This window comes from Salmo salar, chromosome 25, assembly GCF_965601325.2.
Source record: "Salmo salar chromosome 25, fSalSal1, whole genome shotgun sequence".
Lineage (NCBI taxonomy): Eukaryota > Metazoa > Chordata > Actinopteri > Salmoniformes > Salmonidae > Salmo > Salmo salar.
Window position 1 is genome coordinate 8533980 of NC_138315.1, and position 288358 is coordinate 8822337.

A 288358-nucleotide genomic window follows, 5' to 3' on the forward strand; every position below is an offset into this window, starting at 1 on the left:
ATGTATTGTTTCATTTTGGAGTCACTTTTAATGTAAATAGGAATATAATATGTTTCTAAACACTTCAGTGGGAAAGTTACAGACGCACAAATATCATACTCCCCAAAAAATGCTAACCTCCCCTGTTATTGTAATGGTGAGAGGTTAGCATGTCCTGGGGGCATGATATTTGCGCCTCTAAATTTCTCCCTCATCGATATTCACGATTCATTCAGGATTATCTGTAATCATAGTACTGTAGCATCCACATTAACGTAGAAGTGTTTACAAACAAACAGCAAATGCATCCAACAAAGCTTGATGTCTTTGCGTGCTATGAATATGGGACCAAATACTTCATTTTTTATTACTATAATACACATACAGTGAGGGAAAAAAGTATTTTATCCCCTGCTGATTTTGTACGTTTGCCCACTGACAAAGAAATGATCAGTCTATAATTTTAATGGTAGGTTTATTTGAACAGTGAGAGACAGAATAACAACAAAAAAATCCAGAAAAATGCATGTCAAAAATGTTATAAATTGATTTGCATTTTATTGAGGGAAATAAGTATTTGACCCCCTCTCAATCAGAAAGATTTCTGGCTCCCAGGTGTATTTTATACAGGTAACGAGCTGAGATTAGGCGCACACTCTTAAAGGGAGTGCGCCTAATCTCAGTTTGTTACCTGTCCACAGAAGCAATCAATCAATCAGATTCCAAACTCTCCACCATGGCCAAGACCAAAGAGCTCTCCAAGGATGTCAGGGACAAGATTGTAGACCTACACAAGGCTGGAAGGGGCTACAAGACCATCGTCAAGCAGCTTGGTGAGAAGGTGACAACAGTTGGTACGATTATTCGCAAATGGAAGAAACACAAAAGAACTGTCAATCTCCCTTGGCCTGGGGCTCCATGCAAGATCTCACCTCGTGGAGTTGCAATGATCATGAGAATGGTGAGGAATCAGCCCAGAACTACACGGGAGGATCTTGTCAATGATCTCAAGGCAGCTGGGACCATAGTCACCAAGAAAACAATTGGTAACACACTACGCCGTGAAGGACTGAAATCCTGCAGCGCTCACAAGGTCCCCCTGCTCAAGAAAGCACATATACATGCCCGTCTGAAGTTTGCCAATGAACATCTGAATGATTCAGAGGACAACTGGGTGAAAGTGTTGTGGTCAGATGAGACCAAAATGGAGCTCTTTGGCATCAACTCAACTCGCTGTGTTTGGAGGAGGAGGAATGCTGCCTATGACCCCAAGAACATCATCCCCACCGTCAAACATGGAGGTGGAAACATTATGCTTTTGGGGTGTTTTTCTGCTAAGGGGACAGGACAACTTTACCGCATAAAAGGGACGATGGACGGGGCCATGTACCATCAAATCTTGGGTGAGAATCTCCTTCCCTCAGCCAGGGCATTGAAAATGGGTCGTGGATGGGTATTCCAGCATGACAATGACCCAAAACACACAGCCAAGGCAACAAAAGGAGTGGCTCAAGAAGAACCACATTAAGGTCCCGGAGTGGCCTAGCCAGTCTCCAGACCTTAATCCCATAGAAAATCTGTGGAGGGAGCTGAAGGTTCGAGTTGCCAAACGTCAGCCTCGAAACCTTAATGACTTAGAGAAGATCTGTAAACAGGAGTAGGACAAAATCCCTCCTGAGATGTGTGCAAACCTGCTGGCCAACTACAAGAAACGTCTGACCTCTGTGATTACCAACAAGGGTTTTGCCACCAAGTACTAAGTGATGTTTTGCAGAGGGGTCAAATACTTATTTCCCTCACTAAAATGGCAAATCAATTTATAAAATTTTTGACATGTGTTTTTCTGGATTTTTTGTTGTTATTCTGTCTCTCACTGTTCAAATAAACCTACCATTAAAATTATAGACTGATCATTTCTTTGTCAGTGGGCAAACGTACAAAATCAGCAGGGGATAAAATACTTTTTTCCCTCACTGTATATCTGAATTTGTTCCAATACTTTTGGCCCCCTAAAATGGGGGGGACTATGTACAAAAAGTGCTGTAATTTCTAAACGGTTCACCCGCTATGGATGAAAATACACTCAAATGAAAGCTGACAGTCTGCACTTCGACATCATAGTCATTGTATAATTTCAAATCTAAAGTGCTGGAGTACAGAGCCAACATGTACGATAGTGCAATGTCTGTGATTTCATGTACTTTCATGTTTGTATTGTTACTGTACTGTATGCAGCAGCTATATGTAAATTACCGGCCAGCTAAATCTGGTGTAATACATCACTTCTCATAATCTGAGATTAATATGTTTTTTTTGTACATTGTCCCTGCCAAATAAACCTAAAACATTTTGCCTATTCAGCTCAAGCTAAACAATCCTGAACCACAGATTTTACATGCAGTACAAGTAATGATAGACGGACTCTCAAAATCACACAAATATTTAGCTTGGTCCAATGGTTTCCCATGTGAACAGCATCCACACATGTAAGACAACGATGAAAGACTGAATGAAATTATGAAAGAAAGCATTTTAATGTGAGATATTCATCTAACAAAGCACATCATGGAATATCACAAATATCATGGATATATTGGAACTAGTGGATATATGGAAGCTTAAATATCCTGACCTAGTTAGATATGAGTGGCAGAGGCTCAATCAAGCTAGTTGTCTTGATTACTTTCTTATGTCATTCTCGCTGGCACCAGAAGTTAAAGTGTTGATAAGGGACAGAATGCGGTCAGACCATAAAATAATTAGCATATACATTACTCTTACAGAATTTCCACATGGGCGAAGATATTGGACATTTTATCAAAGCTTATTGGATGACAACTTGTTTTTAACCTGGATAGAAGAATTTATAACTGACTTTTTCCAATTTAACATAGGTACAACATTATAAAAAATAAAGCGAATTGGAAGGAATATGGGGAAAATGCACCAAATACTTTTTTCATCTTCAACAAAATAGAAATGTTACCTAAAAGAATTTACTGAAACTTGTTACAAATGACAGAGTCACCCATGATTCACCAAACAATATTTTGAAAGAGGAAGCAAATGTTTTAATTTCAGTTTCCTCCATCTCCACAAACCGAAGTTGTCACACCCTGATCTGTTTCACCTGTCTTTGTGCTCATCTCCACCCCCCTCTAGATGTCGCCTATCTTCCCCAATAGCGCCCGTGTACTTATACCTGTGTTTTCTGTTTATCTGTTGCCAGTTTGTTTTGTTTCATCAAGCCTACCAGCGTTTTTTCCCGTGCTCCTGGCTGTCTCTAGATCCTGTTTTCTAGCTTTCCCGGTTTTGACCATTCTGCCTGCCTTGACCCTGAGCCTGCCTGCCATTCTGTACCTTTCGGAGTCTGCGCTGGACTACTGACCTCTGCCTGCCCGTGACCTGTCGTTTGCCTGCCACCCTGTTTTTGTAATAAACTTTTGTTACTTCAAAACTGTCTGCATCTGGGTCTTCTCCTGAGCCTTGACAGAAGTTAATTGTAAGGATTTGTTTCTATCAATAATGTAAAATGAACAGCTGTACAGAGTAACTCATGTGAAGGCCAAATTACAGAGGAGGAACTTCTTGATCCAATTAAAGCCTTTAAGTCTGGATAAACTCTAGGGCTGGATAGCATAACAGCTGAGGTATAGCAAACCTTTTTTGATGTACTCAGAGGACCATTATTAGCATGTTTTAACCACTCCTATAAACATTTTAGATGATCAGATACTCAACAAGGTCTGATTTCAATATTACTGAAACAGGACCCACGTGGTAAATATAAAAATCCAGTCCATAAAAAATTGAAGGCCATTACACTTGAGTGTTGTGACACAAACTTTCTCGCAAAATGAATTGTGCATATAATTTAAAAAGGTATTGGCAGATATAAATCATCCTAATCAGACAGGTTTTTTACATTGACGCTACATTGGAGCTAATATAAGACAAATACTGGAAACAATATAACACTATGAAAAATCTACGACACCAGACCTGGTCGTTTCTGCATGTCTTTTTATGTCGTTTCTACTGTAGCATAATGTTTTTGTGTATATTCCTTATAACCACGGACACGCGATGTAACGTTACTCATTTCATAACCTTTATCGTGTTATACTCCATGCTTAGGTAGCTAGCTACATTGTTCTATTAGCTCTGGAAAACAATGCTAATTGCGTCAGAGAAGTATTAGCATGTGTTGTATTTTGAAGCTACCCTGGCCTTATGACTCCCAAGTGGCACAGCGTCTCAGTGCTAGAGGCGTCACTACAGACACCCATGTTCAAATCCAGACTACGTTTCTATCAAAGTGCCTTATTACGTTATAATAGTTTCTGTGTGTCATGTTATACCATTTCTATTGTAGCTCACTGTGTGTATGGAGCATAATATATTTGTGTATATTCCATATAACCGCGGACACGCGAGGTAACGTTACTCATGTTACTCACCTTTTATGGTGTTATATTCAATCGTGCTTATGTAGCTAGTTACATTCTTCTATTAGCTCTGTAAAACAATGCTAAATGCGTCAGAAGTATTGGCATGTTGTATTTTGAAGCCACCCTGGAAAAATATCTTATTCCACTTGGTCGTTTTCTGAGTGCATTCCACAAAGCTGTTTATCATGTCCGCCTTATCCACTGCCCCCATTTAGAGGTTATAGTCAAGCACGCAGTCTGGTTTGATGTTTCTACCTCCCGTCAGGTGTTCCACCTTCCCTGTGGCCGACATGGTTGCTGTATGGACAGTGGAGAGGACATGGACATCTCGTTTGTCATGGCACTTTACTGCCAGCTGTTGACATTTCTTATTTTGTATAATGGGTAATTTAGAATGGCAGTAGCGTTGTTGATGAAATGCAGTCATAGCAGCAGAACTAGGAAGCAGTCTTGGGAAAAGAGGGTGGCAAAGAAGGGAGTTGCAAACATAGGATCTCTGCTCCAGTATTCTCTAAGGGAGTTCTTCTTTACTATCCCCATGAGAAGAACTGTCACCAGGAAGGTATACATTTCACTAATTGTGGTTTGTCCCCCCCATTCCTGACTCTCTCTTCTCCTGTAGCTCCAAGGCATAGCGATTGGTCTCTACTATGTCTCCCACCAACTCCTCTGCACAGAAACAACTTGAAGCACTGCCTCAGATGGAAATGGCAAGGGCCGTTGCACTCCAGACTGGGACTCATCAACGTAAACAGCAGGGCCAGGACGGGTGAAATGACTGGCAGCCTTCCAGCTACCACAGAACTCCTGTACTTCTTCCACAATCGGTCTGCTTCCATCACCACCAGCATCTTCAAATGGAACTAGGACTTTGTCAGTGGACAAGGGGTCCTCAGATTCAGGGTTCTCAATAGCTGGGGGGCAGCTCCTCACTGTAACTGTCAGAATCTGATTCCTGACTTTCAGACTCATTGTCAGAATTCTTTTAAATGTCCAGAATTTCCCGCATTTGTGAGTTGTGTCCTTTTGAAAGACATTGCTAATGCTACAGCTTAGCTCATTAGCTACATACATAAACAACAACACTGAATGGCTCAGAGTGGGAGTTAGAGGTTACGTGATTTACTGCCTGCACGCGCCATTTGTATCAATAAATCACTATCAGAAAATGTTTTGTGTGGTATTATTGATATATTTACTATTTTATTCATGTTTTTCAATTTCCGGTGATAAATCATGCATTCCGATTTTTGCATAGATTGTAATGGGCAAATAGTATGTGTGTAAAATCATTTTTTGAAGGTTGTACTGATTATAATGATCTAAGCTAATTCCAGCAATGTGTGTGGAGCCATGTTTGTTGACATACAATGCATTCTGGGTTTCACGTGATCGTCTGTCGGACCAAAGATGCTATAACAAAATGAGGTGAGTAAGTGTTCACAAATTGTTTTGAGAACTTCAGGAAGTGAATGGTGGGATGTAAACGATGGTAGACGACACACCCCTTCAACATGCATACTATAAACAGACCAAACTCATCTTGTCTTCTCTTATTATCTTTGGTTTCTGTGAGGAAAAAAAGCATGGCTGCGCGCTGAAACTAATCGTCAGATTACTTTCGATTTCTAGAAAGTGTTTAACTCAATTATTTTGATCAACGGTGTCATGACGTGGCCCTCTTTGGATATAGCGAGTACCTCCCCCCTCTCTCTCACCACTTCTCTCTTCCCCCTACACCCAGGCTCTGTTATCTCAGATCGTAAATTCCTAGAGGAGACTCCTCAGGGCCAGGCAGTATAGATAGAGAAGGTTTCACAGTAGAACAAAGGAACTTCTTCTACATCACAGAACTTGAGAACTGATCAATATCCATGTTTTGGAGAATGTGTAAACGGTCGGTGGAGAAACCAGCTATGACCGGTCCATTTTGTTTCATGTTGTGACCTCATGGAAAGACAATACAGCCACATTACCATAACTCTGTTTATACAGGAGCCTCCGTTATGAGGATTGCATCTAATTATTGTATAAAATGAGGTGATGTTGAACCGTTAATGTAAGAGAATTGTATTTCTGTTTAAAGTTTAACAAAGTCATTGGCCCGCCCCCATGAGCACAGACATCGATCTGGCGTCATGGGACAGCCCTTTTTTCTACTGTTACGAATATAACCCCCACCTGAAGAAATTCCCTGGAGACCATGCCTACCTCGGTCAGCTGAGGGAGCTAAGGTTTGAATAGAGACCATAAAAACCTCAGGATAAGCTAAGGTTGTAATGGTTGCTGAATTCTTAACCATACCACGTGATTAAACTCTGAGATTATCGAGCCGACAGAATAAGAGCAACTCTTCGATACTAATCACTAGTCTGCAGCTAGGAATTATGTACCATTGAATGCAAAGACCGACAACCGCCGAAACATCTATTCTATAAGAACATTTTTTAATGGGACTCTGAAGTATCCATTCTAACCACGAAAGACTCCTTGGAAGCAGATGGAGAGACAAGCGGAATGAACTTTCCAACAGAAAGACGGACGATTCCAACAGCGATCATGACGACACACTGAGCGTAAATATATATATTGATTGCAATTACTCCGGAATGAGTGAGCGTTCATGTGCAAAGGATTAGCATTTCAATCAATATAATGATCAACTGTTTAGTAACTTTTGTCTTTCGCATCCTTCTCAGTCCACACCCACTTCCCTTTGTCTACCAAGCCATCATATCGGCTTAGCCCACTAGGGAAACTCCCCTATCATTTCCTTGTAACCATATCTACTGTTTGTTTGTTTGTTTATGCATTTCTGTGATTATTTAGTTAGTTAAACATTTATTTACTAAGACAATTGATGTATGGATGATTCATAGTAAAGACTGGGTTCGTGCAGATAACCAACGATTTACGACGTTCGGAATGAGACTAACGTGAGGTAAAGAATAATTAATTAATTTAAAGACCAATTGATCAGATATTAAAATATCTGAAAAGTTATATTAGGAAAATTATAACTTTGTAATCTGAAGATTTTCCTTGGTGCCCTGACTTCCTAGTTAATTACATTTACATGATTAGTTTAATCAAGTAATAATAATTACAGAGAATTGATTTGATAAAATAAGTCTTCAATTTAATGATGCCAAAGACATGACAACAGTGAGCTCATCCGTGATGTGATTAATTATACATAGTAATTGCTATTAGCAATTCATATTGTAGTTTATGTCAGCCGAGAGTTATAAAATATGACTTCTTGTGTTGCGTCAATCTTTCCTCAGTTAGCGCTAGGACAAATGTAGCCTACATTTTTCCGGTTAGGATGATTGTGTTATGCTATAGATACTTCTGTGAATATCTGAACATTGCATCCAAAAATAAACTGCTCACATTCTGGACATAACTTTGTAAGGACTGTGTTTGTGTAAATAGTTTATGAAAAAAGTGTGGCTAGCTCAAATGCAGACTTGAACTGCACAAACAATTGGGAAGTGTTTGGGGAATTTTGTCCTGGTCAGAAATGTCTAAAAAATCAATTGGTCCGCAAAAGTAAAAATGACTACTTTTATGTGAATGAATGAGGCGGAACACATCTTAATTCAAACTGTTATTAGAAAATAAAAAACTTGTTCGAAAATAATATAAAATTGACAAGTTGAAAACAGCCTATAAATAAAAAAACTGGCTGCGTGCATTGGTTTGAGGGCAGCGTGGATAAAATGTACTGTTACATAACAATCACATTCTGGAATGGAGAGAACATTCTAACATCACGTGCATAAAAAAACTCACAGTGGGGCGACTGTTAGAGATATTTGGAACTCACGCATGAAAGGGTTAAGGGACAAAAAGATGGACAGCAGATGGGAAAATAGTTTTCAATGTACCGATTACATTGCACATGGTTTTTGAACTAATACACAAAACGACGCTGGACTCAAAACTTAGAGTTTTTCATTTAAAAATATTATACACATTTCTTGCAACCAATATAATGTAAAATATATGGGAGATACAACCATCCCAGCTATGCAGATTTTGCTGCGAAGACAGAATCATTCGATTATTTATTTTGGTACAGCCAATACTGTACAGTTGAAGTCGGAAGTTTACATACACTTAGGTTGGAGTCATTAAAACTGGTTTTTCAACCACTCCACAAATTTCTTGTTAACAAACTATGGTTTTGGCAAGTCGGTTAGGACATCTACTTTGTGCATGACTCAAGTAATTTTTCCAACAATTGTTTACAGACAGATTATTTCACTTATAATTCACTGTATCACAATTTCAGTGGGTCAGAAGTTTACATACACTAAGTTGACTGTGCCTTTAAACAGCTTGGAAAATTCCAGAAAATGGTGCCATGGCTTTAGAAACTTCTGATAGGCTAATTGACATCATTTGAGTCGATTGGAGGTGTACCTGTGGATGTATTTCAAGGCCTACCTTCAAACTCTGTGCCTCTTTGCTTGATATCATGGGAAAATCAAAAGAAATCAGCCAAGACCTCAGAAAAACAAATTGTAGACCACCACAAGTCTGGTTCATCCTTGGGAGCAATTTCTAAACGCCTGAAGGTACCATGTTCATCTGTACAAACAATAGTACGCAAGTATAAACACCATGGGACCACGCAGCCGTCATACCGCTCAGGAAGGAGACGCATTCTGTCTCCTAGAGATTAACGTACCTGGTGCGAAAAGCGCAAATCAATCCCAGAACAACAGCAAAGGACCTTGTGAAGATGCTGGAGGAAACAGGTACAAAAGTATCTATATTCACAGTAAAACGAGTCCTTTATCAACATAACCTGAAAGGCCGCTCAGCAAGGAAGAAGCCAGTGCTCCAAAACCGCCATAAAAAAGCCAGACTACGGTTTGCAACTGCACATGGGGACAAAGACCGTACTTTTTTGAGAAATGTCCTCTGGTCTGATGAAACAAAAATAGAATGGTTTGGCCATAATGACCATCGTTATGTTTGGAGGAAAAAGGGGGAGGCTTGCAAGCTGAAGAACATCATCCCAACCGTGAAGGACGGGGGTGGCAGCATCATGTTGTGGGGGTGCTTTGCTACAGGAGGGAGTGGTACACTTCACAAAATAGATCATGAATCATGAAAAAGGAAAATTATGTGGATATATTGAAGCAACATCTCAGGACATCAGTCAGGAAGTTCCAAATGGACAATGACCCCAAGCATACTTCCAAAGTTGTGGCAAAATGGCTTAAGGACAACAAAGTCAAGGTATTGGAGTGTCCATCACAAAGCCCTGACCTCAATCCTATATAAAATTTGTGGGCAGAACTGAAAAAGCATGTGCGAGCAAGGAGGCCTACAAACCTGACTCAGTTACACCAGCTCTGTCAGGAGGAATGGACCAAACTTCACCCAACTTATTGTGGGAAGCTTGTGAAATGCTACCCGAAACGTTTGACCCAAGTTAAACAATTTAAAGGCAATGCTACCAAATATTAATTGAGTGTATGTAAACTTCTGACCCACTGGGAATGTGATAAAACCTGAAATAAATCATTCTCTCAACTATTATTCTGAAATTTCACATTCTTAAAATAAAGTGGTGATCCTAACTGACCAAAGACAGAGCATTTTTACTAGGATTAAATGTCAGGAATTGGGAAAAACTGAGTTTAAATGTATTTGGCTAAGGTGTATGTAAACCTCCGACTTCAACTGTTTATACACACTCTACCAGTCAAAAGTTTGGACACACCTACTCATTCAAGGGTTTTTCTTAATTTTTACAATTTTCTACATTGTAGAACAATAGTGAAGACATCAAAACTATGAAATAACACATATGGAATCATGTAGTAACAAAAAAAGTGTTAGAAGAATCTAAAATATTTTTTTGAATTGTTTAAGTAGCCACCCTTTTCCTTGATGACAGCTTTGCACACTGTTGGCATTCTCTCAACCAGCTTCATGAGGTAGTCACCTGGAATGCATTTCAATTAATAAGTGTGCCTTGTTAAAAGTTAAATTAATTCATTCTTAATGAATTTGACACAATCAGTTGTGTTGTGACAAGGTAGGGGTGGTATACACAAGATACCCTATATGTTAAAAGACCAAGTCCTTATTATGGCAAGAACAGTTCAAATAAGCAAAGAGAAATGACAGTCAATCATTACTTTAAGACATGAAGGTCAGTAGATCCGGACATTTTTTACATTTTTTTCAGTAGCAAAGACCATCAAGTGCAGTAGCAAAGACCATCAAGCGCTATGATGAAACTGGCTCTCATGAGGACCGCCACAGGAAAGGAAGATCCAGAGTTACCTCTGCTGCAGTCGATAACTTAATTTGAGTTACGAGCCTCAGAATTTGCAGCCCAAATAAAATCTTCACAGAGTTCATGTAACAGACATATAGGCAACCTTTTATACTAGTACACAAGCATGACAATTTATTCATCCACACACACTATACTGCCTCACGGCCACGACATTCACCCTCCTGATGGGTCTGGCCAATAAACCACTACACTAGGGATTTACCCTCTCGGGCCACCCTACCCAGGACTTACCCTCTCGGGATTCACCCTTCACAGGGACTACCCTGCTCAGGACTTACCCTCTTGGGATTTACCCTCCACAGGGACAACCCTGCTTGGGACTTACTCTTTATCTACGACCAGTCGTAACACAATTGGACTTCACTCAACCAAAAGCTCAGGTTTTCTAGGTCTGAATTCTATTATTTTTCAGTCTACGATTCTCCTCTCCACAAGATGTCAAAATGAATGGCAACAGGTGTAGGAATTGTGCCTACCTTGTTTGTTGTGCCAGCTCCTGCTCCACTAATTTGGACTCTTTGGTTCGACTATAAACCGTGGTAAATCCTGTCAACAATGCCAACTGTTAGCTACTAAATAAACCAAGTAAAAACTAAAGGACAACTAGGAAAAGGTCAAACCAAGTTTATTCACCCAATGGGTCAAAACATCTGAACAGACAAAGACATATTCCCACCAGCACAAGTATATATATATATATACACCCCACTTTAGGTGAAGTCTCCTCCTTTTCTCTAAACATTACATCTTAATTGTTAGGCAGGAAGTTAAGTGATGTAGGTAATAAACTTTTCCTTCTCCCTTAATGTGACCTGACCTCGGCCTCCATTCCTCACTAATCCACAGCTATCCACCCTTATCAGTGACCGCAACCATGTGATTGCCTTTCCCTTACTCAGTAACATTACAAGCCCTTGGCTCATATCCAACCTTAACTGACCCCACCATATACATTCATCCTACAGATAACCATTAACTTCTAGTGTAGCAAGTATTTCAAATTAAAACCCAACAACTGAAACCAGACTGTGGCCATTCTCCTTTCCATAGGATACCTGATATCTAACAATAACATGTTCTGACAGAACATAAACGTTCTGCATTCCCCTCTCTCCCTCAGTACCATGAACAAGGATATTTAATATTTCAGGTTTAGAAGTCAGAACCCATCACTAGCAAGCTAGCTAGCACATCGTGTCGCCCTAGCTTCCCATCTGCTCTGCTAGCAGGAGCCAGCGGTAGACAGTATCCACTTCTGCATGTTAGGCACTGTTTTCCCACAGTTCTGTTTACAATGGTGAGGGCAAAGGGGAGCGAAGGACACTGTCTACCGGTGTCGCTACCGCTAGCTAGCAAGGAGGACTCCGGTAGGCTGGGGCAAAAAAAATCTGATAATATGGTGTAAACTCTACATAGTTGTGTTCTTTGGGTGTCACTGAGTAGGCTGATATACCATTTCATGGGTGCACAATCCATAGGTTGGGCTGTACAGTGCAATTTGTATATTCAATTACTTTCATTGTCTAGCATCCAAAGGCATTATCCTAGTCATATTAGCAACCTATGCCTGTTAGTGGGGTGAATGTACTCGTCCTCCTAGATGTTGCGAGTTTGGGTCTTGGCAACTGCTAGAAATGTGGCAAAGAAATAAACTTTATGTCCTGAATACAAAATGTTATATTTGGGGCAATTCCAACACATCACTGAGTACCACTCTTCATATTTTCAAGAATAGTGGTGGCTGCTTCATTTTATGGGTACGCTTGTCATCGGCAAGGACTAGAGAGTATTTTAGGATAAAAAGAAATGGAATGGGGAAAGGGGGATGCCTAGTCAGCTGCCCAACTGAATGTATTCAACTGAAATGTGTCTTCCGCATTTAACCCAACCCCTCTGAATCAGAGAGTTGCGGGGGGCTACCTTAATCGACATCCAATTCGGGGAATAGAGCTAGGCATAGGCAAAATCCTAGAGGGAAACCTGGTTCAGTCTGCTTTCCAACAGACACTGGGAGACAAATTCACCTTTCAGAAGGCCAATAACCTAAAACACAAGGCCAAGCTAGCGGTCTGCATGCTCAAACCACTAGGGGTGTGGCGGCTTCTTCGGCATTATCAGGGTTACCACAGTTTCCTGTGGGTTTGATCTTTGGGCTACCGTGATTCATCGACTCTGGCCAATGCTATGCAGTGCACGTGTGCACTTTACCAAGTAACGATAGGTGTTCAATTGTTTGGACTTGGAATTCCATGTCAGTGCGCATAGCCAAGTTACGGCAGATTCTGGTTCCCTATATGGGGCTCTGACAGTCAGGGCCTAAAATGTACTTTTTGGTCAACCAGCCACTGTGTCAGGTAGATAGAAAGATCTACCAGCCACTCTTACTTTTTACCAGACCAAAATATTTGTTAAATTACATCAACAAAACACTAAAAAATGAATGAGAATGTTTTGTAATGTTTCGAAAACAATACATGTATTATGGGCTATTAGCAGGACAATATATGTTTACCAACACCACTCTGTATTTTGATACTTGTGCAAGGCAATTGATCAGCATTAAAAACTTTGTGGAAGAGTTCTCCCGAGTGGCACAGCGATCTAAGACACTGCATCACAGCGCAAACTGCGTTTCTACATTTGCTGGTTCGATCTCTGTGCCAGCCGCCACCGGGAGACCGATGAGATGGCTTTTGGTTTCTCTCCCTCTAAAAACAGAAATAAATAATTCTAAATAAACAGGCCTTATTTACAAATTAGTGAGAATGTCTCACCCCCGTGTTCAAGAATGGCATTTTTCTCGCTCACTCTAGGTTAATTCACAACTAAATCATCTCCAAAATATCGTTATTTTTTAAACAAAGCGATTATTATTATTGATGAATTTTGAATTATATAAAAGCCCCTTAGATATTCTCACAGATCAGATTTGCCATAATGAAAAATGCCCCTTAGATATTAATTTAGAATCTTCCAATCCTCTAAATGTAATTATTGGTGGAGAGTCACGTCATTGAAAAACATATTTTTCTATATACTGTAGGCCTACCTTAGGCGACATGAGTCTCACTAGTGTTGAGTAATGTGTTGATAAAAGTGTTGTAGGTCTTATTTATTTAAAAAGCCTTTTGAAGTTAGAAGCAGCCTACTCCCGACCGTCACGTTGTACAGCGCCATATTTTATGTTCCATCCTAACGGAAACCCTGAGGGTTTCGTTTTTTGTTTTTTTCTTGGAATAGAAACACCATAATATTAATATTAAACAACATTTCTTAAAATCAATCCCATATTCTATGTTCTTACATTAACCTGTTATGGCTAGGGGGCAGTATTTTCACGGCTGGATAAAAAACGTACCCGATTTAATCTGGTTACTACTCCTGCCCAGTAACTAGAATATGCATATAAAAATTGGCTTTGGATAGAAAACACTCCAAAGTTTCTAAAACTGTTTGAATGGTGTCTGTGAGTATAACAGAACTCATATGGCAGGCAAAAACCTGAGAAGATTTCATGCAGGAAGTGGCCTGTCTGACAAGGTGTCGTTCTTCTTGTCTCTGTTTATTGAAGAGTGAGGATCTTAGCTGTCCCGTGACACTTCCTACGGCTGCCATAGGGTCTCAGAAGGCGGTAAAAAGCTGAATCGTGGCTTTGCAGGCTCTGGCTGAAAAAAAGTAGCGCGTTTGGGTAGTGGCTGGTTACAGTACTGTGAGACTCAGGCTCGTGCCCGCGTTGACCGAAAGCTTTGTTTACTTTCCTCTGTTTAGCTAAATGGACATTCCCGGTCGGAATATTATCGCTTTTTTACGAGAAAAATGGCATAAAAATGGATTTTAAACAGCGGTTGACATGCTTCGAAGTACGGTAATGGAATATTTAGATTTTTTTTGTCACGAATTGCGCCATGCGCACGACCCTTATCTACCCTTTCAGATAGTGTCTGGAACGCACGAACAAAACGCCGCAATTTGGATATAACGATGGATTATTTTGGACCAAACCAACATTTGTTATTGAAGTAGCAGTCCTGGGAGTGCATTCTGACGAAGAAAACAAAAGGTAATCAAACTTTTATAATAGTAAATCTGATATTGGTGAGTGCTAAACTTACCGGGTGTCTAAATAGCTAGCCCTGTGATGCCGGGCTATGTACTTAGAATATTGCAAAATGTGCTTTCACCAAAAAGCTATTTTAAAATCTGACATATCGAGTGCATAGAGGAGTTCTGTATCTATAATTCTTAAAATAATTGTTATGCTTTTTGTGAACGTTTATCGTGAGTAATTTAGTAAATTATTAGCAAATTCCTCCGGAAGTTTGCGGGGGTATGCTAGTTCTGAACGTCACATGCTAATGTAAAAAGCTGTTTTTTGATATAAATATGAACTTGATTGAACAAAACATGCATGTATTGTATAACATAATGTCCTAGGTGTGTCATCTGATGAAGATCATCAAAGGTTAGTGCTGCATTTAGCTGTCTTCTGGGTTTTTGTGACATTATATGCTAGCTTGAAAAATGGGTGTCTGATTATTTCTGGCTTGGTACTCTGCTGACATAATCTAATGTTTTGCTTTCGCTGTAAAGCCTTTTTGAAATCGGACAGTGTGGTTAGATAAAGGAGAGTCTTGTCTTTAAAATGCTGTGAAATAGTCATATGTTTGAAAAATTGAAGTTTTTGTATTTTTGAGGAATTTGTAATTCGCGCCACGCCTATCATTGGATATTGGAGCAGGTGTTCCGCTAGCGGAACGTCTAGATTTAAAAGGTTTTTAAATTCTCTAGTACAGCCACTATTGAAGGCTATCAAATGCCTCTCGAAGATGCCCTCTGGTGGTCAAACTAGCACTAACTAGCATTAATGGTAACAATGGCTGACAATTAAATAATGTGCCATAGAATTCTGCGGCAGCCCGCAAGGTGTGCTGCAGTATGACACAACTTTTAAAGAAGAAACCACTGTCCAATGAATACCAGGACCTCTTCCAAGGTATAGGAAAACTCAGACTTTCAAGTCTGATAACATTTGTGTCTGTGTCGACATGCGCCTTCCGAACACAGCAATACAACGTGAACGACACATCATACCAACTGTTGACGACCTAATCCATGATCTGAATGGAGCAGTGGTGTTCTCCAAACTAGATCTTAATGCTGGATACCACCAGCTTGAGTTACATCCAGACTCAAGGTACATCACTACACATACTGACCTCTGGAGATACACCAGACTGAACTTTGGCATAAATTCAGCTGCCGAGGTGTTTCAAAATGCAATACAGCAAGTGCTGCAAGGCATTCCCAATGTGAGAAACATGAGCGATGACATCCTAGTCTACGGTAGCTCTCAAGATGAACACAACGCAAGTGTAAAGCTGTGTTTCAGAGATTGAGATGTCAAGACAATCAAATTTATTTATATAGCCCTTCGTACATCAGCTGATATCTCAAAGTGCTGTACAGAAACCCAGCCTAAAACCCCAAACAGCAAGCAATGCATGTGAAAGAAGCATGGTGGCTAGGAAAAACTCCCTAGGAAAAACTCCCTAGAAAGGCCAAAAACCTAGGAAGAAACCTAGAGAGGAACCAGGCTATGAGGGGTGGCCAGAGCAGGGTGGATATTATAACAGAACATGGTCAAGATGTTAAAATGTTCATAAATGACCAGCATGGTCAAATAATAATAATCATAGTAGTTGTCGAGGGTGCAACAAGCACGTCCGGTGAACAGGTCAGGGTTCCATAGCCGCAGGCAGAACAGTTGAAACTGGAGCAGCAGCACGGCCAGGTGGACTGGGGACAGCAAGGAGTCATCATGCCAGGTAGTCTTGAGGCATGGTCCTAGAGCTCAGGTCCTCCGAGAGAAAGACAGAAAGAGAGAAAGAGGGAATTAGAGAGAGCATATTTAAATTCACACAGGACACCGGATAAGACAAGAGAAATACTCCAGATGTAACAGTCTGACCCTAGCCCCACGGCACATAAACTACTGCAGCATAAATACTGGAGGCTGAGACAGGAGGGATCAGAAGACACTGTGGCCCCATCCGATGATACTCCCGGACATGGCCAAACAGGCAGGATATAACCCCACCCACTTTGCCAAAGCACAGCCCCCACACCACTTGAGGGATGTCTCCAACCACCAACTTACCATCCTAAGACAAGGCCGAGTATAGCCCACAACGATCTCCGCCATGGCACAACCCAAGGGGGGGGGGGGGGCGCCAACCCAGACAGGAAGACCACGTCAGTGACTCAACCCACTCAAGTGACGCACCCCTCCCATGGACGGCATGGAAGAACACCAGTAAGCCAGTGACTCAGCCCCTGTAATAGGGTTAGAGGCAGAGAATCCCAGTGGAGTGAGGGGAACCGGCAAGGCAGAGACAGCAAGGGCGGTTCGTTGCTCCAGCCTTTCCGTTCACCTTCACACTCCTGGGCCAGACTATACTTAATCATAGGACCTACTGAAGAGATAAGTCTTCAGTAAAGACTTAAAGGTTGAGACTGAGTCTGCGTCTCTCACATGGGTAGGCAGACCATTCCATAAAAATGGAGCTCTATAGGAGAAAGCCCTACCTCCAGCCGTTTGCTTAGAAATTCTAGGGACAATTAGGAGGCCTGCGTCTTGTGACCGTAGCGTACGTGTAGGTATGTACGGCAGGACCAAATCGGAAAGATAGGTAGGAGCAAGCCCATGTAATGCTTTGTAGGTTAGCAGTAAAACCTTGAAATCAGCCCTTGCCTTAACAGGAAGCCAGTGTAGGGAGGCTAGCACTGGAGTAATATGATCACATTTTTTGGTTCTAATCAGGATTCTAGCAGCCGTATTTAGCACTAACTGAAGTTTGTTTAGTGCTTTATCCGGGTAGCCGGAAAGTAGAGTATTGCAGTAGTCCAGCCTAGAAGTAACAAAAGCATGGATTAATTTTTCTGCGTCATTTTTGGACAGAAAGTTTCTGATTTTTGCAATGTTACGTAGATGGAAAAAAGCTGTCCTTGAAACAGACTGAAGCGTTTCGTATACATTGTTTGTCTTCAGGAAGGCAGTGAGTTGCTGTGCAACAGCTTTTTCTAAAATTTTTGAGAGGAATGGAAGATTCGATATAGGCCGATAGTTTTTTATAATTTCTGGGTCAAGATTCAGCTTTTTCAAGAGAGGCTTTATTACTGCCACTTTTAGTGAGCTTGGTACACATCCGGTGGATAGAGAGCCGTTTATTATGTTCAACATAGGAGGGCCAAGCACAGGAAGCAGCTCTTTCAGTAGTTTAGTTGGAATAGGGTCCAGTATGCAGCTTGAGGGTTTGGAGGCCATGATTATTTTCATCATTGTGTCAAGAGATATAGTACTAAAACACTTTAGTATCTCCCTTGATCCTAGGTCCTGGCAGAGTTGTGTAGACTCAGGACAATGGAGCTTTGGAGGAATACCCAGATTTAAAGAGGAGTCCGTAATTTGCTTTCTAATGATCATGATCTTTTCCTCAAAGAAGTTCATAAATTTATTACTGCTGAAGTGAAAGCCATCCTCCATTTGCGAATGCTGCTTTTTAGTTAGCTTTGCGACAATATCAAAAAGAAATTTCGGATTGTTCTTATTTTCCTCAATTAAGTTGGAAAAATAGGATGATCGAGCAGCAGAGGGCTCTTCGATACTGCACGGTACTGTCTTTCCAAGCTAGTCGGAAGACTTCCAGTTTGGTGTGGCGCCATTTCCGTTCCAATTTTCTGGAAGCTTGCTTCAGAGCTCGTGTATTTTCTGTATACCAGGGAGCTAGTTTCTTATGACAGATGTTTTTAATTTTTAGGGGTGCAACTGCATCTAGGGTATTGCGCAAGGTTAAATTGAGTTCCTCAGTTAGGTGGTTAACTGATTTTTGTCCTTTGACGTCCTTGGGTAGGCAGAGGGAGTCTGGAAGGGCATCAAGGAATCTTTGGGTTGTCTGAGAATTTATAGCACAACTTTTAATGCTCCTTGGTTGGGGTCTGAGCAGATTATTTGTTGCAATTGCAAATGCAATAAAATGGTGGTCCGATAATCCAGGATTATGAGGAAAAACATTAAGATCCACAACATTTATTCCATGGGACAAAACTAGGTCCAGAGTATGACTGTGGCAGTGAGTAGGTCCAGAGACATGTTGGACAAAACCCACTGAGTCGATGATGGCTCCGAAAGCCTTTTGGAGTGGGTCTGTGGACTTTTCCATGTAAATGTTAAAGTCACCAAAAATTTGAATATTATCTGCTATGACTACAAGATCCGATAGGAATTCAGGGAACTCAGTGAGGAACACTGCATATGGCCCAGGAGGCCTGTAAACAGTAGCTATAAAAAGTGAGTGAGTAGGCTGCATAGATTTCATGACTAGAAGCTCAAAAGACGAAAACGTCATTGTTTTTTTTTGTAAATTGAAATTTGCTATCGTAAATGTTAGCAACACCTCCGCCTTTGCCGGATGCACGGGGGGTATGGTCACTAGTGTAACCAGGGGGTGAGGCCTCATTTAACACAGTAAATTCATCAGGCTTAAGCCATGTTTCAGTCAGGCCAATCACATCAAGATTATGATCAGTGATTAGTTCATTGACTATAACTGCCTTGGAAGTGAGGGATCTAACATTAAGTAACCCAATTTTGAGATGTGAGGTATCACAATCTCTTTCAATAATGGCAGGAATGGAGGAGGTCTTTATACTAGTGAGATTGCTAAAGCGAACGCCGCCATTTTTAATTTAGTAGTAGTGATGAAGTCAATCTCTCTTCCACTTTGAGCCATGAGAGATTGACATGCATGTCATTAATGTTAGCTCTCCGTGTACTTTTAAGGGCCAGCCGTGCTGCCCTGTTCTGAGCCAACTGCAATTTTCCTAAGTCCCCCTTTGTGGCACCTGACACTACTGAACAGTAGTCTTGGTGTGACAAAACTAGGGCTTGTAGGACCTGCCTTGTTGATAGTGTTGTTAAGAAGGCAGAGCAGCGCTTTATTATGGACATACTTCTCCCAATCTTAGCTACTGTTGTATCAATATGTTTTGACCATTACAGTTTACAATCCAGGGTTAGTCCAAGCAGTTTAGTCACCTCAACTTGCCCAATTTCCAAATTATTCATTAGGAGATGTAGCTGAGGTTTAAAGTTTATGAATGATTTGTCCCAAATACAATGCTTTTAGTTTTGGAGATATTTAGGACTAACTTATTCCTTGCTACCCATTCCGAAACTAACTGCAGCTCTTTGTTAAGTGTTGCAGTCATTTCAGTTACTGTAGTAGCTGACATGTATATGGTTGAGTCATCCGCATACATGGCTTTACTCAAAGCCAGTGGCATGTCATTAGTAAAGATAGAAAAAAGTAAGGGGCCTAAACAGCTACCCTGGGGAATTCCTGATTCGACCGGGATTATGTTTGAGAGGCTTCCATTAAAGAACACCCTCTGTGTTCTGTTAGACAAGTATCTCTTTATCCACATTATAACAGGGGGTGTAAAGCCATAACACATATGTTTTTCCAGCAGCAGACTATGATCGATAATGTCAAAAGCTGCACTGAAGTCTAACAAGACAGCCCCCACAATCATTGTATCCTCAATTTATCTCAGCCAATCATCAGTCATTTGTGTAAGTGCTGTGCTTGTTGAGTGTCCTTCCTTATAAGTGTGCTGAAAGTCTGTTGTCAATTTATTTACTGTGAAATAGCATTGTATCTGGTGAAAAAACATTTTTTCTAAAAGCCTGAGGGCCGACTTTCTAATAGGCTTAAATTGAAGATGTGGCAATATCGTCCGCTATTATCCTCAGTAATTTTCCATCCAGATTGTCAGACCCCAGTGGCTTGTCATTGTTGATAGAAAACAACATTTTTTGACCTCTTCCACACTGACTTTACGGAATTCAAAAGAACAATTCTTGTCTTTCATAATTTGGTCAGATATACTTTGATGTGTAGTGTCACCGTTTGTTGCTAGCGTTTCTGGCAAGTCATACCTACGTTTGCTTATCTTGCCAATGAAAGAGTAATTAAAGTAGTTGGCAATATCAGTGGGTTTTGTGATGAATGAGCCATCTGATTCAATGAATGATGGAGCTGAGTTTGCCTTTTTTCCCAAAATGTAATTTAAGGTGCTCCAAAGCTTTGTACTATCATTCTTTATTTCATTTATTTTTGTTTCATAGTATAGTAAAGTTTATTTTTATTTAGTTTAGTCACATTTATTCTTAATTTGCAGTGCGTTGGGCTGCCAGACGTATTTGCCATACCTTTTGCCTCATCCCTCTCAACCATACCATTTTACAATTACTCATCAATCGAAGGGGATCTAACAGTTTTTACAGTCTTAATGGGTGCGTGCTTATTAGTAACTGGATTAACACTTGCAATGATCATTTTTCACTTGCTTTTTTTCCAAGTGTCTAATGTCATTTTCTGTACACGTGATTTTTTTTCAGCTGTCCAGTGTGTGTTTACAGGTGATTTGAACACTTGTTGTGGGTATTCTTACACGCGTTCATTACACCTGTTCAGTGTGCAATTACAGGTGATTAGAATGCTTGTTATGGGTATTTTACACGGGTTCATTACACCTGTTCAGCCTATTGGGTAAGGAATGGCGTTTTTCTAGTTGTTTTTGGACGTCACATTTTTTACATTTTTATTAAGCATTTATGTATTGAAAAAAAGCACATAAAAGCTTCATAATTCAGAAAGGTATTTTTTTCATTTTAATTAGCTATACATCATTTTTCCTTGTCTGAAGAATCAAGTGTGTGTGTGTGTATGTATATATATATATACATAAATTATGACTCTTTCCATCCACCAGATGGGATTGTTTTGCGAAAAGTACTTACATTTCCAAAACCCCATCTGTTTGATGAATAAATTAAAGCAATAATAGTCCCTATACTTTCCAAACCACAAAGGCTGATTTAAAATGTTTTCTAAAAATGAATTTATAAACTGTTATGGTGGCAGCAGAGGAAGGACCAGGGTACACAACATTTGAGATAAATAATCTTCTTGTGCATGTGGAAATGTCTGGAATCTTTTATTTCAGCTCGTGAAACATGAGACCAACACTTTACATGTTGCATTTATATTTTTGTGCAGTGTATACAGATCCATGTGAAAATGTGGTGCAAACTGAGACATCACTGCTCAAGTTGGTAATCCAATGTTTTGAAAATAGCTGGCTAGGCATCTGTCCAGTACATAACATGCATATATCTAATGTTATCTTAAGGCTACTTCTGCAGTTTCTTTTGTCATTGATAGGATGTACATTTATCCTACTTATTTCCTGACATTGTCCAAGTTCTGATTCTCATTAATTATCCCTTCCTCCTCCAATGAATTCCATGTTACCCACTTCCTCACCAGACAGTAGCAACAAACTATTAGAAACGGTGCTAATTTCATTCAACATTTTAAAAAGGGTAGTAGTGTCACAGTATCCACAGAAAATGGTGCCCATCCTCGGCCGGGCGGCGCTCGGCGGTCGTCGTCGCGGGTCTACTACCTGCCACCGATCTATGTTCTGTGTTCGTTGTGTTTTGTCTGTTTAAGCCCGCACCTGTTTCCTTTTCTGTAATTAGTAGGGGGGGGGGGGGTATTTAGTTTGTTCCTTTTTGGTTTGTGTTTTGTGCGGGATTGTTTATTCGTCAGCGGGCAGGTCTGTGAACGTCTGTGTTTTTGCACATTTTTCCCCAGCGGATTCTCGCTAGAGGAATGTTATATTTGCCGGGCTGCGCCCCGTGCGTGTCTTTGTTTTCTCGGGGTTGACTGTGTTCCCGTGTGGTCTCTGGGCACACCCTATGCTCTTTTGTCACGCCGAGTGGTTTTTTCGGTGCAATAAATATACCGTTCTACGGCACTACTGGACTACGTCTCCTGCGTTTGACTCTGCCTTTTCCTCCTGCCTTACGGAATCGTGACAAGTAGACATTTCCCCGATCATAGTCTAGCTCAAAACTAATGAGACTGTTTCAGCATGTAAAAAGTAACAGTACAAAACATACATTTTAGCAAACATAAAATAAGACATTGTCATTGTCAGGAAAAGCAGCTCATTTAGCAAGGGAATAAAATACCTATTGCATTGGTTCAGCCTTGAAATATGGCTGCTCAAGATAGAGATCTTACCATTTTATCTCTGTAGTGGTTGTGTCTCACCTCTTCTGGGCACTGCAACAGCCAGATCTTATTCCCCATTGTCTAGATTCTGCAAGGAGCTAGCCAGTTATCCTAAAACATTAGCTAAGTTAGCCCACTTGATCAAATAAATCTTACCTTGCTAACTAGCAAAGCCAACCAATTACACAACAAATATACTGCTCAAATAAAGGGAACACTTAAACAACAAATCCTAGATCTGAATGAAAGAAATAATCTTATTAAATACTTTTTTCTTTACATAGTTGAATGTGCTGACAACAAAATCACACAAAAATAATCAATGGAAATCCAATTTATCAACCCATGGAGGTCTGGATTTGGAGTCACACTCATAATTAAAAGTGGAAAACCACACTACAGGCTGATCCAACTTTGATGTAATGTCCTTAAAACAAGTCAAAATGAGGCTCAGTAGTGTGTGGCCTCCACGTGCCTGTATGACCTCTCTACAATGCCTGGGCATGCTCCTGATGAGGTGGTGGAGGGTCTCCTGAGGGATGTCCTCCCAGACCTGGACTAAAGCATCCGCCAACTCCTGGACAGTCTGTGGTGCAACGTGGCGTTGATGGATGGAGCGAGACATGATGTCCCAGATGTGCTCAATTGGATTCAGGTCTGGGGAACGGGCGGGCCAGTCCATAGCATCAATGCCTTCCTCTTGCAGGAACTGCTGACACACTCCAGCCACATGAGGTCTAGCATTAGGAGGAACCCAGGGCCAACCGCACCAGCATATGGTCTCACAAGGGGTCTGAGGATCTCATCTCGGTACCCAATGGCAGTCAGGCTACCTCTGGCGAGCACATGGAGGGCTTTGTGGCCCCCCAAAGAAATGCCACCCCACACCATGACTGACCCACCGCCAAACCGGTCATGCTGGAGGATGTGGCAGGCAGCAGAACGTTCTCCACGGCGTCTCCAGACTCTGTCACGTCTGTCACATGTGCTCAGTGTGAACCTGCTTTCATCTGTGAAGAGCACAGGGCGCCAGTGGCGAATTTGCCAATCTTGGTGTTCTCTGGCAAATGCCAAACGTCCTGCACGGTGTTGGGCTGTAAGCACAACCCCCACCTGTGGACGTCGGGCCCTCATACCACCCTCATGGAGTCTGTTTCTGACCGTTTGAGCAGACACATGCACATTTGTGGCCTGCTGGAGGTCATTTTGCAGGGCTCTGGCAGTGCTTCTCCTGCTCCTCCTTGCACAAAGGCGGAGGTAGCAGTCCTGCTGCTGGGTTGTTGCCCTCCTACGGCCTCCTCCACGTCTCCTGATGTACTGGCCTGTCTCCTGGTAGCGCCTCCATGCTCTGGACACTACGCTGACAGACACAGCAAACCTTCTTGCCACAGCTCGCATTGATGTGCCATCCTGGATGAGCTGCACTACCTGAGCCACTTGTGTGGGTTGTAGACTCCATCTCATGCTACCACTAGAGTGAAAGCACCGCCAGCATTCAAAAGTGACCAAAACATCAGCCAGGAAGCATAGGAACTGAGAAGTGGTCTGTGGTCCCCACCTGCAGAACACTCCTTTATTGGGGGTGTCTTGCTAATTGCCTATAATTTCCACCTGTTGTCTATTCCATTTGCACAACAGCATGTGAAATTTATTGTCAATCAGTGTTGCTTCCTAAGTGGGCAGTTTGATTTCACAGAAGTGTGATTGACTTGGAGTTACATTGTGTTGTTTAAGTGTTCCCTTTATTTTTTTGAGCAGTGTATATACAAAGTAAACAATTATTTTCTAAAATAATGTTCGTCTCAACCAAATGACAAACAAAGAACTATTACTCTGTTCCACACGTAACAACCAGTAGTTACAGGCTAGACAGAATACTATTGCGAGCTAGCTTACTAGCCTTGCTATTTCAATTAAAATAAGTGAGCTACCCAGCGTCAGCTTTGTAGTTGTAATGCTATGTAGAAAAAGTGGTTTTAATTTCTTCCTCCATTTTTCTCACCAACGCCATGACTAATTTGAACAATTTGATCCATATTTAGAAACATCTCCTCCCTCCCTGAGTAAGCGATTCATCGCAAAAGGCCGGAAGTCAAAGTCAAACTCACGAAAATTGACGTGTGAAGGGCTACAATGTGGTACTTTCAGACACATGAAACGTACCCGTTACTACACAGGCGTCCAGAACGTGTTCAGTGGCACAATTTCATGCGTCTGAAAGCACAATATTCAAAAGTTCTAATCGCCTGTAAATGCAGGTGTAATGAACGCGTGTAAAAATGCCTGGCTCAATTCCATGCGTCTGAAAGTGCAATATTCAAACATTCGAATCACCTGTAAATGCAGGTGTAATGAACGCGTGTAAAAATGCCCACAACAAGCGTTCAAATCAAGACGATTTGAAACTCTTGGCCTTCCATATAAAAATGCCCGTAACAAGCGTTCAAATCACCTGTAAACAAACTGGACAGGTGAACAATGATAATTACAAGCGTTAAGACGTGTTCCGGGTAAGACGACTTGAAACTCTTGGCCTTCCATACCTCACAGCAGGTGGCGACATGCACAAAGAAATTGTGCGAACGCCACGATACCAAAGAAGAAGCTGTAGACACCTCGCGCGTGCGCATAACGAGGCGGCAAATATCAAACCTGTGGACAGGAGATTGGTGGTAAAATTAGAAGACGTTTTGCGCACATCGACGAGTGGAAGGATTTCAGCCAGATGTTAGTAAACTAGGCACTAAAATCGCTAATAACTCAACGATGTCACAAGGGACAGTTTCGGCACGTTTGTCAATCAACTCCACAAGTGCCAATTCGTGAGTGACGTAATTCGCTGTCTAGAAAAGAAAAGGGTAACGTTAGCTAACTAACGTATTAGTGTTGTTTGCTTGTTTAGTTAGCTGCTGTACAGTAGATGAGCTGACGTTAACCGTTGTTCTTCTTGACCTGTCTGTCAAACAAGTAACTAACGTTAGCTAGCTTTTCTACAACTAACTAACAAGTTCTCTACAGCTAAAAACATTTCAAACTAACTAGTTATTTAGCTAGTAGCTATGTAACGTTATCCAGCTAATATAACGATGTTAGTAAACGCTAGTTGGCTATAAAACTGCCAACTAACCTTAACTGGTTTAGCACTAAACACATTTCGCTAGCTAGTCTACGGCCTTAACAGGCGCTAATTTATTCCCACAGTCAGTCTAACAACAACGATGTCTCGGAGGCGGTTTGACAACCGCAATGGACCTACTGGGTTACTTGGAGATATCCAAACCCTTATCAATACGGAACCGATGGACAGTATGTACGAAATCACCGGCGAGTTGGGCAGGTGAGCCAATGCTAACGTTACGATGTCCCCTTTTCAAACTTTATAATTCCTCCATTCTCTTCTCACATTTTGACCTTCTGACTCCAATGCATCACTGGGCTCTTGGATTATAGAGTGATACATCACAATATAATGCTGCACTAACGCGTCAAATATGATTAGAACTAGCGTTGTCCTTAAAATTAGCTGTAACATGGCACCTCTGATAATCTCAGTGTAGTTAGCTATAGTAGTTGACTAACAGTTAAGACTTTTTAACTACATTGATGCGTGAACTTTGTTTACCAACTGTAAATGCCTACCTACAATATAGCTAGCAATGCTACATCTAAGATTGTGTATCAGATAGATTTGGTGTACCTTGAGTTTTTATTGTTGGATAGGCTGAATGTTAGAAATTGCACCAAATAGACAAGTCTACAAATAGATTTGTGGAAAGGCATTTCTCACAAGATCATTTCGTTTTATGAAATTTCATGAAAATGCAACCTTGGTGGACATTTTTTGTTTAGTTTTCACACGATTACCTCATTGTCCTTTTGTAAGCGATGTGGCAATAAGTGCTCTACATGAGCCAAACCTAACCTTTGTTGCCAACATAAAGGACCCATTAGGGTATGTCGCATCGCTGGTGTCCCCAACCTTGCTAGTGCAATTCAGGAGGAAGGAAGCAAGGGCATGTGAAAACCAGATTTGAACTCAGCCACAGAAAAAATGAGGAAATCGACTAAGTCTGGAAACTTCCAGTTTGTGTTTTTTTTCTTGGTGTTGGCAAAGTTTTAAGGGGAAACGTTGGCTACATTAAGAATTTGTGCCCAAACAAAGATCTGTTATCATGGTTGAATTACCGGCTGTAGGACCCCCCTTGACTTTGTTAGTCAGCCTCGCTCAGATATATTAAAAACGGCAAACGTTTCTCTCTATCCTATGGCAAAAGGTGTAGAATTGCAGGAAATTGGCTATAAAACAGCTAATTTTCCACTACCACATGGCGAAATGAGTAGAATTGCATGAAATTTGTTATAAAATTGTTAAATGTTCTCTCCGCCCAATGGAAAATGTGTAAAATACAGAACTTGCTTTAAAACTGCAACATTTCCTCTCCGCTGTCAACAGGAGGGCCACTAAAACTTTGGTCAAGAGCGTCTGCTAAATGACCTAAATGTACATTTTACATACAGTACCAGTCAAAAATTTGGACACACTTACTCATTACAGGGTTTTTCTTTATTTTTACTTTTTGTACATTTTAGAATAATAGTGAAGACATCAAAACTATGAAATAACACATATGGAATCATGTAATAACCAAAAGTGTTAAACAAATCAAAATATATTATATATGAAATTCTTCAAAGTAGCCACCCTTTTCCTTGATGATAGCTTTGCACACTCTTGGCATTCTCTCAACCAGCTTTGTGCATTAGTCACCTGGAGTGCGTTTCAATTAACAGGTGTGCCTTGGTAAAAGTTAATTTGTGGAAATTCTTTCCTTAATGCATTTGAGCCAATCAGTTGTGACAAGGTAGGGGTGGTACACAGCAGATAGCCCTATTTGGTAAAAGACCAAGTCCATATTATGACAGGAATACCTCAAATAAGCAAAGAGAAACGACAGTCCATCATTACTTTAAGACATGAAGGTCAGTCAATCCATAATATTTCAATAACTTTTAAAGCTCAGTATATGTGAGAAGTCCTTCAAAACTGTTGATTTAGCATTCCAGGTGAAGCTGGTTGGGAGAATGCCACGTGTGCAAAGCTGTCATCAAGGCAAAGGGTGGCTATTTTGAAGAATCTAAAATATATTTTGATTTGTTTAACACTTTTTGGTTACTACATCATTCCAGTTGTTATTTCATAGTTTTGATGTATTCTTTTATTCAACAATGTAGAAAATAGTAAAAATAAAGAACCCGAATGAGTAGGTGTGTTCAAACTTTCGACTGGTACTGTATGAACTGATGTACAAATGGTAACAATGTTGTCTCCTTCAGAGAAGACAAAAATTACCCAGATAGTGTGTGATAAAAAATGACTCAGCCCTCCCTCGCTCTGTCCTTGGTGCCAGGGGGAAATTTGCAGTGGTGAAGCGGTGCATGGAGAAGGCCACGGGAAAGGTGTTCGCCGCCAAGTTCCTGCGGAAGCGGCGGCAGGGCCGAGACTGCCGGGCCGAGGTGGTGCACGAGATGGCCGTGCTGGAGGCGGCCTGTAACAACCCTCGTGTGGTCAACCTGCAAGCTGCCTACGAGACAGACCACGACATCATCCTGCTGCTGGAATAGTGAGTTATTATTGGAAACTTTTTTTTTTATATATATATATATTGCACTCAATGCTATCAGTTCAATCAGTAACATTTGAAATGTTTATTGTTCCCAAAACATCCACTTCACACCGCCATCAGCTTCCTCCACTACATCTGTCAACTCCTTAACTCATGTATGTTTCAATTTTTTTAAATATATAACCTATCCATTGTACAGGACAGACGATGGGCTATTTTAAAAATCTTAACAGTTATCATATAACTGAGACAGTATAATGTGTGATTGCTATGGATGCAAATTTAGGTACATTTTGCTTCTGACTAACCCCCCCCATTAACCGGGTCAACAAACGGTTATATTTTTTTACAAGACTAAAGTGACGTGACCAACAGAAAATGCTATGCATGCATGCATACCAGGAACGGACATTTTTCATTAAGAGCTTAATGGAAACATTCAACAATAGCAAGCCTATCGTTTTACAGTCAAAAGGCTATATCCTATGATTGAGCATGCAACCCCTGTAATGAAGCAGTTAATAAAACGCCATTTTCAAATATTTGCCAAAATGCAATTCTCGGAAAAACACAGTTCTTAACAGCGCACCTATGTGAGCAGTTCCATATATGACAGAGCTAAAAATCTCTGTTAGAACCTAAAAGATGGGGAATCTAATACCAACACCTAGGATGGGTTGCAATGACTAGGATTGTGCCTTAGGCTTCTGGACAGCAAAAGAAAGTTCATATAAAAAAACAGTAGAGAAATTATGGTGAATACATTTTTTGGGGGGCTTTATTTAACTAGGCAAGTCGGGCTTAAGAACAAATTCTTATTTATGACGGCCTACCAGAGAACAGTGGGTTAACTGCTTTGTTCAGGGGAAGAATGACAGATTTTTACCTTGTCAGCTCGGGGATTCAAACCAGCAACCTTTCGGTTACTGCTCTAACCACTAGGCTACCTGCCACTAATGGCATGAGGAAGTCTTTATAAAATTTCCTCCAGGTTTCTATGGTAGGATTTTGGCTAGGCTACTTTGAAACAATGTAAGACATGGCTCATTATTTGAAGTAAAGTAAAACGTTCAGGTTTCAAACAATTATACTGCCTCAAGCTCACGTTGCAAAGTGGTGGGTGACGCACTGATAGCCTGCCTACCGTTGACTATAGCCTATGCACTCGAATGGGAATGTGAGGTGCTCTTGAATTACGAGTTGAGATTGAGAAATAAAAGTAGTATCTCTTTTTAATCATGGTCATCAAGAGTTTAATAGCGATTGCATTTAGAATTGTTATTTATTGCGCAATGACTGGGTTTATAAAAGCACGTTTCACTCCAGTACCAGCTTTTTCAGGAGGTGCTCTTGCACAGTCTGACAGGTGATGGGCTATTCCGCTCCTCAAACTAGGCTCTGTATGCTGTGCGAGTGTAATAAATAAGATGCATGACTAGGGCTGTGGCGGTCATGAAATTTTGCCAGCCTGTTATTGTCATGCAAAAGAATGCTGGTCTCACAGTAATTGACCGTTTATTAACGTAAACATGTTTAGCATCTCCAGGCCTCTACACATACAAGCTGCACTCCTTTTGAACATCTACATAAAAAAATAAGTATAATAAATCAATTTAATGTACACCATCACAATCAATCCATTATTTATTTTAGTCAGTTCTAAAGGAACATGATAGGAAGCTCATGTATTTCAGAAGAACAGAATATGAGTTGGCCTACTGTAGGCTAATGTTATCTGGCTATGCTCCATGCCGTAGGCTTGTTCATTTAGCAGACAAGATATGCTCAAGTCCCGTGCCATTATTTTATCTGATTTTATAGAAAGAGGAATATAATTGAACTTAGCTAAAGAAAATAGAAATATATTTTTCCCATTACAGTGAGTGCGCATATGAAGTGGCTGTGTTGAGCGTAAAAGTTATCATTTGAAACAGGTCCTATATGCTAGATTGAGAGTTATATGTAACTTTAGATGTGATTGATACAAACCTTAGAATGTCTTCTAAATCAAAACAGCATGGTACAACTATAGGCTGTTGATGATTTGAGAAAGTAGCAAAAAAAAAGCTTGCACTCTGTTCCTTGCCTCAGGCTGCACAGCTGTTCTCTCATCAAGTTATCATATTTTCACTGATCAGACTATTCTCAATTTAATCTTGTCTTTATTAATATGTAAACATTGTTTTGATTTAGAATAGCCGTTATCAAATGGGCAGGTGAAAAAATACATATCTGTATGCACTCAAAAAGCGAATGGAGGCGGTGCTTTTCTGCCGATCCATTTTGTAGGTTACTTTTGTAGGCTACGTCTAGTAGAGGTTGACGCAGTGAAAAGTAATTCCTGTCCCATCTTGTCACGTTAATTATTTTCCTGTCCTGATCCTGCAACAGTTCTATAACCTCAGAACTTTCCTGTCCCTTCCCGATTAAAAATCACTCCCGTCCCGTGCTCATTTTTGCGCCAGAAATATGTAGGCTATTATGTGTTTTGGAAGTATTGAAAATCATTTCAGTAATTCCATATGCGACAGTGATATGTAGTTGTCTTACCTGCACTCACTGTAGGCCTAAGTTGATCTGGTTAAGACCGTATTCTAAATGACCTAAATGTAGATGATTAAGGCTGGAGGATGAGGACAGACCCCAGCAGGATGGTCTGCTCAGCACCTTCATAAAACTGTAGCCTACAGCTGAGCACTGTACACCATATGAACATTTACAACACATTAACATCTACAACTTGAACATGAAACATAAAGTTAACCTGAGCGTCAGTACTGCATAGGTCAATCTATTTATATATCACTCTTCACCTCAGATGGCACGGGCTTAGTTAAATACGCAAACAATTGGGTTTGAAGGTAAACTTGTTAGGAGTAGAGCTAACAAGGGGGGGGTTCCAACTCCATATTAATGCCCATGATTTTTGGAATGATGTTTGAATAGCAGATGTCCACATACTTTTGGTCATGTAGTGAACTTGGTTCCTTCATTGTCAAAGACAACTCTATCATATTTAGCTAAAACATTGCTCTTTCCTTGGTTCTAATGTTAGTGATGGTCCTTGGCTGGAGCAAGACGTTGCAATTCCTCCATCAAAGCCTTTATAATTTATCCTTCTGACATAGGTTGGCATCTGAGGTAGCCTAGTGACTGGCTACAACTGGAGCAAGGCGCAAGAGTGAGCTGAGAGAGGGGGGAAATAATTTTTGTATTTTTTTAATGTTATTACATTTTATTAAGTAATCTATATTAGGCCTAGCCTACAGTTGGGGCTCCCGATCCAGTGCCTTAGCCTGTTAGGGCTAGGGGGCAGTATTGACACGGCTGGATAAAAAACATACAAGCGTCCCACCTAGCCCATAGAGGTTAGAGACCCTGGTTCGATTCCAGGCTGTATCACAACCCACCATGATTGGGAGGCCCATAGGGCGGTGCACAATATGCCCAGCTTCATCCGTGTTAATGTTTGGCCGGGGTAGGCTGTCATTGTAAATAAGAATTTGTTCTTAACTGGTTTTATATATATATATATATATATATATATATATATATATATATATATATATATATATATATAATACCGATTATGATTTTTTCAACGCCAATACCGATTATTGGAGGACCAAAAAAAGCCGATACCGATTAATCGGACGATAATATATATATATATGAATAAATAAAATCGGCGTTGAAAAATCATAATCGGTCGACCTCTAGTCCAGAGTGCATGAAAGGAGATTACCGTGGCTCAACGGTCATGTGGAATTTTACTGCAGTCATGACTCATCACTGCCGGTGTGGCGCTAATACAGCCACATAGGGCTGAGCGATATGGCCATATCTCTTCATCATATACACTATCATTCAAATGTTTGGATACACCTACTCATTCCAGGTTTATTTTTTATTTTTTATACAACATTTTTTGACCATTTTCTACATTGTAGAATAATAGTGAAGACATCAAAACTAAAGTGGCTTGCGAAAGTATTCACCCCCCTTGGCATTTTTCCTATTTTGTTGCCTTACAACCTGGAATTAAAATAGATTTTTTTGGGGGGGGGTTGTATCATTTGATTTACACAACATGCCTACCACTTTGAAGATACAAAATCTTTTTTTGTGAAACAAAAAAGAAATAAGACAAAAAAACAGAACTTGAGCGTGCATAACTATTCACCCCCCCCCCCCCAAAAAAAAGGCAATACTTTGTAGAGCCACCTTTTGCAGCAATTATACCCCAAGAGACTTGCAGCTGTGTCTCTATAAGCTTAGCACATCTAGCCACTGGAATGTTTGCCCATTCTTCAAGGCAAAACTGCTCCAGCTCCTTCAAGTTGGATGGGTTCCGCTGGTGTACAGCAATCTTCAAATCATACCACAGATTCAGACTAGGCCATTCCAAGGCATTTAAATGTTCCCCCTGAAACCACTCAAGTGTTGCTTTAGCAGTATGCTTAGGGTCATTGTCCTGCTGGAAGGTGAACCTCCATCCCAGTCTCAAATCTCTGGAAGACTGAAACCGGTTTCCCCTCAAGAATTTCCCTGTATTTAGCGCCATCCATCATCCCTTCAATTCTGACTAGTTTCCCAGTTCCTGCCGATGGAAAAACATCCCCACAACATGATGCTGCCGCCACCATACTTCAATGTGGGGATGGTGTTCTCGGGGTGGTGAGAGGTGTTGGGTTTGCGCCAGAAATGGCGTTTCCCTCGATGGCCAAAAAGTTCAATTTTAGTCTCATCTGACCAGAGTACCTTCTTCAATATGTTTTGGGAGTCTCCCACATGCCTTTAGGCAAACACCAAATGTTTGCTTATTTTTTTTTCTTTAATTAAGCAATGGCTTTTTTCTGGCCACTCTTCTGTAAAGCCCAGCTCTGTGGAGTGTATGGCTTAAAGTGGTCCTATGGACAGATACTCCAATCTCCACTGTGGAGCTTTGCTGCTTCTTCAGGGCTACCTTTGGTCTCTTTGTTGCTTCTCTGATTAATGCCCTTATTGCCTGGTCTGTGAGTTTTGGTCAGGGGCCCTCTCTTGGCTGGTTTGTTGTGGTGCTATATTCTTTCAATTTTTTTAATAATGGATTTAATGGGGCTCCATGGGATGTTCAAAGTTTCTGATCTTTTTTTTATATCCCAACCCTGATCTGTGCTTCTCCACAACTTTGTCCCTGACCTGTTTGGAGAGCTTGGTCTTCATGGTGCCGCTTGCTTGGTGGTGCCGCTTGCTTGGTGGTGCCGCTTGCTTGGTGGTGCCGCTTGCTTGGTGGTGTTGCAGACTCTGGGGCCTTTCAGAGAGAGTGTGTGTATATATATATATATATATATGTATGTATGTATGTATGTGTATATATATATATATATATATATATATATGTATATGTATATGTATATGTATATGTGTATTATATATATATATATATGTAAAAAATTGATATCATGTGACACTTTGATTGCACACAGTTGGACTTTAACTAATTATGTGACTTCTGAAGGTAATTGGTTGCACCAGATCGTATTTAGGGACTTCATAGCAAGGGGTGAATACATATGCACGCACCACTTTTCTGTTAATTTTTTTTAATTTGTTTATATTTTTTTTATTCATTTCAATTTACCCGTTTGGACTATTGTGTATGTCTATTACATGAAATCCAAATAAAAATCTATATAAATTACAGGTTGTAATGCAACTCAATAGGAAAAATGCAGAGGGGGATGAATACTTTTGCAAGGCACTGTATGAAATAACACACATGGAATCATGTAGTAACCAAAAAAGTGTTAAACAATGAGAAATTGAGATTCTTCAAAGTAGCCACCCGTTGCCTTGATGACAGCTTTGCACACTTGGCATTCTCTCATCCAGCTTTGTAAGGTAGTCACCAGGAATGCATTTCAATTAACAGGTGTTCCTTGTTAAAAGTTTGAGCCAATCAGTTGTGTTGTGACCGAGGTAGGGTGGTATATAGAAGATGGCCCTTTTTGGTAAAAGACCAAGTCCATATTATGGCATGAACTGCTCAAATAAGCAATGAGAAACCACAGTCCATCATTACTTTAAGGCATGAAGTTCAGTCAATCTGGAAAATTTCAAGAACAAGAAAGTTTCTTCAAGTGCAGTCACAAAAACCATCAAGCGCTATGATGAAACTCATGAGGACTGCCACAGGAAAGGAAGACCCAGCGTTACCTCTGCTGCAGAGGATACGTTCAGTAGAGTTACCAGCCTCAGAATTGCAGCCCAAATATATTCTTCAGAGTTCAAGTAACAGACACATCTCAACATCAACTTTTCAGAGGAGACTGCATGAATCAGGCCTTCATGGCCGAATTGCTGCAAGGAAACCACTTCTAACGGACACCAATAAGAATAACACACTTGCTTGGGCCAAGAAACAAGAACAATGGACATTAGACTGGTGGAAATCGGTCCTTTTGGTCTGAGTCCAAATTTGACATTTTTCAATCCAACTGCCGTGTCTTTGAGACGCGTGAACGGATGATCTCCGCATGTGTCGTTCCAACCGTGAGGCATGGAGGAGGTGGTGTGATGGTGTGGGAGTGCTTTGCTGGTCTGAATTCTTTTTATTTATTTTTATTTTATTTTTTTAAATTATTTTTTATTCAAGGCATGCTTAACCAGCATGGCTACCACAGCATTCTGCAGCGATACGCCATCCCATCTGGTTTGCGCTTAGGGGGACGATCATTTGTATTTTAACAGGACAATGACCCAACACACCTCCAGGCTGAGTGATGCATCAGATGACCTGGCCTCCACAATCACCCGACCTAAACCTAATTGAGATGGTTTTGGATGAGTTGGACCACTGAGTGAAGAAAAAGCAGCCAACAAGTGCTCAGCATATGTGGGAACTCTTTCAAGACTGTTTGAAAAGCATTCCAGGTGAAGCTGGTTCAGAGCATGCTAAGAGTTTACAAAGCTGGCAAAGGTTGGCTACATATAAAATATATCTTGATTTGTTTAACACTTGTTTTCTTTTTGGTTACTACATGATTCCATATGTTATTTCAGAGTTTTGATGTCTTCGCTATTATTCTACAATGTAGAAAATAGTAAAAATGAAGAAAAACCCTGGAATGAGGTGTCCAAACTTTTTTGAATGATACTGTACAGCTTAATATATTTTCTCTAAATAAGCATTGGACAATTTAAAGGTCAACCACACTGCATTTGAATCAGTCAGCAATAATCTAATGAATGCAGGGCTTGTGAAGTTGTACCTAAATATAAGCCATCCACAACCATTAGTTCCAATAATTTAATTATTGTATCAAAATAGTTTAACCTGCTTTTTTTTTCTTTTGTAATAAGCACTTAATGGCTTTCAAGTCTGTCTATGAAAATGCCCCTATTTTTGTCACAAATGTAACTATAACCATGCATAATGCACATTCACTAATGATAACTTCTTGTAGCAGGCATTAAACTATAGAAATTAACACAGGTCTCATCAACAATGTCTCAAGCCAACTTGCTAGTGATTAGCCAGCTAATCTTTTTATTTCAAATTTAGCCAACTTGGATCTATTTGAACAGTTGAATTGTTATGAACATACCCTTCTGTCTGTCTCCAACTGTTTGAAAAACATGTTAGCCTGTACACTCTGTTCAGATGTTGAAATCAAGTGGCCTACCTTATTTCTCAGAATGAGAACGAGTTGCCAATTCCTTATATAATTGTGTTTTATGCTTATTGCACATTTATAAAACAGACTTGACAGCTAGTATAACGTTATTTGGTACCCCAATGCAGTGCGACAAACTGAGCATTCATTTTCCAGCATCAATATTCATTGATACTCTCATTTTAGTCACTACTCTCCATACAATTTGAGTAGTTGAGACAACTTTCATAACGATACCCTTTTTAACTTCTACATTATTACAGTAAAATAATGTCTCAGTGTTTGTGTCCATGTGACTGATTCTGTTGGACCAAACCTCAAATGCAAATAGCGAGTTGAAACCACTTTTTAGAGATGTGATCTCTCTCTCAACTGTGTTGGTGAGAGAGCTTGTGGGAAGGGTGTGTGTGTAAACCATAGAGGAAGAGGCAAACCGAGAGGTTTCACTCTTGCTCAAATCTGTCCAAAATAAAGCCAATGCGTTTCTACAGTATGGGCTTATTTTGGACCTTAGCTTGTCGCCTGCCTTTGGGACAATGATTCCCATTGTTAGGGCGGAGACGTGTATAATGACGAGATGGATACACAGATCTCTGGTGTAAATGGGAAGGTGCGCACAGCTAAGGAGCGAAGGAGACAAGACTAAAAATACAACGTGAGAACAAGCGGACATAAACATGAAAAATAACAAAACCTTGATTTGTGCAATACAGGCATTTGGAATATCGTGCAAAGACATTCATTTGATAGATTGCCCAGCCCTGCAGTCACCGCAACAGCCCTATACATGACGACTGACAAACACGTGCCAATTTAATTCCACAAAATTATACAAATTAACCTATAGACCTTTAAGCATGACCGGATGTATTTTCAGAGGCTAACCAGTTAACCATTAAGAATCCCTAGTGATTGCACTTTGAACTTCATTGGAACGAGTACACCTTTACTCTGAATCCAGCAAAACAGAAACTAGAATGCCGATTGGAGATAAAGAATTCAACCCACATTCTGTCCTTAGGTTGGAAAGTTCTGTTGTTCCTAAACTCCACCCTTGGCACTCTTGTGTATTCTGAGAGCCTACTCAAATAGAAATGTTTCAACCCTCCCTATTTGTTTCATTGAGTTTTGAAGAAAGCCTTACTAATCCTTCCACGAAAGCAGAGTGCCTTGTAAACTCTGAAAGGGATAGTCTATTCCATTAGAAATAGCCAATTATCTCTTGCCAAACCTGAAAGGATATGAAACAGACTTATATGCTCATCAGAGCCAAAACCACCTAGGTTTTATGGATGTAAGAATGCAACAATTTATGATATTTAGCATTAGACACTGACAGTACTGACTACCGTGTTTCACAGTGCGGCAGGGGGTGAGATCTTTGACTACTGTGACTGTGATGAGCTGCTCCCAGAGGGCCAGATCACACGGCTGATCAGACAGATGCTGGAGGGCGTCCACCTCCTCCACCAGACTAGCGTGGTGCACCTGGACCTCAAGGTCTGTCCCTCCACACCTCTTAATGCACACACACACAGACTAGTTTACAAACAGAAGTGCACTGCGCACACACACATACAACAAAAACACGTGCATACACCTAAAATACACTTCTCAACTTTATTTGCTCCCTTTATTAATCTTTACATCACCATCTGCATATTTACATTTTACCAGAACGATTTACAGGAGCAGTTAGGGTTAAGTGCCTTGCTCAAGGACACAATGACAGATTGTTCTCCTAGTCAGCTTGGGGATTCAAACCAGTGACTTTTTGGTTACTGGCCCAACGCCCTTAACTGCTAGGCTACCTGCCGCCCCACTTCTCCTCTGTAAACATGATCACATGCAGAAAGGATTGTGCTGTATACAGACGTATTATGACCCTGCACAAACTTATGTCACCCTATTGGACTAATCTTCCCTCTTTCTTACAGCCCCAGAACATTCTCTTGACCAGCCTGGCTCCGCTGGGGGACATAAAGATTGTGGACTTTGGCCTGGCACGCAAACTGGGCACAGTCGGAGAGCTCCGAGAGATCTTGGGCACGCCCGAGTACGTGGGTAAGGCAACGTCCATTTAACTTGCGTCCAACATTCCCTAAACCAGTTGCAATTAAGTCTGACATTCTACACTATCAATGTTGCGATGTAATGATCTGGCCTCTCTTTCTCCCTTGTTATACCTTAGCTCCAGAAATTTTAAACTACGAGCCTATCACCACAGCAACTGACTTGTGGTGAGTCATCACAATCAACACTATCAACTTAAATGACTGTGGATAGATATGTATGTGCGTGCCTGCCTGCCTGCCTAAGGCACTTGTGTGAAGTGTGTGTTTGCAGGTCAACACGCGTGTGTACTCTGACACATTTGTACTAACTGTGTTCTGGGTGTGTTATTCCTCAGGAGTGTGGGGGTGATAGCCTACATGCTGGTGACGGGCGAGTCTCCGTTTGCAGGGGACGACAAACAGGAGACATACCTGAATGTGTCCCAAGTCAATGTGGACTACAGCCAAGAGGCCTTCTCCAGGGTGTCGGAGCTCGCCGTCGACTTCATCCGCAAGCTGTTGGTCAAAACACCAGAGTAAGTGGGAATGTTGCAGACCAGTAAAAGTTCAGGGAATTCAAATCATAAGGGAAGTACTGCTACTGACAGGAAGTGTTGTCACAAATTGTGTTTAGCAATACAGATGATAATTAATTGTTTTTGTACTTACTATACCTTTTGTCATTTTCATTTTAAATATTTGCATTTTGTGACATATAAATTCAGCTAGAACTTTCACCACTTGGTGTTCACCTTGGTCCGTCTTCACCCTCTCCACACAGGGACAGGTCCAGTGCAGCCGACTGCATGACCCACCCCTGGCTGTGGCATCAATACCCAATTACCGAGCCCGTCACGCCACGTACACCCCGCGTGAGGAGCAGCGGTAACAAGTGGGCCGCCCCACCCGAGGACCCAGAAGACAAGGAGAACTTCACCTTGGACTCGCCCCACGCCAAGCGGTTTCGGTTTGAGGTGGAGACGCCCGCCTCTGACTTTTGAGGGGGAAAGAGCGACGCAAGCGCCCCCCCCCCTCCTGCGACCTCCCCTTATGCTTTTATTGGTTTTATGCAGCAAGGAACCTGCAGGCAGCACTGTTGCCTACCCAAGAGCCATTCAGTCCTGTTCTACCGCTTGCTTGTATCCAGTGTGTCCGGCCAAACCAAAGTTAACCAGCTTACTTTGTGATCTAATTAGTAATAGTATTTTATAGTGAGCTGTTTTGTCTTTTGTTTTGTCTGGTTCATTTATGTCCCTGAATTTACAGAGAATGGGTGGCCAGATATATCACAAGGGAAATCTATGCTATACTGTTTTTCCACAAACTTTTAAGAGACATTTTAAACAGTCAAATTATTACTTGACCATTTTGCCAGAAGGCTAATAAGTGGTCGTAAAAGTGTTCTTAGACGCCCCATGCTTTTAGTATTTTGTGCTAAAAGCATTCGAAAGAACACTGAGCTGTGCAGATACAAGCTAAATCAGTCTCTTTGAGGTGAAAGTAAAGTATCCTCGTACTATATGCTTGTTTGCTTGACCCAAGATGTACGTTACCTCCCTAGTCTCGAACAAGCATCAGCTTTGGGCCATGGCTTATGCCGAGTGGCATATTACATTCCATTCCATCTGACATTCCATTGTCTAGTTCTCAGGCACTCTACAACACACCACATCTGAAAACATGTCATTGAAGACAGGTTTTCTATGCACACATTACCCAGCCATGGCCTGCATAATAAGTAAGCCAATGAGTCACGCTATTTTCTGTCTATTACAGTGTTTGTTTACCTGAACTCTCCTGGTTTACAATTCCACAGTAATAGAGGCAGTTTAAGAGGGTTCTAAAAAAGGTGACTCATGGACAGTTCACACCACACCCATGCTTACTCAAATGTTTCTGCAAAGTTGTCAGTTCCTCTTTAATCATTAGCTTAAGGCAAATGTGACTGAAGCACTTTCTATTTATCATCTGGGTATTTCATGAATTACTTAACTGGAAAATAACCATGCCCTCTGAAGTGTTTTTAATTCCATGTTGTTGTTTTTATAAGTATAACTTGAACACAACTTATTTTCTGATGTTCACCAAAGTAATCTAATCTGCATCCCTTTAATCAGCATTTAAAAGCTATTGTATTTTTCTAGGGCTAGGAAGCCTTTAAAGCTCAATGGGAGTCAGGTACAGTGCATTTGGAAAGTATTCACACCCTGCCTTTTCTACATTTTAAGTTACAGCCTTGTTCTAAAATTTATTAAATAGTTTTTTTCTCCTTCTACACACAATACCCCATAATGACAAAGCAAAAACAGGTCTTTAGAAGCACATTTGGCAGCGATTACAGCCTCGAGTCTTCTTGGGTATGACGCTACAAGCTTGGCACAACTGTATTTGGGGAGTTTCTCCCATGTTTCGCTGCAGATCCTCTCAAGCTCTGTCCGGTTGGATAGGGAGCGTTTCAGTTCTCCAGGGATGTTCGATCGGGTTCAAGTCCAGGCTCTGCTGGGCCACTCAAGGGCATTCAAAGACTTGTCCCGAAGCCACTTCTGTGTTTTCTTGGCTGTGTGCTTAGGGTTGTTGTCCTGTTGGAAGGTGAACCTTCGACCCAGTCTGAGGTCCTGAGCGTTCTCGAGCAGGTTTTCATCAAGGATCTCTCTGTACTTTGCTTCATTCATCTTCCCTTCAATCCTGACTAGTCTCCCAGTCCCTGCTGCTGAAAAACATTCCCACAGCATGATGCTGCCACCACCATGCTTCACCATAGGGATGGCACTAGGTTTCCTTGGCACTTGGCATTCAGGCCAAATAGTTCAATATTGGTTTCATCAGACCAGAGAATCTTGTTTCTCATGGTCTGAGAGTCTTTAGGTGCCTTTTGGCAAACTCCAAGAGGGCTGTCGTGCCTTTTAACTGAGGAGTGGGATCCGTCTGGCCACTACCATAAAGGCCTGATTTGGTGGAGTGCTGCAGAGATGGTTGATCTTCTGGAAGGTTCTCCCATCTTCACAGAGGAACTCTGTCAAAGTGATCATCGAATTCTTGGTCACCTCCCTGACCAAGGCCCTTCTCCCCCGATTGCTCAGTTTGGCAAGGCAGCCAGCTTTAGGAAGAGTCTTGGTGGTTCCAAACTTCTTCCATTTAAGAATGATGGAGGCCACTCTATTCTTGGACCTTCAATGCTGCAGAAATGTTTTGGTATCCTTCCCCAGATCTGTGCCTCAACAAAATCCTGTCTCGGAGCTCTACGGACTATTCCTTCAACCTCATGGCTTGGTTTTTGCTCTGACATGCACTGTTAACTGTGGGACCTTTTTATATAGACAGGTGTGTGCCTTTCCAAATCATGTCCAATCAATTGAATTAACCACAGGTGGACTCCAATTAAGTTGTAGAAACATCTCAAGGATGATCAATGGAAACGGGATTCAGTTGAGCTCAATTTTGAGTCTCAGCAAAGGATCTGAAAAGTGATGTAAATAAGGTATTTCTATTTATTTATTTTTTTTGCTTTGTCGTTATGAGGTATTGTGAGTAGATGTGGATTTAATATTTTTTTTGATTTAATACATTTTAGAATAAGACTAACGTAACAATGTGGAAGAAGGGAAGGTTTCTGGATACTTTCTGAATTCACTGTATATTGGGAGTCATAACAGATTGTCTCTGTATGGAGGCGAATACATTCCGTCCTATCCCCTCTTCATTACATTTCCTTCTCGTCTCAGGGCAAATGACCTTTCACTTTGGTCGTTACTATTGTGTGCCTCTTTTTATATTTTCCCTTTTTATGTGCATTTTGTCTAACCTGATTATCAATATATTTATATAATGGGATGGTGTTTTGTTTGTTTAGATGTACATTGTGCTCTTATTTAACTGGATTCAGATCGGTTTATTAAGAATATATGGGATATAGTATTGATAGCATCTCTTAAAAATATGTTTTGGTAACTGGTGACATAAAATTTAAATATGCTTTGCTTGTAAAGTGGTGAATGTTTGATATGCGTGAAAGTTTTGGCAAAGTGATTAGAGATGGATTTATAATAGAAAAGATGGGTTTCGGTTATGAGGAAAGGGTATGCCGTTGAGATGCTTGCGGAGAGGACGATAAAATATTTTGGGTTACGGAAGTGATGTGGGTAAAGGTTATGGAATTGACTATGAATTATGGACAGGAAAACTTTAGTAATGAAGTTGATAAACAGGAGAACATTTTTGAGATATTTGTACAGTGTTACCAGGAGGAGGATTATTTTTGGGATATATGGACGGTCCTAGTACGGAACATTTTTGACAGGGAAGAACATGAAATGGAAGTGCTCTGTTGAGCATTCATTCACATGGAAGCCCGTCCACCTGTGAACTTATGAAATAATATACAAATGCTTCAAGGGGTTCTCAGTATTGATCATTGAATCTGGATTGTTATGAAGCCTAACTGCCAGTAGACCTCAACTGAATATGTCAGTTGTTCAAAATGTTGCAAAGACTTTCTTGTTTGTGGTCCTCCAAGGTTTCCCAGAGAGATGTCACCGGCCTGGCACACACAATAGCCTTTGTCTTGGAGAGGGGCTTCTCCAGTCATGGCCAAGCGCTCCATGTATGCTGTCATCCATACGGAGAACTGGAACACCGCTACATCATTACATTGGTTTAGTAATCATTACCCTCAGTTCAAAGACATTAAAATGAAAACAGAAGTTTGGGGTGCTGCTGTCACCAATTGGCACAAAGTGGACTTGTACAACTTGATTATTTGTAGGAGCTCAAATGGTGTATGATTTTGAACACCACAGGAGGTTGGTGGCACCTTTTTAATTAGGGAGGATGGTCTCATGGTAATGGCTGGAGCAGAATAGGTGGAATGTTTGATGCCATTCCATTTGTGCCGTTCCAGACATTATTATGAGCTGTTCTCCCCTCAGCAGCTTCCACTGCTGAGGCCAAGTGACACAAAATGGACTTGATTACAGTTGTAGGAGATTCACTGCTGAGGCCAAGTGACACGAAATGGACTTGATTACAGTTGTAGGAGATTCACTGCTGTAACGCTATTGTTTTGTATCGCTGTTTGCTGAGACCAATTGGCACAGAAGTGGACTTGTACAACTTGATTATATTTGTGAGTGTGCCGCTGCTTTTTCATTTTGTACGGCTGTCAGAATGGACTTTGACTTACAGGCGTCAGTCACGTGACTGACTGGTCTCTGGGGACTTCAGTGGCATTTCCCCCCACTTTACCAGGGTAATACTAAAGGAAAGATGGGTAAAACTCATGCTAGTTAGAAGCACAAGCAATAACCCTTAGAAAGATACGTCTATTTTGCAACTGATTGATTTTAGGTACACTCAGTTTGATTGCATTTGAAATCAAATTGTAAATTGTAAAAACAATTTACACTGAACAGAAATATAAATGCAACATGTAATGTTTTGGTCCAGAAATGTTAGATATGCACAAAAAGCTTATTTCTCAAATTTTGTCTACAGATTTTACATGCCTATTAGTGAGCATTTTTCCTTTGCCAAACTAATCCATCCACCTGACAAGAGTGGCATATCAAGAAGCTGATTAAACAGCATTATCATTACACAGGTGCACCTTGTGGTGGGGATAATAAAAGGCCACTCTAAAATGTGCAGTTTTGTCACACAACACAATGCCACAGATGTCTCAAACTTTGAGGGAGTGTGCAATTGGCATGCTGCCTACAGAAATATCCACCAGAGAATTGAATGTTAATTTCTCTACTATAAGCTGCCTCCAATGAGAATTTGTCAGTATGTCCAACCAGCTCAAAACCGCCGGCCACGTCTAACCTCGCCAACCCAGGACCTCCACATGCGGCTTCTTCACCTGTGAGATCGTCTGAGACCAGCCACCCGGACAGCTGATGAAACAGTATTTTTGTCTGTAATAAAGCCCTTTTGTGGGGAGAAACAAATTTTTATTGGCTGGGTCTGGGCTTATGCCCACCCATGGCTGTTCCCCTGCCCAGTTGTGAAATCCATAGATTAGGATCTAATGAATTTATTTCAATTGACTGATTTCCTTATATGAACTGTAACTCAGTAAACTCAGGAAAACTGTAACTCAGTACAATTGACATTTCTGCATGTTGTGTTTACATTTTTGTTCAGTATAATAACCAGATATTTCCAGGGACAATTGTTCAGCACTTTTGGAACTACAGTATAACAAATCAAAATATAGGGATAGGAGAGGAGGTATGGGGCCCACGTGGGGTAACTGGGGGACCCTGATTTGATTGGGTAACTGATTAATAAAGAATAAAAAAAGTAACTGCATAATAAATAAATGTGACTCGTCATAGGCGTGAGGAGCCTGCTCTCAATGTTCAAAATACATCAGAGAGCATAATTTAAGAAGTTAGGGTAAATGGTAGACATGTTCTCTGCTATACACTTTGTTTAAATTATTAATTTAGGTATAGGGTAGGGTCACTTGTCTTTTCAGGTAGGGTTTAGGTAAAATATATTTTACTGAAGGGAGGGCCATCTATTTTTATTTCAGAGAGGTCAAATTTTCTCCATGTAACCCTTAATATAAATAATGTTCACTTCCTAAATGACTAAAATGTCAATTTTAAAGATCATGAGGGCTGATACATTCTCATGTCAGGGTTTATTTTTGGAGAACATGTTCTCTTAGACTGCGTTTATGCACCCAACTCTTTGAAACAAAAAAAAACAATCTAGATTATTATCTGATATTTCCTCATTTACCACTCCCTACATATTGCTTGCCTGACCAGTCGCCTGCTATGAAAAATGCCAGTCTTAAGAGCTATGTATTGAGTTGTCTGACGCCTGGAGAATAATACATCCCGGGGGGAGAGATTTAACCTTCTTTTCTCAGCAGCACCAGATTTATTTCTAGAATAAATCAAATCAAATGTTTTTTTGTCACGTGCTTTGCAAACAACAGGTGTGGACTAACAGTGAAATGCTTACTGGATCCTTTTCCAACAATGCAGAGTTAAAGATACATTTTTTTTTATAGAGAAATAGTGACACGAGGAATAAAGACAGTGAATACCAGAAGGCTTAAGCACGGGTACATATTTGTGTACAAGGCAGTGCTTGGCCTACTCCCTACATATTGTTGCTCCTCACTAACAACAACATCCTACAGCCTCTGCTCTCAGTCAGCGCTCTCATTCTCAGTTCCTAGGGTAAGGACTAAAATTGGGAAACAATCCTTGGAACAAACTACAAAAGACTTAAAAACTGGAGGAGAGGGTCTCACTGCCTGAGTTTAAAGCTCTGACAGAATAACATGTCATTGTTTTGCGTGGTGTCATTATGCATGTGTGCGTGTGTTGTGTGTGTGGGTGTGGGTGTATCTAGTATGTGTATATATGGGGCGGCAGCGTAGCCTACTGGTTAGTGTTGGACTAGTAACTGAAGGGTTGCAAGTTCGAATCCCCAAGGTACAAATCTATCGTTCTGCCCCTGAACAAGGCAGTTAACCCACTGTTCCTAGGCTGTCATTGAAAATAAGAATTTTTTTCTTAACTGACTTGCCTAGTTAAATAAAGGTAAATAAAAAATATGTGTATGTGTACTATTGGTATACGTACTCTATCTGACCATTGTCTTATTACTATCAGTCCTCCTTATAATGATCTCTCCTGCTGTTATTGGTGACTTAATCCCTCAATATTGAGCAGCCCGGCATTTACTGATTATATCACAACTCAATTCAACTTTTTTATGTCTGTTATAATCACCAGATGTCAGCCTATCAATGCTGTAGGAAACAGCCAATGCTTACATGAGAGGGGCTATTATACATCAGCTCAAAAAAAAGAAGCTATTAAAAAACAACTGTTTCTATAGAATATGATTCAGATTGAGAAATAATTGAAAACCACATTCTCTAAAACTGTGTCAAGGGAATTCAGTTTCAGACCAACTTCTAACAAGAAAAGCTGAATCTGCTAGCTTCTTTGCCAGGCAAAGGCTCTATTAATCAAGCAATAAACCGGGCAGACTTGATCGCCTTGCAAGGGGTAAAGTGGAAACTATTCCATATTATTGCTTAAAGACAGTAATGGGCTCAGGCACCATGACAATAAGAATATAAATATGATTATGAGGGAGTTTTTATCAAAATCATTACTCTGAGTGTGTCTCATCTGAGGTGAAGAGGAAAGAGTTTATCGATAGGGTTGCTTTTCCATCCATAGCAGAGGAATAGAGAGAGGAACTTTGTAGACCAATCACAGGGGAGAAGGTCTCTGAGGACATTCACTCATTTAAAGGGGGAAAGGCTCCTGTCCCTGACGGATATTGCCCTGAATTTTATAAAAGTATGAGTAAGCTTGTTCTCTCACTGACATGTATTTACATTCTTATCAAAAGGGAAGTATCCCAACTATTAACTTGCCAAATATTACTCTCATTTTGAAAAGGAGTAAGCCCCGTGCTGAGTGCGGGTCTCAACGGCCTATAAGCCATAGAAAATAAGTTGCTCGCTAAGCTACTTGCTAAACGGCTTGAGAGCCTACTGCCTGGACATATAAATCTAGACCAAACTGGCTTTGTATTAAATCGATTTTCATTTTAAACCTCAGAAGGCTCTTGAACATGATACAATTTGCTAGTCAGACTAACCATAGGACACTTGCTGTGTGCCTACATGCTGGAAAGGCATTTGATAGGGTGGAGTGGGGTTATTTGTTTGAGGAGAATTCCTTGAATGTATACAGGTTTCATGTCACTCACCAGCAGCTTGTGGTATTACTAATGGTCAATGCTCTGCCTGTCACGGGTGTCGTATGGATTTGACCAAAATGCAGCGGGTGTGTATACTCATCTTTTTATTAGGCAGAAAGAAGGAAAACCAAACCAAAACACACGTATACAAAAACAACGACGATAAACAGTCCTGTAAGGCTTACAGCTATACAAGGAACAACTACCCCAAAACATTTTTTGGGGGCTGCCTCTCGCACTTGCCTCTCAGTGCGTATAATGCCTCATAATACCACCGCTCCACCTTGGCTGCCTCCAGCTCCTCCTTAGGGCGCCGATACTCCCCAGCCTGGTGCCAAGGTCCTGCCCCATCCAGAATCTCTTCCCATGTCCATGACTCCACAGAGCTCTGCTGCTGCTCCTTCCTCCGCTGCTTGGTCCGTTTGTGGTGGGTAGTTCTCTCACGGGTGTTGTATGGATTTGACCAAAATGCAGAGGGAGTGTGTATACTCATCTTCTTTTTATTAGGCAGAAAGAAGGAAAACCAAAACAAAACACACGTATACAAAAACAACGACGACGACGACGACGCGACGACGATAAACAGTCCTGTAAGGCTTACAGCTATACAAGGAACAACTACCCACAAAATCCCATAGAAAAACACCCCTCTTAAATAGGACCTTCAATTAGAAGCAACTAGGAGCAGCTGCTTCCAATTGAAGGTCAACCCCATTAACTAAACATAGAACTAGACATACTAGATAAACACAGAAATATACTAACATAGAACATAGCCCAACAAACCCCGAAACACTCTAAACAAACACCCCTCTTAAAAAAGAACATAGCCCAACAAACCCCGAAACACTCTAAACAAACACACCCCTGCCACGTCCTGACCAAACTACAATAACAAATAACCCCTTTACTGGTCAGGACGTGACACTGCCCCTTTTCTCCTGTCCAGGGGTGCAAGACAAGGCTGTCCCCTTTCTCTCTTGCTCTTTGTGCTAGTGCTTGAGCCACTAGCTGAAACTATCAGAATCTGGCAAGATATCCAGGGTATGACAGTTGGTAACATGACACATAAGATCGCACAATACAGTGCCTTCAGAAAGTATTCACACCGCTTTACTTATTCCACATGTTGTTGTGTTACAGCCTGAATTTTAAATTGATTACATTTAGATATTGTGTCACTGATCTACACACAATACTTATGTGATGGAAAATGTATACATGTGCTTTTCTTATAACTCATTTCTGTGTTCTATTCATGTGCTGTTGTATAAACCAATTTCTGTGTTCATGCAAGTGACTGACTGAATCCTCACTATCAGTAGCTGCAATTTGGCAGTACACCCAGACCTTGTTTTGAGAAGCCTTGTGAGGTATTGGTCTGTCACATGTTATGAATCAGTATTGGTCAGTCACATGAATGAAACAAAATGGTAATGATTAATTAATTATGCTAAATCATGCAAATATAACTTGTCTGTGTATAGCTGTATATAAGACAGTTGCTGGGACTGCCCAAGCAGAGCTCCTGATTGACATGTGTAGTATGGTGCATTGTGTTGGTTGGAACCTCTCCAGCGCTCTGACAAATAAACAATTATTCATTTAAGATTGATTTTATGTGTCCCTGTGTAATAATTTCTGCAACAATTTGGTGTCAAAGAACAGGAGGACTGATTGATATTCTAAATATGTATTTACTCTTGAGGTGCTGACTTGTTGCACCCTCGACAACTGGGATTATTATTATTTGATCATGCTGGTCATTTATGAACATTTGAACATCTTGGCCATGTTCTGTTATAATCTCCACCCGGCACAGCCAGAAGAGGACTGGCCACCCCTCATAGCCTGGTTCCTCTCTAGGTTTCTTCCTAGGTTTTGGCCTTTCTAGAGAGTTTTTCCTAGCCACCGTGCTTCTACACCTGCATTGCTTGCTGTTTGAGGTTTTAGGCTGGGTTTCTGTACAGCACTTTGAGATATCAGCTGATGTAAGAAGGGCTATATAAATACATTTGATTTGATTTGATATAAAAAATAAAAACAATGATAAAAAATGTAAATCATGGTAATGCATAAAAAGGTACCCATAGTCTTATAGAGAGAAGACTATTCACTAGTTTTATTAGAAAACTAGAGCGAGTGTGTAACGGTACCATGGAAAGCCCTGCTAACAGCTTTCTGTAGGCATTTAGAAGAAATGTCTATGTGGTCTGCAGCAACTACAAAATAACACAAGGTATTTTTTAATACGGGTGTTATTTATATGTATAGCAAGTAGCGGCAAGAGAACCATTGAAGATGCACATGGGTAATAAGGGAGATTACAGAGTGTGTTTGGGAATAGTACTAAGTGAATGTGGATGGGAAAATTGTGACATATGACATATTAAGCTGAAAGATTGATATTTGGATAACAAGAGCTGATTGAAATGTGGATAATACATGGATTGAAATTATTACTATTAAGATTGGATTGGAATTTGAATAACAAGAGATAGATTGAAATGTAGCTATTAGGCATTGAGTGAATGAGAGCTGTCAGGGGACTAGCTCCAGTTTGAATATGGAGTGAATGTGAGCAGAGTTTGCCAGTTCTGTGTGAGTTGAGTTGTCTAGTTCTGTGTGAGCTGATCTATAATGTTATCTACAGTAGAGGACAACGTGTTAGAAATCTCATAAGTGATAACATGTCTCTGATGATGTCTTGATGAGTAACTAGGATACCATGTTTAGATTACATGTCTAGATTAGTAACGAGGATAACATCTCTGAGGGTAACATGACTCATTCTGATAATATGACGATAACATGTCTCATCAGTGGAGTTTTGTGTATAACGTTATTATGTATGGAGATATGAAAGAAGAGAACTATTTCCGAATATGCTGTTAAATAGAACAACTTTTGTAAATATCGAAACCCCTGTATGAATAGAACACTAGTCTAAAGGAGGAATTTGGGATGTAACACAAATGTATAATGGGTTACTAGAGTTAAAGTAACATAATATTGAGTATAATGGGTTATTATGATGATCTGATGAAGTAACAATAAAAAAATATATATAATATACAACTTGCACACCCACACGTAGATGTACGTAAGTGGTGAAAAAAGTATTCTGTGGAATGTTAAGAGTGGTCCCTTTATGGATCATTTGAAGTATGATAAGATTAGAGCATTGTACGCGACATGACTTACAGTGTCTTTCAAAAGTATTCATCCCCTTTGGCATTTTTCCTATTTTGTTGCATTACAACTTGTAATTTAAATTGATTTTTATTTGGATTTCATGCAATGGACATACACAAAATAGTCCAAATTGGTGAAGTGAAATAAAAAAATTACTTGTTTCAAAACATTCTAAAAAATAAAAACAGAAAAGTGGTGTGTGCATATGTATTCACCCCCTTTGCTATGAAGACCCTAAATAAGATCTGGTGCAACCAATTACCTTCAGAAGTCACATAATAAGTCCACCTGTGTGCAATCTAAGTGTCAAATCATCTCAGTACATATAAACCTTTTCTGAAAGGCCCCAGAGTCTGCAACACCACTAAGCAAGGGGCACCACTAAGCAAGCGGCACCATGAAGACCAAGGAGCTCTCCAAACAGGTCAGGGACAAAGTTGTGGAGAAGTACAGATCAGGGTTGGGTTCTAAAAAAATATCAGAAACTTTGAACATCCCACGGAGCACCACTAAAAATCCATTATTAAAAAATGGAAAGAATATGGCACCACAACAAGCCTGCCAAGTCAGGGTTGCCCACCAAAACTCACGGACCAGGCAAGGAGGGCATTAATCAGAGAGGCAACAAAGAGACCAAAGATAACCCTGAAGGAGCTGCAAAGCTCCACAGTGGAGATTGGAGCATCTGTCCAAAGGACCAGCCGTACACTCCACCGAGCTGGGCTTACGGAAGAGTGGCCAGAAAAAAGACATTGCTTAAAGAAAAAAAATAAGCAAACACGTTTGGTGTTTGCCAAAAGGCATGTGGGAGACTCCCCAAACATATGGAAGAAGGTACTCTGGTCAGATGAGACTAAAATTGAGCTTTTTGGCCATCAAGGAAAACGCTATGTCTGGCGCAAACCCAACACCTCCATCACCCCGAGAACACCATCCCCACAGTGAAGCATGGTGGTGGCAGCATCATGCTGTGGGGATGTTTTTCATCGGCAGGGACTGGGAAACTGGTCAGAACTAAAGGAATGATCGATGGTGCTAAATACAGGGATATTCTTGAGGGAAACCTGTTTCAGTCTTCAAGAGATTTGAGACTGGGACGGAGGTTCACCTTCCAGCAGGACAATACTGATAAAGCAACACTCAAGTGGTTTAAGGGGAAACATTTAAATGTCTTGTAATGGCCTAGTCAAAGCCCAGACCTCAATCCAATTGGGAATCTGTGGTATGATTTAAAGATTGCTGTACACCAGCGGAACCCTTCAAGTTGGAAAGGGCTGGAGCAGTTTTGCCTTGAGGAATGGGCAAAAATCCCAGTGGCTAGATGTGCCAAACTTATAGAGACATACCCCAAGAGACTTGCAGCTGTAATTGATGCAAAAGGTGGCTCTACAGTGTATTGACTTTAGGGGGTTAAATAGTTATGCACACTCAAGTGCAGTTTTTTGTCCTATTTCCTGCTTGTTTCACAAGAAAAAATATTTTGCATCTTCAAAGTTAATTCCAGGTTGTAAGGCAAAAAAATAGGAAAAATGCCAAGGGGGGTGAATACTTTTGCTAGCCACTGTAAGTGATAAGCAGTAATGGGAAATCATTACCACCATGGGACTTTTATTAATGGTTTTATTATTATATTAGAAGTTTTGTTTTGTTTGACTTTATTTCATTCCAAGTAATCATCTCATCTCTATAGAGCTGCTGCCTATGCTGTCTGACAAAATCAAAATTTTAGTAATTCTTCAAAGTAAATAAGGCATCATTTTATGACTGCTGAATACCAACTATCAATCACTTAGATCATGTATTTTCAGCAGTTTCTGCTCTGCACAGACCAGACAAATTTAAGTGGGCACGCAATGGTATATGGTCTTTGTAGTTAATTACCACGCTCGTTGACACTAAACTATGTAGAATATTGGCCTTGCTACATCACACAATTCAGGTTGGATCAGATTTATCTCTACGGAAACTGTACATTGAGCTCACAAAAAAAAAACATGGAATTCAAATTATTGAATTGACATTGATCAATTAGTAGTTGAAAAAACGAAAAATAACAGACATTTCGGTTAATCGCTCAGCACTAGCAGTCAGTCACCCACCCACACCATCCCCTCCTTACTAATACTGTACCTTCTTTTCTCAAATGTAGACTTCAAGCCTTGCATGAACAGTCAACTAAACTAAGCCTCCATAATACAACAAACTTACTACAGTAGAAGTTGTAGCCTACGTGTAAACACAACAACTATGACAGCAAGACACAGGCCATGTTTATGCCTAGTTCCAGTATATTTATTTGTATATCATGGAGTCATGGAAAGATTTAGTAGATTTTAGTAAGATTTTATAATTTGACTTACAGTAGTTCCTGGTGCTGAGCTTTTTGTTAATGTCTCTGAAGATGTTGATGGGATCGGACTCTAAATAGAATACAGTCGTGGCCAAAAGTTTTGAGAATGACACAAATATTCATTTTCACAAAGTCTGCTGCCTCATTCTGTATGACAGCAATTTGCATATTCTCCAGATGTTATGAAGAGTGATAAGATGAATTGCAATTAATTGCAAAGTCCCTCTTTGCCATGCAAATGAACTGAATCCCCCCAAAACATTTCCACTGCATTTCAACCCTGCCACAAAAGGACCAGCTGACATCATGTCAGTGATTATCTCGTTAACACAGGTGTGAGTGTTGACGAGGACATGGCTGGAGATCACTCTGTCATGCTGATTGAGTTCAAATAACAGACTGGAAGCTTGAAAAGGTGCTTGGAATCATTGTTCTTCCTCAGTCAACCATGGTTACCTGCAAGGAAACACGTGCCGTCATCACTGCTTTGCACAAGAAGGGCAAGGATATTGCTGCCAGTAAGATTGCACCTAAATCAACCATTTATCAGGTCATCAAGAACTTCAAGGAGCGTTATGAGACTTGCCTTATGAGACTTGCAATCACAGCCAGGTTGTGATCCAGCCTGGAATCAAACCAGGGTCTGTACTGACACCTCTTGCACTGAGATGCAGTGCCTTAGACCGCAATGCCACTCGGGAGCACAGTGGTCAAGATAATTTATTCTAATGTCCACCACTTTGGAATTTGGGCGATGCTCAGGCTATTTCCTGTTTGGAATAAATAAGGCACTGTGTTTACAGATGGGTCCTGGATAATTTACTGTAATCAGGTGTACATCGCTTTCTGACAGAGACTATTTTTATCATCCAAGATGCAAGTTCGTAATATCCTAGAGCATGTACAGTGCCTTCAGAAAGTATCCACACCCCTTGACTTCTTCCAAATGTTGTTGTGTTACGTTGTGTTGTGTTCAAATTGATGAAATTGAGATACCCCATAATGTCGAAGTGGAATTATGTTTTTATTTTTTTATTTTACAAATTAATAAAAAATGTAAAGCTGAAATGTATTGAGACAATAAGTGTTATGGGAAGCCTAAATAAGTTAAGGAGTAAAACTTGTTTAATAAGTTACATAATAAGTTGCATGGACTCACTCTGTGTGCAATAATAGTGTTTAACATGATTTTTGAATGACTACCTCATCTCTGTACCCAACAAATAGAATTATCTGTAAGGTCACTCAGCCGAGCAGTACATTTCAAACACAGATTCAACCACAAAGACCAGGGAGGTTTGCCAATGCCTCGCAAAGAAGGGCACGTATTGGTAGATGGGTAAAAAAAAATATCTGACATTATCTGAATATCACTTTGAGCATGGTGAAGTTATTGAAATCAAATCAAAATGTATTGGTCACATACAAGTGTTTAGCAGATGTTATTGCGGGTGTAAAGAAATGCTTGTGTTTCTAGCTACGACAGTGCAGTAATATCTAACAAGTAAAATCTAACAATTTCACAACATATACCCAATACACACAAATCTAAGTAAAGGAATGATGAATTAAGAATGTATAAATAAATGAGCAATGTCAGAGCGGTGTACATTAAGATACAGTAGAATAGAATACAGTATCTACAGTACATATGAGATGAGTAATGCAAGATATGTAAACATTATTAAAGCGATTAGTATTCCATTTATTAAAGTGGCCTGTGATTTCAAGTCTTTGTATATAGGCAGCATCCTCTAGTGTTCTAGTGATGGCTGTTTAACAGTCTGATAGCCTTCAGATAGAAGCTGTTTTTCGGTCCCAGCTTTGATGCACCAATAATGCCCTCGCAGTAACGGGGTGAACAGGCAGTGGCTCGGGTGGTTGTTATCCTTGATGATCTTTTTTGCCTTCCTGTGACATTGGGTGATGTAGGTGTCCTGGAGGGCAGGAAGTTTGCCCCCGGTGATGCGTTGGGCAGACCGCACCACCCTCTGGAGAGCCCTGAGGTTGTGGGCGGTGCAGTTGCCGTACCAGGCGGTGATACAGCCCAACAGGACGCTCTCAATTGTACATCTGTAAAAGTTTGGGAGAGTTTTAGGTGCCAAGACAAATTTCTTCAGCCTCCAGAGGTTGAAGAGGCGCTGTTGTGCCTTCTTCACCACACTGTCTGTGTGGGTGGACCATTTCAGTTTGTCAGTGATGTGTACGCCAAGGAACTTGAAGATTTCCACCTTCTCCACTGCGGTCCCGTCGATGTGGATAGGGGGGTGCTCCCTCTGCTGTTTCCCGAAGTCCACGATCAACTCCTTTGTTTTGTTGACATTGAGTGAGAGGCTATTTTCCTGGCACCACACTCCCAGAGCCCTCACCTCCTCCGGGTAGGCTGTCTCATCATTGTTGGTAATCAAGCCTACTACAGTTGTATCATCTGCAAACTTGATGATTGAGTTGGAGGCGTGCTTGGCCACGCAGTCATGGGTGAACAGGGAGTACAGAAGGAGGCTGAGCACACACCCTTGTGGGGCCCCAGTGTTGAGGATCAGAGGAGTGGAGGTGTTGTTTCCTACCTTCACCACCTGGGGGCAGTCCGTCATGAAGTCCAGGACCCAGTTGCACGGGGCGGGGTTCAGACCCAGGGACTTGAGCTTAATGATGAGATTGGAGGGAACTATGGTGTTGAATGCTGAGCTATAGTCAATGAACAGCACTCTTACATGGATATTCCTCATGTCCAGATGGGCTAGGGCAGTGTGCAGTGTGCATCGTCTGTGGATCTATTGGGGCGGTAAGCAAATTGAAGTGGACGCGGTGGACCTGCCTTCCCTCGTCACGCGCATCAGCGATTTATTGGACTCACCTGGCCTCAATTAGCTGTTTGTTACCTCCGCTATATTTGTCAGTTCCCCAGCTCTGTTCCCCGCTGCTGCATTGATTGTCATCTGTCTTTGTGTTTCCCAGGTCTGATGCTATTCCTGTCCTGTTGCATGTCCGTTCCTCTTCTGCAGCGTCGTTCCTAACAGTGAGGTATTCTAGGTCGGGTGAACAAAAGGACTTGAGTTCCTGTATGTTATCACGATTACACCATGAGTCGTTAATCAGGTAACAAACACCCCCGCCCTTCTTCCCGGAGAGATATTTATTCCTGTCTGTGCGATGAACTGAGAACCCAGCTGACTGGACCGACTCAGACAGTATATCCCGAGAGAGCCATGTTTCCGTGAACCAAAGTATGTTACAATCCTTGATGTTGCTCTGGAAAGAAACCCTTGCCTTGAGCTCGTCAACTTTATTATCCAGAGACTGAACATTAGCGAATAATATACTCGGAAGCGGTGGGTGGTGTGCGCGCCGGAATAGTCGGAATAGAAGACCACTTTCCTTTACCGGCTGTTGTTTTGGGTCGGCTTCTGGAATCAGCTCAATTGCCCTGGTGGGTGCGAACAAAGGATCCGCTTCAGGCTAGTCATATTCCTGGTTGAAATCTTGGTAGTGTTGGTGTGTTACCGCCGCTCTGATATCCAATAGTTCTTCCTGGCTGTATGTAATAACACAAAACATTTTCTGGGCTAATAATGTAAGAAATAATACATTTAAAAAAATACTGCAAAGTTTCCTAAGAGCTAGAAGCAAGGCAGCCCTCTCTGTCGGTGCTATTTCATTACACTTTGGATGGTGTATCAATACACCCAGTCACTACAAAGTTACAGGTGTCATTCCTAACTCAGTTGCCGGAGAGGAAGGAAACCGCTCAGGGATTTCCCCATGAGGCCAATGGTAACTTTAAAACAGTTACAGAGTTTAATGGCTGTGATAGGAGAAAACTGTGGCTGGATCAACAACATTATAGTTACGCCAAAATACTAACCTAAATGAGAGAGCGAATAGAAGGAAGCCTGTACAGATTAAGAATATTCCAAAACATGCATCCTGTTTGCAATAAGGCACTACAGTAAAACTGCAAAAAATGTGTCCAAGAAATGAACTTTATGTCCTGAATACAAAGTGTTATGTTTTGGGCAAATCCAACACATTACTGAGTACCCACTCTTCATATTTTCAAGCATGGTGGTGGCTGCATCATGTAATAGGTATGTTTATTATCAGCATGGACTTGGGAGTTTTTTATGATAAAAAGCAACGGAATAGAGCAAAGGATAGGCAAAATCCTAGAGGAAAACCTGGTTCAATCTGCTTTCCAACAGACACTGGGAGACAAATTCACCTTTCAGCAGGACAATAACCTAAAACACAAGGCCAAATATACACTGGAGTTGCTTACCAAGATGGCATTGAATGTTCCTGAAGGACCTAGTTACAGTTTTGACTTAAATTGGCTTGAAAATCTATGGCAAGACTTATGAAAATAATAATGGGCTAATATTGCACAATCCAGGTGTGCAAAGCTCTTAGAGACTTACCCAGAAAGACTCACAGCTGTAATCGCTGCTAAAGGTGATTCTAACATGTATTGACTCAGGGGGTAGAATACTTTTCTAATCAAGATATATTTGTGTTTTTAGTTGTTAATGTATTTTTTTTAAACAAGTGTTAGAATTTTTCTTCCACACTGACATAAGAGTATTTTGTGTCACACCTGCTCCCGCTCTTTACCCCTGGCGCTCAAGGGCACCAGGCTCCCCAGCATTACGCACTCCTGCCACCATCATTACTCACACCTGCCTTGCCCCGTCACGCGCATCAGCGATTAATGGACTCACCTGGACTCAATCACCTCTGTCATTACCTCTCCTATCTGTTCTCTGTTCTCCCACTCTGTTCGCCGCTTCAGCATTGATTGTCATATGTCCTTTTATACCCGTGTGCTGACGCTGTTCCTTTCTTGTTCCATGTCTGTTCCAATTAAATGTTTGACTTCCCGTACCTGCTTCTCATCTCCGGCGTCGGTCCTTACAGAATGCTGAAGCCACCAAATGAAGCATCGGGGACTGCTGGCTTTCCGGTTGGTGGTGACGTCGGATCCGGGGGCCGCCTCCGATGGAACCGGGGGTGCCTAAGCCAGCTTGTCGGGCTGTCACCGCCTAGCTGGCTCAAGAGGTTTCTTGCCCCGGTTGGCTCAGAAGGCGCACATCCCACGTCAGGCCTCAGCCGGATCGCCAGGTTTTTATGCCCAGCCGGCTCGTCAGGCTGCTACGCCTCCGCCGGATCATCGGGCTCCCATGCCTCAGCGGGAACCACAAGCCTTCATTCCTCAGCCGGATCATCCGGCTCCAATGCCTCAGCCGGATCGCCAAGCTCTCACGCTTCTTCTGGACTCAATCACCTCTGTCATTACCTCCCCAATATCTGTCTGTTCCCCCGCTCTGTTCCCCGCTTCAGCTTTGATTGCCATATGTCCTTGTATACCCATGTGCTGACGCTGTTCCTGTCTTGTTCCATGTCTGTTTCGATTAAATGTTTGACTCCCCGTACCTGCTTCTCATCTCTGACATCTGTCCTTACAATTTTGTGTAGAACGTTGGCAAAAAATGACAATTCAATCCATTTTAATCCCACTTTGTGACACAACAAAATGTGGAAAAAGTAAAGGGGTGTGAATATTTCTGAAGGCTTTGTGATGTTTCTGATGTTATATATTCATTTGGACACCATTTTGGGGAATCTTTCTTGCATGCTCCTTCACTATATATTCAATGAATTGCAATATCTTGCTTACACAAGTGATGTGTACTGTATGCATGTCCACATTGTGTTTATTGTCGTCATTTCATTCACGATATTACCCATTCAGAATTTCATCTTCACCTATTCATGTTTTAGTTGTCTGAAATTTGAGTGTTACATTGGAGTGTAGCATGTTAGGCAGCAGCATACCACCCTGCATCCCACTGCTGGCTTGCTTCTGAAGCTAAGCAGCGTTGGTCCTGGTCAGTCCCTGGATGGGAGACCAGATGCTGCTGGAAGTGGTGTTGGATGGCCAGTAGGAGGCACTCTTTCCTCTGGTCTAAACAATGCCCCAGGGCTGTGATTGGGGACACTGCCCTGTGTAGGGTGCTGTCTTTCAGATGGGATGTTAAACGGGTGTCCTGACTCTCTGAGGTCATTAAAGATCCTGTTGCACTTATTGTAAGAGTAGGGGTATTAACCCTGGTGTCCTGGCTAAATTCCCAATCTGGCCCATATACCATCATGGCCACCTAATCATCCCCAGCTTGCAATTGGCTCATTCATCCCTCTCCTATCCCCTGAAACTATTCCCCAGGTTGTTGCTGTAAATGAGAATGTGTTCTCAGTCAACTTACCTGGTAAAATAAATAAAAATGTTGCGAATGTATATTCATTCTGACTCACAGTATTACCATTTGATGACATGCAGGGGTATTTGGCCAGAGGACAAGCAGATAGGATTTCACTCATTGGTTACATAAGGGGAGTATAATAACTGAATAAAGGAATGCAGGTAGCACTTTATAATAACTCCACCTAACAGAGCATTTATAATAGAGTAGTAAAGCATTTATTAATCAGTATCACACATTTGTAAACGTTAGTAACCTAGTTATTCACACATTTATAAACACATTTTAAAGTATTTCATAATGATTCATAAGATCATTCATGAACATTTTTATATAGGTCCTTATAAACCATTTACTAATCATTAGTCAAGTCTTTTTGCGTGGCCTCATCTAAAGTGTGGGCTATTTATACTTCATAAATACTTTATACATGTTTCAAGTGATCAGTATAATTTCTCACAAAAAAATTGACATGCCAGCAGTACCCGTACCCGTACAATACAGAGGATGTTGAAGAATATTGCACATTTTATTCCAAAACTGTCACACTGTTGTAATAGTGTGATGTCTAACTTGACACTCTATGCTGAGTAAAATAACGTTTTTAGTCTGAAAATGCTAACATAAGTGTTTTTTTGGCAGTGACTTTTCAACCAAAACCAAAGTATGGATTGCAGTCACTCCTTACACGGAACCCAAACCGGCTGCGCGCGTGCGCCATCGCGCGCTATCGTGCATAAATGTATTTTGTCCCCCTACACCAAACACGATCACGACACGCAGGTTAAAATATCAAAACAAACTCTGAACCAATGACATTAATTTGGGGACAGGTCGAAAAGCATTAAACATGTATGGTAATTTAGCTAGTTAGCTTGCACTTGCTAGCTAATTTGTCCTATTTAGCAAGCTTGCTGTTGCTAGCTAATTTGTCCTGGGATATAAACATTGAGTTGTTATTTTACCTGAAATGCACAAGGTCCTCTTCTCCGACAATTATTCCACACATAAAACAGTCAACCGAATCGTTTCTAGACATCTTTCCTCCTTCCAGGCTTTTTCATCTTTGAACTTATATGGTGATTGGCATCTACACTTTCATAGTATTACCACGACAACAGGCAAAACAGTTTGTCTTTCAATCACCCACGTGGGTATAACCAATGAGGAGATGGCACGTAGGTACCTGCTTCTATAAACCAATGAGGAGATGGGAGAGGCAGGACTTGCAGCGTGATCTGCGTCAGAAATAGGAATGATTTCTATTTTAGCCCTTGGCAACGCAGACGCTCGTTGAGGCGCGCGAGCAGTGTGGGTGCAATAATTGAATAACATATATTCCTATATTTATTTTGCAACGCTCGCACACGCGATGCAAGCGGTGTTGTCAGGGTATTAGAGCAGTCTAATCTCGGTTAACCCAGAACTAATATCTGGAAGAATTTAGTCTGCTGCATGATTAAGTTCTGGCTCCATACGTGTTAGAAATTGAGAGTTCTATTTTGCGAAGTCTCCTCTCTAAAATAATTTCTGGGTAACAATTAAGTACCTTAGTGTGACTGTTTTCCATTAAAATGTTTAAAAATAAACAAAAATAGCTTCTTAGCAAAGGACAATTTCTCAAGCAAGAATTTTTCTAGGACTGTCTGGGAGTAGTTTGAGCGACGAGGGAAAAACAGAACATTTTCTGTTATTGGCAGAGAGGTTTGGAACTATCTTTTTATTGGTCAATTAACTAATTTACCGCATGATAATTTCACCACGGAAGGCCAAAACTCCATCCCACCAAAACAGGTTGAAAATTCAGGCGGTCTTTTCAAACAACTCTTAGACAAAAAATACCTGATCATTTTCTGCATTGAGACTTAAAAGCAGTCCATAGACTGCTTACGAGGCAAAGAAACAAAACATCTGAATATATTATTATGTTTAAAGAGTTACTACCTTTAAAGGCCCAGTAAAGGTGCCACCAAACAAAGCCATGTGTGAAAATAGTCTGCAGTTAAAAGACTGCTCTGGAAGCATTTAAGTGTTATACATGTAACATTTCTACCTGCAAATCATACATATCAGTAGTAATGAAGGTGTCACGGTTGTCGTAAGGAGAAGCAGACCAAAGTGCAGCGTGTGTGTCGTTCCACATTTTATTTACACTGTGAAACGATGCAATACATAAAAATAAACTAAATGACAAAAACAACAAACCGTGACGCAGAGGTGAACCATACACTGACTCAAAAATAATCTCCCACAAACCCAGGTGGAAAAAAACCCTACTTAAGTATGATCTCCAATTAGAGACAACGAGGACCAGCTGCCTCCAATTGGAGATCATCCCAAACAAAACCCCAACATAGAAATACAAAACTAGAAACTGACAACATGGAAATAGAAAACATAGAAAAATAACCCTGTCACGCCATGACCTACTCTACCATAGAAAATAACATCTTTCTATGGTCAGGGCGTGACAGAAGGAATAAAAAAACGCTAGAGAAAAACTGTTGTGTGTAGGCTGCATATACCTGTTTTATGATTAGTTTGCATTTGCGAGGTATACAACATTAGAAAAACATTCACATTACAAATCTTTCTCAAGTCCTTGTCACAGTTGTTTCACAACAGTTTTTGTGACTAAAATGTTCAATATATTTCCTTTAACATCCTATGTTGTGTGCTTATTCATTTCCCATTGATATGTTCTAGGCTATTCTGAGACCATAAGGAGCATCAGGTACTGTTGGAATGTCTACCAATGGCATGTTCATAATTTTATGAGAAATTACACTGAAAACATTTAAGTTTTTATAAAGTATGAATAGCCCACACTTTAGATGAGGCCACGCAAAAAGACTTAACTAATGATTAGTAAATGGTTTATAAGGACCTATATTAAATATCTTATAAATGGAGCAGTGATAACTATTACAACCCATTATAAACACTTTATTACATGGAGTGATTATAAAGTTAAATATTGTAAGGAGGTGTATATTTGTATTTGGTATTTGATATGGAATTGACCACAATTCTGTGCGAAAGTAATTTATATTTGCATGGACAGTTTAACAGAAAGATTTAGTTTTTTTTAGTAGTGCTCCTTTGCTACAGGACTTGGCTAAAAGTGGTAAATGGCCCAATGAAACCCATGAAATTGTCCCAAAGGGGCAAACCCTGCCCACCCAGCAGATCAGACAAGCCAAATCAAGCGCACCTAAATTAATTGAAAGAAAACATAATGTTATTTTGACCCAGGTCTGTGTTTCATATACGTTTGAAAGCGCACAAGGAGATCTGAGAGTGTGAGTTACAGATTATTACTGTATCTAGGCATTCCAGAGAGAAAATTGGGTGTGTTGTACCCTTAATGTACCTTTATGTATGTGTAGCGTGGTTCGTTCTGCGTTGTGTACTTTTAATTAGGACACAACTGGATGTCTGCTGGTTGGATTATTTTTATTGTAGTCAGCTGTAGTCAGCTGAAACAATGGCCTAGCAACTATGGAACAATTCTCAATGTAGTGCTGATAGTATACTACCATGCCAAGGAAAGAACGGATTTTGCTAGGAGACAGAGTGACACCATCAGCTTCCATCATCTCACTCTCAGTCACATTTAAAATGGTTTGAACCTTAGCAGGGTCAGTGGCTACACCCTCCTAAGAAATGATGTGGCCCAAAAACTTAACAGACCTCCTCAAAAACTTGCACTTAGACGGAGACAGTTTAAGATTGTGCTCCTGCAACCGCTGAAAAACCATCTCAAGTCTCTGCAGACTCTCTTCTTCCGTCTTAGCAAAAACCATCAGATCATCCAAATAGCAAAGGACACTTAGAACGTTTTGGTCACCAAAGATGGTCAGCATCATTCTCATAAAAGTAGCTGGGCTGTTGCAAAGGCCTTGAGGTAAACGATTGTACTCGTGCAGACCTAAAGGAGAGGAAAAGGCAGTGTATTTCTTATCCTCGTCATGCAGTGGCACATTGTAGTACCCTGACGTCAAGTCCATTGTGCTGAAGAAGGCATTACCTCCAAGTGCAGCAAGTACATCAGCCTGATGAGGCAGGGGATGAGCATCCTTTACTGTGCGGGAATTTAACCACCTAAAGTCAGTACATAGACGCAAGTCCCCATTCTTTTTCCATACCAGCAGCAATGGTGAGGCATACTCGCTGCTGGATTTTTCCTTTTCCTCCATATCATCCAGTGTTTCCCTGAGTTTTTGGTAATGAGCTGGAGAAAGCCTACGATAAGGTAATCGAAATGGGTGGTCATCAGTCAGCCGCATGCGATGGCAGAACTCTTTTGCCTCGCCACAATCCAGGCTATGTCTAGAGAACACTGTGTCATACTTCTCAATTAAACTGACAAGTTTGTCTTTCCAGAACTGTGAAACTGGACACTCCTCAACAGACAGGCCTTGAAGTCCAAGATTGCTTAGTGTACTGTTGCCATTAACTACACTGCCACCAACTGAACTATTAGCTGTCAGACTGCCATGTGAGCTGTCACACGTTCTGGTAAGCTGCTTGCTGTTTGACATCATCAAAATCCTCCAATGCAACATCATCAAAATCCTCCAATGCAATGCAAGGGTACACATCCGCCACTTTAGCATTTCGTCTCAGGGTAACTGGCGAAGTTGTTGGATTCACAATCTTCTCAGGGAGCCATCCATCCCCCCACAGAGGCGTAACTACTCTCCCAACTAATATGTGTCGATTCACACAACGAGACGTTCTGGGCTCGACAACAACAGTACTGCCCACAGAGAGTTTTGTCTTTGGGCGGCCCCACACCAGATGCTCACTCATGGGTTGGCGCGTTACTGCTCTCTTCAACTTAATGGTGCCCACTTTATCTGGGATGGAGTCTCCTCTCCATCTCTCCAGATTTGATAGGAGACGCAGGAACTGGCTGTCATCACACTGGCCAGAAGGACCTGGCGTACCCACCACGCGCCAGTAGCTGTCATTTGATTTGAACTGTCTAATCAGAGACTTCAACACGTTAGTGCCCACAATGAGTTCATCAACCTGTTCCTCAACCATCTACAATAAGCACTGGGACTACATAACTGAAGCCATAAAGCTGTATGTTTAAGTCACACATGCCCACTGAGCTAGTTTGCATCCCACCACAACCCACCAGGATGATGTCTGAAGGAGCTAGAAAGTTCCCCTCTACCACTTCTGCTTCCCTCAACCGAGGTACAATATCTGCGCACAGAGTAGTAGCCATGGACCCACTATCTAACATCCCCTTCAGCTCAACTTTATCCTGTACTAGCACGGTGGTGTAAAACAAACTGTCATTCATTGTGTTCTTAAAAATGACTGTGTTGTTCTTGGGTACTGAGAAGAATAAGAATAAACAGATTGGATATCATCATCAGTGGAGGAAAAATTAGACTGCCCCACATTGCCCTCCTCAGAATGGAGGCTTTCTAGTTTTACTAAGACCTGCCAGTCTGTCCACATCCAGGGCTCTGTCGTTGCCCAGTCTCACTATAGTCAAAGCTCATGTGGCCCGGAGAGAAGCACTTGAAACACAGCTGGTGCATCTGACAGTGAGCTTTGGTCCAGTGATTAGTGCTTCCACAGACAGCGCACTCACGCTGACGTTTGGGGAACTGTTTACGGGGGCCTCTGTTCACAGACTGAGTATTGCTGACAAGAGCCTTCTCTAACATACTCAGAACTTTCTCTAATGTCCCACCCTCAGATACAGATGGGGCCTGTTCTGGTTCACGGGCACATCGAGAAAAAGATGACACATTAGGTCTGCTCACAGGATCCACTTCCTCCTGGGGGGAGTCAAAAACAGCAGCCACCTGCTCTGAAAGTTGTGTTCTACATACTTTACGCTCCCTTAACAGTTCATCCAAACAATCCTGTACCTCACTGGCTGTCCAGTCACGAAGGGGTTTTCATTTGAACACTTGGGCCAACTCTTTATCAGAACAGTTGCGTACAAACATGACTGCCAACTCTGAGCACTGATTGGGCAAGGTTCTACCCTCACTTACAAGGTACTGTTCAGCTGCCTCTGCAGCTTTGTTAAGCCTAATCCAGAAATCTAGTGGACCCTCATTAGCGTATGGTTTGATTGAGTAGAAATCAGCTAATGGCATACCTGAGCAGACAGTAACCCCAAAGTGTTGCCTGAGAACACTGAACACTGCCTTAACGTCTGTGACAACAGGGTTGTTACTTATCCAGACTTTGGTCACATCCAGTGCCCTCCCCATGAGCCTAGACATCACCTCCCCAACATTCTCAGACCCAGTGTAACCCCTCTTCTCTAGGTAGACTCCCATTAGCTCCTCCCACTCCAGGACAGAGTACTTATCTGAGCCATCACCCCTAAAGAAAGGTGGAGCACTAACATCTGACTTCACAACCAGATTCAGCTTGGACGCATAAATAAACGTTGACCCACATTGCTCAGGCAGGGGAAACTGCTGGGGTTGATGAGGGGAATGGGCAGGAGAAAGACTTGAAACCCCAGGCTACAGTAAACTTGCTCTGATAGATTCTCCTATCTCTGAACCAATCTGCTTAATAAGGTCACTAAGCTGACTCGGAGGTGTCCCATTATTACTGAGGACTGGGGGTGACGGTACATCAAAAGACAGAGGTGGGATACCCTGGTCAGGTGGAATAAACAGCCTACCCTTCCCAGTGCTTGTAAACTCAGGACAAGCAAACACTCTCTCCCAGTAGCTGACTGTACAATTGGTGTAAATACAAGGACACCCGTCCCTCTAGCCACACTAAAGTCCCCAGCATAACTCATCTTATGGACTTGAGAGTCTTCCATTGCTCAATAGAGCACTTAACATTTACATTTTACTCAATTAGCAGACGCTCTTATCCAGAGCGACTTACAGTAGTGAATGCATACATTTCACACATTTTTTTCTCCGTACTGGTCCCCCGTGGGAATCAAACCCACAACCCTGGCATTGCAAACACCACGCTCTACCAACTGAGCCACACGGGACTTAAATACAATGTAATTTACTACATTCAAATACATTTTTTGTTGTTGCAATAAACAAATTCCTTCAAAACATGCAAATAAACACAAATACCCATATCTAGTGAATATGCTACATTCACCTTCACTATTTACAGTATATATTCACTTTTAGCAAACCATCAACAAGTGCGCATGCGCAGATCGCGCACCTCATTAACATGCACAGCTCCGGTGGTCGGCTTGAGCTGACCAGTCGGCAGGTCGCGGCACCAGTTTGTAGCGTGGTTCGTTCTGCGTTGTGTATTTTTAATTAGGACACTGCCACAACTGGAGGTCTGCTGGTTGGATTCTTTTCATTTGCCCTGCACACGAAGAGACAACACACAATATTTTAGCCCTTGGCGCAGTCACAGCTCTCAGGCACCTTGCTAGCTGAAGGTCAGGCAAAAGAGAACAATAAGGGGGTACGGAAATACAGATAACCCGAGATGGGCCAAACCAATTATACAAAACTTTTACAATCACGTGTATGTACAATATTGATATGAAAAAGTGTTTGTACACCAAAAAATAGCATTAGCTATGCAGCTGTAATTAAATTAAAAAAACACACTGAATTATTATTATTATTATCAAATTATTAACATCCCCTCTTGACCTGGCCTATTTGAATTGGTCCTTGTGTGCAACTTGGTGCATAATCTAGGGGAACAACATCACACTGCTACATAATCACTATCATCTTAATCATTTTGTGTACCATTATGGTTTGTCTGTACAGTTAACTTTAGGTATGAATTTTCCTTCAGTAGTCTGTACTCATTTGCATTAGTGTTTATATGCATCTGTACGATACCTCTTAACATGTGCCCATTCATCCCTTTGTATCTTGTCCAGCTGAGCCTCTTAGTCATACAGTTAATGCAGCCATGCAGCTTCATCTCATCAGTACAGTACATACTGCACGCACGCACATGCGCACTCAAACACACACACACTCCCTGCCAGCCTTGGGAGCATCAGGCCCCAATGTAGGTCACGACATAAGCCCAGGGGTGTCCTGGTCCTCCCAACACTGTCACACACACACTCATGTTGTACATGCACATGGATCCCTATTCTCATTTTTGCTAATTTATCTTCTAACCCTACAGTATCCACCGCACACTCATACATTAACACTCACTCCACACTTTGTATTGAAAAACTACCTAATTCAATCTAAGCAACTGTCACTCATGTCCCCATACATTAGCTTACTGTCATAGGATGAAATTGGTCCAGGTGATGTGATGTGTGGCATCTGGTGGCTTAGAACCAGTCTGAAGACTCATGTATTCCCCTCAGGTGACGAAAAGACAACTAAATGACCATTAGGCTCTCTCTCTCTCTCTCTCTCTCTCTCTCTCTCTCTCTCTCTCTCTCTCTCTCTCTCTCTCTCTCTCTCTCTCTCTCTCTCTCTCTCTCTCTCTCTCTCTCTCTCTCTCTCTCTCTCTCTCTCTCTCTCTCTCTCTCTCTCTCTCTCTCTCTCTCTCTCTCTCTCTCTCTCTCTCTCTCTCTCTCGGCTTCTGAACAGCTTCGATCCCCAAGCCATACGACTGCTAAATAGCTAACAAAATGTCTAAACGTCCTATGTGAGTTGACCCTTGTATTACATTTTTGCACTGTCTCTATGAACACTCACAGGACTCAACACATTCACACACACTTCATTTTGTCATACATTTCCATAACGAACACACACTCACAATCATCATATACACTTCTGCTACTGTTTATCATATATTCCCGATGCCTAGTCACCTTACCCCTATACATATCTACCTCTATCACTCCAGTATCCTCATGTTATTTTTAGTACTACATTGATATTGATTACTGCATTGTTGGATTTAGAGCTTGCAAGAAGGGCATTTCACTGTACTTGTGCACATTACATTAAAACTCTCTCTCCCCTTTTCTCTCTCTACATACCCCCCTCTTTATTAATCTCATTAAGCCTAGTGAGTCACTTCTGATAGCCCTAATGACTATAAATGCCATCATGCTAGATTCTAGGTTGACACTCCCTTCTAAGCACTTTCTAGGAGGGTGCTTTGGATCCTCAATAGATAGTGTGGATTAGGGAGTCATTGAGCAAACTGACATTATGATAACATGGAATTGGTTGTCTGTTACTGTATTTTCAAACCATAAATATACTGTAGATCAGGGATGTGCAACTCCAGTCTTCGTTGACCTGATTGGTGTCACACTTTTGCCCCAGCCCCAGCCCCAGCTAACACCTGACTCCAATAATCAACTAATCATGATCTTCAGTTTAGAATGCAATTAGTTTAATCAGCTGTGTTCACTAGGGATGGGGAAAAAGTGTGACACCACTCCGGCCCCTGAGGACTTTAGTTGCCCCTCCCTGCTGCAGATACTATATTATATCATATCAGGCGTTAATGCTATTGCCCTTTTTTTTATAGCCCTTACATTTCTCTCTAATAATATAATGTTCACTATAAACAATTTCACTGTAATTATCAAATGTTTTAAGAGTTTTATGCATTTTAGTTCTTCAATAGAAGCGGTATAGGATTCTTTTGACATGAGTTGCCTGGCAGCGTATCATCCGAGGGTCATATGACATGATACAGCCATAAAGGAGCTGGTTTCTTTACGTCAGTTTCTAACGTACTATTAATAATACTCCAGAGCAGAGTTCTATTTTTCTCTCTCTCTCTGCCCTGTCAAATGCATAGATAAATGAGTCATCTGTGCATCTTTTATTGAATCATACTACTCCACTGAAGACATTGGACTAATCCTTTCAAAAAGAGAGGCACAACTGAGACCAATTCAGTCGTGACAGTGTAGCATACCTTCCTCGGCAGTACCCACAAGCCACACATTCCCTTTGAACTTAATAGATTTTGTCAATTCAAATAAATGTATACCGTTGGTCAAATATCGCATTGCTACATTCTCATGTAAAGCATGACGATTTTGAAGTACCAATGGAGGCAACTTTGAACTCTATCATGGTCTCTCTCTTTAAAATAGTACAAAATGCGATGGCTATCCTCACCAGCCTTGCAGAAGCAGAACATGCCACCTATGAAGTCAGCAGTCCCCAACCCCAACCCCCACCCTGAACACATGTTATACATCCCCGGGGCACAGGCTGAGCATAACACTGAGACACAGCTGAGAGAGAGAGAGAGAGGGAGAGAGTGGGAGAGAGAGAGAGGAAGTATGAGTGAGCATCAGAGAAAAGGACAGAAATAGAGCGATTAAGGAGTTATTGCAGAGAGAGGCTAGAGAGAGAGAGAGAGAGAGAGAGAGAGAGAGAGAGAGAGAGAGAGAGAGAGAGAGAGAGAGCGACATAAAGAGAGAGAGAGAAATTTTGTGCACATGGGGTTATGGTATTTTTGCGAGAGCCTTTTCCTTTAATCTCCGTGGATATGAACCTCAAGTGGATTTTGTTTTCTCAGATTCCCAGTGGATTTCCCTGTAATTCCTCCCTGGATCTAAACAGCTGTTGAAGTCGTGAAGACCAAACCATGCCTTCTCTTCATTGAAGCTTCAACATGGGCCCTTGACTGGGTTCCCTGACTGGATTTTATTTTATCTCTATTTTACCAGGTGGTCCCATTGAGATCAAAATACTTCTTTTTCAAGGGAGATCTGGCCATTAAGGATGGTGCTATGTTGCACCCCCACTGATCACCACCACTGCATGCTCTACAGTGAAGATTCCTCCATGTGCTGTCTATACTGACATCCCTACTCATGGATAGCCACTGGCAGGGTAAGATGTTGCCATGATGGCTGCTTTAAATGAATGACCGTCATGCTGAAATGTAAGACTGTTTAGTGTGGCGCTGAATTACCACATTGTTGGTGTGTTATGCATGGCCTGAGAATTGTCATGGCGACTGACTGACAGACAGACAGATGACAATTGTGAGGTATGGTTTGTGTAGCAGTAGCAAGGTCCATGATGTGTTAATGGACTGTGCTTATGTAATAAGGAGTATAAACTGGATAAACTCAAAGGAGTATAAACCCCAAGAGGTATATGGATTCCAAGGGGTATATTGAAAATGGCACTGTGCCAGGTAACTGTAAATTACGGTTGAAACTTGAATGCGGGACTCCAATGCGGAATCTAATGGGTTTCCGTGCAAGCTGTGCACTTTAGGTGGAGCAACTTTCTTAGATCTAAACAAGTGTGCACACAGATCCAAAACGGGAATACAGAATTTTGAAAAGTGCGTAGCATGCATTATGTGATGTATACCTCCATGTTTCTTCCTGATGAGAAGGCTGTCTCATCCAATAGAAATGGGAGATAATGGGCAACAACAACAGCAGCAGCAGCCCTGAATAGGAGAGGACTCTTACTCAACAGTGGATGTGATGTGGCTCAGGGCAAGGGGATGGTCATTGTCCACAGATACATTTGCATGATTGGTCCATCAAGGCACACAATCAACTGTCTGGACAAGAAAGAATGCTATATACATTTAGGTTGAGGTAATTAAGATAGATGTTGTGGATACAACCAGGCAAGTGCAACGAGAATATGATACACACAGTGAACAATATAAATACTCCCTGTCATAAATAGACTGTGGTAGTATGCATTAATTTTAGTTTCATTAAATCAAATAGTTTATTAATCAAGGTGTTTACATAATAGTTTACATAAGCAAGACATGTGTTTGTGCTGCAGATAGCAATAGCCTGGGAACAAAGATAGCCCAGACCTGCTTTTACAGGCTTATAGGGGTACTGTAACCTATCTAAAATAAATGCTTTACATATGATGTCAAGGACAGTTCATTTTCAGCTGACGTCATCAGAGGTTTTAATAACAACATGTTTGTATACTTTTTGTTTTGAACACCCTGCAGGCCCTTACTGCACATCCTTGATTCACCCCTTTGAGTAGAAGTGAATTGTTACACAATTAGGGCCGTGCAATACGGCCTAAAAATCACATCTACATTTTTTCAAACTTATGGGCGATTCATGATTCAGTACCAGTCAAAAGTTTGAACACCAACTCATTCAAGGGTTTTTCTTTATTTTTACTATTTTCTACATCGTAGAATAATAGTAAATACATCCAAAATATGAAATAACACATATGAAATCATGTAGTAATCAAAAAAGTGTTAAACAAATCAAAATGTATTTTATATTATTCAAAGTAGCCACCCTTTGCCTTGATGACAGCTTTGCACACTCTTGGCATTCTCTCAACGAGCTTCACCTGGAATGCTATTCCTACAGTCTTGAAGCATTTCCCACATATGCTGAGCACTTGTTGGCTGCTTTTCCTTCATTCTGTGGTCCATCTCATCCCAAACCATCTCAATTGGGTTGAGGTCAGGTGATTGTGGAGGCCAGGTCATCTGATGCAGGACTCTATCACTTTCCTTCTTGGTCAAATAGCCCTTACACAGCCTGGACGTGTGTTGGGTCATTGTCCTGGTACCCATGCTGGTTAAGTGTGCCTTGAATTCTAAATAAATCCCCGACAGTGTCACCAGCAAAGCACCCCCACACCATCACACCTTCTCCTCTATGCTTCACGGTGGGAACTACACATGCAGAGATTATCCGTTCACCTACTCTGCGTCTCACAAAGACACGGCGGTTGGAACCCAAAATCTCAAATCTGGACTCATCAGACCAAAGGACAGATTTCCACCGATATAATGTCCATTGCTCATGTTTCTTGGCCCAAGCAAGTCTCTTCTTCTTATCGGTGTCTTTTAGTAGTGGTTTCTTTGCAGCAATTCGACCATGAAGGCCTGATTCACGCAGTCTCCTCTGAACAGATGATATTGAGATGTGTCTGTTACTTGAACTATGTGAAGCATTTATTTGGGCTGCAATCTGAGGTGCAGTTAACTCTAATGAACTTACCTTCTGCAACAGAGGTAACTCTGGGTCTTCCTTTGCTTCCTCATTTCATCATAGCTTTTGATGATTTTTGCGATTGCACTTGAAGAAACTTTGACAGACCTTCATGTCTTAAAGTAATGATGGACTGTCGTTTCTCTTTGCTTATTTGAGCTGTTCTTGCCATACACACCTGATTGGCTCAAACGCATTAAGAAGGAAGGACATTTTAACAAGGCCTACCTGTTAATTGAAATGCATTCCAGGTAACTACCTCATGAAGCTGGTTGAGAGAATGCCAAGAGTGTGCAAAGCTGTCATCAAGGCAAAGGGTGGCTACTTTGAAGAATTATATTGAGATGTTTAACACTGTTTTAGTTACTACATGCTTCTATGTGTTATTTCATAGTTTTGATGTCTTCACTATTATTCAACAATGTAGAAAATAGTCACAAAAAAAACAACCTGGAATGACAAGGTGTGTCCAAACTTTTGACTGGTACTGTATATATCTCATTTTTTGGGGGCTATTCTCTAAATAAGCATTGTTGTACAATTAAAGGTCAAATACACTGCATTTCAAACAGTCAGCAATAATTAATTCAGGGCTTCTGAAGTTATAGCTTGGCTAAATTTAAGCCTTCCACAATCATAAGACCCATTACTGATTTTATTTTATCAAAATAGTTTAAGCTGCTTTTGCAAAATCACTGATCTGGCTTTCATGTCTTTTTGTTACAAACTGAACTAGAACCATGCATAATGCACATTCAGTTATAATGATAACTTATTGCAGCAGGCATTAAGCTATAGAAAATTAACACAGGTCTCATCAACAATCTCTCAAGCCAACGTGCTAGTGATTAGCCAGCTAACCTTTGTATTTCAAGTTTAGCCAATTTGGATCTATTTGCTAGCTAACAAGGTTGAACAGTTGAATTGTTATGAACACACCATTCTGTCTCTCTCCAACTGTTTGAAAAGCATGTTAGCCTGTCCACTTTGTTAAGATGTTGAAATCAAGTGGCCTACCTTATTTCTCAGAATGAGAACGAGTTGCCAATTCCTTATATCAAATCAAATCAAATGTATTTATATAGCCCTTCTTACATCAGCTGATATCTCAAAGTGCTGTACAGAAACCCAGCCTAAAATACCAAACAGCAAGCAATGCAGGTGTAGAAGCACGGTGGCTAGGAAAAACTCCCTAGAAAGGCCAAAACCTAGGAAGAAACCTAGAGAGGAACCAGGCTATGAGGGGTGGCCAGTCCTCTTCTGGCTGTGCCGGGTGGAGATTATAACAGCACATGGCCAAGATGTTCAAATGTTCATAAATGACCAGCATGGTCAAATAATAATAATCATAGTAGTTGTCGAGGGTGCAACAAGTCAGTAACACAAGAGTAAGTGTCAGTTGGCTTTTTCATAGCCGATCTTTGAGAGTATCTCTACCGCTCCTGCTGTCTCTAGAGAGTTGAAAACAGCAGGTCTGGGACAGGTAGCATGTCCGGTGAACAGGTCAGGGTTCCAGCAGGTCTGGGACAGCAAGTCTGGGACAGGTAGCACGTCCGGTGAACAGGTCAGGGTTCCATAGCTGCAGGCAGAACAGTTGGAACTGGAGCAGCAGCACGGCCAGGTGAACTGGGGACAGCAAGGAGTCATAAAGCCAGGTAGTCCTGAGGCATGGTCCTAAGCTTTATGCTAATTGCACATTTATAAGACCCAGACTTGTCAGTTAGTATAACCTGTGCTTAATTTGTAAATCAGTTGCCGGAGCAAAATATGAGCACGAGAGGGTAGTGACCTAGGGAGCTCTGAGGTACCGGAACGCATGAGAAAACAAATCACCTTTATAGTAAAGCATTACATGCATATCATTGCATGTTCATAGTGGCATAGAGCAGTAGAGTAGGGGCCCTTACAGAAGTTGCACATATGGAGAAAATATTTAGAGGCCTAGCGTACGGGAAAATGTTGACCTTTTAAAGATGCATTTCATGCAATTCTACATCTTTTTACATGACTGGAGTCTTTGGCATAATATTTTTTAATGCCATGTTCAAAACTCTCCAACTGGGAAATCTCAGACTTCTGACTCCAGTGCGTTCAAGATAACTGAGGACTCATTCAACTCGGAATTCCAAGTCGGGAGCTCAGGCCTCTTTCTAGAGCTCCGACGTTCGACCTGAAGATCACTGACGTCATGATTGGACCTTGTTTTTTTCAAGAGTTCCCAGTTGTCATGAAAGCACCATAATAAAAATGACCTTGTCTTGAATTCATGAATAGCCTAGGCCTAGATGTTTGCAGGCACATATTGTAGGCTACAACATGAGGAGGAAATTATAGTGCTGAAAATGCTTCCCAGTTTCACTGACTCACCCAATGATGCGCAGCTAACTCGCTGGTGATGGCCGATGTGCTCGTGCTAAAAGTCTCTCTCTCTCTCTCTCTCTCTCTGATACAGTGAATTATAAGTGAAATAATCTGTCTGTAAACAATTGTTGGACAAGTTACTTGTGTCATGCACAAAACTATAGTTTGTTACCAAGACATTTGTGGAGTGGTTGAAAAACAAGATTTAATGACTCCAACCTAAGTTTATGTAAACTTCCGACATCAAATGTACGTGCCCTCTGTTCCCCATTGTCCTTGTTGATTATTGTTCCATGTCCGTTGGTCTTGTGAGTACTTGTGCTCTGTTGTATTGGCTTGCATGTTACATACAGTGTTAGTGTGCACTTGTTATTACGGGTCTCGTCCCGTGTGTTGTTATTACGGGTTTCGTCTCGTGTATTTATTAGAGGTTTACAACTCTCTCTTTGTTTGGGTTACAGCCCTGTGTTACATTTTTACGTGTTTGTTTTGGGCTTCGTCCCCGACATATTCATGACGCACGCTATTTGGGGTAGTGAAATAAACCCCCCCTATTTTGTATTCCTGCACCTGTCAGAGTTTGTGCGTTTTTGTGTGCTTTTTTTGTTGCTTAATTTGTATGAAATGAGTCAAAACTCATTTCATATTTCGTGGAGCCTACATTACACAATTTTCTTCATAACGCATTTAGTACAAGGCACCACTTTTTCGTGTACATTACACCATTTCTTTCATAATGCATTTTATACAAGGCTATGTTGCCAGATTGGAGAAAAAAATACAGATTTTCTGTTGTGTTTTGTGGTATCGACGAAGGTATTTGATTGGGGAATGGGGATACATTTTTATGATGGGAGATTATAATACACACCATAATACACACACACAAACAGTTACACACATAATACACACACTCACTTTGTTTGCACTCATGTTCTATCCAACTCTTTACTTTTGTATGAATTATTTTTATTAAATATTTGTATCTAGTTGTCATGTATTCATTATCTTTAACTGGTTAAATGTTTGTAGTTTGCATGTTTCAGTAATAATTAAGATGGTTAAACAGTCGTATACTTCTGTTTGATTTAGATTTTGGTGTATTTGGCATTTTTATACATATTCTGCATTTCCACTGAAGAAAGCACTAATTATGTTCAATGTCAGCATCAATTTCCAGTGAGAAATGCTCGGATATGGGTTTCACAGCCAGTAATAATTATACAAGTTATATCAGCTTAAAATGGGTTTATTTACATTCTTATGGGGTATAAGATTTTGGGAATAGGGGTATAAGAGAGTCTGACATAAAACCACTAACTTGAGTTCAGTCTTCGCCAATGAGAAGCAAGAGAGGCCCAGCTTTGTCCTTCATGACTGGGAAAGGCCTCAATTCTAGGCCATAGGAAATCCTGCATCCATCTCATTAGGTGAGAACAGGATGGATCAACAGTGATTCATATTACTGGTTTGCATCCTAAAAAAGGGATAGTTGTGTTTTGCTAAATAACACAATATTTGTCTACCCATATTTTTTATTTTACCTTTATTTAACTAGGCAAGTGAGTTAAGAACAAATTCTTATTTACAATGACAGCCTAGGAACAGTGGGTTAACTGCCTTGTTCAGGGGCAGAACAACAAATTTGTACCTTGTCAGCTCGGGGATTTGAACTTGCAACCTTTTGGTTACTAGCCCAATGCTCTAACCACTAGGCTACACTAGCATTGGTTATTTGATATATAAACTTATATATTGGTTATTTGATATATAAACTTCAGTAACAAAAGAACACCATGGTTGTAATAACACTTTAAACAGGTTGTTAATAAATGTGTATAATGTGTTTGTTTTTGGTCCATACTGGTAAGTTAACTCATGTAAATGTCTAGTCACACAGGATTTTCTTCTGGATAACTGGTCAGGGCAAAGCACTTTCCATTCCACTTCAGGCAACTTTGATGTAAGGCTTCATCATACCTGTAGTGACTACTTCTATCCGTCATGCCTATTGTTGCTTATCCATCGTTCACTAGATATATCAATGTAATTACACCCAACTCAATGTTGAAAAACAGAATGCTTCCCACCAATAGATCACATAACTAGACCTGAGCTGGACGTGATCCCAACGCTGCCAACAATGTAGTGGAAGAAAGTGAATGATAGACACGACCATAATAATCATCATGAAATGGCCTTGGAAGTGCCGTTAGTGTAAGCCAACATAATTCATTATTTGACATTAACCTGTTTAACTGCATTGATATGGCTTAATTGATCATTGTCCAGACTCGTTATAATTGCAAATACCATGTAGCACTAGGGGAATTTAAACCAAACAGATTTATTTTGCAGGTCTTCTGTTTCCCCACATTTATTATTTAATTAATTTCCCATCATGAAAATGTATCCCGATTCCCCAATCAAATACCTTCCTCAACACCACAAACAAACCTGACAATATAGCTTTTTTTCCCAATCTGGCAAATCTCTGATATAGCACCAGTATCCCAAAGTATTAAGTGAAAACAAGCATAGAAAACAGCATTGACATTAATAATTGTCATGATTGTGTGTAGGAACGGACCAAGGCGCAGCGTGAATATCGTTCCACATCTTTTATTTGAATGTGAAACTTTGCAAGACAAACAATAAACTATAAACAAAACATAAACCATGACGACAGAGGTGCAACATGCACTAACTCAAAAATAATCTCCCACAAACACAAGTGGGAAAAACAACTACTTAAATATGATCCCCAATTAGAGGCAACGATGACCAGCTGCCTCTAATTGGGAATCATACAAAAACCCCAACATAGAAAAAAGAAACTAGAACACAACATAGAAAAATTTAACTAGATTAAAAAAAACAGTCACACCCTGACCTACTCTACCATAGAAAATAAGAGCACTCTATGGTCAGGACGTGACAATAATAAATAAAACGTGAGGCTACTATGATATTGTAGCAACCCTCAAATACAGCTGTGTGTTATGAGTTATGCTGTTCGTTTGTTGTGTTGCACTTACCAGTACCCAGCGTTCGCGGGGTCCAACATGTTTTTATTTATTTTTATTTCACCTTTATTTAACCAGGTAGGCCAGTTGAGAACAAGTTCTCATTTACAACTGCGACCTGGCCAAGATAAAGCAAAGCAGTGCGACAAAAACAACAACACAGAGTTACACATAAACAAACGTACAGTCAATAAGACAAAAGAAAATAAAAATAGAAAGATCTATGTACAGTGTGTGCAAATGTAGAAGAGTAGGGTGGTAGGCAATAAATTGGCCATAGAGGCGAAAATAATTACAATTTAGCATTGATACTGGACTGATAGATGTGTAGATGATGATGTGCGATTAGAGATACTGGGGTGCAAAAGAGCAAGAGGGTAAGTAATAATATGGGACGAGGTAGTTGGGTGTGCTATTTACAGATTGGCTTTGTACAGGTACAGTGATCGGTAAGCTGCTCTGACAGCTGATGCTTAACATTAGAGAGGGAGATATAAGACTCCAGCTTTAGAGATGTTTGCAATTCATTCCAGTCATTGGCAGCAGAGAACTGGAAGGAAAGGCGGCCAAAGGAAGTGTTGGCTTTGGGGATGACCAGTGAAATATACCTGCTGGATCGCGTGCTACGGGTGGGTGTCGCTATGGTGACCAGTGAGCTGAGATAAGCCAGGACTTTACCAAGCAAAGACTTATAGATGACCTGGAGCCAGTGGGTTTTGAGAAGAATATGTAGTGAGGGCCAGCCAACGAGAGCATACAGGTCGCAGTGGTGGGTAGTATATGGGGCTTTGGTGACAAAATGGATGGCACTGTGATAGACTACATCCAGTTTGCTGAGTAGAGTGTTGGAGGCTATTTTGTAAATGACATTGCCGAAGTCAAGGATCGGTAGGATAGTCAGTTTTACGAGGGTATTTTTGGCAGCATGCGTGAAGGAGGCTTTGTTGCGAAATAGGAAGCATATTCTAGATTTAATTTTGGATTGGAGATGCTAAAGTCTTGGAGGAGAGTTTACAGTCTAACCAGACACCTAGGTATTTGTAGTTGTCCACATATTTACATTTACATTACATTACATTTAAGTCATTTAGCAGACGCTCTTATCCAGAGCGACTTACAAATTGGTGCATTCACCTTATGATATCCAGTGGAACAACCACTTTACAATAGTGCATCTAAATCTTTTAAGGGGGGGGGGGTTAGAAGGATTACTTTATCCTATCCTAGGTATTCCTTAAAGAGGTATACATATTCTAAGTCAGAACCGTCCTGAGTAGTGATGCTGGACGGGCGGGAGGGTGCGGGCAGCAATCGGTTGAAGAGCATGCACATAGTTTTACTAGCATTTAAAAGTAGTTGGAGGCCACTGAAGGAGTGTTGTATGGCATTGAAGCTCGTTTGGAGGTGTGTTAGCACAGTGTCCAAAGAAGGGCCAGATGTATACAGAATGGTGTTGTCTGCGTAGAGGTGGATCAGACCAGCAGCAAGAGCGACATCATTGTAATACACAAAGAAAGGAGTCGGCCCGAGAACCCTGGGGTTTGGAAGGGGGGTGGAGCACCGCAAGTTTAAGACCATGCTTAGCCATTGTTCTCTCTCCTTACGTCTGGTCTTAACAAGAGATGAGTCACCGTTGTTTGATACTGTTTTCCTTGGTTTATTTGGCGTGGGCTACGGCCAAACAGTAGCCTGTGTTGAGTTTGGTTAACAAATCATAAACGCAATCCTCCGTCTGGACATTTGTTCATTTATGATCTAGCCAGGTCAATACAATATTATAATTATATCGGTGACAACCTGGTTGACTAACATTATTGGGTTATTAACATGTTCCTTTTTTCATATAAATACATGTGGGACACAAAAAAAAGGCAGTGTAGAACACCATTGTCCAAAATGCATTGCACCAATAACTTTCAAAAGATTGTTCCGAAATTTGCCCCCAAAATATGTATTTCACTGTGAATGAGGTTGCACAAATATTGGTGTCTTTTCCTACGAATTAAGTCGAACAAGAATGTGTGTATGTTCATACACAAAAAAGCACAATCTGCTGAAACACTTTTGTACATATTTGCACGAATTGAGTGTGAGATTGTTTTGTTCTATAAGGAAATAAATGATGAAGTGCAATGCTGGAGAGATAACAAGAGTTGCAGGCTAATTCATGTCTATCAGAGTAGAGAGAGGGAGAGAGATCATCGAAAGTGAATCTTGTTCCAGTTCTGCGAGACACAGGCACGCTTCTCACACAGCCACGGCCAGCCGTTGGTCTCTAACATACAGTAGGTTACAATGTTGTGCAAACCATAAGCGTGGGCCGGCCCAACCCGAATCAACTCGTACAATATCATGCCCGGCCCTGATAAGCACTGTCATGAGTATGACAGTCTTTGGCTAAAAGGCTGCTAACAGTACGTGATACAAATATGCCGCGCGAACAAACTGAGTATTGATTTTCCATAATCAATATTCATTGACAGGCTACTCTTGTTTTAGTAGTGTATGCTCTAAGTGCAATTATTATTAGTATTATTTTTTAATTTAACCTTTATTTAATTATAATTTTTGAGACATAAAAATGGTATTGTTGTAAAAACGTCTCTATCACAGTAAAATAATGTCTCAATGTGTTTTGGTGTCCATATGGCCGATTCTGTTGGACCAAACCTCAAATGCAAATAGCTAGTTGAAACCTCTTGTCAGAGAGGAAGATGTGATCTCTCTCAACTTTGTTGGCGAGAGAGGCAGGGAGAGGGGCTTGGTGTGTGTGTAAACCATAGTGGAAGAGGCAAAGCGAGAGGTTTCACTCTTGCTAAAATCTGTCCAAAATAAGCCCATAAAAACACATTGGCCTTATTTTATAAGCCCATAAAAACACATTGACCTAAGCTTGTCACCTACCTTCCCGCTTCTGGGACAACGATTCTCATTGCTAGGGAGGAGACTAGAATCTCATCATTATATACAGATCTCTGGTGTAAATGGGAAGGTGGACATAGCACAGAGGAGCAATGGAGACGAGACCAAAAATACAACATGAGAACAAGCGGCCATAAACGCCCATAAAACCAAAAAATAACAAATAATTCCTGAATACTTAGATTCTAATCCTGAATGCTGATTGGTTTGAACCACATTCCAGCCGGTGTCTATTTAAGTGGTAATGCCAGAGAAGCCTGTGTTTGGAGGATATATTGGCACGGGTGTTGTGGGGCCCCTGTGTTGAGGATCAGCGAAGTGGAGGTGTTGTTTCCTATCTTCACCACCTGGGGCGGCCCATCAGGAAGTCCAGGACCCAGTTGCACAGGGCGGGGTTCAGACCCAGGGTTCCGAGCTTAATGATGAGCTTGGAGGGTGCTATGGAGTTGAATGCTGTGCTATAGTCAATGCACAGCATTCGTATTCCTGATGTCCAGATGGGATAGGGCAGTGTGCAGTGCGATGGCGATTGAATCGTCTGTGGATCAATTGGGGCGGTAAGCAAATTTAAGTGGGTCTAGGCTCTAGGTGTCAGGTAAGGTAGACGTGATATGATCCTTAACTAGCCTCTCAAAGCACTTCATGATGACAGAAGAGAGTGCTACAGGGCGATGGTCATTTAGTTCAGTTACCTTTGCTTTCTTGGGTACAGGAACAATGGTGGACATCTTGAAGCAAGTGGAGACAGCAGACTGGGATAGGGAGAGATTGAATATGTCCGTAAACTCTCCAGCCAGCTGGCCTGTGCATGCTCTGAGGACGCGGCTAGGGATGACGCCTGGGCCGGCAGCCTTTTGAGAGTTAACACGCTTAAATGTCTTACTCACGTCGGCCATGGAGAAGGAGAGCCCACAGTCCTTGGTAGTGGGCTGTGTCGGTGGCACTGTCTTATCCTCAAAGCGTGCAAATAAGGTGTTTAGCTTGTCCGGAAGCAAGATGTCGGTGTCCGCGATGTGGCTGGTTTTCCCTTTGTAGTCTGTGATTGTCTGTAGACCCTGCCACATAAGTCTTGTGTCTGAGCTGTTGAATTGTGACTCCACTTTGTCTCTGACATTTTGCCTGTTTGATTGCCTTATGGTGGGAATAACTACACTGTTTGTATTCGGCTACATTCCCAGTCACCTTGCCATCTATCCACAGTTTCTGTTTTGGGTAGGTTTTAATACAACTTCTCCTATACACTTCCTGATGAAATCAGTCACTGTGTCCGTGTATTCGTCAATTTTATTCTCAGAAGCTACGGGAAACATATCCCAGTCCGCGTGATCAAAACAATCTTGAAGCATGGATTCCGATTGGTCAGACCAGCGTTGAATAGAACTTAGCACGGGTACTTCCTGTTTGAGTTTCTGCCTATAGGAAGAGAGGAGAAAAAGTCATGATCAGATCTGCTGAAGGGTGGGCGGGAGAGTGCCTTGTAGGCATTTCGGTGGTCCAATGTTTTTCCAGCGTGAGTACTAAAGTCAATGTGTTGGTAGAACTTCGGTAGCGTTTTCCTGAAATTTGCTTTGTTAAAATCCCCAGCTACAATAAATGCGGCCTCAGGATATGTGCTTTCCAGTTTGCATAAAGTCCAGTATAGTTCTTTGAGGGCCGTCGTGGTATCGGCTTAAGGGGGAATATACACGGCTGTGACTGTAACCAAAGAGAATACTCGTAGGAGGTAATACGGTCGGCATTTGATTGTGAGGTATTCTAGGTCGGGTGAACAAAAGGACTTGAGTGTCTGTATGTTATGACAATCACACCATGACTAGTTAATCATGGAACATACACCCCTGCCTTTCTTCTTCCCGGAGAGTTATTTATTCCTGTCTGCGTGATGTACTGAGAACATTATCACTTTTATACAACAGGTTACAAACATATTTAAATAATGATTGATATATTTTCATTAAAAACTGTATTTTGATTAATTTATTCATACTATTTCATCCTTCCACAAGTTAAAGTCCCGACACAAATTTAGGGTTGCTACCCAAGCCGGCTGGTTATTTGTTCTATCTGTTCTGTATCTATGGACGCGATCCAGTCGTTTGTTCTAAACGTTCCATTGCAGTGCTGGCTAGCAACGTTCCTATCTCTTGCTTGCTAGCTGGCCAACTACAGCCCTGTGGCTCAGTTGGTAGAGCATGGTGTGTGCAACGCCAGGGTTGTGGGTTCGATTCCCACGGGGGGCCAGTACAAAAAAAAAAAAAAAATGCATGAAATGTATGCATTCACTACTGTAAGTCGCTCTGGATAAGAGCGTCTGCTAAATGACTTAAATGTTAATTTACAGTCACGTCAAAAAGTGTAGCCAGAATAACATCAAAGTAGCTCCATTTGCATTTGTTTAAGCTGTGACATTTACTTGGATACATCCATAACAATGAGCTAATGAGGTGCGATTTCACCTGACATAGAACATTTGCTCACTCGTCAGGACACTGTTGTTCAGTGGAGCTAGCCAATAACACAGCTAACACAATCACTTCAAACTGAAGCTAGAAAGCCTGCAAACTAGCTGCACGTCATTTAGTTTGACCTTTTTTCAATTTACATTTCTTTGTATATAACCATCAAAAGGATGCCAGCTGATTCATGTTTTTGACTGGCTGAGAAACCTGCTTGTCTGTCTCGTCCAGACTCCCATCACGTCCGTTACTATGGGACAGCTGGAGATCGAATTTGAATATTGAAATAATGTTGCAATGTTGGAGAGACAGACAGCAAGGTTTATACAAATCTCTGCAGTTGAAATCTAAATCTTAGTCTAAAAGAAATGTGAGATAATGTCTAGATGCTATTTATAGTGGAGGTCTAGATGCTTTTTATAGTGGAGATCAAGTATGTACATTTCCTGGCATGGCTGATGAGAAAGTGGATTGCGCAGTCAGATGGAACAGATTAAATAGGCATTTTAACGTCATAGATTTAGCCGGTGGTAACTTGTGGAGTAGAAACCGGCTGGAATGCAGTTTTAACCAATCAGCATTCAGGATTAGAACCACCCGTTGTAAAATTCGATATATCGCCCTGCCCTATACACAATTTTACTAAAGAATCCACATAGTCTTTTAACATAATGTATGTTAAATGTCTGTCGGTACTACTGCTGAATCTGAGATGTGGAGGGGAAATGGTTGGTTCAGGGTTCCGGAATTAAACAGAACAGTACACTGTACAAGTTATGTCAAATTATCAAGTTTTCTGGGTTGCTGCAGGATGTGAGTTACTGAAGAAATATTTGAATGTTAAGGTCCCAAGGCCTTACCCTAATTCATTCAAAACATTCAAAACATCAATGCGAGAGGAAGAGGAGAGCTTCCTCAATTATACCAATTTACCCTCCACCCAGAGGAAGACATTTAATGACAGTGTTTACTTTTCTGTCCTAAGTTTTTCCAAATAAGCACACATACAGTGTACTGCTGCCTGCTGCTGACAAGACAGCAATGGAATGACTGTGGGCCCACCCTCAATTGTTCTCACACCATGGGCTCAATTCAGGATTGTGGTATAAATGTTTGCACATGTGGATTTGCACACATTTAAGTATTGCACACATATAAACTGAAGATTTGACAGCATCTTACTCTTATATGTTCAATTGTCAGAGGATCAATTTGTGACGATCGTTAGGAACTATTAATCCACTATGGTAACAATTTTATGTTTTACCCCGGTCACCATCGATGTTGTGTTTATCTGAGCATATGAGGGCCTATCATGTTTGTCCTCACAGTAAACCCCAACAATGGGTGAATCATTTGGCTTGGTAATGTAATTAAATACAGAACAAACCCCAGCACAGCAGCTCTCGCAGAGCCCTCTAACATGCTAGTGTGACACTCCTGATCTAGGTCACTTGTCCTGAGTTCCAGCAGATCCTACTAATTCAGTGAACTCTCGTAGATCACAGATCTGCCTTTTATTTTGCCTGTGTATGCTACTGTAGCCTCTGCACTTTCACAGTCCCTTTGATAGATATTGCAGATATAGCTTTGTTCTTGAAATGCATTTCTTTATTCATTGTTATTAATTAGCAGATTTTGAGCTCGGCAAACTGCTCTTTTAGAAAGGCTTTGACATTTTGAGATTATGAACCATCTCCATGGATCCAAAATCCACAAGCTTTAAAATGATGGCATTGTTAGCATTATACTATGATGGAATATTACACTGAATTTAATGAAAAGATTTTGATATTAATAAAATGTGTGCAGATCATGCTATTTATCAACCAATGCGTACAAAAGTAAATCCCAGATTATTTTTAACTGTATATCAAAGAATCATGCTCTTGGCCTGAGAGCTCCATCTGCAGGACGTAATAAAGAGAACATGGATAATGTTACATGAGGCAGACTGTTACATAATGCTCATACATGAGATCTGTTTAATAACCTGGAGTATGGAGTATTTTCCACAGCGTATATATTTAAGAATAGTAATGTCTCCTTTTGTATGCATAATGCCCATACACAGAATATCCATAAGAGTGACATAAATGTAGTGACTAAATGCTACTAGAAAAATAAATACATGCTGGGATTAAATCAAATGTCACGTGACATGGAGCTTGATGTCGCGACTCCATACCTTATTTCCCTCTAGTAACTGATTGTGTTCACCACTAGATGGAAGTAATGACCCAGGTTATAGTCAATACTGCCAGGCACCTAGTCTCCGCAACCCAGAAGCAGACAAATATGACGAAAACTGCCATTCAAATTGATGTCTTGCACATTTGTAGTTAGAATGTAAATGTTTGGGATGATACTGCTGGAGAGATTAATATGGTTATTTTGAAGGAGAAATATGCTGAGAATATAAGACTAATGATGATGAATATGTATCTACAAGTAAAAACATGTTTCTGTCCTACAAATAATTGCACCACTCTAAATTGCATACAAGTTTTAGGAAAAAGACCATGTCTTTGACTATAGAAAAGATTGTTGAATGAGTCAATGAACCAACATTTTACTGAACTAAGCTCATACATAATATCGCCGACTTGACATTGTCTGGGACACTCAAGGCTGAGTTACACGTGACTCGTTTGTTTTGAAGGCATAGCTTTACAATAACAATTCTGGTCAGATTAAGGAAAATATTCCCTATCTCTGACTATGGAAAATATTATCAATGACTATGAGAAATATTATTAAAAAAAATAGAGTCAATGAACCAACAATTTAATGCCAATATTTTTGGGGTGAGATGGCGCTGCAGTGGATACCAGACATTTTAGGGGCTCCTGACCAATTCTGCTATTTTGTGTGTTTTTTTCCCTCGCTGATCTCTATATAATGTCTTCGCCATTATTTCCTATGACCGAAAACATGCTTCTGGACATCAGAACAGCGGTCACTAACCTCAATTTGGATGACAATTTCAACGAGTCAGCAGCTCTGGACGTTCTGCTTACTCCCGATCAGGCCCTAATCCCTGGGACTCAAAAGACGAAGCGACGGTGCAAGAGACTACGCTGGCTAGCAAATAAACCGCCTCTACCCTCCATCCTATTGGCGAATGTAAAATCACTAGAGAACAAACTGGACGAGCTCCGCTCGAGACTCTACTATCGACGGGAACTGAAGAACTGTAATATTCTTTGTTTCTCGGAGACGTAGCTGAACAAGGACATGGATAATATACATCTCGCTGGCTTTTCCATACATCATCTAGACCGGACGGCAGCCTCAGGTAAGGTGAGGGGGAGAGGTATGTCTCTTTGTTCACAGCTGGTGCGTGATCTCTAATGTTAATGAAGTCTCCTCTGAGTTAGAATACCTCATGATAAGCTGCAGACTATACTATTTACCAGGAGAGTTTTCATTTATAATTTTCATAGTTGTCTATTTACCACCACAAACTGATGCTGGCACTAAGACCGCACTCAATGAGCTGTATAGGGCCATACGCGAACAAGAGAATACACATCCAGAGGCGACGCTTCTCGTGGCTGGGGATTTGAATGCAGAGAAACCAGCATATCACCTGAGCAACTAAAGGCGGCAAAACTCTTGATCACCTTTACTCCACACACAGAAATGCATACAAGGCTCTCCCTCGCCCTTCCTTTGGCAAATCTGACCATGACTCTATCCTCCTGATTCATGCTCAAACAGGAAGTACCAGTGACACACTCAACACGGAAGTGGTCCAATTAAGTGGATGTTAAGCTAAAGGACTGTTTCGCTAGCACAGACTGAGAGGAGATAGTCATTCAAAAATCATGTTAAACACTATTATTTCACACAGAGTCCATGCAACTTATTATGTGACTTTTTAAGCAAATGTTTACTACTGAACTTATTTTTTTGCCATATCAAAAGGGTTGAATATTTACTTTTATTTTTAATTACTTAAAATGTAACAAAATACATATATAAATATTTACACTTTGACAATATGGGGTATTGTGTGTAGGCCAATGACAGGAAATCTCAATTGTATCATTTTTAAATTCAGGCTGTAGCCAACAAACGTGGGGAGTCTGTATGCCATCTTAATGGCAAGGTTTTGAATGATCTGAAGTTTTCTGACATGAGACCTCCCCACGCTACACCAGACTGGTGTAGCATACTCAAAAGGCCGGATGCAGCTCTGGAACACTCTGATAGCTCTGATACACTGATGGCTGTTCCTGGCGTAGCTCCTACTTTTCTTCTGCAGAATACCCTCAGGTGGTTCAGGCGCTTCCTTCCCTTCTTCTCCAGGCACTCTATGTGGGCACTCCAGGACATGTTTTCTTGAAATGTGACCCCAAGGAACTTAGCCATTGAGGTCGTCTGGAGTGCCTCTCTATACAGTCGTCACCACAGTAAACTTAAACCATAATTGCGTTACTGGTTGAGCAAAACAATGGATAATTGTCAGAATATAGTATGAATCCCAATTGACTAACCAATGCAATGATAGAGTGAAATAGCCTACAGAGAGGTGTGGCGTGCACTATCAACACCGCACGCCCAACACCCACAAATCTCTCAAACCAACAGTTAGCCTATTAGCCTACAATGAATAAAACTCATAAAATGAAGCACATTCTTTTATAAACAAATGAAATAGGGATTGAGTTTGTTACCTCTAACAGCACAAACAAATGGTGCACTCATAAGTTGCAATGGCAGTAATGCAGTTTATATAAATGGAAATGTTTGTAGGCTACTTGGCAGCATGTGGAATGGAGAACGGTGGTTCGCCATGATGAGCGAGCAGAAGAGAGCTCGCATCATCACATAGGCTACTGTTCAATAGGCCTAAATATTCAATAAATAAAGGAATAGCCTAAATGTTGAAGAAAAACATGTTCAAGAGAAAAAAAGGGAACACTATACTTGCGGGTTAGAGTTGTGTGCTGGCCTCAGATTTTCACTTTATCACTTATAGTCGGGTGGTTGCGGACGGGTTATTAGCAATTGCAGGTAGCTGCGGGTGAACAAACTGCTGAACCGCGCACCACTAGTGTGAATAATTTCTGAAGGCACTGTAGGTGGCAGGCTACAACTCAGATTTTTTCATATCGCCACAACTGCAGTTCACCCTAAGTATTTTCCCAAATGTCATTGGGATGTAGTCAGACCTGTAACCTGTCAACTATGGGGTTATAACACATATTTCTTTGAGGTTTTCACAAGTAACATGCCAATTTGCTTTGTCCTTATGTTGGTGAATAAGGTGAAGGGATGTAACCTACTATCTTTGCATAGACAAAGGATTATGATATCATGCAAGATTAACAGAAAAATATTATATTTATTTATGTTACAACCGGTATTCATTCTTCTTACAGCCTGAGTGATCCATCAGCCTAGCTGGAGAACAAACAACATCTGGGTGTAGAAAGAGAGGAGAGGGACAAGACTCAGCAGGCACATCGCCAGATGGGGTCAATCCAACAACACTACACCAGGTACTGTAAAGCAACTTCACGTCCACCCACACCACCTTAGGGTGCCATGCAGCATAGATATAATCAACACAATTGTTTCCTGTCACTTTTGTGTGAGGGGATTATACCCTTTAACATATTTATAGCTACGTGACAACTCAAACCACACCTCACCAACACTATAAACACCATGACAGAAAGCTTACCTCCATGAAACGTAATGGTATGTTTGAGAAATTTCAGGTGGAAAATGACATTTACATATTCCCTTGTGTTATGCAACACATGAAAAACTGTGCATAGTGACCCCATGAGAACCCCATGGCAACCTAGACAGAACCCAGACAACGCAACCCAACCCAAACACTGTGTTAGCATATTCAAACATGGCCAACACAGTAATATTCCAGGTCAATATCCTTCTGTCTGTCACTACAATAAATCTATGTAATATGAACCCAGGTCAGCTTTAAATTCAGTAGAGTTTACAGAAGCGACAGATGGGTACCGTAATGTCGTCTGTTGACGTTGTTTCAATGAAAAACTACAAAGCCAGGTGTCAACACTTTTCTCTAAAACTTAATATGAAATAAAAGCTTTTATTGCAGAAATCCAGCAACTAGATTTATTTTATTTTGATCACCTTCTCAGTGCGTGATAATTCATCCAAAATAATTCCTGCATCCAGACAGTGTACTGTGCACCCGCCAACTTTCCTTCAATTTGCAAGTGGCTAAATCTATCTCACAGGAGAAAGTATCCGAGTGAGCAAAACAGCGCCCCTCTGTATTACTATATGTAGCCCATGTATCTGGTGCTGTCTGGCCAAAAATAGTATGACGAGCCATAATATTTTTGGCCAGATAGCATCACATACAGTACATGAGCTACACATACATGTCTTTTGCCTCGACGACGATGGTAGTATAATCATTAGCACCTGTCTTTTTACTAAAGAAATGCATTAACTTATGTAATTTTTCTGGTCAAATGAAATGTACTTTCTTTCTTTTTCTTTTTTTCTGCCCCACTCTGAAAGTGCCTAATTGCTGCAGCTTAATTTCAATGAAAGGCCTCAGGCGGAGCACTCTCAAGCAGAGAGATTATTAAATTTTTTACGAGTATAATTTTTGTTTAAATTATGCCCAGCTCACAAGGCCCCTTGATGATGTGAGGCCTGAGGCAATTGCCTCTTCTGCCTAATGTTAGTTGCACTGGTTTCGTGCAATGTTGGTGATTTCAAAGCATGGCAAATTTAATGTTTTAGAAAAGCACATCCAATCAAATAGATTCCTTAGTTTAGTTTATATCTTCATGGTACTTGCTCCTTTAACCATAAACAGCATGCAGTGTGCGAGGGAGATCTATGTTTATGCGCCTTTTAAAATGATTTAATTTGGATTCATTGTTATGATTGTACAGTACAAATGATTAAAGCTTTTAACATCCATTGTATAAGTTCCAGTGAAGTTAAAGTTTTGTCAAAAATTTGATTTTTATAAAAATATCCATAATTAAAGAACTTTATTTGTTACTAATGAGTAATTCAAAACAATGAAAATGTCTCCTCTGAAAAAATGTAAGAATATTGTTAAAGCACTGTTCTATTAATTGACAAGCATACATCTTCATTTTACAACTATGTTCCACTGGATATTATAAGGTGAATGCACCAATTTGTAAGTCGCTCTGGATAAGAGCGTCCGCTAAATGACTTAAATGTAAATGTAAATGTATATAAATAAACCCAGTTCAATAGACACAAAAATGTTTTGCCTCCCTACAAAAGTAAATGAGGTGTAGGCCTACAGAAAGCTTATGTGGTTTGGTCTAATCGAGGCGGAGCCGAATAACTGTTGTACAGACAATTTTTAGACAGAGAGATATGATAATTGTGTGGAAAAATCAAACCACTTTTTGATCTGGCGTTACAGAGGTAAATTGATATCTGTGGTCCCTGTACCACTTAAAAGATGATACTATTTCATTCATTACTGCTGGTGGAGAACCTAACAATTGAAAATGCCTGACAACCTTTAAATTTGGAGTGAACTAGTACACCATCCACTTCCGTGACCCGCTTCCCCCTCTTGACAGTATTCAGCCCCAACTCCAGAATTAAAAGTGTTTTTCTGTGGAGCTTCTGGTATCCAGACACACCTCAGTGCATTAGAAAGCTGTGGCTGCTCAGTAATGACAACTCTGGAGAGCAGAAGCCAGCATTGTGCTCTGAGTTAGTCTCTGCCTGCCTGCCTCGGATTAGCAGGGCTACAGTAGGTAGGGTCTGTCATTGGAGTGGACTGTGAAAGGGGTCACTTCACGGCCTGTTTGTAAAACTAGGGCATCCATTCACACATTGTGTGCTGGAGATGGGGGAGGTTTTGAGAATTGTAGCCTTTGGCAAAATGTTATGGAGCAGCAACAAACCATTTGGTGATAAGGTGGTTGTCCCTTTGTCTGTGGCTTCAATGGAGAAAATCTAGATAACCACACACAACGGAAATGTGCACGTGTGGGGTTGAACGCACGCACGCACGCACACACACACACACGCACAGGTGTGCAGAAATCACACATGCATGCACACACACATGAACCAAATGCTTGCAACATTAGCAACGTTTCACAATTAGAAATGTAATGCTTTATCATTGTAATGCAAGAGGTTTAAGTGGTCCCAGATCCCCAATACGCATTTAACAATACCTAGCAGTATATCTGTCAGGCCTCTTTGTGCGATTACAGTTTTTCTCGATTGCTTAACCCTCGTAACAGGGATCACTTTTGCAAACAGTAAACACAGCCCACTAAACTGCAAGTGCGTTTGCCAAAACAACACATTTCTCTTGCAAAATGCTAACACTGTCAACACTTAAAATACCTGCCACAATATTAAATAACTATCAATACCTTATAATTTGTCATCTAATGAGAAGCTCATCTTACCACTCATTAGATAATGGCTCAACAAATACTAACCATAACCATCAATAGACCAACATTTTTCTATGAAAAAGAATCAATGGTACTCAAACATTTTATAGAAGTGAGCTGTATTCTTATGATTTACTCTTATCCATGCTTTTTCACGGTGGAATTCCCTCATGAGCTACTGCCCATGGACGCGTTATCATGTGACTTCACTATAGACTGATGAGGACAAGGGCAGACAGAGTTCACCAAAAGGCCAACACTGAAACACACTGAAGCACTAAGTCACAAGGATGTGTTTTTGGATCTTGGTCCAAGAAAAGGTGATAAGAGGTCGGCACAAGGTGGACCTGCATCATCCCAATCCATGAAGGGACAAGCACCTGATTGTTTTTCTGTCTCTAAGTTGATTTGTGGCTCTAATGTTTTGATGCTGTCACGGTTAGTGGTCCAACAGTAATGCAGTAAAAAAAAAAAATCAATTAAAATAGGGTGCTTTACTAGGACAATACAAGCCAGGTATGGTACAACCTGCCTCCTTTTCTATCTGTGTGACAATAGGCCAGCTATATGTTTATGTGAATGTGTTTGTGCGTTTACATATTTACATTGTCTGTCTGTCCGTCTGTCCGTCCCTTTGCACTCTGTCTGTCTGTCTGAATAGGTTGTCTGTCTGAACATTGTGCCAGTCTAAACTGTCTGTCTGACTGGAAAGACGACATATAATATAGCCTTGTTTTAGTAATCCATGAAAACAAAACAACTATTGTTTTGGTCGTATCTTGGTCGTATCTTAACAACGTTTCTATAGTTTGTCGTGCATGCTTGATAGAAGCAGTGAGCACATGACACAGTAGAACAGGGACTAATGTCTCAGTTCTGATATTTTGTAAAATTGTAAGTCCTGTATGAGGAAAATAATATTATATTTAGAGGAGTTCTTCAAACTCCATCCATAGTGCAACATTGAGCTAAAGGCTATTACTGATTAACTGATTACGAGTAAAGGCCTTAAAACGCTGCATTGACCTTGCACTTGAGGAATTCCATTTTTGGACAGATGGAAGAGGGCTTCACTCCCAACATTTATTCCTGCCAGACCCAGAGTCATGGGATAGGGTTGTCACAGAAACAGGGGCCTCCTTTTTAGTGAATAGTCGAACAGAGGGTGGAACATGTCATTTTCCAATTCCGGGAGCACTCAGGCTCACATTATTCCTCACTGGCCTACATAAAGAGGCCGGAGACCCACTTTTACCAAATGCCCACTCATACACACGGACCGCTAACTGAATCCCAGTATGAATACAGTATGGACCTGAGGAATATGTGCACCATGTTTATAGCGTTATTTAGAGGGAACAACAACGTCCCAGAAATTGGATGGAAAAACAGCATGGGGTGAGTGGTTGACTGTGTCATAAGAGGAGTTTAAAAGGTTTTATTGAGGGTGAAGATAAACAATAGCTTAGTTTAAGAGCATGTCATTTTATATGAATTGCAATGTATGAAGTAGGACAGAGCTGAGACGTAATGAGACAGCGATATAATGAATGAGACATTGCTGTGATGTTCAGAGAATGGTATTGTACTGTATGTGATTGAATAAAGAGACTGAGAATGAGACAAAGCTGTGATACATGGAAGAGCACGGAAATGGGGATAAGATATTCTGAATGAGACAAAGCTGAGCTGTAGTGAGACTATTATGTCATGCATACCAGTCTCGCTGAGAAAGTGATATCTGCGAATGAAACAGTAACGTGACATAAAGCACCAGGCTGCCATAGGTTAGCCCAGGAGTCAAGTTCAGCGTGACCAGTGAATGGAGAGCATGGAAAAGGATGGAGAGGATAGTGTGATTGTTATACAAGCTTTAAGAAGAGGGGCTCGCTCAGCAGGGTTGAGAAGAGGTTATGGCTAAACGTCACTTAGACAAATCAACGAGGGTGCAAATTATTTTAGTAAAGTACTCACACATTATTATGTAAACCTTTGATACTGTTTAGCAACTTCTGTACTTAAGTAACTGCAAGCTATGTCACACAGTGAGCCCGTCATTTCTAGTAATTAGTCTAATAAATACATTGAATTGAATGTATTTATTAGAGTTAAGTACTATAAAACCAAAACGCTGTGAATTGTTTCTTTATTCCATTTGGTTACTTTCCTTTAAATTTGTTGTTATTTTTTATTTTGTACTTTTTACCCCTTTTTCTCCCCAATTTCGTGATGTCCAAATGGTAGTTACAGTCTTGTCCCATTGCTGCAACTCCATACGGACTCCGGAGAGGCGAAGGTCGAGAGCCATGCTGTCACGTATCACTTGAATAGCAGGAGGGGTGAAGTCAGGCGCAGGAGACTGAGGTCCGTGAAACACACGTTTAATAAATAGTCAAAAAATGCCGCAACAAGGCAGGGCGCACACACAAACAAAATAGGAGAACAGCTCCTAAATACAGTGGAACGGGACGCAGCCCGGCAACCCTAATACCAAAAAATACGCAGCGTAGAGAGGACAAACAATTCCCCTTCTTGCCCAAAAGGAAGGACATAAAATAATCCCGCACAAATCCCCAAACAAACAGACAAACTAAATACCCCACTAATTAACTAACACAGAACAGGTGCTGACCTTGACAGACATAACCAAAAGACACAGAAACATAGATCGGTGGCAGCTAGTAGGCCGGCGACGACGACCGCCGAGCACCGCCCGACCGGGGAGAGGAGCCACCTTCTGTGGACGTTGTGACACATGCGTCCTCCGAAACACGACCCTGCCAAGCCGCACTGCTTCTTGACACACTGCTCGCTTAACCTAGCCGCACCAATGTGTCGAAGGAAACATCGTACAACAGGCGACCGTATCAGTGTGCACGCGCCCGGACCGCCACAGGAGTCACTAGAACGTGATGGGACAAGGACATCCCGGCCAGTCAAACCCTCCCCTAACCCGGATGACACTGGGCCAGTTGTGGGTCGCCTCATGGGTCTCCCAGTCACGGCCGGCTACGATACAGCCTGGGATCGAACCCGGATCTGTAGTGACGCCTCAAGCACTGTAGTACCTTAGACCGCTTTGCCACTCGGGAGGCACCTTTCCTTTGTTTTTACTTGGCTTTTTTTTTGCAATTTCCTGCTAGTCAAGTATAAGTGGGTGCTTCACTTCCTCTCCTGTTCATTTGCTGGGTAGTTTGCAGGTCAGTGCCAGTGACCTGCAAGACCTTCCCTCAAAGAGTTGCCTGGCAAGACTGTCAAAGTCCTGGTCACAGTTAACTGGGTTGGACTAATATCCATGCCACATGCATCAAGCGGAGAAAAGTTGCTATGGAAATAACCAGGAAAAATGTCACTGAGCACAGCATTATGAGAAACGTGGTCAGTGTCTCTCAAGCATCCAGCGCTCTAAGGGAAAGCAATTACAAATCCGTAAACAAGGATCTGCCAGTTTAATGAGGACTAAGAGCTCAAATGTCAGCTAGCATGATGGTTGTTTGCAAAGGTTACTAACTGACGGGCAAAGTCTTCACCAACAGAGAAATCTAAAGTATGATACAATATTTTGGGGCTATGATCTTATTCATTGACGACTGAGGTGTCTTTGTAGGCTACTTGTTGTTAGTTAGGAGGTTTTGGCAATGTGGTTACATATAACGCATTCATGATGCTTAAATAATAGTTATGTCAGGTGTAAAATAGTCATGCCTTATCTTATGTATCCCTTAGAATTAAGTGCTACTTTGTTCTGTTTGTTGACACTGTCCTGGGTGTCGATCTGAAACACATTCAATATCACCTTCATGACATGTGCTGTTACATGTATGTATTTCTCCTCCCATATACTGTATGAACCAGCCTATTGTGCCCATACTGTTGCTTAGACCTGGATCGTGTTCATTAGGCATCAAGCGGAAGAAAACTGTCTGACACAGGAAGGGACTACCTGGACTTATCCAGTAAGAAAGGCTCATTTTAGTTTTCTGTTGCAAAACATGTATATATATATATATATATATAAAAAAAGAAGACATTTTCCTTCAAGCTTGTTTATTCCACAGTCTATGTTCTGATTGGTGCCCTTGCTCTGTGTGCCTGCAGCATGGAGGAGATTGTGAGGACACTGCTACAGAACCAGGACACACTGGAGGGCCCCAGCATGGATCCGTTAGACCTCATGAAGGCCTACAAGGTACAGCACTGACCATATTGGTTTATTTGCTTTCTGTTTATGTTGTTAACTAAATAAATAAAACATGTATTTTATGCAAGTATGCAAAACGTGATAAATCACCTTACAGGTCCTGTAATAAACAGTGTTGGATAAGAGGCTGTGAACAATCAGAGATTTCTTTCGAGAAATTATCATATCACAAAAAAAAAAGATTAACTTTCAGTTCACTGTCATCGGCAATCCCCTGTAATATCTTACTGTACATACAGTAGCATGTGGATAGGGTATTTGGAAGAGACAGTGGGAAGAGTGGTCACCCTTAGGCTAGATTCTATCAAATCTCCTGATGAATGTCATATCCTGTAGCAGCTTAGGTCAGTCACACATTCTGACACCAATGCAACGACCGCCAAGAGCAGGTACGACCACTGGGGGTATTCGAACCTTAGTCACCTGGCTCCAATGCAAGTACGCTAATGCTACCAACTCATTCAAAATTCCAAGGTCGTTACAATACAATACATTGATGGGGTCCTATTGTATTGTCATGCAAGAAACATTTTACCATGACCTCTCTGCAAGATATTATTTTGTTTTTCCTGTAACCCATTGTGGGGTCTTTTGCCACAATTCAGGTTTTAAGTAACTGTACATATTGTTAATCAGAATTAATGGGAAAGTGGCTGGATTTTAAGACACACTTATGTAACACTGGACTACACTGCATGTATAAGTAATTATGAGGGAAGTATGTGTCACTGGAGACCTTACTAATTGTCTACTGGATGGTTGCTTGGTTTTGAGAAAGTTGCAATGCGATGAACACTAAATCGATTTGCGGCCATGATGTTTTGTAGACTCGACAGTACACAACGCCCTCACACGCCTTTTCGATTACTCCATATCTCGAAAACTTGTGGTATGGAATTGATTGTTGGAAGTAGCGGGGTTAAAAGTGTTTGACATAAAAACGAACACAGCGTAGTACAAATGCCAATAAGCCGCATAATTAAAATGCATTTTTAATCATTAGAGCTTTTAAATTTAGTTCACAATACTTAATGGAAGGAAGGAGACTTCGTTCTGCATGTCATAATGTTACAGATAATTAATGCCATGTTGTTTATGGGTCAATCAATAAACATTGGGGGGTCAACCAAGGACAAGCCATATGAGTTATGGTGGCAAAATGGTGATATGTGCAGCCAGCAAAATAAGAAGTAGCCTACTGTGTTAGTGGTGGCTATAAAACCAACTATAATTGTAAAGAGGCAGCTACAAAATATCAAATATTTTTTATTTATTTTATTTATTTCACCTTTATTTAACCAGGTAGGCAAGTTGAGAACAAGTTCTCATTTACAATTGCGACCTGGCCAAGATAAAGCAAAGCAGTTCGACAACATACAAAAACACAGAGTTACACATGGAGTAAAACAACATACAATCAATGATGCAGTAGAAAAAAATAAAAAAATAAAAAAAATAAGATTATATACAATGTGAGCAAATGATGTGAGATAAGGGAGGTAAAGGCAAAAAAATGCCATGGTGGCAAAGTAAATAAAGTATAGCAAGAAAAACACTGGAATGGTAGATTTGTAGTTTGAAGAAAGTTCAGAGATAAAATATAAATAATATGGTGCAAAGGAGCAAAATAAATAAAATAAATAAATACAGTAGGGGAAGAGGTAGTAGTTTGGGCTAAATTATAGATGGGCTATGTACAGGTGCAGTGATCTGTGAGCTGCTCTGACAGCTGGTGCTTAAAGCTAGTGAGGGAGATAAGTGTTTCCAGTTTCAGAGATTTTTGTAGTTCGTTCCAGTCATTGGCAGCAGAGAACTGGAAGGAGAGACGACCAAAGGAGGAGTTGGCTTTAGGGGTGACCAGAGAGATATACCTGCTGGAGCGCGTGCTACAGGTGGGTGCTGCTATGGTGACCAGTGAGCGGAGATAAGGGGGGACTTTACCTAGCAGGGTCTTGTAGATGACCTGGAGCCAATGTGTTTGGCGACGATTATGAAGCGAAGGCCAGCCAACGAGAGCGTACAGGTCGCAGTGGTGGGTAGTATATGGGGCTTTGGTGACAAAACGGATGGCACTGTGATAGACTGCATCCAGCTTGTTGAGTAGGGTATTGGAAGCTATTTTGTAAATGACATCGCCGAAGTCGAGGATTGGTAGGATGGTCAGTTTTACGAGGGTATGTTTGGCAGCATGAGTGAAGGATGCTTTGTTGCGAAATAGGAAGCCAATTCGAGATTTCACTTTGGATTGGAGATGATTGATGTGAGTCTGGAAGGAGAGTTTACAGTCTAACCAGACACCTAGGTATTTGTAGTTGTCTACAAATTCTAAGTTAAAACCGTCCAGAGAAGTGATGCTGGACAGGCGGGCAGGTGCAGGCAGCGATCGGTTGAAGAGCATGCATTTAGTTTTACTTGTGTTTAGGAGCAGTTGGAGACCACGGAAGGAGAGTTGAATGGCATTGAAGCTCGTCTGGAGGGTTGTTAACACAGTGTCCAAAGAAGGGCCAGAAGTGTACAGAATGGTGTCGTCTGCGTAGAGGTGGATCAGAGATTCACCAGCAGCAAGAGCGACATCATTTATGTATACAGAGAAAAGAGTTGGCCCAAGAATTGAACCCTGTGGTACCCCCATAGAGACTGCCAGAGGTCCAGACAGTAGGCCCTCCGATTTGACACACTGAACTCTGTCAGAGAAGTAGTTGGTGAACCAGGCGACGCAATCGTTTGAGAAACCAAGGCTACTGAGTCTGCCGATGAGGATGTGGTGATTAACAGAGTCAAAAGCTTTGGCCAGGTCAATGAATACGGCAGCACAGTATTGTTTCTTATCGATGGCGGTTACGATGTCGTTTAGGACCTTGAGCGTGGCTGAGGTGCACCCATGACCAGCTCTGAAACCAGATTGCATAGCGGAGAGGGTGCGGTGGGATTCGAAATGGTCGGTAATCTGTTTGTTAACTTGGCTTTCGAAGACCTTAGAAAGGCAGGGTAGGATGGATATAGGTCTGTAGCAATTTGGGTCAAGAGTGTCACCTCCTTTGAAGAGGGGGATGACAGCAGCTGCTTTCCAATCTATGGGAATCTCAGACGACACGAAAGAGAGGTTGAACAGGCTAGTAATAGGGGTTGCAATAATTTCGGCAGATAATTTTAGAAAGAAAGGGTCCAGATTGTCAAGCCCAGCTGATTTGTAGGGGTCCAGATTTTGCAGCTCTTTCAGAACATCAGCTGAATGGATTTGGGAGAAGGAGAAATGGGGGAGGCTTGGGCGAGTAGCTGTGGGGGGTGCAGTGCTGTTGAATGCAGTAGGGGTAGTTAGGTGGAAAGCATGGCCAGCCGTAGAAAAATGCTTGTTGAAATTCTCAATTATAGTGGGCTTATCGGTGGTGACAGAGTTTCCTATCCTCAGTGCAGTGGGCAGTTGGGAGGAGGTGTTCTTATTCTCCATGGACTTTACAATGTCCCAGAACTTTTTAGAGTTGGAGTTGCACGAAGCGAATTTCTGTTTGAAAAAGCTAGCCTTGGCGTTTCTAACTGCCTGTGTGTATTGGTTTCTAACTTCCCTAAAAAGTTGCATATCGCGGGGGCAGTTCGATGCTAACGTCAATATATATATATATATATATATATATAATATATATATATATATATATATATATATCAATATAACATCAAACAAATTCTGTGATTGCTTTTCTTGGAAGGAGTCAAAATACCATGAATTGGAAGTCTTAATTTACGTGCCTTCACAGTTCTTGTAGCTACATCCATATACAGCAAACTGCAGATACAGAACAGCAGTTCACCTTCTGTATATGATTAAATAAAATCCATACTTTAGGCCAAATTCTATATCTTCCTATTAATACTTTGTGTACATGTACAGTATCTTGTATGTTGGAGAAAATAGACGAAGCAAATAGCCCCTTAGTTCCAATAGGCAATGCATGACAAAAATAATTTCAGCAACTTTGTGGGTCCCTGCAACCCCTCTCTCTATGGTTTAGGACAAACTCCTGGAGGAGATGTGGAAACAGCAGGACAGTCTGGAGGGCCCACTGCCCTCCTCGAAAGAAAGGAGGCCCGACTCTCCAGAAGCCATCAGTAGTGGACACGATGAGGACTACGACGAGACCAAGCCCAAGCCCATGCTAGAGCGTCTGTGGGCCCTTGAGGTAAGCTCAGGCACAGGAGGGTCTATTTTCCCCTTACTACCTCTCTCCATCCTCTCTTATGGATACTTCATAGTGTTAATTACCAATATACATTTTTTACTGTAATGTCATACTTGGTTATATTCGAAGTTGGTCAGGAATTTGAAGTCCACTCACATTGGCTCATTTTATTATATCATTAGGATCATGATATAAGCACAAATTAAGAGAAGATAAAGTGCCGGTTCAATGGTGTTACTTGTACTGTAAGTAGGTCAGAGACAGACAATCTTGGAGGCTTTCTCTCCAACCAAGTAGAAATGCACTTGATTCTACTAATTAAAGCCGATTGGTCAAGCTTTGATTAGTTGAACCAGGTTTGTGTGGAGCACTGCTTGTGTGGAGCAAAAGCCTGCCCCTTTACTGGACATGTGTGTATCTTTAGTCTGAATATGGCCCATAAAGAGAACATTTTAAGTTCTCCAAAGGTTATATGAGGATACCATAGTGCAGTGGGCACCGTACTGAAGGGGATAGTATCTGGCCTGTCAGAAACACTTTGATAACTATACACATTCATTCTGTCTGTTGAAGCTGCCAGGTATCATTCCTTAGACCGTCAATCGTACTTTAGTCTGGCTGATTCCATTATGAGCTAAGAGCTCATTGAATACATAGTCCCAGGTTAATGCAGAAAGAAGCTTGATGAAAAGATGACAGTGATTCTATTCATTATATTATATTCTACTTTATTCATTCTTTGTGTCCATTTCAGTATTTTCTATGTGAAAAGGCCTGAGTATATTCATGCAGAGAGGAATGGGTCTGACTTGAAAGTACTTAGTCATATCCAGTATGTGATAATTCAGTAACGAACTGGTAGTTAACATTTGAAGCCACTGTTCCTTTGAATACATTCCTCATTCACACCTGCTCTACAGAAAGCTAATATTTGTTACAAACTGTCTGCAGATCCCAGATCAGTTATATTTTGGGGGCCCTAAGCGAGACTTGGTAACTTTGTGGGCATTTTAGTACCCCCACTCTTGGCAGTGGATAATTTTTTTTGCAGCGTTATTAAACTTAATTTCCTGTAATTCTTCACATTTTGCCACGGAGCAAAGAAAATGTTGCAGTTTTAAGACGAATTTCATGCAATTCTACTCATTTTGCTTTTGGGTGGAGAGAAATGTTTGCAGTTTCAAAGGTAATATTGCAATTTTGCCATTTGGTCAAGATCAACTTTAGCAATTTTAAAGCATATTTCCTGCAAGTGTACACATTTTTTCCCTGATTTATGCCATGTTCAAATTATATCTGAGTGAGAGTGACTAACAAAATCAATAGGGTCCCCTGGATTTCAGGACCCCTGAGCACATGCCCTGTGTGCTCGGTCGGTAATTTGGTGATGTTTACTACAAGGTTTAGATAGCTGGCTAGGCTAACTTACCTACAGTAGCAATCTAAAACATGTTAGCTGACATGGGCAAATTGAGTGACTGTTAGTAACCATGTTTCCATCCACAGTTTTTAAGTCATAGCGTATAAAAAAACGCTGTGAAAAAAACCCCAGCTGTGACGGAAACAGGAAGTTTTGGTACAATTTATCAATGCAGACAGATAATTTGTTAGTTCGACATGATGGGATCTTTGTGTGTCGGTAAAATTAATTATGATCAAAACGGCGGTAATTATATAATTACCATCATGTCGAAGTAAAACTTTAAGTCACATGATGATATGTGGTGTGGTCCTCCCACTGCAATTTGGGAAGCCATGCAGTTTATTAGGCTACAGATTAAATAAATTACAATGAACTTCACAGAGTGTTGAATGTGCAGGGTTATTTTGATGCTTCTTTCCAGTAAAATAGAGGGTGTTATTCTGGTGACATGATGATCGATGCTTGACTGCCATTTCACAAATAAAATATTATTGCTTTTACCCATAATAATCTTACTGTATCTGCGAGCTGTTGGCTAGAGCACACGTGCCAAGACCAGAGTAGGCTAATTTGTTATTTAACTCAGCAGTTTTAGTGAAAAGAACTTTCGATTTGTATTTGGTAAATGCGAAAAAAGTACATTTTGTGTGCACTAAGTCAAGAGTGTGCAAAGCTGTCATCAAGACAAAGGGTTACTACTTTGAAGAATCTCAAATGTAAAGTATATTTTGATTTGTTTAACACTTTTGGTTACTACATGATTCCATAAGTGTTATTTCAAAGTTTTGATGTCTACACTATTATTGTACAAAGTAGACAATAGTCACAAAAAAAGAAAAACCCTTGAATTAGTAGGTGTGTTCAAACGTTTGACTGGTACTGTACATGTGACTAAATTAAATCAATTTTTACCCTATTTTTCATGAAATAGGAAAAGTTAGGGATTCATGCACTGCATAAAACACATACGATGAGGAGAAATAGTACAACTTCAAGTTTATTTATTTTTTTATCTACCTTTGCTTTGCCAGTTCGTACAGGGAGGATTTAGTAACTGTGCCCCACTTCATGTGAATGTGAATGTGATTTAGGGCTATCACATTCACACCTATACCCCATCCAGATGATCAATGGATCAGCAGGAGTAATGGACTATTATATCCATCCCCATTAATTAGACTGGATTAATGAAAACATTGTCATCTAACTCAGCAGTAGCCTTCATAGTTTTAATTGTATTACAATGAAATGTATTTTGAATCAAGAGGAAGACGTCCACATTTCATTTAGCATGCAAGCATGACCATTACTTCCATAAACTGGCTTCTTAAATTACATTGAATACCTTGTCTGCCTCTGCAGACGCTATTGCATATTTTATGTTTTGACTTATATATTTTGGTTTCTGCTTTCCCTTTAAATTATATTTGTAAATAAACGTTTAGTCTGACACTCATTGACATTATACATTTTTTTCAAACTACTTCCCTAGTTTTCCAGCTGTGAAACATAAAAAAAATCTAATCAAATTTGATTTGTCACATGCTTCGTAAACAACAGGTGTAGGCTAACAGTGAAATCCTTACTTACAGAGTCCTTCACAACAATGCAAAGAGAAAAATAGAGAAATAATAGAAAAGTAATAACACCAGGAATAAAATCACAATGAGTAACGATGACTTGGTTATATATGGGGCACCAGTACCAAATCTATGTGCAGTGTGCAGAGGTACGAGGCAATCGAGGTAGCTTTCCGTGCGGTAGCAGAGAGAACAGTCTGTGACTTGGGTGGCTGAAATCTTTGACAATTTGTTGTGCCTTCCTCTGACACCACCTGGTATATAGGTCCTGGATGGCAGGGAGCTCGGCCCCAGTGATGTACTGGGCCATACGCACTCCCCTCTATAGCGCCTTGCGGTTGGATGCCAAGCAGTTGCCACACCAAGAGGTGATGCAGCCAGAAAAGATGCTCTCAAGGGTGCAGCTGTATAACTTTGTTTTATTTATTTTTTGATCTGAAGGTCCATGCTAACTCTTTTCAGCCTCCTGATGAGGAAGAGGCATTGTTGTGCTTTCTTCATGACTGTGTTGGTGTGTGTGGACCATTCATTTCTTAGTGATGTGGACACTTGAAGCTCTCAACCTGCTCCACTACACCCCCATTGATGTGGATGGGGGTATGCTCTGCCCTCCATTTCACAATCAGCTCCTTTGATTTTCTGACGTTAAGTGAGAGGTTGTTGTCCTAGCACCCCACTGCCAGATCACTGACCTCCTCCCTGTAGGCTGCCTCATCGTCGTCGGTGATCAGGCCTACCACTGCCATGTCGTCAGCAAGCTTAACCTGTTTGGGCTAGGTGTCCGGGACAACTTCCGGCGAAACTGGATGGCATGCAATTCATATAAATAATCATAAAAATTATGGATATTAAACATTTAGGTACATACAAGGGTCTTATATCGGTTGAAAGCTTAAATTCTTGTTAATCTAACTGCACTGTCCGATTTACAGTAGCCATTACAGCAAATGCATGCCATGCGATTGTTTGAGGACGGCGCCTAACATCAAAATATATTTCCACCGTCACAGGTTTCATAAATTCACAAGTAGCGATTAAATATTCACTTACTTTTTGAAAATCTTCCTCTGATTTGTCATCCAAAGGGTCCCAGCTATAACATGTAGTGTTGTTTTGTTAGATAAAATCCTTCTTTATATCCCAAAAAGTTTGTTTAGTTGGCCCCATCGATTTGAGTAATCCACTAGTTCAAACTGCAGAGAAAGGAATCCAAAAATCTACCGCTAAACTTTGTTTCAACAAGTCAAAATACATTTTTATTTACTCCTCAGATACCCTAAAATGTAACCAAACTATAATATTTCTTATGGAAAGAAGTATGTTCAATAGGAAACCGATTTTAGCAGGTGTCTTCATCGCGCTCCCAAACACGAATTTCCAAGACTGTGTCCCTGTACTAAAACTGATATTTGTTATTCGTTTTGGAAGTTACAAGCCTGAAACCTTGAACATTGACTGCTGTCACCCTGTGGAAGTCATAGGAATTGCATCCTGGGAGCTAGAATTCAGAATGCCCCTATACTTTCCATTGTAAGAGCATGGTCGCTCATAAAAAAATAAATTCCGGTTGGTTTTTCTTTGAATTTTCTCCTACCATATCTATTGTGTTATAGTCTCCTACATTATTTTAACATTTCTACAAACTTTAAAGTGTTTTCTTTCCAATGGTACCAATGTCAGTGAAAACACTTGGGGGCTTCCCTGTAATCCGCCATGAACAATTTGCTGCAAACTGAAGTAAGTCAATAAACAAATGAACACAGATCCAGCCCACTGTGCTCACTGTCTAGAGAAGCCTCTCATTTGATTCTCTTCACCACCTCAACCAAAAAGTTATTTGTTTCTCATTTGCTTGCTGAGGAGGCAAAGAAGTGAGATGGATATCTGGGTTGATACTCTGCTTTCCGCATGTCAATCAATGTAATTATTTGTCTGTTTTAAAGTTAATTCATCTAAGTTTAGATTACTCAAATGTTAACCCACTCTTATTTACATAGTGTTAGTGCTAATGAACGCATAAAGAGCTGTGGGTAGGGTAAAAATGTGATGCACAAATACACACACAAACACACACACACATACACACCCAATCAGGCAGGCATGCACACACATTCATAATACATAAAAACAGTGATGGCATCCTAATTAAAAAACATAGTATATATGAGAGGTCAATAAAACAGTTTTTTAAAATCATTGTGAGATGCTTATACCTTATAAAACGTTCCTGTGATTTTCAGCAACACCTGAGCATCAAACAAACTATTCACTTTTCCTCTATATTCATATGGACACAAGAAAGTGTTTTTTGGTTTACATGTTCAGTGTATCTGGAGGTGTTTGCTATTACAGGTGGAGAACTCTGCCTTGACAATGGAGAATGACAACCAGAGGAAGCAGTATGAACGCTGCCTGGATGAGGTGAGTGACTCTTTCTCTCGCTCTCTCTCAGACACACAGAAACAGAAAAACGGACACACTCACAGAAGAAGACACAGATACACACACAGTTAAGTTAACAATCACAATCGGAAGCACTTTTACTCATTCCTTTGTAATTGTATCAGCACTTCTCAACCCATATTTTCATGAGTAAATAGACACTTATCAAGATATTGATCGTCATAAATGCTCTGTCGATGCAATGCCAGAATCTAGATTGCAATCAGCTGCTTGTCAGGGATTTCTTCGTCGGTGGACGATATGGCGAAATCATCATCGGAAAATGAGGACCAATATGCAGCAGAGTTGAGATGGTTCATTTTGAACTTTTAATAAATTCCAAAACTAACATACAAAATAACAAAAACGAACGCACGATACACTGACAGTCCTGTTAGGTTTACACATACTAAACACGGAACACGGAACAATCTCTCACAAATACACAGACAAACACACCCAACTAATATAGGACTTCCAATCAAAGGCAACACCACACAGCTGCCTTCAATTGGAAGTCCACCCCAATTAACTCAACATAGAAACAGATCAACCAGACTACACATAGAAATACATCAACATAGACCATAACTCAAAACCCGGAAATAATAAATCAAATGCCCTCCTAACTAACACACCACCCTGAACCACATAAAACAAATACCCTCTGCCACGTCCTGACCAAACTAAAATGACAATTAACCCTTATACTGGCCAGGACGTGACAGTACCCCCCCCCCCCCCCCCCCCCCCTTAAAGGTGCTAACCCCGGAAGCACCTTAAGAAAAACAAGAAAAACAACCCCACAACAACAACAAAACCCCCACAAAGGGAGGGGGGAGGGTGGCTGCCGTCAACGACGGCACTGTGCTACACCCCCCCTCCCAAACCCACCTATATCTGGAGGTGGCTCCGGTTCTGGCCGTTCCAGGCCGTCGGGCCACTCTGGCAGACCCGGGGGCAGTCGGGCCAGTCTGGCAGCTCGGGGCAGTCTGACCAGTCTGGCAGCTCAGGGCAGTCGGGGCAGTCTGGCAGCTCGGGGCAGTCTGGCAGCTCGGGGCAGTCTGGCAGCTCGGGGCAGTCGGGCAGCTCGGGGCAGTCGGGCAGCTCGGGGCAGTCTGGCCACTCCGGCAGTTCCGGGCAGTCTGGCCACTCCGGCAGTTCCGGGCAGTCTGGCCACTCCGGCAGTTCCGGGCAGTCTGGCCACTCCGGCAGTTCCGGGCAGTCTGGCCACTCCGGCGGCTCCTGACTGGCGGGCAGCTCTGGCGGCTCCTGACTGGTGGGCAGCTCTGGCGACTGTTGACTGGCGGGCAGCTCTGGCGACTGTTGACTGGCGGGCAGCTCTGGCGACTGTTGACTGGCGGGCAGCTCTGGCGACTTTAGACTGGCGAGGCTGGGTTTACACACTAGATGCCTGATGCGTGGTGCTGGTACTGGATATGTCAGCTGTGAAACACACACCTTAGGGCTAGTGCGTGGAGCGGGAACAGGACGTACTGGACTGGGCTGACGCACTATAATCCTGGTGCGTGGTGCTGGTACCGGATATGCCAGCTTGTGAACACTAGGCTAGTGCGTGGAGCGGGAACAGGATATATAGGACCATGGAGGCTTACTGGCGGTCTCGAGCTTAAACCTGGCATCGCCCTTTCTGGCTGAATGCCAACTACCCCCTGGTAACTGCGGGGCGCTGGTATAGCGCGTACTGGCCTAAAAACACTTGGCCTCGCCATAACACCCATTACCCCGAAGCATAATACCTGTCCATTAACTGGCCTCCGAGAAACAGTCCGGGGATTTGGCCTGGGGCTCCAAACTTGCCCCGCCAAACTACCCATATGCCCCCCCCAATTTTTTTATTGGGGTTGCCTCTCGGGTTTAATCGCCAGTCGTGTTCCTCGGTAGCATTCCTGGTCTTTGCTCCATTTCTTCCATGTATCCAATCCAAATTCCCTCTGCTCCTTCCTCTGCTGCTTGGTCCTGGTTTGGTGGGAGATTCTGTCAGGGATTTCTTCGTCGGTGGACGATATGGCGAAATCATCATCGGAAAATGAGGACCAATATGCAGCAGAGTTGAGATGGTTCATTTTGAACTTTTAATAAATTCCAAAACTAACATACAAAATAACAAAAACGAACGCACGATACACTGACAGTCCTGTTAGGTTTACACATACTAAACACGGAACACGGAACAATCTCCCACAAATACACAGACAAACACACCCAACTAATATAGGACTTCCAATCAAAGGCAACACCACACAGCTGCCTTCAATTGGAAGTCCACCCCAATTAACTCAACATAGAAACAGATCAACCAGACTACACATAGAAATACATCAACATAGACCATAACTCAAAACCCGGAAATAATAAATCAAACGCCCTCCTAACTAACACACCACCCTGAACCACATAAAACAAATACCCTCTGCCACGTCCTGACCAAACTAAAATGACAATTAACCCTTATACTGGCCAGGACGTGACACTGCTGGATGAGACACAAGCATGAATCAGGGGCAATTCAGGCCAGAACTGGTATAGACTTTCAAGTTCACCGGAGTGTCTGCATCTCAAATGGCCCCCTATTCCTTATGTAGTGCACTACTTTTGACCAGAGCTCAGGCCAAAAGTAGTGCACTATGTAGGGAATAGGGTGCCATTTGGGATGAAGCCAGTGAGTTCACTGGGTTTACTCTAAGCTGAAATGGTTGATAGGGTCTGGAAAGGACGAGAAATTACTGCCGTTTCCTTATGGAAACAGACATAGAGTCTGTTTCCAACCTGTTCAGGTTTATGAATCTGATGAGAGTTAAAGCAGCAGGTAGTGGGGCGGCAGGTAGCCTAGTGGTTAGAGTGTTGGACTAGTAACTGAATGGTTGCAAGATCGAATCCCAGAGCTGACGGGGTAAAAATCTGTTGTTCTACCCCTGAACAAGGGAGTTAACCCACTGTTCCTAGGCCGTCATTGAAAATAAGAATTTATTTTTAACTGGCTTGCCTAGTTAAATAAAAAGCTAGAATCCTTAGTTGCTACATCAATTTTTGGACGTATAAATTAATGATATATACCCATTCACTCTTCAAGAATATAACTTAGAAATGCCTTATGAGCTTAGTTGAACTAAAACCCCTAAATATAACCTTGGTTTAACCCAATGTTTGTAAACAAAGTAAATGTGAACAAACATGGTTAAAACTATCATTTTGATAACATGATGATGAGTCCTTGCATCCATAGCTCTGTCTATGAATTTGAGAGTGGTTACATTTCTCCAGCCCCATTGTCACGTTCGTCGTATGGAGTAGACCAAAACGCAGCGGGAATGTGTATGCTCATCTTGTTATTTATTAAAGAAACAAAACGACGACGACGACGAAAAACAGTCCCGTAAGGACAAATGACTACACGGAGAAACTACAACCCACAAATCCCATAGAAAAAAACACCCCTATTAAATAGGACCTTCAATTAGAGGCAACGAGAAACAGCTGCCTCCAATTGAAGGTCAACCCAATAAACTAAGCATAGAAATAGAATAACTAGACACAGACATAGACTAACATAGAACATTGCCCAACAAACCCCGAAACACACTAAACAAACACTCCCTGCCCCTTCCATTCATTTGTATGGGTTACCTTTAGACTAGTAGTGACACTTGTGGGAGTTGTAGAGCAAAACCGAGAACACCATTGAACACCATCCAGGCCGTATCACATCCGGCCGTGATTGGGAGTCCCATAGGGAGGCGCACAATTGGCCAAGCATTATCCGGGTTTGGCCAGGGTAGGCCGTCATTGTAAATAAGAATTCTTCTTAACTGACTAGCCTAGTTAAATAAAGGTTGAATAAAAATAAAAATAAATTCTGTTCATGAGAGTCCTATTAGTTTGTAGGCCAAACCGTTTGGATGATATTTCGGGATGTGTCCTGGTCTGACAAACAACGCTGTAGCTCTTCCACTTCCACCGCAGATGCGGAAGGGTGACATAGGCGGATGCTGTGGACTGAGACGCAGCCCCTGCAAAAACAGATATCTCTAGCTTATACTGACAGATTTTGATGGGGATTTTTAAAATTATATTACTTAGATTGGCGCACCAGTGCGTCAATAGACTAGGGGGTTAATGAGGCAGTTACCATGGAGCTATCCTCTTGAATTTTAAGTATTCAGGTAGAAGACTAAATGTTTTGCAGCAACTGTAGTGAGAGTAATTCACTCTGTATGGGTTGAGAACTTGTTATAGTTTGTGTATGGGCTTTTTTGGCCAATCTCTCAGGGTGCTTTGAGTCATGAGTTCTGAGACAAGTTGTCGTGACAGCTGGATTAAAGGGCTACATTTTCTACTGAATAAAAATGGTACCACTGAGTCTCAACTACATGTGTTGATTCAGAACCGAGTCAAGTCAAGCTAAGGTGTCCTGTGTCTGCACTAGCCGAGTTATTCGTCCATCATACTTTCAGGAACCGTGCTGAAATGGACAATGTGATTTTATTTTTTATCAGAACCAGCATGATACAGTTCTGGTTGACACAATTGTCTTTCAGTCAAAAAATAATATTATCTGTGTTCAAGTTTCTGCTTATGTTTACTGCTATGTATGAATCTTCAGCCTTCCTCCCATCCTCCAGCTCTTACGAATATTACATAAGGAGAGCTTAACTCATTAGATTAAATTATGCCATGTATAGAGGTGAATTAGAGGTCACTGTGATGCAACCAGCCAGTTCATCTTTGTCACCAGTAGCAACTCATCAGCTATCACAGTACCCTCCAAAAGGACCACTCTCTTCTGTAAGGATCTTAAGTCTAAAGTCACATTTCTACAGCATCTATGCCCCCTACCAGCTCACACAGTCAGCAATGTGCAGTGCACTCAACATCACTCTTGACAACCCAAAAATGTTGAATGATCAGCACGGTCTCTGAAACTAAACTACATAATTGCTCAATTATATAACTGAGATCAAGTAATAAATTCAAGCCCTTCATGACATTCTGCTACCTTCATTCATATTGCATATTCAAGGCTACCAACTCAACAATTTTTTTTTAACTGCGTGGAAATGAACCGAGGGCCTCTCACATTAAAAGCCTTATTCTTGAAAAGACAGGAGATTTCGCCATGATAATAAATAGAACAGTTTAAAAAAAATTGCAATGGCAACTTGACATTGAAAAGGTAAAAGAGAAGACTTGATCAGGATCCAGTCTAAGTAAAAGGTTTAATACAGAACTTTTTAAAGGTACAGGTAGTCATGAGAATGCAAAAGGCCTGATGGTAAAAAGGACTCTTCAAGGTGTCGAAAGCATTCCAAAGGGATGCTGGCCCATGTTGACTCCAATGCTTCCCACAGTTGTCAAGATGTCCTTTGGGTGGTGGACCATTCTTGATACATGGGAAACTGTTGAGCGTGAAAACCCAGCAGCGTTGCAGTTCGTGATACAAACCGGTGCGCCTGACACCTACTGCCATAACCCATTCGAAGGCACTTGTAACGGCCGTCGAAGGGAGTAGACCAAGGCGCAGCGGGTTGAGTGCTCATTTTTTACTTTTATTGAACACGTAAACAAAACAAGAAACGAACGACAGCTTAACAGTTCCATCAGGTACAAAACACTAGACTGAAAACTACCACCCACAAACACAAGCTGAAAAACCTCTACTAAATAGGAGCTCCAATCAGAGGCAACAAGAAACAGCTGCCTCCAATTGAAGGTCAAACAAAAAACCCAAACATAGAAATAGAAAAGCTAGACATGGACATAGAAACATACTAACATAGAACATAAACCAAAAACCCCGAAACACATAAAACAAACACCCCCTGCCACGCCCTGACCAAACTACAATAACAAACAACCTCTTTTACTGGTCAGGACGTGACAGCACTTAAATATTTTTTCTTCCCCTTTTTTCTTCCCCTTTCACCCTCTGAATGGACAATCCCATATCTGCGGGAAGTAGGCGTGTTGAGGGCCCCCCCAAAAAACAATAATAATACAAAAATTCCACTAAGTGGGATTGGATGTCAAACACACACATCCGATCCCACCCCTGGGCCTTTACTAGTACTGTATTAGCAGACCGATACAGCCGTATTTAGTGAGGGCAAAAACATTTTTCCTGCCAACATGTCGACAAACAATTATTAACAACCTCCCCGCCAACTAAAACATCGCAGCAACCCCACATCCAAACATCTTCCTGGGGCTATGCACAATCCATGTTTCAAGGCTTAAAAATCCTTATTTAATCTGTCTCCTCCCCTTCCTCTACACTGATTGAAGTGGATTTAACAAGTGACATCAATAAGGGATCATAACTTTCACCTGGATTCACCTGGTCAGTCTATGTCATGGAAAGAGCATGTGTTCTTAATGTTTTGTACACATAGTGTAGTCATGAGAATGCAAAATGCCTGACGGTAAAAAAGGCAAGTGGCTAAAAAATTGCTAATTATTTTTCTTTGTTTTAAGATACAGTAATTCTGAAGTATGCATCAATACAGACGATGGTTGATATGAAACTGATACAACATTCAATTGAACTATGAGAAAAGTGAGACATTTTCTACTTTGGATACTGTGTGGTGTTCAGCAGCTTAAAGCCATTTCAAGGTTTGAATTGTCACGAGTTGAGGCCTCCATCTGGGTCAGCCTCCACAACAGGCAGGCGATAAAAGGTGTATAAGAGGATAACCGTATAAAACCTGGAGTAACACGTGCAAACTAATCCCCTAATTATCCCCCTGACCAACAAACACTAGAGTTTAACGATGGCTTGAGTAAGCACCTGTACTTAATGAGGGGTGTGGCCAATTTGCACCTACGCTGTTCCAATGCCTGGGCTGCGATCAGTACATAAAAATGTAATAGAATAAAATTGAACGGAAACAGTGCTGTAGTGAACGATCAGTTGATAAACAGGGAGGGGTTGGGTTGTGAGTTCAGAATGCAATGCTGCCATTTAAATACGTCACTTATTGCTTCAAGCCACACCTCAGCACACCCACCGAACGTAGGAAACGTATCTCAAAGTGTATTCAAGAACGTACAACGTACAAGAACGTTTTGGGAAAACGTGTCGTTCAGTACAAACCGTTCCGCAACTTAGCAAACGTTCACGTGAACTGAATACACCCCTGTTCTAAACACACACAAACACAAGCAGCTTGACACAATTCATCAACTGTAGAAATGTAGATGATAGTATTAACAGGGCATCACACGGAGTTACTGGAAGTTCGGCGTGCCGACTGGGAAATTTCAACGCTCCAAGTCAGAATTACATGTGGGAAACTCAGAGAAAATGATCTTACCTGAGTTGCCGAGGTAGTGGCGTTTCACCGCTGGCCTTTCACCTTTTCAACTAAAAGATTACAACAAATCCGTGTTTTAGAATTATAAACTTATCAATGCGGATAATGTAGCTAGTTTCACCATATTGTCAATGTTAAGCAAGCAAGTTAACTTTATTATTAGCAATGTTAGCTTGCTTATCTAGATAGCTAAAATCGTATTGGTTGAATAATGACACTGACTTTAATAGCACTTGAACACAGTCATGTCAGACTCACGACTTCTTTAGCAACAGTTTGAAATTTACTGGGGTGGGTGGTCCAAAGTAGGGGACCGTTGTGTGTTTTTTTATTGGGCACAAAGGAGGGTGGTGCGTTTTTTTCCATGGTTTACATTCACCCTTTTGCAGGTTTTACTATATGTACTGAATAAAAATACAAATGTGTTCATGCAACAATTTCAAAGATTTGACTTATTTACAGTTCACATAAGGAAATCAGTCAATTGAAATAAATTCATTAGGCCCTAATCTATGGATTTCACATGACTGGGCAGGGGTAGAGCCATGGGTGGATGTGGGAGGGCAACCATGTCCACCCACTGGGTAGCCTAGCCCAGCCAATCAGAATGAGTTTTTACCCACAAAAGGGCTTTATAACAGACAGAAATACCTCTCAGCACCCCCCACCCCCCTCAGACTATCCCCCAGGTGAAGAAGCCGGATGTGGAGGTCCTGGTCTGGTGTGGTTGCACGTGATCTATGGTTGTGAGGACGGTTGGACGTACTGGCAAATTCTCTAAAACAACGTGGAAGGCAGCTTATGGTGGAGAAATGAAAATTCAATTCTCTGGCAACTGCTCTGGTGGATATTCATGCAGTCAGCATGCCAATTGCATCTATGGCATTATGTTGTGTGACAAAACTGCACATTTTAAAGTGGCCTTTAATTGTCCCCAGCACAAGGTGCACCTGTGTAATGATCATACCGTTTTATCAGCTTGATATGCCACACCTGTTAGGTGGCTGGATTATCTTGGCAAAGGAGACATGCTCACTAACAGAAATGTAAACAAATATTTTGAGAAATAAGCTTTTTCTGTGAATGCAAAATGTCTGGGATTTCTTTTCTTCATGAAACATGAGACCAACACATTACATGTTGCGTTTATTTTTTTGTTTCGTGTAATTTATTCCATACTAGCCAAATTTCCTCATCTGCTTGCATGCGCCTCCCCTATATGAAGGTGTTTTGGTACTTCCCTTATGCAATTGACTACGCTTTACCGTGCACTAACTATGCTACAGGTCAATATAGTCTATCCTGCCCTCTCTCCACTATTCATATGCTAACTAGCAATCATGCCACATAAAATCATTCAAAGCTGCACCAATTTTCAATATAAGCGGAGAGGCCAGGTGAGTCATTGTGCATTGAAGAACAGTGAAGAGATGAGACACAGCTCAAAAAGCTACCCTCTTGATCTTGTTTAGGGACCACACAATTATCCCACCTAGACTAGCCTACAACACCATACTGCAATGAATAATTGCATTATTGTTTTCAAGTGAGTATAAAATTCTACTCTAGGCTGTAAACTGAAGTGAAAATGTAATTTAAATAATTGCGCAAAGGCCCTGTGATTTGAATATTTAATTCCATTAATTTTGACAGTTTATAAGTTAGAATACACAGTATTAGCCCAGTCTGTATTTTGTATTTTCTATATTTTACGTTCTGATACTGAGATGCACTGTGTGTTGTGAATCATCATTCTCCCAAGTCATCCTATAATAATGTGGCCACATATGCTCCTAGCAGGCCCAGTTATTCAGGAAGGCTTAACGCACACTCTGCTTCCTCTCCGTTCAGAGCGGCTATTCCTTGGGCACCTAGAACCTACCTCTTCAATATTAATATAGCATCAAAATGTTGAAAATCTGATTTCCACCTAGCTGATCATTGTCTGCAGCTGGCTCTTTTCGTAGTGTAGGTCTAATGAAACAGGCAGGGAGAGTTAGGTCGTTCGTGGTGGTTGGCAAACCTTCTAGCCCTGAGTAGCATCGACTGTGCCACAAAAGCATGCTGAAGTGGCAAAGTCATTATCCATGTTTATAAACACAGGGTCGTTATGGTCGTTGTTACTTGTGGTCGTATTTTCTGTTGTTGTTAAATCGGAGGGGGAAGGTGTGCAATTGTTTTTTTTTACATGGGGGGGTCGTGTAAAGAATTAAAATATGTTGGGGAGGGGGTGCAAGGAGAATGGTCGTGTGAAAATATGTTTTACGTTGGGAGGGGGGTGCATTTTATTTTTATGACACCTCAAGTTGGACCACCCCGTGACCTGTCCCTTATTAGGAAGTTTCCCACATCTGACGAGCATCTGAACGCTCCAATAATATTGTTGATAATATTGAATGAAAATAACAAGTAGAGCCCTTGAAACAAAAAAAACAATTGCGACAACAATTAAAACATTGGCGAAGTGAATAAATGTATCTAGTGAAGATCTGCTTCTTCACACAAACGTTATACAATAAGCCTGGAAGAATCAAATCAAAATTGTATCGGTCACATACACATATTTAGCAGACGTTATTGTGGGTGAATGTTGACTGAATGTGGTCTTAACTTTTCTTTGAGAGTATTCTTTATGCAATGTCTCTCTATTTCATTTACCTCCTCTCTCTTCCCTATCTTCCTCTTCAAGGTGGCTAATCAGGTGGTTCAAGCTCTCCTCACTCAAAAGGTTTGTCTTTGTTTTGTTTGATTGAAGCATCATGAAATAAGTCTTATTAAGTCTAATGGAGGCTATGAGAGAAATAATGATGGAATGTCATAATGATATATAGTGGTGTACTAGGTAGCAAGTCATGTCTATTGAAACTGAAAGACCACATGCTCACTTTAACTGTTGCTGTACGCTTGTCAAATTTCTGCGGACTTGCCATGTTGTCCATCGGCCTGCAGGCCAAATTTCACATATTTATCCACTTTGGGGTAGCAAAGTCTAATGATGATTTTCATTAAGGTCCATGTCTGTGGGCTATACAGTGCATTCAGAAAGTATTCAGACTCCTTGAATTTTTTCACATTTTGTTACGTGACAGCCTTATTCTAAAATTGATTCAATAGTTTTTCCCCTCATCAATCTACACACAATATCCCATAATGACAAGGCAAAAAAAGATTATTACATTTTTTAGCAAATGTATTCAAATAAAAAACGTAAATATCACATTTACATAAGTATTGACAACCTTTACTCAATACTTTGTTAAAACACCTTTGGCAATGATTACAGCTTCGAGTGTTCTTGGGTATGATGCTAAAAGCTTGGCACACCTGTATTTGGGGAGTTTCTCCTATTCTTCTCTGCAGAACCTCTCAAGCTCCGTCAGGTTGGAAGGGGAGCGTCGCTGCACAGCTATTTTCAGTTCTCTCCAGAGATGTTCGATCAGGTTCAAGTCAGGGCTCTGGCTGGGCCACTCAAGGACATTCAGAGACTTGTCCCATAGCCAATCCTGCGTTGTCTTGGCTGTGTGCTTAGGGTTGTTGTCCTGTTGGAAGGTGAACCTTCGCCCCCAGTCTGAGGTCTTGAGCGCTCTGGAGCAGGTTTTCATCAAGGATCTTCACTGTATGATGGCGCCAGGTTTCCTCCAGGCGTGACGCTTGGCTTTCAGGTCAAAGAGTTCAATCTTGATTTCATCAGACCAGAGAATCTTGTTTCTCATGGTCTGAGAGTCCATTAGGTGCCTTTTGGCAAGCTCCAAGCGGGCTGTCATGTGCCTTTTACTGAGGAGTGACTTCCGTCTGGCCACTCTACCATAAAGCCCTGATTGGTGGAGTGCTGCAGAGATGGTAGTCCTTCTGGAAGGTTCTCCCATCTCCACAGAGGAACTCTTGAGCTCTGTCAGATTGACCATTGGCTTCTTAGTCACCTCCCTAGTCAAGGCCCTTCTCCTCTGATTGCTCAGTTTGGCCAGACGGCCAGCTCTAGGAAGAGACTTTGTAGTTCCAAACATCTTCCATTTAAGTACAGTACCAGTAAATATTTTGGACTCATCTACTCAAGGTTTTTCTTTATTTTTACAATGTTATACATTGTAGAATAATAGTGAAGACATCAAAACTATGAAATAACACGAATGGAATCATGTATTAACCCAAAAATTGTTAAACAAATCAAAATCTATTTTATATTTGAGATTCTTCAAAGTAGCCACCATTTGCCTTGATGACAGCTTTTCACACTCTTGGGATTTTCTCAACAAGCTTCACCTGGAATGCTTTTCCAAACCATCTTGAAGGAGTTCCCACATATGCTGAGCACTTGCTGGCTGCTTTCCCTTCACTCTGCGTCCAACTTATCCTAAACCTTCTCAATTGGGTTGAGGTCAGGTGATTGTGGATGCCAGGTCATCTGATGCAGCACTCCATCACTCTCCTTCTTGGTCAAATAGCCTTTACACAGCCTGGAGGTGTGTTGGGTAATTGTCCTGTTGAAAAACAAATGATAGTGCCACAAAGCGCAAACCAGATGGGATGGCGTATCACTGCAGAATGCTGTGGTAGGCATGCTGGTTAAGTTTGCCTTGATTTCTTAATAAATGTTGTTGGAAGCCACTGTGTTCTTGGGGACCTTCAATGCTGCAAAAATTTTTTGATAACCTTCCCCAGATCTGTGCTTCGACACAATCCTGTCTTGGAGCTCTACGGACAATTCTGGAATTTTCCAACTTGTTTAAAGGCACTGTCCAACTTGTTTAAAGGCACTGGAGTTGTGATACAGTGAATTATAATTGAAATAATCTGTATGTAAACAATTGTTGGGAAAATTACTTGTGTTATGCACAAAGTAGATGTCCTAACCGACTTGCCAAAACTATAGTTTGTTATTAACAAGAAATGTGTGGATGGTTGAAAACGTGTTTTAATGACTCCAACCTAAGTGTATGTAATCTTATGACTTCAACTGTATAATTATAAAGCTGGTTTATACTGTGCAAAGTGTAACCAACCATTATTGTGTTTATGTGGGTGAATCTCCAGGACCTGAAGGAGGAGTGTGTGAAGCTGAGAACACGCGTGTTTGACTTGGAGCAGCAGAACCGCATACTGAACGTTCTGTTCCAGCAGCGGGTCAAAACATCCACCAACCCTATCTCTCAGGTAGGCTGGCTTGGCATAGACTGGATAAAGACAAATATTGACCAGTTATAAGCATGCTATAATCGCATTTGAGCAGGTTCATGTGTTTATAATAACATTATAAGGTGATGACCTTAAACGTGTAGTCTGGAATTGGTAAATTCATTTTTCGCCTAGTAATTTTGACTTTTAAAGTAACGATATATAGCCACTGGTTATTGAAGACTACGACTTACAAAAGTCTCATGAGCTTAGTTCTACTGTCTTACCCCAGCATAACTCAATTTCTTTTATTGTTTTACTTTCTTGTTTGTAAACAATATAATTATAAACGCTTCAAAACATGGGTAGAACTGTTATTTTTTGCTCATGGATAGTCAAAGCTTTCATCCATAGCTCTGTCTTTGAATTTAAGAGCTGTTCCATTTCTCTAGCTCCATCCCTTTGCCGTTTACCAAAACAAGTTTTGTTTCAAATCTCAGATTGTGCCTTTAAAGAGAGATACAGAGAAGTTATTCTTTAAGAGCAATAACATATCAATGCACATTCCACCCTGGAACCGTACTTGTCTACTTCAAATTCACTATGAATCTTAAGAATAGGTTTAATGAGTAATATCTAATTAAGTAAGTTATAATAATTACAGAATAATTATTTAATGAAATTATATTTCTGAATTATTGATAATTACAGTGTAATGACAGCCAATTATCTTGTTATTTGTCTTATTAGATATTCGAAAGGAGCATGTTGTTGATTTCAAGCGAGCTACAGGCATGTCCAAAACAGATGATACCCAACCTCTATTGCCCTGAACAGCTTAAGCCTATGACACACGAAGCAATCTGGATGCAATTTACGTTCACAGTTGCATCTGGGTTACTCAGTGTGTCACCCCCCCAAAATTGAGGTATAAATCAATCCTATTTCACGCAACTGACTGTACAGTATGCAATGTCCAATCAGTGAGCAGAAAAAAGTTTATATGACTCGTCATATCGTCCGTTTGGAACTCCGACCCAGTTGTCATGTCAACACGGGTGTCAATCCTGCTGCAAACCATGACAAAACAGACATGCCAAATGGGAAATGTATGAAAACTTCTGGACACCATGGCCAGTCAGGGTTTATGTAAATGATCTGGCATTCAATAAATGTAATTTTAAAAGTGAACCCAGATCTTTCTCTGTCCAGTTTCAACAGAAATTCTCCATCATGAACTGCACTTGCAAGCTAGTTTGGTAAAACATGGTTGGCAAATAGGCAGCATTTTGGCTAGTTAGCTAAATTGTACAGCCAGCATTTTGTCTGTATTGATGCTGTTATAATTACCAAACGTTTGATAAACAAATCATTTATGAAACCATGATGTGATGTATTACAGGATTGCATGTTGCATGCAATTTGAAATGCATTTGAAATGCTTCGTGTATCAGTAAAGTTGCTAGAGATCATGTCACTTGCAACTTTCATCTGGAACAGAAATTGCATCCAAATTATTATTCTGTCATCTAAGGGTATTGCTGACCTAAAGAATTCTAGGAGCTACTTTGTTAATACCCTAATGTTCGAAGTAGATTACCCCAACGTAGACAGACACTATTCATATATTCGTCTAGTGGGGGATTCAGCACATCTACTCCCTGTGTAGTGTTGCACAGTGTTTTGACATCTACAGTATGGTGGGTCGTTCATCTCTTTGCAAAGCCATGAACAGTAGTAGGAGGCTGCACAGATCCACCAGGGAGTAAGAATCTTGGGAGATTTGCCTGTTGGTATTTCATCTGAAGAAAAAAATATTACAATAGAGAGAGAAAGTGACAGATCAAAATAATTATATTAATCAAGTCTCTTTCTAGTTATTTTCAACCAAAAAATGTCCTCGCTTCAAATGGTCATGGTTTGAACATAGCATAGAACATTTATGAAATGTATGAATCCCCTGCCAGTTCATTAAGTCTACTGTATGCTTACAAGTGCAGTAAGACGTCGTTCCACATCCCTGGCCATTTCTATAAAGGTCAAATTTACCAACTTGCCAAGAGTGCAACTGACTGGACTTCTTCCTGCCAGAGATCAGTGGCTGCATGGATTTGTATTGGTACAGATCTGACAGGGTACAATATTTGTTACTATAGTACAAGATTCCAGTGGGATTAGACATAGCCATGGGAAGTTGTTTTCAGTAGGGGTGCTTCATAATAAAGCATTGCATGCATCTATGCAGACTAACAATAAAATATAACTCCTAATGTGATGAGTAGCCTAAGCATAGGACAAGATTCGGTAACAGTATCACTGCAGCCTCAATTAATGTAACACATGGCTGTTTGCAAAAAAAAGCCTTTGTGAACAGTGAGCACATTTCTTTGTACTGCATAATTACAACAGGTGTGTGTGTGAGAGAAGGGAAAAACTAGAGGGGTGTTGTAACTAAATTAGTAAACAAAAGATTGTGCCTAATAAAACTGAGCACAAAAAAAAAACAGTTTTAGGACCATGGACAGCTATGCGAGCCATCACGGAAAAAAGCACTGACCTTGATCCAGCACCGGCGGGGCCCTGCCCTGCTGCTTGCTAGTGGGCTACGTGTTTGACATGGGCCGGAGAAGGCCTGCAAGCCGAGGGCGAGAGAATGCCATGCCCCATATTTGGTATTGTTCTTGTTTCCTTTTCGCCAAGTTTAGAATTATAAACTAATACAAAATAGAAGTGGGAGACTATTGCGAGCACTGCTCCAGATCACTTGATATCTACCACAAGGGGGAGAGAAGAGAAGAGGGAGAGAGAGGGAGAGGGACAGAGAGGAGGGAGAGAGAGAGATCCGAATCAACTTAAACTAAACTGTCTATCATACAGAAGAGCATGTGTCCGACTCCAAACCCCCACAACTGAATAGATGAGAGCATAAATCATATGCGCACTGCTTACAAAACAGAGCTGAGAGCTCTCCATGCAGAATCATGCCGTTGCCACCCAACTAAATCCAGAAAAGTGGACTGACTCACTTATCACTGGAACCTCGCACCAAAGCACCTCTCCCAATTGCTCAACAAACCACAACACAACAACTGCGTTCAAGAACAGAAAAAGCACAGTTGATAAATTTCAGTAGCACCACACAATCCACAAGCTATTGCCCATGGCACACAAGAGTAGCCAGCACAATAACATTGCAATAATATGACATTTTGTAACGCAGCAAAAAACTATTAACGCATCTCCGAAAAGCATTGAATAAAGAATATTAACTTCGCGGCGGCAGCTTTTTAACCCCCTGTAGTCCAAGAGCCCCGGGCTGCGTTTCTACTAAGCTAACATATGGAATTGTTGGTCGTACCAAGGATAATTTAGCTATTTGATTTTGAATTTAACTTTTGAACGCGGGAGTTGCGTGTGATATCAGAATTCGCTCACTGTTCCAAAATGTGATTGTTATGCAACAGGACAGTTAACGCGCTGCCCTTAAACCAAGGCATGATGCCTGCTAATTATCTATAGGCTGTTTGAACTTGTCAATTTTACATGATTTTCTAACAACAGTTTGAAATGAGGTGAGTTCCGGCCTCTTTATTAATTCACAGAAGCAGCCCATTTCACTGTGGTTCAATACTTATATTTGAGGCATGCTATGCTAATGTAAAGCGAGGATTAGCTAGATGAGCCGGACAAACTTCTCTCTTCGATGAGAGGCCAACGGCCCAAGCACTCCACCAGTGTTTTCCATCAATTCATTAGGCCCTACAATAATCTAAGGATTCCACATGACTGGGAATACAGATATGCATCTGTTCGTCACAGATACATATATAAAAAAGGAAGGGGCGTGGATCAGAAAACCAGTCAGTATCTGGTGTGACCACCATTTGCCTCATGCAGCGCAAAACATCTCCTTCGCATAGAGTTAATCAGGCTGTTTATTGTGGCCTGTGTAATGTTGTCCCACTCCTCTTCAATGCCTGTGCGAAGATGCTGGACATTGGCGGGAAATGGAACATGCTGTCGTACAATTCAATCCAGAGCATCCCAAACATGCTCAATGGGTGACATGTCTGGTGCGTATGAGGGCCATGGATCAACTGGGACATTTTCAAATTCCAGGAATTGTGTACAGATTGTTGTGACATGGGGCTGTGCATTATCATGCTGAAACATGAGGTGATGGCGCGGATGAACGGTATGACAATGGGCCTCAGGATCTCATCACTGTATCTCTGTGCATTTATATTTTTATGGATAAAATGCAATTGTGTTCATTTTCCGTAGCTTATGCCTGCCCATACCATAACCCCACTGACACCATGGGACACTGTTCACAACGTTGACATGAGCAAAATGCTCGCCCACACAACGGCATACACGCTGTCTGCCATCTGCCCGGTACAGTTGAAACGGGGATTCATCTGTGAAGAGCACACTTTTCAAATCAAATCAAATCAAATTGTTTTGTCACATACACATGGTTAGTAGATGTTAATGCGAGTATAGCGAAATGCTTGTGATTCTAGTTCCGACAGTGCAGTAATATCTAACAAGTAATCTAACAATCTCCAACAACTACCTAATACACACAAATCTAAAGACAATATGAGAATATGTACATGTAAGTATATGGATGAGCGATGGCCAAGCAGCATAGGCAAGGTGCAATAGATAATATAAAATACAGTATTTACATGTGATATGAGTAATGTAAGACATGCTAACACAAATAAAATACAGTATATACATGTGAAATGAGTAATGTAAGACATGTAAACATTATTAAAGTGGCATTATTTAGAGTGGCATTGTATAAAGTGACTAGTGATCCATTTATTAAAGTGGCCAGTGATTGGGTCTCAATGTAGGCAGCAGCCTCTCTGAGTTAGTGATTGCTGTTTAGCAGTCTGATGGCCTTGAGATAGAAGCTGTTTTTCAGTCTCGGTCCCAGCTTTGATGCACCTGTACTGACCTCGCCTTCTGGATGGTAGCGGTGTGACCAGGCAGTGGCTCGGGTGGTTGATGCCCTTGATGATTTTTTTGGCCTTCCTGTGACATCAGGTGCTGTAGGTGTCATGGAGGGCAGGTAGTTTTCCTCCGGTGATGCGTAGTGCAGACCGCACCACCCTCTGGAGAGCCTTGTGGTTGAGGGCGGTGCAGTTGCCATACCAGGCTGTGATACAGCCTGACAGGATGCTCTCGATTGTGCATCTGTAAAAGCTTGTCAGGGTTTTGGGTGACAAGACACATTTCTTCAGCCTTCTGAGGTTGAAGAGGCGCTGTTGTGCCTTCTTCACCACACTCTCTGTGTGGGTGGACCATTTCAGTTTGTCTGTGATGTGTACGCAGAGGAACGTAAAACTTTTCACCTTCTCCACTGCTGTCCCTTCACTGTGGATAGGGGGGTGCTCCCTCTGCTGTTTCCTGATGTCCACGATCATCTCCTTTGTTTTGTTGACGTTGAGTGAGAAGTTGTTTTCCTGACACCACACTCCGAGTGCCCTCATCTCCTCCCTGTAAGCTGTCTCGTCATTGTTGGTAATCAATCCCACTACTGTTGCGTTGTCTGCAAACTTGATGACTGAGATGGAGGCGTGCATGGCCACGCAGTCGTGGGTGAACAGGGAGTACAGGGGAGGGCTGAGCACGCATCCTTGTGGGGCCCCAGTGTTGAGGGTGAGCAAAGTGGAGATGTTGTTTCCTACCTTCACCACCTGGGGGGAATGTCAGAATGTCCAGGACCCAATTGCACAGCGTGGGGTTGAGACCCAGGGCTTTCAGCTTGATGATGAGCTTGGAGGGTACTATGGTGTTGAGTGCTGAGCTGTAGTCAATGAACAGCATTCTTACATAGGTATTCCTTTTGTCCAGATGCAATAGGGTAGTGTGCAGTGTGATGGCGATTGCGTCATCTGTGGACCTGTTCGGGGTGGTATGCAAACTGAAGTTGGTCTATTGTGGCCGGTAAGGTGGAGGTGATATGATCCTTGACTAGTCTCTCAAAGCATTTCATGATGACAGAAGTGAGTGCTATGGGGCAGTAGTCATTTATTTCAGTTATCTTTGCCTTCTTGGGTACAGGAACAATGGTAGCCATCTTGAAGCATGTGGGGACAACAGACTGGGATAGGGAGCGATTGAATATGTCCGTAAACCCAGCAGCCAGCTGGTCTGCGCAAGCTCTGAGGACACAGCTAGGGATGGCATTTGGGCCAGCAGCCTTGAGAGGGTTAACACGTTTAAATGTTTTACTTATGTCAGTCAAGGAAAAGGAGGGGAGGTGCAGTCCTTGTTCGCGGGCCGCGATGGTGGGACTGTATTTACCTTAAATCAGGCAAAGAAGGTGTTTAGTTTGTCTGGAAGCATGACGTCGTTGTCTGTGACGTGGCTGGTTAACTTTTTATAGTCTGTGATTACCTGTAGACCCTGCCACATACGTCTCGTGTCTGAGCCATTGAAATTTGACTCCACCTTGTCCCTGTACTGGCATTTTGCATGTTGATTGCCTTGCGGAGGGAATAACTACAGTGTTTATATTCGGTCATATTCCCAGACCTCTTTCCATGGTTAAATGTGGTGGATCGCGCTCTCAGTTTTGCGCCAATGCCGCCATCCATCCACGGTTTCTGGTTAGGGTAGGTTTTAATAGTCACAGTGGGTACAACATCTCCAATGCACTTCTTTATAAACGCACTCACCGAGTCAGCGTGTAGGTTGATGTTGTTCACTGAGGCTGACCGGAACATATTCCAGTCTGCGTGATCAAAACAATCCTGAAGCGTGTCTTCCGATTGGTCGGACCAGCGTTGAATGGTTCTCGTCACTGGTACATCCTGTTTGAATTTCTGCCTATAAGACGGTCGGAGCAAGATGATGTCGTGGTCGGATTTGCCGAAGGGAGGGTGGTGGAGGGCTTTGTATGCATCGCGGAAGTTAGAGTAGCAGTGGTTGAGGGTACTGTCCATGCGCGTAGCGCAATCAAAATGCTGGTATAATTTAAGTAGTAGCCTTGTTCTCAAATTTGCTTTGTTAAAAACAACAGCTACAATAAATGCAGCCTCAGGGTATATGGTTTCCAGTCTGCAGATAGTCCAGTGAAGTTCCTTGATGGCCGTCTTGGTGTCTGCTTGAGGGGGAATGTACACAGCTGTGACTATAACTGATGAGAATTCTCTTTGTAGGTAAAATGGCCGTCATTTGACTGTAAGGAATTCTAGGTCGGGTGAGCAGAAGGACTTGAGTTCCTGTATGTTGTTATGATTACACCATGAGTCGTTAATCATGAAGCATACACCCCCGCCCTTCCTCTTCCCAGAGAGGTGTTTATCTCTGTCGATGCGATGCATGGAGAAACCTGGTGGCTGAACCGATTCCGACAACATATCTCGAGAGAGAGCCATGTTTCCGTGAAACAGAGAATGTTACAATCTCTGATGTCTCTCTGGAAGGCAACCCTTGCTCGAATTCCATCTACCATGTTGTCAAGAGACTGGACATTGGCTAGTAGTATACTCGGGAGCGGGGGCGATGAGCACGTCTACGGAGCATGACCAGGTGTCCGCTTCGTCTACCCCTTCTGCGGCGCTGTTGTTTTGGGTCGACTACTGTAATTAGATCCACTGTCCTGGGTGGTGGTCCGAACAGAGGATCCGCTTCAGGAAGGTCGTATTCCTGGTCGTAATGTTGGTAAGTTGACGTTACTCTTATATCCAATAGTTCTTCCCGGCTGTATGTAATAAGACTTAAGATTTCCTGGGGTAACAATGTAAGAAATAATACATTAAAAAAAAACTACTGAAAAAAAACAAAATACTGCATAGTTTCCTAAGAACTCGAAGCAAGGCGACCATCTCTGTCGGCGCCATCAACTCCAGCGTGCCAGTAGTCACCCCGCTGATCCTCAACACTGGGGCCCCACAAGGGTGCGTTCTCAGCCCTTTCCTGTACTCCCTGTTCACCCATGACTGCGTGGCCATGCAGGCCTCCAACTCAATCATCAAGTTTACAGACGACACTACAGTGGAAGGCTTGATTACCAACAACGACAAGACGGGCTACAGGGAGGAGGTGAGGGCCCTCGGAGTGTGGTGTCAGGAAAATAACCTCACACTCAATGTCAACAAAACAAAGGAGATGATCGTGGACTTCAGGAAACAGCAGAGGGAGCAGCCCCCTATCCACAGTGACAGGACAGTAGTGGAGAAGGTGGAAAGTTTTATGTTCCTCGGCGTACACATCACGGACAAACTGAAATGGTCCACCCACACAGACAGCGTGCTGAAGAAGGCACAGCAGCGCCTCTTCAACCTCAGGAGGCTGAAGAAATTCGCATCCTGTCGGGCTGTATCACCGCCTGGTATGGCAACTGCTCCGCCCACAACCGTAAGGCTCTCCAGAGGGTGGTGAGATCTGCACAACGCATCACCGGGGGCAAACTACCTGCCCTCCAGGACACCTACACCACCCGATGTCACATGAAGGCCAAAAAGATCATCAAGGACAACAACCACCCGAGCCGCTGCCTGTTCACCCCGCTATCATCCAGAAGGCGAGGTCACTACAGGTGCATCAAAGCAGGGACCGAGAGACTGAAAAACAGCTTCTATCTCAAGGCCATCAGACTGCTAAACAGCCATCACTAACATTGAGTGGCTGCTGCCAACATATTGACTCATCTCTAGCCACTTTAATAATGAAAAAATGTATGTAATAAATGTATCACTAGCCACTTTAAACAATGCCACTTTATATAATGTTTACATACCCTACGTTACTCATCTCATATGTATATACTGTACTCTATACCATCTACTGCATCTTGTCTATGCCGTTCGGCCATTGCTCATTCATATATTTTTATTCACATATTCTTATTCATTCCTTGGTTGACGGAGAAAAACAAACATGGCGGCATGCACAAACTACACAGCATCAGATTACTTTTGACTTTTAGAAAGTGTTTTATTTTGATCACTGGTGAGCTCACCCATGATGTGATGAATTGTAAGTAGTAATTGTTACTATTGTTACTAATTCATACTATGGTTTCTACCAGCCAAGAGTTGGCTAAATATGACCATGTTAACACACCCTTTTCTCAGTTAGCGTCAGTTAGCGCAAGGACTATTTTACAATTTGAGAATTGTGTCGTGCTGTTGCTACTTTTGTGAATGTCTGAACATTGCATCCAAAATAAACTGTTCATATTGAGAACATAACATTTTAAAGACTGTGTTTGTGCAAAATGTTTCTCCAAAAAAAATATGTGGTCAGCTCAAATGCTGACTGTTGTGTCAATATTAGCTAGACGTTCTAATGAAGTGTTCTAATCACACCGGTTTGAGTGGACACTGCAGGGATCACTGTAGAATGATCACACTGTGTGTTCGTATGTGTCAAAGGGTTAAGGACCCGTGTAAGTATATATAAAAAACAGATGAAACATTGGATTTGGCCTTACTGCTATTAGCCCATAGAAACGCATTGAATAACATATTCATACATAGCAAAACAGAAAGTAAAAGTGTGGGAAGTATGTTTTGAAGTGGCTGTCATACAGTTGAAGTCGGAAGTTTACATACACTTTTGTTGGAGTCATTAAAACTAGTTTTTCAACCACTCCACACATTTCTTGTTAACAAACTATAGTTTTGGCAAGTCGGTTAGGACATTTACTTTGTGCATGACACAAGTAATTTGTCCAGCAATTGTTTACATAGTATAATTCACTATATCACAATTCCAGTGGGTCAGAAGTTTGCATACACTAGGTTGACTGTGCCTTTAAACAGCTTGGAAAATTCCAGAAAATGATGTCATGGTTTAGAAGCTTCTGATAGGCTAATTGACATAATTTGAGTCAATTGGAGGTGTACCTGTGGATGTATTTCAAGGCCTATCTTCAAACTCAGTGCCTCTTTGCTTGACAGCATGGGAAAATCAAAAGAAATCAGCCAAGACCCCAGAAAAGTAATTGTAGACCTCCACAAGTCTGATTCATCGTTGGGAGCAATTTTCAAACACCTGAAGGTACCACGTTTATCTGTACAAACAATAGTACGCAAGTATAAACACCATGGGACCACGCAGCCATCATACCACTCAGGAAGGAGATGCGTTCTGTCTCCTAGAGAATAAAGTACTTTGGTGCTAAAAGTGCAAATCAATCCCAGAACAACAGCAAAGGACCATGTAAAGATGCTGGAGGAAACAGGTACAAAAGTATCTATATCCACAGTAAAACGAGTCCTATATCGACATAACTTGAAAGGCCGCTCAGCAAGGAAGAAGCCACTGCTCCAAAGCCGCCATAAAAAAACAGACTATGGTTTGCAACTGCACATGGGGACAAAGATGGTACTTTTTGGAGAAATGTCCTCTGGTCTGATGAAACAAAAATAGGTCATAATGACCATCGTCATGTTTGGAGGAAAAAGGGGGAGGCTTGCAAGCCGAAGATCACCATCCCAACCATGAAGCACGGGGGTGGCAGCATCATGTTTTGGGGGTGCTTTGATGCAGTAGGGATTGGTGCACTTCACAAAATAGATGGCATCATGAGGAAGTAAAATTATGTGGATATATTGAAGCAACATCTCAAGACATCACTCAGGAAGTCACAAATGGGTCTTCCAAATGGACAATGACCTCAATCGCCTAGAAAAATTGTGGGCAGAACTGAAAAACCATGTGCGAGCAAGGAGGCCTAGAAACCTGACTCAGTTACACAAGCTCTGTCAGGAGGAATAGGCCAAAATTCACCCAACTTATTGTGGGAAGCTTGTGGAAGGCTACCCGAAATGTTTGACCAAAGTTAAACAATTTAAAGGCAATGCTACCAAAAACTAATTGAGTGTATGTAAACTTCTGACCCACTGGGAATGTGATGAAAGAAATATAAGCAAAAATAAATTATTCTCTCTACCATTATTCTGACATTTCGCAATCTTAAAATAAAGTGGTGATCCTAACTGACCTAAGACAGGGAATTTTTACTAGGATTAAATGTCAGGAATTGTGAAAAACTGAGTTTAAATGTATTTGGCTAAGGTGTATGTAAACTTCCAACTTCAACTGTATATACTTTATTCTACACCATCTACTGCATCTTGCCTATGCCGCAGGCCATCGCTCATCCATATATTTATATGTACATATTCTTATTCATCCTTTTACATTTGTGTATATTTGTGTGTATAAGGTAGTTGTTGTGAATTTGTTAGATTACTTGTTAGATTTTACTACATAGTCGGAACTAGAAGCTCAAGCATTTGGCTACACTCGCATTAACATATGCTAACCATGTATATGTGACCAATACAATTTGATTTGATTTGATATACACTAGGTATACCAAATATTAGGAACACCTTCCTAATACTGAGTTGCACCCTCCTATCCCCTTAAAACAGCCTCAATTCATTGTGGCATGGACTCTACAAGGTGTCGAAGCATTCCATGTTCCATGTTGACTCCAATGCCTTCCACAGTTGTGTCAAGTTGGCTGGATGTCCTTTGGGTGGTGGACCATTCTTGATACACACGGGAAACTGTTGAGCATAAAATAACCAGTAGCTTTTTAGTTCTTGACACAGTCCTTGTCTCAATTGTCTCAAAGCTTAAAAATCCTTCTTTAACCAGTCTCCTCCCCTTCATATATACTGTTTGAATTGGATTTAACAAGTGACATCAATAAGGGATCATAGCTTTCACCTGGATTCACCTGGTTCACCTGGATTCACCTAATGTTCACCTAATTCACCTAATGTTTTGTATATTCAGTGTATACTTCCATAATAAAAATGAAACTTTACTGGGCTACTGTAGTAGGGTAATATTTGATATATATGCATGTTATATACACCTCACATGCGACTCGTAATAAGACTATGCAATTAGCCTATTAAAATGTTTATCTAACTCCATTAAGATTATTTAGCAATATGCAAGAGAACATAGTTGAGTTACAGTAAGTAATAAGAAATCAAGAAAGGTCCGACTATGGAATTCTAAATACAAATAGATGTAATATAATTGTAAAATGTATGGATTCACATACAAGGCATACCGCTTAAGTTACAAAGCATTAACAGTTATTAAAAGGCATGTTCTATGCATGATCAGACAGAGAGAGACAAATAATCCATGTCTTGTGCGATGGCCCATAGCTCTTGGGGGAACGATAGAGAGAAAAAGAAAGAGAGAGAGTGTGTCTCACCACAGCAGGTCAGTAACAAAGAAAGAGGGAGAGACAATGAAGCTAGGACCCTTTTATAACCATTTTACCATGTTTAGATTCAAAATCTGAGTTGTTGACCAATAACATTAATGTTGAGTTAGTTTCTAGTTATATATTGTTAATTCCATTCCTTTATTTAGATTTGTGTGTACTGGGTATATGTTGTGAAATTGTTAGATATTACTGCACTGTTGCAGCTAAAAACACAAGCATTTTGCAATACCCGCTAAACGCGTGTATGTGACCAAAACAATTTGATTTGATTTGAACTTCCAGTCAGACAGCTGACCTACAGGATGTAAAGACAACAGAACCTCTGCTTCTTCAAAGTGTGGCAAGAGGGGTTGGTGAGATAATGCAAAGAAGGCTGAATTCCTGAGAAGACAATAAAACCCTTTGCATAGTGTTGATATGATTCACTTCGGAGGCTGGGCCGCCCTACACTACCTTCAGACTAGTCTTCTGGGCATCCTAGATCAAAACAATCGACATGTACGCGCTCGTGAGAGTCTCACCTATCGATGGTGGGGTAATGTTAGTCTGCAGCCCAAACTGTTCGGACGCTACAGTCGTATTCATGAGAAGACTGATTTTTGGGATGTCTCCTGGTCTGACAAACATCGCTGTAGCTCTGCCACCTTCCACTGCAGATGTGGAAGGCCGACATCGGCGGATGCTGTGGATTGAGATGCAGCCCATGCAAAAACCCCTGATATCTCTAGCTTAAACAGACAGATTTTGATGGAGATTTTTGTAATATGCCAAGCAGATTTCCACGATGGCATAGACATCAACTACCTTGGTCTTACCTCGTGCTGCAGGGCCAGGTGTGCCGGCAGTCATAAAACACAAAAAGTGACCTTGCGCCCCAGTTGAGTTGTGCTTCCTTTTTCTGCGTCAATTATGGTTTTCTTTTTACTTGCTGATATCCCTACCCCTTTCTAGTCGAATCGTCTTTCCTCTTCTGATTGCACCAGATCCACTGCTTCAAATAATTTGTCTCCACCTGAGTTCTCCTACTCCAGCAGTTCAGCATTGTGTGGCGATAGCGGGCTGGGGTTTTGCTCACTCTGGGGGATACGTTGTCTGTGAGCATCTTGAGGCAGATTTGGGTAGCTCATGCCGTCACCTTGGTCATAAATTAATATTAGGCTGTCATTGTTACTTTTTTTAAATTATATTTTATTTCACCTTTCTTTAACCAGATAGGCCAGTTGAGAACAAGTTCTCGTTTACAAATGTGACCTGGCCAAGATAAAGCTAAGCAGTGTGACATAAACAGCAACACAGAGTTACACATTGTAATGGCAGTCGTCAGAAGGAGTGGACCAAAGCGCAGCGTGGTAAGTGTTCATAATTTATTATATATAACGAAACACTTAAACAAAGAAACAAAACGAAAGCCAACAGTTCTGTCAGGTCACTGATAACAAAACAGAAAACAACTACCCACAAAACCAGGTGGGAAAAAGGCTGCCTAAGTATGATTCCCAATCAGAGACAATGATAGACAGCTGCCTCTGATTGGAAACCATACCTGGCCAAAACATAGAAATATAATGACATAGAATGCCCATCCCACACAGGGCGTGACACACATAAACAAACGTACAGTCAATTGTTTCCCCCTTGACACTTTTGTCATCCTTCAGCATGTCGTGTGTGAAGTGGAGAGTACTTCACGCGGTGCAGACAGGCGAGATGAAAACCCCCAAAACTCAGTGTGACTCCACGTTCGGGCCGACATACTGGAGACTGCTGACAATTAAATACAATTTGAATTGAGTTGTTCCATGGTGCTCATGGCAGTTGCACCATCAGCAGACACTCTAATATGTGCAACACAATCTCCCTCTGTACTGGGTGAGCCAGTTGTTGAATGAGTTCATTCTGTATTGTGTCCGACATCCAGTTGTCTCTCCTGAGAACCCATTCCTTTGGTAGACTGTAAGTGCATTTTATTATCAACGAGTTGTGTCGCCTCTAAAATGCACTCCCTAGCGGACGAGAAATCTAATTGATTTAAAGCAGCCAAATCTGAAAACAAGGCACTGATTGGGGTACTACCTAGAACAGCAAATTTTTTAAGGGACTTTGTGTGTAGAGGTGACTTATCATGTTCCCTAAACTTCTCGGCTGCTTTGCGCCAGTTTGAAAGAATGTTATCTGTGGGTGCAGTATGCCTAGAATGCTCCTCCGCCTGGGGCTGGGCTAACGTGGAGCTGTTGCAGCCAGTGGAGTTAGCATCTTGCTGCTTGGAGGCTAGGGTTTCGGTGCCAGTCACATCAGTAGGGACTGGGCACAGAGTAACTGGTGGACTGCTGCAGGTGCTAGATGCAGCAGGCCTGTGGTTTTCATCAGTTGGAGCTGCTATGATGGCAGGTTTTTTTGGTTGGCTAGCACCAGGATTGAAGAAATCTGAAATTATTTTCTGAGACATTTTGATTTTGATCTTGTAAATGCTAACTGCTAGCCTACAGGAAAGAATGAACAGGAAACTTTCAACCTTGCGGTAAAGCATTGTCAATGATTGGTTGCTGTCTACAATTTGAATAATTAGATTTTTACATTTCTTATTTCATCTCCCCTACCCCAATTCCATTATAAATTATATCAATAATGCAATGGAAAAATAGCAGGGGGTGCTGCCATTTTGCCGCACCCCCAGCACCCCTACTTCCCACGGCTATGTATCATAGATGTTCGTAACACTACAGCACATATGGCATGTGTTATAGTTAGGATTGTTAGGATATCAGTGCCCTTTCGTGTTAGAGTTTGTGTTTTCAGAAGAAAAAGACTCCTGGAGTTCCAACTCAATCAAAACCAGTTGCCAGGTGTTCGATAATTTCCCAAGGAACCCTTGGTTTTACTTTTTTCAGTTTCTGATGACACCCTAAAATAAATATTTTTAGGAGGTTAGGACAGATGGTAGTCGGGATTCAGATTCAGATTTGGAGTGTTTAAGAGTCACATGTACAGGGTTGCAGGTGTGATTGCAGGGTACAGTAAAAATCTTAATCGCCAAGCTCCAACATGCAGGACTAAGTTAAATAAAATCATGAAAATGTCCATATGGGGAGGTAGCAGAGGGGAGGGGGGAGCATGTAGCTATTTAGCAGCCTGTTGGTCTGAGGGTAGAAACTATTGGTCAGTCTTCCAGTTTTTGCCATGATGCTCCTGTACTGCTCACGTCTGAGTGATTGAAGCGGGGACAACAGGGCATGGCTATGGGGTCCCAGATGATGTTCTTGGCCTTCCTGCGACACCTGGTGTTGTAGGTGTCCTGTAGAGCAGGCAGCGTGCACCCAATGGTGCGTTTGGCAGCACGTAGAACCCTCTGAAGCGCCTTGCGGTCTGCGGCAGTGGAGTTGCCGTACCACTGTAGAACACAGTGAAGGCCCACAGAGACAGGGCAAGTTTCTTCAGCATCCTGAGGTTGAAGAGTCGCTTTTGTGCATTCTTCACCACTGTGTCAGTGTGGTTAGACCATTTCAGCTTATTTGAGATGTGTGCGCCAAGGAATGTGAAGTTATTGACCGGGGATGGGGATGGGGATGGGGATGGGGGCGTGTCCAGCCTGGTTCCTCCTGAACTCCACAATCAGCACCTTTGTTTTGCTAACGTTGAGGGAAAGGTTTTTTACCTGGCACCATGCAGTCAGAGTGCCTACCTCCTCCCTGTAGGCTGTCTCGTTGTTGTTGCTAATCAGGCGCACTACTGTTGTGTCTTCAGCGAAAATGATGATGGAGTCGGAACTGTGTGAGGAGTGTGTGATGCATGCAACAATAATTTTATTTAAAATCTACTCATAGTTATGCAGATAACATTTGCGTATAACATTTGTCTGTCAAATGAAAAGAAGAGAGTGTGACCTGCAGTGAGATTTCAGGCTCTCAAGCAGTTCAATCTACTGCTGGCCTCCTGGGCGTCTTGAGTTTCTGTGATAAGACATTATGATGCCCCTAGCATTGGAATGAATTAGTAATGGCTCACAGGAGCATGTAATGTGGAGAATGCTCCCACTTGATTTATTGGTTCAGCACACGCCGTTATCCAGTATGCTGTGGGTGTACTAGACCGCCTTACAATATAGAAATGATTTAGGCAATGACTTCATGCTTTTAGGCAGAATCCTAACTTGTGATCTGGGCACTTGACTCAAATTCTTATGTTATTCTTCCATATACATCAATAAATGATTTTCACATACTGTATCTGTCACGCTCGTCGTACGAACTGGAAGCATACTCGGACCAATGTGATCTGGGTTCCACAGATTTTATTTAAGTGAAACGCACAAAACAATCAAGAATAAACGATACGTGAAGATCAAGCAGTGCTCATAGGCAACTACACAGAAACAAGATCCCACAAAACACAGAGGGGAAATGGCTGCCTAAATATGATCCCCAATCAGAGACAACGCTAAACAGCTGCCTCTGATTGGGAACCATACCAAGCACACCAACATAGAAATAAACAACATAGAACACCACCAGTCACGCCCTGACCTACTATACCATAGAGAACCAAGGGCTCTCTATGGTCAGGGCGTGACAGTAACTTATTTCAGGGTTTGTAAATAAGGATTATTCATTGAGGGAATTTGCATTGTTTCTGATGTGATGATGTAAATTGTGGATCATATGTGTTAATCTGCCATTGGATTTCAGTATGGATTACAGTGCATATTTGATCAATTTCAATTTACATTCCAATAACATATCACATTTACTCTGTCCACATGACATTGGACAGTTCCCAACTGAATAAACAATTTCCTGTTTATTTGATTATGATTCCTGAATCATGTGATATGTGATGTGTACACGTTTTTTTTCCGTTCAGAGCTTCAGGGTCAGTTTGATGTGTTCAGAAAGGACTTTCCCTGGGAGAGGTCGGTGTGTCACCTGTCCCTTCCAAACGTTGGTTGACAGTGTTGAGTGAGTCACTCTACCCATTGGTGACATCGGTTTAGCTTGAGCCTCAAGCTGATTCAGTACATACATATATAAACAGACAGAGATCCAGAGATAGAACAAGAGTGAACAAAAGAGGTAGATGAAGAAACTAGATAAACAAGAAAGGAAAGATGTAGAGACTGTGAATTAAATAGGTTTAAATTCTGTACCTTGTGATTTAGAAGAGAAAATAATTGTTAAAGTATTAGCTGTTTTCAGTTCAATATAAGACATCAAGCGTGTGCTATATCCGAGACATATTAGATGTAGCATGTAAGATGGTAATGGTTGCTCCTGTAGAAGCTTTTACTCATGCAGAGGCTCATGATTGTGCTTTTGCACATGCAGAAACAGCTCTAAGGCCATGGGTCATGTCTTTCTAATGAAATTGGTATATGCTCTTAGAAACAGTTAAGCTTGTGATTACCAAGACAAAGATCCATGGCTTTAGTAAATTAAATCAAATCAAATGTCACATGCTTCGTAAATAACAGATTTTTCAACAATGCAGAGTTAAAGATAATATATATATATATATATATATATATATATATATATATATATATATATATATATATATATATATATATATAAATAGATAGATATATATAGAGAGAGAGATCTTCACAGATCTTCATTGTAAAGGGTTTAAACACTGTTTCCCATGCTTGTTCAATGAACCATAAACAATTAATGAAAATGCACCTGTAAAACGGTCGTTAAGACACTAACAGCTTACAGACAGTAGGCAATTAAGGTCACAGTTATGAAAACTTAGGACACTAAAGAGGCCTTTCTACTGACTCTGAAAAACACCAAAAGAAAGATGCCCGGGGTCCTTGCTCATATGCGTGAACGTGCCTTAGGCATGCTGCAAGGAGGCATGAGCACCGCAGATGTGGCCAGGGCAGTAAATTGCAATGTCCATAATGTGAGACGCCCAAGACAGCGCTACAGGGAGACAGGACAGATAGCTGATCGTCCTCGCAGTGGCAGACCACTTGTAACAACACCTGCACATGATCAGTACATCCAAACATCACACCTGCGGGACAGGTACAGGATGGCATCAACAACTACCCGAGTTACACCAGGAATGCACAATCCCGCCATCAGTTCTCAAAATATCCGCAATAGGCTGAGATAGGCTGGACTGAGGGGTTGTAGGCTTGTTGTAAGGCAGGTCCTCACCAGACCTGCCTTACAACAACGTTGCCTATGGGCACAAACCCACAGTCGCTGGACCAGACAGGACTGGCAAGAAGTGCTCTTCACTGACGAGTCGCGGTTTTGTCTCAGCAGAGGTGATGGTCGGATTTGCGTTTATCGTGGAAGGAATGAGCGTTACACTGAGGCCTGTATTCTGGAGCGGGATCGATTTGGAGGTGGAGGGTCCGTCATGGTCTGGGGCGATGTGTCACAGCATCATCGGACTGAGCATGTTGTCATTGGAGGCAATCTCAACGCTGTGTGTTACAGGGAAGACATCCTCCTCCCTCATGTGGTACCCTCATCCTGACATGACCCTCCAACATGACAATGCCACCCGCCATACTGCTCATTCTGTGCATGATTTCCTGCAAGAAAGGAATGTCAGTGTTCTGCCGTGGACAGTGAAGAGCCCGGATCTCAATGCCATTGAGTTGGATCGGAGGGTGAGGGCTAGGGCCATTCCCCCCAGAAATGTCTGGGAACTTGCAGGTGCCTTGGTGGAAGAGTGGGGTAAATCTGAACTGGCAAATCTGGTGCAGTCCATGAGGAGGAGATTCACTGCAGTACTTAATGCAGTTGGTGGCCAATCCTAGATACTGACTGTTACTTTTGATATTGGCCCCCCTTTTGTTCAGGGACACATTATTCAATTTCTGTTAGTCACATGTCTGTGGAACTTGTTCAGTTTATGTCTCAGTTGTTGAATCTTGTTATGTTCATACAAATATTTACACATGTTAAGTTGTCTGAAAATAAACACATATATACAATACCAGTCAAAAGTAATGACACACCTACTCATTTAAGAGTTTTTCTTTATTTTTACTATTTTCTAGATTGTAGAATAATAATGAAGACATCAAAACTATGAAATAACACATACGGAATCATGTAGTAACCAAAAAAGTGTTATACACTGCTCAAAAAAATAAAGGGAACACTTAAACAACACAATGTAACTCCAAGTCAATCACACTTCTGTGAAATCAAACTGCCCACTTAGGAAGCAACACTGATTGACAATAAATTTCACATGCTGTTGTGCAAATGGAATAGACAACAGGTGGAAATTATAGGCAATTAGCAAGACACCCCCAATAAAGGAGTGGTTCTGCAGGTGGGGACCACAGACCACTTCTCAGTTCCTATGCTTCCTGGCTGATGTTTTGGTCACTTTTGAATGCTGGCGGTGCTTTCACTCTAGTGGTAGCATGAGACGGAGTCTACAACCCACACAAGTGGCTCAGGTAGTGCAGCTCATCCAGGATGGCACATCAATGCGAGCTGTGGCAAGAAGGTTTGCGGTGTCTGTCAGCGTAGTGTCCAGAGCATGGAGGCGCTACCAGGAGACAGGCCAGTACATCAGGAGATGTGGAGGAGGCCGTAGGAGGGCAACAACCCAGCAGCAGGACCTCTGCCTCCGCCTTTGTGGAAGGAGGAGCAGGAGGAGCACTGCCAGAGCCCTGCAAAGTGACTTCCAGCAGGCCACAAATGTGCATGTGTCTGCTTAAACGGTCAGAAACAGACTCCATGAGGGTGGTATGAGGGCCCGACGTCCACAGGTGGGGGTTGTGCTTACAGCACAACACCGTGCAGGACGTTTGGCATTTGCCAGAGAACACCAAGATTGGCAAATTTGCCACTGGCGCCCTGTGCTCTTCACAGATGAAAGCAGGTTCACACTGAGCACGTGACAGACATGACAGAGTCTGGAGACGCCGTGGAGAACGTTCTGCTGCCTGCAACATCCTCTAGCATGACCGGTTTGGCGGTGGGTCAGTCATGGTGTGAGGTGGCATTTCTTTGGGGGGCCGCACAGCCCTCCATGTGCTCGCCAGAGGTAGCCTGACTGCCATTAGGTACCGAGATGAGATCCTCAGACCCCTTGTGAGACCATAGGCTGGTGCGGTTGGCTCTGGGTTCCTCCTAATGCAAGACAATGCTAGACCTCATGTGGCTGGAGTGTGTCAACAGTTCCTGCAAGAGGAAGGCATTGATGCTATGGACTGGCCCGCCCGTTCCCCAGACCTGAATCCAATTGAGCACATCTGGGACATCATGTCTCGCTCCATCCACCAACGCCACGTTGCACCACAGACTGTCCAGGAGTTGGCGGATGCTTTAGTCCAGGTCTGGGAGGAGATCCCTCAGGAGACCATCCGCCACCTCATCAGGAGCATGCCCAGGCGTTGTAGGGAGGTCATACAGGCACGTGGAGGCCACACACACTACTGAGCCTCATTTTGACTTGTTTTAAGGACATTACATCAAAGTTGGATCAGCCTGTAGTGTGGTTTTCCACTTTAATTTTGAGTGTGACTCCAAATCCAGACCTCCATGGGTTGATAAATTGGATTTCCATTGATTATTTTTGTGTGATTTTGTTGTCAGCACATTCAACTATGTAAAGAAAAAAGTATTTAATAAGATTATTTCTTTCATTCAGATCTAGGATGTGTTGTTTAAGTGTTACCTTTATTTTTTTGAGCAGTATATTTCTATTTTATATTTGAGATTCTTCAAAGTCTTTGCCTTGATGACAGCTTTGCACATTCTTGGCCTTCTCTCAACCAGCTTCATGAGGTAGACACCTGGAATGCATTATAATTAACAGGTGTGGGTTGTTAAAAGTTAATTTGTGGAATTTCATTCCTTCTTCATGCATTTGAGCCAATCAGTTGTGTTGTGAAAGGTAGGGGTGTTATAAAGAAGATAGCCCTATTTGGTAAAAGACCAAGTCCATATTATAGTAAGAACAGCTCATATAAGCAAAGAGAAATGACAGTCCATCATTACTTTAAGACATGAAGGTCAGTCAATAACGAACATTTCAAAAACTTTGAAAGTTTCTTCAAGTGCAGTCGCAAAAAGCATCAAGCGCCATGATGAAACTGGCTCTCATGAGGACTGCCACAGGAAAGGAAGATGCAGAGTTACGTCTGTGCAGAGGATAAGTTTATTAGTTACCAGCCTCAGAAATTGCATCCCAAATAAAGGCTTCACATCTCAACATCAACTGTTCAGAGGAGACTGCATGAATCAGGCCTTCATGGTCGAATTGCGGCAAAGAAACCATTACTAAAGGACACCATTAAGAAGAAGCTACTTGCTTGGGCCAAGAAACACGAGCAATGGACATTAGACCGGTGGAAATCTGTCCTTTGGTCTGATGAGTCCAAATTTGAGATTTTTGGTTCCAACCGACGTGTCTTTGTGAGACGCGGAGTAGGTGAACGGATGATCTCGGCATGTGTGGTTCCCATCGTGAAGCAAGGAGGAAGAGGTGTGATGGTGTGGGGGTGCTTTGCTGGTGACATTGTCTGTGATTTATTTAGAATTCAAGGCACACTTAACCAGCATGGCTACCACAGCATACTGCAGTGATATGCCATGCCATCTGGTTTGCGCTTAGTCGGACTATCATTTGTTTTTCAACAGTACTATGACCCAACACAGCTCCAGGAATATTTGACTAAGAAGGAGAGTGATTGAGTGCTGCATCAGATGACCTGGCCTCCACAATCACCCGACCTCAACCCAGCTAAGATTGTTTGGGATGAGTTGGACTGCAGAGTGAAGGAAAAGGAGCCAAGAAGTGCTCAGCAGATGTGGGAACTCCTTCAAGACTGCATTCCAGGTGAATCTGGTTGAGAGAATGCCAAGAGTGTGCAAAGCTCACATCAAGGCAAAGGATGGCTACTTTGAAGAATCTGAAATCTAAAATATATTTTGATTTGTTTAATCCTTTTTTGGTTACTACATGATTCCACATGTGTTATTTCATAGTTTTAATGTATTCACTATTATTCTAAAATGTAGAAAATAATACAAATAAAGAAAAAACCCTGGAATGAGTAGGTGAAACCCAACTTTTGACTGGTACTGTATATATATGTAAATAGTGACACAATTAATAAATACACAGTAAATAATGAGTAAAATGACGAGTACAAATTACATGGCTATATACAGGGAGTACCAGTACCGAGCCGATGTGCAGCGGTACGATATAATTGAGGTAGCTACAGTATGTACATATAGGTAGGGTTAAAGTGACTAGGCAACAGGATAGATAATAGACATTTGTGGTATTGTGGTATTGTTTAGCAGTTTTATGTGTTGGGGGTATCACCATAACTGGAAATTCCCCAAATAGCCAAAGCAGACATGCACATATTATAGATTTAACCAATGCCTGGACAGACACACAAACATGAATAGTTCCATCATGGCAATGTTACTTACCAAGTAATAAGGCCCAGAAACAGTCAATATTAGCCTGTTAGGGATAGGGGGCAGTATTTACACGGCCGGATAAAAAACGCACCCGATTTAATCTGGTTATTACTACTGCCCAGAAACTAGAATATGCATATAATTATTGGCTTTGGATAGAATACACCCTAAAGTTTCTAAAACTGTTTGAATGGTGTCTGTGAGTATAACAGAAATCTTATGGCAGGCAAAAACCTGAGAAGATTCCTTACAGGAAGTGGCCTGTCTGACAATTTCTTGGACTTCTTTACTCTCTTTATTGAAAACTGAGGATCTCTGCTGTAACGTGACACTTCCTACGGCTCCCATAGGCTCTCAGAAGGCGGCAAAAAGCTGAATGACGTCTTTGGAGCCCCTGGCTGAAAAACATTAGCGCCTTTGGTAAGTGGTCGATCAGAGGACAATGAGACTGAGGCGCGTGCACGAGGCGACACCATGTTTTTATTTTCTCTGTCTTTGAACGTAAACAGGGTTTCCCGGTCGGAATATTATCGCTTTTTTACTAGAAAAATGGCATAAAAATTGATTTTAAACAGCGGTTGACATGCTTCGAAGTACGGTAATGGAAGATTTAGAATTCTTTTGTCACGAAATGCGTCGGGCGCGTACCCTTCTTTACCCTTCGGATAGTGTCTTGAACGCACAAACAAAACAGAGGATATTTGAACATAACTATAGATTAATTTGAACCAAACCAACATTTGTTATTGAAGTAGAAGTCTTGGGAGTGCATTCTGACGAAGAACAGCAAAGGTAATCAAATTTTTCTAATAGTAAATCTGAGTTTGGTGAGGGCCAAACTTGGTGGGTGTCAAATTAGCTAGCCGTGATGGCTGGGCTATCTACTCAGAATATTGCAAAATGTGCTTTAGCTGAAAAGCTATATTAAAATCGGACATAGCGATTGCATAAAGGAGTTCTGTATCTATAATTCTTAAAATAATTGTTGTGTTTTTACTAAATTTACTAAATTACTCACGATAAACGTTCACAAAAAGCATAAAAATTATTTTAAGAATTATAGATACAGAACTCCTCTATGCCCTCGATATGTCCGATTTTAAAATAGCTTTTTAATGAAAGCACATTTTGCAATATTCTAAGTACATAGCCCAGCCTTCACGGGCTAGCTATTTAGACACCCGGCAAGTTTAGCCTTCACCAAAATCAGATTTACTATTATAAACTAGAACATGCATATAATTATTAGCTTTGGATAGAAAACACTCCAAAGTTTCTAAAACTGTTTGAATGGTGTCTGTGAGTATAACAGAACTCATTTGGCAGGCCAAAACCTGAGAAGATTCTGTACAGGAAGTACCCTGTCTGACCATTTCTTGGCCTTCTTGATTATCTCTATCCAAAACAGGGGATCTCTGCTGTTACGTGACACTTCCTACGGCTCCCATAGGCTCTCAGAAGGCGGCAAAAAGCTGAATCGTGGCTTTGCAGGCCCTGGCTGAAAAACATTAGCGCGTTTGGATAGTGGCCGGTCAGAGTACTATGAGACTGAGGCTCGTGCACGAGTCGACTCCATGTTTACTTTCTCTCTCTTTGAACGAAAACCACCACTCCCGGTCGAAATATTATCGCTTTTTTTACGAGAAAAATGGCATAAAAATTTATTTTAAACAGCGGTTGACATGCTTCAAAGTACGGTAATGGAATATTTAGAAATGTTTTGTCACGAAACGCGTCGGGCGCGTAACCCTTCGTCACCCTTGGATAGTGTCTTGAACGCACGAACAAAACGCCGCTATTTGGATATAACTATGGATTATTTTGAACCAAACCAACATTTGTTATTGAAGTAGCAGTCCTGGGAGTGCATTCTGATAAAGAACACCAAAGCTAATCAAACTTTTCTAATAGTAAATCGGAGTTTGGTGAGGGTCAATCTTGGTGGGTGTCAAAATAGCTAGCCGTGATGGCTGGGCTGTCTACTCAGAATATTGCAAAATGTGCTTTCACCGAAAAGCTATTTTAAAATCGGACACCTCGATTGCACAAAGGAGTTCTGTATCTATAATTCTTAAAATAATTGTTGTGTTTTTTGTGAAATTCACCGGAAGTGTTCGGTGGGAATGCTAGTTCTGAACGTCACATGCTAATGTAAAAAGCTGTTTTTTTATATAAATATGAACTTGATTGAAAAAAACATGCATGTATTGTATAACATAATGTCCTAGGCGTGTCATCTGATGAAGATCATCAAAGGTTAGTGCTGCATTTAGCTGTGGTTTTGTTTTTTGTGACATTATATGCTAGCTTGAAAAATGGGTGTCTGATTATTTCTGGCTGGGTACTCTGCTGACATAATCTAATGTTTTGCTTTCGCTGTAAAGCCTTTTTGAAATCGGACAGTGTGGTTGGATAAAGGAGAGTCTTGTCTTTAAAATGGTGTAAAATAGTCATATGTTTGAAAAATTGATTTTTTTTTTTTTGAGGAATTTGTAATTCGCGCCACGCCTATCATTTGATATTGGAGCAGGTGTTCCGCTAGCGGAACGTCTAGATGTAAGAGGTTAATTTAAATGCATTCCAGGTGACTACCTCATGAAGCTGGTTGAGAGAATGCCAAGAGTGTGCAAAGCTGTCATCAAGGTCAAAAGGTGGCTATTTTATGAATTTTGATTTAACACTTTTTTGGTTACTACATGATTCCATATGTGTTATTTCATAGTTTTGATGTCTTCACTATTATTCTACAATGTAGAAAATAGTCAAAATAAAGAAAAACCCTTGAATGAGTAGGTGTTCTAAAACTTTGACTGGTAGTGTACACACACACTCACACACAGCCAATGCTGCTGTCCCATGTATATAGAGACATTTGTATTATGTTTTTCACACTGTGTATTCATTTAGTGTATTCTTCACATAGCTCATTCTAATACATTTACTACTGTACATCACATTTAGTTATACTGTTTATTGACACTGACTTCTCGACATAGCTCACTGGTGTACATATCATTCTTAATATATATTTTTGGTGTATATATGCATAGATTGCATTTGGATTACTGATAATGTGTTAATTTGGTTAACTATAAATAGGTAAGCATTTCACTGTAAGGTCTACACCTGTTGTATTCGGCGCATGTGACGAATAACATTTGATTTGAACTGGGTTAGTTCCTGATTTCTTATTTCTATTTGTTGTTGTATTTGTTTGACATTTTTGCTGTACTGTTAGGAGCTAGTAACACAAGCATTTCACTACAACATCTGCTAAACTGTGTAAGAGATCAATACACTTTGATTTAAACTTAAAGGAAAATAAAACTCAAGAACTATATTTTGGCATTTATTTCATTATTCCACTGTTGATACAGTCCCAAAATGTTTTGCATGTCAGCAAGCAAGTTTTCAAGATATAGAACTTTCAAATGCATCATACTGAGACACTTTCTGTATTTTGAAAGTTCTATATCTTGAAAACTTGATTGCTGACATGCAAAACATTTTGAAAGACGGAAAGTGTTAGGTGTGCTGTGACCCCTTTTTAAATAGCATTGATCCCTAACAGGGCTGCCATTGCCAGCATTCGCTCAAAGTCATTAGTGTCATCTGTTAGCAATAATTAATGTGAATAGAAAATAATTGCATCAGGGAGCTGGGGACTGGGCCGATTTAGTCCATTCATTGATATTCACCTAGTATTTGGTGATCTGCTCTATACTTTATTTCACAAGCGCTGCGGGAGAATGCCAAACAAAAGCACGTTCAAGCGGATTAATCTGCAAGCTAATTACCGCTGGCAACTCCAAGAGTTTCTCAGAGATTTGACATCACCGATACAGTAAGACAAAAACATTCCATGTACAGCAGCGACTACGAGTCAAGGGTGACTTCGGTTCCAGTGCTGGGAGAATTTTTCCTGCATTCATATCTGAATGACTTTAAGAGAGTTTGAAAGCAGGTGATACTGTACAATAACTAAAATGTTCTTGTTTTTTGCTATTAAGATACATTTTGAATGTGAAATAAAAGCTGGGTATAACCAATGTCACCTTAATTGCATCAACACACTTACAATATTGACCTTTATCACAAAACTAAAATTCTGACAAAATTCAAAGAAAGGCCTTTGAATGTGCTGAGAAAACACAGATATGATATGTATACAGTCACTACTTGTCAACATGAAGACAGAAAATAGGATGTCACATATCTCAGGATATCGAACGAGTCCATATCTGGCCATAGGAAATGTTGATATATGATATTCGAAAGTAATCAAATTAAATTAAATCAAATATTATTAGTCACATGCGCCGAATACAACAGGTGTAGACCTTACAGTAAAATGCTTACTTACGAGCCCCTAACCAACAATGCAGTTCATATAAGTAACAAGTAATTAAAGAGCAGCAGTAAAATAACAATAGCGAGACTATGTACAGGGGGGTACCGGTACAGAGTCAATGTGCGGGGGCACCTGTTAAACAATGTAATTGAGGTAATATGTACATGTAGGTAGACTTATTAAAGTGACTATGCATAGATGATAACAACAGAGAGTAACATCGGTGTAAAAAGAGGGGGGGGGGGGGGGTTAATGCAAATAGTCTGGGTAGCCATTTGATTAGATGTTCAGGAGTCTTATGGCTTGGGGGGGTAGAAGGTGTTTAGAAGCCTCTTGGATCTAGACTTGGCGCTACGGGAACCGCTTGACGTAAGGTAGCAGAGAGAACAATCCCAATATCATATATGTCTAAAAGACACACATGGATTCAGAATTTGTTGGGATAAGATGCATCTCCACAAATCTCCAAATATGCATTAGAAATTGTCTGAAAAGGTCATGTAAAGATAAAGCCTTATCACCCCTCCCCCTCTTTTCTTCCTCATCTGTCCTCTTTCCTCTCAGTTGCTGAGCACCATGGCTTGTAGTGCATACAGTAATTAGGCTGTACTGCTATTCACTTTCCATTTTCACACTAGACAGAGACATGGGGAAACCAGCACAATAGACCAAGCTTGGTCTGGGCCCATGCAGCGTTACGTAACCCCGAGGGAAAGAATCTCCTGTGTGCCTCTATGTGACTACCGCTCTACAGTTACTACTACGTGTGGCGTACATCTGGTTCATTGATAGAAATAAAGTACCACTAGCTAAGAAGGTTTTAGGAAACTCACCCCAGGTCAGTGTGAGGACATGGTATTCATTTCAAAGACTTTCACTTTCCTTTGTGTTGTTAACAGGTGTGCCTTGTTAAAAGATAATTTGTGGAATTTCTTTCCTTCTTAATGCATTGGAGCCAATCAGTTGTGTTGTGACAAGGTAGGGGATATACAGAAGATAGCCGTATTTGTTAAAAGACCAAGTCCATATTACGGCAAGAACAGCTCAAATAAGCAAAGGGAAACGACAGTCCATCATTACCTTAAGACATGAAGGTCAGTCAATACGGAACTTTTCAAGAACTTTGAAAGTTTCTTCAAGTGCAGTCGCAAAAACCATCAAGCGCTATGATGAAACTGGCTCTCATGAGGACCGCTACAGGAATGGATGACCCAGAGTTACCTCTGCTGCAGAGGATAAGTTCATTAGGGTTACCAGCCTCAGAAATTGCATCCCAAATAAATGCTTCACAGAGTTCAAGTAACAGATACATCTCAACATCAACTGTTCCGAGGAGACTGTGTGAATCAGGCATTCATGGTCAAATTGCTGCAAAGAAACCACTACTAATGGACACCAATAAGAAGAAGATACTTGCTTGGGCCAAGAAACACGAGCAATGGACATTAGACTGGTGGAAATTTGTCCTTTGGTCTAGAGTCCAAATTGGCTTTTGGTTCCAACTGCCGTGTCTTTGTGAGATGCGGTGTGGGCACACTTAACCAGCATGGCTACCACAGCATTCTGCAGTGATACACCGTCAAGTCTGGTTATGGGCTTAGTGGGACTGTCATTTGTTTTTCAACAGGACAATGACCCAACACACCTCCAGGCTGTGGAAAGGCTATTTTACCAAGAAGGAGAGTGATGGAGTGCTGCATCAGATGACCTGCCTCCATAATCCCCCGACCTCAACCAAATTGAGATGGTTCGGGATGAGTCGGACCGCAGAGTGAAGGAAATGCAGCCAACAAGTACTCAGCATATGTGGAAACTCCTTCAAGACTGTTGGAAAAGCATTTCATGTGAAGCTGGTTGAGAAAATGCCAAGAGTTTGCAAAGCTGTCATCAAGGAAAAAAGGGTGGCTATTTAAAGAATTTTGATTTGTTTTTGGTTAGTACATGATTCCATATGTGTTATTTCATAGTTTTGATGTCTTCACTATTATTCTACAATGTAGAAAATAGTAAAAATAAAGAAAAACCCTTGAATGACTAGGTGTTCTAAAATTTTTGACCGGTAGTGTATGTGCGTGTGTTTGTGAGTATGGGCCTATGCGTGTGTAAGTAGATATGAGTACTGGAGTCTGTGTGTTTGAGGTGTCTATCTTTGTCTCTTACTACAGGAGATGACGTGATGGCTGTTCAACAGTCTGATTGCCTGGAGATATAAGTTGTTTTTCAGTCTCTTGGTACTGGGTTTGATGCACCTGTACTGTCTCTGTCTGCTAGATGGTTGCAGAGTGAACAGAACGGAACTCGGGTGGCTACGAGGTCCTTGATGATCTTCTTGGCCTCATCCATCAAGTGTGGTTGAGGGTTGGCCGAGTAGACCTACCGTTCTGGGAACAAACACATTCTCTCTTTGCTCACAGGCTATGTGTTTGAAAGTTAGATAAAGCATTTTCCTTTTGGGAAACGACGTCCCATGGTTCCAGCCAGAGAGAGAAGTTAAGAGAGGATGAATGAGGCTGAGTCATAGACCACTGCGTGATTATCGATCACTGTCCATCCTGTAGACTCACGCTAAACAACATATTACTCATCTGACATGTGTCATTTATTATGCATTAACTTTTGAGATATGATAGAATTCCAAAAACCCAAGGGTCTACAGGCTCAGTGAATTGTACATCTTTGTCTTGGCACTGAGACCACAGATTCTAAAGCGTTCAGAAACTGGGATACAATCCAATGTGCGTTATAGCAGAGGGCACTATAGAGTCGTCAATGCATCTTTCAACAGCATTTTCGCTGATGTCCACATAGATTACATTCATCAAAAATTCTGCACATGTCAGCTAAATGGGAAAATAGCTCTAAAAGTCTGTTATAGTGCCCTGTGCTGTAATGCACATTGGATTGAATCTCGGTCTTAGTTTCTGACTGTTGACCAACAATACATAATCAAGACAAAACAAAGAGTGTCTGCATGCACAGAGAAGACGAGTGAATGCCTGCATTGTAGAGTGAGATTTCTGTGACAAGTGGAGTGGAGAATGTCATACCTATCCTTAATTAGCCTTTGGATGGAAAGGGACAGTGATGTATTCAGTAGTTAATTTTTTTGTTAATCGTGAACTGCTTAACCTATTTGGTAAAACTATAGGAAAATGTTTTTAATTGCTCTGAAGATGGGCTTTCTACCAAAATCGTATCCAAATGAACCTTTATTTTCATTAAAGTCACTTCTCTCTGCTGACACTTCACTTCCATGTGTCTATCTTTTGAATTTCAGTGCGGGGACAATAAAGTTTGAACTGAATTTCTGAACACACTCCTTATTTTCCAGGAAGTCCAGCGGAATGGGAAGGCAAGTGTTCCTGCAGGGAGGTGGCCCAGCCTGCTTAGTCTAACCTCTCCACGCAGTAGCTGCAGTGGCAGTGAGGCCTCATTATCCAGCGCCTCTACTGAGTTCTCCAGTGGCTCACATACTTGGGCAGAAGGACGTCGCTCCTTCAAGCCGGTGAGTCTCCCAGTCTGAGCTCAAAGAAATTGCGTAAAGTGAAGTAATCTTTCATAAATTACTATGTAAGATGGATCCTCAACGTTCATCAAGAAATTCCATTGTCTTTATTTTTTGTTTTTGTTGACAACTAAAATGTCTTTCTCTTTTCTCACAGTCTGTGATAAGCCGGGAGAAGAGGATGAGCGCAGGGTCAATGTCCAGCAATCAGTCTGTCCCAGCAGAGCAGCCTGATCTAAATTGGAAGGAGGGACACATTCTGAAAGGCCTGAAGAGGCTCCAAATGCGCAGCCCAGCTCCCAAGGAGACATCTTCACTCACCTCCACGTCACATTTCAAGGACTGCATGACCTCCAATGAGGGCATATACTCTTTAGGGGTTAAGGGTGGGCCCCAGGGGGTAGTGCCTAAATTGCCATTGGCAAAGGGAAATTATTTTAAGCCAGGAGCAGGAGTCAGTACCTTAATCTCTGACTCAGACGATGCAGATGATGAATTGCCTCAATCACCAGCCAGGGAGTCCTGCGTCCAACCCATTAAAGAGGCTCTCCATCTGGAAGGAGAGCCTGCGTCTGAATTGGGAACGGCACAAGGGGAAAAGAGCACTACGGTCTACAACTCCCAAGAGGAGCCTGTAAGACTCGTAAGTCCCAGCAACTCCTTCTCACCTATCAAAGATGTCTTCTTGCTCGAGGGTCCCACACTGAAGCCTGGACTCAGCCCAACGGAGAGCCCTACCATTATGAGTGGACTTCAAAATAAAAACTGGATTGAAAAAGACAAGCTAGTTACAAGACATAGTTACAATTTGAGGCCAGAGAGCGTTAAACAGCCACAAAATAAAGTTACGGTCAAACATCTAGAGGCACGGGCTAGGGAAGTGAGCCTACCCATTCAGTATGCAGCAGCCAGAGCTCTGAGTTGGGTTAGTGAGGCCAGACAGCGCAGTGCTTCCATAGATACGAAGCAGTACAGAGAGCCGAACAGCCAGGGTGGAGTTGATACCAAGGACTACACCATTTTGGAGTCCCGGCAGAGGAAAACAAAGCCTAAGGCATGCGACTCAGCAAGGAAGGCCTTTATTCTCCGAAGCAAGAGTGCGGATGGAGGTCCAGACCAGGCCAAGCTACACCAGCCCCTACGTCAGAAACTTATCAAAGTCAATCAAAGGGCCAAGAACTGCTCGAACCCTCCTGGGCCCAGGGGCCCTCGCACAAAGATTAACCTCAGCAAGTCACCAGGTCCAGCTAAGGCATCAGTACAAATGGCTGAGAAAGGTGAGACTGCTAGTGGGGCAAAAACTTCAGAGCCCCTTGAGAATACAGTACATGGTTCCCCTTCTTCCTCCCCTCAGAAACTGGTCAAAGTGTTTGAGCCACCTGTGCTGAATGATTGCCCCAAGAGCACATCTAAAGTATCCCAACCAGTCTCCAAACTCCTGTCACGAAATGACTGTGGGGTAAAAGGCCCCAACTCGAACTATTCAGCTTGCTCTCCACTTAAACAGAGGCAGCAAGACCAGCACTCGGATTCCTCTCGCAATGATATCAGGTCCCCTTCACCTCCACTCCCACCAGGTCGGACCACCTCCCTACTGATTCGACCTGGTTATGGCTCCTTACCTCAGGCGCATAAGCCTGTGGTTATGCTCCAAACCTCTAGCACCGCAAAGGCAACTGCCCGTAGCACCAAACCTCCGTCAAGTCATCATTCATCTGTTTTACAAATGCAACCTCTAGCCCCCAACAAAATGCAAGACACTCGTCATATGGCTCCCAAAATCGGTGTTGAGGCAAAAAGGCCACCAAAATGGGTCCCTGCCAAAGTCTACCATCCTTTACCAACTTCGACCACTCTTCAAGAATCCAAGGAAACAGACACTTCCCAATCATCAATGAACAGGACTGTGGCCCAAGCCTCCCATCAGGAAAATAGTGTTCCCTTCGTGGTGCCAAATCAGGACAGCTTACCTGTGTCCCAGCAAGGCAATGGTGAGCCACAAAGTACAGAGCCCTTACCTCAGGCCTCAGCGTCTCTACTTTGCCATGACATAGTTAGTATCTCTCAACATTCCGTGACCAGGGCAGTAAATGCATCCCTTCCTGTTGGCTCCAAAACCAATGAGACAACCCCAAAGCTCGGCAACAACTTTGCAGTTATCACTGCTACAAAGGGAGTGCAGACTTTTGACACCTTCAACCAGGACACCTACAGACGTCCAATGATGCACTGTGTCAATGCAGCTGTAGCCAAGGCCAAAGCCAGGAGAAAGCTTGAGACCCACTGTAGCTCACTAGAGAAGGCTGCACTCCCACCTCCAGTGGCAGAGAATGGTGTAACTTTGGACTGGGGATTTGATGAAGAGAGCTGGCTATTCAAGCGCTCGGTCTCAGTCTCGACCCGACCTCCTCTCCACCCGGTTATGGGCATGAATGGAGCAAAGGCTCGCAGTCAAAGCTTCGGCGCACGCTATATGGACAGACCGAACATCAGCAGGTCCGGAAATGTCCGTAGTCACATCAAAACTAACTCCGGAAGCTGTTTGAATTCTCTTGGTGATGTATTCCGGGGTAGTATGAGTTGCTCCAATAGCTACAATTGTCCAAGGAACAAATCCCACATCAACAATTTCATGATTGAGGAAGGCTTGCCAATACCTCTGCATCTGGAGGCCTCCAGTGATCGATTTGGTCTCAAACACCAGAGAGTAAACTCATTTTCACATCTCCAGACTGAGAAACAGTCCCCTAGCACCTTCTATGAACGTATCCATGGGGAACCAGAGAGACAGTCAAACATCTCCACCATTGAGGAGAAGGTCATGATGGGAATCAAGGAGAATTTGCAGAAATCTCAGCAGAAGGAGAAGACAACTGAAACTAAGCAGAGATCCGGTTCACTGTCAAACTGGTTTGGATTCCGCAAGATCAAGCTCCCTGCTCCGATTGGTAAAAAAGGAGATTCTCCAAAAGGAAAGGAGGAGAAGAAGGAACCTAAGCTTGGATCTCTCTTGGGTGGGAAGCAGGCAAAGATCGACAAAAAGAAGGAGGGGAGGAAAAGTGAATGTCATCAAATGGATGGGTAAGGCTTTTATAATGTTTAGGTGGGGTAGCTGAGAAGTCATGTTCACCATTTTACTGCTGGGAAAATAACGTTTATGAGAGGCTTCAAGACAATGTAACATCTTATTCATTACAAAATAACCTTGGTTTAATGTAATGCATTGGTCATATTTACCACAAAGACCAAAATCTACTGTTACTTTTCACTTAAAGTAGATTTTGGATATTGTCTTCAGTAATGATTGAAATCACTTAAATCCAACATCAGTATCTCTGCTTAAAACTACTGAGGTCTATAATTTTGAGTCATACCTCATGTACACTGAACAATCACAACTTGACTGAACCGTCAAACAGACCTCTTCATATCTTTCCATGAGGTGATTTACTGCCGCAGATAGCCTAAGCCATTTCTATCAAGCGCTGTTAGAAACATGTATCACTCCACTAAGTCCAGAGACCAGTTCAGTCAGACATCTTTCAGACCCATATAGCACAGCAAGGTAGGCAGTGGCTTCACAGTATCATTTATTATCTGAAACACCCTGGGCATGTTGAGTCAGTATGAAAGACTCGCAGATTATAGTGGTAGTGTGAAAACCTGTTTTCTTTCAGCTCGGTTGGGAAAAGAGACTCCCAAGACACATTGCTCGTCTGCCTTTCGATGGCCTCCCTGGGAGCCCCAGGTAACAGCAACATACAAGGACAAACCGACATCTGTGGGGACACAAAGGTACATTCAATTATACACGACATAAGGAGAAGGATTGTGTTATCGGTTTAGGCTCCATTTTATGTCGATTTCAGTCAACACAGGGATTCAATTGAATTTGAAATTAGAATTGAGAAATTAGAATTAACCTTCTGGGAACTATTCCCATACAAATTCTATGTCCTTTCCAATTCCTGAATTGACTGGAAAATGTATTGACCATACCTCTACAATGTGTCCATTTCATGTCTAATGATTCAATTATGGGGTATGCATGCATAATGTCTCTGAAAGGCCAATTATAGAAAACAATATTTCTGTTTATGACAATTTGTGTCAACACCCCTTTGCATGGACCTCAAGTCAGATAAGTGAATTATACATTTAACAGTGCCAGTTAATTTCAACCTGTCAGTTTTTCTGGAAGACTTGTATTACTACCTCTTCCCTAGCTCTAGAAGACAGACTTTCTGAAAGGAAGTATTTCTGTATAATACCATAATCTGTACAGGAAGGAAGTGGAGCTAAGAAAGAAATACTGTATGATGATCAAAATTGACCTCGCAAGGTCCCATCTATTGGAAAAACAGAGATGTGAGATTAATACAAAGGGAAAAGGGGTGGGTGACAGAAAGAAAGAAAGAAAGAAAGAAAGAAAGAAAGAAAGAAAGAAAGAAAGAAAGAAAGAAAGAAAGAAAGAAAGAAAGAAAGAAAGAAAGAAAGAAAGAAAGAAAGAAAGAAAGAAAGGAAAATATGACAAGAATATAAAGGACCCAGGAATAAATGTGGCAGATCAGATGGATATGGATTAGGGTGAGAGACAAAAAAGACAAGAATGGAGAGAAGGTGAATAGAGAGATAAAATTGTAACAAAGACTTACAAATAAACAAACACCAAAGAAACATAGATAACCGGAACAAACCCTTCATATGTTTAGTATGGATCAGTGTAGGTTGCTGAGGGGAGGACGGCTCATAATAATCGCTGGAATGATGTGTTTGATGTATTTGATACCATTCCACCTATTCTGCTCCAGCCATTACCAGGAGCCCGTCCTCCCAAAAAAAGGTGCCAGCTGTCTACCTAATTAAATAAGAATGGCGCCGGAGGAGATGGCTACCGTTTTACGGGCTCCTAACCAATCGTGCTATTTTGTGTGTTTTTTCGCATTGTTTGTAACTTATTTTGTTCATAATGTTTCTGCCACCGTCTGTGATGACTGAAAAGAGCTTCTGGATATCAGAACAGCGATTGCTCACCTCAAACTGGACGAAGATTTTTTTCTTTAATGAGTCGGACGCGAAGGATTTACTACAGATACTGGACCAGGCCAAAATCCCTGTCATTCGCATTGAAGAAAAGACGATGATACAGGGGACGCAGGTCCAGGTGCCTTGTGAGAATTTGTCGGCGAGTGGGTAACCCGCCTCTACATTTACGTCTGATTGGCCAACGTTCAATCATTGGAGAACAAACTGGATGAGCGCCGTTCAAGACTATCTTACCAACGGGACATTAAAAACAAATATCTTAGTTTCACCGAGTCGTGGCTGAACGACAACATGGATAATATACAGTTGGCTGGTTTTTCCGTGCATCGGCAAGATAGAACAGCTGCCTCCGGTAAGACAAGGGGTGGCTGTCTGTGTCTATTTGTCAATAACAGCTGGTGCGCAAAATCAAATATTAAGGAAGTCTCAAGGTTTTGCTCGCCTGAGGTAGAGTATCTCATGATAAGCTGTAGACCACACTATTTACCAAGAGAGTTTTCGCCTATATTTTTCGTAGCTGTTTATTTACCACCACAAACTGATGCTGGCACTAAGACCACACTCAACGAGCTGTATAAAGCCATAAGCAAACAAGAAAATGCTCATCCAGATGCGATGCTCCTAATGGCCGGGGACTTTAATGCAGGGAAATGTAAATCTGTTTACCTCATTTCTACCATGTTACTAGTGCAACTAGACCACCTTTACTCCACACACAAAGCTCTCCCTCACCCTCCATTTGGCAAATGTGACCATAATTCTATCCTCCTGATTCCTGCTTACAAGCAAAAACTAAAGCAAGAAGTACCAGTGACTCGCTCAATACGAAAGTGGTCAGATGACACAGATGCTAAGCTACAGGACTGATTTGCTGGAACAGATTGGAATATGTCCAGGACTCATCCGATGGCATTGAGGAGTATACCACATCAGTCACCGGCTTCATCAATAAGTCGATGACATTGTCCCCACAGTGACCGTACGTACATACCTCAACCAGAAGCCATGGATTACAGGCAACATCCGCACTGAGCTAAAGGGTAGAGCTGCCGCTTTCAAGGAGCTGCCGCTTTTTAACCATCAAACAGGCAAAGTGTCAGTACAGGACTAAGCTTGAATCCCACTACACCGACTCCGACGCTCATCGGATGTGGCAGGGCTTGCAAACTATTACGGACTACAAAGGGAAGCCCAGCCGCAAGTTGCCAACTGACACAAGCCTACCAGACGAGCTAAATGACTTCTATGCTGATCCTCAACACGGGGGTCCCTTAGGGGTGCGTGCTTAGTGCCTTCCTCTACTCCCTGTTCACCCATGATTGCATGGCCAAGCATGACTCCAACACCATCATTAAGTTTGCCAACAACACAATGGTGGTAGGTTTGATCACCAACAACAATGAGACAGCCTATAGGAGGAGGTCAGAGACCTGGCAGTGTGATGCCAGGACACCAACCTATCCCTCAACGTGATCAAGACAAAGGAGATGATCGTGGACTACAGGAAAAGGAGGGCCGAGCACGCCCCCATTCTCATTGACGAGACTGTAGTGGAGCAGGTTGAGAGCTTCAAGTTCCTTGGTGTCCACATCACCAACAAACTAACATGGTGCAAACACACCAAGACAGTAAGGAAGAGTGCACTAAAACGCCTATTCCCCCTCAGGAGACTGAAAAGATTTGGCATGGGTCCTCAGATCCTCAAAAGGTTCTACAGCTGCCCCATCGAGAGCATCCTGACTGGTTGCATCACCGCCTGGTATGGCAACTGCTCGGCCTCTGACCTTAAGGCACTACAGAGGGTAATGCGTACTGCCCAGTACATCACTGGGGCCAAGCTTCCTGCCATCCAATACCTATATGCCATGCTTTGTCAGATGAAGGCCATAAAAATTGTCAAAGACTCCAGCCACCCTAGTCATACACTGTTCTCTCTGATACGGCACTGCAAACAGTACCGGAGCGCCAAGTCTAGGTCCAAAAGTCTTCGTAACAGCTTCTACCCCCAAGCCATAAGACTGCTGAATAGCTAATCAAATGGCTGTCCTGACTATTTGCATTGACCCATCACCCCCTTTTTTTACACTGCTGCTACTCACTGTTTATTATATATGCATAGTCACTTTACCCCTACCTACATGTACATATTACCTCAATAACCTCGACTAACCTGTACACCCACACTGACTCAGTACCGGTACCCCCTGTATATTGCCTCGTTATTGTTATTTAATTATTTAGTAAATATCTTTCTTAATTAACTCTTATTTTTCTTAAAACTGCATTGTTAGTTAAGGGCTTGTAAGTAAGCATTTCATGGTAAGGTGTGTTCAGCACATGTGACGAATAACATTTCATTTGATTTGATTTGCCCTCCTGTGGTATAGATCACTCCAACACGTTCACACATGATCACAAACATGGATGAGATACTGGAGATATTTAATATACACTTAAGACGAAATACAAACACATCATGTAAAGTGTTGGTCCCATGTTTCATGAGCTGAAAGAAAAGATCCCTGAAATTTTCCATACCCACAAAAATATTATTTCTCTCACCTTTTGTGCACAATTTTTTTTGCATCCCTGTTAGTGAGCATTTCTCCTTTGCCAAGATAATCCATTCACCTGAGAGGAATGGTGGAACAAGCTCCCTCACGACGCCAGGACAGCGGAGTCAATCACCACCTTCCGGAGACACCTGAAACCCCACCTCTTCAAGGAATACCTGGGATAGGATAAAGTAATCCTTCTAACCCCCCCCTTAAAAGATTTAGATGCACTATTGTAAAGTGGTTGTTCCACTGGATATTATAGGTGAATGCACCAATTTGTAAGTCGCTCTGGATAAGAGCGTCTGCTAAATGACTAAAATGTAAATGTAAAATGTAGGTGTGGCATATCATGTTTCAGTATGATAATGCACGGCCCCATGTCGCAAGGATGTGTACACAATTCCTCAAGCTGAAGATGTTCCAGTTCTTCCATGGCCTGCATACTCACCAGACATGTCACCCATTAAGCCTGTTTGGGATGCTCTGGATCAACGTGTACGAAAGAGTGTTCCAGTTCCTGCCAATATACAGCAATTGAAGAACACTGGGACAACATTCCATAGGCCACACTCAACAGCCTGATCAACTCTATGTGATGGAGATGTGTCGCACTGCATGAGGCAAAATAGATTAGGGCCTAATGAATTTATTTCAGTTGACTGGAACTCAGTAAAATCTTTGAAATTGTTGCATGTTGTGTTTATATTTTTGTTCAGTGTAGATACTGAGGAAAATCTATGGACTATTTCGATTTGTACAAACATTCACAAGCTGTCTTGATAATAGAGTGATCATTAGAATGAACATTGCTTTGAAGTATTTTCAGTGAAAGTCCATCATTGTCCTGATGTGATTCAGATACATATTATTTACCTGTTGCATGGATAAATGATCAGATATTCTTGACAGCTGAAATGGCAATTGAATTAGAGTTTGTTATAGTCCTATCAGAGATTTTCCCACCAAACTTAAGACCTACTCTGTTCAATTACATTACCAGGGGTGAAAGTAAGTCAAAACTGTCAAGTTGTCAACTGGCTAAATGGTCTTCTTGCTGGTTCAGAAACTTTTGTGAGATTGTGCTTTACAAAGAACTAAAATCATGTCTTAACATAGAGGATTGGGGACTCTTTCTGCCTTTTAAGGAATATATTCATACCACTTTATAATCATAGATTCAAACCATGATGATAGATTGCCACCACAAATTAAATATAAAACATGTAATCACAGGTACAGACAACTCATCTGTTGCTTTACAATTCACATATCCCAATTTAGTCCCCTATTCTGTACATGTATAACTATGTTTTCTTCTTGCTTCCACAAACAGACAAAGATACAGAGGATGAACCTCAGGACTGATAATGACAACAGAGTTGCTTTGAAGAGCCCCAGTGAAGATCACTTGATGGGTAAGGGAATTAAGAAAACTATTTGTATTGTACTTGATAGATGGGCCTCGTCGAAAATTGCTCCTACCCATAGCAACTTCATGTAGATTTTTAAGACTTGTGTAGGTGTTTTATGGCACAAGCTCCACTCTCCAATCCTATCCAGATCTACACAAGTGCACTCTCCATCAGTCAAGGACCATTTTACCCTCTGTTTTAACCCCAATGCAGTGATCTTCAAACCATAGAGATCCTATGAAATTAGTATTCTAATTACAAATTTTATGCCTCAAACCTAGTCCTGAATACATTTAAATTTTTCAACCTTTGAATTGCTCAAGCACTGGTAATGCTGGAAGATTTCCTTCCTAGCCCCCTGACCTCTTTTCTGTCATGTCATTTTAACCTATGAACCGAAGTGAACGGGATGGAATCGCAGTTGAAAGAGCAAGGTTGAGAGCAAACACTGTTTCCACTGTACGTGACACCCCCTCACTCAGAGTTAACGTTTCCTTTTATGATGCATTTAACTTCACAGAGAAATACTGAATCACAGTGTGTTCGGTCTTTCTCTCATTAAGGATTATTTAGATAGTGTCAAAGTGACAGCCAATCATGCTAAAATTAAGTGTTTCAACTCTGCGTGAGTCTAAGTAGTAATGCAACTTATCGAACTTAAAGGCAACTAGAAGCAACTTCCAAGTGAGTGGAGGTCTAAATGTCACTCAGTATATTTTAGCAATTTGTACATTTAAGGACAACATGCTGACGTATGGTAAAACATTTGGATATTTGAATCATTTACTTGTTAAATAGGTCTGCCAAAGCTATCTGTAAAATTAGCATTTTCAAAAATGCATTTAGACAAACAAAGGAAAACAATCCTTCACCTACACTGAACAAAAAAATAAACGCAACATGCAACAATTTCAAAGATTCTACTGAGTTACAGTTCATAAGGAAATGCGTCAATTGAATTAAATTCATTAAGCCATAATCTATTGATTTCACATGACTGGGAATACAGATATGCATCTGTTGGTCACAGATACCTTACAAAAAAGGTAGGGACGTGGATCAGAAAGCCAGTCAGTATCTGGTGTGACCACCATTTGGCTCTTGCAGCACGACACATCTCCTTCACATAGAGTTGCTCAGGCTGTTTATTGTGGCTTGTGTAATGTTGTCCCACTCCTCTTCAATGGCTGTGCAAAGTTGCTGGATAATGCACAGCCCCATGTCCCAAACATGCTCAATGGGTGGGTGACATGTCTGGTGAGTATGCAGGCCATGGAAGAACAGGGACATTTTCAGCTACCAGATATTGTGTACAGATCCTTGCGACATGGGGCCGTGCATTATCATGCTGAAACATGAGGTGATGGCGGCGGATGAATGGCACTACAATGGGCCTCAGGATCTCATCACGGTATCTCTGTGCATTCAAATTAAAATGGAATGCAATTGTGTTCGTTGTCCATAGCTTATGCCTGCCCATACCATAACCCCACTGCCACCATGGGGCCCTCTGTTCACAATGATGACATCAGCAAACCACTCGCCCACACAACGCCATACACGCGGTCTGCCATCTGCCCTACGCAGTTGAAACCGGGATTAATCCGTGAAGAGCACACTTCTCCAGCGTGCCAGTGGCCATCAAAGGTTAGCATTTGCCTACTGAAGTCGGTTACGACGCCAAACTGCAATCAGGTCAAGACCCTGGTGAGGACAATGCGTACGCAGGTGAGCTTCCCTGAGACGGTTTCTGACAGTTTGTGAAGAAATGTTTCCGTTGTGCAAACCCACAGTTTTATGAGCTTTCCGGGTGGCTGGTCTCAGGTGATCCAACAGGTGAAGAAGGTGGATGTGGAGGTCCTGGGCTGGCGTGGTTACACGTGGTCTGCAGTTGTGAGACCAGTTGGACATTCTGCCAAATTTTCTAAAACGAGGTTGGAGGTGGCTTATTTTAGAGAAATTAACATTACATTTTCTGGTAGACATTCCTGCAATCAGCATGCCAATTGCACACTCACTCAAAACTTGAGACATCTGTGGCATTTTGTTGTGTGACAAAACTGCACATTTTGAAGTGGCTTTTGATTGTCCCCATCACAAGGTGCACCTGTGTAGCGATCATGCTGTTTAATCAGCTTCTTGATATGCCACACCTGTCAGGTGGATGGAATATCTTGGCAAAAGAGAAATGCTCACTGACAGGATGTAAGCAAATTTGAGGCCAAAATTTGAGAGAAAATGTGAAAATTTCGGGGATATTTTATTTCAGCTCATGAAACATCGGACCAATTGCGTTTTGCGTTTATATTTTTTGTTCTGTGTAAAAACATGTGTAAAGTAACAATTGTTTGGAGTGGAGGATTGGTTCGGTGATTTTCCCTTTCAAAATCTTCTTTAAAGGTCCTGTGTGAACAATTTGATTGTCTATCCTGCAGCCCTGTTACATTCACCTGTCAAGTGATCTCCCTCAACCATTTGAAAACCTTGAAATAAGTTCAATAGACATGAATAAGTAACACAATTTCCAGTGAATCAAAAATGAGCAGATGGTTAACCTTCTACCATTGGTCTCACCCCTAATGAAGCCTTCACATAGGGCAGGGGTCCTTAAACTTTTCCAGTCTGGGACGCAAATGACAAATTCAGTGTTTTCCTGGGACCCAAGCTCATAAAAACATGCCACCTTTTGGGGGCCCTAATCGAGATTTGGTTAGGAGGTCCCCCCCACCTCGCAGGCAAAACATTTCAGTGGCCCCCTCTTGATGTTGGAGAGAAAATGTAAGTATTAAAGTTAATTTCCTGTAATTCTACACATTTTGCCATGGGGCGTAGAGAAAAGGTCCAATGCAGCCGTTTTTTTTATCTCATTATCAAATCCTTTCTGGGAAACTACACTGCTCAAAAAAATAAAGGGAACACTTAAACAACACAATGTAACTCCAAGTCAATCACACTTCTGTGAAATCAAACTGCCCACTTAGGAAGCAACACTGATTGACAATAAATGTCACATGCTGTTATGCAAATAGGGACAACAGGTGGAAATTATAGGCAATTGGCAAGACACCCCCAATAAAGGAGTGGTTCTGCAGGTGGTGACCACAGACCACTTCTCAGTTCCTATGCTTCCTGGCTGATGTTTTGGTCACTTTTGAATGCTGGCGGTGCTTTCACTCTAGTGGTAGCATGAGACAGAGTCTACAACCCACACAAGTGGCTCAGGTAGTGCAGCTCATCCAGGATGGCACATCAATGCGAGCTGTGGCAAGAAGGTTTGCGGTGTCTGTCAGCGTAGTGTCCAGAGCATGGAGGCGCTACCAGGAGACAGGCCAGTACATCAGGAGACGTGGAGGAGGCCGTAGGAGGGCAACAACCCAGCAGCAGGACTGCTACCTCCGCCTTTGTGCAAGGAGGGCACGCCGAGCCCGCTGACCTCCAGCAGGCCACAAATGTGCATGTGTCTGCTCAAACGGTCAGAAACAGACTCCATGAGGGTGGTATGAGGGCCCGACGTCCACAGGTGGGGGTTGTGCTTACAGCCCAACACCGTGCAGGACGTTTGACATTTGCCAGAGAACACCAAGATTGGCAAATTCGCCACTGGCGCCCTGTGCTCTTCACAGATGAAAGCAGATTCACACTGAGCACGTGACAGACGTGACAGAGCCTGGAGACACCGTGGAGAACGTTCTGCTGCCTGCAACATCCTCCAGCATGACCGGTTTGGCGGTGGGTCAGTCATGTTGTGGGGTGGCATTTCTTTGGGGGGCCGCACAGCCCTCCATGTGCTCGCCAGAGGTAGCCTGACTGCCATTAGGTACCGAGATGAGATCCTCAGACCCCTTGTGAGACCATATGCTGGTGCGGTTGGCCCAGGGTTCCTCCTAATGCAAGACAATGCTAGACCTCATGTGGCTGGAGTGTGTCAGCAGTTCCTGCAAGAGGAAGACATTGATGCTATGGACTGGCCCGCCCGTTCCCCAGACCTGAATCCAATTGAGCACATCTGGGACATCATGTCTCGCTCCATCCACCAACGCCACGTTGCACCACAGACTGTCCAGGAGTTGGCGGATGCTTTAGTCCAGGTCTGGGAGGAGATCCCTCAGGAGACCATCCGCCACCTCATCAGGAGCATGCCCAGGCGTTGTAGGGAGGTCATACAGGCACGTGGAGGCCACACACACTACTGAGCTCTGACTTGTTTTAAGGACATTACATCAAAGTTGGATCAGCCTGTAGTGTGGTTTTCCACTTTAATTTTGAGTGTGACTCCAAATCCAGACCTGCATGGGTTGATAAATTGGATTTCCATTGATTATTTTGGTGTGATTTTGTTGTCAGCACATTCAACTATGTAAAGAAAAAAGTATTTAACAAGATTATTTATTTCATTCAGATCTAGGATGTGTTGTTTAAGTGATCCCTTTATTTTTTTTAGCAGTATATTAAGTACCTTACAGTGATTGTTTTCAATTAAAATGATCAAAAAGAAACAAAAATAGCTTTTAAACAAAGAGAAATTTCTCAAGCAAGAATTTTGCTATGATTTTCTGGGAGTTGTTTGGGTGGGGAGGGAAAAACAGAAAATGTGCAGTTATTGGCAGAGAGGTTTGGAAGTCTTATTTTTCTATTAATTAATTTACCACATGGAATTTTGACTTCTATAACCGAACGTTTAGTACTCACAATACTCTATACCAAAATGATCCCATATATGCCACGGCAAAAAAAGGCGAATTAGCTAAGTCACAGAATGACACTTACCGCTTGGCACACACTGGTTGAATCAACATTGTTTCCACGTCATTTCAATGAAATTACATTGAACCAATTGACGTCTATCCCCAGTGGGTTGATACAGACAGATAAACTCAATCATTGGACGTTTTTTGAATTCAAACATTACATTTCACATTTGATGTAAACATTTTTCAGAGACAGCCATGTATGCATTAATGAATCAATTATACAATCATGCAATTCATTTGACTTTGTTTTTGCCAATCTAACTACATATCAACGCAGCGGGTATAGTGCACATCTTCTTTTATTATTAATAAAGTGAACACTTAAACGAAAACAACAACCCGACAATCAACAGTTCTGCAAGGTACACAGACTATACAGAAAGCAACCACCCACAAAAACACAGGAAAAACAGGCTGCCTAAGTATGGCTTCCAATCAGAGACAACGAAAGACGCCTGCCTCTGATTGGAAGCCATACTTGGCCACACATAGAAAAAGAAAACTAGAACATATCCCCTGGAAACAAACAAACCCCAAAACACACAGAAACAACACCCCCTGCCATGCCCTGACCATACTACAATGACAAATGACCCTTTTACTGGTCAGGACGTGACCCTACTGATCAAGAACATTTGCATAGAAGTAGCAATCTCTTCTTTTATAAAAGGGTGCGTCTCTTTAACCCAGTAATGACGTCATTCATGACCAGGCACATGCCCACACAGTTGAGTTGAGTTCGGTGAGGGTCTGGGGAGAAGATGTGACACAGACAAAAGGGGAAAGTATCTTTGGATGGGAGGGAGAGACGATTAAGTGAATTAATACAGTTTTTGGTGACAATAAGCTTTGAAATCAGCATATTTTACATTATGGTTCGTATATTATTATTATTATAATAATATTGGCACCCTACTGACAGACACTGGATGACAGCTGATATCAAGAACATGATGACTCCTCGTCAAAATGAATATGGCATGTAAAGAATTCAACTCTTTCCAGATTGTACAGGAACAAAGTTCAGGAAGCCATCTGTCATGCAAAACAGACATTTTAGTCAAACCAGATTTCTCATCTTAAAAAAGAAAACCCACACACTTGTTAGCCTCCTGGACTGTTTATACAAGCGATCAGACATCCCATCCACCATAACCACCCTCATCACCATTGACTTCTCCAAGGCCTTTGACAAAATTGACTACACCATAACCATTGAACACCTAATCTAACTGGATGTCAGACCTGCCCTCACAGCATAGCTCTGCAGTTTTGTGACCGGCCGCAAAAAAACAGATACGCTACCAAGACAGCCTCTCAGGCTGGCAGGAGCTGATGGCGTGGCTCGAGGAACTCTTCTTGGCCCTCTCATCTTCCTTGCGGTCATAGAAAGTGCAGCCCAGGATTTCGACAATAGGTGGAAATATGTTTACAATCTAACTCTGGTCCACATGTGTACAACAGGAAACATCAGCACACCATAGCAGGCCCTGAACAACTTCAACTGTCAAATGCAAAGTGACCTTCACAAGAAAATCACCTGTCCCGTGCCCTCTGGATCGAGGGCCAGCATCTCAAAGTATTTGATAGTATGAAGATTTTAGTGGTAATGGTACAGAAGGACTTACAATGGGGTGAGCAGGTTGCTACTATGGTAACCAAGAGCAACAGTAAACCTTTTCTCCTTCGCTACTTTAATAGGTTCCATGTGCCACAGGAAGACCTGATGACCATTTGCACCGGCTACACCGGCCCACCACAGAGAATACTGCTCCTGCTTGGCACAGCTCTGTGTTTCGATGTCTTGCAGGAGACAGAACGCGTCTCCTTCCTGAGCGTTATGTTGGCTGCATGGTCCCATGGTGTTTATACTTGCGTACTATTGTTTGTACAGATAAACGTGGTACCTTCAGGCATTTGAAAATTGCTCCCAACGATGAACAAGACTTGTGGAGGCCTACAATAATTTTTCTGGGGTCTTGGCTGATTTCTTTAGATTTTCCCATGATGTCAAGCAAAGAGGCACTGAGTTTGACGGTAGGCCTTGAAATACATCTACAGGTACACCTCCAAATGACTGAAATGATGTCAATTAGCCTATCAGAAGCTTCTAAAGCCATGACATCATTTTCTTGAATATTCCAGGCTGTTTAAACGCACAGTAAACTTAGTGTATGTAAACTTCAGACCCACTGGAATTGTGATACAGTGAATTATAAGTAAAATAATCTGTCTGTAAACAATTGTTGGAAAAATTACTTGTGTCATGCACAAAGTAGATGTCCTAACCGACTTGCCAAAACTATAGTTTGTTAACAAGAAATATTGTGGAGTGGTTGAAAAACGAGTTTTAATGATTCCAACCAAAGTGTATGTACCCCATAATGACAAAGCAAAAACAAGTTGTTGTTTTTTACTCTAAATTGAGCTCAGGTGCATCCTGTTTCAATTGATCATCCTTGAGATGTTTCTACAACTTTATTGGAGTCCACCTGTGGTAAATTCAATTGACTGGACATGATTTGGAAAGGCACACACCTGTCTATAAAAGGTCCCACACTTGACACTGCATGTCTGAGCAAAAACCAAGCCATGAGGTCGTAGGAATTGTCCGTAGAGCTCTGAGACAGGATTGTGTCGAGACACAGATTTGGGGAATGGTACCAAAAAATGTATGCAGCATTGAAGGTCCACAAGAACACAGTGGCCTCCATCATTCTTAAATGGAAGACGTTTCCTAGAGCTGGCCAGACGGCCAATCTGAGCAATCGGGGGAGAAGGGCCTTGGTCAGGGAGGTGACCAAGAACCTGATGGTCCCACTGACAGAGCTCCAGAGTTCCTCCATGGAGATGGGAGAAACTTCCAGAAGGACAACCATCTCTGTAGCACTACACCAATCAGGCCATCATTGTAGAGTGGCCTGACGGAAGCCACTCCTCAGTTATAGGTACATGACAGCCCGCTTGGAGTTTGCCAAAAGGCATTTAAAGGACTCTCAGACCATAATGAACAAGATTCTCTGGTCTGATGAAACCAAGATTGAACTCCTTGGTCTGAATGCCAAACGTCACGTCTGGAGGAAACCTGGCACCATCCCTACGGTGAAGCATGATGGTGGCAGCATCATGCTGTGGGGATGTTTTTCAGCAGTAGGGACTGGGAGATTAGTCAGGATCGAGGGAAAGATGAACGGAGCAAAGTACAGAGAGATCCTTGATGAAAACCTGCTCCAGAGCGCTCAGGACCTCAGACTGGGGCGAAGGTTCACCTTCCATCAGGACAACGACCCTAAGCACACAGCCAAGACAGCGCAGGAGTGGCTTCGTGTCAAGTCTCTGAATGTCCTTGAGTGGCCAAGCTAGAGCCCGGACTTGAACCCGATCGAACATCTCTGGAGAGACCTGAAAATAGCTGTGCTGCGACGCTCCCCATCCAACCTGACAGAGAATAAGAGGATCTGCACAAAAGAATGGGAGATACTCCCCAAATACAGGTGTGCCAAGCTTGTAGCATCATACCCAAGAAGACTTGAGGCTGTAATCGCTGCCAAAAGTGCTTCAACAAAGTACTGAGCAAAGGGTCTGAATACTTATGTAAATAGGATATTTCATTTTTACATTTTTTGTACATTTGCTAAAAAATCTTGAAACCTGTTTTTGCTTGGTGCTGTATTGTGTGTAGATTGATGAGAGAGAAAAAAAACAATTTAATACATTTTAGATTAAGGTTGTAATGTAACAAAATATGGAAAAAGTCAAGGGGTCTGAATACTTGTATATAGCTTATAAAAAGGAAGAGATGCTTAGGCCTAACCGCAGAGAGGTAGTGATATGCCGGTGGCATGCTACGACACCGGCATGTATTTCTTTATGTCAGATGGCTACTGCGTCTGCTATACAGATATAAACGTACAGAAGGAGGGTAATTCATTATTTTTCAATCTGAATATTTTGTATAAAGATAAGCATTATATTGTTATATTATAAGGGTAACTCTGGTGGACCTTAAACAGTCTTCTTGACCTTTAATTCAACTGTCAGAGTCAGTTGGAGTGCTGGGCGCACTGCCTTCATATCATAGGCCTGCAGTAGCTAAAGCTTAATAATAGCCACACCATACCAAACCTTCACAAATGTTTCTAAACTTTGTTAGGGTGATATCAAAAGTAAGTCAAGCCATTGTTTATAGGGAAAATACGATCAGAAGAGCTAATGTAAACCAGGGAAAAAACGCACTATCCTCCCCTGTGCCCCCCCAAAACCCACACAACCCTCCCAAAAGCAAAAAAAGTTTGACAACCCTCCCCTATTTTGGACCACCCCTCCTCCAGTAAATTTTGATCTGTCCTTTAACCTGTAGTGTGAAAAATATAATTTATATTGCTATGTGGTTTAATCACCAGTGACATTTCTATATTCCGCCAACTAAGCAATTGTGTCTCATTTATCTTGTCTCCTCTGAATTAATAAATAGTCTTATAAAGATCTTTGGTCTTTACCAAAGTGATTTTCTAACTTTTCTGGCCAAGCACCCTATCAACCCCTAGCAAACCTTGAAACCTGTGTGTTAAAATCTGCCTATAAATTTGACAAAAACTGTTGATTATGTAGATGATTTTTTATGTATTCAACCACCAAGCCACATTGATGCAAAGTTGATAAATCTAATAAAGTTTATTGGTCGTGTACACAGTTTAGCAGCTGTTAGACTAATACTTTGAACTATGCTGCTGTGCATTGAACTTATTTATCATGCTTGAATATGGATGAACTGTAAACATCATGCCATGAATACTACTTTATTCCTTCTCATCAATATTTACACACGAGGACACCCGAAGGACTTCTGTGTGACTTTAAGATATTGAATATACAGTTGACCTTTAAAGAGTTTAGATGTTCATACTGTTCCATTTGTGCATCTTCGGTTGTTTGTAGCCACTGAAGTTTGTAGGTGTTAGCTTATTAGTCCTTGTTCAGTGTCTTTTCATTCTTTCAGGCAAATTGAAAGGAGATCAGACAAGGACAGGATCCTAAGCTAGTGCCAAGGGCTTTTTGAGGGCAATCAATGGTCAACCTCTCTGGTGCTGCCTTCCCATGCAAGGAAGTGTCACAGAGGTCCTTGTTAAGTTTTTCCTTCAAAAATACTAATCAATAACGTCTGCGATCTGTATCGTGCTCTTGCCTTTATTAGTTAATCCTATTAGTTGCTCCTGTTTGTGTGACAGGAAAGTAAGAGCTACTTCCATCGTTGTTGTTATTTATTTCGAGAGCTGTTTGTCACAGGTTTGTCACAATTTGAAACTGACCCCCTGAATCGTCTAAGTTTATTCTTGATGTATAATTAAAACACATACTGAATGAAAGCACCCAATTATCAGTGAAGTTGTCAGTTAGCAGCCCACCTGTTTCTCTGGATTGCTGAAGAGGAGCCAGTATTTTATTTTCTGTTGCTAAAGAAGTCTACTGGCTATTAGGTAGACAATCATGCCAGCATGACAAGGAGACAGGGACTTTGATGGTTTGATGTCAATATATCTTGTTCTGAGCTGTGTTTGTCTGTGCCAGGAGGTGCATGTGAAAGAATGCAGTGTGAGAATGCAAAATGACAGTTGTCTTTATTGTTTTTTAATTATTTTATACATTAAATATTCAAACATTGTGTTGCCCAGCATACTATATGAAGTGTTCAGTTGTATTACAGTTGAAATAGATACGTATTCAATATTGCTTGAACAGTAATTCATTAGCAATCGCTTTGTCACCAACTGTACAATATCATAAATGCACTTCATTTGACACACTGCCACTAAATCACAATCTCAATTGGTCTCAAAAGTGCCACATTTTCCCTAAGCTTTATCTACCACGATTCCTCTCTGTTTAGGTGAAGCCCATTCTCTCTGGTGGCAACCATGGTATCATGCGCTAATTAGCGAGGAATCATTAGCCAGCATCACAGTTAAATGTAATTGGATTGTACGTAACTACCATCCATCTGGCTTGGCTCTTAGAGAGGACCTTTGCCGAGTGTCGTAGAACGAAAAAAACAGACCATCTGTTGCATTAATGCACTGAAATTACCACAAGGCGGCCTGGGTGACAGCCAGTCGCAGCTGGTTAAGACTCCCTCATGCACAACATAATGTGGCCGAGATAGGACAGGGGACAAGGAGAAAACAGACAATCAAACCAGGCTGGAGAGAAAATAATTCATTAAAATTGATCATGTTGAGGATAATGTTGCATTTCATGTTGTGGGGGCATATTTCCAATGCTATTATAAACCCATTAATTCATAGATTTTGATGTTATACTAGTCATAACATGAGGTAGTTATCATTATTCGGAGGGCATAAATAACACAAGACAATGATTTTTGCAGTGTGATTGTATCTCGTTTTTTATTTGATGCAATACAGCAGGCCTATGCTTGACTCTTGATGATACATACTTAACCAATTATATGAAAAAATGCCATTCTGTTTAGATTTTCCCTTTTGTTATGTGTAACTCCTGCATCTCCAAGCCCCATCATGTTTTTTCCTTGTGCCTCAGGCTCCGGCTGCAAGATGCGAACCTTGGACAGCGGCATTGGAACGTTCCCCCTCCTCGATTCCTCCTCCTTCTTCTCCTCCATCCTCCACCTCCTTCCCAAGTCCACATCGGCCCAACACTCCCTCAGCCCTACCAGTGCTCCCAGTTCCTCTAGTGAGGAGGTGTCACCCTCCCCATTACCCCGGTGGAGAGTACCGTCTGGCTCAAAAGACCATCCCTACAGCCAACCAGGCCTGGACAACTCCTCATTATCCGACACCATTGTGACCCTTGTCCAATCAGTGCCTTATCCCACTGTGGCCTTCCTTCAGCCTGTCCAATCCCTGTCTGAGCCCCTTGTGACCTGTGCCAGTGTGTGTGATACCCAGAGCAAGCTGCCCAGACTAGCCTCAGGTAAAGTCAAAAGACCACTAGTCCAGAGATACGTCTGTCTGGTCATCGGGAACTCAGTCGCGGTCTCAACTTACTGTTAAGAGTTAAGGAGAAAACACATCGCACCAATTGATGGTCTGCAATTTGTTCGCTGTTCCTTCGCTTTTTGAACCCGCTGGTGGGAGACTGACAGCTGTAATTTCTCTATGTTTTTTTTTTCATTTAGAATCGGTTTGCACTCAGTTGTAGCTTTTTTACATTTAGAATCGGTTTGCAAATTACAACCAGCACTCTGTTCAGAGGTGCTAAGTATAAACGCTTGACAATCCTACCGGTGTGTCCGTCTTTAGAATGGTAGAATACAAAGGTGGCAATTTTTAAATTTGGTAGTGCATCAGCAGTTTTCCTCTTCTTACGTCAGTCACTGACAGTCACTCAATTAGCCCCATTGCAAAATGTGTAGAATTTCAGAAAATGTGCTTTAAAACTGCATCATTTTCTTTACACCCCTTGGCAAAATAGGTGGAATTGCAGGAACATTTTCTCTCCACTGCCAAAAAGGGGGCCTCTAAAAATATTTTCCAGTGAGGTAAATACAGTCCTGGAAGTGACAGTGATCAGACCTTGTTATTACTACAACTAAAGCCAGCATTAAGGCAGAGGATCACATTTTACGTGAGCAGAGAGAAGAGGCTTGCCCATATTAGTATGCGAATGATAGCCCCAGTTTAGACTCTGCTAAAGAGACACTCTCAATTAGCCTGTCATGAGAGGAGATTTGGTGGTGATTGAAAATCATATCTCACTAGCTAGGTTTCCATCCAATTGGTGACAGATTTTCATAAAAGGCTGTGAGTGATGACGGAATGCAAATAGAAATAGCTTTTGAAGTATAATTACCATGTACCAAATAAAAAGTCCAAGTTAAATGGGTTTTCATCGAATTTTCAACTCTACTGATGGTTTTCTCACTCAAAAATGTTGCTTTATATAGCGAGTGTGCCCACTCTGGTATTGGCACATGCACTCTAGCCAACAGCTCAGATACAGTGTGGTTAGGCCTATAGCCTACATTTTTTTTCTTCTTCTAGGCAAGTCAGTTAAGAACAAATTCTTATTTACAATGAGAGCCTAGGAACAGTGGGTTAACTGCCTTGTTCAGGGGCAGAACGGTAGATTTTTACCTTGTCAGCTCGGGGATTCGATCTAGCATCCTTTCAGTTACTGGCCCAATGCTCTAACCACTAGGATAGCTGCCGCCCCAAGATGATGAGATTATTGATGAGATTATTATGAGAATACTATGAGATTATTATGAGATTATTATGGACAAAAGAGCTAAATTATTTTTATTTGTCTAACGGCAGCCAACCATTGATGATCCTGTCACTAGAATCAGACTCAATATTTACAGGAAAGGAGCATTAAGATCACTGTGCTATTTCACCACAATGTGAAGTTCATAAATTAATTTAATCTGTAGCCTAATAAACTGCATGATTTCCCAAGTCTCCAAGTTTACTTTGATATGATGGTTATTATAACAATATTTGGACATAAAAGTGTTTCCACCAACATTTCTCGCATAACTTATTAGACCTGTTTTTTATCTGATATGTACTTAACGCTGATAAAAAAAGTTGGATGGAAACCTGGTTATAGTGATGCACAGAGAGTTTTTGGTTGGCAAGAGAAAAACAGAAAAAATGGCCAATGTTAAGTGATGCCCAGATAATGCCTTAGGATGGGACAATAACAATAACTTCTGTTAATTACCGAACACCAGATTCAGTGAAAAAAGGCTCTGTGCTCTAGATGTTTTCTATTACAACTGTAACGTTCTCCTGTTACTGTTTGCAAAGCAATAGAACAATCCCTTCGTAACATATTTTCTGGATGAGGTTCACTTTGTATGGGATGACACTCAGCAGTATCATGGAAACAACATCCTTTTTGAAAGCAATATGTACGGGAAAAAACATGTTGTTCTCTAACAACTAGAGAGGAGGTGCTGCCGAAAAATGAGTAACTACTGGGAATGGATGAAATATTATTGTATGTTTAATAAAATATGACTTTTTATACATGGAGAGAGTGTTGCACCCTTGCAGATATTGTTACCCTGAGGGTGTAAGAGCAAATCAACTTGACACTGCTGTTATATTGCTGTCTTAGAATACTTAGAATGTGTTAGAATGTAATGACCAGGGCCTCCCTAGTGGCGCAGTGGTCTAAAGCACTGCATCGCAGTGCTTGGGGCGTCACTACAGACCTGGGTTCGATCTCAGGCTGTGTCACAACCAGCCGTAACCGTGAGTCCCATAGGGCAGCGCACAATTGGCCCAGCCTTGTCTGGGTTAGGGGGAGGGTTTGGCCAGGGAAGCTTTACTTGGCACATCGTGCCTGCAGGCTGATGCTGGTTGTCAGTTGAACAGCGTTTCCTGCCACACATTGGTGCAGCTGGCTTCCAGGTTAAGCGGGCGGGTGTTATGTTTGGCGGGTCATGTTTCGGAGGACGCATGACGCGACTTTCGCCTCTCCTGAGCCCGTTGGGGAGTTGCAGCGATGAGACAAGATTTAAAAAGGGGGTAAAATACTAAAAATAAATGTAATGACCATACAACTTGAACAAAACCGTGCTCTCTCTCTTCTTTTTTCAGCAGTTAGAATGACATGATCGTGAAAGACTGACGAGGACAACTGCTAAGAAACCATCAGCAGTGAGTTGTTTTTAAAACATTATTATTTGTTTTATTGGTAGGTGGAATGGAACCAATGATATTGAGCCATTTCAAATCAAAGACAAGCCCTGCCAACATAGAGCGCAGACAAGACTCCAGTTTGCTGTTAGAACCGTTAGCCGTTTTATATCCAATTAATTGATTATAGCAACCAAGGAATGGTTCTGTAGTTGTCCACATATTCTAGGTCAGAACCATCAAGAGTCGTGATGCCAGTCAGGCGGGAGGGTGCGGGCAGCAATCGGTTGAAGAGCATGCATTTAGTTTTACTAGCATTTAAAAGTGGTTGGAGGCCATGGAAGGAGTGTTGTATGGCGTTGAAGCTCGTCAGGAGGTTTGTTAGCACAGTGTCCAAGAAGGGACAGATGTACAGTATACAGAACGGTGTAGTCTGCGTAGAGCTGGATCAGAGAATCACCAGCAGCAAGAGCGACATCATTGATATATACAGAGAAAAGAGTTGGCCCGAGAATTGAGCCCTGTGGCACCCCCATAGAGACTGCCAGAGGTCCGGACAACAGGCCCTCCGATTTGACACACTGAACTCTATCTGAGAAGTAGTTGATAAACCAGGCGAGGCAGTCATTTGAGAAGCCAAGGCTATTGAGTCTGTCGATAAAAATGTGATGATTGACAGAGTCGAAAGCCTTGGCCAGGTCAATGAAGACGGCTGCACAGTACTGTCTTTTATCGATGGCGGTTATGATATTGTTTAGGACCTTGAGGGTGGCTGAGGTGCACCCATGACCAGCTCGAAAACCAGATTGCATAGTGGAGAATGTACGGTGGGATTTGAAATGGTCGGTGATCTGTTTATTAATTTGGCTTTCGAAGAGTTTAGAAAGGCAGGGCAGGATGGATATAGGTCTATAACAGATTGGGTATAAGGTGTCTCCCCTTTGAAGAGGGGGATGACCGTGGCAGCTTTCCAATCTTTGGGGATCTCAGATGATAAGAAAGGTTGAATAGGTTAGTAATAGGGGTTGCAACAATTTTAGAAAGAGACGGTCCAGATTGTCTAGCCCAGCTGATTTGTAGGGATCCAGATTTTGTAGCTCTTTCAGAACATCAGCTATCTGGATTTGGGTGAGGGAAAAGTGGGGTGGGGTGGGGGGACAAGTTGCTGCAGGGGGTGCTGAGGTGTTGGTAGGGGTGGCCAGGTGGAAAGCATGGCCAGCCGTGGAAAATGCTTATTGAAATGATCGATTATCGTAGATTTATCAGTGTTGACAGTGTTTCCTATCCTCAGTGCAGTGGGAAGCTGGGAGGAGGTGCTCTTATTCTCCATGGACTTTGCAGTGTCCCAAAACTTTTTGGAATTAGTGCTGCAGGAAGCAAATTTCTGTTTGAAAAAGCTAGCGTTAGCTTTCCTAACTGACTGAGTATATTGGTTCCTGACTTCCCTGAAGAGTTGCATATCGTGGGGGCTATTCGATGCTAATGCAGAACACCACAAGATGTTTTTGTGCTGGTCAAGGGCAGTCATGTCTGGGGTGAACCAAGGGCTATATCTGTTCTTAGTTCCACATTTTTTGAATGGGGCATGCTTATTTAAGATGGAGAGTAAAGCACTTTTGAAGAGCAATCAGGCATCCTCTACTGACGGGATGAGGTCAATATCCTTCCAGGATACCTGGGCCAGGTCGGTTAGAAAGGCCTGTTTGCTGACGTGTTTTAGGGAGCGTTTGACAGTGATGAGGTGTGACCGTTTGACCGCGGACCCATTAGGCACGCAGGCAATGAGGCAGTGATCGCTGAGATCCTGGTTGAAGACAGCAGAGGTGTATTTAGAGAGCAAGTTGGTCAGGATAATATCTAAGAGGGTGCCCATGGTTACGGATTTTAGGTTGTACCTGGTTGGTTCCTTGATAATTTGTGTGAGATTGAAGGCATCTAGCTTAGATTGTAGGATGGCCGGGGTGTTACGCACGTCCCGGTTTAGGTCACTTAACAGTACGAACTCTGAAGATAGATGGGGGCGATCAATTCACATATGGTGTCCAGAGCACAGCTGGGGGCTGAAGGGGGTCTATAACAAGCGGCAACGGCGAGAGACTTGTTTCTGGAAAGGTGGATTTTTAAAAGAAGAAGCTCAAATTGTTTGGGCACAGACCTGGATAGTATGACAGAACTCTGCAGGCTATCCCGCTTTGGCAGTTTTATCTTGTCGGAAAATGCTATAGTTAGGGATGGAAATTTCAGGATTTTTGGTGGCCTTCCTAAGCCAGGATTCAGACACGGCTAGGACATCCGGGTTGGCAGAGTGTGCTAAAGCAGTGAATAAAACAAACTTTGGGAGGAGGCTTCTAATGTTAACATGCATGAAACCAATGCTTTTACAGTTACATGTGGGACAATGTGCTCTGAAGCCATTCGCAAGCCATGCATAAAAGGCCTGCTGAAGTGTGTGAGTCATGGTTGATAATGGTAGTGTCTTCCTACGGCTACCCCCCTTACTACCATGATGAGCAGCCATTTTGACTGCAACATTCTAACAGTCTAATAAATGCATTTCATATATGCTATTGGAAAAATAATCATTTGGTTGTGTTTATGAAGGTCTTGGGTAACATTAGAATACGAAAAATACGAATACGAAAAAAACATTTCAATGAACACAATAGCATTTCCATTAGTTTATGTTACTGTAGACTATCAGCTGCCACATGCTCATGTGTGGAGTGCATGGAACAGTTATTCTTGGAAAATGTGATATTTTGAAATAGAGCTAATCTCTTCCATTTGGAGAGTTATTTGGAAACCTCAGAATCTGCTGTTTCTGATACTATATCGAAATCCTCCATGTAGTGTTGCAAAGCTACCGGTAATTTACCAAAGTTACCAGAATCTTTGTTAATTTTGGTAATTAACAGTTAATCTATGGCAATCTGGTAACTGGTATCTTTGGTAATTTATACTTGAATAACTAAACAACAAGTAATTCATATATACTATTCATTTTTTACATCTGTGTTCATATTGTCCATGAGTTTCTCGTGGTAGACCATATAGTAAAAGAGAAAATTGGTTTATATTAAGGATAATGTTTTACAGCTACATCATTAAATTGAATTGATTATTTTATATGTTAAAATTGCAATACAGAGGGCCAGAGATAATTACAGTCACTGGTCATAGTCTGAAGTACCCAAAAGGGCCACTAGATGTCTTGTGATAAATTACGTAAAATCCTTGAACGTTACCAAAATTCTGTAATTTACCCTCCATTTTACCCTTAACTGCATGTGACTCTATAGGAGGATTTGAAAAAGTAATTTTGTGGCGCTGCACTGAAAAAAATGACATCCTCTTAAAACTGCTTATAACACCAATTCTGTTTGTGATATCAAAATTCTAACATACTGTAAGTGTGTTAAATAGACCTACAGTATTTAGGAAAAGTCAAGGACAGAGGGGGCCATGACTTAAAAAATGGCACAGATATTTCCATTTTAAATTCGCATGCAGTCAAAATGACTGCCTCTGTGCTTCTATTGTTAAAGAGTGCATTGTATTTTAGGTAACTTAATTGAACTACCATTCAAATAATTTTCTAAGTCTCAAGCACTTTGACCATTTGGAAAAGAATGTTAGATATTATAGTGATTCATATTTCATCATTGAAATTTGAGACTGCACTTGACTGTAAAGAGCTGTAAAGCAGGTCAAAGTCAAGACTTGACTGTTAGATTGCGCTGTTGTATACACTGTTGTACACTATCACAGAACTGCTCCTGTGTACTGTTTTCTGTTATATGTCTTGTTATTTCACAAGCATCGGAAGAGGCTGTAGTTTGCTGTAAGGTTAGAAATACTGATACATCTTATTTTCTCATCACGCTTGTCTGTCAGAAAACTTTTTTAGTTGTGTGCAGGAAATTGACGTTTACATGAAGTGTGACTTCTGTCTTCTGCATAATTTTCTGCATAGGTTACTTTTTCCTGAGAGGAATCCAGGAAGTATGTGACATGTATTTCTGAGTTTTTTAATCACCCCTGGCAAATTTCTTTCAAGCATGTGTTCCGGCACAGTAGCCTTAAACATGTCTTTGCAATGTGCTGGTCCCAAGGTCAAAGTAAAATATGAACAGTAAGGTTAGTATTTGGTGTGTGTGTTAGCTAAGAGCATAATGATTCACAGTGTTGATAATAATGTATGATTGGTGAACCAGAGTTTTTGCTGGTCAGGTAAGGGCCCCATGCACAGCTGTAATTATTTAATTCAGTCCTCTAGGTCCCCACTTTGACCCAATGATTGACATGATGACATTATTGGTATATCTTTAAAGCCAGATGTTAAACCTGATCTACATGTGTTACTACAAAAATCTCCCCTGAAACCGACTAAATAGCCATGCAAAGAGACATCAAATGTAATTGGTAATTTAGAAAGGGGTGATTTAGAATACATTAGCCTCTCTCACCTCCCCCTAGTTGTTCTTGTTTAATGCAGTAATGTACTTAATTAACGTTTAAAAATCTTTGTCATTTGAATAACAACCTTGGGGCTAGGTTCCATTGTCAAATATGCAGCCTTCAGTGAAACATCATTATGAGCAAGAATGATTGAAGTTTATGACTTTGACCCTATGTTGCATTCCAACACCTTGGCAGCTGCAGAGCGACAGGTGTCTCGAACATTTTGCTGAGCTCATAATCGTCCAATTGCAAATGATTCATGCCATTGCAATGAAACTCCTTGATTGTCCATATGGCTGAAACGCTAAGATTTGAGGTACTTTTGTATTATTAGTAGGAAGGTTGAAGTTTAACTTTCATCCCATCAGCAGTGGGTGGAGAGTTTGCTGTTTTTCATAATGAAACAATTGCATTTGCATTTTTTGTGTGACACAGATGTTGATTTTTCCCCATGTATCAACTAATCCTGTTTTCCTCTTCCATTTCAGAATAAATTATGGAACAAAATGAGCAGCATCGAGGGGAGAGAGATAGAAAGAGAGGGCTATCAGCAGGCATGTAACCTACAGGGAGATGCATGATTACAATGGCTCATGGTCAAACAAAAGCACTATACCTACCTTTAGGAATAGAACTGCCCGTGAAAACATGTTTTGTCAACATATGAAGGCTAGAAGCCTGAAAGTTGCCCATTTCCTTCTGATGAGTTTCTGTCCACAGGACCCGAAGTGTTAAAATCAGCAAACTATTGATTTACAGTCACAAGCAATTATAATCATCATTGGACTTGGTTTGCTGGACTTGACACACATTAGCCTCTTCAGTAGCTTTACCAGTTCGCTCACACTTAGGTACTGTGCTGTAATTTCTAATTGCTTCTTATCTTATCAACTTAATTTTAGACAGATGGCGTGGGAAGAAGGCCACAATGACCTTCTCTCTTTCGGGAGTTTTATGAAAGGGATAGTTCACTCAATTTACAAAATATTGATTTCCTTACCCTGTAAGCAGTCTTTGGACAAGGTAAGACAGAATTCATGCTTTGGTTTTACTTACAGGGTAAAGTAAGGAATATGTAATTTAGTCATTTGGGTGAAGTATCTCTTTAACAGTTAGCAAAACAATACAGACTGACTTGCTAGGTTCTGTGCTGGGCAATATGCGGTTGGGTTATTTAGGAACAAAACCGATGCGTGCTCAACTTTGGGGCAATAATTCCAAAGGATTTTTGACAACGTGAAATATATTTAGTCTCCGAATGTTAATTGAAAACATACTTTTGCACAATAAGCACTTGTTGTTTTCTCTCAAATAGATAATTAAAGATATTGGGTAGCTAGCTAGCGAATTTTTGCCATATTAGCATAGACATACAGAAAGTCAAGCACCTCAAAATAAGACATGGTATCAAGAACAAGATACAATTAGCTGAAACAAACCACCTACGATTCCCCACATGGCAGCTTTTTGTCAATGTTGCTAGCTATCTGACCATTCAGAATCATAACAACTCATGGTCTTCTGCCCCATCAATGCACAGGCATAATTTTCTTGATGTTGTCAGGCAACCCGTCTATATGGACTGTCAACTGACACACAAAATCAGTGCGCAACAAACATAACTTCAAGGACGTCTGACTGGCTAATAAGCTATCAAACACAGAAGTACAGTATAGGCAGGATCTTCACTCATAACTGGGTCGTTCCACCTAAAAAATCACAAGAAAGAAGATTGACACCCACTATCTCAGATTGTTCTGAAATAGGTTCTGTAGTTAGTGACAAATTCCATTAACGTTCCTGAAACATTCTTTTGTTGAAATATAATTTGATCTCTGAGAAATTCAGCTAATTAATTGCACCCAAATTGTGCATTTTAATTGACAGGATTCTGATAATATTCAATAAATACAGTACCCAACATCCGATATGGACCAAAAATGGGATGACTCAAATGTATGTCACTACAATGAATAGATTCACCCTAAAACTGCATGAACAAGTAAATTAAAAAGCATGTTAGCTTTGTATATAACAAGTACTTTTAATGATGTGTTACACATTACTGAACTCTTGTATGTACAGTATACCTATGAACTCAGTTATACATAAGCGCAACATGAATATTGCTATGCAATCAGCTCAGGGAAATGCCATTACTCATTTAGGAAATATTTAAGAGATGGCTATATGGAAGTTATAAGCAGGTTTTCAATTCAACCCCAACACATGATTTTTGTATAATGTAATGTATATTTACAGTGCCTTCAGAAAGTATACACACCCTTTAACTTTTTGCACATTTTGTTGTTTATTCTTATTTACAATGAAACCCTCCCCTAACCCAGACAATGCTGGGCCAATTGTGTGCTGCCCTATGGGACTCCCAATCAAGGACAGTTGTGATACAGCCCAGGATCGAACCCGGGTCTATAGTGACGCTTCTAGCACTGCGATGCAGTACCTTAGACCCCTGCGCCACTCAGGATCCCTGTGTCACAGTCTGAGATTAAAATAGATTAAATTGAGGTTTGTTTGTCACTTGCCTACACACAATAACCCATAATTCCAAAGTAGAATTATGTTTTTTGAAATTTTTACAAATTAATAAAAAATGTGAAGCTGAAATGTATTCAACCCCTTTGTTATGGCAAGCCTAAATAAATTCCGGAGTACAAATTTGCAAAACAAGTCACATAATAAGTTGCATGGACTGACTGTGAATGACTGCCTCATCTTTGTACCCCACAAATACAATTATTTGTAAGGTCCCTGAGTCGAGCAGTATATTTCAAACACAGCGTCAACCACAAATGCCTTGTAAAGAAGGGCACCTATTGGTAGTTGGGTAAACACAACAGCTTCCGATGAAATTGCAGAGCGCCAAATTCAAATTAAATTACTATAAATATTTAACTTTCATGAAATCACAAGTGCAATACATCAAAATAAAGCTTAACTTGTTAATCCAGCCGCCATGTCAGATTTCAAAAACACTTTACGGCGAAAGCAAACCATGCAATTATCTGAGGACAGTGCTCAGCACACAAAACATTACAAACAGTTAGCAGCCAAGTAGATTAGTCACGAAAGTCAGTAATAGCAATAAAATTAATCACTTACCTTTGATGATCTTCGTATGGTTACACTCACAAGATGCCGGTTACACAATAAATGTTTGTTTTGTTCGATAAAGTCCCTCTTTATATCCAAAAACCTCCATTTGGTTGCCGCGTTTTGTTCAGTAATCCAATTGCTCAAATGCGGTCACAACGGGCAGACGAAAATTACAAATAGTATCCGTAAAGTTCATAGAAACATGTCAAACCATGTTTATAATCAATCCTCAGGTTGTTTTTAGCCTAAATAATCGATAATATTTCAACCGGACAATAGCGTCATCAATATAAAAAAAAAACAAGAAAGGTGCGCTCTCTGTCATGCGCAGTAACCAGCTCTGGGGACATCCCAGGGTCCACTCACTCAATGTGGTCATTCTCCCTCATTTTTCAGAATAAAAGCCTGAAACAATGTCTAAAGTCTGTTCACAACTAGTGGAAGCCATCGGGAACGCAATCTGGGTCATAACCATTTATATGGTCGATAGGCTTTCAATGGAAAAACACCCATTTCAAAATAATGGCACTTCCTGGAGGGATTTTCCTCAGGTTTTCGCCTGCCATATCAGTTCTGTTATACTCACAAATGTTATTTTAACCGTTTTGGAAACTATAGTGTTTTCTATCCAAATCTACCAATTATATGCATATCCTAGCTTCTGGGCCTGAGTAGCAGGCAGTTTACTTTGGGCACGCTTTTCATCCAAAATTCCGAATGCTGCCCCCTATCCTAAAAACATAGTTGCTGGAGAGGAAGGAAACAACACAGGGATTTCACCATGAGGCCAATGGTTACCGAGTCAAACAGTTACTGAGTTTAATGGCTGTGATAGGAGAAAACTGAGGATGGACAACATTAAAGTTACTCCACAATACTAACCTAAATGACAGAGTGAAAAGAAAGAAGCCTGTACAGAATAAAAAATATTACAAAACATGCATCCTGTTTGCAATAAGGCACTAAAGTAAAACTACAAAAATTATAGCAAAAAAATGTACTTTATGTCTTGAATACAACACAACACATCACTGAGTACCATTCTTCACATGTTCAAGCATGGTGATGTGTGTAGGTGAGAGAAAAAACAATTTAATCAATTTTGAATTCAGGCTGTAACACAACAAAATGTGCAATAATTTAAAGGGTATGAATACGTTTTGTATAAACTTTATATGTATAAAATAACTGAGGTATTGCGTTTAGGCAACTCACTTTTAAGCTCCAAATATAATGCATATTGTGTACTCTACTGATCTTTTCATTGTTACGAATGCATCCTGACATGTTTGGCTGCTATATGAAATGTTTTGCTTCCCTAACCCTTTTTTAAATTGTTTCCCTACCTTGACTTTTATACATTGTGATGACCATTTACCCCAGGGTGGTCTCTCTCCTCCTGGGTATACAGTAGTGCATAATCAGTCCTGGTAACCTGGGGTATTTTAGACACCACACCAGAAGCAGAATAAGGACATAACAAAAATATATTAGCACTGTTGTGACCTATTGTATTGCCCCCATATTCCCAACCAACCATAGTCCATCCTACGTCACCACTTATGACAAAATGTGTAAATGTAGTATGACAGAAAACAACTTTGGGCTTTCTGAGAAGCAAGCCAAAAATTCCCTAAAACTTTTGGGATACATATCAGGTCAATTTTCTATATGACTACAGAGATAGTCTCTATTGATACTCCCTATAAAGAGACATTAAAGAGGCAATCTGCATTTCAACAAAAACAAATTTTCTGAGCTACTGTTTTGGTAAAGAAATCTGAGGTGTGGGGCTGGAGAAAAGTAACAACTTTCACATTCATAGACAGAGATGGGTGCAAGGACTGAGCATACATGAGATTCTAATTATTGTGTTAATCATGTTTTGAGGCTGTACAGTATTTGCTTACAATTAAACAATGGAGTAAAACAAGCTTACATTTTGGTTTGACAGTTGAACTAAGCTAATTAGGAATTTATATTCAATACAATCACAGATTGCCCTTTTAACCCTTATGTATGAAACATAAACTATTGTGTAACGTTAATTGACGACTATGAAATATTTTTGCCAACAGATTAAAGTATTACAATTTCAAACAAAATAAGTAATTTGCATAGATGCCATAAATACCTATGAAATACTACTGCTTTCCTCTAATGCACACTTACAAATGTATATCACTGTTTATACTCATGATAACCCTTTAATTGTTGCAATATTGCATTTATTTTTAAGAAAATATGAATAACTGTTAATTGATGTTTTATGAGTATAGTAATATACATGTGTACTAGCCATTTAAGCAATTCTAACGAGTCAATGAAGTCTTCCGACATGATACTGGTTGTGAGAGCATGAAGTCTTTGTTTTGATATTGTTCATATTAATGGAGAGAGTCAATTTCGAAAAACTATTGTATTTTTTTAGTATTCATGTCTTAAAACCCATTATTTGTATACTGTACATAAGTATGGTGATTACAATGTTCTTTACAATTCATCCTCAGCTGTCTGTTTTTCTAAGAACTCAATGCCGGTTATGTTCCTCTGTGATAATGTGTCCGATGTTTGACAATACTATCCTCTGTTCTATCCAAAACCTATCAGGGTGAAATAAACTATTTCAGCACTTATGGTGTTGCTACCACCAGGGGACATTGTTATGTCACAAAAACCTGACAACGCCAACTGGTTAACTGTAAAAGATTAGAGTTCTAGTGACCAGTTGGGAACCACAGTAACCATGAAACACAAGGAAGCAAGAGTTCAGCAAAAAGCATGAACATTTATTTAAAACAATAGGTAGATTGGAAATGTATCAAAATTATGTAGGCCACCCACTAAAGGGGTTAGTGTGGAATCGATTACACTCAACAACAACAAAAAATAGTTTCTCCTGTTTTAGGGGATAAGGCAATTCTGGCAGCGTGCCAGCTCCGAGCCTCATTTTACTCCGGTTCTGTCCACTCATCTGTGGGCCTGAGGCACAAAGAAACAAGGAAAAGCAAATATTTCTCAACTGTTGGCTCATTATTCACAAGGTTGAGGAATTGTTGCTCTCATGATAATCACCTATAACAGTAACAGTCCAGTATTCAAATAAATAGATACAGTAATAATCCAATCCACATCAATTGTCAATACTTTAAAATAATTTGTCCTTCCTTTTAAAAGCAGTGAGCCAGGTATTGCAGGTACGTTAAAAAGGAGTGAGATTAAAAGACAGCAATATTGGTCCTTTGACAGGCATTTAACGTTTCACTTCCCTGTTTACTTTGTGAACCAGTCCGGATTTTGACGCTGATCAGTCTGATGCGCCTTCAAAACTTCATCGTAGCTCCGCTCCGTTTTTCCAGTTCCAGTGTTTCGCAAGAGGTCCTTCCTCGTCTCTGTCCCAAACCATTCTGGCACACCTTCTTCTTCTTCCTCAAGTTGCATCGCACTGAGCGCCTGCTCCCTCTGATCTGAAAAAACACAAACAAACATCACAAGTCCACTTTGGGTTCATTCTGGCACATGTTGCTACCATGGCCTTTAAATAAACACCTCAATCTGGTCATGCACCAATGGGAATGTACTGTACATTGAATTATTGATACTTGCATTCTCACGAGGGGCTGAGAAATTCAGGGAAGTGGTGTGCTCCTGTATTCCCTCCGTAGTAACACTCCAATGTTGACAGCGATGTTCCTGTGAGTAAACAGTGGAACTTCCAACAAGGGTAAGTGAAACAGTGCAAAAAAGGTGTGATCAAGCCATCTTACGGTGGAATGTACAACTAAGACCTCATTATCATTTTGTTTTTGTCATTTCAGGACAGTTATAGTGTTATATTGACCAAAATAAATGTGTGTGATTGTTAAAAGTATTTATGTCTGTGTGAACAGTCAATGTGGTTTGTGAGGGCATTAGTACATACACTGGCAATATACTGTAAGTACAGAATCGGCTTGCAGTGTATACTGTACATAATAGACTTACAAAGCTGTCACATTGCCTTAACACCACTGTTGAGAGTTAAGTCCATGGGTCAAATAATCATTGATTACCACAGTGACTCGAATCTCACCTTTGTGAAAGCTCACCTGTCTTTTCTCCCAAATCTGTCTTAGAATGTGGATCTACTGTACTTCTAAAGAATCCATTGAAAGTGAAAGTACCTTTAACCTTGAGCAGTGACAGCTGTCAGGAAAGATGACTTAAGTCCTGGCTCTAAGTCACTGTGACACATGCCTTCCCTTTGATGAATAGATCTTGATTCAGCATGAACCCCGGGATTCTTTTTCCAACAGGCAAAATGTACGTGGCAGCTAAGGTTTTGCTATTGGTTTGAAAGTCTCTCTCCACATCTTGATCCTGTTGACCTACCATATTTAAATTCAGCATCTGAACCGGCAGAGACCTTTAGTTCAATGTTATTTGAAGGTCTGTTTGTTGTATATTTGAACATTTGATACAGTGCCTTGCGAAAGTATTCATCCCCCTTGGCGTTTTTCCTATTTTGTTGCATTACAACCTGTAATTTAAATTGATTTCTATTTGGATGTCATGTAACAAAATAGTCCAAACTGGTTTAGTAAAATGAAAAAAAAAAGGTACAAAAAATATGAAAAAATGAAATAAATGATTAAAGAATAAATAACGGAAAAGTGGTGCGTGCGTGTGTATTCACCCCCTTTGCTATGAAGCCCCTAAATAAGATCTGGTGCAACCAATTACCTTCAGAAGTCACATAATTAGTTTTAAAAAAGTCCACCTGTGTGCATTCTAAGTGTCACATGATCTCAGTATATATACACCTGTTCTGAAATGCCCCAGAGTCTGCAACACCACTAAGCAAGGAGCACCACCAAGCAAGCAGCACCATGAAGACCAAGGAGCTCTCCAAACAGGTCAGGGACAAAGTTGTGGAGAAGTACAGATCAGGGTTGGGTTATAAAAATATATCAAAAACTTTGAACATCCCACCGAGCACCATTAAATCCATTATTAAAAAATTGAAAGAATATGGCACCACAACAAACCTGTCAAGAGCGGGCCTCCCACCAAAACTCACGGACCAGGCAAGAAAGGCATTCATCAGAGAGGCAACAAAGAGATCAAAGATAACCCTGAAGGAGCTGCAAAGCTCCACAGCAGAGATTGGAGTATCTGTCCATAGGACCACTTCAAGCCTTACACTCCACAGAGCTGGGCTTTACGGAAGAGTGGCCAGAAAAAAAGCCATTGCTTAAAAAAAAAGATAAGCAAACACGTTTGGTGTTCGTCAAAAGGCATGTGGGAGACTCCCCAAACATATGGAAGAAGGTACCCTGGTCAGATGAGACTAAAATTTAGCCTTTTGGCCATCAAGGAAAACACAATGTCTGGTGCAAACCCAACACCTCTCATCACCCTGAGAACACATCCCAACAGTGAAGCATGATGGTGGTGGCAGCGTCATGCTGTGGGGATGTTTTTCATCGGCAGGGACTGGGAAACAGGTCAGAACTGAAGGAATGATCGATGGTGCTAAATACAGTGAACTTCTTGAGGGAAACCTGTTTCAGCCTTTCAGAGATTTGAGACTGGGACGGGGGTTCACTTTCCAGCAGGACAATGATCCTAAGCATACTGCTAAAGCAACACTCGAGTGGTTTAAGGGGAAACATTTAAATGGCTTGGAATGGCCTCGTCAAAGCCCAGACCTCAATCCAATTGAGAATCTGTGGTATGACTTAAATATTGCTGTACACCAGCGAAACCCATCCAACTTGAAGGAGCAGGAGCAGTTTTGCCTTGAAGAATAGGCAAAATTCCCAGTGGCTAGATGTGCCAAGGTTATAGAGACATACCCCAAGAGACTTGCAGCTGTAATTGCTGCAAAAGGTGGCTCTACAAAGTATTGACTTGGGGCGGTGAATAGTTATGCACCCTCAAGTTTTCAGTTTTTTTGTCTTTTCTTATTTGTTTCACAATAAAAAAAAATATTTGGCATCTTCAAAGTGGTAGGCATGTTGTGTAAATCAAATGATGCAAATCCCCCCCCCCAAAAAAAATCTATTTTAATTCCAGGTTGTAAGGCAAGAAAATAAGAAAAATGCCAAGGGGGTGAATACTTTCTAAGCCACCGTAGTTTCTGATATTTTCCTTGCTGTCCAAGCCAATGCCTCAAAGGTTAAGCGCTCGATTCAATCCCTACCAAAGTTCAGCGCTATAGGGCGCTTGAAATGTAAAGCTAATTTTCAATTTAGCCGACATATGCAACATTTGCCGGGAACGCAGTCTCTGCTAAGATGGGAACATCTTAGCAGAGAATTAAACCCGCATTAAACCCGTCTTTAAATGCCAATCGAGTACAATGTGGAACTTTGGCAATAGAGATTGAATCCAGCCCTTAGTAACAATGAGTTGGATGTTATTTTCAACTAAATACAAAGATCTTGTTTCAGTTAACCCCCAAGGGGGTTTATTTAAAAAAGTCATAATAAAAGTAGTCGGAATCCACAAAAACTTTTTGGCTTACTGAGGCCAATTAACAGATTTTGAGCTCTAATGAAGCAGGGTATTCTTAACAATTAACAGTCTCTTGATGGGCAATTATGGAGGAATAAATAAAGCTAATTAACTTAACTCAGTAGCCTAAGTCAAGAGCAACTCCTCAATAGCCCTCTGATCCTGTCAAGAGGGTTTGATGGAGGGTGAAAACAAGTCTGTCTATCTCTTGAAAGGTCATCATTAATAATAAGAATATGTTCTTAATTGACTTACCGATACGTGTTTTTATAAAGGTTTGATAAATAAACTACAAACCATTTTGAAAAGAAAGGAACAGTGCATTAAACAGTGCATAGGCTACTATACGGTATATACCTCTTGTTGATTAAAGTCTTAGTCATTCTGATGGAACATTTGAAGGTTGACATAGAGTATACATTCACAGTGTTCCTTGTGAAGATGTCGTTAACCTTCACACAGGAACATGTGGGCAGGTGTAGACAGCCATCTAGTGCAAATTAGTTTGGAGCCTGGAAAGAGTAAATTGACGTGGAGCGCAATTCAGCAGCGCGAGACATGGTGTTAGATGGTTTTCTAGGGGAAATTGCAGCACAGTTTGAAACTATTATTCAGAAAAAGCACCATGCTGTACTATTTCTGATTTCTCTAAGCAGAAAAAGGTACTGTATCTTATCTACTATGACCCTTTCTACATTCATAGTACATTTTGCAGTGATAAATCAACACTTAAAGAGTTCATTTTAGCACTACCTCAGATAACAAATGGTCTCACTATATGCTTTCATTACACTTGTCGGTGTTACTCAAATATAACACAATAGGGTAATTAACACTCACAGTGTTATTTAAATTCAACACTGGTGTTAATCTAAAGGTAACTCCCATTAGTGTTCAACAAAAACACTGTTACAGTAAATCATTTGGGGCTTTTTCTTAACACTGTGTGGTGTAAAGCGTAATTTGCAAATTTCCCATGGTGCCTTCCCTTTTTCGAGTGACGTATAGAGTCACCACCCATTACTTTATTTGTTAGTGACAGAGACATGATTGTTGAATTCTTTGCTTGCAAAGGCCTGTGGCTTTTACCAAATGAGTACATAGGTGATTGTTATCATAAAACCTTTTTGAAAATACATTACATACAGTGAATCATAAAGCCTTACTTTGATGGCCTAGTTTTACCCTAAGACAGTAATGTTAGGAAATTCCAAGTTTACAGGCCACATCAAGCCTGCAAGTCACATTATGATGGCTGGCAAAGTGATGTGTAATTCGTATTGGAATCCAGCCAGAGATTGGATATCCAACAGTTGGCATTTTTATTCACCCACAACCTGCATTCAGAATGACTGTCAGGGTTAGGAACATAGATAAAGGAGCCTACCTAAACCATTTAAACCGGAACAACCATTTCATTAACAGGTGCAATAAATCTAACTAACGGATTGGATTTGTTTAGAAAATGAATGCTATTTATCATTGATTAATCAAGATTAATCGCTCAATCTAGATGAATCAATCATTCAATCAATGTGCATGCAAAAACACAGATTTTAAAAACAATAAAAAAATGATTTTACCTGCAGTAGAGCATGCTGGGAAATACTGCGGCTTGCGAAACTATTCACCCCCTTGGAATTTTTCTTATTTTGTTACCTTACAACCTGGAATTAAAATGGACTTTTGAGGGGTTTGTATCATTTGATTTACACAACATTCCTACCACTTTGAAGATGCTAAATATTTTTTATTGTGAAACAAGCAAGAAATAAGACAAAAAAATTGAAAACTTGAGCTTGCATAACTATTCATCCCCCTAAAGTTAATACATTGTAGAGCCACCTTTTGCATCAATTACAGCTGCAAGTATCTTGGGGTATGTCTCTATAAGCTTGGCACATCTAACCATTGGGGTTTTTGCCCATTCTTCAAGACAAAACTGCCCCAGCTCCTTGAAGTTGGAAGGGTTCCGCTGGTGTACAGCAATCTTTAAATCATACCACAGATTCTCAATTGGATTGAGGTCTGGGCTTTGACTAGGCCATTACAAGACATTTAAATGTTTCCCCTTAAACCACTTTAGTGTTGCTTTAGCAGTATGATTAGGGTTATTGTCCTGCTGGAAGGTCTTAAATCTCTGGAAGACTGAAACAGGTTTCCCTCAAGAATTTCCCTGTATTTAGCACCATCCATCAATCCTTCAATTCTGACCAGTTTCCCAGTCCCTGCCGATGAAAAACATCGCCACGGCATGATGCTGCCACCACCATGCTTCACTGTGGGGACGATATTCTCGGGGTGGTGAGAGGTGTTGGGTTTGCACCAGACATTGTGTTTTCCTTGATGGCCAAAAATCTCCATTTTAGTCTCACCTGACCAGAGTACCTTCTTCCATATGTTTGGGGAGTCTCCCACATGCTTTTTGGCAGACATCAAATGTTTTTGCTTATTTTTTTCTTTAAGCAATGGCTTTTTTTCTGGCCACTCTTCCGTAAAGCCCAGCTCTGTGGCGTGTACGGTTTAAACTGGTCCTATGGACAGATACTCCAATCTCCAATGTGGAGCTTTGCAGCTCCTTCAGGGCTATCTTTGGTCTCTTTGTTGCCTCTCTGATTAATGCCCTCCTTGCCTGGTCCATGAGTTTTGGTGGGCAGCCCTCACTTGGCAGGTTTGTTGTGGTGCCATATTCTATCCATTTTTTAATGATGGATTTAATGGTGCTCCGTGGGATGTTCAGAGTTTTGTATATGCACTTCTCCACAACTTTGGTGCCCCTTGCTTATTGGTGTTGCAGACTCTGGGGCCTTTCAGAACAAGTGTATATATACTGAAATTATGTGACAGATCATGTGACACTTAGATTGCACACAGGTGGACTTTATTTAACTAATTATGTGACTTCTGAAGGTAATTGGTTGCACCAGATTTTATTTAGGGGCTTCATAGCAAAGGGGGTGAATATATATGCATGCACCACTTTTTTTGTCTTTCATTTTTTTTTATTTTTTGAAAGAAGTCATTTTTTTCATTTCACTTCACCAATTTGGACTATTTTGTGTATGTCCATTACATGAAATCCAAATAAAGATCCATTCAAATTACAGGTTGAAATGCAACAAAATAGGAAAAACGCCAAGGGGGATGAGTACTTTTGCAAAGCACTGTATGATAATGATCGGTGTGGTTTTGGTTGGGACTGTTTTACTCTCCACAGTGTAAAACAATATCTCTGATTATCAACACCAACAAAGCGGTGCTTTTTACACCACTCTTACAGAGTGAATTTAACTCCTGAATCAACATTAGAAATGTTACACAAAAAATCAACACAACCATGCAATCATAATGGAAAAGCATATCTCATTGTGTTCATATGCATGAATACTGATTAGGCATACAAAAAAGCAATATACATGGGCAAATTGGCTATCTGGCAATTCTAGAAATTGCCAGAAGAGCCGGACAATCTTTTATTGGGGTGGGCTGGTAAAAAAAACAACATCTCTATAAATGAATAAAAATTAAAGACATGTCCTGCGGCCCACGGGCCATTTTTAAAAAAATTACTTTTGCGCAATTTCTCTGTTTCATAATAATCTATATTCAGCATTTGGCTGACCAGCGGTCAACGGCCGGCCCCCCTACCAAGATGTGCCGGTCCGGTGTTCTGATTGGCTGAGCTGAGGAGGCGCAAATTCACATTCAAAGTCAAATATGACCCGATTCAGGAAACTAGGCGTATGTCCCAAGTCACGACTTCACAGGAGAGCCGTTTGAACGTAAAAAATATTTTTTTATCAAAATGCCTTCTCGAACGTGAACTTTCATGTGCCTTAAAACCTGTTGAGGACAGACGTTCCGCTAGCGGAACGCCTCACCAATATCCAATGGTAGAGCGTGGTGCGAAATATAAAAACCTTAAAAATGCTATAACTTCAATTTCTCAAACATATGACTATTTTACACCATTTGAAAGATAAGACTCTCGTTAATCCAACCACATTGTCCGATTTCAAAAAGGCTTTTCAGCGAAAGCAAAACATTAGATTATGTCAGGAGAGTACCCAGCCCAAAATAATCACACAGCCATTTTCAAAGCAAGCATATATGTCACAAAAACCCAAACCACAAATAAATGCAGCACTAACCTTTGATGATCTTCATCAGATGACACTCCTAGGACATTATGTTATACAATACATACATGTTTTGTTCAATGAAGTTCATATTTATATATAAAAAAACAGCTTTTTACATTAGCATGTGATGTTCAGAACTAGCATTCCCACCAAAAACGTCCGGTGAATTTGCTAAATTACTCATCATAAACGTTGACAAAATACATAATTATTTTAAGAATTATAGATACAGAACTCCTTTATGCAACCGCTATGTCAGATTTTAAAATTGCTTTTCGGCGAAAGCACATTTTGCAATATTCTGAGTACATAGCTCAGCCATCACAGGCTAGCTATTCAGACACCCGCCAACTTCGGGGCTCACTAAACTCAGAATTACTATTAGAAAAATTGTATTACCTTTGCTGTTCTTCGTCAGAATGCACTCCCAGGACTTCTACTTCAACAACAAATGTTGTTTTTGTTCCAAATAATCCATAGTTATATCCAAATACCTCCGTTTTGTTTGTGCGTTCAGGTCACTATCCAAAGGGTAACGCGCGAGCGCATTTCGTGACAAAAAATGTCAAAATGTTCCATTTCCGTACTTAGAAGCATGTCAAACGCTGTTTAAAATCTATTTTTATGCTATTTTTCTCATAAAATAGTGATAATATTCCAACCGGACAATGTTGTATTCATTCAAAGAGGAAAATAAAAAAATTGCGAGGTCTCGTGAACGCGCATCTCCAGTCTCTCTGTCACCAGGCAGTCCACTGACAAACTGTGCTGCTGTTATCTGCCCAGAGACAGGAGATGCGTCAATCCGGTTTCTGAAGGCTTTAGAGAGCCAATGGAAGCCTTAGAAAATGTCATGTAACAGCTCAGATACTGTAATTTCGATAGAGATGCAACAGAAGGACTACAAATTGTCAGACAGGCCACTTCCTGCTTGGAATCTTCTCAGGTTTTGACCTGCCATATGAGTTCTGTTATACTCACAGACACCATTCAAACAGTTTTAGAAACCTTAGAATGTTTTCTATCCAAATCTACTAATTATGTGCATATTCTTGTTTCTGGGCAAGAGTAGTAACCAGATTAAATCGGGTACGTTTTTTATCCGGCCGTGAAAATACTGCCCCCTATCCACAACAGGTTATTAATAACAAACCTGTACACCATCTGTAAATACGAATAAAATTGTTACATTACGAGACTTCTTGGTTAAGCCACAGAAAAAGTGAGCAACCTTCCCACTAGCCATGATTGGCTGAGATAATGAGTGGGCTGTACATGCCCAGAGAGGAGTTCGGATTGGTCTGCCATAATGAAGGCGTCTGTCTATTTGAGCTCTTCAGTCTGTGTTGGTAATCCTGTCGAACAGGGCTTTTTTATGTATTGTGTAGTGGAGCTGCATAAGTGTTGCTCTCCATTTTCTGGAGGATCAAGTTTTGAAATCAGTGGAATTAGAGTATGATAGCTAAAGAGATGGAGAAACACCTGTCTCCGGATATCATCTTCAAACTAAGGACAACCGTGGTATGGCTTTCCTGACAGGGAGACGCGTCCATGATGCATGTTGATGTACAGTATACAGGTAAGATAGTCTAGCGTTAGATACACTAGCTACATTTTAAGATATTTTGTGTTCATAATTTTGACAGAAAGTGGTTTCTTTTCAAGCTAAAGTGTATTATTAGCTGGCTGGCTCCCTAGCTGACGTTATGATTTGTTTCCAAGAGCCGTTTTCTTTTCTAGTTAGAGCCTTATGTTAGGCAGTGTTGGAACTTTGTTCATTGTTGTTAACTAGCTAACTTTAGCTGGCTGGCTTGTTAGCTAACATTACGTGACGTGCGTACAACACTCGTTGAATATGGCCGGTGTCAGTAAACGTCTGCAAAAAAACTCTAATGAAATTGTTGCCAGCAGAGCTGGTTAGGCTGTTTTCATGTTATCCAGAGGTAAACAAATGATCAGCCAGAGCATCAAGTGTACGCTCCGGGAGCGAAACGAGATGGGTGGGGCTAAATCTTAAGGTGCTGAATGGGTGTAGGCAAAGAAGAGCTCTTCACTAGATACCAAAACATTAAAGCCGATTTTCTCAAAAGTGAGTTACTTTCCCATTGTTTGTCAAATGCAGTGTATGATATACCATTTTGTAGCTCTCTGCTTTAATCCAATGTAAAAAAAAAATCACAATTTCACATAAGACCAAATCCCGGTGGTGAGTCACAAATGCAATCATCAAAGAGAGTGATACCTGTTCTGACTCTGTCAGTCACTCAGTCAGAATAGAGAAATTGAAATGTGGCACGGTGATGTGGGCTGATGTGACTAAAATGCCAGGGCTGAATTTTTGTCCCAGTCCGCCCCTGGTTATAGATTACTTTAAAGCACTGGAAATCTGATTAAAATCATAACACATAATCATATCACATTGTACACTTGCGACCGCCACTCCCCTCCCAGTTATCTCTGGCAAGTGCAGTGGCTGGTCTCACTGTCGAATCAGAGGCACGCAGCACTGAACGTTTAGGAGGCTACCATGGACTTTCGTGGGATCCATAAATGGACTGTGCACTGCTCGCAACATCACCAGGTCTAATGTGTCCCTCCCAAGCGACACAATCGAAAGAATGCGGCTGCTTACTTACACAACTTTGTTCTGGTTTATCCTCAAATCAGGTATGTTACCCACGGGATTTGTTAACTGTAACGCTGCAAACCGTTTTGGAATGCAATGGATAGTCTACCTAAATTATGTGTAATACCAGAGGATATGAGTCTAACTGGAGTAGGTATAGTATTAATAACGTGTTTGGTTTTACTAATTGTTTTAACGCTCTAACAATATTTGGAGAGGAATATAAGCTCAGGGTGGGTCATTGATGGTCAGTAGGTTACCCTGGTGCGCAAGCAATTTGGTTATTTTGAAAGGGGGGGGAAAGTTGATAATAACATATTCGGTAGTTGTTACTTCTCTGTGATATTTCCTACTGCGTCTTTACGCACGGTTTGGCACTGTTGATGTGGGAACGCAAAATGATTATCTTTACACCAGTGTGTGGATGTCAAGAGAATGAGACAAGCATGCTTTCAGTTGGAAACACTGTTCGAAATGTAACAAAATGTGGAAAAGTCAAGGGGTCTGAATACTTTCCGAATGCACTGTATGTTTGAGACCAACGCATGGCCGTGGCTGTGTGAGAAGCGTGTCTGTGTCTCTCAGAACTGAAACGAGATTCACGTTCTATGATCTCTCTCCCTCACTCTGCTCTGATAGACATGAATGAGCCGGCAACTCTCATCTCTTCAGCGTTGCACGTCATCATTTATTTCCTTATAGAACAACACAATCTCACACTCAATTCGTTAAAATATGTACAAAAAGTATTTCAGCAGATGTTTTGCCTTTTTATGTGGTTTTGTGTCGCTTAATTCATGTGAAAATACACTCATTTTTGTTCGACTTAATTTGCTGGAAAATACACACATTTTTGTGCGACTTCATTCATAGGAAAATGCATTTTTGGGGGGCAAACTGGAAAAAGCTTTTGAAAGTTATTGGAGCAATGTGTTTTGGGTAATGGTGTTCTACAAAGTTTTTTTTGTGTCCCACATTTATTTATATATATATAAAAAAAACGTGTTAACAACCCGATATTGTTAATCAACCAGGTCGTCACCAAAATACTTATAATAAAATAGTAGCCTTAAGTTTTTTTTATTTATTATTCATGACAATGCTGTTTTCTGTGCTGTTTTTTTTCTTAATACTTTGGGATACTGGTGCTATGTCGGATTTATGAGGGTTGCTAATTTAGGGTTGCCAAATTGGGGTTATAGCTGTATTTGTCCGTTTTTTTGTGGTATTGAGGAAGGTATTTGATTGGGGAAACGGGATACATTTCCGTTATGGGAAATTAATTAATCAATAAATGTGGGGAAACAGAAGACCTGCAAAATAAATCTGTTTGGTTTAAATTCCCCTAGTGCAACTGCAGGGTATTTGCAATTATAACGAGTCTGGACAATGATCAATTAAGCCATATCAATGCAGTTAAACAGGTTAATGTAAAATAATGAATTATGTTTGCTTACACTAAAGGCACTTCCAAGGCCGTTTCATGATGATTATTACGGCCATGTCAATTATGTTATATACTTAGGCTATTGTAACAAGGCATATGCCAGCATTGTAGGCCTACTGCCTCCGCCCACAGGACTACTAGGCTTTCATGTCAACGGCTGTTAGATCCCACTTTGCCATGTATGAGCCCTGGTTAGAGTCCCTGTTGCAGTTTCTTCTGCTATATTGTTGGAAGCGTTGGGCTCACGTCCAGCTCACATCTGGTTAAGTGATCGAGTGGTGGGAAGCATTCTGTTTTTCAACATTGTGTTGGGTGTAATTACATTGATATATCTAGTGAACAATGGATAAGCAACAATAGGCATGACAGATACAAGTAGTCACTACAGGTGTCACGTCCTGACCAGTAAAAGGGGTCATTTGTCATTGAAGTATGGTCAGGGCGTGGCAGGGGGTGTTGTTTTTGTGTGTTTTGGGGTTGGTTTGTTTCATGGGGATTTGTTCTAGTTTTCATTTTCTATGTTCATTTTCTATGTGTGGCCGAGTATGGTTTCCAATCAGAGGCAGGTGTCTTTCGTTGTCTCTGATTGGAAGCCATACTTAGGCAGCCTGTTTTTTCCTGTGGGTTGTGGGTGGTTGTTTTCCGTATAGTCTATGTTACCTTACGGAACTGCCGTTTGTCGTTTTGTTATTTTTTGTTTGTGTTCACTTTATAAAATAAAAGAACATGAGCACTCAACACGCTGCGCTTTGGTCTAATCCTTCCGACGCTTGTGACAACAGGTATGATGAAGCCTTACATCAAAGTTGCCTGAAGCGGAATGGAAAGTGCTATGCCCTGACCAGTTATTCAGAAGAAAATCCTCTGTGTCTAAACATTTACATAAGTTAACTTACCAGTATGGACCCAAAACAAAGTCATGATACACATTTATTAACAACCTGTTGAAAGTGTTATTACAACCATGGTGTTCTTTTGTTACTGAAGCTTCTCATCTAATAACCTGGCAATGATTCACATCATATGGGTCGACAAATAATGTAAGTATGTTATTTAGCAAAACACAACTATACTTTTTTTAGGATGCAAACCAGTAATATTAATCATTGTTGATCCATCCTGTTCTGATCTAATGAGATGGATGAAGGATTTCCTATGGCCTAGAATCGAGGCCTTTCCCAGTCATGACGGATGAAACTATGGCCCTCTTGGTTCTCATTGGCGAAGACTGAACTCAAGTTAGGGGTTATATGTCAGACTCTCCTTTACCACTTTACCCAGATGTTAAACCCCAGAGGAAATACACCCTTTTTAAGGTGATATAACTTGTAGTATTTTTATAGAGCTGTGAAACCCGTAGACGAATGGCTTGAGACTGAGCATATCTCACTGGAAATTGCTGCTGACATTGAACATAGCTTAAGGTTAGGGTATTTAATTCATTTCAGACTCGTATTCCACTATTCCCAACATATTATACCCTATAGGTTGCAAATAAACCCTTTTTAAGCTGATACAACTTGTATCATTATTATAGGGCAGTGAAACCAATAGCCGAAGGGCTTCAGACTAAGCATTTCTCACTGGAAATTGCTGCTTATATTGAACATAGCATAGGGTTAGCGTATTTCATTCATTTCAGACTCTCCTATACCACTATTTCCAACATCTTACACCCCATAGGTTGTAAATAAAAAACTGTAAACTGATATTACTTGTATCATTATTATAGGGCTGTGAAACCCATAGCCGAATGGCTTCAGACTGAGCATTTCTCACTGGAAATGTCAAGGGTGTGTACGGGAGGCGAAGTCAGGTGCAGGAGAGCAGAGTGTAGTGAACAGGCGCACTTTAATTCCGTTCCACAAAATACAGCACATAAAAACAATAACGTGCAAAAAACACGGAACATGGCAAAAGTAAAGCGCCCGACAATAATCCACATCACAAACAAACAATTACACACAAAGACATGGAGGGGAAACAGAGGACTAAATACATGCAGTAATTATGGAATGAAAACCAGGTGTGTAATGGAACAAGACAAAACCAATGGAATATGAGAAATGGAGTGGCGATTGCTAGAAAGCCGGAGACGTCAATCGCCGAATGCCACCCGAACAATGAGAGGAGCCGACTTCGGTGGAAGTCGTGACAGGAAATGGCTGCTGACATTCCACATAGCTTAGGGTTAGGCTATTTCATTCATTTTAGACTCTCCTATGCCACTGTTCCCAACATCTTATACCCTATAGGTTGTAAATAAACCCTTTTTAAGCTGATATAACTTTTATCGTTATTATAGGGCTGTGAAACCCGTAGCCGAATGGCTTCTGCCGTGACATGACTACCATTAATGTGATGATGGCTATTTTATCAAATCTATTAACTATGTTAAATTATTACATGATTAAATTAATCACATAACAATTAACTCATTAGTAACTTGGGGCACCATGGAAAAAGTTTCCTTACCCTCTCATTTCTCACCAAAAAATGTGTAATGTAGGCTCCACGAAATATGAAATGCGCTATGAAGAAAATCATGTTGTCACGAATCCCACCGAAGGTGGCTCCCCTGCCTGCTCGGGCGGCGCTCGGCGGTCGTCGTCACCGACCTACTAGCCGCCGCTGATCCCTTTTTCCTTTTCGTTTGGTATGTCTTATTGTTTGCACCTGTTCCTCATTTGGTCTTTTGATTTTGGTTATTTAAGCCTGGTTAGCCCGCCCAGTGTTGTGCGGGATTATTTTAGCGTCAGGTTGTGTTTTTGTAGTTGGATGTGCTGGCGATTTACTACTGTAATATTGTATGCATGCTGTGCACCTGTTTTGGGCACTTGGCATTTTTTCCACGCCGTTTGTGTTGGCGTCGATCGTGTTGTGTTTTTATTTAAATAAACACAAAGTTCCGTACCTCTGCTCTCTGCGCCTGACTCCTACCACCACTCCTAGCAACCGTCTGACAGAATCCCGCACCAGCTATGGAGTCAGCAGGAGCAGCCTCCCCTCCTCTCCCATCGATGGAGGAACGGGTCCTTCACCATACCACCATCCTCCACCGAATCGGCTCAGCGATGGAGCAGATGATGGAGAGGATGGACCGATGGGAGAGGAGTGGCCTCCCTACCGCATCCCCAGCACCAAATCCCCCTCCACCATCTACCCCTCCACCGACGTCCGGACCCGGAGCCCTACGCCTGGCTCTCCCCAGGGAGTACGATGGAGCGGCGGCTGGGTGCCAGGGGTTCCTGCTACAGTTGGATTTGTACCTGGCTACCGTTCATCCAGCTCCCTCGGGAGAGGAGAGCGTAAGCGTCCTCGTCTCCTGCTTAACGGGACGTGCCCTGGAGTGGGCCAACGCAGTGTGGTATGGCCCAGACTCGGCAAGGGATCACTACCCCGAGTTCACCCGCCGTTTCCGGGCCGTGTTCGACCACCCAGCAGAAGGCCGGGCGGCGGGTGAACGGCTGTTCCACCTGCATCAGGAGACGAGGAGCGCACAGGACTTTGCTCTGGAGTTCCGGACCTTGGCTGCTGGAGCGGGGTGGAACGACAGGGCCCTGAAGTACCACTATCGGTGTAGCCTCCGGGAGGACGTCCGCCGTGAGCTAGCCTGTCGGGACACTACCCTGTCCCTAGCTGGCTGCGCGCGGGCGTCCAGACGGGGCCCTGTTGGTTCCACCTCCAGGTCCTCCAGCTCCCATACCTATGGAGCTAGGGGGGGCCGCGTCCAGGGGAACCGGAGGAGGAGGCTCCCCTTGTACCCAGTGTGGTCGGAGAGGACACTCTACCGACCGGTGCTGGGGGAGCTCCTCTGGGAATCGGGATGGCAGGCGGAGCACTCCTCGTCCATCTCAGGTGAGTAAGCACCAACCTCACCCAGAGCTCCCTGTTCGTTTTAGTAACTTTCCCCTTGTTTTCTCCCTCTTTCCAGCATAAGGCGCTAGTCGATTCAGGCGCAGCTGGAAACTTTATGGATCGTGGGCTCGCATTAAGGCTAGGGATTCCCCTGGTGTCGTTGGACCAACCTTTCCCCGTGCACTCCTTAGATAGCCGACCATTAGGGTCAGGACTGGTCAGGGAGGCCATGGTGCCACTGGACATGGTAACGCAGGGGGATCATGGGGAACGGATTAGTCTCTTCCTCATTGATTCTCCTGCGTTTCCGGTGGTGCTGGGGATTCCCTGGCTGGCCAATCACAATCACAATATTTCGTGGAGACAGGGGGCTCTCAGAGGGTGGTCAGAGGAGTGCTCAGGCAGGTGTAAGGGAGTTTCCATCGGTGCGACGACGGTGGAGAGTCCAGACCAGGTTTCCACTGTGCGCATTCCCTCAGAATATGCCGATTTGGCTATCGCCTTCTGTAAAAAGAGGGCGACCCGATTACCACCTCATCGACGAGGGGATTGCGTGATAAATCTCCAGGTAAACGCTGCACTTCCCAGGAGTCACGTGTACCCATTGTCACAGGAGGAGACGTTGGCTATGGAGACATATGTCACGGAATCTCTGAGACAGGGGTATATTCGGCCCTCCATGTCACCCGTCTCCTCGAGTTTCTTTTTCATGAAGAAAAAGGATGGAGGGTTGCGTCCGTGCATTGATTATCGAGGTCTAAATTCCATCACAGTAGGGTTCAGTTACCCACTACCTCTCATCGCTACGGCGGTGGAATCATTTCACGGCGCGCGTTTTTTCACGAAACTGGACCTCAGGAGCGCTTACAATCTGGTGCGTATCCGGGTGGAAAACCGCATTCAGTACCACATCGGGCCACTATGAGTACATCGTCATGCCGTACGGGTTAAAGAATGCTCCAGCCGTCTTTCAATCCTTTGTTGACGAGATTCTCAGGGACCTGCACGGGCAGGGGGTGGTGGTGTATATTGACGACATCCTGATTTATTCCGCCACCCGCGCCGCGCATGTCTCCCTGGTGCGCAAGGTGCTTGGGCGACTGCTGGAGAATGACCTGTACGTCAAGGCTGAGAAATGTGAGTTTTTCAAACGAGCCGTTTCCTTCCTGGGGTATCGCATTTCCACCTCGGGGGTGGTGATGGAGGATGACCGCGTTAAAGCCGTGCGTAATTGGCCGACTCCGACCACGGTAAAGGAGGTGCAGCGGTTTTTAGGGTTTGCCAATTACTACCGGAGGTTTATCCGGGGCTTTGGTCAAGTTGCTGCTCCCATTACCTCACTGCTGAAGGGGGGTCCGGCGCGCTTGCGCTGGTCAGCAGAGGCGAACACAGCGTTCAGTCGCCTGAAGGAGCTGTTTACCGTCGCTCCAGTGCTGGCTCATCCGGATCCCTCTTTGGCATTCATAGTGGAGGTGGACGCGTCCGAGACTGGGGTGGGGGCCGTGCTATCACAGCGCTCGGGCACGCCACCCAAACTCCGCCCGTGCGCTTTCTTTTCTAGGAAGCTAGGGCCGGCAGAGCAGAACTATGACGTGGGGGACAGGGAGTTGTTAGCTGTGGTCAAGGCTCTGAAGGTGTGGAGACATTGGCTTGAGGGGGCTAAGCACCCTTTCCTCATCTGGACTGACCACCGTAATCTCGAGTACATCCGGGCAGCTAGGAGACTGAATCCGCGTCAGGCCAGGTGGGCCATGTTCTTTACCCGTTTCCGGTTCACGATTTCTTATCGGCCAGGTTCACAGAACACGAAGGCCGACGCACTGTCCCGCCTATATGACACCGAGGAGAGGGCCATCGATCCGGCTCCCATTCTTCCGGCGTCGTGTTTGGTAGCTCCGGTGGTATGGGAGTTGGACGCGGAGATCGAGCGGGCGTTACGGTCGGAACCTGCACCATCGCAGTGTCCGGCAGGTGTTCAGTACGTACCGCTTGGTCTCCGTGATCGATTGATTCGATGGGCCCATAATCTCCCCTCTTCGGGTCACCCTGGGATCGAGAGGACAGTGCGGAACCTGAGGGGGAAGTACTGGTGGCCCACCTTGGGTAAGGACGTGCGGTTTTATGTTTCCTCCTGCTCGGTGTGCGCTCAGAGCAAGGCTCCTCGACACCTGCCTAGAGGGAAATTACACCCCCTCCCCGTTGCACAGCGGCCGTGGTCACACTTGTCAGTGGACTTCCTCACTGACCTTCCCGTATCTCAGGGGAACACCACTATCCTGGTCGTTGTGGATCGGTTCTCGAAGTCCTGTCGTCTCATCCCGTTGCCCGGTCTCCCTATGGCTCTGCAGACTGCGGAGGCCCTGTTTACCCATGTCTTCCGGCACTACGGGGTGCCCGAGGACATCGTTTCTGATCGGGGTCCCCAGTTCACGTCCAGAGTTTGGAGGGCGTTCATGGAACGTTTGGGGGTCTCGGTCAGCCTGACCTCGGGTTTCCACCCCGAGAGTAATGGGCAGGTGGAGAGGGTGAACCAAGAGGTGGGTAGGTTTCTAAGGACGTATTGCCAGGACCGGCCCAGAGAATGGGCGAGATACGTACCATGGGCAGAAATAGCCCAAAATTCTCTACGGCACTCATCAACCAACATGTCACCGTTCCAGTGCGTGCAAGCATAGAAAACAGTACTGGCATTAATTTAAAAACAACAACAACAACGTAAGGCTGCTATTATATTATAATTATTTTGGTGACAACCTGGTTGATCAAAAATATTGGGTTATTGACACGTTTTTTTTTGTATAAATAAATGTGGGACTCTTAAAAAGGCAGCATTGAACACCATTGCCCATCATGCATTGCTCTAATCATTTTTATAACATTGTCCCGAAGTTTGTCCCCCAAAAATGTATTTTCCTATGAATGATGTCGCACAAAAATGTGTCTTTTCCTACGAATTAAAATTTGTTTCTTTTCACACAAATTAAGCTACACAAAAATGCACGAAATCTGCAAAAATACTTTTTGTACATATTTGCACGAATTGAGTGTGAGACTGTTGTGCGTGTGAAGGGTTCTGGAGGAGCTGCAGCACCCCTGATAAATTGAAATACATTTGCCAAAGTTATACTGTTGGAGCGGTAGCACCCCTGATAAATTGAAATACATTTGCCAAATGTATAGAGTTACTGTCTGTTCAGAAATAAATGAAATGATTTATAATAGATTACGACACCATGAGAAAGCATATAATTTAGCCAGAGACCATCAGCTTCTTAAAAAAACATGTGGGCCCAATAACAAGGCATAGTCTACAGTTGGGAACGCTCGGCAAATCTGTCAGTGAACAAATGCATACAAAACAGGCCTTTAGCAATATTTCAAATACAATCACTGGAAAACACAGGTTGGAAAGCAAATGGCTCCTGCTGAAGAGTCTCTAATCTGTCTGCTGTAGGCTACCAAAATATTTGATCAACTTTCAAATAGGCCTATTGTTTTATAAAGTAAAACGAGAGAGAGAGAGAGAGAGAGAGAGGCTTTTAGCACGACCACATTGGCCATCGCCAACGAGTGAGCTGCGCATCATTGGGTTAGTCAGTAAAGCTGGAAAGCATTTTTAGGACTATAATTTCCTCTTGATATTGTAGGCTACAATATGTGTCTGCACACACCTAGGCCTAGGTTATTGATGGATTCAACACAAGGCCGTTTTTATTGATCTCAGTATGTCAGTGTCAAGTAGCCTGTCATTTCCATCATTTGTGTGGTATTATGGTGCTTTCATGAGAACTGGGAACTCGGGAAAAACGAGGTTGAAACATGACGTCAGTGATCTTCATGTCAGAAAGTCGGAGCTCTAGAAAGAGGCCAGAGCTCCCGACTAGGAATTCCGTGTTGGATGACCGTTCAAAAGTATGTTTTTCCCCAGAGTTCTCAGTTACCTTGAACGCACTAAAGTCAGAGGTCTGAGATTTCCCAGTTTCCCAGTTTTCCAGCTCCCATGTTTTGAACAAGTCATTAAAAAAGATTATGCCAAAGTCTCCAGTCATGTACAATTATGTAGAATTGCATGAAATGCCTTTATAAAAGGCCACATTTTTCCCAAACCCTTGGGAAAACCCTTGGCCACTAAAAATGTTCTCCATGTGTGCAACTTCTGTAAGTGCCTCTACTCTACTGCTCTATGCCACTATGCAAACGCAAGGATATGCATGCTATGCTTTACTATAAAGCTGATTTTTTTTCTTTCTCATGCGTTCCGGTACCTCAGACCTCCCTATTTCACAACACTATCGTGCTTACATTTTGCTCCGGCACCTCCCGATTTACAAATTATGCACTGGGAATGTATTATGTTCCGTAGCTTCATTCTATTGCTTAACATTGAATGACATCAACATAATTTGTTTTGCTCACGTAATGGAGGGAGTTTAATGCTAATAGAACTCTCATGTGCTGCGTATCAAATGTTTCTCTCTGCCTGCCAAGAATGTCGTTTTTGATGTATCCCTGAAACCTGGTTTGACTGAATTAGTGTAACTTTCCCCTGGGTACCTGGAAAAAAAACGCCCATGTATCCTGACATGGCAATTTCCCAACTGTCTGCCCTTATTAACAGTTTAAGATGTATGTTTACCAAAGCAGAACTCCAGGAAATGAGTGACATTTGGATGGGGCATACTGTTGCACACTGGATGATGGAGCAGTGCTCATTGTGCAGTCAACTTGTTCTCTTTACATTTTTATTTGAAACCCAGTCACTACTCAACTGTAGCTGGATGAAGTTGCTTGCTGTGGTCATAGTTTGTAAATAAGGTGAATAAGTTACATTTAGGTGAGTAAGCTACATTTAGATTTTTTTCAGGTTCATTTTCAAGTTGAATAAGGTCCGACAGGGCTTTCTGATGCTCGTGTGATTTTTTGGGGGGACACAATGGCCTTTTGAGAAAAATGTTCTAATATCTGATGTTCTGTCAGGGGAGCACACTCTCCAACATGCACAATGCGTCAGGTGAATGTTTCATGTCTGCTGATGTCAAGTTACAGGGTTTTGGTGAATTACAAAACATATTTTATGATTATACTGTGACTTAACCACAGTAATTGCAGCTGCAGTTGTAACAGGAATCTTGTCATATTAGCCGATATCAAAATATTTTCAGAAGAAAAAAGGTGAAATGTGCCAAAGTGCAGGATTGGACTATAGTTGCAGAGGTAGTGACACATAAGGCTGAGATCCACATGAGTTAGTTATATAATTTGGACATGTCTGCACAGATATTTGTGAACTGTTCCATAGTTTTACCATACCATGCCTTACTGTATGTGTTCTTTGCACAGTATATTTCGTTGTCTATGGGTATACTAATGTCTCACTTTATACTTTTGTATTGTATTGTAATGGATTTTGAGTTCTTAAAAAAAAAAAATATTAATACAGGTAAGTGAATTAGGAACAGATTTGCAATGGAAACCTGTGTTTTTCACGTATGTTGCAGGGCTGGCACTGCAGATCCAGTGTTATCAGTGTGAAGAGGTCACTCACAATGACTGCTCCACACCCGAGTTCATCGTCAACTGCACTGTCAACGTGCAAGACATGTGTCAGAAGGAGGTACTAGTGAAGGAAGACGGTAAGCCACATATGATATGAACTTACTTGACTTAAACCCTTCTACTCTGTGAGAAGCATATAGTAGGCCAATCTAGCCAAGAATAGTGCGTTTTATGTGTTTTGGTTGTTTGGTCTTGACGATTGTGTTGAGATCTTTCCGCAAGGTGCCTTCTATCTGTAACATGTACAAACATAATACATAAATGGTTGGAGATTCATTCTGTGAATTTGAAAAAGACCTGAATGCATTCAAATGAACATGAAGGACTTTCCCCACAAAGCAAAGACATCAGTTCAACGTCTAGTTTTGAGTTACATTGGTTGAGATGTCAACTAACATGAATTCAACCAAAAATGTCACCCTGTCATTGAATATAGGTAAACAATTGGGTGGAAAATTGGGTCATTGAATATAGGTAAACAATTGGGTGAATAAATTCCCTTATGTTGATTACTTTTAGAAAATCCAGTCAGTTTTCCACGTTCATTCAACTTAAACAACAATGATTCAACAAATTTTGACCCTGTGGGTCTGACCTCAATCTATCCACCTCAGCTGCTAGATAGCCTGCTAAACTTCTATAGTTTGCTAGCTTCACAGATCTTGGATTAGCACAGCTTGAATTAGCCCATGTTTAGTCAATGGTTCTGATGACAGGCAAAATGCCTGCAGTGCACCCCCCTTCTTTAGAGGACAAAAGTAACTTAGTTTTTACATTTTTGTTGTTACTGTTTTTTTGTTACATATACAGTACCAGTTAAAAGTTTGGACACACCTACTCATTCAAGGGTTTTTCTTTGTTTTGACTATTTTCTACATTGTAGAACAATAGTGAAGACATAAAAACAATGAAATAACACATATGGAATCAGGTAGTAACCTAAACAAATCAAAATATATGTTATATTTTAGATTTTTCAAAGTAGCAACCCTTTGCCTTCATGACAGCTTTGGACACTCTTGGCATTCAATCAACCAGCTTCACCTGCAATGCTTTTTCAACAGTCGTGAAGGAGTTCCCACATATGCTGAGCACTTGTTGGCTGCTTTTCCATTACTCTGCGGTGCGACTCATCCCAAACCATCTCAATGGGGTTGAGGTCGGGTGAATTTGGAGGCCAGGTCATCTGATGCAGCACTCCATCACTCTCCTTCTTGGTCAAATACCCCTTACACAGCCTGGAGGTGTGTTGGGTCATTGTACTGTTGAAAAACAAATTATAGTTCCACTAAGCGCAACCCAGATGGGATGACGTATCACTGCAGAATACTGTGGTAGGCATGCTGGCTAAGTGTAACTTGAATTCTAAATAAATCACAGACAGTGTCACACGCAAAGCATCCCCACACCATCACACCTCCTCCTCCAAGCTTCATGTTGGGAACCACACATTCGGAGATCCTCCATTCACCTACTCTGCGTTTCACAAAGACATGGCGGTTAGAACCAAAATCTCAAATTTGGACTCATCAGACCAAAGGACCGATTTCCAGCAGTCTAATGTCCATTGCTCATGTTTCTTGGGCCAAGCAAGTCTCTTCTTATTATTGGTGTCCTTTAGTAGTGGTTTCTTTGCAGCAATTCGACCATGAAGGCCTGATTCACGCAGTCTCCTCTAAACAGTTGATGTTAAGATGTATCTGTTACTTGAACTCTGTGAAGCATTTATTTGGGCTTCAATTTCTGAGGGTGCGAACTCTAATGAACTTATCCTCTGCAGCAGAGGTAACTCTGGGTCTTCCTTTCCTGTGGCAGTCCTCATGAGAGCCAGTTTCATCATAGCGCTTGATGATTATTGCGACTGCAATAAAGTTCTTGAAATTTTCAGTATTGACTGACCTTCTTGTCTTAAGGTAATGATGGGACTGTACTTTTTCTTTGCTCATTTGAGCTGTTTTTGCCATAGTATGGACTTAATCTTTTACCAAATAGGGCTATCTTCTGTATACCACCCCTACCTTGTCACAACACAACTGATTGGCTCAAATGCATCAAGAAGGAAAGAAATTCCACAAATGAACTTTTAACAAGGCACACCTGTTATTTGAAATGCATCCTAGGTGACTACCTCATGAGGCTGGTTGAGAGAATGCCAAGACTGTGCAAAGCTGTCAACAAGGCAAAGGGTTGGCTGCTCTGAAGATATAAAATAGATTTTGATTTGTTTAACACTTTTTTGGTTACTACTTGTCCTCTCGCTCAGTTGTGCACCGGGACCTCCCACTCCTCTTTCTATTCTGGTTAGAGCCACTCCTCTTTCCAATCTGCTTAGAGCCAGTTGTGCGTATGGAACATTTCTGGGATGTTTTATTTCAGCTCATGAAACATGGGGCCAACACTTTACTTGTTGCGTTTATATTTTTGTTAAGTATATATTACATGTACTAACAATAGTCTAGAAGAAAACAATCAACCATCATATTGGCTGCCTCATACCATTACTGGTTTACAGGAGTAACTTGTATTTCAAAAAATGTACCCTAAGCTGTCGGCCGAGTGCGGTGCGACTGAATACCATAGTGACAATTACTGACAATAATTCATTTTATCACATGGCTGCAGCTGTAATGGGCTATATTTTCAACTCATTATGCACAATGTATAAGCCTGATTGTCCATAATCTATCTATCCTACATTGGGCTTTACACATGACCACCTAAATGGAAGAGACGAATTGGACAGAAAAAGAAGAGAAAAAGGGCCCAAGGCCGATGTGCATCAAAAACAGTAGATCTGCGTATTTCTGTTGTTGTTCATATAGGTCCTAGCCTGTCATTTCTTCATGAAGGCCTACTGAAAACGTGGGTGAGCTGAAGTGCACTTATATTTGCCCTTACATAAGGACTCTACTTCCAATCCATCAGTGTCCCATTTGCCTATTCATTCGATACACATCTGCTGTGAGTTGAAGAAATAAGCTACCGCTTATAGCAGTAGCATAATCAATAACTTGTAACACAATATCACAACTAAAAATACAATTCTCTTTCATTACACAACATAGGCCAAATACCTGACTGGCCCCATTCAGTTGAAGTCGGAAGTTTACATACACCTTAGCGAAATAGATTTAAACTCAGTTTTTCACAATGTCTGACATTTAATCCTAGTAACAATTCCCTGTCTTAGGTCAGGTAGGATCACCACTTTATTTTAAGAATGTGAAATGTCAGAATAATAGTAGAGAGAATGATTTATTTCAGCTTTTATTTATTTCATCACATTCCCAGTGTTTCAGAAGTTTACATACACTCAATTAGTATTTGGTAGCAATGCCTTTACATTGTTTAACTTGGGTCAAATGTTTCGGGTAGCCTTCCACAAGCTTCCCACAATAAGTTGGATGAATGTTGGCCCATTCCTTCTGACAGAACTGGTGTAACTGAGTCAGGTTTGTAGGCCTCTTGCTCGCACACGCTTTTTCATTTCAGCCCACACATTTTCTATAGGATTGAGGTCAAGGCTTTGTGATGGCCACTCCAATACCTTGACTTTGTTGTCCTTAAGCCATTTTGTCACAACTTTGGAAGTATGCTTGGGGTCATTGTCCATTTGGAAGACCCATTTGTGACCAAGCTTTAACTTCCTGACTAAAGTCTTGAGATGTTGCTTCAATATATCCACATAATTTTCCTTTCTCATGATGACGTCTATTTTGTGAAGTGCACCAGTCCCTCCTGCAGCGAAGCACCCCCACAACATGATGCTGCCACCCCCGTGCTTCACAGTTGGGTGGTGTTCTTCGGCTTGCAAGCCTCCCCATTTTTCCTCAAAACATAACGATGGTCACTATGGCCAAACAGTTCTATTTTTGTTTCATCAGACCAGAGGACATTTCTCCAAAAAGTACGATTTTTGTCCCCATGTGCAGTTGCAAACCGTAGTCTGGCATTTTTATGGTGGTTTTGGAGCAGTGGCTTCTTCCTTGCTGAGCGGCCTTTCAGGTTATGTCGACATAGGACTCAATTTAGTATGGATATACAGTTGAAGTCTGAAGTTTACATACAGTTAGGTTGGAGTCATTAAACTCGTTTTTCAACCACTCTAGAAATGTCTTGTTAACAAACTATAGTTTTGGATAGTCGGTTAGGACATCTACTTTGTGCATGACACAAGTAATTTTTCCAACAATTGTTTACAGACAGATTATTTCACTTATAATTCACTATATCACAATTCCAGTGGGTCAGAAGTTTACATACACTAAGTTGACTGTGCCTTTAAACAGCTTGGAAAATTCCAGAAAATGATGTCATGGATTTAAAAGCTTCTGATAGGCTAATTGACATAATTTCAGTCAATTGGAGGTGTACCTGTGGATGTATTTCAAGGCCTACCTTTAACCTCAGTGCCTCTTTGCCTGACATCATGGTAAAGTTAAAGAAATCTGCCAAGACCTCAGAAAGAAAATTGTAGACCTCCACAAGTCTGGTTCATCCTTGGGAGCAATTTCCAAACGCCTGAAGGTACCACGTTCATCGGTACCAACAATAGTACGTAAGTATAAACACCATGGGACCACGCAGCCATCATACCGCTCAGGAAGGAGACACGTTCTGTCTCCTAGAGATAAACATACTTTTGTGCGAAAAGTGCAAATCAATCCCAGAACACCAGCAAAGGACCTTGTGAAGATACTGGAGGAAACAGGTATAAAAAGTATCTATATCCACAGTAAAACGAGGCCTATATCAATATAACCTGAAAGGCCACTCAGCAAGGAAGAAGCCACTGCTCCAAAACCGCCATAAAAATCCAGATTACGGTTTGCAACTGCACATGGGTGTCACGCTCTGACCTAAGAGAGCTGTTTTTTCTCTGTTTAGTTAGGTCAGGGTGTGATATGGGTGGGCATTCTATGTTTTTTGTTTCTATGTTTAGTTCTTGTTTTTCTATTTCTATGTTGGAGTTTTGGGATGATCTCCAATTTGAGGCAGCTGGTTCGCGTTGTCTCTAATTGGAGATCATATTTAAAAAAAAAAAAAAAATTCAGTGGTGTTTTGTGGGTAGATGTTCTCTGTTCAGTTGTATGTTGCCTGACGGAACTGTTTGCTGTCGTTTTGTTTCTTTGTAAAGTGTTTCGTTTTTCATTAAAGAATAATTATGAGCACTCAACACGCCGCGCCTTGGTCCCCTCTATACAACGCCCGTTACAGAACTACCCACCACGATTGGATCAAGTGGCGTGCCCAGGCAGAGATGGATACCTGGTCTAATGAGGATTGGATTGAAAGGAGAAACTGAACTTGGGGCCAGGTAATGGACAGCTTTCGTAGCCTACCGGGGAAGAACGAGAGGCAGCCCCCAAACAAATTGGGGGGGGGGCACACGGGTAGTTTGGCGGGGCCAGAGGTTAGACCTGAGCCAACTCCTCGTGCTTATTGTGGTGAGCATGTGCCTGCCTCTCGCACTTTCCCTCCAGTACGCCTCCATAGCCCAGTACGTCCTGTGGCTGCTCCTCGCACTCTCCCTCCAGTGCGCCTCCATAGCCCAGTACGTCCTGTGCCTGCTCCTCGCACTTTCCCTCCAGTGCGCCTCCATAGCACAGTATGTCCTGTGCCTGCTCCTCGCACTCTCCCTCCAGTGCGCCTCCATAGCCCAGTACGTCCGGTGCCTGCTCCTCGCACTCTCCCTCCAGTGCGCCTCCATAGCCCAGTACGTCCGGTGCTCTGCGCACCCGGTCCTCAGTGCGTCTCTCCAGTCCGGTGAGACCTGTTCCAGCTCCACGAGATAAGCCTCCAGTGATAATCTATGGTCCGAAGCATGTAGAGATGATCCCTAGCATGAAGCCTGTAGTGATGATCCATGGCCAGGAGCCTGTAGGGATGTTCCATGGCATGAAGCCTCCAGAGGTAATCCATGGTCCGGAGCCTGTAGAGATAATCCATGGCAAGAAGCCTGTCGGAATGATCCATGGCCCGGAGTCTGTAGAGATGATCCATGGTACGAAGCCTCCAGTGATGATCCGTGGCGCGGAACCTGTTGAGATGATCCATGGCATGGAGCCTGCAGCAGCGGTCCCTAGTCCGGAACCTATAGCGACGCTTCCCAGTCCGGAGCCTCCGGAGATCCTCCTCAGTCCAGAGCCTCCAGTGACGCTCCTCAGTCCAGAGCCTCCAGCGACGTTCACCAGTACGGAGCCTCCAGCGACGCTCCCCAGTCCGGAGCCTCCAGCGACGCTCCCCAGTCCGGAGCCTCCAGCGACGCTCCCCAGTCCGGAGCCTCCAGCGACGCTCCCCAGTCCGAAGCCTCCAGCGACGCTCTGCAGTCCAGAATCTTCAGCGGCGGTCTGCAGCCCAGAGTATTCAACGGCAGTCTGCAGCCCAGAGTGTTCAGCGGCGGTCTGCAGCCCAGAGTGTTCAGCGGCGGTCTGCAGCCCAGAGTATTCAGCGGCGGTCTGAAGCCCAGAGTCTTCAGCGGCAGTCTGAAGCCCAGAGTCTTCAGCGGCGGTCTGCAGCCCAGAGTATTCAGTGGCGGTCTGAAGCCCAGAGTCTTCAGCGGCGGTCTGAAGCCCAGAGTCTTCAGCGGCGGTCTGAAGCCCAGAGTCTTCAGTGGTGGCCTTTAGCCTAGAGTGTTCAGCGGCAGTTGGCTGTCCAAAGCTTCCGGCGATGATCCACGGTCTGGTTCCTCCGGACACACAGAAGCGGGGGGATTAGCGGGCGGTGGGGGTGCTACGCCCCGAACCAGAGCCGCCGCCAAGTACAGATGCTCACCCGGACCCTCCCCTATAGGTTCAGGTTTGCGGCCGGGAGTCCGCACCTTTGGGGGGGTACTGTCACCCTCTGACCTAAGAGAGCTGTTTTTTCTCTGTTTAGTTAGGTCAGGGTGTGATATGGGTGGGCATTCTACGTTTTTTGTTTCTATGTTTAGTTCTTGTTTTTCTATTTCTATGTTGGAGTTTTGGGAAGATCTCGAATTAGAGGCAGCTGGTTCGCGTTGTCTCTAATTGGAGATCATATTTAAGTTGGGTTTTTTTATATGGTGTTTTGTGGGTAGTTGTTCTCTGTTTAGTTGTATGTTGCCTGACGGAACTGTTTGCTGTCGTTTTGTTTCTTTGTAAAGTGTTTCGTTTTTCATTAAAGAATAATTATGAGCACTCAACACGCCGCGCCTTGGTCCCCTCTATACGACGCCCGTTACAATGGGGACAAAGATCGTACTTTTTGGAGAAATATCCTCTGGTCTGATTAAAACAAAAATAGAACTGTTTGGCCATAATGACCATCGTTATGGTTAGAGGAAAAAGGGGGAGGCTTGCAAGCCGAAGAACACCATTCCTACCGTGAAGCACGGGGTGGCAGCATCATGTTGTGGGGGTGCTTTGCTGCAGGAGGGACTGGTGCACTTCACAAAATAGATTGCATCATGAGGTAGAAAAATTATGTGGATATATTGAAGCAACATCTCAAGACATCAGTCAGGGAGTTAAAGCTTGGTCGCAAATGGGTCTTCCAAATGGACAATGACCCCAAGCATACTTCCAAAGTTGTGGGAAAACGGCTTAAGGACAACAAAGTCAAGGTATTGGAGTGGCCATCACAAAACCTTGACCTCAATCCTACAGAAAATATGTGGGCAGAACTGAAAAAGTGTGTGCGAGCAAGGAGGCCTACAAACCTGACTCAGTTACACCAGCTCTATCAGGAGGAATGGGCCAAAATTCACCCAACTTATTGAGGGAAGCTTGTGGAAGGCTACCCAAAATGTTTGACCCACTGGGAATGTGATGAAAGAAATAAAAGCTGAAACAAATCCTTCTCTCTAGTATTATACTGACATTTCACATTCTTAAAATAAAGTGGTGATCCTAACTGACATAAGACAGGGAATTTTTACTAGGATTAAATGTCAGGAATTGTGAAAAACTGAGTTTATGTCACGTCCTGACCAGCAGATGGAGCTGTTGTAGTAGTTTTGGGGTCAGGACGTGGCAGTCTTGTGTGTGTGAATGTTCTGTGTTGGTCTTGTGACTCCTGATCAGGAACAGCTGGGGATCGTTGTTCCTGATTGGGAGTCATATATGTAGGAGTATGTTTGTCACTTGGTTTTGTGGGTAGTTGTTCTTGCACTGCGTTTTTGTATGCCTGTGAGACTGTTCCTGTCGTGAGTATCATTTAGTGTATTGTTTTTCCAGTGGATGCCTTACTCCTTTTTTTTTTATTAAAAGAAAATGAGAATCCACAACTCTGCTGCATTTTGGTCCTCTCTACAATACCACGACATAATCTGTGACAGAACTACCCACCACCAAAGGACCAAGCAGCAGAAGAGGAGGAAGCCACAGGAGAACAAAATGTAGTTTGGCCAGGCCAAGGAAGAGCCGTAAGCCAGCTACCCGTGACTACAGGGAGGTGCGTATGAGGTGGAGGGCGCCATGTTACGCTGAGGTACGCACCATCTCGCCTATACGGATGCACAGCCCAGTCTGCCCGGTACCAGCGCCCCGCAGGTGCCAGGGCAAGGTGAGCATCGAGCCGGAAGGGGTGATGCCAACCCTGCACTCAAGACCGCCAGTGCGCCCTTTCGGTCCGGTGTTTCCCGCTAGACGTACTAGCATGGAGGTGCGCGTCTCCAGGCTGGCACGTCCAGTACCAGCCCCACGCATCAGGAGTCTCGTGCGTCAGCCCAGCCTCGCCAGTCAACAGTCACCAGAGCTGCCCGCCAGTCAAGAGTCACCAGAGCTGCCCGCCAGTCAAGAGTCACCAGAGCTGCCCGCCAGTCGTAAGTCACCAGAGCTGCCCGCCAGTCGTAAGTCACCAGAGCCGCCCGCCAGTCGTAAGTCGCCAGAGCCGCCCGCCAGTCGTAAGTCGCCAGAGCCGCCCGCCAGTCGTAAGTCGCCAGAGCCGCCCGCCAGTCGTAAGTCGCCAGAGCCGCCCGCCAGTCGTAAGTCGCCAGAGCCGCCCGCCAGTCGTAAGTCGCCAGAGCCGCCCGCCAGTCGTAAGTCGCCAGAGCCGCCCGCCAGTCGTAAGTCGCCAGAGCCGCCCGCCAGTCGTAAGTCGCCAGAGCCGCCCGCCAGTCGTAAGTCGCCAGAGCCGCCCGCCAGTCGTAAGTCGCCAGAGCCGCCCGCCAGTCGTAAGTCGCCAGAGCCGCCCGCTAGTCAGAAGTTGCCAGAGGCGCCCGCTAGTCAGGAGCCGCCAGAGCCGCCCGCTAGTCAGGAGCCGCCAGAGTGGCCCGTCTGCCCGGAGATGCCAGAGTGGCCCGTCTGCCCGGAGATGCCAGAGTGGCCCGACTGCCCGGAGCTGCCAGAGTGGCCCGACTGCCCGGAGCTGCCAGAGTGGGCCTCCTGTCCTCCGGCCCAGCCCGAGTGGCCCTCCTGTCCTCCGGCCCAGCCCGAGTGGCCCTCCGGTCCTCCGGCCCAGCCCGAGTGGCCCTCCTGTCCTCCGGCCCAGCCCGAGTGGCCCTCCTGTCCTCCGGCCCAGCCCGAGTGGCCCGCCTGTCCGCCGGCCCAACCCGAGTGGCCCGCATGTCTTCCGACCCAGCCAGAGTGGTCTGTCTGCCAGGGTCAGCCCGAGTGGCCCGTCTGCCCGGCGCAGCTATCGGCGCCACCAAAGTGGGCGACGCCGAAGGTGGAGCGAGGTCCACGTCCTGCACCTGAGCCACCTCCAGGATAGGTGGGTTGGGGAGGGAGGGTGTAGCACAGTGCCGTCGGTGACGGCAGCCACCCTCCCTTCCCTCCCTTATTGTTTAGGGGTTATTGTTTATGGGTTTTGTTGGGGATTTTGTTTGTTGGTGTTTTCTGTTGTTAGGTGCATTCCGGGGTCTGCACCTTGAGGGGGGGTACTGTCACGTCCTGAGCAGCAGATGGAGCTGTTGTAGTAGTTTTGGGGTCAGGACGTGGCAGTCTTGTGTGTGTGTGAATGTTCTGTGTTGGTCTTGTGACTCCTGATCAGGAACAGCTGGGGATCGTTGTTCCTGATTGGGAGTCATATATGTCGGAGTATGTTTGTCACTTGGTTTTGTGGGTAGTTGTTCTTGCACTGCGTTTTTGTATGCCTGTGAGACTGTTCCTGTCGTGAGTATCATTTAGTGTATTGTTTTTCCAGTGGATGCCTTACTCCTTTTTTTTTATTAAAAGAAAATGAGTATCCACAACTCTGCTGCATTTTGGTCCTCTCTACAACACCATGACATAATCTGTGACAGTTTAAATGTATTTGGCTAAGGTATATGTAAACTTCCGACTTCAACTGTAGATCATTTTGTACCTGTTTCCTCCAGCATCTTCACAGGGTCCTATGCTGTTGTTCTGGGATTGATTTGCACTTTTACGCACGAAAGTACGTTCATCTCTAGGAGACAGAACACATCTTCTTCCTGAGCGGTATGATGGCTGCATGGTCCCATGGTGTTTATACTTGCGTACTATGGTTGTACAGATGAACGTGGTATCTTCGGGCATTATGTCCAAGTCAGAATTGTAAACCCAACTAATTTACATAAAACCCTTTCAATATTTAAAAATAACAAGTAGTGAGGAGAAGGTAAAGCATTTTAAACAGTGATAATAAATAATTTGCCTAACTGTTGCAAGTAGGACATCTCATTTGTGTATCACGTGGCTCCAATACTCTGACTGAGTATTATAAACCTTGGATAAAAATTGTAGTTCAAAATCCTTGCATGTAAAAATATCTGTTGAAGTTGAAGACTTCCGTAACATGAGCCATTTTAACATGGATTCACTTCAGAAATTAAACCACAGAGACAAATGAACTGGTTATAGTGCATTCAATGTGTTTTGTGAACATTATCTTCTTCAGTGTTACGACTTCCACCGAAGTCGGTTCCTCTCCTTGTTCGGGCGGCGTTCGGCGGTCGGCGTCACCGGTCTTCTAGCCATCGTCGATCCCCTTTTCATTTTCCATTTGTTTTGTCTTGTTTTCCTACACACCTGGTTCTCATTTCCTTCATTAAGTGTTGTGTATTTAACCCTCTGTTTCCCCCCATGTCTTTGTGTGGAATTGTTTGTTGTAAGTGCTTGTGCACATGTTTACTGGTGCGCGTCGGGTTTTGTACCCATGTTGGTCATTTCTTTATGCCTTTGGTTTTGAAATTAAACTGCTCCGGCTATTACCTAGTTCTGCTCTCCTGCGTCTGACTTCACTGCCACCAGTTACGCACCTCTTTACATTCAGGCAAGGCAAACCAGATAGTCTTTTAATGCAACTTTTTATCTATTTATTATCACTACACCCATCAAATCAAATCAAATTGTTGTGGTCACATACATGTGATTAGCAGATGTTATTGCGGGTGTAGTGAAATGCTTGTGCTTCTAGCTCCGACAGTGCAGTAATATCTAACAAGTAATATCTAACAAATTACACAACATATACCCAATACACACAAATCTAAGTAGGAATAAATTAAGACTATATACATATTGACGAGCGACGTCAGAGCGGAACGGACTAAGATACAGTATATACATATGAGATGAGTAATGAGTAATGCAAGATATGTTAACATTATTAAGTGACTAAGATACCGTAGAATAGTATAGAATACAGTATATACATATGAGATGAGTATTTCCAGATGTAAACCTTATTAAAGTGACTAGTATTTCCATTTATTAAAGTGGCCTGTGATTTCTAGTCTATGCCTATAGGCAGCAGCCTCTAATGTGCTAGTGATGGCTGGTTAACAGGCCTTCAGATAGAAGCTGTTTTTCAGTCTCTCGGTCCCAGCTTTGATGCACCTGCACTGACCTCGCCTTCTGGATAATAGCGGGGTGAACAGGCAGTGGCTCGGGTGGTTGATGTCCTTGATGATCTTTTTGGCCTTCCTGTGACATCGGGTGGTGTTGGTGTCCTGGAGGGTGTGTAGTTTGCCCCCGGTAATGCTTTGGGCAGATCGCACGGGCGGTGCAGTTGTCGTACCAGGCGGTGATATAACCCGACAGGATGCATCTGTAAAAGTTGGTGAGGGTTTTAGGTGACAAGCCAAATGTCTTTAGCCTTCTGAGATTGAAGAGGCTCTGTTGCGCCATTCCTCATCACACTGTCTGTGTGGGTGGTCCATTTCAGTTTGTAAGTGATGTGTACGCCAAGGAACTTGAAGCTTTCCATAATCTCCACTGCAGTCCCGCCGATGTAGATAGGGGGGTGCACCTTCTGCTGTTTCTTGAAGTCCACGAACCCATTTAGCCACTTCACCTATCTGTGTTCAAAGTAATTTACTGTACAACATAAATATCTGGTCATGGTCCCAGTCTTATGATCCACCTTTGATAGTGTTGGAGTCATCATTCCTATGGGCCTATTGTCCTTGTAGGTTGTTTGTTTCTTCCTGGTGTTTGGATTGTCTTCATAAAGGGTCAGTTTCTTAGCACTGGGTCTGCTTTCTTATCACACTTCTTGAAATTGGGGATTTCTGTTTGGGGGCCATTTTTCCTTCCAGATGAACAAATACAATAAGCCCCTGTCTTTCAAAGCATTACATGTGATTCAAGATCCAAAGGGCATGGACGTTGTACTGTGGAGTCGAAAGCACGTTAATAAAATGTCCACATGAATGTACATGTACATTTATGCTTTTATCTCACTGCGTTGTCATTATCGACTCCTTTGACATGCTTAAGTCTTATCAGTGTTTGAAATATAACTGATACTTTTCCATTTTGTTTGACTCTTTGCGGCCACATTCATTAAAAACCACAATGCGAGTCTATTTGATTGAGGTAAGTACACTGCTCTGCTTCCTAGAAAGATAGAGGTGTCTGTCTGACGTGCGCGTTCTAACTGAGAGATTAAGGCCTAGATCCCAAGCCATGTACTCCATGTCTGCTTCCATCAAACTATACAACTTCTTTCCAGCCAAGTGGCTGGTGGCAGAACAATGGAGTTTCTGTGAACATCACCCAAAAGAGCCATCTACAAAGAAAATCCATCTGAGAAAAAAAATCTGCACTTCACATTTAAATGATGGCCATTATTCAGCCATGCTCCGAGGGACAGAACCGCCTACTCCCTCCCTCCCTCATCATCATCCCCCTCAGATTATTTCTTGAGAAATGACAGGGTGTGTTGCGGTTTCACTTGGCTAGAGTGCTCTGCTTTCCCACACTCCCCTGGCTGGGATGATGATGATTGCTTGTCTCTGCTTGGTTGCAGTTCATTTCAATGGCTGCTTGCTCTTTTGTGGAGTGCTTCAGCCAAACCAGCGTGGCCTACTTGAGGACTCCAGTTGCTGAGAAATTGCCTCTCCCCTGTGTAGATGCTGTCATTAAGAATATATAATCGCTAACCGTCATTATGTTGGCAGCCATCTTATAATAGATGGTAAATAATTCAGTGTAATATACAAACAAAAATACAATGGCTTAGAATTGGAAATCATGCAATGAACATAATATTGATGGATGCTGCCTGTCTCTGTCAGAATGGGCATATTGTTAGTTGTGGTTCCACACAGAATGCTCATATAGTGGGACATTTATAGATTTTTTTGGACAGGCAGCAGGTACCCTAGCAGTTAAGAGTGTTGGACCAGTAACCGAAAGGTCACTGGTTCAAATCCCAGAGCAGACTAGGTGAAAAATCTGCTGATGTGCCCTTGAGCAAGCACTTAACCCTAATTGCTCCTCTAAGTTGCTTTGGATAAGAGCGTCTGCCAAATGACATAAAAATGTACATCTTAATGAAGTGTACAACGGTACTAAATATAGTTACATTGAAATAATTCCTGACAACTATTCAGAGCTGTAGGCTACAGGTTTATTTATGTGGTCCATGAATGACTTTTGATATGGTCAATTTAACCATGGCCTCATCCACATGCAGTAAAAGTAACATGACATGACACATGAGCATGTCAACAACTTCATAAAATATTATTCGATCTACATGATAAACAGCAGTAACATAAATTACGACTGTTTCATATAAATGTTTTATGGCATACATACATACAGATAAGTGATATGCTTACGGTTGCCTTACCTGGTGTGTGTCTGTCACTTTTGCAGTTTATCTATTTTAAGGGATCTGTTCATTCTATTGTCACTTGTTAACTGGCAAAGGCAGAGTGCTAATCGCAGCTTTGATGACAAGACAAAATAAGTGTCATGATTCCGTTTAGATGTGGCTGAACGACAATCTGAATACCAAGCAATAGCGTTGAGTCACTTATTCTTTGGGGCTTTGCAGGTGGTACTGGTATCCATAGACTAGACAGTAAATAACGCGTCACAAGCCGTGCAGACAAACACGCAACGGTGGTGCTTTGAAATATTTGCTCCATTCAATAAAATATCACAAGTATTAAAGTTCAATATAATATGTATTGCATGGGAAAGAACAATAGGCAATCAGAACAATAGGCAATCAGAACAATAGGCAATTACTTAACAGGAGGCATTTTAGTTTACAATACCTTAAATAGTAAACACAAATATAGAAGTGTTGGTCCTCATAGGTTCTGTTAACCGCTCCAAGTAAATTCTTAACGAGTAATGCACAAAAGCTGAGGTCACCTTGTAGATATTTATGTCTTTAGGGAAGCATACACCGAGTATACAAAACATTAAGAACACCTGCAAGTTCCATGACACAGACTGACCAGGTGAATTCAGGTGAGACAGTTGAGACATGGATTGTGTATGTTTGCCATTCAGAAAGTGAATGACAAAAGACAAGACAAAAGATTGAAGTGCCTTTGAATGGTAGTAGGTGCAAGGCGCACCGGTTTGTGTCAAGAACTGCAACGCTGACTGGTTTTTCACACTCAACAGTTTCCCGTGTGTATCAAGAATGGTCCACTGCTCAAAGGACATCCAGCCAACTTGACACAACTGTGGGAAGCATTGGAGTCATCCCTGTGGAATGCTTTCAACACCTTGTAGAGTCCATGCCTCGACGAATTGAGGCTGTTCTGAGGGTACAAAATAAGAGTTGCAACTCCATATTAGGAAGGTGTTCCTGAAGTTTGGTATACTCAGTGTACATCTGCAGTTTGGCATTTATTGTCATGATTCATGTACAGAAGGCAGTTCTGCAGAGTGGTCACTATAACTGGCACATCCACAAAGTCATACAAATCAGATTTTAAACCTAACTCTAACCTTAACCACTCTGCTCACATTATGCCTAACCCTAACCTTAAATGAAGACCATAAAGCAACTTTTTGTTTTCCTAAATGTTTACGATAGTAGCCTATTTTGACTTTTCAGCTGGACAATGTAGTGGAAAACGCTCAGCTCTGCCTCTAGGACAAGTTTCATGGCAATAAACATCAACCTGCCATACGTCCTACGATTTACTATGCACTATGCACTTTATCCAACTGAGAAAGTTAGACTATTTGTGCCATTATGAAATCGTAGACTCCCAGACAGAGCATGGACTAGCTTCTTACGACTCCGACAGCGTCATTAAGTTTGCCGATGACACAACAGTGGTTGATCACCGACAACGACGAGACAGCCAATAGGGAGGAGGTCAGAGACCTGGCAATGTGGTGCCAGGACAACAACCTTTCCCTCAACATGATCAAGACAAAGTAGATGATTGTGGACTACAGGAAACAAAAGAATAAGCACACCCCCATTCTCATCAACGGGGCTGTAGTGGAGCAGGTTGATAGCTTCAAGTTCCTTGGTGTCCACATCACCAACAAATGAACATGGTCTAAGCACACCAAGACAGTCGTGAAGAGGGCACGAAAAAACCTATTCCCCTTCAGGAGACTGAAAAGATTTGGCATGGGTCCTCAGATCCCCAAAAGGTTCTACAGCTGCACTATCGAGAGCATCCTGACTGGTTGCATCACTGCCTGGTATGGAAACTGCTCGGCCTCCAAACCGCAAAGCACTACAGAGGGTAGAGCGAACGGCCCAGTACATCACTGGGGCCAAGCTTCCTGCCATCCAGGACCTCTGTACCAGGTGGAGGCAGAGGAAGGACCTAAAAATTGTCAAAGACTCCAGACACCCTAGTCATAGACTGTTCTCTCTGCTACCGCATGACAAGCGGTACAGGAGCGCCAAGTCAAGGTCCAAGAGGCTTCTAAACAGCTTCTACCCCCAAGCCATAAGACTCCTGAACATGTAATCAAATGGCTACCCAGACTATTTGCATTGCCCCTCACCCTCTTTTACGCCGCTGCTGCTCTCTGTTGTTTTCATCTTTGCATAGTCACTTTAATAACTACCTACATGTACATATTACCTCAACTAACCGGTGCCCCTGCACATTGACTCTGTACCGGTACCCCCTTGTATATAGTCTCGCTATTGTTATTTTACTGCTGCTCTTTAATTACTTGTTACTTTTATTTCTTATTCTTATCCGTATTTTTTTAAACTGCATTGTTGGTTAGGTGCTCGTAAGTAAGCATTTCACTGTAAGGTCTACACTTGTTGTATTCGGCGCATGTGACTAATACAATTTGATTTGATTTTAAATGTAATGCCCTATTTTGCAGCTTATCTAAATTTGGCATTACTATTCATAAGAGTTAATTCACTGTATGTCAGAAAGGAATTCAAATGCAGTTAGTCATGGGGCGTTAAGCCCACACTTCCTTTATATTGTAAAGATTTGAAATGATTACTGAAGTTATCCCTGTGGTAATGTAAGCACTGTACATGTGTAATTTGGTCAGGTTGAGATTTGGAATAATGTGTCCTTGTGAAGGTTTTCGATAGAGTTATTTGATCATTCCATTGAATCACTGGGGTACTAGCCAATGGAAAGCCCTTATATTGCAAAGACTTTAAATTATTATTGAAGTTATCCCTGTGGTAATGTGAGCACAGTACATTTGTAATTTGGTTAGGTTGAGATTTGTAATAATGTGATTAACAGTTATGGGGTACCAATGTTGGAATGTTTTTGTCGGTTTTGGATTTGATCAACCAATACTTTCATTTGATGTGAAGTTGGCTTTTATGTTACTGTACAGCCTCTAAATATATTTTATATTCAACGTCATACATATTTATGACTTGCGTGTTGGATGATTGAAGTAAACATACTGGTTTGTAAGTAAAATATTAGATTTTCAGCACATTAATATGTTCCCTAAATGTGGTAGGCCTATGGCTTTTAAGACTTCCATATTAGTTACATTGTAACAAGTAAGCTCAGTCAAATTCAGCTACAATATTATTTGAAGCCAGCTCTGGGATCATGAAGGACATGAGAATAACAAAGGAAGATTATCAGGACACCAATAATGTAGTCCACCAATTTGTTTCCACCATTCCATAAGTTATGATATTGTCATGCTTACTCCCGCTCCCATTCTCTGGCGCTCGACGGCGCCAGGCGGCCCATCATTACGCACACCTGTCACCATCGTTACGCACATCAGCGCTTCATTGGACTCACCTGGACTCCATTACTTATTGATTGCCTCCCCTATATCTGTCTATTCCTCAGTTTCATCCCTGTGTCAGCATTAATGTTGTTTCGTTCCCCATGTCCAGACACTGCCCTTGTTTTGCTTCATTTCGGTTATTTATTACATTTTCACTCCCTGTAGTTGCTTCTCATCTCCCAGCGTCTGTCCTCACAGAATGCTGACACCACAATTTGAAGCATCAGGGAGTATTGTTTTGGTTGGTGGCATCGGGTCCGGGGCCACTGCCGAAGGAACCAGGGGTGCCTTAGCTGGCTCGTCGGGCTTCCACGCCTTAGCTGGCTCGAGAGGTTTCCTTGGCTCGGCAGGCTCCTACACCACGTCATGCCTCAGCCAGTTTGCCAGGCTCCCACGCCTCTGCCGGCTCATCGGACTTCCACGCCTCAACCAGCTCGTCGGACTCCACCGCCTCAACCGGTTTGTCGGGCTTCCACGCCTCAGCTGGCTCGTCGGGCTCTCACACCTCAGCTGGCTCGTTGGGCTCCCACGCCTCAGCCGTCTTGTCTATTCCTCAGTTTCATCCCCGTGTCAGCATTAATGTAGTTTTGTTCCCCCTGTCCATACGCTGTCCTTGTTTGTTTCATGTCGGTTATTTATAAAATGTTGAGGCAGTTTGGAAAAGTCTGTATGGCTTAAGCGGAGGGCGCATCGATGGTACTGTACACCCAGGGATAAAGTCAGTCTGTCAGACAGGCCAGGAGCTCTTCATCAAGGCCCATCGCTTAGTCAGACATTCCCAATTCCTCCATAGTAGCAGCTGCTCCGTAGGTAGCTGATCTTCCATTGCCTACAGTGTAGCACCCACCTGGGTGATGCTTCGGCTGCAGTAAAGCGCAAGAAATCAACCGCCCATCAGCAGTGGTCAGGAAGAGTCCCTCAGCCTCTCTGACACCTTAGACACCACAGTCTCCACCTTCCAATCGGCAGGTGAAACAAAAAAGCCGGAGCTGCTGCTGGATTATTTAAATGCAACATTAACCATCCAGCTAGCTAGCTAGCTAGCCAAGGCAAACAAACTGATTGAACAATTCCTCTAACTTTGAGATTGAAGACCACCATGTTTATGTGATCAAAACATTTTTTTTAAATTAACAAAACACACTTAAAAAGTGTTAAAATATTTACAAAATGTACAGGAGCTCTCTGCCTAGGCGACCTCACGTCATCATGGCAAACATGGAAAGCACCATCAAATTTATCACGTTGATTAAATTGACTAAATTTACTGAATTATGTATTTTCAGTCTATCCTTACCACCCCCTCAAGCCAGGCTTCTAGGTGAGAATATGTCTATGTCTGGCTACATAAGACTAACCCAACTCAAAGTGACTGAGATACACCTTCCATGGACATGTGAGCGTCCAAAATGGACACTGTACTTACAGGATGTAAACCTGCAAAACTCAGCAGTGCACTCTGAAGATGGTTGTTCTCCCTTCAAGGCTTAAAGCTGGAATCCTTAATGGTGAAACTGCCATGTCCGTTTGGGATATTATATCAGCATAGAAGTTACTTAAAAAATAACAAACACATTTTTTTTCCCCTCGGACATCATTTCACCTAAGATAGAACAACAGAATATGTACTGCATTTTTTTTTCACATTTCTTGATGCACCACCTCCATTTAGTCCACATAACAACAACAATAACAAAGGGCAGGGACGGACAGTGTCGCTGTTTCCCGTAATGCGGATTCAATATTTAATAGCCAGCCATTTGCCCAGAGGGTAAATATCTGTCTTTAGGGCGATGGCGAGGTAACTGCAGTAGTGCTCATCAGTGAACTTTGCTATTTCAACACCTGCTCAAACTTTTGTCAAAATCCCTTAATTACATAAATTAATCATTTATTTGAAAGTTTGAGTTGGATATTGTGCTTGTTGTATACTGTAGACACTGATTTTTGCAGCCTTGTCCATTATAATTGGCGGATCAATGTGTGTTTAGGTTCAGTGACGCGTCTGGTCCAAGAGATGATGAAGCCTTATAAGCCATAGTTGTGAACACAACTGCATTTGGTTTAACTACTGAATGTGCCCTCCTCTCTTATTCATTCCTAAACAGACTGTATATCTTGATGACAGATTTATATTGGCTATAATGTAATACAATATAATTAATGGCATCTAATTTCAATGCTTTGTCATGTTTGATACAGTATAAAACTGATAGTAAACTGTTGAAAGTGTAAAATATAGCCTTCATCAGAAAGATACGTATTTACACAGAGTGGTCCTTCAAGGATATCTCTCAAAGGATGTCTCAGTAGGGGCGTCAAACGTTCAGGATGCTGCACAGGCACTATGGAGGCTCTAGTCTAAAAGCACCCGGTTAAATAGTGTTTGACAGCATTTTTTAAATGGTTAAATTAGTTAAAAATTGTTGCAATATTTTGTGAATGGGCAACATTTACTATCATCTTAAATGTATATGTTGAATAATTTTTCCATATTAATTTATTGTATATTGTGATAATTTCCCTAATGTGGACAGTTTGTGTTACTAACTTACACAACCTTGCATTTTCACCCCATAAAATGTAATGGAATTACACATCCTTCTTACCGCAGATTGGTGACGTAAGTATAAAAGTTTATAGTCATCACGATGGCATAAGCTTGATTGCTTAAAACAGAACAATATATTTGGTTTTGTACCATTGATTTTGTTACATGCTGGGATGAGCAGGTCTTAGAACTCTGAGTTAATGAAATGGCACAGAAAATACGGGGCGGTCTCTATAGAAGTTTGCTGGCCACACACCAATACATGGATTTTACAGTCAAACTATCACTTAAATAGCAGCCAACTGTTGTCACTGATGATATCCTATGCTGCGTCGTGATTAATTTAAGTTAACTAACAGAAAAGGTGGTCTGTTGCCCTTTCCGTGATGGCAGCCTCCTGAAATCAACATCTGACATTCCAAAATATATAATGTAGATATAAGTTTCTACAAGTACTCATCTAACCAACCATGTATAGGTTATTCCAAGTTTGTGGCCTTTGAGCTCTTCACCCCAAACATTTGGCCCCTGTTCTATTCAGCGTGATATCGTTCTATTTCAGCGTGATATCGATGGAAGTGATTCACAGAAAAAGTGTAACGTTACAGTTAATGCGTTGGCGACCCACTTAAATTAAAATGCAACACTTCAAAATTTTGTTAGCCCAGGGTTCCCCAAACTCGGTCCTCGGGCCCCCAAGGGCTGCACATTTAGTTTTTTGCCCTAGCACTACACTGATTCAAATAATCAACTAATCATCAAGGTATGATCATTTGAGTCAGCGGTGTAGTGTTAGGGCAAAAACCAAAATGTGCACCCCTTGGGGTCCCGAGAATCGAGTTTGGAAAATGCTGAGCTAGCCGTTTCTACAAATTGTCCTCTAACCAGTGATGCACACATTATTCCCAGATTCCGTGTGGTTTTTGAGCTGTGTTACTTTTAACAGGACGTGCAACCTCATCTCCCCCCTCTCGCGCAATGGATTTCAACGTGATATCGATATGAGTGATTGACAAATAAGTGTTGTGTTTCTCTGTCCGTTTTGGCGACCCCCAAATCACAATGCCTCACTCCAAAATGTAGCTGACTGTCTTCTGCAGGTTGTTCTCTAACCATTATTTTGTTTCAACAGCACACCAGCTGATTTCCCTCTAAACAATATCAGTGATTTATTGCCACTTGTCAAAACACCAGGGTTTTTGTGCGTGCGCAGATTATAAGGTGCTTGTTTAGATAGTACATTTACGGTTAGGTTTTCGATATATCACAAACTGTTTCTGCATATTGGTTATTGATTTGGACATGTTAAAGCTGTGTTTTGACATTAGGCTATTTATCAACAGGAAGCAGCAACAGCATAATTTTACACTTAAGTTTTAGGAATGTAAATGAAACTTTCAACACTAATTTCCAATGGTATTGTACTTAATTGGATTAAAAAGTGCTGAATGAGTACAAAAACGTGCTGCGATTGATTTATTTGGATGGTGTACCAGAAATCACTAAAACGGGTTTGCCCTGCCTACAGCCACCCAGAGATTACAACTACTGTAACTATGACATTATTGTTTGTGTTGAAATACACTGCAGTGCTGTTATTGAATCCACAGTAGAGTCTCTAACCACATGCTCCTTTTTCTGTCTAGTTTGCGAAGACCACTCGGTAGGTTTGTCTGCTTTTCTGCCTGCATGGCTGTAATGGACGACGTATAGAGGGGACCAAGGCGCAGCGTGTTGAGTGCTCATAATTATATTTAATGAAAACAAAACACTTTGACAAAGAAACAAAACGACAGCAAACAGTACTGTCAGGTGACATACACGAAACAGAAAACAACTACCCATGAAAACCAAGTGGGAAAAGGCTGCCTAAGTATGGCTTCCAATCAGAGACAATGATAGACAGCTGCCTCTGATTGGAAACCATACCCGGCCAAAACATAGAAACACAAACATAGAATGCCCACCCCCTATCACACCCTGACCTAACTAAACAGAGAAAAAACAGCTCTCTTAGGTCAGGGCGTGACAGTACCCCCCCAATGGTGCGGACTCCCGGCCGCAAACCTGAACCTATAGGGGAGGGTCCGGGTGGGCATCTGTACTTGGCGGCGGCTCTGGTTCAGGGCGTAGCACCCCCACCGCCCGCAGATCCCCCCGCTTCTGTGTGTCCGGAGGAACCAGACCGTGGATCATCGCCGGAGGCTTTGAAACGCCAACCGCCGCTGAAGACTCTGGGCTGCAGGCCGCCGCTGAAGACTCTGGACTGCGGACCGTCGCTGGAGACTCGGGGCTGCGGACCGTCGCTAGAGACTCGGGGCTGCGGACCGTCGCGGAAGACTCGGGGCTGCGGACCGTCCCTGGAGGCTCCGGACTGAGGAGCGTCGCTGAAGACTCGGGGCTGCGGAGCATCCCTGGAGGCTCCGGACTGGGGAGCGTCCCAGGAGGCTCCGGACTGGGGAGCGTCCCTGGAGGCTCCGGACTGAGGAGCGTTGCTGGATGCTCCGGACTGGAGAGCGTCATTGTAGGTTCCGGACTAGGGATCATTGCTGCAGGCTCCATGCCATGGATCATCAATACAGGTTCCGCACCATGGATCATCACAGGAGGCTTCGTGCCATGGATCATCTCTACAGGCTTCGGGTCATGGATCATCCCTACAGGCCTCTTGCCATGGATTATTCCTACAGGCTCCGGACCATGGATAATCCCTACAGGCTTCTTGCCATGGATTATCCCTACAGGCTCCAGGCCATGGATTACCTCTGGAGGCTTCGTGCCATGGAACATCCCTACAGGCTCCGGGCCATGGATCATCTCTACAGGCTTCGGATCATAGATTATCACTGGAGGCTTTTCTCGTGGAGCTGGAACAGGTCTCACCGGACTGGAGAGACGCACTGAGGACCGGGAGCGCAGAACTGGCACGGGGTATACTGGACCGTGGAGGCGCACTGGAGGGAGAGTGCGAGGAGCAGGCACCGGACGTACTGGGCTATGGAGGCGCACTGGACGGAGAGTGCGAGGAGCAGGCACCGGACGTACTGGGCTATGGAGGCGCACTGGAGGGAGAGTGCGAGGAACAGACACATGCTCCCCACGATAAGCACGGGGAGTTGGCTCAGGTCTCACCCCTGGCCCAGCCAAACTACCCGTGTGCCCCCCCAAAAAAATGTTTTGGGGCTGCCTCTCGTTCTTCCCCGGTAGGCTACAATACCTGTCCAAAACCTGGCCCCAAGTCCAGTTTCTCCTTTCAATCCACTCCTCCATCGACCAGGTATCCATCTCTGCCTGGGCACGCCGCTTGATCCAATCGTGGTGGGTAGTTCTGTAACGGGCGTCGTATAGAGGGGACCAAGGTGCAGCGTGTTGAGTGCTCATAATTATATTTAATGAAAACAAAACACTTTGGAAAAGAAACAAAACGACAGCCAAATGTTCTGTCAGGTGACATACACGAAACAGAAAACAACTACCCACGAAAACCAAGTGGGAAAAGGCTGCCTAAGTATGGCTTCCAATCAGAGACAACGATAGACAGCTGCCTCTGATTGGAAACCATACCCGGCCAAAACATAGAAACACAAACATAGAATGCCCACCCCCTATCACACCCTGACCTAACTAAACATAGAAAAAACAGCTCTCTTAGGTCAGGGCGTGACAATGGCACAGAAAAACCCACATTTAAAAGTGAAATCCCACCGATCCACACGAGGGTCCAATCGCCGCTGTCTGTGCAGCCAACCATATCCTTTCTCATTTGTGTTTGGGAGTACATGGCACATTTCTTTACTCTCTTTTCCCACAAAATACCTCAACATGATCATTTAGACCGGGTAGTGCTGCAGACTCTTTGGAGTTCCACTCTGAAATTGGAATTAAATCCCTCTAGCAGAAAAATTGTCGAAACACGATAGCGTCTGGAATCTTTATGGTCGTTCATGCAATATGAATGAGTGTTTCACCATTGCCTGGTGGTCTAAGATTTATTGTAATGATATTGGCAAGACTTACTCGGCTCACGCTTTTTAAATTACAGCACCATTATTGGTGGTATGGAATATAATCATACTGCCTAACACAGAAAGGTGTAGTGGCACTGTCACTTTAATGTAAATGACGGCAGAGTGCCTCAGGAATCGTATGCAAATTTCAAGATAATGCATGCAGTCATCCATATTAGCGAATTAGCTTAAAATTATGTCATTATGCAAATTTCTATGATCTCACATGAGGTACCAATTATGGAACATTAGGTACAGAACGCAAAAACAAGGTGACAGTTTGAATGGTTTTTGAATGTTTCACTTTCGTAGCCTGACAATAGAAAACAAACTACTGTTTGATACTTCTCTGTTTGCTATGCTGTCATGGACTACTCATCTGAGGCTTTCTTATTCCTCCCCCGAGCTTTTCAAACACTGTCATGTTTACCAGCTTAGGATGCCACTGCGATGACAAATTTGTGTACGAAGATTTTTAAATGGAATGACATTTGTCACCACCTCAGTTTCCACTTTTATATTGGAGAGCCACCGTGACAGTGTCAACTCCATGATTGAAATGGTACGCTAATAGGGATGCTAGAGGGGACTTCTGAGACAAGGTGTCAGCTGAGCACTTACTCAGCGCCAACATTTGCTAGGTTTGCTAGCACCGGTGGTATTTATACTTTGACGTTCAATCATGAATGAAGTCTATTGGGCTTTACTTACACAGATGTGAAGACTTTTGTAGGTGCACATTTTGTTGTGTACAAAATTAGATTTGAGTTATGATGACTGTATTTTGAGTCATGACTGTTTTCCTTGAATTAGATTAGGAACAACTCAAAGCTCACTTTGTGCAAGTCACCAGTTCCTAACCACTTACTTGCAATCTGAAGTAATTGTCTATACATTGAAAGGCTTTGTTAGGAGTGTGTATTGGAGGCGAAGTCAGGTGCAGGAGAGCAGAGTGTAGTGAACTTGGCGCACTTTTTATTCCGGTCAAAATGACAGCACAAAATAACATAAAATGTGCTCAAAACACATAACATAGACAAAAAATAATGCGCGTAACAATATCCACAATATCAAAATACACGTAACACAAACAATCCTACACAAAGACATGATGGGGAACAGAGGAATAAATACATATGAATTGATTGGGGAATGAAAACCAGGTGTGCAGGGAACAAGACAAAACAAATGGATACATGAAAAATGGAGCGGCGATGGCTAGAAAGCCGGTGACGTCGACCGCCGAACGCCGCCCGAACAAAGGAGAGGAGCCGACTTCGGCGGAAGTCATGACAGGCTTACATAAGACAGACACAGTAAATGTTGACGACACACAATACTAAATGTTAGATAACCATAAGACATAAAAAATAATTTAATTATATACCATTCATTTTCAATTAGATGTCATAGTAGTGATAGTTCCAAGTCTCAATATAATATTTGTGACTTTGGCTGAAGCAGTGTTTAATGTGAATGTCTGTCTTTTCTAATTTATTGTAATGTGAAAAATGGAATCTGTGTGTGTGACAGAATTAACTGTGATTCATCAATAGATTGTGTAAGAGTGACAATCATATCAACAAGGGCTTCAGAGTTTAATTGAAAAGAAATGTTAGAAATTCACTAACTCAGTACTGCTTTTGGCAGAATTGATGTCAGAAGCATGTCCCCACTAAGTTCCACAGGAATGCTCTTGATGGTGTGCGCTGAATACATGGTGTAAAATAAGGAAAGTCTATTTTTTCTACGTTTTTCAAAAAAGTTACTTTCTTTTCAAGGGGGCAGATTCTCTGATACCCATCTGGGATAAGCTCTCTCCAACTGTGCAATTTCAGTCGCATCTCGCACCTGGTCGGTACACTGGAACGGAAATAAATAAATAGGGGTTCTGCGCAGAACAGAGCGATTGGAAAAAAATTCTGGTTCCAACCCCTGGTACAAACGAATACTATTTTGAGACTATATGAATCGTGGACTGACAGGAAATGAAAATGTGTTTTTCGAGTAAAATGCTTACTATGTAATTACTTGATAATAGGGTTGTAGCGTTGCAGTTATTACACAATAGCAGGCGGACATGGATAAAGATGGTGTACTTATACCACAAATGCCAAAAAGTAGATTGTGCTAATTTATTGGCACATTGAACCATGTTGCATTCCGTAGTTTAAGAACTCTGTGGGTAGTGAATTCCTCCAACTTTATGCATCTTCGCCATTGGAACAAGGACTGTGTATTTACACATCCACTTGCTGAAGGTTAATCCACATGTGTAATTACTGATGTTATTACACATTTTCCAATAATGTTTTGTAATTACATGTTTGAAAGTCACCTGTGAATTACCATGTCAATACCTCAAACCAAAATGTGTATACTGATACAGCCCTTACAAAAATGTATGATGGTATTACTATGGTACTTTCATTCATACCATGGTACTGGTATGGTACTTTCACTTATACCACAGTATATTATGAATCATGGAAACGTACCATGATTTTGGCCTTGAAGTATGATGGTACTACCATGGTACTGCCATTGTACCTAAATATTACCATGGTATGGCATCATTTATACCATGGTATAGATCTGAATCATGGAAATGTACAATGGTTTTAACTTTGAAGAATGATGGGACTGCCATGCACCGAAATAATAGCATGGCATTGCCTCATGGAAATACCATGGTTTTAACCTGCATTATACATTCTACCACAGTAACACACAATTATGATAAATGGTAACAAAAATGATCATATTGTACCATCTTTATTTATTGTGTGTTACCATAGTACAATGGCAGTATAATAAATAAACCCGCACAAGGTCAAAAGAGGTTGGTTGGTATTATATTGAATTTATATACTTGTATGGGCAAGTTTCTGATAAAGTCACAGGCAGGCTACTATTGTTTGTCCTAGTTTGTCTGTAACATCAAAGAAAAGGGAAATACTTGCTATGGAAAAAAAGGTAATACTTTCCATTTTTGCTCCAGTTTGGGTTTCCTGTGTTGCCAATATAAAATGTGGGAGAATGTGAGATGTAATCAAATTCAATCAAATATTATTTTTCACATTTCTATCAGATGTTATTGCGGGTGTAGCGAAATGCTTGTGTTCCTAATCTTTGAAATGCTTGTGTTCCTAATGTAATGTAGCCTAATCTTTGGCATATTGCAATCATTTACAGTATTTATAGTCAAGGAGTGCTGTGTTTGTTTCGACCCTGAGAGGCAGCCGCTCGCTCTAGTGGTTGCTTCACGCGCTCTCACTCTACTGTGGAGTGGCTCTCGCGCTAGCCTGCTTAGTCAGTGAGTCAGAGTCAGTTGAATGAGAGCCCGAGCCTGTTGGGGAGTTGCAGCGATGAGACAAGATCGTAATTGGATGTGACGAAATTGCGGAGAAAAAGGGTAAATTAAATATTTTTTCATCACGTTGACCGAGTTATCTTCTCTAGGGCCGGCGGGACGAAATCGTCCCACCTACGTAACAGCCAGTGGAATCCTGTGGCGCGTTATTCAAATACCTTAGGAATGCTATTACTTCAATTTCTCAAACATATGACTATTTTACACCATTTTAAAGACAAGACTCTCGTTAATCTAACCACACTGTCCGATTTCAAAAAGGCTTTACAACGAAAGCAAAACATTAGATTATGTCAGCAGAGTACCCAGCCAGAAATAATCAGACACCCATTTTTCAAGCTAGCATATAATGTCACAAAAACCCAGAAGACAGCTAAATGCAGCACTAACCTTTGATGATCTTCATCAGATGACACACCTAGGACATTGTGTTATACAATACATGCATGTTTTGTTCAATCAAGTTCATATTTATATCAAAAACCAGCTTTTTACATTAGCATGTGACGTTCAGAACTAGCATACCCCCCGCAAACTTCCGGTGAATTTACTAAATTACGCACGATAAACGTTCACAAAAAGCATAACAATTATTTTAAGAATTATAGATACAGAACTCCTCTATGCACTCGATATGTCCGATTTTAAAATAGCTTTTCGGTGAAAGCACATTTTGCAATATTCTAAGTAGATAGCCTGGCATCACAGGGCTAGCTATTTAGACACCCAGCAAGTTTAGCACTCACCAAAGTCAGATTTACTATAAGAAAAATGTTATTACTTTTGGTGTTCTTCGTCAGAATGCACTCCCAGGACTTCTACTTCAATAACAAATGTTGGTTTGGTCCCAAATAATCCATAGTTATATCCAAATAGCGGCGTTTTGTTTGTGCGTTCAAGACACTATCCGAAAGGGTAAATAAGGGTTACGAGCATGGCGCATTTCGTGACAAAAAATGTCTAAATATTCCATTACCGTACTTCGAAGCATGTCAACCGCTGTTTAAAATCAATTTTTATGCCATTTTTCTCGTAAAAAAGCGATAATATTCCGACCGGGAATCTGCATTTAGGTAAACAGACGAAAGAAAATAAAGCATGGGGTCGACTCGGGCACGCGCCTAAGCCCATAGTACTCTGATCGGCCACTTGCCAAAAGCGATAATGTGTTTCAGCCAGAGGCAGCCTCGATATCGTTCAGCTTTTTCCCGGGCTCTGAGAGCCTATGGGAGCCGTAGGAAGTGTCACGTTAGAGCAAAGATCCTCAGTCTTCAATAAAAAGAGCCCAGATGAACAACAACTTGTCAGACAGGCCACTTCCCATATAGAATCCTCTCAGGTTTTTGCCTGCCATATGAGTTCTGTTATACTCACAGACACCATTCAAACAGTTTTAGAAACTTTAGGGTGTTGTCTATCCAAAGCCAATAATTATATGCATATTCTAGTTACTGGGCAGGAGTAGTAAACAGATTAAATCGGGTACGTTTTTTATCCGGCCGTGTCAATACTGCCCCCTACCCCCAACAGGTTAATAACCTCTTACATCTAGACGTTCCGCTAGCGGAACACCTGCTCCAATATCCAATGATAGGCGTGGCGCGAATTACAAATTCCTCAAAAATACAAAAACTTCAATTTTTCAAACATATGACTATTTCACAGCATTTTAAAGACAAGACTCTCCTTTATCTAACCACACTGTCCGATTTCAAAAAGGCTTTACAGCGAAAGCAAAACATTAGATTATGTCAGCAGAGTACCAAGCCAGAAATAATCAGACACCCATTTTTCAAGCTAGCATATAATGTCACAAAAACCCAGAAGACAGCTAAATGCAGCACTAACCTTTGATGATCTTCATCAGATGACACACCTAGGACATTATGTTATACAATACATGCATGTTTTGTTCAATCAAGTTCATATTTATATCAAAAACCAGCTTTTTACATTAGCATGTGACGTTCAGAACTAGCATACCCCCCGCAAACTTCCGGGGAATTTGCTAACAATTTACTAAATTACTCACGATAAACGTTCACAAAAAGCATAACAATTATTTTAAGAATTATAGAAGAATTATAGATACATGCACTCGATATGTCCGATTTTAAAATAGCTTTTTGGTGAAAGCACATTTTGCAATATTCTAAGTACATAGCCCAGCCATCACGGGCTAGCTATTTAGACACCCGGCAAGTTTAGCCTTCACCAATATCAGATTTACTATTATAAAAGTTTGATTACCATTTGTTGTCTTCGTCAGAATGCACTCCCAGGACTGCTACTTCAATAACAAATGTTGGTTTGGTCCAAAATAATCCATCGTTATATCCGAATAGCGGCGTTTTGTTCGTGCGTCCCAGACACTATCCGAAATGGTAAATCAGGGTCGTGCGCATGGCGCATTTCGTGACAAAAAAATTCTAAATATTCCGTTACCGTACTTCGAAGCATGTCAACTGCTGTTTAAAATCAATTTTTATGCAATTTATCTCGTAAAAAAGCGATAATATTCCGACCGGGAATCTCCTTTTCGGCAAACAGGGGAAAAATCACAAAGACGGGGGCGGCCAGGGCACGCGCCTAATGCCCACAGTCCCTTGATCGGCCACTTGAGAAAGGCGATAATGTGTTTCAGCCTGGGGCTGGGATGACGACATTCTGTTTTTTTCCCGGGCTCTGAGCGCCCATGGAAGACGTAGGAAGTGTCACGTTAGAGCAGAGATCCTTTGTAAAAGATAGAGATGGAAAAGAAGTTCAAGAAATGGTCAGACAGGCCACTTCCTGTAAAGGAATCTCTCAGGTTTTGACCTGCCATTTGAGTTCTGCTATACTCACAGACACCATTCAAACAGTTTTAGAAACTTTGGAGTGTTTTCTATCCAAAGCCAATAATTATATGCATATTCTAGTTACTGGGCAGGAGTAGTAACCAGATTAAATCGGGTACGTTTTTTATCCAGCCGTGAAAATACTGCCCCCTAGCCATAACAGGTTAATCCCATAGAAAATCTGTGGAGGGAGCTGAAGGTTCGAGTTGCCAAACGTCAGCCTTGAAACTTTAATGACTTGGAGAAGATCTGCAAAGAGGAGTGGGACAAAATCCCTCCTGAGATGTGTGCAAACCTGGTGGCCAACTACAAGAAACGTCTGACCTCTGTGATTGCCAACAAGGGTTTTGCCACCAAGTACTAAGTCATGTTTTGCAGAAAGGTCAAATACTTATTTCCCCCATTAAAATGCTAATCATTTTATAACATTTTTGACATGCGTTTTTCTGGATTTATTTGTTGTTATTCTGTCTCTCACTGTTCAAATAAACCTACCATTAAAATTATAGACTGATCATTTCTTTGTAAGTGGGCAAACGTACAAAATCAGCAGGGGATCAAATACTTTTTTCCCTCACTGTAAGTGGAATTACAATATTGTCTTTGTAAATGGAACACCAACTGTAAACAATTTCTTTATGACACTGTTCTCCGCGTTGAGTTAAGCCTCTCCCTATAACTGCATTTCATGCTTTGCTTTGCATGTCCTGTTGACACTGGTTATTCACATACACTATATATACAAAAGTATGTGGACACCCCTTCAAATTAGTGGATTTGGCTATTTCAGCCACACCTGTTGCTGACAAGTGTATAAAATCGAGCACAAAGGCATGAAATCGCCATAGACAAACATTGGCAGTAGAATGGCATTACTGAAGTGCTCAGTGACTTACAACGTGGCCCGTCATAGGATGCCACCTTTATCCAACAAGTCAGTTCATCAAATTTCTGCCCTGTTAGAGCTGCCCCGGTCAACTGTAAGTGCTGTTATTGTGAAGTGGAAATGTCTAGGAGCAACAATGGCTCATCTGTGAAGTGGTAGGCCACACAAGCTCACAGAACGGGACCGCCGAGTGCTGAAGTGCACAGCGCGTCTGTCCTCAGTTGCAACACTCACTTCTGAGTTCCAAACTGCCTCTGCAAGCAACACCAGCACAATAACTGTTCATCGTGAGCTTCATGAAATTGGTCTCCATGGCCGAGCAGCAGCACACAAGCCTAAGATCACCTTGTGCAATGCTAAGTGTCGGCTGGAGTTGTGTAAAGATCGCCACCATTGGACTCTGGAGCAGTGGAAATGCGCTGTTTTTCATAATTTGGGCTAGGCCCCTTAGTTCCAGTGAAGGGAAATCTTAATGCTACAGCATACAATGCCCTTCTAAACGATTCTGTGCTTCCAACTTTGTGGCAACAGTTTGTTGAAGGCCTTTTCCTGTTTCAGCATGACAATGCCCCCATGTACAAATCAAGGGCCATACAGAAATGGTTTATCGAGAACGGTGTGGAAGAACTTGACAGGCCTGCACAGAGCCCTGACCTCAACCCCGTCGAACACCTTTGGGATAAATTGGAATGCCGACTGCGAGTCAGGCTTAATCGCCCAACATCAGTGTCCGACCTCACTAACACTCTTGTGGCTGAATGGAGGCAAGTCCCCACAGCAATGTTCCAACATCTAGTGGAAAGCCTTCCCAACTCTATATTCATGACCATGATTTTGGAATGAGATGTTCGATGAGCAGGTGTCCACATACTTTTGGTAATTTAGTGTAAGTATCACTCTCAGACTCAGCAAATTTTCGTCTTCCCTGTATTGTATGCCACAGGTCTACATGTACATTGTACTCTAAAAGATAAGCACTGCCACACCCAATGTTCTCTCACAATATGATTATACTACACCAGACTATCTGTAGAAAAATCATCCTCTGAAAAATTCTTAACATAATCATTCTCAAGAGCCCGATATCTTGAACATAACAGAAATTCAGTGGCCTTGAGAACCTTCATGCAAAACCAATGGACACTGCCAAGGGTAACAATCTTCAAGAGAATCAACTCGAAGGCATACGAATACATAGCCATCCAGGTGATTATTGGTGCATACCTTGTAATTGTAATTTTCATGGACTGACTGTTATCTCAGAATGATGACTAATGCATCTTCTGTGAGTCAGGAGGACCACTTTCTGCTATTGAGCGTTTGGTAACAAGGTACTGAAGAGGGCATACTGTACCTGACTCCATTACGTGAGAATTGGTTTTCTTTTTGAAGACACAGATTGTAGATTCACTATGGATCACTGAATTAGTAAAGAAGCCTCACCTTGACCACACCGTCTAGTTGGAGTGCCCGAACCCTGGATAAATGTTTTAGTTATGCCACATACTGTATATAGAAATCGAGAAATCGATTGATGGGTGATTTTCCAAATGTTCCTTCATGTCTAACAACAGATCTAATAACTTGTCTGTGCACTGTATTACAATTTATTACAATTTATTAAAATGTATTCATTATTAGTCCTCCTCTAACTCCTCTGATAATCCACACATTTTATGCGTAGATTTGCTTTCCATAAACAATCACACAGACTGTTGCCTGATTCAAACTGTATTTTATTTTCACATTGTCCTGACCAGCCCGGTTCCAGCAACTATGGTGGATGGCTGACCAAGCCCACAGTGTAGTACAGCTCAGCTTAGCTCAGAGGTGTGTTATAAGTATCTTGGCATACAGTATCTAATGGCGATGTTTCCGTCCTTGTTCCAGGAAAACACTACCGCAAGTCCTGCGCCTCGTCTGGTGCCTGCCTCATCGCCTCCTCTGGCTACCAGCAGTTCTGCACGGGGAAACTCAACTCAGTGTGCATCAGCTGCTGCAACACACCCCTCTGTAATGGACCGCGTCAGAAGAAACAGAGTTCCAGAAAAAGAGTTCCCTCTGCTGCCTCATCTCTAATCCCACTACACAGCCTCTCCCTCATGTTTATTCCCTTCCTCCTGCACCCATCCTCCATTTTCTGCTGACAGAGCCTATGATTGGCTGGTTTGGTCTCATCAAGACTGTGGTCCAGGTTTTGGACTCAGCCTGTGTTTCAGTGAAAGGTTCTCCAGCCTGTACGGTGTCCATATCTTCAATGGATGTGTGACACTGTCCTAACATGGACACTGCATTTAGAAGATGTCCTAATATGGACAGTGACTTAAGGTCTAAAGACATTGACTGAAATGAGGTACTGATCCTGACAAATATGTTTATAGAGTGAGTCAGGTGCACCACATGTTTGATAGACAATAGGCAGGTTAACCAATGACCCAGGTTTATTTGACAAAAGCAAGCTATGTGTAATGGAAACGGAAGATATATATCGACAACATTTTTATCCATTTGACAGGGGTGGATTTTACTTTTGCTGAACATTCCTTATTGCTACAATGATGGTGGAAACAGTATTTTTGGAATAAATGCTGATTGCCAAATAATTTTGAAGGGACGAGTCAAAAGTTTGGACAGACCTACTCATTCCAGGATATTTCTTTATTTTTACTATTTTCTACATTGTAGAATAATAGTGGACACATCAAAACTATGAAATAACACATATAGAATCATGTAGTAACCAAAAAAGTGTTAAACAAATCAATATATATCTTAAATTTGAGATTCTTCAAAGTAGCCACCCTTTGCCTTGATGTCAGCTTTTCGCACCCTCTTGGCATTCTCTCAACAGCTTCACGAGGTAGTCACCTGGATTGCATTTCAATTAACAGGTGTGCCTTGTTAAAAGTTAATTTGTGGAATTTCTTTCCTTCTTAATGTGTTTGAGCCAATCAGTTGTGTTGTGACAAGGTATAGTTGGTATACAGAAGATAGCCCTATTTGGTAAAAGCCCACGTCCATATTATGGCAAGAACATCTCCAATAAGCAAAGAGAAACAACAGTCCATCGTTACTTTAAGACATGAAGGTCAGTCAATACGGAAAATGTCAAGAACTTTGAAAGTTTCTTCAAGTGCAGTCGCAAAAACCATCAAGCGCTATGATGAAACTGGCTCTCATGAGGACTGCCACAGGAAAGGAAGAACGAGTTACAGTGAGGGAAAAAAGTATTTGATCCCCTGGTGATTTTGTACGTTTGCCCACTGACAGTCTATAATTTTAATGGTATGTTTATTTGAACAGTGAGAGACAGAATAACAACAAAAAAACCAGAAAAACGCATGTCAAAAATGTAAAAAATTGATTTGCATTTTAATGAGGGAAATAAGTATTTGACCCCCTCTCAATCAGAAAGATTTCTGGCTCCCAGGTGTCTTTTATACAGGTAACGAGCTGAGATTAGGAGCACACTCTTAAAGGGAGTGCTCCTAATCTCAGCTTGTTACCTGTATAAAAGACACCTGTCCACAGAATCAATCAATCAGTCAGATTCCAAACTCTCCACCATGGCCAAGACCAAAGAGCTCTCCAAGGATGTCAGGGACAAGATTGTAGGCTGGAATGGGCTACAAGAGCATCGCCAAGCAGCTTGGTGAGAAGGTGACAACAGTTGGTGCGATTATTCGCAAATGGAAGAAACACAGAAGAACTGTCAATCTCCCTCGACCTGGGGCTCCATGCAAGATCTCACCTCGTGGAGTTGCAATGATCATGCGAACGGTGAGGAATCAGCCCAGAACTACACGGGAGGATCTTGTCAATGAGCTCAAGGCAGCTGGGACCATAGTCACCAAGAAAACAATTGATAACACACTACGCTGTGAAGGACTGAAATCCTGCAGCGCCCGCAAGGTCCCCCTGCTCAAGAAAGCACATATACATGCCCGTCTGAAGTTTTCCAATGAACATCTGAATGATTCAGAGGACAACTGGGTGAAAATGTTGTGGTCAGATGAGACCAAAATGGAGCTCTTTGGCATCAACTCAACTCGCCGTGTTTGGAGGAGGAGGAATGCTGCCTATGATCCCAAGAACACCATCCCCACCGTCAAACATGGAGGTGGAAACATTATGCTTTGGGGGTGTTTTTCTGCTAAGGGGACAGGTCAACTTCACCGCATCAAAGGGACGATGGACGGGGCCATGTACCGTCAAATCTTGGGTGAGAACCTCATTCCCTCAGCCAGGGTGTTGAAAATGGTTCGTGGATGGGTATTCCAGCATGACAAAGACCCAAAACACACGGCCAAGGCAACAAAGGAGTGGCTCAAGAAGAAGCACATTAAGGTCCTGGAGTGGCCTAGCCAGTCTCCAGACCTTAATCCCATAGAAAATTTGTGGAGGCAGCTGAAGGTTCGAGTTGCCAAACGTCAGCCTCGAAACCTTAATGACTTGGAGAAAATCTGCAAAGAAGAGTGGGACAAAATCCCTCCTCAGATGTGTGCAAACCTGCTGGCCAACTACAAGAAACGTCTGATCTCTGTGATTGCCAAAAGGGTTTTGCCACCAAGTACTAAGTCATGTTTTGCAGAGGGGTCAAATACTTATTTCCCTCATTATAATGAAAATCATTTTATAACATTTTTGACATGCGTTTTTCTGGATTTATTTGTTGTTATTCTGTCTCTCACTGTTCAAATAAACCTACCATTAAAATTATAGACTGATTATTTCTTTGTCAGTGGGCAAACGTACAAAATCAGCAGGGGATCAAATACTTTTTTCCCTCACTGTACTTCTGCTACAGAGGATAAGTTCATTAGAGTTACCAGCATCAGAAATTGCATCCCAAAGAAATGCTTCACAGAGTTCAAGTAACAGACGCATCTCAACATCAACTGTTCAGAGGAAACTGTGTGAATCAGGCCTTCATGGTCAAATTGCTGCAAAGAAACCACTACTAAAGGACACCAATAAGAAGAAGAGACTTGCTTGGGCCAAGAAACATGAGAAATGGACATTAGACTGGTGGAAATCTATCCTTTGGTCTGATGACTCCAAATTTGCGATTTTCAGACTCATCCACTGTCTTTGTGAGACGCAGAGTAGGTGAACGGATGATCTCCGCATTTGTGGTTCCCACCGTGGAGCATAGAGGAGGTGGTGTGATGGCGTGGGGTTGCTTTGCTGGTTACACTGTCAGTGATTTATTTAGAATTCAAGGCACACTTAACCAGCATGGCTACCACAGCATTCTGCAGCGATACACCATCCCATCTGGTTTGCGCTTAGTGAGACTATCATTTATTTTTCAACAGGACAATGACCCAACACACTTCCAGGCTGTGTAAGGGCTATTTGACCAAGAAGGAGAGTGATGGAGTGCTACATCAGATGACCAGGCCTCCACAATCACCCGACCTCAACCCAATTGAGATGGTTTGGGATGAGTTGCACCATGGAGTGAAGGAAAAGCAGCCAAAAGGGGCTCAGCATATGTGGGAGCTCCTTCAAGACTTCAAGACTGTTGGAAAAGCATTCCAGGTGAAGCTGGTTGAGAGAATGCCAAGCGTGTGCAAAGCTGTCATAAAGGCAAAGGGTGGCTACTTTGAAGAATCTCAAATATAAAATATATTTTGATTTGTTTAACACTTTTTTGGTTAGATCATGATTCCATATGTGTTATTTCATAGTTTGATGTATTCACTATTATTCTACAATGTGTAAAATAGTAAAAATAAAGAAAAACCCTTGAACTAGTAGGTGTGTCCAAACTTTTGACTGGTACTGTATGCTGGGCACATGATGCCATCACATAACTTTCAATCTCCAATCCACGTTTAATTCTAAATGCCAACTGCTTGCAATAAAAATATACTGCTCAAAAAAATAAAGGGAACACTTAAACAACACATCCTAGATCTGAATGAAAGAAATAATCTTATTAAATACTTTTTCTTTACATAGTTGAATGTGCTGACAACAAAATCACACAAAAGTAATCAATGGAAATCCAATTTATCAACCCATGGAGGTCTGGATTTGGAGTCACACTCAAAATTAAAGTGGAAAACCACACTACAGGCTGATCCAACTTTGATGTAATGTCCTTAAAACAAGTCAAAATGAGGCTCAGTAGTGTGTGTGGCCTCCGCGTGCCTGTATGACCTCCCTACAACGCCTGGGCATGCTCCTGATGAGGTGGCGGATGGTCTCCTGAGGGATCTCCTCCCAGACCTGGACTAAAACATCCGCCAACTCCTGGACAGTCTGTGGTGCAACGTGGCGTTGGTGGATGGAGCGAGACATGATGTCCCAGATGTGCTCAATTGGATTCAGGTCTGGGGAACGGGCGGGCCAGTCCATAGCATCAATGCCTTCCTCTTGCGGGAACTGCTGACACACTCCAGCCACATGAGGTCTAGCATTGTCTTGCATTAGGAGGAACCCAGGGCCAACCGCACCAGCATATGGTCTCACAAGGGGTCTGAGGATCTCATCTCGGTACCTAATGGCAGTCAGGCTACCTCTGGCGAACACATGGAGGGCTGTGCGGCCCCCCAAAGAAATGCCACCCCACACCATGACTGACCCACCGCCAAACCGGTCATGCTGGAGGATGTTGCAGGCAGCAGAACGTTCTCCACGGCGTCTCCAGACTCTGTCACGTCTGTCACATGTGCTCAGTGTGAACCTGCTTTCATCTATGAAGAGCACAGGGTGCCAGTGGCGAATTTGCCAATCTTGGTGTTCTCTGGCAAATGCCAAACGTCCTGCACGGTGTTGGGCTGTAAGCACAACCCCCACCTGTGGACGTCGGGCCCTCATACCACCCTCATGGAGTCTGTTTCTGACCGTTTGAGCAGACACATGCACATTTGTGGCCTGCTGGAGGTCATTTTGCAGGGCTCTGACAGTGCTCCTCCTTGCACAAAGGCGGAGGTAGCGGTCCTGCTGCTAGGTTGTTGCCCTCCTACGGCCTCCTCCACGTCTCCTGCTGTACTGGCCTGTCTCCTGGTAGCTCCTCCATGCTCTGGACACTACGCTGACAGACACAGCAAACCTTCTTGCCACAGCTCGCATTGATGTGCCATCCTGGATGAGCTGCACTACCTGAGCCACTTGTGTGGGTTGTAGACTCCGTCTCATGCTACCACTAGAGTGAAAGTACCGCCAGCATTCAAAAGTGACCAAAACATCAGCCAGGAAGCATAGGAACTGAGAACTGGTCTGTGGTCCCCACCTGCAGAACCACTCCTTTATTGGGGGTGTCTTGCTAATTGCCTATAATTTCCACCTGTTGTCTATTCCATTTGCACAACAGCATGTGAAATTGATTGTCAATCAGTGTTGCTTCCTAAGTGGGCAGTTTGATTTCACAGAAGTGTGATTGACTTGGAGTTACATTGTTACATTTACATTTTAGTTATTTAGCAGACGCTCTTATCCAGAGCGACTTACACTAGTCAATACATACATTTCATTTCATGCATTTTGTTTTGTACTGGCCCCCCGTGGGAATCAAACCCACAACCCTGGCGTTGCACACACCATGCTGCCATTGCAAACCCCATGCTCTACCAACTGAGCCACAGGGAAGACCATGTGGAAGACACATTTCAGTTGAAGGTATTCAGTTGTACAACTGACTAGGTATCTCCTTTCCAGCATTGGGGAACATCCGGCGCCTCGTTGTGCACGTTGCATCTATTTCTATGGGCACAAGCACTGTTCATGACACAAACTGTTCACACCCCTCTTGTTGGTGGAGACAATTTTTCAGGGTTAAAGCTTATTTCCTGCAACTCTGCACATTTTGTCATGGGGTGAAAAGAACATTTTGCAGTTTTAAAGCTCATTTTCTTGCAATTGATTGACCTCTAACATTGTGTTGTTTAAGTGTTCCCTTTATTTTTTTGAGCAGTGAATATATATATATATACTATAAAATTAATGTTTCTTTGCAGGACAAGGATTGTCCTGACTTTCACAAAGGCCTGAATTGCTTTGCCTTGCTTTTCTTGCCTTGCTGGCAAGTTTTACCATCCAATTATTTCAGATCTACAGGAGTGTAAGTTTCACCATGACACGGATGGTGGAAACACGTTGGCACATGATAGTTATTATAATATGGCAAATATTAGTAAATGACTTCATTTTATCAATGCTGCTGACTTTTGCAAGCCTACCTGAGAAATGAAACAGATAGGTGGGAGGGCATACAGGCTGTCGCCAAATTATTTAATGCGCTATTTGCCTAAATGGGTAATAGAAACACTTAAACCACATTTTATTCGACACTGTAGGTTTTTGCAAAAAAAAAAGGTTTTTAGGTGTGACGTCACTATGTACAGCTGTTTTTATTGACACAAGATAGTTAATTGGAAACGCACCGTAACAGGCAATTGTCACGTATTTTCTATGCAAACTTTCTAAATGTCAACAAAAAAAAATCACTGGACAAGTTAATGGAAACATAGCTGTTGACTGGCCAACTGAGGGCACTAGAAGGTAATATGTACATTTGTAGATGAACAGGATGAGGTATATTTGTACAGTAGATGAAATGGTGTACAGAGACATAAGATGAAGAAAAACACAAATAACACAACAGAGTAAGTGACCATTTTTAATATTAAAATAATGATGCAGGTACTGTAGTGATGAAACATAAATTACATTTGTCTTGAGATCAAATCATATGCACTGGGTCCAATTTAGGAAGTGGTCAACTCTGTCAGTGGATGCCATACAAATGAATGGAAAAGTATACTTTGGACACAATGTACAATGCAGACACCATGTCATGATGAACAATGTTGAGCTTAGTTTTCAGTGGCATCTTAAGTGACTGTGATAATACGAGCTACAGTATGGCCAAGAGAAGTGTAATCTCATGTAATGGAAACAAATCACTGTAATTAACACTGTTCAAATACCAAGCTTTTCCAATGTTCCAGTTATTACAATGTACAGTATGAGATGAAATTAGTAAAAATGTCCTGACTGTTCTTTGACTGGATGTATTACTGTATGTTAAGACTCATCACATATTATGTCTGTAGAGGCACCTCTCTGACAATTTAGCTTGTGGCAGATTGTTGAAGTCTGCGTTGGATGACACCCTGTATCCCTCTCCAATTAATTGAATACTGTAATACTGAACACAGCTAAGTGTCTCTCTTTTGATTCATCTTTCAAAGTTACCTAGAAGTCATTCTGGACTGCATTGACTCACAACGTCAACCCTACTTCAATAACCTCAGCCAAGAAGCATGTTAGAGCATAAGTCAAAACAACTCTTGTCATACATGTATTTTAATAAACTTATATTTCAGTCTCTTCAGGGTTGTTTCCCTTTCGGACTGAAATTGAAAGTGATTCATCGGTTGTGGGGAGGGCCTCCTCAGGGCTAGGAGGGGGAGTGTCCTTAGGACTATGGAAGGTAGTGAACGTAGGCATCTTGAACTCCTTGCTCTGAGTCTGAGTAGACCTGCTGCCACCGCCACGACGCAGTGACTTTAGCAGCGGCCGCAGTGAGCGGGCCGAGTTGGCCTCGAAGTTCCTCAGAGTCCGTTTGTTTACGTGCTCGATGGTGAGGCGGCAGCGTAGCACCTGGACGAAGACCTGGCGGAACTGGCGGGAAGAGAGGTTGTACAGGAAGGGGTTGAGCACGGAACTAAGGTAGAAGAAGGTGTCAGCCACAGGGTGCAGCACCACATAGTTGCGGAAGTAGGACATGGTCCAGCTGGACTTGGGCACGGCGGCGGTCATCAGGCGACGCACCTGGTTGGGCAGCCAGCACACGGTAAGGGAGCCCACGATTAAACCTGAGAAAGAAGGAGGGGGAGCGAGAGAGAGAGAGAGAGAGAGAGAGAGAGAGGGAAGGAAAGAGAAAAAGTAGTTAAGAATATTCGATAATGGGAGAAGGGGGCAGTGGACCACACTGTGGTATTTGAAGTATTTGAAAGTGTTTGAAAGTATTTTCAAATAACTTCCTAGAAATAGCCAGAACTATTTTCAAATACTTATTTACAAATATATTATTTAAAATACCACTAGAAGACCTGGGTTCAAATGCATGGGGTGTTTAAATATTTCATATTTTAAAATACTCTGAGTGTGGCAAATAAACCTGATAAATATCTTGCAGCTCTCACAAAACAAATACAGTACATGCTAAACCAGTAATAATTTTAAAAGATAAAGATACAAAGCGGTAATTAGAAACAACAACACAATGACAATTTTAAAAGCTTCTATGAAAATGTATATAAATCAGAATTAAACAACAGTTTAACAACAGATGGTTCCTATAGCCTTCTTAGACTCAACAACTCTAAAGCAATTATCAGCAGACAAAAATTATGACTAAAAACAGAGATCACCCAAGAAGAAATATTAGACGCTGTTAAAACAGTTGCATGGAGAAAAGCACCAGGAATGGATGGCTTTCCCATAGAATTCTATTCAATAATTTGGGACAAAGTAGCATATGACAACACGTCACTCAATTCAGTACTTCCTTGTTCCATGTATCAAACAGTTATTTCAGTTAAATTAAAACCAGGAAAATCTGGAGAGTCCCCTGCTGATTTAAAGACCCACAAGTTTAATAAATGGTGACAAAATAATAACAAAGATTAAAAGCAATAGAACTGCAAACGTCATACCAGACTTCATATACACTACCGTTCAAAGTTTGGGGTCACTTAGCCATTTTTTGTACATTAAAATAACATCAAATTGATCAGAAATACAGTGTAGACATTGTTAATGTTGTAAATGACTATTGTAGCTGGGAACAGCAAACTTTTTATGGAATATCTACATAGGCATACAGAGGCCCATTATCAGCAACCATGTTAGCTAATCCAAGTTTATCATTTTAAAAGGCATATTTTTATTTAGAAAACCCTTTTGCAATTATGTTAGAACAGCTAAAAACTGTTGTTCTGATTAAAGAAACAATAAAACTGGCCTTCTTTAGACTAGTTGGGTATCTGGAGCATCAGCATTTGTGGGTTCGATTACAGGCTCAAAATGGCCAGACACAAAGAATTGACTTCTGAAACTCGTCAATCTATTGTTGTTCTGAGAAATGAAGACTATTCCATGCGAGAAATTGCCAAGAAACTCAAGATCTTGTACATCGCTGTGTAGTACTCCCTTCACAGAACAGCACAATCTGGCCCTAACCAGAATAGAAAGTGGAGTGGGAGGCCCCAGTGCGCAACTGAGCAAGAGGACAAGTACATTATAGTGTCTAGTTTGAGAAACAGAAGCCTCACAAGTCCTCAACTGGCAGCTTCATTAAATAGTACCCGCAAAATACCAGTCTCAACGTCAACAGTGAAGAGGCGACACCGGGATGCTGGCCTTCTTGGCAGAGTTCCTCTGTCCAGTGTCTGTGTTCTTTTGCCCATCTTAATCTTTTATTTTTATTGGCCAGTCTGAGATATGGCTTTTTCTTTGCAACTCTGCCTAGAAGGCCAGCATCCCAGAGTCGCCTCTTCACTGTTGACGTTGAAACTGGTGTTTTGCGGGTACTATTTAATGAAGCTGCCAGTTGAGGACTTGTGAGGCTTCTGTTTCTCAAACTAGACACTCAGTTGACTAACTGTAGCCCGTCTGTTGCTCTGCACAACTCATGTCAGTCTCCTTTGCCTTTTTTCATCAATGACCCATTTTCGACCACTGGCCTGCCGTTGGCTGGATGTCCTTTGACCATTCTTGATACACACAGGAAATAGTTGAGCAAGAAAACCGTACCCTGTACAAAGGCACATAAATATTTTCTTGCCCATTCACCCTCTGAATGGCACACATAACAATCCATGTCTCAAATGTCTCATGGCTTAACAATCCTTGTTTAACCCGTCTCCTCCCCTTCATCCACACTGATTAATGTGGATTTAACAGGTGACATCAATAAGGGATCATAGTTTTAACCTGGATTTCCCTGGTTAGTCTGTCATGGAAACATCAGGTGTTCCTAACGTTTTATACACTCAGTGTACATGCCTATACTTTCCAAATGTATTTCCAAATACATTCCAATACTCAACTACTTGTATTCTAAATGAAATATCCAAATACTGTACTTACTCTGAAATATCTTTGAAAGTAATTGAAATACCCTAAATAGTATTTCAACCCCAGGTCAGTGGACTACTGAATACTCAGAAACAATGCCTTTTGTTGGTGTTTTTGGACATGTTTGTACTGTCTCTTTACATGAACTGATTTAGTTTCCCCTGATGATTTGTAATGGTAATTATACTAAGACAAAAACAGCACTTTGAGACTAAGTGCACTGTTAAAAAAAAAATCTCAGTACATGGTCTGTGCTATTGTAAAAAACACTGCTGGCTAGTCCTAAGGGCAAGGTGATTTCAAATTACATTTAAATAATTTGTATTTATTTATATTCATATCAGCATACTACTATTATGAATTGAGGACTGAAATTTAAATGCTGTGAAAATTGAAAAAAAGGGAAAACAGAAATGATGGGGTGTGGAGATATTTTCTTCAGCCCTGTCTTACTGTAAAGTGGGGCTGAGAGTGTAAGAGGTGCAGTATGGGTCGACACTGTGAGGGGTCCATTAGAGAGATTCCCTAAAGGGTAATTACACTTTCTCACTGTCTCCTTGCTCATTTTAGTGAATGTCAGACTACAACAGTACCCATTCTAATGAAAAACATTATACAACAAATGAAGAAAAAACCTACATAGGGATATATGTATTTTTATCCGATTTATGTTTTCATTAATGGGGCTATCTAAACTGGGTGTAACTGAAGTGTAACTGTGCCAGGCAATATTTTAAAAGAAAAACCCAGAATAAAGGCAACTGCTGAAAACATTATGACTGAACATTATCCTTGCCAAAATAAATTAAATGGGATTTTAATTAGAAGGCTAAAACATTTTCTTGGTAGGTCTCAGACTGTAGAAATCCTCTGTGATTATGAGGCACAGGTTTTTGATACAACATTAGCCAGGTAGGAATGTATGTACCTCTTTGGTGAAAACACTGCTAAATAGGTTCTACACTGCAGGACAAAGTGGCAACAATTTGCTTGATTGTAAAAGAATAACTCCCACACATAGTTACCGATCCTCATTCATTTATTTGAACACTTTTAAGTATTAAAACAAATAAGTATTAAACAGTCTAACACTTTAAGTGTTGAAATAAATAGTTTAACAATTTAGTTTAACAATTTGCTGACAAACACTTACATGAAGTTGTAGATTCTACAAGACATAACTATTTACACTATTCTTATTTCCAGTACATACTCAGCTGCTTATCTTGAATTCCACATGCAAATTACAGTTCCTGTTGGCTTTGGCTCATACATGTTCTTTGTGCAGACTTGAGTCTATTTGAAAGACGTCATTCAGCAGGTTGATCTTCCATTTACAAACAGAATTCTTCCACAGAGTGAATGCACAATGAGGTAAAGTCATACAGTAATCATGGCTGTGAAGCAGCAAGCTAACCTTCACTTTATCCCTGGGGGAACTATGAAGTAAAGGTTTAGTTTGAATCTCCCAACTGTCAGGAATGGGTCTTCAAAAACTCAAGACAGAGAAACTTTAAATGTCAAACATACAGTATAGGCTTAGATAATTGGCATCAGCCTGGTGTGTTATGTTTATGCTATAATTGGTGCACAACCCATGAGTTATGGTCTCAGCACATCTCTATCACATGCTTTAAGCGTCATACTAAAGTAGACTAACCTGACAGTGTAGCATGTGGAGGTTACACGGAGTGGAACAGGGAAACCCAAGAGCAGACGAGGGGACTGGGATGAAGTAACCAAGGTATTTATTGGAACACAAGGGGAAGATGGAGAGCAGGCCAGGAGAAGCTCAGGCGGGTTGCAAGAAACCAGATGCGGAGGCTGAGGCTGGAGCGAGAGGGGTTGGGACAGGGTAAGCAGGTCCTGAGGGGAATCCAAGGGAGCAGTAGAGTGGGGAATCCAGGGCAAAGTAGCAGGATGAGGAGACGTGGGACTGGAGAGATGGACCAGGAGTCAGAGCAGGCAGAACAGTAACGGAGAGGAAAACTGTGTCAGGCAAGGAAAACAGGCACAACAGGATCTAAATAGTAACAAACGACTAGAACCGTAGACTGACTGAGCAGAGATTACGATCTGGCAGTGTGGAAGTAGCAGGGCTGAATATTTGTAGAGGTCTTGATTATGGAACAGGTTGCAGCTGGTGGGGATCTGCTGACTCCAGCACACCTGTCTCTGACCACACAATCACACACAGAGGGAGAGCGAGAGAGCACTGGGGGAGTGGTGGCAGTTCAAAGAGACACAGCTGAGCAGTAGAGGGTGTGACAGGAGCAGATGTAACAGTACCCCACCCCCTCTACGGGCGCCACTTGGCACCCGACCAGACTTATCTGGGTGTGAGGTATAGAAATCACGTAAGAGGGAGGGGTCCAGAATGTGACTGCGGGGCACCCAGCAGCGCTCCTCCGGCTCATATCCTTCCCAGTCCACCAGGTACTGCCAGCCGCGACCCTGATGGTGCACATCCAAAAGCCAGCAGATGGTTTAGGCAGGATGGTCATCGATGAACTGAGGGGGTGGAGGAACTGCTGCAGGAGGAGACAGGGGACTGGAGCAGACAGGTTTAACCTGTTTGGGATAGAGGGCAGTATTTTCACGGCCGGATAAAAAAATATACCCGATTTAATCTGGTTACTACTCCTGCCCAGAAACTAGAATATGCATATAATTAGTAGATTTGTATAGAAAACACTCTAAAGTTTCTAAAACTGTTTGAATGGTGTCTGTGAGTATAACAGAACTCATATGGCAGGCCAAAACCTGAGAAGATTCTATACAGGAAGTGGCCTGTCTGACAATTTGTTCTCCATCTAGGGCATCTCTATCAAAAATACAGCATCTCTGCTGTAACGTGACATTTTCTAAGGCGCCAGAAAGTGGAATGAGAGCTCTCCAGTCTCTGGGCGAAAAACAGCAGGAGTTTTTGTGAGTGGTCCTGCTGAGAACAATGACACTGGAGCGCGCGTGCACGAGACGACTCCATGTTTTTCTTTCAGTGTTTGAATGAATACAACGTCGCCCGGTTGGAATATTATCGCTATTTTATGAGAAAAATAGCATAAAAATAGATTTTAAACAGCGTTTGACATGCTTCGAAGTACGGTAATGGAATATTTTGAATTTTTTTGTCACGAAATGCGCCGGCGCGTCACCCTTCGGATAGTGACTTGAACGCACGAACAAAACGGAGCTATTTGGATATAACTATGGATTATTTCGAACCAAAACAACATTTGTTGTTGAAGTAGAAGTCCTGGGAGTGCATTCTGACGAAGAACAGCAAAGGTAGTCCAATTTTTCTTATAGTAAATCTGAGTTTGGTGAGGGCCAAACTTGGTGGGTGTCAAATTAGCTAGCCATGATGGCCCGGGCTATGTACTCAGAATATTGCAAAATGTGCTTTCACCGAAAAGCTATTTTAAAATCTGACACCGCGATTGCATAAAGGAGTTCTGTATCTATAATTCTTAAAATAATTGTTATGTTTTTTGTCAACGTTTATCGTGAGTAATTTAGTAAATTCACCAGAAGTTTGCAATGGGTATGCTAGTTCTGAACATCACATGCTAATGTAAAAAGCTGGTTTTTGATATAAATATGAACTTGATTGAACAAAACATGCATGTATTGTATAACATAATGTCCTAGGAGTGTCATCTGATGAAGATCATCAAAGGTTAGTCTTGCATTTAGCTGTGGTTTGGGTTTTTGTGACATGCTTGCTTTGAAAATGGCTGTGTGAATATTTTTTGCTGGGTACTCTCCTGACATAATCTAATGTTTTTCTTTTGCTGTAAAGCCTTTTTTGAAATCGGACAATGTGGTTAGATAAAGGAGAGTCTTGTCTTTAAAATAGTGTAAAATAGTCATATGTTTGAGAAATTGAAGTTTTTGCATTTTTGAGGTATTTGTATTTCGCGCCACGCTATACCATTGGATATTGGTGAGGCGTTCCGCTAGCGGAACGTCTGTCCCTAACAGGTTTTTAATCAGGGATACATGGAAGGTATGATGGATCCTGAGAGAAGCTGGGAGTTTTAGGCGCACAGCACAGGGGTTAATGACACGGTGAATTTCAAAGGGACCAATGAATCGGGAAGGAAAGTTTCTGCGATGCCACCTTCAATGGCAAGTCCTTTGGTGAGAGCCATATCTTTTGACCTGGGGTGTAGACTGGGGCTGAGACCCGGCAATGGTTGGCTTGGGACTGGGTCCTGTCGGAGGCATGAAGAAGAGTAGGGCAGTCTCCATCTCTTAGTTGGCCCGTTTGGTCTGGCCATTGGTCTGGGCGTGATATCCAGAAGAAAGACTGACATTGATACCAAGAGCTGAACAGAAGGATCTCCATACCTAGGAGGTAAACTGGGGTCCCCTGTCGGAAACAATGTCAGTGGGAATGCCATCCAGACGAAACACATGGGATACTAGCAGGTCCGTAGTCTCCCTGGAGAACGGGAGCTTGGAGAGGGGAATGAAGTGAGCCATTTCGGAAAACCTGTCAATAATGGTGAGGATGACGGAGTTACCGTTAGATGGGGGAAGGCCAGTGATGAAGTCCAGAGCTATGTGTGACCAGGGGCGACTGGGTATGGGAAGAGGACGCAGCAGCCCTGAAGTGGGTTTAGTGGAGGTTTTGTTCCGAGCACAAACTGAGCAGGCTGAGATACGGGACCCGATGTCCCAGGCAACGGCGGCATTGATGCAGGTGGATGGCACAATGGCTTCTGTCTCGGTACCCGTGTTGTCGGTGGTGAACTGGCGGGAGAGGGCATCAGGCTTGGTATTCTTTGAACCGGGGCGATAAGTGAGTGTGAAATTGAATCTACCGAAGAACAAGGCCCACCTGGCTTTCCGGGAGTTCAGATGTTTGGCGGTCTGGATGTAGGACAGGTTTTTATGGTCATTCCACACGATGAAAGGGGGGACAGAGCCCTCCAGTCAGTGACACCATTCCTCAAGAGCCAGCTTAACTGCCAGGAGTTCCCGGTTTCCGATGTCAAAATTCCTCTCTGCAGGTGAGAGCTTACGGGAAAAGAATGTACATGGGTGGACCGTCTGATCAGAAGGGTAACGTTGAGACAGAACATCACCTACCCCGGTGTCAGAGGCGTCCACCTCCACAATGAACTGGAGTCCTGGGTCAGGCTATGGACCGGAGGTGAAGCGACGATTGAGTTCCAGGAATGTTGCCTCTTCCTCAGGAGTCCAGTGGAATGGGGTGGAGGTGAGAGGGGTGAGAGGTGCAGCCAGACGGCTGTAGTTGCAGAGGAAACATCTGTAAAAATGTGCAAACCCCAGGAAACGCTGTAGCTGCTTCAGGTTGGAGGGCGCAAGCCAATCTGTGACTGCCATGACCTTGACGGGGTCCATACGTAACTGTCCCTGTGCAATAATATAACCTAGGAAAGACACTGAGGCAGCATGGAACTCACATTTTTCAGCTTTAACAAAAAGCTTATTCTCCAACAGCCGTTGAAGAACTTGGCGAACGTGTTGCTGGTGAGCCTCAGGGTCTTTGGATAATCAGGAAGTCATCTAAATAGACAAAAACGAAGCATCCAATCACATCCCTCAGCACATCATTGACTAGGTTCTGGAAAACAGCCGGGGCGTTAGTAAGACCAAAGGGCATGACCAAATACTCAAAGTGACCCAGAAGTTTGTTGAACGCAGTCTTCCACTCGTCCCCCTCTCTTATGCGGACAAGGTCGAGTTTGGTAAACACCATGGCACCATGGAGGGGGGCAAAAGCAGAGCTGATGAGTGGCAAAGGGTACTTGTTCTTTACTGTGATTTTATTCAGCCCACGAAAGTCTATGCACGGCCTCAGTGTCCCATTCTTCCTTTTCACAAAGAAAAACCCAGCACCCACTGGGGAGGAAGATGGCTTGATGAGTCCTGCAGCCAGAGAATCCTGGATGTACCTCTCCATAGCCTCTTGCTCGGAGCAAGAGAGGTCAAATAACCGGCTACTGGGAAGAGGAGCTCCAGGCTGGAGGTCAATGGGACAGTCGTACGGCCGATGAGGCGGCAGCGACAGGGCGTGGTTCTTGCTGAACACAGGAGCTAGATCGTGATACTCTGGAGGAACTGGTGACAGGTCCAGAGGTTCTGGAATGAACTGGGGCACAGACAAGGCAGGGAGGGGGAAGGGTAGAATGTAGACAATTAGAGTGACAAAATGAACTCCAAGTGGTTACCTTTCCCCGCGGTCCAGTCAATCTTTGGGTTGTGTAGCCTTGACCATGGATGGCGAAGAACCAGGGGGGAGTAAGAACAGTCGATTATGTAGAAACTGATATTTTCCTGGTGGTTTCCAGAGAGATGCGGGATGACAGGGATGGTTCTCTCACAGACACGGGCGAGGAGCTGTCCGTTGAGAGCATTGGCATCAAGGGGTGATTCGAGTGGGACAGTGCCCAGGCCCAACACCTCGGTTCAGGAAGCTCCCGTCAGCACTCGAGTCGATGAGAGCAGATACAGAAAAAGCCTGGCTCTGACAGACAAGGTTGCCTTCAAGCAGGGGTCTGGGGGAAGATGGGCAGGCGATTTGTTTCAACAGTATATCCCCCACTACTGCCGAGCCCCCTTTTTTTGCTGGACGCAGGGAACAAGTGGAGACAAAGTGACCAACCTGGCCACAGTATAAGCAGCTCCTAGCGCCGATTCACCGCAGCCTCTCCTCTGGAGAGAGACGGGCCTGGCCGAGCTGCATGGATTCAGGATCAGGAAGAGCCTTGGAAAGGGATGCAGGAAGAAGGAGAACAAGGCGCTGAACAGATGTTATGGTGCATGCAACCCTACCTACTCTCTCCCTCCAATGCTCACTGAGACGGTTGTCGATGCCGATGGCGAGAGAGATGAGTTCATCAAGTCTATCAGGCTCATCCCTGGACACCAACTCGTTCTTGATGGTCTCAGTGAGCACGTTCTGGAATGCTCCCTGAAGGGCCTACCATTTCTGCAGCTCTCAGCAGCGAGGGTGCGGAACTCACATACCATCTCAGCAACACTATGGGGCCTTGACGGAGGGACAGGAGTCGTTTAGCGGCCTCCTTACTGATCGTACTGTTACATGGACTGGAACAGAGAAACCCAAGAGCAGACTCAGATGAGGGGACTGGGATAAAGTAACCAAAGTATTTATTGAAACACAGGGGGAAGATGGAGTGCAGGCCAGGGGAAGCTCAGGCGGGTTGCAGGAAACCAGGTGCGGCGACTGAGGCTGGAGCGAGAGGGGTTGGGACAGGGTAAGCAGGTTCGGAGGGGAATCCAAGGGAGCAGTAGAGTGGGGAATCCAGGGCAGAGTAGCAGGATGAGGAGACGTGGGACTGGAGACAAGGACCAGAGTCAGAGCGGGCAGAACTGTAGTGGAGAGGAAAACCGTGTCAGGCAAAGAAAACAGGCACAACAGGATAACCGGATAAAAATAGTAACAAACGGCTAGAACCATAGACTGACTGAGCAGAGATTACGATCTGGCCATGTGGAAGTGGCAGGGCTGAATATTTGTAGAGGTCTTGATTATGGAACAGGTTGCAGCTGTGGGGGTTTGCTCTGACTCTAGCACACCTATCTCTGCCCACACAATCACACACACAGAGAGAGAGTGAGAGGGAGAGAGCACTGGGGGAGTGGTGGCAGGTAAATAAGACACAGGATGAGCAGTAGAGAGCGTGGCAGGAGTAGATGTAACAGTGGAGGTTAAACTCCAACCCTGGGTGGTAGTGAGTTTGGACTATTATAGTCTAACTGTTCTCTTACCTATGCACATGCTAGTAGTGTGTTGAAGATACGTTATGTCCGATATCCACGCTCAACCATAGTTCTAAATCTAAATGAATAATGCTTAGTTACACACCAACAAATGCATCCTGAAGATACAACTTCCTGAAAGCGTTGACTGAATGCATCAACAACTCAAACTTAACGTGTCGATGGGCACCGATTTCCCAATTGACATCAAGTCAAGGAAATAGAAATTGACAAGATCCACAGCTCGAGTTACAGACATCGGAGAGGCAAAAAAAGTATGTATATTTTATTCATTACAAACATGTCTCTAGACAATACATGCCTAAAGGGGTAAACAGAAAACTGATAGGGTAAGTCAAATGGAAACTTCTCAAAGAATATTGAGCATGAATACATGAATAACAAAGCTATTAAATCAGTATTTACTCCAGTGGTGTTCAAACCTTTTTTACATCTGGACTAATTTTCACTAGTCCAAATGTAAGAAAATTTGGTCAAAAACGGCACCATTTTTGGAGTGTATGACTGTGCATTAAATATCTCACCATATTACATTACTATAACCAAGGGGTTTGTGATAATTTGACCATCAATAATAGATCCGCATCTCTGGCTATTTGTATTGTGCAGACCAACTTGTTCTTGTGCATGTTGGGCTTTACTTCATAATTGAAAATGAGCTTTATAATCCTGAGAGGAATTTCTCATTCCTCTCATTCAAATGTCATGGTTTAGGCCATATAATTTCTGTAGACAAATAATGAAATGACTTTTTAGGCCAGTCATTAGTACTCCATAGCAGCTATTTGTTAGCTACGTACACTTGATTTATAATTATTTTCTTGTCAAATGTCAATTTTATCTTTAACGATAGATAGGTATGTCACAGACAAATTGTGTTTCTCAAAACGCATACTACCGTGCTCCGAACACGCAAATTGGAGCACGGAAAGGTCGGAGTATGAGTCCATATCAAAGTATGCGAAACTGAGCACGGAGGGCACTTCTCCGAATGTGTACTCTGTTTGTTCACGTTGACCTGCCTACGTACCGTAGATGGCAAGCCCATAATAAGTCAATAAGGCTAACTGTCTAGCTACTAGTGCTAGTAGTAGAATTGACATCTATCCTGCATAATATTCATTTTAGGTCATTTTTGCCTGATAAACTATCTGGTCAGCTACATTATTACGATTCACATATAGCTAGCTGATAGTTATGAAGTAATACGGTTGCTTTGTGTATATCTTAGTGTTGCCATTGTCCTGGCTGGAAGAAGGTCCAATGAATGGGGAGGCAAAGCATGAGGAAGTATCGGGAGTGTGAGTGCTTCTCAAGTGTATTGTTTTATGCATGCTCCACACTCTCGTCTTCACAAGAACATACTCAAGTGAACGTGGTTGGAAAACGCACTCAGAGCATGACAGTGTGGAGCACGGTAGTATGCAATTGATCTATGTAAAGTATCAATACCCTAAGCCATAACACCTCACAGACCAGTGAAACAATACAATTTCCATTAACAAGCTCCAATCTGTGCTACCATGACAGCCACTTCCACCGGTTGCCGTAAGCCACATTAGCTTGTCTCCAGGCAGAGGCCAATCCATTAGCAGGCCGCTGTGACATTAGCATATTAGCCATAGCAGAGGTCAACCCATTACAGGCTGGACAGGCCACTGCGCTCAGCGTCAGCTGTTTACCAGCAGGGTCAGTGGCAACAGGGCCAATTTCCTGCCTCAGTCAAAGCACAGCATGCAGACAGCTAACAAATGCCATCAGTGGCCTCCCTTCCAAACAATGCAGCAGAGGGACAAATGGGACTGGAATTTTAAAAAGGAAAGCCTGCACATGGTACTGTATATGCTGCTCTCATGCTTTATTCCTGCACACGCACATTACTCTACATACATTTGAGACTGGAGCATAGCATATGTCTTAGTTAGACTGCTGAAGGGGTTGTGGGACATAGGAATGCACTACTCTGTGTATGCTTTTGATGGAGCATAATAAATAAAGTTAATTTATATGATTGTGGAGACATCTATGAATACTGAAAAAGACTGAAAACTGATTTTTTTTCATGGCAAAAACTTTTAACCCGTTTGTGTGGAAAATCAACCAGGGGCCTGTCACAATAACCCTTAACAAGACAAGCACATAACTTGAGGCTTATGAGAGGGACAGAGGGAGAGCTAAAGAAAGAAGGGAGGGAGGGAGAGAGCAGAGAGAGGCTGTAAGAAAGAAAAAGAGGTAGACGGGACGAGATAGAGTGAGAGGAAGAGCGGGAAGGACAGAGATAAAGGGGATAACAAGAGAGAAGGAGAATAAAGCCAGTGGAGAGATAATAAAGAGGCAGAGCAAAACACAGCACATACTAAGAGCTCTCTATCGGATAGACACAGACAAAAGAGGCAGTGCTAACACTTTTCAGAGGATGATCATTATTGGCGCTATCCACAGGTCCACTGGTTCACATTAGACTAATACAGTCCCGCAGGTGCAGTATTAGAGTCCCGCAGGTGCAGTATACATACAAAGGTGATGGGAACACCGCTCTCTGATCTGCTACTCACAAACCAAGCCAAGAGTTCATGGTCCACACAACAGAAAGTCTTCACTACCCTACTGTTTGGGAGGAAAGGGTACTAAATGCCAGTTTTCTTCAATTCAAAATAACTGGGGACTTGTGATAGGCTATAATATAATCAAAATAACCCAGTGCAACCAATTGGTTAATTTCTTCCTTGTCAAATGGAAGATTCATGACTAGCATTATAAGCAGTTACACACAAATTAGTAAAGTGTGGAGTTTGTTGCCCTTGAGCATAATGGACCACTTTTAAATACATTTCTTTACACACACTTTATTACATTTCTGTCAGTTTAATAAAAATCAATGACAATAGCAAGGCTGAGTAAGCTTTGCTTGATTCTTTTAGAAACAATTAAGTCTATCTTTCGCATGACCTTTCAGCTGATACCATTTCCAAATGTTACATTTAGCAGAGAACCATGAAGACAATGTTGACTGCTATTTTATTTGCTCCAAATTCCTGTGGAGGCAATCGATCCCCGAGTTTGGTTCTTCCTATCCCATGGCTTCCTCATTCTAATGTGGCCAGTCACCTGGAAAATTGGCATTTGGCCAGCATGGATTGGTGCCCATGAAACAGCAAAAGAATACAACTGTAAAACATTCAAATTTTATAGCCTCCATAATGGTAGTTGCTTTGTCAATGAATGTTGATTGATGTTTTTTGTTGTTGTGTTGTGGGTCTTTAATTGAATACAGTACATAGTGTCTATCTAATGCCATAACCATATGCTATAAACACACACCACACACATACAACTCAAAACATTTGTAGTCATATCTTGTTGTCAAGGCACACAAAAGGTACACAAACTGTGCACACCCACATATACATATCCCTCTTCCCTCCACACACACACACACTGTATATCACCAGCATTCACCATTATCATACATGCTTGGCGAAACACACTTATGTTCTGGCTCTGGGTCTGTTTGTTTTTCTGCTATACTGCTGGGCGCTCCTGCTGCCTCACACTGTATATTATGAAAGAACCGTCTGGACAGCATGGTTCCATGCCACACACACATACACAGACAGTACCACAGAGCCCCTTTAATAAATTATTACTTTCTCCTGCCAAGGATAATAAAGGTCCAGTTACTAATTAGAAAGCAATTAAAGCTGATTATTCAACCAATTAATTCCCTGTCTCGTCTATAACTGGAGTCTCTCTGATTGAACCACTCGTATCTATTGTGTGGCTAGATATCGCTCCGTGGTAGTTACACCACTATTGTTATGTAGTACAAACAGGTTATAGAACCTGTAACCAAATGTGTGGTTAAAAAACCCCTAGAGTTGATTGACGCACTCGTGCGTCACACGGTGACGTCATTTTGAATATTGAATAGCTTCCGTGTGTTTATGCCAGGCCCCCAGTGTCAAGTCTGGAGTGTGAAGTCAAGAGCTCTGCTGCTCGGCTACTGCGTAGCAACCTAGCAGTACCAAAAGCCCTGGTCTGTCCAAGAAAGCCTATGTAAATTACGATTTCCAGAACATAGGCAATGTTTGGGGGGGGGGGGGGGGGATGCCCGTTTTGGGCTCTAACATGAGTTTATTATGATCAAGTTTTCCATAGGAATATCTGAATAACGTCAGCGCTATCACTATCTACTGATTGGAATGTCTATGGTTTATGCTAGAGACTTATCGTTTCTTGTAGTGGCTGCAGCTCAATCCCCTATTTTTTCCGCCAATATAAAGTTTGCGCCTATTCCATAACATGGAGCTTGTGAAAGCCGCCTTTTTGTACAAATGAGAGGAACCGGAAAAGAAAATAGTCCAGAACCATGTGAGCTACAAACTAATGTCACCACCATCGAAAATTGAGTCTCACAAACATGACAGTGTCGGTTGTTTGGCTCTACGACATACACAAGCTATACAGCAGTCGTCTGAACTCTCTGTCACGGATGTCCTCATTTCATAAAGGTCTTCTCACAAAACCGACTGTCCAGACCGAACCGTTGGAGTGACAAACGAACAAACACAAAGGTGTCGGCTGTTCTGCTTCAGGGGAGTAGTCTGAAGGTAACCCAGTAAGTACTGGGCTGTAAAAATTGCAAAAAGTGCATAGGGGTACAATGTCCCACAATAACATGACCAAATAAGTGTCAAATACATAGATTTGGTCCGGAGTTTTCTTATCTCTCTCAGATAGACACTTCAAAACCTTGTTCCTTAATCTAGACGTTCCGCTAGCGGAACACCTGCTCCAATATCCAATGATGGGCGTGGCGCGAAATACAAACTCCTCTAAAATACAAAAACTTCAATTTTTCAAACATATGACTATTTCACAGCATTTTAAAGATAAGACTCTCCTTTATCTAACCACACTGTCCGATTTCAAAAAGGCTTTACAACGAAAGCAAAACATTAGATTATGTCAGCAGAGTACCAAGCCAGAAATAATCAGACACCCATTTTTCAAGCTAGCATATAATGTCACATAAACCCAGAAGACAGCTAAATGCAACACTAACCTTTGATGATCTTCATCAGATGACAACCCTAGGACATTATGTTATACAATACATGCATGTTTTGTTCAATCAAGTTCATATTTATATCAAAAACCAGCTTTTTTTTACATTAGCATGTGACGTTCAGAACTAGCATACCCCCCGCAAACTTCCGGGGAATTCGCTAACATTTTACTAAATTACTCACGATAAACGTTCACAAAAAGCATAACAATTATTTTAAGAATTATAGATACAGACCTCATCTATGCACTCGATATGTCCGATTTTAAAATAGCTTTTTGGTGAAAGCACATTTTGCAATATTCTAAGTACATAGCCCAGGCATCACGGGCTAGCTATTTAGACACCCGGCAAGTTTAGCACTCACCAATATCAGCTTTACTATTATAAAAGTTTCATTACCTTTTGTTGTCTTCGTCAGAATGCACTCCCAGGACTGCTACTTCAATAACAAATGTTGGTTTGGTCCAAAATAATCCATCGTTATATCCGAATAGCGGCGTTTTGTTCGTGCGTCCCAGACACTATCTGAAATGGTAAATCAGGGTCGTGCGCATGGCGCAATTCGTGACAAAAAAAATCTAAATATTCCATTACCGTACTTCGAAGCATGTCAACCGCTGTTTAAAATCAATTTTTATGCCATTTTTCTCGTAAAAAAGCGATAATATTCCGAACGGGAATCTCCTTTTAGCTAAACTGAGGAAAGTAAACAAAGCTTTCGGTCGACGCGGGCACGAGCCTGAGTCTCACAGTACTGTAACCAGCCACTACCCAAACGCCCTACTTTTTTTCAGCCAGAGCCTGCAAAGCCACGATTCAGCTTTTTGCCGCCTTCTGAGACCCTATGGCAGCCGTAGGAAGTGTCACGGGACAGCTAAGATCCTCACTCTTCAATAAACAGAGACAAGAAGAACGACACCTTGTCAGACAGGCCACTTCCTGCCTGAAACCTTGTCAGGTTTTTGCCTGCCAAATGAGTTCTGTTATACTCACAGACACCATTCAAACAGTTTTAGAAACTTTGGAGTATTTTCTATCCATATGTAATAAGTATATGCATATTCTAGTTACTGGGTAGGAGTGGTAACCAGATTAAATCGGGTATGTTTTTTATCCAGCCGTGAAAATACTGCCCCCTAGCCATAACAGGTTAACTTCTTTCTTGCAACCCATTCTGAAACTGACTGCGGCTCTTTGTTAAGTGTTGCAGTGATTTCACTTGCTGTGGTAGCAGACATGTATAGTGTTGAGTCATCAGCATATATAGACACAGAGGCTTTACTCAGAACCAGTGGCAGGTCATCAGTAAAGATTGAAAAAAGTAAGGGGCCTAGACAGCTGCCATGGGGAATGCCTGACTCTACCTGGATTGTGTTGGAGAGGCTTCCATTAAAGAACACCCTCTGTGTTCTGTTAGGCAAATCACATTTTATTGGTCACATAGACATATTTAGCAGATGTTATTGGTAATTCTCGATCCACAATATTGCAAGGGATATACATATATTTTTCCAGCAGCAGATTATGATCAATAATGTAAAAAGCTGCACTGAAATCTAACAAAACAGCTGCCACAATCTTTTTATTATACATTTTTCTCAGCCAATTATCATGCATTTGTGTAAGTGCCATACATTGTGACATTGAATGTACAAGTGCCATTGAATGCCCTTCCCTAAAAGGATGCTGAAAATCTGTTGTTCATTTTTTTACTGTGAAATAGTATTGTATCTGGTCATACGCAATTATTATATATTTTTTTAACTAAGAGTTGGTAACAGGCTGATTGGTCGGCAGTTTGAGCCAGTAAAGGGTGCTTAGCTATTTTTCCTGGCGGAATGACTTTTGCTTTCCTCCAGGCAAACTTTCCTGTATGCTTAGATTGAAGAGATGGCAAATAGGACTCTGCAAAAGTGACCCTAAAAGAAGGGTCCAGACACTTTTGTTTGCGATTTCACTTGTTACATGGAAAAATGACTTAGAAATGCACAAAAGCAGACACTTTTGACAAAAAAACACGAGAATGTTGACTCTACCTGCAGCTAGCAACTAAAATGGCGGAGACAAACAACCTGATGACCCAGTTCTAAATGACATTCGCAAAATGAACAAAAATCTTGAAGAGAAAATTGCAAAAGTGGCCGAAGATGTTGCTGAAATAAAACATATAGTGGTTGCACTGAAAACAAAAGTGGACACACTCGACAACCAAGTTACACATGCAGAAGAGAGGATACCAACCTTGGAGGACAAGAACAACCGCTTAAACAACACTGTTGAAAAAATGGAGACTGTGATAAAAAAAACTTGAAGAACGACTTTAATACCAGGAAAATTACAGTCGGAGAAACATACTTCAGATCAGAGGGGTTCCCGAAATCCACATAAATACGGAAGATTGTGTGAAAGACATTTTATGCAACCTATTTGATAACACACCGGAGGATATTAACCACTTGCCCATCGAGAAAACACATCGGACACCGACGACAAAACGCCCAGGCCAGCCCCACGCAACCCCCGGCCTATCCTGGTGAAATTCTTACAATATACTGACAGAGAGAAGGTCTGGCGCCGAGCCAAATAGCTTAGGACTTTTCAATGGAAGGGGACAATGGTGGAGTTTTTCCCTGACTGTTCCAAAGAGGTTCAAGACAAGAGAAATATGTTCATGGAGATGAGGTATAAGTGCATGAAACGGGGAATGAACTACTCGTTGCAATTTCCTGCCGTGTTCTGGGAGGAGGATCATTATGTCGTTTCACAGACCCAAAAGAGGCAAAGAAGTGTGTCATGGACGTCAATGAGGCCGAACAAATTGAGTAGCGTGGTAGGCTATGGAAGTTCCGCATGGTGGCAGTGGATCATCTCGGATGGACTAACATTTTTCTCGAAGGCGATAGAACTTCACATGTTGTGAGTACAGTGCCTGGCATTTTTCCTATTTTATTTTATTACAACCTGTAATTTAAATGGATTTCTATTTGGATTTCATGTAATGGACATACACAAAATAGTAGAAATTGGTCAACTGAAGTAAAAAAAAAAAACATTTGAAAAATGTAAAAAACATTAAAACAGAAAAGTCGTGCATGCATATTTATTCACCCCTTTGCTATGAAGCCCCTAAATAAGATCTGGTGCAACAAATTACCTTCAGAAGTCCTCATGTGTGCAATCTAAGTGTCACATGATCTGTCACATGATCTCAGTATATACACACCTGTTCTGAAAGGCCCTAGAGTCTGCAACACCACTAAGCAAGGGGCACCAACAAGCAAGCGGCACCATGAAGACCAAGGAGCTCTCCAAACAGGTCAGGGACAGAGTTGTGGGGAAGTACAGATCAGGGTTGGGTTATAAAAAAAAATATCAGAAACCTTGAACATCCCACTGAGCACCATTAAATCCATTATTAAAATATGGAAAGAATATGGCACCACAACAAACCTGTCAAGAGAGGGCTGTCCACCAAAACTCACATACCAGGCAAGGAGGGCATTAATCAGAGAGGCAACAAAGAGACCAAAGATAACCCTGAAGGAGCTGCAAAGCTCCACAGCGGAGATTGGAGTATTTGTCCATAGGACCACTTTAAGCCGTACACTCCACAGAGCTGGGCTTTACGAAAGAGTGGCCAGAAAAAAGCCATTTCTTAAAGAAAAAAATAAGCAAACACGTTTGGTGTTTGCCAAAAGGAATGCAGGAGACTCCCCAAACATATGGAAGAAGGTACTCTGGTCAGATGAGATTAAAATTTAGGGTTTGGCCATCAAGGAAAACGCAATGTCTGGCGCATACCCAACACCTCACATTACCCCAAGAACACCATCCCCATAGTGAAGCATGGTGGTGGCAGCATCATGCTGTGGGGATGTTTTTCATTGGCAGGGACTGGGAATTGAAGGAATTGAAGGAATGATGGATGTTGCTAAATACAGGGAAATTCTTGAGGGAAACCTGTTTCAGTTTTCCAGAGATTTGAGACTGGGACGGAGGGTCACCTTCCAGCAGGAGAATGACCCTAAGCATACGGCTAAAGCAACACTTGAGTGGTTTAAGGGGAAACATTTAAAAGTCTTGGAATGGCCTAGTCAAAGCCCAGACCTCAATCCAATTGAGAATCTGTGGTGTGACTTAAAGATTGCTGTACACCAGCGGAACCCATCCAACTTGAAGGAGCTGGAGCAGTTTTGCCTTGAAGAATGGGCAAAAAACCTTGTGGCTAGATGTGCCAAGCTTATAGAGACAAACTCCAAGTGACTTGGAGCTTTAATTGTTGCAAAATGTGTCTCTACAAAGTATTGAGGCGGAGTGGGGGGGAATAGTTATGCAAGCTCAAGTTTTCTGGTTTTTTTTTGTCTTATTTCTTGTTTGTTTCACAATAAAAAATATTTTGCATGTTCAAAGTGGTAGGCATGCTGTGTAAGTCAAATGATACAAACTCCCCAAAAATCTATTTTAATTCCAGGTTGTAAGGCAACAAAATAGGAAAAATGCCAAGAGGGGTGAATACTTTCAGAAGCCACTGTATGAAAGAAGATCGTAAAATGTATCATTTAGCCATTTGATTTAGAATTTTAGGACCTCTGTAGGTATAAAATAATATAGAAACAAGTATTTGATGAAACATTGAATTTGGCCTTTACAGCTATAGCCCATAGAAATACATTGAATAACACATTTGTACATGGAAAAACATACAGTCAAAAAATAAATCTTAATAATAACAGTGGAATGAGGAAAAATAGATTTAGGGAATAGAAGAGGTGAAGTTCTAGTCACTGATAAACATGTTTGTAATTTAGTGTTGCAAACAGACAGACAGAGCCATGCATAGTTCAGATCAGAGGGGCAGAGACACACTACCATTCAAAAGTTTGGGGTCACTTAAAAATGTCCTTGTTTTTGAAAGAAAAGCTATTTTTTTGTCCATTAAAATAACATCAAATTGATCAGAAATACAGTGTAGACATTGTTAATGTTATAAATGACTACTGTAGCTGGAAACGGCAGATTTTTTATGGAATATCTACATAGGCATACAGAGGCCCAATATCAACAACCATCACTCCTGTGTTCCAATGGCACGTTTTGTTAGCTAATCCAAGTGAATCATTTTAAAAGGCTAATTGATCATTAGAAAACCCTTTTGCAATTATGTTAGCACAGTTGAAAACTGCTGTGCTGATTACAGAAGCAATAAAACTGACCTTCTTTAGTCGCTATTCATGTCATGAAGAACTAATCCTTTAACCTGTTATGGCTAGGGGGCAGTATTTTCACGGCTGGATAAAAAACATACCCGATTTAATCTGGTTACCACTCCTACCCAGTAACTAGAATATGCATATACTTATTACATATGGATAGAAAACACCCTAAAGTTTCTAAAACTGTTTGAATGGTGTCTGTGAGTATAACAGAACTCAAATGGCAGGTCAAAACCTGAGAGATTCCTTTACAGGAAGTGGCCTGTCTGACGATTTCTTGAACTTCTTTTCCATCTCTATCTTTTACTAAGGATCTCTGCTCTAACGTGACACTTCCTACGTCGTCCATAGGCGCTCAGAGCCCGGGAAAAAACAGAATGTCGTCATCCCAGCCCCAGGCTGAAACACATTATCGCCTTTCTCAAGTGGCCGATCAAGGGACTCTGGGCTTAGGCGCGTGACCCGACCGCCCCCGCCTTTGTGATTTTTTCCTCTGTTTGCCGAAAAGGAGATTCCCTGTCGGAATATTATCGCTTTTCTACGAGAAAAATGGCGTAAAAATTGATTTTAAACAGCGGTTGACATGCTTCGAAGTACGGTAATGGAATATTTAGAATTTTTTTGTCACGAATTGCGCCATGCGCACGACCCTTCTTTACCATTTCGGATAGTGTCTGGAACGCACAAACAAAACGCCGCTATTCGGATATAACGATGGATTATTTTGGACCAAACCAACATTTGTTATTGAAGTAGCAGTCCTGGGAGTGCATTCTGACGAAGACAACCTAAGGTAATGAAACTTTTAAAATAGTAAAGCTGATATTGGTGAGTGCTAAACTTGCCGGGTGTCTAAATAGCTAGCCCGTGATGCCTGGGCTATGTACTTAGAATATTGCAAAATGTGCTTTCACCAAAAAGCTATTTTAAAATCGGACATATCGAGTGCATAGAGGAGGTCTGTATCTATAATTCTTAAAATAATTGTTATGCTTTTTGTGAACGTTTATCGTGAGTAATTTAGTAAAATGTTAGCGAATTCCCCGGAAGTTTGCGGGGGGGGGGGGGTATGCTAGTTCTGAACGTCACATGCTAATGTAAAAAGCTGGTTTTTGATATAAATATGAACTTGATTGAACAAAACATGCATGTATTGTATAACATAATGTCCTAGGTGTGTCATCTGATGAAGATCATCAAAGGTTAGTGCTGCATTTAGCTGTGGTTTTGTTTTTTGTGACATTATATGCTAGCTTGAAAAATGGGTGTCTGATTATTTCTGGCTGGGTACTCTGCTGACATAATCTAATGTTTTGCTTTTGCTGTAAAGCCTTTTTGAAATCGGACAGTGTGGTTAGATAAAGGAGAGTCTTGTCTTTAAAATGCTGCAAAATAGTCATATGTTTGAAAAATTGAAGTTTTTGTATTTTTGAGGAATTTGTAATTCGCGCCACGCCTATCATTGGATATTGGAGCAGGTGTTCCGCTAGCGGAACGTCTAGATGTAAGAGGTATTAATAACTTTTCATCTTCAAAACAGTGCACTCTCTTCAAACAATAGCATGGTATTCTTTCATTGTGATAGCTACTGTAAATTGGACAGTGCAGTTAGATTAACAAGAATTTAAGCTTTCTGCCAATATCAGATATGTCTATGTCCTGGGAAATGTTCTTGTTACTTACAACCTCATGCTAATCGCATTAGCCTACGTTAGCGCAACCGTCCCGCAGGGGACCCACCAATCCTGAAGATAGTTTACTTCTTACTTCTTTTTTCTCAATTTCCGCCTGAATGGCATGCCCAAAGTAAACTGCCTGTAGCTCAGGCCCTGAAGCCAGGATATGTATATAATTGGTACCATTGGAAAGAAAACACTGACGTTTGTAGAAATGTTAAAATAATGTAGGAGAATATAACACAATAGATATGGTAGGAGAAAATCCAAAGAAAAACCAAACAGATTTGTTTTTTTGAGAGACCATCCTCTTAGAAATGCAAGAGAAAGGTCATATTGTAAATTAGCTCCCTGGATGCAATTCCTATGGCTTCCACAGGGTGTCAGCAGTCTATGTTCAAGGTTTCAGGCTTGTAACTTAAAAAACGAATAAGAAATAACAGTTCTAGTAGAAGGACACAGTCTTGGAAATCTGTATTTGTGCGCGCCATGAAGAAATTACGGACCTGCTAAAATTGGTTTCCTATTGAACATACTTCTTTCCTAAATAAATATTATAGTTTGATTTCATTTTAGGGTATCTGAGGAGTAAATAGAAATGTATTTTGACTTGTTGAAACAAAGTTTAGGGGTAGATTTTCGGATTCCTTTCTCTGCAAGTTTAACAAGTGGATTACTCAAATCGATGGCGCCAACTAAACTGACTTTTTGGGATATAAATAAGGATTTTATCTAACAAAAGAACACTACATGTTATAGCTGGTTCCCTTTGGATGACAAATCAGAGGAAGATTTTCAAAAAGTAAGTGAATATTTAATCTTTATATGTGAATGTATGAAACCTGTGCTGGTGTAAAAATACTTTGATGTGGGGCACTGTCCTCAAACAATCGCATGGCATGTTTTCACTGTAATAGCTACTCTAAATCGGACAGTGCAGTTAGATTAACAAGAATGCAAGCTTTCAGTCAATATAAGACACTTATATGTACCAACATTTTTAAAATCCATAATATTTATTTGAATTATGCGCCCTCCGCACCGCTTGTCCCGCAGCGGGACCCCGATCCTTATTTAAGCATATCCCAATTCAGGTCACCTAGCAGTACGAACTCTGATGATAGATGGGGGGAAATCAATTCATATATGGTGTGCATGGCACAACTGGGAGCTAAGGGGGGTCTATAACAAGCGGTAACAATGGGGGACTTATTTCTGGAGAGATGGATCTTTAAAAGTAGAAGCTCGAACTGTTTGGGCATAGACCTGGATAGTGTGACAGAACTCTGCAGGCTATCTCTACAGTAGATTACAATTCCGCCCCCTTTAGCAGTTCTGTCTTGACAGAAAATGTTGTAATTGGGGATGGAAATTTCAGATTTTTTGGTGGCTTTCCTAAGCCAGGATTCAGCCCCAGCTAGGACATCATGGTTGGCGTGTGTGCTAATGCAGTGAATAAAGCAAACTTAGGGAGGAGGCTTCTGATGTTAACATGCATGAACCCAAGGCTTTTACGGTTGCAGAAGTCAGCAAATGAGAGCGCCTGGGGACACACAGGGCCTGGGTTAACCTCTACATCACCAGAAGAACAGAAGCGGAGTAGGATGATGGTATGGCTAAAGGCTATAAGAACTGGTCGTCTAGTGCTTTGGGAACAGAGAATAAAAGGAGCAGACGTCTGGGCGTGGTAGGATAGATTCAGGGCATAGTGTACAGACAAGGGTGCAAGTGCAGTGGGGGTAAACCTAGGTATTGAGTGACGATGCGAGAGGTTGCATCTCTGGAGGCGCCAGTTAAGCTAGGTGCGGTCTCTGCATGTGTGGGGGGAGGGACAAGGGGGCTATCTGAGGCATGTTGAGCAGGACTAGGGGCTCCGCAGTAAAATAAAAACAATGAGTGCTGCCCTAAACAACAGTATACAAGGCATATTGACATTAGAGAGAGGCATAAAGCAATCACAGCTGTTGATTGGGAGAGCTAAGGCAACAACGGGTGAGACAACAACGGGTAAACTGCTAAGACAACAACAACGTGTAAATGGCGATAAATGGGCAGAGAGGGTCAGTTAGCTACATACAGCGCATGAGTTGGAGGCTGGGGCTGACAGATAAACAAAATGAAGTACCATGTTAATGAACAGTCCAGCAGGCATCAGCTGTGTAGCTGAGTGATCATAAGGTCCAGTGAGCAGCAATAGATGAAACAGAGGGCCGTTCGATAGTCGATTACTACGCTAAGCGAGCGGGAGACAAAGTGTTCAGGAAGCTAGCGGGCAGATGGATCTTCACCACATCCACAACGCAGAGGCCGGTTAAGAGCACATCGGCCGAATTACGTCAGCAGATCAGCAGACCAGTCGTGATGGATCGGCGGGGCTCCGTGTCGACAAAGGGTCCAGGCCAAATTGACAAGAGAGGTATTGTAGTGCCATGACATAACAGATAACTCCACATTAAATTATAACTGGCATCATCGGCAGGATGAATAAAAATAAAAGGTATAATGACAATACTGCTCCGTTACAACGCCACAAAGGTGGTATGTCAAGATCCCTCAAGCCAATGGAAGAGTTCTGTTTTGGGTTCTACAAGGAACACAGAAGGGTTCTACCTGAAACCAAAAAGGGTTCTACTTGGAACCAAAAAGGGTTCTCCTGTGGGGACAAAGACCCTTTTGGAAGATTTTTTTTAAAAGAATGTACAGGCTTGACACTAAAACGAATTACCTCACACCAGAGAGGAGTAGAGCTCTGTATTAATCACACTAATGCTGTAGAGGGAACCTGGGCTCCAGCTTCCATTGGTTTTACTCTGATTAATACAGGAGGCCCATAACAATGCTTTATGGAAAACGATGACTGTGGGAGCCGGGAGCCAGAGCCAAAAGAAGAATGCCTCCCTTGCTCCATCCATTCATCTCTCAATTTGACCACTGCTGGTCCTCAAGGCTTTCTACAGCTGAGTGCCAATTAGGAACAGGCATATTCTTATTTTCTGGTCATGTCACAGTCCCAACCTGAAGGTGGAAGGGATGGAGGGAGCGAGAGAAGGAAAGAAAGAGAAAGTGGAGAAAAGTTGTTGGTAAGTTGGTTAAGCAATTCACCTTCCACATCTTTGTGTGTGTGTGGGGAGTGCAACTAACGTGACTAGTGTGGTGAGCATTTCCAAACATCTTACAAGGCACTTCTGATGCCAACTGGTAGTCTATAAAACACACATTTTGTCTGTTTATAGCTTTGACTACCAGAAGTGCTCTGGTAGCCATGATCAATCTCATCAATGATGACTGACTGAGCAGAGGACTGACTGAACATGCCAACAGAAAATGTGCAAACACTGCTCAATGCTAAGCCGATAATATTGTGGACTGTTTCATGACCTGCAGATAAGACTATGCACCAAGTCTGTAACCAACAGGACCCTGAACAGCTTCTACACTAAGCCATAAGACTGCTAAACAGTTAACCAAATAGCTACCAGGACAATCTTCATTGACACTTTTTGCACTGTCTTTTCAAATCAAATCAAAGTTTATTTGTCACGTGCGCCGAATACAACAGGTGTGTAGACCTTACAGTGAAATGCTTACTTACAGGCTCTAACCAACAATGCAAAAAAAGTCTTAAGTGAACAATAGGTAAGTAAAGAAATAAAAACAACAGTAAAAAAAACGGTGAAAAATAACAGTAGCGAGGCTATAAACAGCAGCGAGGCTATACCAGTAGCAAGGCTCATACAGACACCGGTAAGTCGGGCTAATTGAGGTAGTTTGTACATGTAGATATGGTTAAAGTGACTATTCATATATGATAAACAGAGAGTAGCAGTAGCGGAAAAGAGGGGTTGGCGGGTGGTGGGTGGCGGGACACAATGCAGATAGCCCGGTTAGCCAATGTGCAGGGGCACTGGTTGGTCGGGCCAATTGAGGTAGTATGTACATGAATGTATAGTTAAAGTGACTATGCATATATGATAAACAGAGAGGAGCAGCAGCGTAAAAGAGGGCTTGGGGGGGCACACAATGCAAATGGTCCGGGTAGCCATTTTATTACCTGTTCAGGAGTCTTATGGCTTGGGGGTAAAAACTGTTGAGAAGCCTTTTTGTCCTAGACTTGGCACTCCAGTACCGCTTTCCATGCGGTAGTAGAGAGAACAGTCTATGACTGGGGTGGCTGGGGTCTTTTTAGGGCCTTCCTCTGACACCGCCTGGTGTAGAGGTCCTGGATGGCAGGCAGCTTAGCCCCAGTGATGTACTGGGCCGTACGCACTACCCTCTGTAGTGCCTTGCGGTCAGAGGCCGAGCAATTGCCGTACCAGGCGGTGATGCAACCCGTCAGGATGCTCTCGATGTTGCAGCTGTAGAACCTTTCGAGGATCTGACGACACATGCCAAATCATTTTAGTTTCCTGAGGGGGAATAGGCTTTGTTGTGCCCTTTTCACGACTGTCTTGGTGTGTTTGGACCATTCTAGTTTGTTGTTGATATGGACACCAAGGAACTTGAAGCTCTCAACCTGCTCCACTACAGCCCCGTCGATGAGAATGGGGGCTTACTCGGTCCTCCTTTTCCTGTTGTCCTCAATCATCTCCTTAGTCTTGCTTACGTTGAGGGATAGGATGTTATTCTGGCACCACCAGGCCAGGTCTCTGACCTCTTACCTATAGGCTGTCTCATCGTTGTCGGTGATCAGGCCTACCACTGTTGTGTCGTCTGCAAACTTAATGATGGTGTTGGAGTCGTACCTGGCCATGCAGTGGTGGGTGAACAGGGAGTACAGGAGGGGACTGAGCCCGCACCCCTGGGGGGCTCCAGTGTTGAGGATCAGCGCGGCAGATATGTTGCTACCTACCCTCACCACCAGGGGGCGGCCCGTCAGGAAGTCCAGGATCCAGTTGCAGAGGGAGGTGTTTAGTACCAGGATCCTTAGCTTAGTGATGAGCTTTGAGGGTACTATGGTGTTGAATGCTGAGCTGTAGTCTAAGAATAGCATTCTCACGTAGGTGTTCCTTTTGTCTAGGTGGCAAAGAGCAGTGTGGAGTGCAATAGAGATTGCATCTTCTGTGGATCTGTTTGGGCGGTATGCAAATTGGAGTGGGTCTAGGGTTTCTGGGATAATGGTGTTGATATGAGCCATTACCAGCCTTTCAAAGCACTTCATGGCTACAGACGTGAGTGCTACAGGTCCTAGTAGTCCGTCTGTCCCCGCAGCCTTGTGAATGTTGACCTGTTTAAAGGTCTTACGTCGGCTATGGCGAGGGTGATCACACAGTCATCCGGAACTGATGCTCTCATGCATGCCTGTGTTGCTTGCCTCGAATCGGGCATAGAAGTGATTTAGCTCGTCTGGTAGGCACGTGTCACTTGGCAGCTCGCGGCTGTGCTTCCCTTTGTAGTCTGTAATAGTTTGCAAGCCCTGCCACATAAGAGGAGCATCGGAACCGGTGTAATATGATTCTATCTTAGCCCTGTATTGATGCTTTGCCTGTTCGATGTTTCGTCGGAGGGCATAGCAGGATTTCTTATAAGCTTCCGGGTTAGAGTCCCACACCTTGAAAGCGGCGGCTCTACCCTTTAGCTCAGTGCGAATGTTGCCTGTAATCCATGGCTTCTGGTTGGGGTATGTACGTACAGTCACTGTGGGGACGATGTCCTCGATGCACTTATTGATAAAGCCAATGACTGATGTGGTGTACTCCTCAATGCCTTCGGAAGAATCCCGGAACATGTTCCAGTCTGTGATAGCAAAACAGTCATGCAGTTTAGCATCTGCTTCATCTGACCACTTTTTTTATAGACCGAGTCACTGGTGCTTCCTGATTTAATTTTAGCTTGTTAGCAGGAATCAGGAGGATATAATTCTGGTCTTATTTACCAAATGGAGGGCGAAGGAGAGCTTTGTATGCGTCTCTGTGTGTGGAGGACAGGTGATCTAGCATTCTTTTCCCTCTGGTTGCACATTTAACATGTTGATGGAAATTAGGTAGAACTGATTTAAGTTTCCCTGCATTAAAGTCTCCGGCCACTAGGAAAGCCGCCTCTGGGTGAGTGGTTTCCTGTTTGCTTATTTCCTTATACAGCTGACTGAGTGCGGTCTTAGTGCCCTCATCCGTCTGTGGTGGTAATTAAACAGCCACGAAAGTATAGCTGAAAACTCTCTAGGCAAGTTGTGTGGTCTGCAATTTATCACAAGATACTCTACCTCAGGCAAGCAAAATCTAGAGACTTGCTGATATTTCGTGCACCAGCTGTTGTTTACAAATATGCACAGACCGCCCCCCCCCCCCCCCCCCCCCCTCGTGTTACCAGAGTGTGCTGTTCTAACTTGCCGGTGCAGCATATATCCTGCTAGCTGAATATTCATGTCATCATTCAGCCACGATTCCATGAAACATAAGATATTACAGTTTTTGATGTCCCGTTGGTAGGATATTCGTGATCGTACCTCGTCTAATTTATTTTCCAACGATTGCACGTTGAAGAGTAATATTGACGGTAACTGCAGCTTTCCCATCTGCCTTCTGCGGATCCTTACGAGGCATCCCACTCTGAATCCTCTGCGTCTCTTCCTCAACTCATAACATACACTGTTGGTACTGTTTATTATCTATCCTGTTGTCTAGTCAATTTACACCTACCTATATGTAGAGTGGAAGTCGGAGGTTTACATAAACCTTAGCCAAATACATTTAAACTCAGTTTTTCACAATTCCTGACATTTAATCCAAGTAAAAATTCCCTGTCTTAGGTCAGTTAGGATCACCACTTTATTTTAAGAATGTGAAATGTCAGAATAAAAGTAGAGAGAATTATTTATTTCAGCTTATATTTCTTTCATCACATTCCCAGTGGGTCAGAAGTTTACATACACTCAATTAGTATTTGGTAGCATTGCCGTTAAATTGTTTAACTTGGGTCAAATGTTTTGGGGAGCCTTCCACAAGCTTCCCACAATAAGTTAGGTGAATTTTGGCCCATTCCTCCTGACAGAGCTGATGTAACTGAGTCAGGTTTGTAGGCCTCCTTGCTCGCACACACTTTTTCAGTTCTCCCCACAAACTTTCTATAGGATTGAGGTCAGGGCTTTGCGATGGCCACTCCAATATCTTGACTTTGTTGTCCTTAAGCCATTTTGCCACAACTTTGGAAGTATGCTTGGGGTTATTGTCCATTTGGAAGACCCATTTGCAACCAAGCTTTAACTTCCTGATTGATGTTGCTTCAATATATCCACATCATTTCCTGCCTCATGATGCAATCTATTTTGTGAAGTGCACCAGTCCCTTCTGCAGCAAAGCACCCCCACAACATGACGCTTCCACCCCCGTGTTTCACGGTTGGGATGATGTTCTTCGGCTTGCAAGCCTCCCCCTTTTTCCTCCAAACATAACAATGGTCATTATGGCCAAACAGTTCTATTTTTGTTTCATCAGACCAGAGGACATTAATCCAAAAAGTACAATCATTGTCCCCATGTGCAGTTGCAAACCGTAGTCTGGCTTCTTTATGGCAGTTTTGGAGCAGTGGCTTCTTCCTTGCTGAGCGGCCTTTCAGGTTATGTCAATATAGGACTTGTTTTACTGTGGCTATAGATACTTTTGTACCAGTTTCCTCCAGCATCTTCACAATATCCTTTGCTGTTGTTCTGGGATTGATTTGCACTTTTCGCACCAAAGTACTTTCATCTCTATTTCTTTTGATTTTCCCATGTTGTCAAGCAAAGAGGTACTGAGTTTGAAGGTAGGCCTTGAAATACATCCACAGGTACACCTCCAATTGACTAAAAAATGATGTGTCATGCACAAAGTAGATGTCCTAACCGACTTGCCAAAACTATAGTTTGTGAACGAGAAATGTGTGGAGTGGTTGAAAAACAAGTTTTAATGACTCACTTAATGATCTAAGTGTATGTAATCTTCCGACTTCAACTGTACATACATGACATGGCCAAAAGTATATGGACACCCCTTCAATTTAGTGGATTTGGCTATTTCAGCCACTCCCGTTGCTGACAGGTGTATACAGTTGAACACACAGCCATGCGATCTCCATAGACAAACATTACCTAAGAGCTCAGTGACTTTCAAAGTCATAAGATGCCACCTTTCCAACAAGTCAGTTGGTCAAATTTCTGCCCTGGTAGAGCTGCCCCGGTCAACTGTAAGTGCTGTTTTTGTGAAGTGGAAACGTTTAGTAGCAACAACAGCTCAGCCGCGAAGTGGTAGGCCACACAAGCTCACAGAATGGGACTGCCGAGTGTTGAAGTGCATAGCTTGTAAAAATCGTCTGACCTCGGTTGCAACACTTACTACCGAGTTCCAAACTGCCTCTGGAAGTAACGTCAGCACAAGAACTGTTCGTCGGGAACTTCATGAAATGTGTTTCCATGGCCACGCAGCCACACACCAGCCTAGAATGATCATGCGCAATGCCAAGCGTCGGCTGGAGTGGTGTAATGCTTGCCGCCATCGGACTCTGGAGCAGTGGAAACGTGCACTCTGGATCGATGAATCAGGCTTCACCATCTGGCAGTCCGACGGACAAATCTGGGTTTGGCGGATGCCAGGAGAACACTACCTGCCAGAATGCATAGTGCCAACTGTAAAGTTTGGTGGAGGAGGAATAATGGTCTAGGGCTGTTTTTCTTGTTTCGGGCTAGGGGAAGGGAAATCTTAACGCTACAGCATACGATAACATTCTGGACAATTCTGTGCTTCCAACTTTGTGGCAACAGTTTGGGGAAGGCCTTTTCCTGTTTCAGCATGACAATGCCCCCGTGCACAAAGCGAGGCCCATACAGAACTGGTTTGTAGAGATCGGTTTGGAAGAACTTGACTGGCCTACACAGAGCCCTGACCTCAACCCTATCAAACACCTTTGGGATGAATTGGAATGCTGACTGTGAGCCAGGCCTATTTGATTTGATACCTTATTGCATGAGTGGAGCTGGCCATCTTCCTCTGTCGACCATATCGATGTGTGGTCTCTGTGATATTGAGTCCTATATTTCTGACTAGACTAGGTTGTAGTTTGACTTTTGAGAATATCAAAGGAAAAGGACTGAATCGTCTCTTGGAAAAACACTGCAGGTATTCAGGAAAGTTCATGACCGACCCTTAAAACAGAATGTAATACTAAATAAGTCTATCCTCCGCTTTTAAGAGAAAGATTTAAAAGCACCTGCTCTGAAAAATGAAGACTAACCTTAATATACCTCAGCACGTCCTGAAGGGCATGTTTTGAGTCTCCCTTTCTGAATTACTTTTTAATTGCTTTTTAAGAGTATATCAAAGTCAAGATTGTACACACCAGGCCACTGTATTGTTTGTTTCCATCGAGTGAAAACTCCTTGAAGCGAATTCCTGGCATTTGCTTATCCTCAAGGAGCTACAGAAAGGAAAACTTGTCTACCCCCATATTTTTCCTTGTATGCCTGTAGCCCTACCCTCAACAGGGCATCTCAAAGAACCATCAACCATTTTGGAAAAAATTAAGAAAAGGTGTGTCACATATTTATACACAACATTACAGTCTGTAGACAGACATGGGCCTACAGGAAAATATGTTAGCCTACCCATACCATTAATCTAGGCTAACGCTGTACAGTAACACAATGATAATAGGCCTATACCTGTCACCACACAATGGCACTGTAGAGATAGGGCCTAGCTTTCAGTGTCTCTGAGGGGTTAGGTATGGGCAAGATACTACTGCTAGAAGGTAGCATACAAGAAACTCATCTCATTTTACCTGAGGCCTCTCAGTGCTACACACTGTGCAAAAGATCACCACAACCCTGAAGCATTTCCATGGAGAGAGGAAGGCCAGGTCGTAGCTCTCTTATAAACATTGAAATATTGACATTTTAAAGATCCAATGCAGACGTTTTTTTATCGCAATATCAAATCATTTCTGGTTAACAATTAAGTACCCTACTGTGATTGTTTTGAATTAAAATGGTCAAAAAGAAACAAAAATAACTTCTTAGCAAAATGCAATTTCTCATGCAAGGATTTTGCTAGGACTGTCTGGGAGTGGTCTGAGAAAGGGGTCTAATTGGAGGACCCTAATGAGTGGGATGTGTAACCTGAAAACTAGCTGTTATTGGCAGAGAGGAGAGCAAACTCTTTGATATTTGTCTATTACTGAACCTTATACCACCTGGTGATGTCACCAGGATGTCCAAAAAACCCACCCAGGCAAACAAGCTGAAATTTCAGGTGGTCTTTTCAAACAGCTCTTACACAAAAAGCATTATCATACATTTCACAATTTCATAGTATTATTCCAACCTCATAATATGGTTTGGTTTTGCTCTGTACTCCAGCACTTTAGATTTGAAATGATGCAATGACTATGAGGTTAAAGTGCAGACTATCGCGTGAACCGTTTGGAAATTACAGCACTTTTTAAGGGGCCAAAAGTATTGGGCCAAATTCTCTTATATATGTATTAAAGTTTAGTATTTAGTCCCATATTCCTAGTACACAATGATTACATCAAGCTTGTGACTCTACAAACTTGTTGTATGCATTTGCTGTTTGTTTTGGTTTTGTTTAAGATTATGTTGTGCCCAATAGAAATTAATGGTAAATAATGTAGTGTGTCATTTTGCGTCCACTTTTATTGTAAATAAGAATAGAATACATTTCTAAACACTTCTACATTAAAGTGGACGCTACCATGATTACTGATAATCCTGACTGAATCGTGAATAATGATGAGTGAGAAAGTTACAGACGTACAAATATAATACCCCCAAGACATGCTAACCTCTCACCATTACAATAACAGGGGTAGGTTAGCATTTTGGGGGGGGTATGATATTTGTGTGTCTAACTTTCTCAAAAATAATCTGAAACACAAGCAAAACAAACAGCAAATGCATCCAACAAGTTTGTCGAGTCGCAAGCTTGATGTAATCATTACGTGCTAGGAATATGGGACCGAATACTACACTTTTGATTACTTTAATACACATAAGTGAATTTGTCCCAATACTTTGGGTACCCTAAAATGGGGGCACTATGTACAAAAATGTATTTCTAAACGGTTCACCCGATATGGATGAAAATACCCTCAAATTAAAGCAGTCTGAATTTTAATAGTCAATGTACTGTATAATTTCAAATCCAAAGTGCTGGAGTACAGAGCCAAAACAACGAGAAATATGTTACAGTCCCTATACTTTTGGAACTCATTATATATAAAACACAAAGAAGACACATTTTTGACTGCACTGGCCCTTTAACAAGGTAACAGTTTGACGAGTGCTACTGAAAGGTATTACAGAAAAATACATTGACAAATTCACTAATTTCTCACAAACTACTCAGTGATGTTAGTATCCTCAAAGACCAAAATGTGAGAACAATCACAGCACATTGCGTGTGCTTATAGCATCCACTGTTATGTAAATATTGAGTATGTCATGTAAAATGAATCAGTCAACGTCAAATTATGGCAACTTGATTCTTATTTGTATCCCACCACTATCACATCAAGCCCTACATATTGTAAGACAAGTAAACACACCCACACAATTATTCTGTCATTGACCTTTGTGCCGTCACACTATGAAGCCATGCTATTCTCCCCCGTCAGCCATTGTCTCCTGTGTGTGAGTTAGTGAGTCGAGCTGTCACTCTGAGGTAGGATTGCCGATAGCAACACCGCTAAGGCAGGGAGCCCATCATTAAAAGTATGTGGCTGTCATTCTGCGGGAGGGAGGGAAGAAAGGATGGAGGGAGAGAGGAGAGGAAAGAGGGTGTTAAATCGACCTGCCCGGAGGGATTCATACATCTCTTGCCACAAATCCTTCCCTGAGGTTTGTTTTACTTCACCATCCGGCAGGTAAAAAGGGAACCATCGTCTGTGGTGTAGTCATACACAATAAATAAACAACATCGATCCAATGGACTGCGGTTTAAGAGTTGTGTAGGTGGCAATAGGGTTGTCACCATGTTTATGAAATATGGACGCATTCTGGCTGACTGGGGATGAGAGAGAGTTGATAGAGGGGAATGGGTCTTAAAAGGACTGAGAGGTTTAAAGGATGTAATCTAAGACTGATTCAGTGAGTAGGAAGTCCTTACAAAGGGGCATAGTCAACAGATGGACGGTGCAGGCCTAATGCACTGTAATTTGATGACAAGCAGACAGGTTTTGAAGAAGTTGTGAAGTCTAGACGTATTGAGAGTGTGTGTTCACATTAAGAAACCGATGAGAAGCAATGCCTCCATTGAATAAGAGGAGACAGGAAAATGTGAATAAATTGACTGTTCATGCACAAAACGTAACAGTGTAGCCTAATTACCAATTGTTAAACGATAATTACACCATTGTGACAAGAGAAGATCGAAATCCCATGTAGCTGTCAGTGCTATTCAACATGGTGTGTGTCAAGTACTTTTACACAACATCCTCAACAAGTCTGATTTACTCTAATAGAAAAATAACAATGTCAAAGCCACCAGCCAATAAGTGAAAGGAAGCGAACAACCCACTCTGTATGTTTATGCCTCAAAGCACTTTTATATTTAACCCTTATTTTACCAGGTAAATTGACTGAGAACACATTCTCATTTACAGCAACGACCTGGGGAATAGTTACAGGGGAGAGGAGGGCGGATGAATGAGCCAATTGGAAGCTTACAGCTTTTACCACACCACATATCTATCTTGTCAGTGTGGAATAATACACACTACACAGACAATGTTCACACCACACGTTGGCTAAAAAGGGCGTGTGTCAAAGGCTGAAGGCGGCAAAACAAAATGAATATTAGTTTCGCAAATGCGAGCCGCCGTGACCGACCAAAAATATCTAAAGCAATTAACCTTATGTCCTATTTGTGATGTGTGGGCAACTTAACGAGTTGGTACACTGCTTTTAATTACTCTCCAAAGTCACAGAGTCTGCCCAAGATTAAAAAGTTATTTTCAAGGTAAAGTGGCAAGGTGACAGTGGCGTAACTGACTCTTTCAGAGGTAACTGACAGCGGTGATTACCATAGCCCGGGTTGTTTTTAATGAGCACTTCTAACAACCCCATACAGATACATTTTGACTAGTCTCACTGAACTCTCTCAGTATAGTGTAATAGGCCTTGTCTAGATAGTAACGTGCCTATCTACCCCAAGTCACTTAACCATATTGAAGCAGTGGTAAGCAAGTTTGCCTAAGAGCCTGGAGAACCGCGTTGGAAACCCACATGGAGCATTGCTAAAATATTGTCATGTCAGCTTGATTAACTTTAGTTGAAATCTCAGCACAGAAATACAGTATGATACGTAAAGCAAATATATGAAAATGTGTAGACCTCCTGAATAAGGATGTCGCTTTGAGACAAAAAAACTGTCAACGCAAGCACAAAGTTGACCCTAAACTCAATAAGCCCTCTATAGGAAAATGAATCAATGCATTTCTGAATGTATTGCTGCTGCACATCCTGTCTCTCAATATTGGGCAGTTATGAATTTTTGAGTAGCTGAGAGTGATATGATAATTTTATGACCCTGAGGGGAGAAAGGTAGAGCCAGGTGAAGTGGATTGATTAAAATAAGCCGTCGGCCATGACGCACATTTTTATAGACATCATTTGCACTGCGGATCTATGCAGTGTTACACGTAGGGCTGTGACGGTCATGGAATTTTGGATTACAGTAATTGGCCAGCCAAATGATGATGGTTCCGTGGATGCCATGGCACCGTAAGGTAACCTAGGCAGAGAACTCTGTAAATATTGAACATATTTTTTATAGTTTTTGTACATTTTGGGGGGCTTTGGAATACTCTAGGGTTTGATCACTATAGAGTATTAAAGTACAGATACCCCCCCAAAATACTTAAGCAGTACTTTAAAGTATTTTTACTTAAGTACTTTACACCACTAGTTCTATCCATTCTATTTATATGTTTGCTGCTGTGGCATTGTGGAGGGCCTTGCCTAGGCAACCAAAGACTCGTTTGCTTGTTTCAGCATAGAGCAACAAAGTTTCATCACGTTGTTAAGAGTCCATGTTATGGCCGAATCGCACAAATGCCCGGCCGCCTTGTCTTGTCAGTTGTTCGTTCCACACAAAAATAAGAATAAATGTTAAACAGTTATGACGTTTACACGTTTATACGATAATTGTGCCAGCCCATGCAGTGGCTCTTGTAATATTCACATTTCTGAATATTGCTTTGCTGCACTTACATTGTCAATCAACATGAGTGTCATTACTATATATTGTTATCAGCTAATATACAGTACATGTAGGACTGCATAATGCAAATATGCATACATCTTAGTAGAGTAGGCCTATACACAGTCACTAATAAAGACTTCATAATAACAGTAATTCAATCAAATAGAAAGGCCTAAACATGCATAGCCGATTTAAATGTTTCTATTGAAAAGGTAGTGTATTGCCATCTTCTGGTTAAAAGCAATAGATACTGACTTATGTTAGTTTATAGGACCTGAGAGTAAAACAAGTCTCAACCTGTCAATACTAAACACATTGTCATACAGAACATTAACCATTCTGAATGATTGTCTGTTTACAATGAAAGAGACAGAGGTGAACATCTTTGCACACAAGGCAAATTGACATGCAAAAAAAGTCAAACAAGTGCTACGTGTAACTGCAAACACATACAGTATGCCTTTGTACAAAATACAAATCAATGAAATACTAATGTAAAACTGTTTTCACTCTACCGCGGTGCTGTAAACCTTTATAGAATATACAAAAAACATATTTTAGGGGGAATACACAGTCATGACTTTGCACGATTACAAATACAGTATAGCCTATGTTATGTTATAGGATAGGTCGTTTAGTTTAATTCTTCGGAGCACAATAAAAAGGGCCCAGCTTTTTGGTGCGGAAAAAGAGGCAACATGCTTTTACCCCTCATTTCATCATCCCTGCATACCAGAATCATCTAACGTAATTATCCAATTAGTCCAAAATAAAATCCCAACCATGTGGATTGACTTCAAATTAAATATCTGCACACACTACTAAAGCCTCCTCAAGGACATTATGAACATCAATATTTCACTACGTATTAATTGTTTTAGGAAGCAACAATTTTTAGGCTTGTGCCTACTTTTTTCTGAATGAGTTGGGTAGAGCATCTAATCTGTTGATATGCTTTGCGCGAGCACCATCGTTGAGAATCCCTTCCTCTGTGCATTAATAAATAGGTGAAAATAAATGGAACAAAAAGTATTACATTACACCTCACAAGCTAATTAACACAAAATGTGGCCTACACTAGCCTAACAGTTGCTGTCACGCCCTGACCAGTAAAAGGGGTTATTTGTCATTGTAGTTTGGTCAGGGCATGGCAGGGGATGTTTGTTTTGTGTGTTTCAGTGTTTTGGGGTTTAGGTTCTATGTTATCTATTTCTATGTTGATATCTAGTTTTCTATTTCTATGTTGGGGTTTTGGCAATGACCTCCAATTAGAGGCAGCTGGTTGTCATTGTCTCTAATTGGAGGCCATATTTAGTTGTGTTTGTTTCACTTGTGTTTTGTGGGTGGTTGTTTTCCTGTATAGCCTGTGTTGCCTTATGGAACTGTTTCGTCGTTTTGTTTATTTTGTTCAAGTGTTATCTTTAAATAAATTAAGAAGATGAGCACTTTACCCGCTGCGCCTTGGTCCAATCCTTACGACGCCTATGACAGAACCACCCACCAAACAAGGACCAAGCAGCGGGGATTGGAGCACCGAGGAGAAGGATGGACGTGGGAGGCAGAACGACGTTTCTGGGAGAGGAAATTAAGGGAGCTACATGAGGCCGAGAGGCACCCTCCAAAAAAATGTGTGGGGGGGGGGGGGCACACGGGGAGTTTGGCAGAGTCAGGTTGGAGACCTGAGCCAACTCCCGTGCTTATTATGGGGAGCGACGGATCAAGCAAGCACCTTGTTACGCAGAAATGCGCACGGTGTCGCCCATACACACACACAGTCTGGTGCGGCCAATAAGGGCTCCGCAGCGTTGCCGGGCGAGAGTTGGCCGGCAGCCAGGAAGAAGTGTGCCGGCACAACGGATCTGGTCTCCAGTGCGTCTCCTCGGTCCAGTTTACCTTGCGCCTGCTCTACGCATGGCAGCCCTCATTCCCCAGCACAGCCCAGTTCGCCCTGTGCCAGCGCTCCGCCCGTGCCGGGCTACAGTGACCATCCAGCCAGGACGGGTTGTGCAGGCCGTGCGCTCCAGACCTCCAGTGCGCCTCCAAGACCCAGTGTACCCTGTGCCTGCTCCGCGCACTCTACCTCCAGTGCGCCACCATAGCCCGGTAAGGCCGGTGCCTGCTGTGAGCACGCGGTCCGAAGTATGTCTCCCCAGTCCGGTGAGACCAGTTCCAGCGCCCCGAAGGAAGCCTCTAATGATGGTCAATGGTCCGACGTCTCCAGCGATAATCCGTGGCATGAAGCCTCCAGTGATGATCCATGGCCCGGAGCTTGTAGGGATGATCCATGGCACGAAGCCTCCAGTGATGATCCATGACGCGGAACCAGTAGTGATGACCCATGGTACGGAGCCTGCAGCGAAGGTCCCCAGGCCGGAACCTACAGAGCCGCTCTTCAGCCCCGGAGCCTCCAGCAACACTCCTCAGCCCTGAGCCTCCAGCGATGCTCCTCAGCCCTGAGCCTCCAGTGACGCTCCTTAGTCCTGAGCCTCCAGCGACGCTCCTCAGCCCTGAGCCTCCAGCGACGCTCCTCAGCCCTGAGCCTCCAGCGACGCTCCTCAGCCCTGAGCCTCCAGCGACGCTCCTCAGCCCTGAGCCTCCAGCGACGCTCCTCAGCCCTGAGCCTCCAGCGACGCTCCTCAGCCCTGAGCCTCCAGCGACGCTCCTCAGCCCGGAGCCTCCAGCGACGCTCCTCAGCCCTGAGCCTCCAGCGACGCTCCTCAGCCCTGAGCCTCCAGCGACGCTCCTCAGCCCGGAGCCTCCAGCGACGCTCCTCAGCCCGGAGCCTCCAGCGACACTCCTCAGCCCGGAGCAGCCCGGAGTCTCCAGCGACGCTCCTCAGCCAGGAGCCTCTAGCGACGCTCCTCAGCCCAGAGCAGCCCGGAGTCTCCAGCGACGCTCCTCAGCCAGGAGCCTCCAGCAACGCTCCTCAGCCCAGAGTCTTCTGAAGGGGAGCTCCGCCCAGAGCCAGAGCCACCTCCGTAGTGGAAGAATTGGGACGGGGGGGTGTAGCACAGGGACCGTCGTTGACGGTGGCCACCCTCCCTTCCAGTTTGGGGTTGTTTTTGTGGGATTTTTGTTTTTGAGGTGCATTCGGGGTCTGCACCTTTGGGGGGGGTACTGTCACGTCCTGACCAGTAAAAGGGGTTATTTGTCATTGCAGTTTGGTCAGGGCGTGGCAGGGGGTGTTTGTTTTTTGTGTTTCGGTGTTTTGGGGTTTAGGTTCTATGTTATCTATTTCTATGTTGATATCTAGTTTTCTATTTCTATGTTGGGGTTTTGGCAATGACCTCCATTTAGAGGAAGCTGGTTGTCGTTGTCTCTAATTGGAGGCCATATTTACTTGTTTGTTTCACTTGTGTTTTGTGGGTGGTTGTTTTCCTGTGTTGCCTTACGGAACTGTTTCATCGTTTTGTTTATTTTGTTCAAGTGTTATCTTTAAATAAATTAAGAAGATGAGCACTTTACCCGCTGCACCTTGGTCCAATCCTTACGATACCTATGACAGTTGCGGAAATCATTCAATCCCTGTTTTCTTTTTCCTGGTGCCATGTATTGGTCCAGTTCTGCTTAACATTCTCTGATGAAACCAGGCCAGGGATCAGCCTGGTCTCTTAGACTAGACATAACATAGTAAATGAAAATCCGGGACACTCAAATTAGTTTGATATGTTACATTTGGTATGGTTAACCTGTTAGGGCTAGGGGGCAGTATTGACACGGCCGGATAAAAAACGTACCCGATTTAATCTGGTTACTACTCCTGCCCAGTAACTAGAATATGCATATAATTAGTAGCTTTGGATAGAAAACACTCCAAAGTTTCTAAAACCGTTTCAATGGTGTCTGTGAGTATAACAGAACTCAAATGGCAGGCCAAAACCTGAGAAGATTCTGTACAGGAAGTACCCTGTCTGACCATTTCTTGGCCTTCTTTGTCATCTCTATCCAAAACAAAGGATCTCTGCTGTAACGTGACACTTTCTAAGGCTCCCATAGGCTCTCAGAAGGCGCCAGAACGTTGAATGATGACTCTGCAGTTACTGGCTGAAAAACAGTAGCGCATTTGGATAGTGGTCGATCTGAGAACAATGAGACGGGTGCGCGCATGCACATGAAGAGTCCATTTTACTTTTTCAGTCTTTGAACGAAAACAACGACTCCCGGTCGGAATATTATCGCTATTTTACGAGAAAAATCGCATAAAAATTGATTTTAAACAGCGTTTGACATGCTTCGAAGTACGGTAATGGAATATTTTGAATTTTTTTGTCACGATACGCGTCTGCGTTACCCTTCGTTACCCTTCGGATAGTGTCTTGAACGCACGAACAAAACGCCGCTATTTGGATATAACTATGGATTATTTGGAACCAAACCAACATTTGTTGTTGAAGTAGAAGTCCTGGGAGTGCATTCTGATGAAGAACAGCAAAGGTAATCAAACTTTTCTTATAGTAAATCTGAGTTTGGTGAGTACCAAACTTGGTGGGTGTCAAATTAGCTAGCCCGTGATGGCGAGCTATCTACTCAGAATATTGCAAAATGTGCTTTTACCGAAAAGCTATTTTAAAATCGGACACCGCGATTGCATAAAGGAGTTCTGTATCTATAATTCTTAAAATAATTATGTTTTTTGTGAACGTTTATCGTGAATAATTTAGTAAATTCACCGGAAGTGTTCGGTGGGAATGCTAGTTCTGAACGTCACATGCTAATGTAAAAAGCTGGTTTTTGATATAAATATGTACTTGAGTGAACAAAACATGCATGTATTGTATAACATAATGTCCTAGGAGTGTCATCTGATGAAGATCATCAATGGTTAGTGCTGCATTTAGCTGTGGTTTTGGTTTTTGTGACATTATATGCTAGCTTGAAAAATGGGTGTCTGATTATTTCTGGCTGGGTACTCTGCTGACATAATCTAATGTTTTGCTTTCGTTGTAAAGCCTTTTTGAAATCGGACAGTGTGGTTAGATAAAGGAGAGTCTTGTCTTTAAAATGGTGTAAAATAGTCATATGTTTGAAAAATTTAAGTTTTCGGATTTTCGAGGAGTTTGTATTTTGCGCCACACCCTATCATTGGATATTGGAGTGGTGTTCCGCTAGCGGAACGTCTAGATGCACAGTGTCCAAAGAAGGGCCAGATGTATACAGAATGGTGTCGTCTGCTTAGAGGTGGATCAAAGAATCACCCACACCAAGAGCGATATTGAGATATTCAGAGAAAAGACTTGGCCTGAGAATTGAACCCTGTGGAACCCCCATAGGGACTGCCAGAGGTCCGGACCACAGGCCCTCCGATTTGACACACGGAACTCTGAGAAGTAGTTAGTAATACATTTAAACGTGTTAACCCTCGCAAGGCTGCTGGCCCAGACGGCATCCCTAGCCGCGTCCTCAGAGCATGCACAGACCAGCTGGCTGGTGTGTTTACGGACATATTCAATCAATCCCTATCCCAGTCTGCTATTCCCACATGCTTCAAGAGGACCACCATTGTTCCTGTTCCCAAGAAAGCCAAGGTAACTGAGCTCAACGACTATCGCCCTGTAGCACTCACTTCCGTCATCATGAAGTGCTTTGAGAGACTAGTCAAGGATCATATCAGCTCCACCCTACCTGACACCCTAGACCCACTCCAATTTGCTTACCGCTTTAATAGGTCCACAGACGACGCAATCGCAATCACACTGCCCTAACCCATCTGGACAAGAGGAATACCTATGTAAGAATGCTGTTCATCGACTACAGCTCAGCATTTAACACCATAGTACCCTCAAAACTCATCATTAAGCTCGAAACCCTGGGTCTGAACCCCGCCCTGTACAACTGGGTCCTGGACTTTCTGAAGGGACGCCCCCAGGTGGTGAGGGTAGGAAACAACATCTCCACCCCGCTGATCCTCAACACTGGGGCCCCACAAGGGTGCGTTCTCAGCCCTCTCCTGTACTCCCTATTCACCCATGACTGCGTGGCCATGCATGCCTCCAACTCAATCATCAAGTTTGCAGACAACACTACAGTGGTAGGCTTGACTACCAACAATGACGAGACTTTCTACAGGGAGGAGGTGAGGGCCCTCGGTGTGTGGTGTCAGGAAAATAACTTCACACTCAACGTCAGCAAAACAAAGGAGATGATCGTGGACTTCAGAAAACAGCAGAGGGAGCACCCCCCTATGCACATCGACGGGACAGTAGTGGAGAAGGTGGAAAGTTTTAAGTTCCTTGGCGTACACATCACGGACAAACTGAAATGGTCCACCCACACAGACAGCGTCGTGAAGAAGGCGCAACAGCGCCTCTTCAACCTCAGGAGGCTGAAGAAATTTGGCTTGTCACCAAAATTTGAATTGAACCAGGCGAGGCAGTCATTAGAGAAACCAAGGCTGTTGAGTCTGAGCCAGGGCAGGATGAATATAGGTCTGTAACAGTTTGGGTCTAGAGTATCTCCCCCTTTGAAGAGGGGGATGACCGCGGACGCTTTCCAATCTTTAGGAATCTCAGACGATACAAAAGAGAGATTGAACAGAGTAGTAATAGGGGTTGCAACAATGTCGGCAGATAATTTTAGGAAGAGAGGGTCCAGATTGTCTAGCCTAGCTGATTTGTAGGGATCCAGATTTTGCAGCTCTATCAGAACATCAGCTGTCTGGATTTGGGTGAAGGAGAAGCAGGGGGGGCTTGGGCCAGTTGCTGCGGGGGGTGCAGAGCTGTGGTTGGGGTAGCCAGGTAAAATGCATGGCCAGCCATAGAGAAATGCTTATTGAAATTCTTGATTATCGTGGATTTATCGGTGGTGACAGTGTTTCCTAGCCTCAGTGCAGTCAGTGGGCAGCTGGGAGGAGGTGCTCTTATTCTCCATGGACTTTACAGTGTCCCAAAACCTTTTGGAATTAGTGCTGGAGAAAGCAAATTTCTGTTTGAAAAAGGTAGCCCATAACGGACATACCATACCAAACATAGCATATCATACTAATGAGTGCCCCTGATTTTCGTTTACTATGTTATGTCTACCCCTATTGTCAGGGTGCTTTCTTCAAATAAAATGTTATTGGTCACATACGCAGATGTTATTGCGGGTGTAGTGAAATGTTTGTTTTGTAACAACTTTGATTGAAACAAAATTTTGGGGGGACTGACTGGTTGTAATATGAGTTGAGTTTATATGGCCTAATTAAATGTATCCACATATTTACAGTTAACTGTCTGGTCTGTGTTGTTGCTTATTTTTCGACACTGTTGAATTGTTAACTGCCTGCAAATACACTGAATCAACCAGAACAACTTCTTCACCTTGCTCACCTTTGCAAGACAAAGTAAATATGAAGAACATATTGGCCGTGTGTGTCAGATGATTATGGAGATGCTTTTGTATTTCTTGATTTCAGACGCGGTCTATTGTGCAGTTTCATTTGTATTAAAGTAGCCTAATTTTGCAGGTTTTGCAGAATATATTATTGTCATTTTCTGTGAGGGTCACAGTGGGGTACTGACACACTTTTTTCCAGAAATATGAATATATTGGATTTACTATTATTTTCTATTTACGCTCTTAGAAAAAAGGTTTCCAAAGGGTTCTTCAGTTGTCCCCATAGGAGAACCCTTTTTGGTTCGAGGTAGAAGCAGGTTTCGGTGGCCAGCCATATGTTGTCCTTTTTGTATGTACTATTATTTGTTGGTCACCACTTACTAGCATTGACTTTGCTGATAGCTACTTTATTGAGGAAAAATGTATTTACTATGACTAAGATGTGGTTGTCCCACTTAGCTATCTTAAAATGAATGCACTAAAAGTAAGTCGCTCTTGATAAGAGAGTCTTCTAAATGACTAATATGCAAATGTAAAATGTGAACATCAATAACTCGTTTGAGATAGTCGACCAAGGAGTCAAGACTGAGCTGACCCTGGATCCAGGTAAGTTTGCTGTCTCCTGGGGAACATGCATACAACACGGTCTGCATACTCCGACTTCTCACGCAAATGCACACATTAAATCAGGTTACAGACCATTTAGCTAGGCCTAGGATCCCTAGACTTGGCGAGTGTTGCAATATTAGTATGCTAGCTAGCTGGTTTCGTAACACCTATGACTAGGCCCAGCAGTGTTCATATTATTGATGTTTTTTACAGTTATCTGTGGAAGAGCTGGCCGTTACTCTTCTTTAAAAGGCTTACAAAGGGACTCAGACTAAAACTGTTCCAACATTTTCTCAGTTATGCTCAGTCATCCTGCTCCTATTCAGGTTAAGGGGAGGGGGAAGGGGGTTGCATGTTCTTGGCTCAATTTGTTTGTCACACAAAGCTGTGATTTGCCTGCTGTTCCCTCTCAACTGGGGGAAGACGACAGTCTGATTGAGTGTCTGTAACAATCTGAATGAGAACAAAGCTTTCCATCCCAAATGGAACCCTATTCCCAATGTAGTGCACTACTTAAGACAAAGGTCCATATGGTCTGGTCAAAAGTAGTGCACTACATTGGGAATAGGGTGTCATTTTGGACTGACCCTATATGATTCATCTCTAATCTCCACTTGAGACACTAG

The 288358-nt window shown here is 42.1% G+C and overlaps 4 protein-coding genes across 6 annotated transcripts in view; 3 read left to right on the forward strand and 1 right to left on the reverse strand.

Annotated features, from left to right (window-relative positions):
• The first annotated feature begins 25539 nt into the window (after positions 1-25539).
• stk17b (serine/threonine kinase 17b) lies at positions 25540-43877 on the forward strand. 3 transcript variants are annotated; one of them, XM_014172938.3, is made up of 8 exons: positions 25540-25759; positions 26103-26238; positions 28310-28522; positions 37545-37683; positions 38121-38247; positions 38375-38423; positions 38594-38773; positions 39019-43877. In XM_014172938.3, the coding sequence occupies exons 2-8, from the start codon at positions 26120-26122 to the stop codon at positions 39236-39238; spliced, it is 1047 nt and encodes a 348-aa protein (XP_014028413.1). In that variant the 5' UTR covers positions 25540-25759; positions 26103-26119; the 3' UTR covers positions 39239-43877.
• Positions 43878-69112: 25235 nt separating this feature from the next.
• Positions 69113-171063, forward strand: LOC106586108 (nck-associated protein 5). Its single transcript, XM_014172977.3, has 13 exons — positions 69113-69565; positions 87841-87960; positions 94972-95062; positions 99082-99249; positions 104605-104673; positions 114718-114756; positions 117060-117179; positions 147473-147646; positions 147804-150727; positions 151324-151441; positions 156584-156665; positions 167972-168364; positions 171004-171063. The coding sequence occupies exons 2-13, from the start codon at positions 87932-87934 to the stop codon at positions 171018-171020; spliced, it is 4224 nt and encodes a 1407-aa protein (XP_014028452.3). The 5' UTR covers positions 69113-69565; positions 87841-87931; the 3' UTR covers positions 171021-171063.
• Positions 171064-202186: 31123 nt separating this feature from the next.
• On the forward strand, positions 202187-235932 carry LOC106586087 (ly6/PLAUR domain-containing protein 1-like). Its single transcript, XM_082969262.1, has 3 exons — positions 202187-202202; positions 202690-202824; positions 235676-235932. The coding sequence occupies exons 1-3, from the start codon at positions 202187-202189 to the stop codon at positions 235930-235932; spliced, it is 408 nt and encodes a 135-aa protein (XP_082825388.1).
• Positions 235933-242400: 6468 nt separating this feature from the next.
• The window catches only part of LOC106586109 (G-protein coupled receptor 39), a 63642-nt gene continuing 17684 nt past the window's right edge, over positions 242401-288358 (reverse strand). The window contains exon 3 of the mRNA XM_014172979.3: positions 242401-243615. Coding sequence (XP_014028454.1) covers positions 243113-243615 — 503 coding nt within the window. The 3' untranslated portion in view covers positions 242401-243112. The remainder of the gene's footprint in view (positions 243616-288358) is intronic.

Coding starts and splice junctions, on each gene's coding strand:
- stk17b (XM_014172938.3), top strand. CDS start 26,120: ATGTCTCGGAGGCGGTTTGACAACCGCAATGGACCTACTGGGTTACTT. Junction 26,239..28,309: donor ATCACCGGCGAGTTGGGCAG/GTGAGCCAATGC, acceptor CCTTGGTGCCAG/GGGGAAATTTGCAGTGGTGA. Junction 38,424..38,593: donor ACCACAGCAACTGACTTGTG/GTGAGTCATCAC, acceptor GTTATTCCTCAG/GAGTGTGGGGGTGATAGCCT.
- LOC106586108 (XM_014172977.3), top strand. CDS start 87,932: ATGGGGTCAATCCAACAACACTACACCAG. Junction 117,180..147,472: donor CCACCAACCCTATCTCTCAG/GTAGGCTGGCTT, acceptor CTTATTTTCCAG/GAAGTCCAGCGGAATGGGAA. Junction 147,647..147,803: donor GACGTCGCTCCTTCAAGCCG/GTGAGTCTCCCA, acceptor CTTTTCTCACAG/TCTGTGATAAGCCGGGAGAA.
- LOC106586087 (XM_082969262.1), top strand. Junction 202,825..235,675: donor GGTACTAGTGAAGGAAGACG/GTAAGCCACATA, acceptor TCCTTGTTCCAG/GAAAACACTACCGCAAGTCC.